General features: G+C 37.4%; 7 protein-coding genes across 10 annotated transcripts; 2 read left to right on the top strand and 5 right to left on the bottom strand.

The window, feature by feature from the left end:
* Positions 1-48,019: 48,019 nt before the first annotated feature.
* On the bottom strand, positions 48,020-51,816 carry hlx1 (H2.0-like homeo box 1 (Drosophila)). Of its 2 annotated transcripts, XM_038291870.1 has the most exons (4): positions 51,186-51,812; positions 50,648-50,830; positions 50,336-50,520; positions 48,020-48,870 (listed from the first exon to the last, which is right to left on the bottom strand). In XM_038291870.1, exons 1-4 carry the CDS (start codon positions 51,643-51,645, stop codon positions 48,541-48,543), a joined length of 1,158 nt encoding a protein of 385 aa, XP_038147798.1. In that variant the 5' UTR covers positions 51,646-51,812; the 3' UTR covers positions 48,020-48,540. The 2 variants fall into 2 exon arrangements, with proteins under 2 accessions (XP_038147798.1, XP_038147799.1); XM_038291871.1 differs by lacking the exon at positions 50,648-50,830 and having other exon boundaries at positions 51,186-51,816.
* Positions 51,817-63,607: 11,791 nt separating this feature from the next.
* On the bottom strand, positions 63,608-73,014 carry slc35f6 (solute carrier family 35 member F6). Its single transcript, XM_038291899.1, has 6 exons — positions 72,805-73,014; positions 69,579-69,651; positions 68,334-68,505; positions 67,914-68,129; positions 67,696-67,806; positions 63,608-64,524 (listed from the first exon to the last, which is right to left on the bottom strand). The coding sequence occupies exons 1-6, from the start codon at positions 72,879-72,881 to the stop codon at positions 64,037-64,039; spliced, it is 1,137 nt and encodes a 378-aa protein (XP_038147827.1). The 5' UTR covers positions 72,882-73,014; the 3' UTR covers positions 63,608-64,036.
* Positions 73,015-97,403: 24,389 nt separating this feature from the next.
* kcnk3a (potassium channel, subfamily K, member 3a) lies at positions 97,404-152,893 on the bottom strand. The gene is made up of 2 exons (XM_038291875.1): positions 152,511-152,893; positions 97,404-100,011 (listed from the first exon to the last, which is right to left on the bottom strand). The coding sequence occupies exons 1-2, from the start codon at positions 152,791-152,793 to the stop codon at positions 99,092-99,094; spliced, it is 1,203 nt and encodes a 400-aa protein (XP_038147803.1). The 5' UTR covers positions 152,794-152,893; the 3' UTR covers positions 97,404-99,091.
* Positions 152,894-171,027: 18,134 nt separating this feature from the next.
* On the top strand, positions 171,028-218,048 carry enpp1 (ectonucleotide pyrophosphatase/phosphodiesterase 1). Of its 2 annotated transcripts, none has more exons than XM_038291890.1 (23): positions 171,028-171,350; positions 175,936-176,008; positions 187,726-187,786; positions 189,485-189,582; positions 189,659-189,738; positions 193,103-193,222; positions 193,953-194,062; positions 194,151-194,216; positions 194,305-194,377; positions 195,856-195,964; positions 198,028-198,159; positions 198,272-198,303; positions 198,441-198,568; positions 201,144-201,213; positions 201,887-201,974; positions 207,302-207,486; positions 207,682-207,718; positions 207,792-207,952; positions 209,929-210,058; positions 211,494-211,568; positions 212,836-212,968; positions 216,255-216,399; positions 217,309-218,048. In XM_038291890.1, the coding sequence occupies exons 1-23, from the start codon at positions 171,216-171,218 to the stop codon at positions 217,471-217,473; spliced, it is 2,406 nt and encodes an 801-aa protein (XP_038147818.1). In that variant the 5' UTR covers positions 171,028-171,215; the 3' UTR covers positions 217,474-218,048. The 2 variants fall into 2 exon arrangements, with proteins under 2 accessions (XP_038147818.1, XP_038147817.1); XM_038291889.1 differs by having other exon boundaries at positions 171,030-171,350; positions 207,679-207,718.
* Positions 218,049-221,270: 3,222 nt separating this feature from the next.
* Positions 221,271-232,193, top strand: sytl3 (synaptotagmin-like 3). Its single transcript, XM_038291897.1, has 14 exons — positions 221,271-221,304; positions 224,956-225,214; positions 225,860-226,069; positions 226,589-226,656; positions 226,843-226,894; positions 227,000-227,066; positions 227,155-227,227; positions 228,759-228,880; positions 228,981-229,103; positions 229,252-229,421; positions 229,510-229,606; positions 229,885-230,055; positions 231,018-231,077; positions 231,639-232,193. Exons 2-13 carry the CDS (start codon positions 225,117-225,119, stop codon positions 231,060-231,062), a joined length of 1,296 nt encoding a protein of 431 aa, XP_038147825.1. The 5' UTR covers positions 221,271-221,304; positions 224,956-225,116; the 3' UTR covers positions 231,063-231,077; positions 231,639-232,193.
* A 1,529-nt stretch (positions 232,194-233,722) lies between these two features.
* Positions 233,723-270,074, bottom strand: ezrb (ezrin b). The gene is made up of 13 exons (XM_038291888.1): positions 269,864-270,074; positions 262,029-262,112; positions 254,332-254,427; positions 252,612-252,886; positions 251,872-251,955; positions 251,627-251,773; positions 244,113-244,209; positions 243,694-243,857; positions 241,582-241,712; positions 238,559-238,719; positions 235,782-235,874; positions 235,416-235,655; positions 233,723-234,944 (listed from the first exon to the last, which is right to left on the bottom strand). Exons 1-13 carry the CDS (start codon positions 269,873-269,875, stop codon positions 234,780-234,782), a joined length of 1,749 nt encoding a protein of 582 aa, XP_038147816.1. The 5' UTR covers positions 269,876-270,074; the 3' UTR covers positions 233,723-234,779.
* Positions 270,075-275,379: 5,305 nt separating this feature from the next.
* rsph3 (radial spoke head 3) lies at positions 275,380-280,402 on the bottom strand. 2 transcript variants are annotated; one of them, XM_038291895.1, is made up of 8 exons: positions 280,167-280,402; positions 278,376-278,457; positions 278,160-278,301; positions 277,933-278,078; positions 277,648-277,851; positions 277,139-277,301; positions 276,949-277,035; positions 275,380-275,529 (listed from the first exon to the last, which is right to left on the bottom strand). In XM_038291895.1, exons 1-8 carry the CDS (start codon positions 280,280-280,282, stop codon positions 275,450-275,452), a joined length of 1,020 nt encoding a protein of 339 aa, XP_038147823.1. In that variant the 5' UTR covers positions 280,283-280,402; the 3' UTR covers positions 275,380-275,449. The 2 variants fall into 2 exon arrangements, with proteins under 2 accessions (XP_038147823.1, XP_038147824.1); XM_038291896.1 differs by having other exon boundaries at positions 278,187-278,301.
* Between the last annotated feature and the right edge of the window lie 7,956 nt (positions 280,403-288,358).

Below are 288,358 nucleotides of genomic sequence, written 5' to 3'. Positions count from 1 at the left end.
TATATATATATATATATATATATATATATATATATATATATATATATATATATATATATATATATATATATATATATATATATATATATATATATATATATATATATATTTAAATATATATATATATATATGTATGTATACAGGCAATTCGGTTTGACTGGTTGTCAAAATGTATAAACTTTCTGTTAATTTAAAAATAAGTAAAGGTAGGTACATTGGAAACTTGTGACACTTAAAACAGTCAGCAATAACATGCACCGCTAGGAACCATTTGTTAAAGAAACTAGAGTTTTGCAAAAGTTTTTAGGTTCCAAGTAAATATGTAAAAACTGGCACTGAGGAATGCACATGCTATCTCTGCTGGGTACGTAATTCAAAGGGTCTGTTGCATATTTGCAACGATGGGCATCAAGGGTTTAAATCTCAGAGATGTGATTAAATTTCACACTTTGGTCCACTGAAACTTGTTTTGTGGTCAATGAATAGACAAAACATTATTATACAAACTTTGGATTTTTTTTCATCAAAAACAATAATTTTCATTTGCATTATACCTACAACTTTGTTACATTTACCGTTAATAGAATTTCCTCGTCTCATCATAAAAAAATCAGGTAATAATGAAACAGCACAGGTCCCAGGAGACCTATCATCTTACATTGGATTACTGTATGTGCAGGTTGTCAGCTGGGGTCTTTGATTGTGTCATCTCTCTTTATGTTGATAGACCTCCATAAAGATTGCAACAATATTTATTTTGACCACCTTAAAGGATTGCAAGAAATTCTGGCCTCTTGAAAGAAAAATACAAAGCCAAATGAATGGTGTATCAAGGATTTATGACATTCACTTTACATTTATGAGTGCATTAAATAAAGTGTAGGCATATTATATAACTACCAATGAGAAAAAGAAACACAGGATTTGTAAAATAAAACTCTTTCCTTGAGTAATGAATATATTATGTGCATCGAAATCATAAATATTGTTCTGGAGGCCTTACAGAAGCTCAAGAGGCTGTCTTCACCTTCTTCACTGCCCTTGCCTTACTAAGAAGAAATCAATGTTACTGGGCAGCTTTTCCATTATACACTCATTTGCCAACAATTAAATCTAGTGAGTACATTTGTATTCTCTTCTATTTTGGAAGATGTAAATGCCACTGTTCAGGTCACTGAAAAAAGAAGATGACTGAGACCCTCCATTCAGCCACATCTGTATGTCGTCCAAAATGATGTAACCAAGTTCCTACCCTGTCCCCTTATTAATGTCAGTTTCACATTGAGCTCTGAGCTACATAAACACCCACACACATGTTAATAATGCACACACAGCAAGACTATGTGGGCCCCAACTGACCCGTGTGTGTTAAACTGACGCTCATATAATACTGCATGCATCTCTTTGTTCCTCAAGCCGCTGGGTCCCGACTGGGCTTGCTGGGGGGAAATGGAAGATCCACATGGAGCTTGTGACACAGCGGCCCTTTTCCCCAGCCGGCAGGACCAGAGGAGGCCGCTAGGTCCACTGCACATTAACTGGAACAGGTGCAGCAGGCAGGGGCTTGTTTTTCTTCATTGGCTCCTCAGGAAATCATAAAGCAAATATATTGCTGGAGGATGGTTTTCGGGGTACCCTGTGAGCAAACTGAGAGGGGAAATGGATCAACGAGCAGCCACTAGGGACAGTAAATCAACAGGCTAAAAGGAGAGCTGAATGTACTGTGAGGGCCCCAGGAGCCCAGCCCAAGGCCAGGGCCTCTGTCAGTCAGAGTCTGGTGTTAATGTCAAAACCAGCTGCGCTTGGCAGAACATGCCTATAAGGAAATGATTGAGCTGTCTATGTCAATCGCCAATACTCCACTAGAGGCCATCATGTCACAGGCCAGCCTTTTGGGGAACTTTACATCTTCGTGTGGCTAAAATTTGAAAGGAACAAGGATCTCATAGCCTGCTTTAATACACATCTTCTACAAGACATACACAAGATTTGGTTGTAAAATAGAACCACTCGTATGTTTTTGACTTACAGTTCATTGCAAATTGATTTTTCCTGCCTGTTTATGCTTCAGAGAGATATCTGTCTCTTTTTCAAATGCTTCAGTGCACACAAATTTCTCAGTGACTGGAGGGCATTTCTCTCCCTGCTACTGCACTTAACTCAATCACCGTCAATCAGGACCATATGGTGTTTCTGGCTTAGCCGCCCCTCCCCTGCCTGCTGCCTTCACCGCTGCTGCCACCACTGCATGCTATGCCACACACACTCGCCTCTTCTCTCAGTTAGTTTACAAATTAGAGCAGCTGAGGGTTGCTGCTACTTCATTTAGGATCACTGGGCCGCAGATGATGGTTTCCTGTGAATGGGGCCTTATTATGAGCAGGAGGCACTAACCCATTTTTTTCTGATTAAGTGTTTCAACACATCATATAAGAAAACAGCTGTACTGCAAATTAGGATGTTTTCTGTGACAATGATAAATGTGCAGTTTGGACTAAGCAGGAGACACAAAATGTTCATATGATAATTTTTTTATTTATTGTACAAAAAAAAAAAAATCTAAGAATAAAAAAAAACACACTGTTCGCTTAATATCCAAAGCATAAATAGAGAGCAAAACAGCTTTACCTTTCAGGGGAACATGTGTAATTAATAAATAAGTCATAACTTTACAATGCTGTTAGCAAGAGAGCTTTATTTTGGCAAATGATTGTCTTCAGGTGATCTTTTCATATCTTCTGGACATGTTCTCCGCCATTTTGCTCCTAATGTTTACTATTTGCTCTGTCAGTGGCAAAAAATGGGTATGGGGGTCATAAACCTTGAGCGGCAACTAGTGACAGGGACGTACATGCCAACACAGCTGGCTTGACTTGCAAACAAAATACTGGAGAAAAACACTGAGAGATGGTTTGTGATGTCATAATATATTAAATTGAAAAGATAAATACTGACTTTTTCTGAAAAAGACATATAGGGGAGAGAGCAAGGTTATCAAGTCAAATGAGACAAGAATGTATCTTTCTGGCATGCAAAACACTGTGTGGAAGAAAGCTAAACGGCACATGAGCTTGAACCAATCATCCACAGACTTAAAGGGGACACATCATGCAAAATCTACTTTTTTCAGCTTTTGTGTAGATTTTGGTATGTAAAAAGAGTCCGTAAATGTTCAGTGAATATACTGTCTTTAGATATTTTTGGGTGATTTTTCTCTATTCTCTGTTTTTGTGAGGGTTTTTGTTTCGGTTTATTTTTAGTTTCTCTGTAATTCTGTGTCTTTGTTGTTGTTTTCTGGAATTTTTTTTACTGTTACCATGGACCAAATATTTACGTCTTTTTGTCGAAACACTTAACTGAGAATTTAGATATAAAACACAGACTACATTGTTTGAGTTTTTTGCTATTGTTTAAGAATAAAAATTTTTATGTAGCGTACAGTACAAGTTTGAAACAAAGTCGTCATAATTTCAGATTACACTTTGATTACTATCATTTTCCTCTTGCTTTTGGTGGAATCTGTCAGGAACATGTAAGGCTGAATGCAAAACTCTTCTGTTATTCTTTAACAGACTTTAGGAGAAAAGAATTTCTGCACCACTATACAATCGTACCTCTGTTATCAAGCTACAAATACAGCTAAACTGAGTGAAGTTATGCCCAAAATCGTTGAGGGAGGAGCGGAGTGAAGCGCCTCAGATGGATTCCAAGAGATCGCACCAAAGTGAGATGCTAAAGTTAAAATGAGTAAAATGGACTTAACAATAAATATAAATTCAAAACATGTTCTCGCAGTTCTACTTAATATAGACCACATCTTTTCTTTTCCTTACTTAAATAAAACAAAGAAGGATTTAAATGCATGGTGTGTGTCTTTTAAACAGTGTTTCTTCATTAGGGATGGGGAAGCTGCTTATAGTTGATGGGAAGATGGAGATAAACGTAGGGAAGTATTGGAAGAAAACCTGTAAATAAACTGTAACCCCCATGAGGACAATAATCCTGAACATACCAGAGCTAAAATTAAATATGCAGTTTAAAACTGGATAGAAGAGAAATGCCTTTTTTTATGTCAGTGTGGAAATTCAGTTGTGTCAGTGGCATAGCAAATACTGTAGGAAATTAAGGCATACTAAAGAGTACAAAAAATGAAAAAGAACAAAAATCAAAAAGGTGAATGAGAGGAAGTGCAGTCACGTGACTGCTGTCTGTTACGCCGCCATGCCGGACAGTAAAAAACCTCCTGCGTGTAGCGAAATTATAACATGAGATATTTACTACAGAGATACATACAAAAAGGGGAGAATCTGTCAATCTAACATTGTCTACATATTTGAACATATAGATTGGGTGTTAATACAGAGCTACATTGCAAAAACATAAAATTAGTAGCTATAATAACAGCTAGTATTAGTTATTCAGATCGGTAGTTTTTCTCCAGGACTGGAACCTTACTCACAGTTTTATGTCACTCACAAACATCGAGGTATTTAAAATTCAAAGTTAATGCTTACCATGGAAGGGGGGCTGGGTAAAGCCTGGCCACCCTCCAGGCTTATAATATGCTGGGGAAAACCCAGTATGCCTGTTAAAAGGTGAAACTCTCCATTTGACAGATGTGATTCCAAATCTATGTACGCAAGGTTTGTTTTGCCATCCATGGAGGCGGAGTGTGGGTGTCACGTGACTGGCTAATGTCATCTGTAGGTCCTTTATAGACTGCAGAGCAAAGCGAAAATATGGAGGTTCTTACTCACACTAGTGTGAGTATGGTGGCCCTACAACTTCAAAGGTACAACACCAGGTATTGTGGATTCTCTGCATTAATCATAAGGTGGTTCTCTTGGCACCAGTTCACAAAAATCTGTATCCACTGCTTGTACTCATCATCACCTGCACAACTTCTATAGATGGCAACCTACAAAGTTGATGAAAAAAGTTTGCAGTATTAAGGGGAAACAGGAACAGTGCCAGCAAAGTTTCCTGTGGGCCCCCCATGATGCAGGCCAGCCTGTCAGAGACAAAACTGTAATATTGTAGATGGCCAGTTAGGTAATCCAATAATACAAATGCTAGTCCATCCCTGACTGATTAACTTGTCCCTCAGTTGGGTGATAACGAAAGCACTGAAGAAATCAAATAAAATGAACATAGTTCTCTTAGACTTCTCCAGATAGGTCTGAGCACAATGAACAGTAAAGCTAATGGCATCATCCATATTTGGTCAACTAGGTTGCTATTTAGGTCATGTAGTTGTTAAGATCTTTTGGCTGTATGGTCTTAAATCCTGGCCATCTAGACTGACTAGTAAAATGAAAAGTAAATCAGTCAGGCAAGGCTCAGACTCTCTGGTCTAAAACAGACCAGAACAATCAAGCAAATGGAGGTGTAACAGAGTGTCATGATTTTTTCAAGAGCTCGGACCCACATGCAGATAAACCAGTCCAGAGAGACAAGGGAAAAAGTTTAACAGGTTTATTGAGAAGTTTTGTGGAGATTCCAGTGTTGCTCTGAAAACTGCTCAACCGGAACTGAAAGGTGAGGGGAAGACACTGCGGTTAGTTCAGGTTCAGTGGGAGAATTGATTCTCGAACTTGAAGAGGAGAAAAGGTTGGCAGACTCATGTTTCCAGAGATTAGGTTTACTCTTAGACTCCAGTAGGTGAGGAATGTGTTCCGGTTTTTGTCTCATACGGAGGAGGGCGGATAGGGTTACCCAGAATGCGGTTGCTTGTAGATGAACGGAGAAAGACTGACTGCCACTCAGATTTCCTGCGGAACTTGAACGGACTGTTGTGCAGATGAATCCCTTGCTCAGTGTGAAGCTCAAACGTTTCCTTGTAGAAAAGTGGATCCAAACCTCCGGTTTGTGTCCTCAGCTCAGTTTGAAGCTCAGTTGATCCTTCCAGGGAGAGAAGGTTCGAAAAATCCAGTTTGCACGATGACTTCCTGCTTAGAGGCAAAGACAAAAAAAACAATGTTAAGACTCAGGTTGACAAAAACTCAGTTTGACTCAGCAAAACTCAGCTTGGCTAGAGTACCCAAAACTGGCAAACACCCTGGCGTCGAGGTAGTGGCAGTCAGCAGCTTAAAAACACTCCATTAATGAGGTAACCACTTGCAGGTGTGTGAGGAGGAGAATCAGAACCAGGCGCCACCTGGTGGAGGAAGGAAGACGAACACACAAAAACACAGACCACGCAGACTGAAAAAAAAAAAAAAAAAAAACGGGGCTAAAATACAAAAAGGGCATCATGACATTGAAGGTCTTTAGAATTTAAAACAAGCCGTCTTATTAAGAAGCGTGGTTCTTTCCTTGATCTGCTGATCACCTCTCTGCAGCTTCATTTCCCAGCAATCGACCCAGCATTCAGTCCCGTCTGCATGTGGCATCTCCTTCGAGCATTGCTCTTGTTTCCCTTGTCACCAGGGCTTGATGGCTTTACACTGTCCAGCACATGTGCAGCACAATTGGGTGAATACTTGGCTTTGCGTCTCGGAGGCACCTCTCTGTCACTTCCCTCCCTGAGTGCAACCTTTGTCTTCACCAACTTGTGAATACCTCCTTTCTACTATTGTAGTTGCTTTGCCCTTTGTGTCTCTTCATACCTATTGCTTTCTTGCTCTCATTTCTACCTGGGGTCCTGCCTGTCCCAGGCTTCTATCCCCTTTCGGCTGGTGGTGGACAATCTCATCTCTGGACTGCACCCATGTCTGCTTGTCTATTGCCCTTCTGTTTTGTTTTTTTCCCCCTTTTTTTTTCCTTGTTTACTTTCCACACCACTGGAGATCACCTGTTTGGTTAGCAGGCCTCTCCGGCAGCAGGAAACTGCCCTAATTCAAACAATAAGGACATGTGCAAGTAGATGATATACTGCAAGTTGTCCTTGTCCTTGGCTGAGGCTGCAGCAAACCAAACAGTAGCAGATGATATAAGTATGGATTCAATTATGTCAGTGTAGATGTTAATTAACTTTACAGAAAGGGATACATTTTTTCAGCCTCTGCGGTAGGTAAATCCTCTGTTCAGCCTTCTTGGTTAGGGAACTGAAGTTCTGCTCCCACTTGAGCTCTTTGAGGATGTTTGTGCCCGGAAAGTTGAAGGAATAGAAAGCATTTACCAGAATCTCTTGGAGAATGACAGTGAAAAGGGAGCTGAGTCTTTACTGAAGTCTGCTACATCCCCCACTGTCTTGAAAGCATTATATTTAAGGTAGTTACTGATGCTCCAGGATATAAAGCTCTCATGGTGAGACAGAGTTGATAGAGGTACGACCCAAAGTATTATACATCAGTAATACATAAATCTTACTGTGATTCATACCCTACATAAGACAAACTAGTTAAAAACCTGATAATATAAACTAATCTTTATTAAGTACAGCTGCAAGACTATTTGTAGTCCAACAACACCTGAAACAATGAAAAACAGGAAGCTCAGTTTGAGTAATAGCACAATTTGAAACCTGTCAATGCACTGCAGAAGTGTTTTTCAAGTTTTAAGAAGTCACTTTATATCTTTGTTAAGAAGGAGCAAATAATGTTTACCTATTTACCATGGAGGTCTTTATAACATAATATCTAAAAGGTAAAAATATTATCAGCTACTGCAAATAGCCACATTTTCTAAAGATCTAAACTTCAGATCCTGAGAAGATCCTGATATCCTTATTTATAAAAAATCCTTCCTGACAGATGTTTTCTGGCTATAGCAAAATAAGTTCAGATTTATTAGTCTTGGCAGTTTCAGAGGGCATAATTGCCTGTTACACAGATTTTCAGTTTGACCTTCTTTGAATTGAAGAGAGTATGGGGCAAGAAAATGGATTTAAACTTTACTGGACAATCTAAAAACACTCTTTAAGACTATAAAAACATCTCTGAGGATGGGCCAAGTAAATAAAAATGCAAAAATTAACTAGTAGTTAGCATGGATGGCTATATCCATCGTTGGAGAAAAGAAAAACACCTAACAAAGACAATCTTAGGGTAGACATTAGAAACCTGCACTATAACTGTCACCATGGCAAATGGAAACCAGTACCGGTAAATGCTTTGCAAAACTATTTCCCCTTTATGCACTCGAGGTACAGTGACAGTAATTGAGGATTTCCACTTCAGCGTTTACAAGCAGTTATACTGTGAAAACTTTGCATAAAGTAAAAGTGCAGACACACTCGAGTCAGTTCTCTGAATGCAAGAAAGCCAAATACCCTATTGTCTGTGATTTGAAGTCCTGTTAGAATAACATGTGGTTTGGGAGAAAGTGATTGTTTCAACGACCTCAGAACGTATTTTGCAACTTAAACGACAAAACCTGAGCCAAGGAGAAGTGAAACTACTTTCAGGGTTGTTCTGTAGGAGCAGCTAGAAGGCGGCCTGTTCCAAGATTCATGTAACAGGAAAATAAAACGACACTTCCCCATTTTTACACTATATGCAATTTCAACAGAAAAAAAAAACTAAAAACATGTCTACTACAGAGGAAAACGGTTTTACGTAAAGTGCTGGGTTTCACAATTTAAAAAGTTTTTCCTAATGCTCAGTACCTTCCGGTGTTAGGGTTTAAACAGGATCACTTTTAAGGTCATATGGTTACTTGTAACTCATAATTTCTTCAGAAAACTATATTGATACCGCAGCATCTTTAGTTCCTCATTCTGATAGTGACACATTGAGACTGTTTCCTGTTTTAATATTATAACGATTGCAGGCTGCAAAAGTAAGACAAAGAAAGATCGACAAGAATTGAAAAAGTCATTTTGATAGCATTATTCTTGTTTTGCAGTCGTTAGTGGAAAGAACTGTGACAATCGATGATTTTTAGGATTACATTACTATGGAAACCAGGCTGAAAGCTCTTAAGAGCTGATGATAGGATTAAAAGTTGACATAAAAGTTGAGAGTGGTGGAGTGTTTGCAAATTTTTTTTGTAAGAAAACACTGAGCTCCCTCTGTGATGTGCAGCCAGGCTTCAAGAACTATCAGCAGTCCTGAAGACGTCCGCGTTTATTCTTTCTGCCAGCAGAGTGGAAGAGACAAGCTAAATGTTTAAGTATAAATTTAGGTTGGTGTGGGCCCTCTGCTGGTTGACCATCAGTGGGGTATACCAAGTGTGTGCCAAAGAGCCAGGCCCCTTCCTTTTACCGCAGGTCTGCTCAAATATCTGCCTCCTTACTTCATTCGATCTGTTCTTCAGACACTTGACACCTGAAATCAGCATTATCAAGGTTATTTTAGGTTTGGATTCTGAAACAAAATACCGAACTCTTTACACATGGCATTATACATTTGTTTTTAATATTTTAGGATTATTTTAGAACTAGGATTAAATCCTTTAACTGTAATGTCTCATTCTTAAACAATTATATAATTTTGTTTTTGCTAACTATAAAGGTTTCTAAGAGCTAATTTAACATGTATAGCGTCTCTCTTAGCTAAGAAAGCAATAGCAAATGTGTTTGCTACCATTTTACTAAAATTGCCTACTATTTTAAGAAAGGTATTGCTTAAAACCTAATGTATTAAGACAACCTCATTTCCCCTTTCGGTGTAGGTCTAACACATGTATACAGAGTCACTGTTGAGGACTTATCTGTCACTTACAGTTTTGGTATTTGGTAACCCTTTGTAGATTTGCCACAGTTGCCACCGAGCTTTTTATGAGTCATTTTCATCCACCTTAAGGTCATAGAAAAAGAAAAGTCTGCATAAAGCAACATAAAGGCAACTGACCTTTTAGAAAACATGCTTGTGTGGTGCAAGCTACTGTATCTTTAACAAAAACATTCATAGAAAAATCTATATACCTAAAAAGATCCTGTGCTTGATAATATTTTCAAGGAGAAAGAGTCTTTATCTAGATGTAAGAAACTAAGTTACTTTCAATTTTTTTTATGTTTTCTGTTAAAGAAATTATTGTGATTAAGAAATCTTGCTTTTTTTTTGTTTGCCTTTATGATTAAAAAAACTGTCACTTTTATTCAAAGACTTCACTTTCAAACTTATTTTGCTACAGTACCTCTTCTGATGTAAAATGTCACTCAGATCTTCAGGGATTCACATAGATAAGACCAGCATTGGTATAATCATGAGGGATTTGTACTGAATTTACTGATATCAAAATGAGCGAAAAAGCACACCACAGTTTGCAGAGTTTTCAAAAGAAGGTTTTATACCCTCACTTTTACTGATTGCATTACAGAATCGAATCCCACAGGAAAATCAATGTTTTTCAGATTAATTTTTTTTATTGGGCTGATTTAGAGCCACGTTTCATCAAATCCTGCCAGTATATATTTAACCAGGGCTTGTGAAATGATTTCAGAGCTATAAAGAAGTCTCATGTTCCACTGTCTTTACTAAAATCAGGAGCTGTGTCATTAAAAATTTTATGTGAGGGTTGGGAATTAAAGAAAAGTCTTGTTTTTGAAACGTTATCAAAATAATGACTCTGTTTTAATAGCTACTTAGTTTACACTTGGAGAAAATTATCCCGTATTAAGTTTAATTCAGACAGATAGAGAAATAAAATAACTAAATGCATTAGAAAGGTTGATTAAAGATATTAGTTCGCATTAGTTCGTTCTTTGAAGGAGCTTTTACTCCTGTTCATATAACTGAAGATGGGGTTGAAACAGGGACAGCTGTTAGTAAGCCATGAAACGTCTCCTCAAGCAGCATCTAATGATAACGATGGTAGTACTTGATGGTAAACTGTAACACCAATGCTGCCTTTGTGAAGCTTGTTTATATTTTCTAAATGAGAAAACTGACACCCCCAACCTTTAGTACACACAAAATATAAAAACTTTCTTGTCATACATTTCTGTGTTTTTATTTTTATACCAAAAACCAAGGCAATGTCTTATTTTAGTTTAAGTTTCTTGCAATACCGGTATCTAAAAGACTGCAAAGGTGTCGCAATTAGACCTAAATGGCTGCATTTCCATGTCTGAACATCTTTGAGTTCAGACATGGAAATGCAGCTGTGTCAAAAGTCCAGAAACATCAACTCCAGTTACACAACTATATCAATTAGCCAAAAAGATCTGGGGATTATGTTCTGTGGGGTAGAGTTTCAAAAGTGAAACTAATAATCGGAGGTATGTCTAGGGTAGGAATGTTAATGGCTTATCTGTGTTAGGACTGCTTAATTACTCTGGTAAGAGAAACCTTCAGTGTCTAAAGGCAACATGAATTCAGTGAAGGATCAGCTATTCCAGGGAGCTATTCAAGTCATCCTTGAGGCAGTCAGAGCCTCTGCTTTATTCAACTTTTCAATAGAACATTTATTTTGAAGGAAATGTTTTCATCTATACAAAGTCTTTTTAAACCTTAAAATACATAGGTTGTTAAATATAATATAATACTGTCTATGCTTCTCAATTAATTCATTTTTCCTACCTATGCTTTCATGTTATAAGATATACATTCTAATTTTATATTTAATTTCTCTAACCGGATCCCCCTTTGTCAAAATAAAATCAACTTCATTGCAAAGTTACAAAGTCACAAGTTAGGATCTTCATCTAAGTCATTATAAAAGGTAAATAGATAATATTTTCCTTCCATATTAGTTTACCCCTGAACCTAGCCTTTATTTTTAATTAAACTTGCTCTTCATGATGGACTTACCCTTACCCTAATAATAATGATCTCCTTGATATTAATGAATGATTTAGTGGGTATGATGCATATTATATTCGCAGACGACATCTCACAACACAAAAGCAAAAAAGATTTTTCACCTTAAACTTATAATTCTACAGTAAAAAAGCTATAAAAAGCAGACTTTGTGAAGAACATGTCCAACATAGAGAACTGCTCCTCTTTATGAAAGTCTTAACCCTTGTCAGCGGACAGACAGGAAGTAAAACTGACCGGACAGTCATAACAGGAATCATTCATTTTAATCACTATGCACGAGAGACAATGGAGCTTGTCTTGCTGCCAGCGGCACCTAAGCATTTCTAAAATAGTCAGACTTTCGCAGCCCACACTGATACACGCGAATGACGCAGTTTCTGATCCTACAGAACAGAAGCAGTTGGCTTTAAAAAATCACACTGTATAGATTCCTTAATAAATGGTGAAACACACCCTCTATTTAGCTCATATTCTGAAACTGGGAATATGAATCCAACTTTAATATCAATAGTCAGCCATTTTTTCTAACATTGCTTATAATATGCAAAACGCCTTTCTCCTAATTGCATTATATTGTGCAATATGTAATGTAAAATGTATCTGGGGTGCAACTCAAATATATCCAAATATGATCACATCACCCTGTCCTGGCCTCACTCCACTGGCTGCCTGTGCATTTTAGAGTTGATTTTAAAATTCCTATCTTTGTTTTTAAGTGCTTAAATAACTTTGCCCCATCTTACCTCTCTGGGCTTCTTCATCCGTACTTGTCTCCTTGGTCCCTCAGTTCAGCCGAACAGTAGCTTCTGTAGGTACAGGGGTTTAAGAGGAAGCTCAGAAGGGCCAGAAACCCTTTCTACCTCTGCTCCTCAAAGCCTCCCACTGCACATTAGGGAGGCTCCTTCCGTGCTGAATTTTAAAACCCGGCTCAAATAACACTTTTATTCACTGGCTCTTAACACTAATAGGGCTTAGTTGTTGTGATGTTGTTAATTTAGCTTTTTTATTATTGCCTTATTTTATATTTTTACGCTGTATTTTATTCTTTCATTGTGTTTGATTATTTTTAGCTATGTGCAGCACTTTTTGTCAGCTGAGGCTGTTTTAAAGTGCTATATAAATAAAGATGATGTGATGATGATGATTTCTAAAACTTTTGGTCTCCCAAGTGCTTTTAGTCACCGCGGCCATTCAGCCATTTTGTAAATACTGTAGACTGCTGACACATGCAGGAGGATCACCATGTTGAGACAGCTTCTGCTGTAGGTTACTGTCTGATTAAAAGTATTATTAGTTGCTTGGTGATTATGAAATAACTTTGAATTTGAACAAAATTGGCTCAATGCTTATCTTTAACTTTAAATACATTTCTGTATTCTCACAATTGTTTATTCACATTTTTAGTAGCCCTATTATACATTGATGTATACTGTTAGCTGTGTGCCTAGAAATAAATTCGCTTTGCCCCCTAGTTTAGTTGGTGATTGCACAGAATCCCAATTTAATGCCAGAGAAACCTTGTGTTGTAAGAAAGATGAAATGTTGCATCAACATGACAGGACGTTTGTACACCTACGGCACTGTGAGAAAATTCTTGTGGCTTTTTAACACCTTACCAGGCCAAGGAACTAAAATAATTCCACCTCTGTTATCCGCATTAGCGAAGTACACTGAGCAGGTCTGAAGGGATATCCTGCTGGCGATAAAAACGCATTCATCCTGCCTGCGGCAGATTTGGTGACACAAGATTTACTAAAAGTTCCACACATATCCACTCACCTCTTTTAAAATACACTATATATATAAGGAAATGGACCTTAGAGCTTATGTTATGTCAGAAAACAAAAGTCTGAAAAGGTGCCAATCTAAGAAACATAGTTATATTAGACACAGATCAGCATCATTAGCTTCACTTAAACTCTACTTGGAACAAGAGAGGACAAAGAAAGTTTACTTTAGTATTTAGCAGACTTTTTTTCACCCCCCTTTTTTGAAAAAACCTGAAGGACATAAAAAGATACTTTTTACCATATGGTTGACTCAAACCAAATACTAGATTTGAAATTTAATCAATTAATTATATGTGTATTAAAAAGAAGGGTTACAGAGCATATTACCCAACATCCAACTCAATGACTTAAGCAAAGTTTTAAAACCACTATGAAACAATTCTGTGGGCTGGGTAAGGAGGAACCATTGAGTAGCTGAAGTAATTCAAAACATCCACTAACCATAATACACTGTGTGGTTTCTGATTTCTGGAAAAGTGAAGTACTTAAAAACAATCGAATTTGAAAAGTTTCATCCTCCCCTTCATTCCTTCCCTCACTTCTGCAAGAGACGCCACTGTGGGAGAAAAATGCCAAAACTAATGCAGAGTAGAACTGTTCTTTAAATGAAAACAAGGAGCTGTCTCTGCCATCACAACTTGGTCCTTTTGTCTGACCCAAACCACACTTGTGGTAAAAGTCCTGTCATACCAGCTACCAGCAATGACATTGACATCAGCAACCAGAGGAAGCCAGGTTACGGCCACCCAAGTTTTCCAGAGAAAGTGTATTTCGGACAAGTCACTCGACTACTTTTGTATTTCCTATTATTAATTTTAAGCAGACAAGTAGCTTCTGCTCTGTAAATCATACTTGTGGTTAAAAGGGGCCTGATGGGACTCCTCTTTCTTCTTTTTACGTTATGATGAATTGATTATCCGTCTTATCCATCTGGCATTCCAAGGATTCTGCAAGTCACTTACAATACAATGCATATACCAGATATGTTCCTAAGATTTTGTAATTGTTTTACAGTTCAAATAGCTTTGAAAATCTAAAAATACAGTTTGACACTTTCTTTTTTTTTTCTGTCATGTTTTGATACGTTTGTGTTATTGCAGCATCAGAGCTGCTAAAGAGAGGAAACTGTGGTGGGAATCAGCAACTCAGTTCAGCCTTTACTTTTCATGTTATTTATACCATTTTGCTGTGTATTATGTGAACACAAGATGAAATTGTTAACCTTTACTGTCTGACAATTAGGCTAAAAAAACATTGCACTCAGTCAGTTATATGGCTTAATAAACTTTGGTATTTCAATGGTTATGCCAAGCAAAAAAATCTAAAGGGTAAATGGGTAAGAAAAAAAGTGATTTGGACTATAATTTTTATAATTTTTAATAGTGATTAAAAGGATCATTAAAGCACCCGACAAAAGGCCAGACTATACAGAAATTTGTTGCTAAAATGGGAAATCTGGTCTCACCTATCACTCTCTCCTAGAAGGGTGTGAGTAGTGAACTAAAAAAGAAGTGTTTTCCTGGAAGAATGACAGATTGTCTTAATTAAAAGAGTGAAACACGTTCTATTGTTGATGCTTAGTTCAAAATGCCATTAATTTATTCCCTTATTTTTCAGACTTTCTGAAGTATTCCTTCAAATCTGCTCACTGCTTTCCTGGCTAGCCTCCTGGAACCAACCACCTAGATTCCTCACCTGAAATTCACTGCTCTCTCACTTGCCTGTCCATCCTGCAAAGTTTCCTCTGCACCATTAAAATCAACATCATAAAATGATCAAAGAGACAATAGCTCCATCCTCCAAGATCCTGCCAACCTATTTGACTTCCCTTCACAAACCCCCTTGTCCTATAAATACACTTTTCAAATTTAGAGTTCCTCTTTCAAAAACTGTTATAAAATCCCACATTTTTTGGAACTCTTCAATCATGCTCTTTGCATTTTAGGTTATATGGTATATGCATGATTTCACTTTTAATTCCCTCACTGTGATTAATGGTGTCCCCCTGGGGTCAGTTTTATACTCCATATTATACATTGACAGTGTAGTAAGGGCTAAAAAAAATCCTTTAATAGAGATGACAGTTTCCTATAGTTTAACACATAACAACTCCCTCACTATAGGTAATATCCATTAAGGGATCTTCACAGGAATACTCCCATTCTGTCAGAGGGGTTCAGAATGTAGGACCCAGAATGCAGGCGAGACTGTAGGAAAGTTAAAAACATTTAATGAAAATAAATAGAACAGAAGCGAACTGTGGATCTGTGGATCTTGAGCCTCTGAAGGGGGAGGGGGAGCACCAACCATCCCTGGCACTCCAGTTTGGGAGAAACACAGGTAAGTGACCATGATAATCTGATGGAAGATGATTATCGATGTGAGTCACTTACCTGGTTTAACAGTTCCGTCCATCCTTTCAGAGTGAGAAAGGAACCAGCCGATGGACTGACAACGAGATGCGGCGGGAACCACCCAGAGTGTCCCTGATGCAGCTACTCCAGTGAACAGGCAGGAGTCTGAGCCAAACTCAAACAAACGAACAAACATCATCAATGATCTGGCCTCGATAGCTGGGCTGAGCCGTATATGAAGCAGCAGTAGCAGGTGGATAAGATGAATGATAATTAGTAACCGGGAGGGTTAGGCAGTTGAGTGAAATGAACAATTAGGTCAGCAATCAGGGCCGCAATTATGACACATTCATTCTCCAAGCAATGACATATTACCTGCAAACATCTCACAGAAAGTCTCACCTTTTACCCAATGAGTCCTAGCTTTTATATACATACTTTGCTTTGTTTAGATGCTCATACTACAACCATATTTTTTAAAGACTTGGATTTGGACTGATTTATTTACTCACATACAGAGATTTATGTATTTTGAACATGTTTGTGTACTTTATAGCTTCATACAGTGCTGTGAAAAAAAGATTTCACTCCTTCCTGATTTTTTCCCCCTCGTTTGTCAGATTCAGAATGTTAAACAAATTTGAATAAAAGTTAAAGACAACACACAGAACACAGCATTCAGTATTTGAATAAAGTTTATTATTGAGAAAAAATATCCAAAACCTACATGGCTCTTTAGTGAAAAGGTGGTTAAACATAGTTTGTGGTTTACTATACCTGAGTTCATTTTTTCTACCACACCCAGGCCTGATAACTGTCACACCTGATTTCAGTCAAAAAAAAAGAAAAAAATCACTTATTCTAAGTAGGACCATCCCTACGAAACCTTAGTTTTATTTGACTGTAGGAAAATGCGTCTCACTTCTCATCTTTTCACATCCGAAATGTCCAATTTAAGCCACTTCCATGCGTGGTACTAAATCAGACATATCCAGCTGCTTCTGTAGCAGTCTGAAAGTCTCAAGCTCAGAAAAATAGGATCCAGTATTCAAAGGCGAACAAACAGTTAGGTTTCTCAACATTTTTATTGAAAACTGCAATGAAGTGCACAACATCAGCGTCTAGGGCAGGAGTCAGGTAACAGTTCTAGGTTTGGTAGACAGGCAGACAGAGATCCAACAGGAGTCAGAAAACAGGTTAGGCAAACATATCCACAAGGGACAGGCAGGCTCAGAGGTCAAGAGGTAGAACAGGTCAGGATTGCTCAAATACTTCTCATCATTGGCTTGACAATAATCTGGCACTGATGACTGGTCTGAAGGCTGTTTAAATAGAGGCTAAAGCAGGTAGAACAGGTGAGCGGAAATGCAAACTGTGCAAAGCTAAGCAGATGAGTGAAAGAAATAATCAGACCATCTGTGCCCGGATCATGACAGAAAGGTCATGACACATTTCATCGGTCTTTTATGCCATTGCCAGTGCTCCCTCTAAATATCTACAGAGACTCTTTGCAGCAGCAGTCGCTGATAACTTTTTCAATTCTCCATTCTTAAGTGCTTTTTTTCTTACCTTTCTTCATTGTCAATAATATTGTCTTACTGTCGACTCCCATTGCTTAAAGATTTAATAACTCAGAGACAGCGGCAATTATTATCAGGTCTGGTTTCATTTTTTACATAGTCTTATTCAGCACTTCTACCGATAATCACATTCATCGTTGCCTCTTTGAACAGTGCGCCGCTGTGTGAAGTCAACATTCTTGTGTCCTGATCTGTACAGACAACAGCGGTCCCATTCAATTAATCCAATGTATAACCTTTCAATTTATTCTGGATTTCAGCATAAAATCTGAACTGAGCCTAAAAAATCTGTTGTGTGAAGGTAGCTCAACAAAAGATCCTCATCATGCTGATGTCCAAAGATATTCAGGAAAAAATAAGAGGGGGAAATTAGGATATATCAGACTAAAAAGGATTTCAAAACCAGTTTTAAAGCTTTGGGACTCCCTTGAACCACAATGAGAGCCATTATCCCCAACTGGCAGCAACATGGAAGAGTGATGATCCCTCCCAGGAGCAGCCAACCCAAAAATACCCCAGGAGCTCAGCGACGACTCATCCAGTGACGGTGGTGGTGTTATGGTCTAATAGCTGTTTTGCTGCTTTAGAATTTGGAATACTTGTTCTGATAAATTCAACTCATTCATTCTGGTTTCTACCCAAAAGACCTGAAGGAGAATGTCCGGCCAACTTGGATTATGCAGCAGGACAATAATCTAAAAACAAAACACCTAAAGAAAAGAAAAATGAAGATTCCTAGTCAAAGTCCTGAACTGAACCTCATTCAGAAGCTGTAGCATAACCTTAGATAGTCAGTTCATGCTGGAAAATCCTTCATTGTGACCATGTCTCAACAATTGCAATGGTAAGCTGGCCAAGAGAGGGGCCAACTTATGGCGGGAGGAGAGGGGCTGCAGCTGATCACTGTCTCCACTGAAGGTAGGACCATTAAACAGTCCTCGAAGGGCTAAACTAAAATAGCTTTTTTAAGCCACCCACAAACCTCTTAAGAATGTTCTCCACTTCATTCTTTGTCAATAATTTTCTCTGTCTTCCATTTTGATTAGAAAAAGGCTTGTCTACTTGTTTATAACAGCTGAGATGTGGGGCTGTGACAGAATCCCGAGCAGGTGTTTGTGCTGTAGTTATATATAAATATATACAATATGTAGAACATCTTTTCTATCACTGATAATGGCCAAATGGTACACTTTGATAAACAAATTTTAACTATTGGGCCTGCTGATGAGCCGTTTCTTTCTGTTCACAGGAATTGTTTTCCGTATCAATGCGGTGGAGTGATAGCAGCCAAAAATAGTCCTAATTGATATCAAGGTCTGACATAGCGCTGGACTGTTTTAAAATTGTTGAAATAGTCTAACAAAACACATATATTGTTTTTCTCGCTTACAAACATTTGATTGATCATGCCCCCGTACCATACTAGAACCACTTTTACTCTGACAAGTTAGCATCCATTTCTCTTAGAAGTAGGCCCGGTGGCGGTAGGGACACTGTTTTAGGCATAGTTCAGTTTAGAATAGGGTTGCTATCATTGTGATGGATTTCTCTACCTGGAATTCCAGATATTGGTTTTAGGACATTATGAGATGATCAATAAATTGTCTTTTTGGAACAAGCTCTTAGAGCTTTATGTATTATTAACCAGGATTCATGACATCATGAATCGGCGACCATATTCCGCGTAGTTAAGAGTCCTTATACCTCAATAATTTTTCTCCTTTCATGTTTGTTAATTTGTATATCATACATTTTTAGTTTTTGTGTATTGTTCCAAAGTTCTCTGGATACAAAACAGGAGCTATCTGCCATCAATCAATTTGTGTCTTAGGAATGTTCCATACTAGCCTGGGTGCCATTCCGAACTTAGTCCCGCCCACAAGGTTTGAGGTCGGGAAGTTCGGTCTGGCATTGCTCCATAGTAGCGCGAGTATGATCGCCCACTCTCTGGCGATCCAATCAAATTGTCAGGGCGGGCTTTATATGATGATGGACAGATGATCAACAGTAACGTAATCAACCATGTGACCAAAGCGCGCATGGGTGACAACAACAATGGCTGCCGCCGGAGAGTTGAGGTGAGTAGATTCTCCTATTAGGTCTGTTCTAGAAGATATCGACAGCAAATTAATTTTCAAAGAGGAACAGAGAAACGCGATCAAGGCTCATCTTCTTATTCTAGGTGTGCAACTGCACGCTTTGATTTTTGTTGACAACAACTATGCATCGCTTAACATGCGTCACGCACTCCGTTGCTCTTATTGGTTGTAGGTCTATCCAATTGAGTGCAGAGGCATTTTTTTTCCTGGTTCGTTCGAAACACGCCCCATAATCACAGCTCTATGCAGCAGTATCAGACTCATATTCTGACTAGAAGTTAGTAGGACTACGTCAGGCTAGTTCTATACCACCTCTGACAAAATTTATGGTTAAAAAGCATTCTTTTATATCTACTCATGATATACTCTGAAAAAGAAAGTAGGTAAAATCTGCATATAAATGAATCAGTGTGAAACAAAGGTCATCAGAGACAAAGCATTGTAACATGGAAGTAGGAAAAATGCGGAGTGGGAATCGGTCAGAACTATTTTGGTTAATATTTAACAGGATACATAAAATATAATTTCAATATGAAATTTCATAGCTGTTGGACAGAAACGAAGAATGAATATGTTGTGTTAAAATATGATCAGTAAAACAGTAAGACAGATGTGAAAACCACCAAGTTTGGTTTTTGTCTTGAAAGGACAATAAAGGTGAGGCCAATGTTTTTGTCCTCACCTTGACACACAGCAACCTTTTGAGATATGAATTATGTGATGTTTTTAGTTATTTTTATGCTCAAACTGTGGCTTAATCCATGGCTTAGGAGTTCATAATAATCAATAATCATTAACCATGTTTCAAATAGAAGACCGTGAAGTAAGGAACACTGTCTTAAATAGACTGATCATTGATTTGCAGCTCCTAATTATTGTAAAATAACTTGAATAATAATAATAATAACTTGAAGAATTATATTTGTTGGTAAAAGAAATAACAAGAGAAAATGTAATTCCTGAGGTAAACCATTGTTTGCTAGCTTTAACCCCTGTGTCCTATCTTAATATGTGGCTGTTTGAATGTCAGGGGCTTCTTCTGCTCTACTTTTACTTTTTCTTTGATTGTTCCTCAACCACCATGGTTAAACACACAAACAATAAAAATTCCTTCCACTAAAACTCAACATAATCCAGATCTGTGTTGACTCATTCAGTGAGTGCTTATGTATGCTAACCAGTGAGAAACTACTTCATACAGACAGCTGACCTCATAAAGATGGACCTATTTGTACCAGTAAAGCGAAGCAGCCGAGAGTCTCTGTGTGAATGTGTTTAGATTCAGTGTCATCTGAGTGCATTAGGCAGAATGTAAACACATAGCTGACATTTACTGAAACCAGTCTGTGTTCTTGCTGAGGAATCAAACAGGCAGCGGCTGTGGCCTTTTGCAGACTCTAAATCTTCATCCAAACCATCTTAAGGTATTGCTAACTAATACAAAGATCGTAGCGTTGAAGGGATCCTCCAGACTGCAGAAAGACAGCTAGAGGGATTTCTAAGCAGAGAAAGAGAAATCCATCATATCAAAACCGTTTTAGGTTTTATTTGGGCCTCTGGTGTCTCTCATCTCTTCTGGGACATGACAGTAATTACACCCATCAAGGTGGTTGTCTGGAGCCATCAGCCAAGACCATGGAGGCTGCCTTTCCTCAGCCCGTCCAGCTCGGACTTCTGACATCAGTGCTCCGTTTGTTTTAACAGACCCTCAAGTATGCAAAGGCCATAATCGCAGACAGGCCAGATTTATTCTAAGTTCTCACCCTGGTCTAATCCATATATTAGGTTAACAGTTACTGGGAGGAAAACTCTATAAACAAGGTGAAGTAATAGGCAATGAAAAGAATTTGTGGGTAATTTTTGCCTGTGAAATCTTCAATATGGGAGTTTTTTGTTTTTTTGTCTGAAACCGTATCAGTGCGATTTACTTGTGATAAATTTAAAGTGCCAGTAAATTTACACCTGATGTTTAATGTACTTGATAAAAGGAGGGCTCCTTCTCCTTTGAAAGTAGCTGTAAAACATACCCTTTGATATTCTGTGAGATTTTTCTAAAGCTTTTAAAATACAATCCAGATTATGTCATCACTGTTATCTCAAACAGTGATTTGTGAGTAAAAAAAAAAAAAGCCCAAAAAAAAAAGATGCAAAGTTTAACATTTGTGATCTTTGTTTTATCCTACATGGCTTGCTGAGGAAGATTTATTTAGGTCATGCAAAATTTCATATAAATCTTTCATAAAGGCCAGATTTATTGAATATATAAGACTAATTGTTGATATGTGACCATGGGCTTCTTGGCTGCTTTGCCTAATTGCTCTCCTTATTTAACAACTCAGTATCAAGTAGGTTTGCAGTTGTACCATCATTGCCATTCATAAAACAACCAAGTCAGTGCTTGGGATTCTTTATTTCATTTTTTATTTTATTTAACCCCTCTTTAGATTTCTCCAGAACTTTATCTAAGACCTTGTGTATCTTTGGTCTTGATTGCATTGTTTGTTTAATGATGTTCTTTAAAAAACATCTGAAAGATGCACTTAACAGTCATATATATACACTTAGAACCAAATAACACACAGGCCACACCTACTAATCAGGGAAATTCTTGTAACAATATGGGTTTTACTAAGGGGGACTGGATTGAAGAGGATTAAAAGAAAATTTGTGAAAAAGAAAAAACGATACTGAGGCATCTAGTCAGGGCTGCTTTCAGATCATCTTATGAGTAAACAACCTTTGTAATACAAAATAAAACACTTTGCATGAGTAGAAGAAAAATATTTAAATACTTTTTTACATAGACACGGAAATTAATTAGGTGATAAATGCTGCCTGTTGCTAACAGTAGGACAGAAAACATTGCCGAGCAAAACTTGGCAGCCTCTCCCCGCTATGTTCCATGAGTGCTGAACTGCGCTCCAGTTTCATGCATGTTTGAAAATGTTGTCACTCTTTTCCCTCTTAAAAGTGAAACACTAAACACATGTGTAAAAATTATGGCATTTTAACAGCTACTAAATGAAAAGACAAATTATTTTTCTGCATTAAAAGAGCTGACTGATTTGCAGTGCTCGTTACTGATGTGTTACTCTATTAGGTTTCATGGGATTATGTCAAATGAAGTCAGCTTTTCCCTCGTGTTAATGTCCACTGTATATTTATTCAAAGGGAAGTGGCTTAATTCAATATAAACCTTTTTTTTAATTGCATAAAGTGAAAGGTTAACAGTAAAAATAGAAAAATTATGACTTCTTCTACATGCTATGGAAATATGGAAAAGTCCAAAAAATCCATCCATGAAAAATATTTAGGAAAGCTGAGAAATTGTACTAACCTTCTTTTGTAAAGTGAAGAATATGGAGCTTTGGTCCAATTCATCAGCTCCTAATCTCCTCTAAAATGTGATTTTATAGCTTGTTGGCACTAATGTCCCCAAAATATGTTTTCAGATGGACACAAGTGACATAAACTGATATTTCTCAGGCCACATATCTTTCCGTTATCACAGGATGCAGAGCTGGGAAGAGTGAGGGAGCAGCACAGGGAGGACTGGAGCCCTAAAGCGTGATTTACTTGACCTCACAGTGCTGGAACCAACAACCAGAACCTCATTAATTTCCAGGGTCATTTTGCGAGGACATAAATTGGTTAAAAATCTGAATGAGTGGATGACTCCCAGACATACACCGAGAGTTATGAAATACCTGGCCTTAACCCAACCTCCCTGGACCTCATAGTACCCACTCCAAAACCAAAGCATTTTCAAAACCTTAAATCATGCAGTGTCCTCTTATAGGAGTCACCCGATCCTAATCGAAGGGAGGAGGCCAAATGGAACATTTTCTGCTTATTAGGCAGCAAATACTCTGTTGTTTTATGTGATTATCAACTATGAATGATTTTTCTCTCCCATCCATTCTGGAACCTTGGACTGTCTTTTGTTTATGAAAAAAAGGAGCTGGAGCAAGAGCAGGGCTGAAAGGGGAAGCCCAATAAATTACACTAATGCACACATTTAAAGGGGCTTATATTCCCTCTGGCCTGTTATCAAGACTACTCCAGTGAGAATGTAAACTACGTCTTTCTGCCCCCTCCTCTGACCCAATATTCAATGTTAGTATGCTTTAAGCAACTCCACAGTTTACATTTTCAAAAATAAAGGGCAGATTATTTCATTTTTTTCTCCCTCTTCCATTCTGGACCAAGATTAGTCAGGCAAATAGTTGTCTAATGGTGCTGCTTGGCTCATTAATTCAAAAAGATAGACCCAGAATTGTGTAAACACAGTGAAGTCAGGGGCAGTGAATCACACCTTCAGTTTGCAGAGGCCAACAGAGAGGGGAGTGGGGCATGCTGTGTATGAGCCCACACAAGGAAAGTTGTGGAAAGGAAAACAAGCATAATCCTGCTGATAAAAACAGGATTGTTCCAGCGTTTATTTGGACACACAGTGCATAGCTGAGGTTAGAGCCTAATGAGACAGCGGCCTGTCCAGGATGGATTCATCACCGGCGGATTGGGGTTATCACACTCCGCCCGTGCCCCACTACTTTTAATCAGGCTCCTCTCCAGTCACTCCCTATCAGCAGTCTATCTCTGGGGCCGTCAGCATCCATCAGGAGCTGCAGACAAGTCCAGGGAGCACCGACTAAAGAGTGCATTAGTAAGTTATTGCTCTGCAGTCTGGGTTTATTGTCTGTTATGCTGCACAGAGCTTGCAGAGAACACACATTTACACAGGCATGCTGTCTCTCTTTTAATATTGTTGTTGTCCATCAGAAATATCAATACCCCTTTCACATTTTGTTCTGTTACAATTAAAAAACGTAGTATATTTTACTGGGATTTTATGCTCAAATATACACCAGACTTTTAGATATTTAGATATACCATGTTTGATTTTCCTTCCTCTTCACGATTGCCTTTACTTTTTTGAGCTCTCATATGTGACCATACCGGTAATTATAGTGTTTTGAGATTATGGTGGTAAAATTACAAAATGTAAAACAAAAATGTAAAAAATTAGGGCCAAAAGCTATGCCAATTTTTGAAGGTCAGTGTGCAGATAATATGAAAGAGATTATGCAAGTAATAAAAAAAATGTAGATATACAGTATAAGGAATGTACATGATCAAACTCCTTGATAGATGTTCACATTAAATGCAGGCAATCGTCTAAAAACGAGATCCCTCAGGAACACATTTGTCCACTGAAACACAAACTTATCTTCCACCCACTCAGAGTCATAACATATGTCTGTTTGTGTGTGTGTTTAACTTATAAGGTGATTTAGTGTTGTTAGTGTTTCTCACTACCATGACATGACCCACTCCCACCTCATCAACGCACCCCCGCAACCCCAAACAAGGACATTAAAGTCACAACAGCTTTGCGTCTTGTGTCGTTACAATGAAAAAAACAGTGCCGTGCAGCCAGCAGCCTGCATCTTTGTCAAAAAGAATAAATAAATGCATTTTTCTCTTCTCTACCACTTGTCAAGTAAAATACACAAACCTCTGTATCCAATGGAGGGAGGCTCTAAATCACTCATTGTTGATGTTTAGACCAGTTAGGTCAATAATCTCCATCTTCTGGCAGCAGTGATAGGTGATACAACAGGGATAGACTTTACTATATCTCCTCATTGGACGTTTTATTATAGCAAAAACATCAGTTAGAACATGTGCGCCGAGTAACTGTTCCCAAGGGAAAAATACCTTCGGAAGTAAAAGAACAATGTGATAAATTGCATCTCACTTTTTTGAAATTTTGTGGTAAGAGAGGGCAATGTCACTCTTACTGAGTGGTTAGAAGATGTCTTCAAAAGATACACTGTGTTGCAAAATGCAGAGAAGAGGAGTGTGGGAAGTCCAGAGTGGCTTTGTTTTAAGAGAAGACACTCCGACATATTGGTTAAGTGCATCGTAAAAATACTACAAAGTATAGTTAAAAAAAAATCACATACAATAAGAATTATTTAGTACAGAGGAAAGTTTGAGACTAGTCTTAGAATAATATTTCCATTTTTATGAACTGGGTGTAAATACAAAATTTGATTTCTCAAATTTCATAGCAGGCAATCCTTTTAACTTTCACTCCAAATGTCCTTGGGCTTGCAACCAAATACTGTATGTTTTGTGCATTTTCAAAGTATGAAAATGCATAAAAGAAAGCAAGAAAATGAGCCCACGGCAGCCAACGTTGTGGCCAAAAGTTGCAAATAAGTGATTGTGTTAATTATGGAAAACCAAGCCTTGTTGCATAAGGCTCCAGCTCAAATGTGAGTTCACAAGATAAAGATTTGCATACAGGTTCAGTTGGTTTTTTTTTATTTATTTTTTTTTATATATACTCTAATAATCCCAGAGGGAAATTACTTCTCTGCATTTAACCCATACCCTGGGGGAGCAGTGGGCTGCCATTGTGAGGTGCCCGGGGAGCAGTGTGGGGTTAGGGGTCTTGCTTAGGGACCCAGAATGGCAGTCTGTGGGAGTGGGGGATCAAACTCACAATCTCAGGATTCAAAGCCCTGTGCCCTAACCACTGGGCCGCCACTCCCCAACTGATGCCCAGGAATAAGTCAGGAAAATTGTTGTTTAAGAAAAGCAGGTTTTAAACCCAGCAAACCAGCATACGCCCAGTGATTCAAAAGTACTGTAGGATGAGCACAGTGTGCCTGTAATTGACTTGATGCCAACTGAAAAATTGCTCCAGCTACACAGAAATGCAAGCTAGAGAAAAAAAACCTCCAACAAACGGACGATAGTTTTAATGGTTACAGCAAAGAATGTTAGTTGAGGCATTTAATGAGGCGTTTTGCCAGATCAGCATTCACTAAGGCAAAGACAAGGCATTTTTTCATACTTAAAAGAGTTACATTATTTCAAGGCAGTAACAAATTAATGTTAAAAAACTGCTTTCCATAGACAGAGGAGGAATTATAATGGACACAGTCATGTTGGCAAAGTGAGGTCGTGTCCCAGGCCATTTACAGTCACAAAGGCAGGTGAATGAATAAAGTACCTATTGCCTGTGATATAGTTTATTCTATAAATATGTTTGTAATTAATTAAGCAATCGAAACTTTTCCAAGAAAGCAACCTACGTTTGTACAAACAAACAGCTGGTAGCTCCCATTTATAACTGAGAAATAGAACGTATTGTTTTCCATCCTCTAAATATATCAAGTAATATGTCTCTGAAAGGCATGTTTCCCAGTGAAAAGCATTTTTTTTTTTCCATTGGGAAACAGGCCTTTTATTATATGTTTGATTTAAACAGAATTCCCATGTCTGCTATGCCTTCATATGCAAATCCTGGTAGTGGCGCCAACCTGCACTCCTGTAGAGGAGGACCATTTCACTTCAGAATAAAATCAGAAAATCATCTTTTGTCTTAGCTCAACTATGTTTTTTTTTTAGTTTATTACTAATGGGGGATCCAAATAACTGTTTCTGGGGTCCCATAAAATGGACTGCAGGAAGAGTAGTTGTTGCTATGACTGGTGTTCCTGGTGTTTTCAAATTGAATTGTTTTTTCCTATAATAATACTCTATCAAAATCTTTGGAAGCACCTGACACTGCATCATCTGTTATTGGATCTCTTATGAAAAAGGTTCAAAAAGAAAAGACGTCAGCGACATATACATTATAAGGTCATATATGAAAAGCTTGTCAAATGTTAAAGCAACAACTTAGCAATAACATTAATCCCATGCTAAGTGAAGCAGATATCTCCACTAATGCAGGTGCACAGACCTACCTATGCAGAGAGTAAGAGTCTGCAGAGGATTTGGTTGTGTTTTATGACTATTTAAGGCTTTATGTTTCAATAAAATCCTTTCTTAATATTTGAATCAATAAAGAACTTATTAGGATGTGCCAAGATCTGTGGCACATAAGAGGCGGCGATAATGAAAAAAAATCTCCCCCAAAAAACATTTTACAAGCTTGTTTAAAGTGATATATAATTATCAACTTTCAAAGCATTGCACTGAATAAGTCTCTATCATCTTTATTAATACAACCATACTTGATATCCTTTATTAAATTGTTTCTGAAGATTCTGTGATTGTTATTCAAAAGTCATGGTCATAAGGTAAAACATGTTAATATTGGCATTCAGTGTTTTATTTATTTTTTGCAAAGCATGTTAACTAATTAGCAGCTAAATCACAACTAGATAATGACTATTTTGAAAAATATGCTTTATTATTATTATTATTATTGTTTTTATCCAGGATGGTTTTCAGAATAAATTTTGTATTTGTAGCTTTCAAATTTCTTAACTATAGTGTTTTATTAAAAATATGAGTGTTTTCTGAGAGTATTTGAAACAACTGATCCAAAATAACTGGAAGAAATCACAGGTCTTTTTTTACTCAACAGTGAAAAGTTGTGCTTCATAAGTCATTTACCACTTGCAAAAGTTATAAAAACCTGACAGTGAAGCTCTTTAACAGCGGAAAATCCATAATAAACCTGTTTTGGCATTCAGTGACATAACATCCCTGGTTTTCCCTATAGGCAGTAATTACAGGCTGTGCAGCATGTGTCTGTAGGTCGTGCCGACTGTGCTGCTGCTGAGGAGCTCTGCATCGAATCACATCCTAGTCTTAATGGAAGCCAGATGTCTCTATGTCTGTTCAACACTCATAATCAATAGCCTCACTCAGAGCAGCATTGACTTTCTTTGAATCTCTTCCCTCTGATAGCTTGTGATGAGAGATGACCAGTGAAGGAATGGCATATATGAGCTGCAAACAAGCACAAGTGTGTCAAGAGTGAGATTAACTAATTGGATTCCCTCCGTGAGTCTTTGTTTAGTGGAGGAGGGTGATATGGTGGAGATCCATGTGAGGGGAAGTGATCCCTCTCTGAAGCCTACACAAGCTACATGACACTGCACACCTCCACCTTCAACTCCCAGACGAGGAATCAGGGAATAAAGAAGCAATAGAAGGAACAGGATTCCCATAAAAAAAGTGAAATCTGTCTAAATAAATAACTAGAAGTGGCACTCGAGGAGACGCAGTGCATCTACATTTCCTGTGGTTGTTTCCTGCCGTCACAGAGGATCCCTACATATCTCTATCCACAAGATTATGCCAGGGGAAACATTACGAAGGTGATGACTTTTTTCCAGTGTGTATGGGGAAGTTGAGGCCCTGTGAACAGCAACGGGTTAGTGCAGGAAGAGGCAGAGGTGTGGTGATTGGAGTGTGCAGGTCACGACCTTAGACTTGTAATGATCACCTGATGGATGTTGGGAGCCTGGGGTCATCTGTGAGTCAGAGGAAAATAGGGAGGAAGTAAAGTGGTGAGGGCTAATGCATGGTATGCTACACAACAGAGAAGGTCTAACATGACTGGATTTACAGGAAAATAAATCCAGTCATAGTCTTAGTTATGCTTTTGAGCAGGGCCGTGCAGAGACCACTAAAGGGGCAGGTGCTCAAAAAAAAAAAAAGGGCACATCTTATCGCATTTTAGGACAGAATATTAACAAAGTCACATAGCTTTCAGAGTTTAATGAACAATGATAAATTACAAAATTGTGAGACATAAAATCAAAGCTAAGGGAAATCTCTACATAGAACATAGAACTATGCATATGTAAAATATTTTATTAGTAATTTCTTTCTGCAGGTCTATTTTGTTATAGGAAAGTATTACAATATTCAAACCTGCAATTTAGCCAAAGATGTACATCAGAGCTGGACCACCAGACATATTTTGTCTTACAGAATTAAACTGTTAAAAATGCATACAAGGGCACAATGCAACCTTTTAGTGTACTGTAATCTATAAAAAAGAATGTCTGCCTGGTTTGCTGTACTGACAGTGGAGATGGAGACGGTCCATTCAGAAAAGCAGAGCTGCTGCATCAAACTTTAACGTGGAACTGCAGAAAAAAAAGAACAAAACAAACATTTTATTAATGCATGTCACCATGAGAAAAGCCTACTCTGTTTGTGTCTTAGTGTATTTTGTAAGTACCTATATACATTTTCTTCAATCTTTCCTCTTCGTTTTTTCCTGTCAGTTTCTCTTTTCTTTTTTTCCTCATTGTCTCATCTTTTCTGTGTTGAGTGAAGGTCAATGTCTTATTTATTTCAGTCTCTTGCCTTTCTTTTCCCCCCAAACTAAATCCAAGATTATGATGCAAAAACTTATTTTCCGTCACAGTGATTTAACTGTTTAAAAATAAATTTCCAACTTTTAAGCATTTTTGCTATTTGTGTTCTCTTTTGTTCACAGCAGCAGTTTTCTGTTAGCCATGTCTTTAAAAATGTTAATAACCTCACTGTGAATAATTGGCACATCCTTCTCGATTGCCAACAAAAGAAGGTCTGACAACTGATCCTCCTTGCATAAGCTGCGCAGTTTTGTTTTCACCAGCTTCATACATTATATCTATCATATATCTATCATGGTAGTTGAGTTCTCCTTCAAGATACATTTACCTAACGCTAGAATAAATGCAATGTACATCATGCAGCAAAGGAAATTAGAAAATCAGACATATATCCATTATGGAGATGATAGGTTTTTGACGGGCGATGTGCCCCTATTGCATAAGTAATACTGAAGAATGTCCTACTATCATTAACGACACAGGGAAGCTTTTTAGTTATCTTGCTTTGCTAGCAAAGTCATTAGCTAGCAGCTAGCTCATAGCACAAGAACAACAGCCTAATGTCTGTATGATAAAAATACTGAATCGATAGATAAGAACAGCTTTTCCTCACCTGGCTGTCTCCTCCCGCTCAGTAGTTCTTCAGAGAAAGGCGCGCCGCGTCCTATACTTTCCTCCGTTTAAACCGCTACTCTTTGCTAAAGTAGAGAAATTATACAACGTTCAAAGTTTTCCATTGTCTGACAAGTAGCAAGCCTACTCCAGTATTTTCACCAAAAATTATGTTTTTTAATTCACAAAACAACTGTTCTGTAATCATTACAGAACAGTTTTTTGTGAATTAAAAAACATAATTTTCAATGTAAAAGACTAAAAGCACAGAGTAAACAGTGTTTTAGATCAAACAATACTGCATCATCCATGGGGCTCATTTGGTTTCACTTACATCTCTATTCAGGTTGACATTGCAGAGGCGGTGCAGACTGAAGACATAGCCATCCGTCCGATCATGGTTGATCTTGCTTAGGGCCAAATGAGCAGCGGCCACAGTGTAAGGTGGAATGTTCGCTACCTTTAGCTCCGCAGTTAGCCGCCTTATCTGACTGTGCGAGAGGCAAGTGCGTCGTCACCGGCAAAAGGTCAAAGGTAACAATGTGACCTGAGGGCTTATTGTATTGTTTTTCTTGCCAAAAAAAAGATAATAATAATAATTTCAGTACATGTGTCAAAGGGCACATTGGGATCATGGAGCAAAAGGGGCAGGTGCTCAAGCCCCCTTAGCCCCCCCCTCTGCACGTGCCTGCTTTTGAGTGTAGACTCCTGAAGCAAGTTTATATGTTTTTCATTCTTTTTATGTATTTTTGTCAGGATTATATGTGACAAACCATCATAAAACACATTATGAAGTGGAAAAGAAAGTAAAAGGCTGACTATTACCCCTAAATAAGATTCAGTGCAAGATATAAATTTTTCTAAACTCAAAGCTACTAAGAAACTCCCAACAGCAGGCTAAAATGCTGCAAAGGTACTCAATTGTTGATTGTTTTCCACTTTAAAGGCATTGTGCATATGCATTTTTTTCAAAAATTTGCGGAAATCTTTAACATTAATATAACAAAACACTGTTTAACTCTACTTAACGTCAGCTGCCCGATATCGTTACGTTTTTACGTTACATTTTTTCTGCATCAAATATCACACTCATATCAAAGTGAAACCCAGCATATTATACCTCTTTAAAGTGTGCAATCCAAGCAAGTAGAGAAATAGTTAAGCAAACAGAGATGGTAACGCTGAAGGAGGAGAATCAGCTGGTGCTCAAAAAACGCCAGTATTGAATTGTTGCAAGGAAAAAACATTTGACCAAATTTGAGGGTTACAACAAACATGAGAAATATAGTACTCCCTCAGAACAGATCAAAACTACTTTTTGACCAATGTGAACAAGGACATATGTGAAATAAATCTACCACAGCAAATTTTACTCATGCACTGGGGATGTTTTTCTTTAATAGGGACAGAATTATACTTGATGGATATATAAATGATGCTGAATAAAATGTTAACCTAAAGTAAAAGCTGTTAAGAGGCTAGAAAATATTTAGACCTGGAATAGACTCTTACTGTCTGGCTAAAAGCTTAATATTCATGTGGAGCAGAGCTGAAACACAGCTTTAAAAAGGACCTGATTATAGCTTATCCCTGAAAAATCCAAACTCCCAAATATGCAAAAAAAAAAAAAAAAAAAAAAAAAGAAAGGTATAAAAAGAAGTAAAAATGCCTTTAGAAAAGCTTTACTTTACAGATTTTACTAATAGATTTGCCTGTCTTTGAGTAAACCTTAAATAAAACTGAGTTTATTCACATATTTTTACCCAAGAAGATCAATTTAATTTACTTAACTTCCCATCACATTGCAATAATTTAAAGTCCAGTTGTATACTTCCGTATTAATGAGATTTTGTCAACCTTCAGCCACATTCAGACTTAGGTCTTTGTGATATTATGCAGCATTTCTATAATCCCCTAGACTTAGACTGATAGACTTTGCAACTGCTTAGGTGAATGATGGAAAGTAAACTTGAAAACTTGCCCTGGGGAAGATATGGTCACTGGCAAATGGTCAGTTTTAATGGTTTGATAATTTTTTTTAAAGAATGTTTCCATATTTTAGAATATTTGAATATGTAAAACACACTGGAGTTGTTTTGATATGTTGACACATTAGCATACCAGCTGTACCTAAATACAGCATGCCCCTCATCTATAGGTATTCCCCAGAGTTGCATTGTACTTATAAATGGGATAAGTGGAAGCTTCAGTTAACCATGAGGACTTAAGCTGAATTTTCTTTAGTACTAGTAATGTTTACATTCAGCTTAAATTTGTTTCAGGTGAACCACTCAGTTAAGTACAGAGTGAGCTGTTCACCTCATTGATGCTGAATGATGCGAATGCTGACATAAGATTTATTTGGCCCACCTTTCTCCATGGTGGCTGCAAGAGAAATCTTAATCTTCCAAGATTGCAGCATTTATTTATAGCTTGGAGTCCTCTTTATCCTATTTTACTGCCCCTTTTTTAAAACAAAACTGCATAACCTAGCGTTATGCACATGATGCACATTATGCATGTGCTCAGCTGTAAAAAAAAAAAAAAAAAGAGAGGGAAAATATTTGACCAGGTATTTTTGTAAAGGTCAAACTTTTGAAAGCAGTACATTCCACAGCATGTCATTTAATTGGTTATTCATGTTTATTTTTCTGGTTTTAATGCATATAACTCTACATCTGCTAACATAGCAGGAAAACTGTTTTCTACATTTACAGTAAACTGTGCAAAGACGTTCCTGATGAGGACCACTGGGAGACAGGGAGAGGGAGCAGAAAAGCAGCAGATCTGGGGCTGTGGCCTCCATTCATCCATAGGGGGAATAACTCCATCTCTCCCTGATAAAGGCAGCTGGCTGTGCGGACGCTCGGTAAAGTTTTATAGTCAGATATGCACAGATGAGTGGGCCAGCTGTGCAGTGTCATATATTCCTAAACAAACCCTGCAGGAGCTGAACCTTCACCCTTTGCACATATGGGTTACAGGGCTTGCACTCACACTCTTGCTCATGCACTTAAACATGTGCAAACATTACAAAGAGCAGAAAGAGAGAGTCACAGTGTACTGCACAGGGTGCTTGGAGTTTTGACCATGTGACCCTTTTAAAAGCCACAGATATAATTTTCTCTGTGGAGTACTATGGTTGTCTAAAATGTGCCACAGTTTTAAATAAAGGACAGCAATTAAATCTCTCACCCGCATCTGAATCTGTCTGCTAAATCTGTGAAAAGGAAGTGGGACTGAAGGATGTGAAACTAAGCAGCGATTTCTAAAATTCACCTGTTGACTCTTACTTTTGTGTCCAATCTCTGGTTGGTGTGGTGACAAGCGGGTGTCACTTTCTTTAAGTCCAGATTGTTTTGACCAAGCAAAGTGAGCCACTGAAAGTTGCAGCAGTTCTCTCTGCCACGCAGCTCTGTTTATTTTAGAACAAGAGCAAGACAAGCCACAGTGACGTTTTATTTATTTTCTAACTGTTGCCCTCTCCTCCTCTAACGAGCAGAGTCATGAAGAAGAATTCCGTGATAATCAATCACCAGGGTGTTCTCAAGAGCATTAAGGCAAAAAAATTACACTTACAAGTAATATAATTCTTTGACTAGGATTGGTTAACATGGCTGTCTTTTTATCATGTGCTACAGCCATACATACTGCTCTTTAGTGTCATTCCTTGAAATGTTTGTACATCACTGTGTATTCTTTCTGACAAGCAGAAAGAGGTTTTCTCAGAAAACAGTTTAGCTAAAAACATGAACACAAGCAGGCAGTATGTATTAGTATGTATATATTAAATAGTAAGCCAAAAAATATGTTGCTCAATTATTCGGCATTAGTGTACACAGGTTATCTTGATGTTCTTTGAGAGGGTTTTCATTTGGACTGTTCTGTGCAGAACTGCATCTGCTAGCTACGATAAGCACCAAAAAAAGGGAAATGAGGAAACCTCAGACTATACTCAGCAAACTCAAAATTTATCTTCAGAGAGGCTATGCAGGTGACCAGAGTTGCATCATGCATCAGCCTTTACAAGTCTGTAGCAAGATTACTGTTTATTGTACAGTTAAAAGTAATAAAGAAAGACAATGAGCTTTCCACAAATGTATTTGGTTTTAGAATTCTAGCCAGAGAACTGAAAATCCAAACACATTCCCCGTCAACAGTGAAAGCAAATAAGTGCCAGCTACATAATAAACAGTTATAAAGTGTTTGAGCACAGATATTTTTGCAATATCAAACCTGCATATAACTTCTTCCCAAAGTAAAGACAAAGCTGCGAAAGTGTGCAAAGGTTTACAGACCTTGCAAATTAGTAAATTGCTTAAACAAAATTCTGATTCTGATCCTGACCGCTTACATAAAGTTGGCTTAAAGATCACAAAGAAATGACACATCATGTCCCAATTTAAAGAAAAGGTAACTAAATCCTTTACTGGTATCAGTGTGTGAAAAATAGGATCTATATTTGTAAAGTTTTTGGACTCTTTTATATTGCAGTGAGCATCATTATCTACTCATGGAGAAAAAATGGAACAGTGATGGACACAACCTATCCCAGAGGTTGTAAAAGAACCTGGAACAAAATGTTAACACTCTTGGCTTTATCTCAGTGGATCCACATAAAAAAATTTGTCTTGTCTAAGAAAGTCAGAGCAATTTTTTTTAACTCCATTTCTTTGTTTAAAACTAAAACTGTAGTATAGAAAATAAACATAATATCAATCAAAAACATGGTGGTTGTAGTGTAATGGCTGTGTTTGCTTTTTATGTTTAAACTGAATTCTGTACAGGCAAATCCTGATTGTTAGGATTATCTCTTTATGAAACAGTCACCTTAATGTATTTGGCGGGTTTCAATGCCCAGATGATCTCAAAGACTATGTTGTAGGAGGCTTAAATGTTCATGTTCAAGAAGCCCTCATGAAGCATACTAAATCAAGGTAGGTGCAGCGAAGCCAGGACCTCATCGTGGAGCCAGGCCTGGGGTTGGAAGGATCAGTTTTCTCCTCGCAGGACCCAGCCGAGTAAAAACAGAGGAAAAAGGGGGTTAAAATTCCTCCAATATAAAGGTTTACTAAATCTACTATATAGCAACTTCCAAGTGTCCCACAACTTAATTTTAGATTTCCTATGAAGGAATAATTTCCAAGTGGGGTCAGATTGATTGTGATAACTTGCTTTCTCTTGCATGAAATCTATCATGATCTTTGAACTGATGAGTGGTCTGATTACTCATTTCATTCGCCTGCCTATCTCCATCCAATTCTCATTATCATTCATCTGATCCACCTGCTTCAGCCTCTATTTGACCAGCTTTCTAACCAGTCAATGGTGCCAGATTATGCAAGCCTTTGGTGAGAGTTCTCTAGATTTCCTGAGTATTTCTGATTGCCTGATCCTGACCTGTTCTGCCTCTGGACCTCTGAGCCTCCCTCTTTGTGTTTAGATCTGTTTGCCTGATCTGTCCTCGGACTCTGCTGGATTCTGCCTGTGAACCAAACCTGGAACTGATTCTTGTCACTGTCCTGGATTTCCTCAGTACCTCTTCGGATCTCTGATCTCCTGGTCCTGACTCCCCAGCCCTTCTTCAGAACTGGCCTTGGCTTCGCCCTCTGGATTATCCTCACAGCTATTAGCTATTAACGTTGAGTTATCCTGACTGTCAAGTTGAAAACAGGTTATGGAAGAAAACTAATAAATAGAAGCTGACAACACTGTTTTATAAGCATTAAAGAACCAGTCCCCAATTAAAAATAAAGAAAAACATACTGGCTATGCAATTGCAGCAGATAATACTAGTTTTGCGCAATATCATTGTTATTGCAGTAAGGGCCTAAAACATAGTTTGTGATTTGTGAAATTAGGTCTGTAATAGATAAATATCATATTGTGTATCACCTCGTTATAATAAGACATTTCATTTTAGGGAATTAATTATGTTAAGAGAAGGTTTTAATATTCTGTTACTAAATTACATGCACACATCATTTATAAGTTAATAATTCCCCATTACCAAACCCTGAACAGCATATGTGACATTGTATCTCTACATTATAAGTCCTTTCATCACATTTATTGTGTAACTAAGTATTATTTTCTTGTTCCCTGGGGTAAACAGAATACAATGAGTCCTGTATTTTAGCTTGGTCTTAGTTTATAACTACTGCCTCATAATCAAATTAATAGCTATAATTTAGTTCCTGAAATAGTTCAGTTGTTTTAACGACTATTTTGAAAAGCAGTTAGTTACAATTCTCCTGTCAGATTATCTATAGTGGAAATATGTGACCATAAACATTTTGTTTTCGGCTATCAAGATGGCAGTTTCCAAATTGGGATTCACATTAACTGTGTTTGTTTGCTCAAAATTTCACGATCGGATTGTAAAGCGTTCCGATTGGAATACAAAAAATATTCAGATTGTACTGACATATATGGACATAGGTAATTGGAATCAAATTGTAAAAAAAATGTGTAATGTAAACATGCCCATGGAAATACTCTGACATAAAACCTAGTCAGTCAAAGCAGAAAGCATAAAATACATCATGTTTGATGCGGGGTGCACATGTCAGCTCGCCTCATTCAGAATAACTTGATCTTGTCAATTTTCAAATGGCATAAACCACCCCTAGTAATTCTGATCCGGACAAATCCAGTTGGAATATTCCGACTGCCATGTTTAGTAGAACTTATTACTACTTCTTTCTTGTTTAGCTGTTAATTCATATTACTTATGTCCATCCAAACCTACATACTAATACTCTTGCAGAATATCCTCATTGCTTTCAACTGTGTCCTTTATCCAGAAGGGAAGTTGCTAAATGTGACTTAAGTTGCTATAAAGCAATATCAAAGCAAGGCCTGGGAATAAATAGTAGCTGCTATGCTAAGTTTTTGGAACCAACTTACTTACCCTGTTATGTTATCAGATGGCATCGGCCTTGTTTCTGGTCCCTCTGAGCATCGCCTGTATTGGGGCCAGCCGGGGATCCACTTCCCCAAACTTGCGCTCTGAAATGTCCAACAGGCCCCATGTCTTTAGAGGTGAGTAAGGGTAGAAGACATTGGCCAAATGTTCTTTTTTTTTTTTTTGGAGCATCCCTGTCTGCGAGTCTGCACTGTCTCTAGGGGGCTGGTGGTGGTTATTAGTAATTTGCCAGTCCTTCTTTCTTCTTTGGATAACAGCATGACCAAATATTCAGGCAGGCTACTAAGTCACTTGAAATTTACAGTTAAACCAAAGTTTGATTTCAAGGCTAAAATGCAACAAATATCCCCACTTGGTCATTGCCAGAATAATAAAATGGTTATTCACTTCATTAAAAACAATCAAACCTTTAAAATAAACTTTTACACCCGCTTCAGCAGTAGTTGATTTTAACAGGAATCATTTAATTTTTACCTAAACTATAAATTGTTACTTTCAGCTGTAACATAATCATCAGCTAAGAATATAATAACTTTGTGCTCCTGAAAACCCTACATTAAGCTTTAAAATCTAAGCAAATCTCTCATTTGCACCCATTAGCTCTGATTGATGTTTGGCCCGACTGTATGGTTAGTTTTAAAGCCGCAGGCATTTTCAAGCGGCGGAGTGAAAATTTGCTGCTGATGACAGGTTGTGAGAAATGAAAGCTCTTTTTATGTCCTCTCCTTTGTGTTGACTTCTCGGCAGGAGCGCCAGAGCTCAACCATAATCTCCCCTCCCAGTGTGTACATCACTCAGTGAATTTGGCCTCCATGGAAACGGGCAGGCGGTCGAACTACTGCCATTTTACATCCCTAATTAATACCAAACCTCTGTGCCCCTTCACAAATTACAGCATGCACCACACAAGGTTGGCTTGAGAAGGCAGTTTGCAATAAAACTCCTTCAGGGGTACAATAAAAACATGGCGGTAGGTAAGAGGATTTGAAGTTTGTAACCGATTACTTCTGGCTGTTAGCTGAAGGGGGGGCAGGCCTGGTATTATTTGAGAACAGTGGTGAAAGAAGAGCTTTAGAAGAGCTGTCCAGGTGGGAGATTCTCTGAGGGATTCTCCACTATAAGAGCCATACAAGGACAACCAGGAGAACGTTTTAGTGGGAGGAGGAGGAAAAGTGATAGAACTGGCCACCCTACAGTGCCCTGCTGGCTGTGGTTTGCAGCCAGTGCAGCAGTAGGTAACTCTGGAGCCAAGGTGGAGTGAGAAAGGAAGGGAGGAAACTCAGAGAGAAACCATGAAAAATGTGGAGCATGAAAATGTCTCCCTTGGTTTATGGCATTGCAGCCTGACATCCAAGAGAAACACATCTTTAAATTTAACTTGAGATGTCTTTTTTTCCCCCTCTTCTTTCCTTCTTCCACTCCCAACTGCTGGCAAAGCCCTGGTTTTGGAAGCGGAGCCAAGATGCTTGGAAACTACAACCATGTTAAAAAAGCACTCAATAATGTGGCTTTTTGGAATTGTGGCAACAGCTCCTGTATGGGGGGGTAAGCTTTCAGCATTGGTCAACATGTTTTCTGCATTTGCAGCGGCAGAAAATATCTTAGCATTCCCAAGTATTCAAAAAACACAAGATTTATACACTAACACTTAATATAAGACATTTGAAAGGAAATATTTTAGATAATTCAGGTGAATACTCTCCAGTTTCACATGTGGTACAATGGACAGAAATGTCTCTTGAGGAGAGAAAAACATTGACCAAGGTTTGAGTAAAGAGTAATAAAGTCTTTAATACAGGGAATTGAATTAGAATTCTGATGTTGTCTGGAAACATTTTGGCGAGGCATCAAATTAAAGATTTGCCGCAGGCAATGCTTTTTTGCTGGTCTCATGGGCAGGTTGTCTCTCATGCTGATGATTGAGAGCTCATTTAGGAGAGTATTACCCTAAGGAGCTCATAAATCTGTGTTGATGGAACAAACATCTGACAGAAACAGAGGTATGCTTCCCTTATAACAACTCCAAAAAGCTCTTTTGATGATGAACAGTTTATTTATCTGGTTTTCCATCTTCTTATAACAAAATTCCATCTTTTCTGACGACTTCTGATTATTTATATGCGCCTGTAAGATAAAAGACTAGAAAGCTGGAGTGCGAACAGATATTTAAAAGGTGAAAAATTGGTTTTACTTAAGAAGAACATAACTGAGAATCCTAGTTTGGTATTCCTCCACTTTTATTTATTACCTCTGCTAATTCAAAGGTTTCAGGTTATTTTACATTTACAGCTTTTGTCATCATGTCAATACATGTTTGAATCCTGAAATTATAAAAAAATATATACCATGGTCAATAGACATGATTTTTTATCTCCAAATCAGAGAGATAACAATATACATTTATAAGTAAATGTAAAAATATTCTATATCTTAATGGTCCTTGTAAATATTCCCTAGTATCCTATAAAGCACATGTTATAGGATCCAATACTCTTGCAGCCAATAACATATTTTAAGCAATTTTAGGTCAAATAAAGCCAACATGCCAAATAAACTCAATAACATAAAAACGTGAAGCCAAAAATATAAATAGTAAGCACATTAATTTCCTTTCAATAGATAATACCCGACGGTGATACTGTAATAGAACAGGCTGCATTTATTGGAAATAAATATGGTTTGCTTTTTTTGCATCTGTGGTGTAAATATACACTATATTGCCAAAAGTATTTGCTCACCTGCCTTGACTCACATATGAGCTTAAGTGACATCCCGTTCCTAATCCATAGGGTTCAATATGACGTCGGTCCACCCTTTGCAGCTAGAACAGCTTCAACTCTTCTGGGAAGGCTGTCCACAAGGTTTAGGAGTGTGTTTATGGGAATTTTTGACCATTCTTCCAGAAGCGCATTTGTGAGGTCGCACACTGATGTTGGACGAGAAGGCCTGGCTCTCAGTCTCCGCTCTAATTCATCCCAAAGGTGTTCTATCGGGTTGAGGTCAGGACTCTGTGCAGGCCAGTCAAGTTCATCCACACCAGACTCTGTCATCCATGTCTTTATGGACCTTGCTTTGTGCACTGGTGCACAGTGATGTTGGAAGAGGAAGGGGCCAGCTCCAAACTGTTCCCACAAAGTTGGGAGCATGGAATTGTCCAAAATGTCTTGGTATGCTGAAGCATTCAGAGTTCCTTTCACTGGAACTAAGGGGCCAAGCCCAGCTCCTGAAAAACAACCCCACACCATAATCCCCCCTCCACCAAACTTTACACTTGGCACAATGCAGTCAGACAAGTACCGTTCTCCTGGCAACCGCCAAACCCAGACCCGTCCATCAGATTGCCAGATGGAGAAGCGCGATTCATCACTCCAGAGAACGCGTCTCCACTGCTCTAGAGTCCAGTGGCGGCGTGCTTTACACCACCGCATCCGACGCTTTGCATTGCACTTGGTGATGTATGGCTTGGATGCAGCTGCTCGACCATGGAAACCCATTCCATGAAGCTCTCTGCGCACTGTTCTTGAGCTAATCTGAAGGCCACATGAAGTTTGGAGGTCTGTAGTGATTGACTCTGCAGAAAGTTGGCGACCTCTTCGCACTATGCGCGTCAGCATCCGCTGACCCCGCTCCGTCAGTTTACGTGGCCTACCACTTCGTGGCTGAGTTGCTGTCGTTCCCAAACACTTCCATTTTCTTATAATACAGCTGACAGTTGACTGTGGAATATTTAGGACGAGGAAATTTCACGACTGGATTTGTTGCACAGGTGGCATCCTATCACAGTTCCACGCTGGAATTCACTGAGCTCCTGAGAGCGACCCATTCTTTCACAAATGTTTGTAAAAACAGTCTGCATGCCTAGGTGCTTGAATTTATACACCTGTGGCCATGGAAGTGATTGGAACACCTGATTCCAATAATTTGGATGGGTGAGCAAATACTTTTGGCAATATAGTGTATGATAAGAAATAAGATATGTTTGGCATGGTCGTTCTATTTCCTAACATGTTCAAAGTGACACTCTCTCTCCTTAGAAATCAGTACCAAAAAAAAGCAAAAAAATATTTATTTTTATTTTTTCTTTGGTTTTTAAATTGTAAACTGTGCTGCAAAAAAATTACAATTAAAATTAAAGCAGTCAGGTCAACCTTCAAACCCAAAATTATTCATAGGGAACAACTAAGTTTAAATAAAATAATCTTGACCATCAATTTTGACTGAAATGATATCAACATTTTTGCTATCCTGAATAGGATCTATTTGAAAATCTAAGGCGAAAGCCTTAAAAATTAGAGGCATGGCAGGAGCTCATCCAACCTCAAAGACAACATTAAAGGTCAGTCTTTAAAATATAAAATATATTTAAAATATAAAACTTTCCTGACATTCTGTTTTTGAAACAAATACTCACAAAGAGATTCTCCTAGTCATCTTCCTTTTTATTGTACATTGTTTTTGTGAGTTGCTTTTCTTATTACCTAACAATAACAAACTCCTAAGTTGCATAAAAAGGATTTTAAATCTAAATCAACCTGTGATAGGAATAACTTAGGGGTAACCTATGATCACTGAGGACCAGCCGACAGCATCACATTTATAGCATTACTGACTTTGGTAAAATTACGAAGACAAAATTGGAAGAAGCTGTAATTATATTACTGGTTGCCACGTACAGAGAAAAAGCCCAGATGAAACCGATCTTTGAAAAACACAATTTTTTTTCTTGCAAAAATTCCGAAATCAATTCACTTATTTTCATTAAAAAAGCTTAACTATCTATTGTTTGAATAAAACATAAGTGTATTTCAAGTGCTTTAATAACATTGATGCTGCTTTGCCTTTAACATCATGTAAAAAAAAAAAAAGTGTTTGAAAAGTTATTGGTAATGCATGAAAGAAGCTTCATATGGTTGGTCTTAAAGCTTCAGTAGTCCAAATTTTCCATCCTTTTTTGCAGCTTTTTCAACAGCAACATTTGTATAGTATATAGCATATATAGAGACTTATATTACTTATATATTATAAGTAATATAAGACTTATATAGACTTATATATTAGGGCTGTCCCACTCATGCACATTTTTATTTATTTTTCTACGTACTTAGATATTGAGTAGCTACTACTTGATCCTCCTCCCATAAATGTTCTTGATTGTATGTCCACCTTGATAAAGAACTAAATGGATTCACCTCTGTGCTGCTATATTAGAGACAGGTTGATGGGGTGATAGAATTTGATAACAATAAAAAAATACAATTCCAATGAATAAATTTTTTTTTTCCGAAACAGACCCATTAAATAGCAGATTAGCCACCTAAGAATGTGGTGAGAATTAATCCAAACCGAAAGGCTTTGTGGTGAACCTGGAATAAGTAGGTCTAGTCAGGCATGGGAGCTTTTTAGGGAAGATTTCTGGAGAAGCTAATGAAACAACAGCCTCATCAAGAAGATAAACTTTTATGAGGTAATAAACAAAACAATACCTAAAAAAACATACACAAATATGTATTAATATTAAGACCAAAGAAAGAGCCAAACAATGCAAAAATTTAAGTTTCACAGATCCTGTAATGTATTGAAGAGAAAACAATGTTTTGATCTTTAAAAAGTTCCTCTGAGAGGTAAAGCATACATTTAAAAAAAAAGCTTCAGTTGCATTTATTTGATATTTTTAGATGAGACAATAACTGTAGTTCCAGGGCTGCAAAATATATATTATGAATATATAACGATCACAATATCATAATGTGTTATAATGATATTCTTAGTGCAAAGGACTCTCTGGAGAGCAGTAAGTGTTTGCTAGCATATTTAAAGTTTTGTGAAGTTGTATTTTGCGTGCTAAGGTAAGATTTAGGCAGCTGCTTAGAGTCTAACAACAGCAGATGTTCACACAATACAGAAATATATCCCAATATGTTAAAGGTAGCAGAGTTCAAGAGAGCAAATCAGGAAGTGAAAAGAGGAGCAAATAGGCACTTATTGCACCGTATACCTTCATCCACATAACAAGCAATATTATCGCCTTCACATTATTTTCACACAGCCTTATGTGGCACTGTTCGCTTTCTGAAACACTGTTGTTTCTTAAGAAGGGATGTTCCCATTGGTCAACCAATGTTCTCAAATTAAGCATGAGAACTTTTTTCTCATTAATATATGAACTGACTGTAACTCCCTTTAGTGGAGGAAACCAGTACTTGTGGAGGCTGCTATTTCTATATAACGTATGCTAACTTGGTTAAAACTGTTATTTTATTTTAGTAGTTTGTATTTAAACTTTAACGCCGGACTTCTATACGTTTTTCTTCCTACAATTTAGTTTAAACACTTTCCTGATCCTCCTATTTAATAATACAGATTGGACGAGGAGTGAGGTATAACACTTTATGGATGATATTTACTTTTCTAGTAACCTTTGTTGTTAAAAAGTTAATAAAATAAATGAGTTATGCATAAAATTGTAAGAAAATCAAATATAAAAAGTTTGCTATGTTACACATTAAGCTACCCAAAGAGAAACTGTGCGGCATTGCAAGGTAATGAACAAATTTAAACATGAAATTGCAGAAATTATAAGTAATACTTCCTGTATCTACTTAATTGAATATGTTTTGCTAATTATATTTTTCTCAAGAATTTGACTGTTCATGTGCTTTTTGCAGCACTATTAAAATAAATTTCATGAATCTAATCTTGATTAAACTCATATCATCCTCCTCCTGTTACTCCTCGTGACAATTGAAGATATTATCAGCAGTTCTCCTCCCAAACGAGAAGAAGCAGAAATAACAAAATAAACCTTTATCTTTTGTTTCAGCTTCAGTTTCTCAGCCATTCTACCCATTAAAGCTCAGTTTTTATTTATTTATTTTTTTACCCTATTTTCTTCCAGCAGTCTGGCAAATCCTCCTCTGATGCATTACGCGGCTGCAGGAGAAATCTCCAACAGCCTATCTAACAACCTCACAGATAGGGCCTCAAAGCCCTTGAGACGTCACAGCTTTTAGCCATGTTAATCCCTCGAGCACTTATAGAAACTCCCTTCTTTTCTCAGAGAGACAATTTGTCCAACACAGCTCTTTTTTTCCCCACCAAAGTGTTAAATAATGATAAAATCTGCAAGGCTGGTATGGTTTATAGGTTGCCCCTGTCCTGTGTTGTCAAGATTGATGTTTTAATGGAGGTGGGAAGGCTGATGTTCAGTAAGAGCCAGATGGACCTTCTCCTATCCTGCTCATAAAAGTTTTTAAGACAGTTCACAAATCAAGACCTCTCAGTATTATACTAAGCGTTCGGATTGTTATTGTTATTCTACATTTGCAAATACTAATGTGATTTATTGCTTTTTGAGTATAATTTAAATCTCAACCCACTCAGACATTTAATACACGAATGTTTCACAGTTAATATTACGGGCTGATGAAGTGCAGGGATTTTACAGCTTTCCTTGGAAACTGGCAAGCAAAACTCTGACAACTTCTCATCCAGTGTGAATTAGGAGCAAGGATTAAGATTAGTGCCATCTACTCCAAAGAAATGAGAGGTGGTGGTTAGAATATCTTTTGTAAGGAGATAAAATGTAGAAACAAACAAAGAAAAATTACGGGTGTAGCATGTATACAATCTACAAGGCGACAAAAGGAGAAGATAAAACGTTATATCCAAGATGTGAAGCGAGAAAGGAAAAAAAGTGCCATCGTCGTGGGATCAGCCTTCTTTTTAGCGACGGGAAAGGTCCTGTCGTTGATGCCCGGGTATTTGTGTTGGTAGCTCTGAAGACGGACTAAGATAGATAAGGGCCAATATAAGTCACAGTGTGACATTGAAAATGACTAGTTTTATGGTTTTGCAATACTTACGCAACACTTTACAAAACATATCAGCTTTATTTGAAACAGCAATGCAAAACACTTAGATGTCTGTATTGCTACAAATATTATGCATTTATCACCAAAATTACAATAATGAAATCTACTACCTTTATTTTAAATGTTGGTTTGTTGACTTAAACAAAATTATAGACACATACTTAATATAGCAATAATGTTCCTATTAGTTTTTGGGAAACTATTGTGCCACCCTGCTAAATATGAAGTAATACTAAGAGCTGATATTAGTGGTTAATGAGTCAGGCTTTCTGATCAGGTAGCCAACCTGTGAAAGCAAACACGATGCCTACACAGTAACTTGCCAAATGTAGCATAATAAGAGTGACATGTTGCCTTGCTTTCATTTTAAAGACACTCTCAACCATCTAACTATCTTTCTTTTACTAAATGAAATCAACAAAATGTTTGTTCACAGACAGTGTGCAGCAACAGGGATGGGGCACTTCCACAGTTAGAGAAAACTCAGTCATGTGAGCACCTACTCCGACATCACCATAAAAAATATATAGATCTATATCCAGGATTTAAAATATTTAACAACACCTACCCATATCCAACCTTCTCCAAAAAACATGTCCAGTGATAAATACCAGCTTAGGTCCTGCTTTAAATGGTTCACTTTGGATCCTAGCCATGTTTACTACGGTACATTCTAGAAAATTGTTAGAATCGCACTTTTTAAAGCTAATTGTGACAAGAAACAATCTTCCTGTAATTGAAGAACAACATTCCCTTTGAAGAATCATGATATATCGAAGACTCTTAACATGGACTGAAGGCTACGGCTTGGATTGGTAGTTAAGCTGTTAAAACTGTTTTACTGCTGGACTTTCCACAACTGTTGTGTTTATTCTTCACAAAAACAAATAGTAAAAATCCAGATCAGTTGTGGGAAAACAATTTTGAGAATGACAATAGATACAGTAGAATTTTAAGCATAAACACTGGCCTAGATATGTCAAAATATCCACATCGAAACAAAAAAATAAATTGATAAAACTGAATTCATGAAGACTTGTCTTACCCAAATATCTTCTATTTTTTATATTTTGTTAATAGCCAAGTTGTGCTTTGAATGTGAATGCTAACAAGGCATCTCTATAAGCTAAACCAGCCTAGATAACCTTAAAAAAAGCTCTTAATAAAGGTCATGTTTGGAGGAATCAATCTCACTGAGACCATGTCTACATTTGTTGTTGTAGTATGTGGAGATAATGTTTTATTTCAGACTCTAAGCATATTTTTCATCCAAAATATTTGGGGGAATTAAAAGAGAGGACCTCAAGAGTTTAAGGAGGAAAATAAAGAAATCCCCTTAGAAACCAACAAGCCAAATAATAAACACTGATTTCTAGGGTCATTAAAAGTGAGTTTACATTATAAAGCACTTGACAAAACCTTCTCTGACAGGATGGAAGTTTTTTTCAACTTTCTTTTTTTATTAGTTATTATCTTTTTCTGTGCAGACTTTGATTTCAACATTTTAGACTTTTTTCATACTTTACAGTAACACCAAAATAAATACTTTCTTTTAAGGCCTATTTGGGAAGCAGATAAACATTTATTTTGCATAAAACCTCTCTCTGACCTTGTATACCGTAGTTATCACAGCTAACAAACTTTTCAGTGGCACTGATAGCCTTACACAAACCCATATTTTCCCTATATACTCTTTAAAATTGCTTTAAAATTAGAATCAGTTTGCCTCAAACTGACATCTTAAGCAATATTTCCCTCTTTGATCAGCTCCACCTGGTTTATTTAGGATACATTTCCTTTAAGAACTCTTACATTTTGACTTAAAAAAAAACCTAAGGCAATTATAATTTCAAATAGGAGCCTAATTTAATATAAAATCAAATGACCCTCACAGACACTTATTGGGTAAATAGTTTTGTAATTAGAGGTAGGGTTGCCGAGATCTAATGTCATTAAACCTCCTTAAACGTGCATAAACGCCCTGCGCATGTACGCGCGACCGCCTGTTAACGCTGCAATAATGAGATTCTTTGTAATTCTGTCGCCATTGATGACCATGATAAAACAGATTGAGAAAGTCCATTTCAACACCGAGCTCATCTCTTCGTGTTAAAGCCTCTTTTTTTCTCCTGTTAGTCAGCTTATTATAAAGCAGTCGTGTTGCAGAAAGATTACAGCCTTCTAACGAAAGCGGCCTGCGGAGGAAAAGGTTTAAGCAACACCATAAACAGAGAAGCTGTGGATTGCATTTTCAAACCCGCATAATACTCATCTGGGTGTTGGAGCAAGTAGACCTTAATGTAAACAAGCTATAAATTAGATCCTACCTTGGTGATGGCTCTTAGCGCACCATATTATTTTATTCTTTAAATCAAGACTAAATCAAGACTAAAACATTTGTTTAGGATTGCCTTCGACTGTTCAAGTTAAACAGTTCAACTGAAACATCCTTATTTCAAACTTTTTTATTTTTTTTTAAGTCCAACTGTTTTTCATGTTCTTTTTTGTTTCTGCATTTTTAATCAATTTTTTATTTCATTTTTTCCTACTTGCTTTGATTCTGTTTTATTTTCCTATATTTTAGTGCAAAGCACTTTGCATTGTCTTTGTACTAAATTATTGAGGTAGATTTTTTTTCCCATTGGACAAAAAAAAGCCATTTGTTTGATTTAAGTCCCTAACACACACACATCTATCTATCTATCTATCTATCTATCTATCTATCTATCTATCTATCTATCTATCTATCTATCTATCTATCTATCTATCTATCTATCTATCTATCTATCTATCTATCTATCTATCTATCTATCTATCTATCTATCTATCTATCTATCTATCTATCTATCTATCTATCTATCTATCTATCTATCTATATTTTTTACTTTAATCCAAAAAGTGTAAATAATATTCAAGGGTTCGCGCAGATTATTTCATAAACTATTGTAATGAGTGAACTAATAATAATAATAATAATAATAATAATAGTAAATAATAGAGTTTCCAGGTAAAAACATTTTATTTACATTCTTCAGTGCAAATTACTATTAACACATCTATGTATCAAAACAAAGAAATATGCACGAATACTGTTGCTCATAGATTTCCTTTACAACATAATTCGAGTGGTTCCTTCATTAATAATAAAATACACGTCCGTATCGTTATTTTTATCATCATCAGGTCTGAAGCACTTTTCAGGACAGTAATTAAGAGCCAGAAATATTTTTATTTAGATTTGAATTACCGGTTGTGTAAAGGGTAATTATTGTAACTGTAAAATTATACTAAGGAAAAAAACACCAAACTCTAATAAGATTCACACTTTTCTCTATGCTGCCTTTGCTGGGCTGAAATGCTGAGCGATAGTGACTCAGCCTCTGCGCTCCTCCGGCTGCTCCCTGGAAGTGAACTGACCTGTCTCCGGATGCAGACGCTTTTTTCTCCACGTGTCTTAAAGTCAGTGAAGCTCTTCAGACAAAAAGAGGCTGAAGGACGCTGTTAATGTCCTGGTTTTCATATCAACACCTGTGAGGTGGGCTTGTCCGTGGGGCTCGCGTCCGCGCTGCCCCCCTGCGCGCTCCCGCTAATGATGACGCTGGTCTTGTTACTGAGCTCAGAAATGTCCAAATGTCCGTCTGCGCTGTCCTCCTCATCGGCTTCCTCTGACTCGCTGTCGCTCCGAGCCTCGCTCTCACACTCAGACTCTGTTGGTAACTTTGGCTCCAGGCTCCCGGCCTCAAAGGAGCCTTTCTCCGGCTTCTCGTCTTTCTCTTTGTCCTTCTGAGCCTGGGCCTCCTTGGAGTGTCTCCACTTCATGCGTCTGTTCTGAAACCACACTTTTACCTGTAAACACATAAAAAAAATGCTTCGATATTTTCTAAAATGACTGCAAGATGCATTTATAAATGAAAAATCGAAAACAAAGAGCAGCTTCTGCTAAAGTAAGGCCCAGTCATATTTATTTAGTCATATATGTTCTTTTAATATTTGCTGCTATGTTCTTTTGAAAAAAAAATATGTAGGCCAATGTAATTAAACAAAACATAAAACATAATTTAGATAATAATTAAAATAGTGAAAAAAATTGCAAAAATACTAAATATAAAAAACCCTACTCTGCATCTAAAGCAAAATTTGCTAACAATTTATATTTCAGTAGCAGTTCAGGGACTGACATTTAATGAAAAGAGGTCTAGTAATAATGATCATAATCTCTAAAGTTGTTTATTTAATTGTCCGATATGTTTTTGTAAAATGATGAGCTGTAACAGCTGGTGAGATACTGCTAAAGATATGACGGCCTTTTCCAAGAAGTCAACTCACACCTTAATGGGGCAATGCATGGTGCTGTCAGTAAAAGGCCAAGGTTACAACCTTCTACTTACATTTTTATAAAGTATGAAACAAGATTGTGCTTGTAAAAATATTCCTGGGTTGTACTTTGAATACAGGAATAAAGTGTTTTGCTATGCAATCAAATACAGTAAGCAGACCACAGGCTATCTCAATCCCTATTTTTTATCATGACGTTGTTTTTAAAGTAAACTATTGGTAAAATATTGCAAAATGTTTGTAAAAATGCCGTTTTGCCCATCCACAACAATGGATCTGCTCATCATTTAGTACCAGTGGCAGATATAATTTACAAAAAGGGAAAGACAAATAGCCCAGGACATTTAAAGTAACTATATATATATATATATATATATATATATATATATATATATATATATATATATATATATATATATATATATATATATATATATATATATATATATATATAATATATTATCATTATTATTATAAGTGTGTGCATGTATGTGTAATTACCTACCTATTGTTACTTTCAGTGTGTGTGTGTGTTTTTATGAGTTTTATTATATTGGGATGGACCAACTATATCAAATTCTTAAAAATGGAGTTATAACTGAAAAAATCTACAAAATAAGGAATCCCAATTTGGACCATATTTATGTGCTAAAGTGTGGGACTAATTATTTATCAATTCAAAAACTGCTTCATAGTGAATACTTTTGATTGATATGACTGTAGCGCAAACATGGCGGTAGTTATAAATTTTGATGTACTTAATCTATAGGCAAAAAAAGACCTCCAGATTTTTAGCATTCCATATAATTTTCAACCACAGCTGATGAAGAGTAATTTTGGTTGACTAATTAGTGCAACTTTTCTCCTAATGAAGAATTATCCCTAAAAGAAAGATTCAATCTCAGTCATCTGTATTTGATGAATTTATGCCAAAACAAAGCTTAGTTCCTATTATGCATTTTAACTTGAGTCTTACCTGAGCATCTGTGAGCCCCAGCATAGCTGCCAGCTGTTTTCTGTCAGGCTTGGTGACATACTTTTGTATTTCAAATCTCTTTTCCAGGCCTTTCCTCTGCAGGTTTGAGAAAACTGCCCTTGACCATGACCTTTTCCTCTTGTACGTTTGAGGCATTGTGTCTTTGGTGAGGACTGCATAGGGACCTGAAGAAGAGATAAGCATGGAGGATATTGAGTTAAGCGCTATCAGAGGGTCTCAAACCTGAAAACACATGAGGAAGAAAAAAAAAGATTTCCTGAGGCGTTCTACTCTCCTACAGGTGGTCTCTACCTGGGAAGGTGTCCTGAAACTGATGCTGGCCTGAGTGTCTGCTGCTGCCGCTGCCTAGTGAGCCCATCATGGAGGACGCGTCGCTCATCCCGGGGTCTATGGAGGAGAAGTAGGGGCTGGCTGGAGGCTGAATAGGGAGGTGAAGGCCTGACTGACGGTTGGAGCTAACGATGGAGGTGAGATCTGTTACAAAATAAGAGATGATGGGCTTCAGTTAGTTTGAACACTGGGAAAAGACGGAGAGAACGTTTAGGGAGATTTTTTTTTAAAGTAACCAAATAGGTCTGGGCAGAATAATGGATTTTAGCTGGTTGTCGTGACCTGTGACCTCTTAAAGGGGGGCCCGCAATTTGTGCTGCTACCTTGCCCTCTAGAGTGCAGAACATTGAATTGTTTCCGATCTGCTGCTTTCAGTTTCTAAACTCTCTATTCTGCACTTGGTGAGTTTATAACTAAATATTTCTAGGACATAATCAAATTAAAATGTGACTGGATTGCTTCTCTGCAAATATTGTATTACAATAAAGCTGCTGCTCACCTCTTAGAGAAGACTTTTTCTTGCATTTTGGATCAAAGTCTGTTGATAAAATACGATCGATTCCAAATTTGAGGTCTTTACTTGAAGGCGGCGGTGCTTGCTGGGAGTTGAAAGAAGTCCTAGAGACGGCCGTGAGCTGGAGTCCGTGTCTGTGGTACGGAGAACCCGGGCTGAGTCTGGATCCGAACACCGCTGGGTCCGGTGCGACGGGAGCAGGGCGCAGCGGAGAGCCGCCGGAGTGCGCTTGCTGTGCGCGCTGCTGCTGCTGCTGATGGTGGTGCCCCATGTGCACCATCAGGGCAGACGATCCAGGGATGTTCTCTGCATCTCCTGCTTGCAAAATGTCTGCGATGCAGAACGAAGGCTTCTTCATGGAATCCACGGCGAAGCCTCCGGCGCAGTAAGCAGACCACAGGCTGAAATTGGATGCGTAAAACGGGTTGAGTCCGGTGGTATACATCCCGGAGGTTAGAAAGTCTTGTTCTATTTCTCTGGTTCTGTTATGAAAAGACAATCATTTAAAAAGATAAACACGACCGGATAAGGCTTCAGGAGCACAGTTGCGCGTCCTTGTTGTGCCAAAAAAACTCTCGCAAGTCTGAAACTCTAGCCCCAAAGTTCCACTCTGAAGTTCCTCCACTGACACCGATTGGTTGCTCTGTCAGCCAATGTGTGCATTGCTTTACTCTCATCATGTAGCGAATTAAGACTCTCGCTCTCCCTTTCTCTCTTACACACCCAAACACACACACATAAGCAATTTTGATACCGTTGATGGATTGATCACTTAAAGAGAGCCCCCCTCCTAACTCATATAACGCGCTCATTACAAGCGAAGGTTCGCGTTAATTGGGATTCTTTGTCTAAAAGAGGGGAGTCAGTTTTACAAACTCAAAATACTTGAAAACACGACATGACATTCCGCTTTTTAAAAGATATTTATATTTCATGCACATTTTTTCCACATTTATTTTTTCTTATCTACAACCAAGACCTCAACTTTTTTTATTTTTTTAATCAGTGCGGCGGAAAACTTAAAATAGAGCATGGATGTGAAGAAGACTCTTAAAGCCCCAAATGAAGTCCAGCTTTAGAGAGAAACATTTACTTGCCAACAAAAACATACACTAATAAAAATTGCAATACTTCCTCGTCAAAATTTCTGCCAGCAAAAAAAAAAAAAAAAAAAAAAAATGCTGAAAAGTTTGCACATTGATTTCTATTGTTGAGAAATGTTATTTGAACAGAAAACTGTAATCATCCACTTTCCCCCTCTCCCCCTTCACGCCAGAAAAATAGTGCAACTATATATAAAAGTTGCATTATATAAAAATAATGCAACTATGGAAACGACATATATATATATATATATATATATATATATATATATATATATATATATATATATATATATATATATATATATATATATATATATATATATATATATATATATATATATATATATATATATATATATATATATATATATATATATATATTGTTACTTTAAATGTCCTGGGCTATTTGTCTTTCCCTTTTTGTAAATTATATCTGCCACTGGTACTAAATGATGAGCAGATCCATTGTTGTGGATGGGCAAAACGGCATTTTTACAAACATTTTGCAATATTTTACCCATAGTTTACTTTAAAAACAATATAAAATAAAACAAATATATATATATATATATATATATATATATATATATATATATATATATATATATATATATATATATATATATAAATATAACTTCTGTTTGTAGGCCTTGGACAAAATGGCATTAGACCAAGGGACACAGAAAGGTTAGAAATATAGACATTTAAAAGCAGAGGTGATAAAACAAGGTCTTGCAAAGCTGTTCAGTCCATCATCCAAACTGGATCATCACATCTGGGTCACAAAGCAAGGCATCAGGACACACTAAGAGGCTGGGTTAACAAGAGGATCATATGAGGAAAGATCTAGGGCAACTTTTGCTCATGCACATCATAAATCTGACATTAGGTAACAGTTGCAAAAAGGAATCAATTGTTAAAAGGAGACCGACGAGGTGGAACGGGTGGAAAGCATTGTGCATGGAAAGTTGTTTAATTAAATTTTTTCTTACTGACTGGGAAGCTGATCAGATATAATCTGAAGATAATGTAAATACATGGCAAGGCTGAAAGAAAAGCATGTTAAAGACTGCACAAAGATCCTTTGGCATAAGTTTAGTTTCAAGCAGGACAATAAACAAATAAAGTCAGAGAATAGAATGGCATAAATGAAGGTAATTTAAAGTTATTTGTTGATAATGATTTACCAAAAAAATCACACTGAAACATCACAATATAATATAATGTAGCAAAATATAAAACAGTTAAAGGGCTATTAAAAATAAGTTTGGAAGTCTCTATAATTAGGCCAGGTAATAAAAGATTAACGGCGTATTCTGGCTCAGGAGAGTCTCTATTAGCTCCCTCTCATCTTGTTTTTGATGGGCTCTGATTGGCGCTAAATGAGCGGATGCGCCTGCTAGATATGCCCCTAAAATAGAAGCTGTTTTAGTATTTTAAGACACAGCAGAAATCCTTATTTCTTCCGGAGACGAAGAAGAGGGAAACTTTATAATGACTGTTAGAACTTCCCTTGTTCAATATTTGTGCAACTTTATCTCAACCTGCAAGTTGCACAGTGACGCAAATCCGTCCTTATGCTCGTAATAAACAGAGGAAATCTATTCCCCCACCTACGCGCAAAACACAATTAACTTCAGAGGCGATACTTCATCCGCAAAGGTCCGCCTCAGGATTTACGCCGGGGCTCAGGTCCTGCAAGGGAGATTTTATAATGGGGGTTTTATATAGTCTGTTAAACTAACTGATCCTCATTTTAAAAAGGTGGTTGTTTTACCTTTTTAAAACGAGGTCAGACGGATGCTTCCTCCATCTCCAAACTCCGATCGCATGTTTCTCTGGCATGTGTTGCAAACAATGGCTTCTGAAGGCGCTCCGCGCGCTCATTTAGTCCCGATTTAAGCTGGGGGCGGAAGCGCCAATGACCCTGACTGACCAGATATCATGCTGTTTTCGAGTGACACTTTTCCGGGCTAAAATTAGAAAAATGACATTTAACGTTTGCCCTCCTTCCAGCAGTCAAAACAATCCAGGGAAGAGGATGTGGCGGTGCGCAGTGCGCCTCCAGTTATTTCAGGTGCTGATGGGCTTTTTTTTCTTTTTCAGTGGGAAGCACTTGAGAAAAGCAGCCGTCGGGTCAGCGTTTATACATACACAGTGTGGAGAGAAGGGAAGGTTGCAGGCGTTAGCAGACTGCTTTTTGAACCCTTTTTGCATCACCTGGTGAAAAAATGATTGGAGTGGCGGCCCATTGCGCGTGGATTCCAGAGGTTCTGAGTTCAAGTCCTACACATTCCCACGGACTGCCACATTCCTGAGCAAGGCCTTGCTGCACAACGGCAGCCCACTGCTTCCCAAGGGGATGGCTTAAATGCAGATTTTATTTCGTTGACCTGTACTTTTGACTGACAGTGTTATGCAAAAAAAAAAAAAAAAAAAAAAAAAAAAAAAAGTTAATAAAAAATGCATTTTAAGCATTAGACCACAGTAAAGTGGGGCATTTGAGAGGTGGAAATATAGAAAAAGTAACTTTTCTTTCAGGATGAGCCTTTATTTACGCTTATCCAAAGTTATGGCCACTGACAAATATGTACCTGCTGAAGAACAGCTTTTCCATAGCATTATAATGCCACCACCAGGTCTTTCTGTACAGCACTGCTGACACCGAGTTCAGCCTATTTGCAAGTTTGCTTTGTGCCCTTGTGAGATGTCAAAAAGCCAATTAATTTTTTTATTCCAGTATTTTAAAAAACTGCTCCTCCAGAGCTACCATGGCTCTGATTAATCATCTCTTTGCCTGTCTTGTTACATGACTGATATGATCTTTTTTTTCTTAGATGATAGACTGAATATAGTGCTATGAAATGTTCAAAGCTTTATTGTAAAAACTAACCTTAAAACTTTTTTAAGGAAATTCTGAGGCCTTCACAGAACCACAGGAGATTAAAAATACAATTAAAAATACATTAACCCTGATTGTTGTAGGAGGCTGAACACAAATGTCCTTTACACTTTTCAACAATTTATCAGTAAACAATTTTGTGAAGAAAAAATAATGCTTTTCATTATGCTGTAGTTTTTTTTCCATACAAATTCCCAATAAGATACATGGATTTTCCTGTTTTTAGAGCAACAAAATGATATGATGTTTAATACTTTTATACTTTAATTAAAGTAAGGCATCACTCTTTCTTATTATCACAATATGACTTGTTTTTCTAGAGCCAGAAACTCATATCATAACGACGATATAAGTGATTTAGAGGCGATCGGTAAAAATGCTAAAATATTTCAGCTTGTCCTGTCCTGGATGGCGTTCAACATGCTCCTGTTACAAGTTTTAGCTCAGTTGACTTTAGTGTGTGATGGGAAATGGAACATTCTCAGGCTTAGCTGTACGTATTAGTTAACGCTTTGAATTATCACCCCTTGTGAAGCTGCAGAACACAATTATTTTTGATTATTTTCAAAGTATTTATAATTTTTTGATACTTTTCACATCAAATCTATGACATTTTTTTTTATTTTATAACTTTAGGGCTATTGTATCAAATAAATGTAAAACATTTTTCACTCATTTAGTGTATTGATTGCACCATCTAGTGATACAATCTTTCTATTTCTAAATTATTAAATTCAAATTCAATTAAGAACATTTTTTAAGACTAAAGGGATGTATTTCCATTAAAAATAAAATGAATGGAAATACCACATCATAATGTTTAGACCCTAATAGCGGCTGAGGCCTGCAACTCTTTCAAGTTGTACATGTTTACAAGGCTTAAAAAGTAGAAAATAAATCCATGCTAAGTCGCATATTAACAGTGAATTAAACACTGTAAATTTGAGCAGCATGCATTTTAACATATTAACTTAGAAAAGAAAATGCTTCTGTACATTTTTTATAATTGCTTAGGACACTTTGCTTTTAGGGGCTGTCCTGCTACCATCTAGCATCTATTTTAATCATTAGATATGAAGTTATATAAGCATCATGCAATGAACATAACATTATGTTTTACTGCCGTACATTTACAGGAAAGGCAATCCTTTTACCTCATGTTTCTGTCTTTGAGAGGTCTGTCCTTACTAAACCTGATATCCTACAATTAGTACTAAGGAGGAACTGCTTACGCCCTAGGCGGTTTAACTTTTGCTAATCATAAAAATCTTTTATTTATTTATTTATCTATTTTTTGTCAGCTGCCATGCCTCATAAATTCTCATGGTTCTTTAAGAAAAAGCAGAAGAGCTAATGATCATTTTCCATCTGTTACTAATAGGTCACTACCTTTGAAATGGAGCACCATTCTTGCCTAATTGACTTGCGAGTCTTGCCTTCATACTCTGCGGTGAACCTAATCAGAGGCTAAACAAACACTATGAAAACACAATGTTGAAGCTTTTATGAGTCACATGCTCATTGTAGATGAAAACAAAGGCGTGCAAATGTGCACTACCTGAAGTTTAAAGCCTCCATTGTTGTTGCCTGATTGCTCCCTGTGTGTTTTTCAGGAAGTCTTATCAGGAGGAGGAGCAAAAAAAAAAAAAAATGAATGAGAATCTCAAACTGTTTGCAGCCCATGCAGCTGGAGAGATTGAAACGATTCCCATTATTAGACTGAGAATTATTACTCCCCTCTTGTAAGACCCTCAGCCAGTTCAGACCAGGATTACTATTTCTGGCAATGTTTACCTCAGGAAGGAACTTTCGCAGATTTAATGGGACCTGGGCCATTGTACACAGACTTCTGTATGGCATGCTGCCATCATTTCCACAGAGAGAAGAGAGAAATGACGAGAGGGCTACGTCTAAAGTCAATTCAAAATAAGATTGTCCCGTTTATGTGACCCTGAGCAGATCACGTCTATGAGACCATGAACTCTCCCAGAGGTTAAATGAAGACAGTTTTCATTTAGACTAAAGTGAATAACAATGTTGAACAACAACAGATTTCCTTTATCTTATCTGGTTTAAGTCTGATGATGTTTTTATTCTTATTAATCAAGACTCTGGAAAACAGGAAGGCCTTCCATTAATCATACAACAGGAGTGTGTATATTGTAACACATATTCATTATTGTCTAACAATTGTATACATTCTTTGTTTTGATTAATTTAGTTGGATGTATTTATGTTGCCACAAGGCGCAACTAGAATATAAGTAAATGAAGAGGCCTGTTTGAGTAAGAGTATGCGCTCCAAACATCAATGAGGGTTTAAGGGCTATGTAACCTAACGAAACTGAGCATAAATCTTAAAATAAAAATAGAATTAACTGCTGAATATATATGATTACTTCATGCATACATTTATCATTATCTGCCTTTTATATATTATCTGGTGAAATATAACTAGTGATGTCTAAAGAAAAAAAAAAGAAAAACTTCTTTTAATGGATTCAGTTAATATGGGAAAGACTCCATCACTCTCTGTATGGTCAAAGTTAAAACCAAGAAGTGGTCATTAGCTGAACATTAGAGTGGTAGACTAACTACACTTACCTCAGCCCTCAGCTGCTGTAAACAGCTTGAAGCTGGGCTGCTTTAATGGGTGCTTTTGAAATATTATAGTGACTTGGATCCGTGGGGCGATCTATGTGTTTACATTACAACAGATTAGAGTCGCCTCCAGTGCTCAGATTCGGGGCACTGTTACAGCTCTCATACACACACAGGCATATACGGTATATATGTATACGTATATATATACATAGAATTAAAAAATTTCTTCCTCACCCACCTGTCCTCCCTTATTTCCTCCAAGCTCGGGTCCTCTAACAGAGGCCTGTGAGTATCTTTGCTGTTCCTAGACGTGCACTTTTCTGTATCGAGATGTCTGATGTATTTCCTGTAACCTCTCAAGTTTGAGGGTCACTTCCCCAAGTGCCCCAATGACCACAGGTACCACTGATGCTTTGACCTTCCGGGTTTTCTCCAGCCCTTCTCTGAGCCCCTGGTATTTCTCTACTTTCTCATGTTCCTTTTTCCTTATGTTGCAGTCACTTGGTATTGCCATGTCAACCACAACAGCTTTCCTCTGCATTTGTAGCTTTTCACCACCACAATATATGTATATATATATATATATATATATATATATATATATATATATATATATATATATATATATATACTATATTGCCAAAAGTATTTGCTCACCTGCCTTGACTCACATATGAGCTTAAGTGACATCCCGTTCCTAATCCATAGGGTTCAATATGACGTCGGTCCACCCTTTGCAGCTAGAACAGCTTCAACTCTTCTGGGAAGGCTGTCCACAAGGTTTAGGAGTGTGTTTATGGGAATTTTTGACCATTCTTCCAGAAGCGCATTTGTGAGGTCGCACACTGATGTTGGACGAGAAGGCCTGGCTCTCAGTCTCCGCTCTAATTCATCCCAAAGGTGTTCTATCGGGTTGAGGTCAGGACTCTGTGCAGGCCAGTCAAGTTCATCCACACCAGACTCTGTCATCCATGTCTTTATGGACCTTGCTTTGTGCACTGGTGCACAGTCATGTTGGAAGAGGAAGGGGCCAGCTCCAAACTGTTCCCACAAAGTTGGGAGCATGGAATTGTCCAAAATGTCTTGGTATGCTGAAGCATTCAGAGTTCCTTTCACTGGAACTAAGGGGCCAAGCCCAGCTCCTGAAAAACAACCTCACACCATAATCCCCCCTCCACCAAACTTTACACTTGGCACAATGCAGTCAGACAAGTACCGTTCTCCTGGCAACCGCCAAACCCAGACCCGTCCATCAGATTGCCAGATGGAGAAGCGCGATTCGTCACTCCAGAGAACGCGTCTCCACTGCTCTAGAGTCCAGTGGCGGCGTGCTTTACACCACCGCATCCGACGCTTTGCATTGCACTTGGTGATGTATGGCTTGGATGCAGCTGCTCGACCATGGAAACCCATTCCATGAAGCTCTCTGCGCACTGTTCTTGAGCTAATCTGAAGGCCACATGAAGTTTGGAGGTCTGTAGTGATTGACTCTGCAGAAAGTTGGCGACCTCTTCGCACTATGCGCGTCAGCATCCGCTGACCCCGCTCCGTCAGTTTACGTGGCCTACCACTTCGTGGCTGAGTTGCTGTCGTTCCCAAACACTTCCATTTTCTTATAATACAGCTGACAGTTGACTGTGGAATATTTAGGAGCGAGGAAATTTCACGACTGGATTTGTTGCACAGGTGGCATCCTATCACAGTTCCACGCTGGAATTCACTGAGCTCCTGAGAGCGACCCATTCTTTCACAAATGTTTGTAAAAACAGTCTGCATGCCTAGGTGCTTGAATTTATACACCTGTGGCCATGGAAGTGATTGGAACACCTGATTCCAATAATTTGGATGGGTGAGCAAATACTTTTGGCAATATAGTGTATATATATATATATATATGCACATAAATACATTTGCAACACTTGAGCCTACATTGTTTTAAGTTTTCAGTTCATTTCAGCAACCTTCTACAAAAACAAACAAGATGGGGTTAAAGGCAGAAGATCCACTGATAGCTCATCAGTCTCTCTGTCTGTCCATGTGTACAGTCCATCTCTCTGGGGAGGCCATCATCTCAGGGGACAAATTTGTCCCTCCCCAACAGCTACTGGAAATGGTTTTCCCCTTCTTTCCCTACAGGCTCGTTCATGTTGTTTAGTCCATCTTTTGCATCGATTAACTTATTTTTATGTGAGAGGCTATGTGTCCTGATCCAGCTGCTGTCTTTAGCACAGCTGACATTTAAGGCTTTAAACATAACAAAACATCTTGCTCTTGCTGCACACACTGAGATGCGTATTTAACAAAACTCTTCATGTACAAGACATTATCAATCATGTAATTGTTTAACTTTCATCTAGATGATTTTGTTGGTATCTAATGGAATTTTCCTTTGGTGTTATGACAGTGATGCCGGTTTATGCAGTTAATTAACCCAATTTAATATTTTGGGTTCTGAGGACATACATGAAGGTAATACAACACTGCCACCTAGTGGCAATAAACACAACGGCAGATAGTATGCCACTTCTACAAATGCTATTCATATTCCTTAGAAAGAAAACTTTGAATCAGTTTGACTGTATGATCCAGTTGAATTGTCTCTGTAAAGTGCTTTGAGATGATATTGGCTCTATATAAATTAGCTGAATTGAATGGAATCTAAATTTACTATCCACAGAGAAGTAAATTTGTTAGGTCTCAGAGGTTTGTTTTATTAAGACTGAGGAACATGATACAGATTATGGATAAAGCTTAGAAATGTTCAAAGGAAGTTTAGATATGAAACAATAACTCAAGCTTTAAACATCTTCCAAGATTGTGTTAGATCGAAAAACTTTTTTCTTGTCTGTGAATATTCTGAATTAAGATCTCCTGAGCGGCATTGTTTTAGCTTCAGCAGGTCTACATTCTATATAAAAATCTTCTCTACAGCACCATCTGGTGTCCGATTAATCATCCATTTATGGGAAAAATCTATTGATGGATTAATCCAACAGCAAAATAATCTTAAATTGCTCTGGTAAGCAGCTCTAGTTAAAATTACCTCAATTTGCAGTGGTAAAAGTACATAAAAAAAATAAATTAAAAAAATTTACTCACAATTTGAATAAAAGGGAATATTGTGTACTTTTGTATTTAAAGAAAACTTGTTCAAAACATACTTTTTATGAATAGATGTATTATAAAGGGTAGAGCTTTAGTATTTCCCCTCTTAGCTTGTTTTCCTTAGGTTTAAAACAATCTTTCTTCTTTCCGACTTTCCTGTGGTTCATTCAACTTTCCTGTTCTACAACTAGCAAGAGGTGCTCAGCTGGAGTGGAGGTTTTTGAGCTTCAGTGAACTCAAACAAAGCAGTTTGAACTGATTCATGTGGAAAACCTCAAGAGTCCCTAATAAACTGCTCAGTGGTGTGTGTACACAATCTTGTTTTTCTCTCTCAAGTGCTCCAAGATCCACCAAACAAGTAGGTGTGGGAAACATTTCCATCATATGTGAAACTCATTAAGCCTCTTTGTGCGCCAATATCTTCGGACAATACAGTCAAGTACAGAAACTGGCTTAACGGATGCAAACTGAGTGTAAAAGTTGAAGATTTCGGACTTGCACCAAATTAAAACATATCAGCGTGTAAGTGTTCAGTTAACAAAGGTTCCTTTGTGATGCTCAGTTAAATTTAATGGGGTTTCATGCAAGGTTCTCCAGGGAACTCTGGTTTTAACCTTTGAACTTCACTAAAGCATTAAGGAAGTGACTGGAAGTATCAGCTGCTGGTGAAAAAATATCTGTGTAACTCTTTTATTCAACCATTCTATACGTTTTGGCATAAACATGTTGGATCTCTATGGCTCTAGTTATAATGACCTTCTAAGTTGTTAGTTGCTGCAAAAGCACTGCAGGAAAAACCCAACCTTCAGTGGGAGATTTATCAAAATAGTATAAACCATTGTTTGACAGCATGAAAGAAATTAGTAAAGGAAATTCCCCTTTACCCTATTTTACATATTACTATACTTTGTTTTTGCTGTTTTTATTCATATGGATAAGAAACAATCATTGCAGTTAAACCTGTTTTTAAGATTTCTTTTATTAATATTTAACATATTAAAAAGTCTTCAATTAAAAATTATATAAACAAACATTTATAGAAATCTTAAATTATGAAATGCAAGAGTGAGATTTTCGCTTATTTATTCTGTAAAGTCTACAGTTTTATCTGTACCTGCCGAAATGATGAAAAAACATTTTAATATTTATTTAAATTGACAAAAGTTCCCTTTTTCATTCCATGTTGTAAAGTAAATGACAGAGAAGTCCCGAAGGTCTGAAACAGATGAAACATGTTGAGATTTTAATCAAGTCAATTTTGATAAATCCAGAAAAGGATTTTTTTTCCTAAATTAAAGTAAAACATTCAAAGTGCTCTTAATACTAGCAGAAAATGTTTGGCACAATGAACTGAACTTTCAGATTTGGGAAAACAATGTGATCACTTTGAGACATGATGAGATTATGGTCCATCTAAAAAAAAAAGCCAGCAGAAAAGTAGTGTACTGGAAGTAGGCTTAACAAATTTGCACCATAGTGCTTTTGTTTCCTAATAACACAGAAACATCTCAAAATCCTTTTTTTCTTTTTTACAAAAGACCACAGCGATAAAAAAAAAAACGGAACATAGAAAGTTTTTTTTTTTATCCCTAAAAAAACTAAAATCTCTTACACAGAAACACTCCCTTTAAAACAGCATTGTCATATGAGAATTGTTCATGCTCTCCTCTATTTCTATGAAATTTTGGAAGACAAACAATTTGCATTTTTAAAAACCACATTTGTATCAATTTCAAGGCTGGAGAACAGGTACTTGCACAAACCGATGAGCTTTCTTCCAATCCTAAAGGAAAACTAACACAAAAAAGAAACAGCATGCCTTGCCAAATAATACAGATCTGTTCTTTCACCTTCAAAATTCAAGATTTAAATGACTTTGGTCATTTTCTGGGGCCTAAATCTGACATGATGTAGAAATGGATGAAACTGATGATGGTGAAACTATCACCAGGCTGGATGGGTCGGATTATTGGGTCACCACGTTTTTTTTTTATCAACAAAACCATGTTGTTGTATGTGGAAAAGTACTTTGCGCCCTCTAGTGACTAACCCTTGGGTTACACTGGAAGTGGAAGCCACACAGACTTACCATGGTCCAGCTGCACCACAGCTTTTCACAAACACTCTATTCCAATGGGAGGGTTTTCAAAGTGGAGCATCTCTGCGTGTTTAAACTCCGATCATGTCAGGTTTGCATCACAAAGCTATAAGTGTACCAATAGGCTTTAGATAAAAGAATAAGCCAGTTAAGTGTTTATTTAAGGTGCTTTACCAGCTTCTTGGATGTCTGCTCTTTATCTAACCACCATAAGATTTTTTTTCTTCCATCATGGGGAAGTTAAAATATTTTTTTTGTTATTTTCTTTATTTAAATTTCATATTTATCAAACATTTTATCACATAAAAGTCCAGGAAAAGCGATCCTAAGTCTGCACATATGTCATTTATTTGTATCCGCTTTTTATCAGCTGACTTTCTGTCCGAATGGTCCGCTCTGCTCTAGATTGACGTGGAGGTGAAGCGGCTAATATAGAACAGTCACCTATTTTAGAGAAGCGGGCAGCGCTTCTGGGATACTCCAGAAAAACGCTTTCAGTGGAAATCCTCTGATTGATTAGAGCTACAGCAAAGCCTGTACATACAGCTATCACTTCCAGTGGGTCAGTAAAGGGATATGTGATGCTGTGGGGCTTTTTAATAAACAAGTTGAACACAAAAACAGAAAATTAACCCCTTTTTATTGCCATCCCAGATCTAAATCCTGTGATAAACCAGCCAAAACCACATAAAATGCTATAGAAGACTCAGTAAGTGCTGTTGGCAGAATTAACAGCTCTGACTTTGGTAATATTCCTCAAGAGGGATTTTTTTCCTTGATAAAAAAAAGTTCTGATACTGACTTTTCAGGGTTTCCAGACTTATTTTGACTCTACAAAAAAAGGACATTAGGGTTTTTCTTGAAATGTTGAACGATTACTTTAAAAATTTATTTCATACTAGAACGTTTTATGAGAAAAGGTAAAACCTGAGGCACGAAAAAAATGTTTAAAAATGTCTGACAGCAATTATAAAAGCTTCCATTTCTGTGGTATTGTTTATACAAAGTGTTTCAGCAATGTTTTATGTGTCTTCACCAGCATGCACCCTTCCATCATTTAGCAGTCTCTCTCTCTCCGCCTCACTACTATCCTCCTCTAGGTTCATTCTAGCGGCGCACCAAGGTATCTTCGCCAACAGGGGGCGATGCAGTCCATTGTAGAGCGCCGTTCCTGTCAGTAGGACCAAAAATCCAAGAACCTGCAAGCCGTGAAACTGCTCCCAACCCAAAGCCAGGCTGACCACCCAGATGACCAGAGTACGCAGGCTGTCCAGCACCATCCGGGTGGTTGCGCTGATCTCTTTGGTGACGCTGATGCCGGCGAAGTTGAAGAAGGCGATACTGACCGTATTGCCCAGAAGAGCCAAGAGGATCAGGGGCTTGTGTCCAATCTGACAGAAGGCATCCAGCGCGTCCTCCAGGACCTGCCGAGGATTGTTACTGAAGTTCCCAACATAGATGAAGTACATTGGGATGAGCAGCAGGGACAGCACAACAAAACCAAACAAACCTGAAAATGGAAAACCAAAATTAATATGGTTAAATGAAAAACTACATAAGCTACAATAATAAAAACTCTATATTTATTAAACAGTAATAAAAGTTTTTTTTTCAATCTGAACTTGGAAAAACAAAATGTTTGTGACATGAGTGTGCAAAATTACCCCAACTTCATGAAGTTTTTTTTACCAGCTTCATTCCATTTCAAAAGGATTTCTTGGGGAATTAAATTAATTAATTAAATAAATTAAATCTATTGTATCATCTTTTGCACAAAAAGGAAAACGTTTATTGTGCTTTTGTATTCAGTCTTTCCGAGTAAAAACTAAAACCTGCTGGATGGAAAACCTATCAAGTCCTTTTAAGGTTCAACTCTTCTTTCTGCTTTTACCTCCATCAATTAACTTACATCAGTTTTCTTGCCCTGCTTGAGAAAAAACTGTCTCCACATCATGATACTTCCACCACCATTATTTATCAATAGCATTCTGCCACAGAAAACACTTCGCTAGTTGGCCAAAAGCACCAAAGCATAACTTCACATAATGCTCGACATTCCTCATTTTAGGGAAGACAGTCCTTTTTGTAAGAGTTTTCATGAAATACAACTTGCTTCTTGTAATTTTAAGACTTTATTCTCTTAATATTGCACTACTAAAAAACCATAAGCCCACCCAGATGCATGCTGGTCCTACCATTGACAGCCTATTTATAAACTTAATTCACCCAAATTTGTCATAACTATCTAGAAACAGAGAAGCAGAACTAAATTAAAAAAAAACATAATATCAAAACAGATATCAAACAATAAGCCAGAATAAATAAAATTAACTAGATTATCCACAAAAATCAAAACTTAGTTAATTATGAACAAAAAATAATAGGCTCCTACAACTATAATATATAATTTAATATATATTATAATAATGTATTATAATACATTGCAGAACCTGTATATTTATAAAGAAGTACTTCTATTTTTGTCTTTAACACTAGTATTTGTACTTTTGATTGAGTAAAAATACAATTACCTGATGTACATAACTTTTACTATTTTTTTTAAGTTCTTTTCACTGTACAGTGTCTTATTCTTTTTGTTACCTATACCTACTAGATAAAGAAAGGATGTCTTTGTTCTTTTCTAATCCATTCTATTCTATTATATTCTATATTTTTGTTGCCACTCTTTTTACACTTCTTACACAATGTATGCTTTTCTTTCCACACTATGTACGTCTTCTAAAATTTCTGGTTCTGTGGTGTTAAAGTGAGATGAAAATTTTGTGAGATGGTTAAAACAAGCAACATGCAAGTATCCTATTTCCCTAACGACAGTCTGCACAGTTCATTTTCACAAACGTCTGAGGTAACAATTGATATTCTGGATAACCTCTGATACATTATCTCAGGCTCTTATCAGGGCTTCTTATGTAGCTACTCTGTTCAATAAGCAGCTACTTTAAACAAAGGTCATTGTGATTCTCCTGCCTCAGACAAAAACACATTAAAGCAGCACTAATGGATCTGTTTGTTCTCTTTGCAATGACAGTTTGTCTTCTGATAAAATAGCTTATTTCCATTTTCCAGCTGTTACCGAACCCCGCTGTCATGCGTCTCAATCTGCCGCAGGGTGAATGCTATCTTTCACTTTTGGTTAGTGCTGTCCTTGCTGTCTTTCTATTGAAGGTGGAGGAGATACTTGGATCAGTCTATGATGGTAGGGCTGAACAACTAGAACCACTAAGGGAGTGGAGTCAGACTGCCTAATTTAATGTCTATTCATGCATAAATAAAAATGAGGAACATCAAATGATTTATTGAACACAGTCCCTTTTTACGCCCCTCTCTACATTATAGTAATATAAATAAATGATCATAAGCCTAGTCTGTGATGAAAAATAATTTCAAAGAAAGCTACTCTCAATTTTCCACTGCACAGAACCAACCTATAAGAGTTTTTGGAATAACTATAAGAGTTGCACTTATATAGTTATGTACTCACTTTCTAATCTGCATTTTTCTCTTAACCTAACACTTTTCTATCTTTATGAATCCTTCGGTGAGAACACTTATTTGTAAGAGACCCTGGCTTCTCAGCTATGATTGGAGTTACGTCTGGTTACAGTCTAGATTAAATGTCATCAGATTCTTGGGTCAGAGGTGTAGTTTCTTAAGCCTCTATTGGAAACACGTCTTTTTTATTGGATTTTGTATTGATATTTAAACATCCTTCTTTCTGTTTTGTTTTAGAGCAACAATTTCTAGAGGCTGATCCTTTTGTCCACACATGAGACTGAAGCTTTAACATTCCTCTCCAGCATTAGAATCACAGCTGGGAATATGTGCCTACATGAGGCAGATTCTGTATGTTACGCTTTGGTTTCTTATTTTGATAAGTATTTAGGGTGCTACCACTAGGTGCATTTCCATCAGCTTTTTCTAATGTGCAGCTTGATGGAAAACACACCATTCAAATAAACGTCCTAAAATTTGCACAAAAAATCTTGCTTGACGTGTTTTTTGTCTTTTACAGAAAAAAGAGCCAATGCGCAAAATGGGAGATGTGATCACGTTTTTCAAATCCATTCTGACATAGCTTTTACCCACATTAAAGATCAGCTATTCCCAGATGTTCCTATTATGCGCATAAACATGGATGGAAGCAACTTTGCCAATACTGATATTTTAACGTAAGGACAACTTATCCGATAGCCACACATTCGTTACTACTCTCCTCCATTTCTGATCCGAGGCCAGTGCCATATTGCAGCCTTTACTTCCTGTTTATTACAGTCATGCGTTGCGACGTAATGTGGACGACAACCAAGGATGCCTTTGCAGCGCTTGGTTAATTCACTTCAAACCAAATGAAAACACAGCAAACTTGCATTTCCTTTTTTTCAAACTTTTAAAAGTTTGCTTAAAATTTGGATTTCACTTGAATGGAAACACAGCTACTTAATAAAATAAGTTAACTAAAGTCTGTTGTAGGTAAAGGATTTTAGATGGTTCTTTGTTCTCAGTTCTTTGTGCTTCACAGATGAGTGGTTCAGCCACTCACATCAATTAAAACATTAAAGCTGACTGTAACTTCACTTTAGTAGGTGGAGAACATAAAAAGTTAACCCTGTTTCATATATAAAGGAGCATTCATTTCCCATGCTGCAGCTTACTCATTTACCTTCAGTTCCAACAGCTCTAAGTGGATGCACGTCATGCTTATAGACAAACTTCTCCTCCAGCACCATCTGAACCGAAACGATGATCTGAGCCATAATGATCAGGAGATCACCTGCAGACAGGAAGGTAATCTACATCTTTATTTTGCAAATAATTAAAGACTTTAACTTAATGTACGTAGTGATTTATTCTTTCCCAGAAAATATAAAAACGTAATACCGGTGATGACATCGCTGAGCTTATGGGAGTCATCTTTGTGACCACTGACGAGATCGGCGAGTCCCACAACCACCAGGCCGAGGATGGTGATGAAGATTCCAAGCCACTGACTGGGTTGGAGCCGACGACCCAAAAAGGCCACGGACAGGAGACCGGTGAAGATGATGACGGCGCCACGAAGCATCTGGAAGCTGGAGGCGCTCGTCATGTTGAGAGCTGCAAACCAAATCCAGGAGTTTAACTAATGTAAACAGACTTCAAAACTTTATGATTGACAAAAAACAATGAAAGAAAATATTTTTAACAAATTTTATTTAGGATTCTTAATCCCTGATTCAATATGGAGAAGAGATGCACATTTTCTTGACTACAGAAGCATAACAAACCATACTAACCCCACAGGTCTTGAGCTGAACTTACCAACATACATGATAGAGGTAGCTGTCATGTCACACATTGCAGGAGGGAAGAAAAGCAGAGGGTTGAAACTTTGCCCTGGGTTCATTCTTGGTTCTGGGCTCCGCCTGTCATGGCAAAGCAAGATGTAGAAAACTGCAAGACAGCTGAACTCGCCGAGAAACATTCCCACTGCCTGGAAAGAGACAAAGACATGAGCAAATTAACTCTACACATTAAGCACAACTAAAGGAATCGATAGCTGTAGCCCCAGTTTAGCCCGAGAGTCGATACTGATCCTTAAGAAAAGCTTTAAGAGAAATAAATACCATATTGCCCAGAATATAAGACAAGGTTTTTTTTTTTGTAAAAAATGATGTGAAAATGTCGTGTCATCTTATATTTGGGGTCTAATCAATTATACGTACAGAGCGACAGTTGTCCGGAGTCGCCACACAAATAAAACAGCAGAGGGCGCTAGTTTTTTTTGTAAAGCCATTGACCTCACTGTGGCTGTGGTTATTTGTTAATCAACAGAGCAGTGAAAAGGAATCTGCCCAGAATTTAGTGGATCAAAAGTCTGACCAGTTTCCAAACATTTGAGGCAGAGTTAAAATAATTTTATAATAATGGTCAATACAGCGGGGGCATCAAACAACTCTCAGGCAGCAAAGAAATACGGCGTTACAGAGTGCAATGTCAGAAGACGGCACTTTAAAAAAGACCAGTACAATTTGAACAGCAAAAGAAAAGCTAATCAAAAAATAGCAGAGCTGCAGGTTGAGAGTAGGAGTGACAGCGAGGCGGAGTACGCCTGTGAGTAAAAGCCTCATGCAGGTTTTTGTGACGTTTATGAGCAAAGTTCAGATTACATTTGAGTTGAAATGTTGCAAGATTTCAATTAACTGAGTCATTACTGTGTTTTTATTGTTATTTTTTTATTGTTTAATTGTACAAATCCTTCAATGCAATATTGTTTAAATGAATTTGTTAGCACTTCAATATAAAAGGTTATTTAAATAGTCTTTTTGTTTTGCACCTAAAATATGGTCCTGGAAAGAAGGGGTCGTATTATATTCAGGTCAGTGTGGTAAGAAATACATGGTGTGATTTCTGCTGTATCTAAATTTCCATATCCTTAAAATTGATTTAAAGAGGCAAATGTTTGATTTCATGAAAAAATAGAACTATCTTATATAAATTACAAGTTTCATTGCTTTATATTTTTATATGCAATAAAATGCTTTCACTCAAAGTGCATTAAGGTACCTGTACAAATGGATGGGAGAAGGAGTGTTCAGCATCACCATGGCAACCCTTTGCTGAGAACATATCAGCCCATCTGTCAGAAAAAAAACATCATGCACACTTACTTATTGATATCATTTATAAACAAACAAAAAAAATTAGCAGTGGTGATAGTTGTGAATGTTTTGATCGCACTTATAAAAAAAACTGTCAGGAAATAATTTCCTTAATTTGCATGAATGTCAGTATGAAAGAAGCAGGTCAGACACAATGTAAAGTCAGGCAGACGGGGTGATGACGTTGCATTTTACTTGTGTGTTTAATGAGTGCTTATGTATGCAGAAATCCTTTGGCTGGTCAGAGGAAGCATGACTGACATGTGAGGCGCCTGTCCTCACACATCAGTCACGATCCAAATGCTTCCTTGAAATCTTTTAAACTCTTGAGCTCATTAGTTCATTGTGGAAACAGTAGAACTCCAACACTCAGTTTAAATCTACTGCAATCGTCCTTTTTATTGTGGCCCTTGAGTTTAAAATGTCTTTAGTCAGCACATAAAACAAAACGCAAGCAGCGGCGCTCTACTGCTGGGAGCAGGTTAGCTATCATGTGACTGTTGTGAAACTTTACCTGTAAGTAGCAGAAATCCTCTATGAGCAACATGACAGAGCAGGTTTTCTCTGAGACGTTAGAGCTAAACTGACTGTGATTCAGAGGAGAAACACGAGGATGGGGAAGCAGATGACAGGAGGGATAACGCTGACATCCAAATATATTGGAGAAGTTAAAAGGGTGAAAACTTGAGTTTCAATTATGTGGAAATTATCTAACATTTATAAACAGAAGTGTAGACTGTCTCTACTTTACTAATAGCAGCTGTTTTATTACACTTAAAGAATATGAGTGTCCAAGGCTGCTTTTTTAAGGATGTGTCTGTCACATCTGACATTTACAGACAGACAATCGCTTCGGTCAGGGTTCCTTCTTTGTTTTGTTTTTTTATACTTCTTGTAATGATCACGACACATTTCAGTTCTGCTTCTGAAGCAGTTAAAGCTACAAGTTTACCAAGATTTTCTTTTACTTTATCAGCTAAAATAGCTGAAATACTTTTCTCACAACAGATCAAATGACTGTAAACTCAAAGTTGCAATTTAACAAGGAATTGCATGTAGATGGATTTCAGATAATGGGCTTATTTTATAGCCTGTTGTTTGAATAAACAACAGGCTTTTCCTTAAGATTAAAATGCAAATGGAGTCGGTTCAACATGTTGTTCAAAAGGCATGCTGACTAAGAATTTTGGAGGATGCAAAATATTAGCTTTTTCGAATAGTTAATCTATTGTAATTTTAGTTTGTGAGTGTATTTCATATGTTAAACAGCAACAACTACATATTTTAAGAGAAAAAGTTTGATTTTTGTCCTTGGAAGAACAGTTAGTATGTTTATATAGTTTGAGTATGAATGGATTTATTAATCTAGTCAAAGTTACAAACTGGCAAACATTGGTGATTGATAAGTGTCTGTCTTGGAGCAAAGATTTTAAGTGTTGCAACAGCACTGATGCTGAGATCAAAACTGCTAACACGCCAAGATTTTTAACTATATGCAATAAATGTCAATGCACTTAGCTGAACAAAACGTAGCTGTGATAGGGAAAAGATAAAAATGTCACCTTGTTTAAACAGATTTCCAAATTGAAAACTATTTTAAATAACTACAGATTATTTTAAGAGGTGAAACTGTTAAATGTTATTTATGATTTTTTCTGTTTGTGTTACAGTCTTGGTTTTTACTCTGCTCCATGTTTTCTAGTTTTATTGGTTTAATTCTTATTTTGTTGTGTTTTCTTGTTATTTTTCAGTTTTCAGGTTTTTATTTGTTGCTCTCTGCTGCCCTCTTGTGTTCTCCTTTTTCCCTAGCTCCTTTCCAGTCTGCTCTGTTCACACCTGCTCCCAATCTACTCGTTAGACCTCTCTTTGTTCAGTCTCCCATAAATACACTCCTTGTACAGTTCCTCAGTGCTGGTTTCTTGTCTAACTTCATCCTACACCGTCTTGCAGTGTCTTACCTCGTCATGATTGTTTTCCCCTGATGTCTCCATGGTTCCTGGTTTGTTTAACTTTTTTCTTGTTGAATTTCTTGAATTACTGCTCATTAAATCTACAAGATACTCACCTCTGCCTCCCTGCCTCTGCATTTGGGTCCTCAAACCTTGACAGTTTATGCTTTTAGTATCTGATTATATCATCACAAGTTATCGATTTTTGGTTATTTCGGGGCTTTAACTATGGTGCTCTTGTTTCTTTAATGATTTTGTAAATAGATTCCTTCCTTATTAAATTAAATCAGCACTTTTTTTCTGGTACCTACTTGATTTCAAAGGTACTTTTTCACAGCATTAAACAGGATTAATTTTAATTGTGGAAGTTTAAATGCTAACAGCTTATAAATGTTGTGACCTCGAAGCTTATTAGATAAAAACGCAAAGGTTGGAATCTAATAATGTAAATAATTAGTTAACTAATTTGAGTAACAATGTGAATTCTTTACTGTAAGGCTTACATCATTTCTACTCTGACATTTCTTTTTTTATATTTTCAAGCCCATCTCCCACAGACTCCAACTCTGGTTCCCTGAGCAAAGACCTTTAACCCCACACTGCTCCCTGGGCGCCGCACAATGGCAGCCCCTTGTCATAGTGTAATGACAATAAAAAAAGTATATTTCATCCAAAGTTTAACAGTTTGTTCTTGGAATCAATCAGGAGTTCTGCTTGATTCTTTATGACCAAATGTTCCTATGTCATGTGAATAGAGGGTAAAACAAGCTATTATACATCAGTAGATCAGCTCAGTCCTGGTTTATTTGACCTCTGATTTAATTATAAACAGAAAAAAGGACATAAGCAGGAATATCTTAGTTGATATTCACTGACTAAAGATGCCGTTTTCACAAACGTTATAATAATAAATCATCTACACCATTGTTTGGCCACAAAGCATGCCAAATAAATAACCTATTGCGCTATATTGTGTAGTTACTTTTCAGCTAACGTTGCTAACAACATCTCTGCCGTTAAAAACGGCAAGCAATGCGTAATAACGACTATGGCGAACATCAACTGTAAGAAAATTAGCTCTAAACACTTTCTTTGTTTAAACCCATGCCACTTCCATGATGCATCTAAAAGCTAACTAAACATTATGGGCTTTAAAAGAAACGCATATGTACATCGACTCACTTTGCGGATAAAGTGTTGATGGAGCCAGTTGTGAGCATCAGCCCAGCCAGGAACAGCTGATATTTTGTCCACGCCATGATGGACGAGTGAAACAAGCCGCTAAAACTTCGCCAGCTGTGTACTCTCTAAGGAAGCCGTGGTTGTTTATTCATTCGCTTTCCGCATACTCTCCATTTCGCGTCTATGACCACCACATGACAGCTCATGGTCAGCTGACCTAGCGGCGTGCTGCTTTCAGGGACCATCAGTAAACGCCAGACAGTTGATCCGCTAATAATGTGAACCGTGTTTCGTTTACAGCAGGTGTCTTCAAAGTTTTCCAGGCTAAAAACCCCCAAACTGATGGCGAGATGGAGCAGGGACCTCTTAATAATATATATTGTATGAAATTGTGTTATGCTCCTATAATTACTCTATTACAGATTAAAATAATTTCGCCCTGGGATTATTAAAGTATTTCGGATTCCTTATTGATGCAATGGCGTAACTATCGTAAAGCAGAAATTGAAGTTTTTTTGAGGCCACCGATCTCTTACGGAGCATCTGATTGCCCCCCCCCCCCCCCCCCCCCCCCCCCTCCCATTGCAGGAGAGCTATCCAACTCCCCTGACAAGGATGCTTACAAGGACTGGTACTCTGTATTGCCATGCGACCCATAGTTTAAAACATAGAAGGGGAACTCACCCTACACAAAGGCGAAGGAATGCATCCTTCGGGGTAAACTCAAACACAACAGCCTAACCGGGGGAAGGCAAACAGACTCACCCCAATTTTAGAGTAGAATAGAGTCCAGCCACTATCAAGGAGCTGGGTTCCAGAGTCCAGGCTATGTGCCAAGGTGTGCCTGACCACTTCTAGCCAACATCGCCACACCTCTGTCACAAATTCACACTCCTTCCTCCCAACAAAGTGATTTTCCACGTCCCCAGAGCCAGTTTAAGCATAGCTGTCGATCAGGTCACCAAGGCCTCTGCCGCTGAATGCTGGCCAGGCCTTTTAGCACCAATTGTTCATGATGCCCCAGACTGATGGCGGGCCCACCAGTCTTAAAATCCTCTGAAGTGCATAAAGGTAACCTGATTATTATGCAATTCAAACAAATAAACGTTATGTATTTGAAACAAATACGCTCATTAGTATTATTTTTTTTATCAAGTATGCATTATTAATTAAAAATACATACAACTTTAAACAAATAATAATCTAGTCTTGTGCCAAATAACATTGGACATTGGTAACCAATTTCCATGCTTTCTGTTAACCATATCCATTGGGCTAGGAAGAGGAAGGTTTTTTTCCTGCAGTTGACTTTGCTCTGCAACACCTCCCCCTAAGATAGTATAACAATACACTCCTATAGACGTGTGTTTTTGCCCCACATGGAACATTGAGGATAACTATCTCAGGCTTTTCTCTTTCTTTTTGGGAACTGCTCTCTGGCCAGTTCACATCAGAGAGGAAACTATCGTGCCCCCCTTGCCCAGGGGCCAGAACTCGAGACCTACCAAAGGCAAAGGTGAACCTGATAGCTGACATCAGAACCTAATTGCTGCAAAACAGACCATTTGCAACATTCTTCTCTGTGATTCAGCCTTTCCAGATGCCTGGGAGAAGCTGAATGTGTGAAGGTCCGTAGAACAAAATAACTGCCCTGCTGTAAGCCTGCTATAAGCTGATAAATACTGGATACTGTAAAGCCTTCCAAATGGAGATCATTAGAGGTTTACAGGTCTGGCACACAAGTCAGGAAGAGTTTCTTGCGAAATAATTTGTTTCTTTGATGATTTTTGATAATCTTATATGTTTACTGTTGGCAAAAGTCATGCTTACTGGATGGACCTCATTTTACACCATCCGGACATGTTCTGAGCTCTTGTTTATAAAGCCAGAACAAGCTTTGATTCACTAAGAGTTTAATTACTAATATAAAGTCAAGGTTAAGGTGTTTTTTAATCATATGCTGATCACATTTTATTACCAAGTTATGACCAAAAGTCATTTCATGTGAGTCCATATGTTTGCTAGCTACTAACTCAATCAAATAAGGTTAGGAATCAATTTAATAAAAAAATAAATAAAGTTATTAATTTAAGCAAATCCTTTAATAAAACATTATTTTCCAAATGGACTGGCAACCTGTAAAGGGCCCTGCCTTTTGGCCATAGACTGTTGGAGATAGGCACCTGCACCTGACCCTGATGGATTAAATGGGAGAAGATGGATGGATGGATGGATGGATGGATGGATGGATGGATGGATGGATGGATGGATGGATGGATGGATGGATGGATGGATGGATGGATGGATGGATGGATGGATGGATGGATGGATGGATGGATGGATGGATGGATGGATGGATGGTTGGATGGAATATAATTGAGGTCAGCTGCTTGCAGAAAAAAAAAGATTTTCCAAACATATTTAATGAATTAAAATTCATTTTGTGACAAATATCTTAGAGACTTATTGTATTTGATTTTATGTTTATTTTAATTAACTGTAAATCTATCAATGATTAAAAAACAAATAATAATAATGAAAAATGCAACATTCTAACTGTTGCTGGGAAAACTGCTTTTTTTAAAGCCATTAAAATGCATTCCTATAACACCAAAATACAGCAGAGTTTTCATAGCAAAAACAAAGCAATGGTGAATGAACAGCAGGTGGAGTCAAAGACTACAAAATAATCAGGTCTGAAAGTGGGACCAAATCAAATTCATCCCCTGTGTGGCCTCATGGTTTAAAATTAGAACACAAATTTTACTCTGCATGCAAAACATCACATGTTCTACAAGGTCAGTCTATTGCTTTCTGAACACATAAAGAACAGATTATCTTTCAAAAAGATTTTTAAGTAATGGTGTAATTTTTGTTGTAAATTAATAAAATAATTGAAGTGAGCAGAGAAAAGCAAATCTTTGAAACTCATTGTTGCCTATTTTCTCCTATTAGTAAAGATAACCTCTGGTTTTTCCAGACTGACTGTAAAAATACTGATGTTGCTTTGGAGATATTTTCAGCTTTCACGCCTTTAGTGTTAGATGGTGCTAAAAAAGATGTAGGTGATTTCACAGACAGCATAAAAACAAGAAGTCATTCTACTTCGTGTGAAGTATCTCCACTCTGGCAACAGTACTAAAAGCTCAAGGGGCTTTCCACTATAACATTTAACTGTCATGACTGTAAAAAGATAATTAAAGCACAATACCTAAAATTAAGGAATAAAATTTTGGGGTATTTTTTAACCTACTGTGTGACATAGTTGCACAGGAAGCTAAGGAAATCTACATGTCTCAGTTTTTGTATGACATTGAAAACAGTATATAAAAGTGTCAACTTCACACTTTTTCGTTGTTGTTTTTTTTTGCTCGGACTTGCTCCGTGGTGAAGTTGTAACGAACATTTGAAGACTGGTATATACTTTAGATAATTGGAAACAGATACAAAAAATTGTCGTCAGTACTCTAAATGTATCAAAGCTCTTTTGTAGCAGAATAAGTTGGGACCCCTTTAGGATAACTAGCCTTACCATATTTAGCTGAAGTAAATTTGCTTCTTGTTGACATTGAAACTGGTCTAAAGAAAGCTGAACCCACAGCTTACTTCCGCTGTCTAGTGTCTGAGGCATTTCTTACATTTAAAAGTAGTTCTCAAAGGTATAGTGGAGGATTTTCGCAATTTTTGCAAAGACACACACTCTCCACTTTAAAAACAAAATACACATGCACAACCCTGTACCCTCCGCCCAAAAGGGAACGAGTATTAAGTGCGTGCGAGAGCGTGCACAAGCCCATTTATCATTGTGCACGCTCTGTTTAAAAGTTGATGTTTAGATCACTCATACAAGCTTACTTTCAAAAAGAAGATTTGCAATTCGTACTATGTAAGACTCACCACTGGTAAGTGTAAACGGGGACGAGCACATAGGACGGCCTTAGGTAAACATATAATCTGAATAATTGACAATTACCGGTAGGAGGATCACTTATTTTGATGATCCTACCGGAAAAAGAACATCCTCCACTATGCATTTAAGTTTCTCCCAAAAACAACAAAAAAAGTAATTTCCTAATACTCATCCAGACTTTGGTCATTAACAGGTTTTTTTGGTCAATGTCAGGCTGAAGGGTCCACTTCCGGTTCAGCTTTAATACTTTAAATATTGTTTTTCATGATCCTCTGATAGCAAAGTGGGGTTCTTGGTTTGCCAGGCCAGGCAGCAACAAAACAAACTGTGAACCCTATAGCTTTGTGTTTTTAACATTTGGTATTAGGATGAGTGGTGCAGTATGCCAAACACACTGTCTCAACAAATAATTACCTCTGAGGTTCATCTAGCTAAAGAAATTATTCCAGAAAACCAGGTGGTTGATAATTTTTTGATGGTAAACACGAGTCTTGCTTTTATGTTTTTCTTAGAAAGCAGGCATTCCCTTAAACGCACATCTCCCTTTAAAGTTTTACTTTATCATAAACTAAAACCATTGATTAAAACTTTAAATCACTTAAGTAATATAAAGGTATATAAAAAAATACAACAACAAAAAAACGTTTGGCCAATTTATTGTCACGTATAAAGCAAAACAAACCTGTAATAGGTAAGAAACTGGCCATACATCATCCAACATTAAATTTCTTTTAAAATATATTACATAAAAAAAAAAGAAACTGGTAAGTTGTTTTCCCATTGCCCTGACTGGGTTTTACAGAACAAAACCTTTCTATTTATGCAATGGCTATAAAATTAGGAACCTTTTTTTTTTTCATAATCCATTTAATGTAATATGGTTATCTGACTTAAATAAATAATGTCTTTTAGCAGATGGTCCCTGGAAGTGATTTTGGTTTGATCTAAGGTTGCATGTATCATATTTCATAATAGGCTTATCTGCTGTCCCAAATGGGCATCGGAACCACACTCAGTGAATACAGCATGTATTATGAAATCTTTTACAAAAATAACCTGCAGCTGAATTGCATTATAGAGGGGGATTTGAGGATTTCTGGGCTTATTTATCTCTGCCATTATTTAAAGACACATGTGACTATCAAGAAAAAAGTGAAATGTTTTGATAATTGTAGGTTGGGGACAAAATGGAGGAACAAATGCTAAAAGAACTATCCTTGACTAAAGATCGGGAAACCTTTATGATGCTGTCATGTTATCTGGAGATCTTGTTTTGACATAACTGATTAAAGAAAGAATCTGGATGCAAATATCTAGGGTTTACCATCAATGATGCATTTCAAGTTTTGTTTTTATAGATATACCTATATATATATGCAGAACATAACAAATTGCATCTACATCAACAGAAATATAATTTTTTTTTCATAATTGGTTTATACATTTAAATATATTCCTAAAAACAACATGATGGTTCGAAGGCATCACTCATGAATAGCTGATCTAGGAGGTAGTCATTTAGGTTCCTCAGCTTAATTTTAGTAAATGTAGTCTTACATAAATTGAGATAAGAAAACAGAATGGAGGTCTCTCTGCCTATTGTGCTGTGAATTTAAGCCCAGTACTAAAATTGGATAAAACTGGCTGGTCCCTGAGGAGTAACAACATCTGGAGCTCTCATACAAAATCCATGCGTCCCTGGCAGCATTGTGTGTGTTTTTTTTTTTTGTTCCACAGTCTTAACGTGTTTGAGTGACAACCTGCCTTTGGTGGTGTGAGGTCCAGAAAAGGGTAAAATACTGAGATAGTTTTTGATTTGAAGCCACTGAAATGTCACATATTAGGGTCAGAGTGGAAAAAGAAAACATAGATTGAGACTCTAGCTTCCAGTGTTATTAAACAGCCAGAAAGGCAACTATTGGCTAATTCATATTTAAGCTGTTATCCACCTGTTTTCTTTCAAGGAAATGGTTTATACAAATGTCACCTAAGAGACTTAGATTTAATTTACACATACAAAGAACTGCATTTTTATTTCAGCTCCACTTTTGCAATATGTTGCACAGACTGTACCCAGGAAATTCTTGGAAATGTTTTGTCCTTATATTATTTTCTTATTAAATGGTATAAACAGATTCCATGCATTGATCAAGAGAGCCAATTTTAATATTTCAGGAGCAAGAATAAGGGTGAAGTTTTGTTCTCCGACAATAACTGTGGGGTTATTTGTTTTGTCTCTATGAAGATATGTGCATAGGTCAAAGAACTCCAGGGATGGAGTTAATGGAGATAAAGAAATGGAGGAGAGTGGATATGGTCAGGATATCTGTCTAGGTTTATATCCTTGGGCAGATGACTTTTTATTTTTCCTTGGGCAGATGAAGTAGACTGTAGATGAACAAGTTTATACAGTATGTAAACAATCCAGTGGAGTAAAGATGAAGTGGACCCAGGGATGCCAAATACCTAGAGGGAAGTGCAGAGAAGAAATACAGGTAAGTTCAAGATGAACAGGGTAGTAGGGAATACCATGGTTTTTAAGGCTTTCTTTAATCTGCATCAGTCATAGCTGAAATGATGTTCCTCTATAATCAGCTAGGAATGTGCCCAAATGATCAACGACTGGGGCCCCACTGAAGAGAACTATCCTGTAAATATTGGAAAATTAAATAGACCCCCCTATATAGTATTTTTCATTAAATAACAGAGTAACCATTATTACCTGATAATGTACCGGTAGGTGTGAAGTGAGTATTAATACCGTGGGATAATAATTTTTGTTTCTTGTATTAACAAGGAAACTAACCTTACCTGGCTTTGATAAAGTGTTTAGTCCAATTTCTCTTCTATGCATAGCATCTGAATATTTATTTCCCAGACGGAGCCACCTACTGTATGGAACTACGGTACTTTACCGTTACCTTTTCTAACGTAGAAAGTATGGATCAGTTCTTCTAAGCCCTTTTTTTTCAGCTCCGGTCTTGAACCACAAGTCACTCGTATTGAGTCTGGTTTTGCAGGAGGTTTTGTCCTTAAAAAGGGTGTTTTTAGACTTGCATGTCACTCCATACATGCTTGTTGTGATGTATTACTGTAAAATTACTTACCCTAATCACTAACCCTGTGTGTGTGTGTGTGTGTGTGTGTGTGTGTGTGTGTGTGTGTGTGTGTGTGTGTGTGTGTGTGTGTGTGTGTGTGTGTGTGTGTGTGTGTTCCCGCCAGGGTCTGCCATATTAAGGGCCGTCCCAAATCATGTAGTGGGTAGAGCATAAATAGTTTAACTGCAGACTCGCAGGAATTATTCATTGGGTGTAATGGCTTACTCATTTTGGAGGAAACACTGGAATTCAAAGTTTTTGCTGCATCTTCTTCACAGAGACAGAAAATCACAAGGTAGCAAAACAAAACATAATAAATTCCATAATAAATAAATTCGCTGATTAAGATTCTCAGTCATCCAGGTCATAGTCATTCCGTAAAAGTAAATAAAAATCCACTGGACTTGGTTTCCAAGATTTGAAGACATTTCGCCACCTCTCCAGGAAGCTTCCTCAATTCAAATGTCAATTTTGTTTTTTACTTTTATGGAATAAATAAATTCCAAAAGTGACTGTCCTTATTGCAATAGTGAAATTTGACTGTAAACATTTATTTTTAAGTAAGGAGCACATTTTTGATGTCATTATCAACCTGCGCTGCGGAGCTACACTTATCACATTATTACTTGTCCTTGTGTTGTACTGATTGCACAAAACATTGCATAATGTATCTGATAAGGATACAAACTTATTCAAAATATTCAGCCAATTAACCTTTTACCAAGATAGCACTAAAACTTTCTCACATAAACTTTGTATCATTTAGTTAATTCTATATTCTATAGCTGGGATCTACAAATATCTAAATCGTGCAGGTTTAAAACCTCCATTGATATTTTACTGCAATCTTTTAGCTGTTTTGCAATGAGACACAAACTGCCTTGTTTGCCTTGTTTACCTGACCCAGAGTCAGCTGAAGACTTCTATATAAGGTATGTGGCGTCGTGATTTACGGTTTTGCAGCCCTCTCATCCCTTTAGGCCTGGCCTCCTAATAACACGGTGTGCTTGCACATTAATTTAATAAGGAACCTTTGCAGAAATGATGTTTTAGTATTGTTATTCATTTTCTTTTCACACAAAGGTCACTAGACAGCTGGAGCCAAGCTGATTACGGAAAAGCTGGTTAATAAACCATTTGCAATGCAGATTAAGAGATTGTGTAAAATAATCTAAATGAAAAAGGTATAAAGGAAAGTAACTAATTGAAGGAGAGGAGAAAGGTCCATCAAAACAAGTCAGGACTATATATGGATTGAATTTAGGGATGTGGCAAGAAATCAAATCCAAATTGCCTATAATACATGTATCAGTGCACTGATCTATATATATATATATATATATATATATATATATATATATATATATATATATATATATATATATATATATATATATATATATATATATATATATATATATATATATATATATATATATATATATATATATATATATATATATATATATATATATATATATATATTTTTTTTTTATATAAATAGGAGGGAACCAGGGTGTGGGAAATGATAGGAAAGTCTGTAATATCACTGTTCCCACTAGTGCAGCTGAGGTTTAAATCAATCTTCATGCACTGCAGAGTTGGAGAAGATCAACACTGCATGATCTGGAATAGATTCAAAGCCTTCTAACAAAGCTCCCCTATAAGAGTGAACTATAAACAGAAGCCTTTGGTGCATATCTGAAGATGTGCAGAATGTTGTAACAGCAATGCCAGATATTGAAGTAGAAAACAACAGTAAGTGCTATTTCCACAGACAGATATGTTCCATAAACGTTTACCCTACCACGAAATAAATAAGTTCAAGTGGAAATAACATTAACTGCAGAACATTGTGTCGAGATAGGTGCGTGTGCAGATGTTAGCTTGTGTTAGAACTCTTTCTCTTTTATATTATTAAACATTATACTTTGGAGTTTGGAATCCTCCTGCTACTAGAGGGTGCTACTGCTGTTGTCTGTGAGATGTATCGTTTTCACTTCCTGTTTTGATTGCTGAGCTATGTGCTGTTCAGGCTATCTCTGTCTGAATTAAGTTCTTTTTTTCTGTGACATCTCTGGATCTAAGTAACTCTAACGGTCCAGAACCACTTAGAACACAGTTTTATTTCTGGTAGTAAGGAGTAAGTGGTCGAGGCTAGTACTAGCTTAGCATCGCTATGGCTTCTCTTTGTCCCTCCCTTGACTCTTTCCAACTCTTATTTCTTCCTCTCCTCTGTCTTGATCTCTATGTCAGGGGAGTGGTGGCCTAGTGGTTAGGGCATAGGGCTTTGAATCCTGAGGTTGTGAGTTTGATCCCCCACTCCCACAGACTGCCCCTCTGGCTCCCTGAGCAAGACCCTTAAGCCCAAGGGTATGGGTTAAATGCAGATAAATCATTTCCCTCTGGGATTATTAAAGTATGTTTTAAAAAAAGTTCGGTTATTCCCTGTCCTCCTTTAGTAATAAGTGTGTGTTTTTTTTTTTAGTTTTGGAGACGAGGGTGTCAGAGTTAGAATCCAGGCTTCAGGCTGTTGAACATCCAGGAGTTAAAGTAGGCCCCCCATGTAGTTGTCCTCCAAAAGTGCTATAGCAGCCAGGAGATTGGGTAACTGTAAGCAGTTACACTGGTCACCACCAACCCGTCCACGTTTCTAACCGATCTTCCCCACCCAGTGACGCACCCGCTGAGAAGCCCCCTCTGGTAATTGGCAGCTCTATAGTCAGAAACGGGGCATTAGAGACACCAGGTACCATAGTCAAATGTTTGCAGGGGGGCAGAACGGGAAGGATAAGGTTAAATACAGTAAGATTGTTATTGGCGGTAATGACACCCAGTTATGCCGATCAGAAGTCACTAAAATTAGTGATGCTCTGGTGTGTAAGTTTGCCAAAACAATGTCGGACCCCCTCTATTTTTTCTGGTCCCCTCCCTGATCTGACCATTGATGACTTTAGCCGCATGTTGTCATTCAACCGCTGGTTGTCTAGGTGGAGTTCTGAAAACAACGTCGGCTATATTAATAATTGGCAATCCTTTTGGGGAAAGCCTGGTCTGATTCAGATAGACAGCATCCATCCCACTTTGGATCGTGCAGCTCTTCTTTCTAGTAATCTGGCTGAATTTATTAGTCCTCCAATAACCTGACAACCCAGGGTGCAGACCAGGAAGCAGAGTCATAGTTTAACACACCTCTCTTCAGCTTCTCTACTGTTACCCACTCATTACTCTACCCACAAAGTGTCTTGCCCATGACCAAAATCTAATAAATTAGAAAAGATTCCCAAAGGAGTAAATCATGAAAATTCTAATAAAATTAAAATAACTCTGATTGGGGAAAAAGTAAAAAATGATTAAATGTGGTTTATTTAACATAAGATCTCTTTATTCAAAAAGTCTGCTAGTCGATGACTTGATTTGTGATAATCACACTTGGCTGCAGCAAGAGGATTATGTGAGCATAAAGGAGGCAACTCCTTCTAGTTATTAAAATGTTCACATACCCAGAAATTCTGGGTGCGGAGGAGGAGTAGCAAGTATCTTTCAGTCTGACTTACTGATGAGATTTGATAACCATCACATGTCATGATCTGCTGTGATAGCTGGCCTTAATTACCCATGCCTTTCACCTGCTTAACTCTTTCCAGCTCCTAATGATCACTCATCTCATCCACCTGCCAGTTTCCCTTATATTGGGCTCAGTTCCAGCTATCATGGCCAGATCATTGTTTGCTTTCGGTTTGTTCCCCGTTTGATTCCTGTTGGCGTCCTGTCTGTTAGTTTTAGGTTTATTTCCAAGGTTGATGTTCAACTGAGGAATTTATTTTTGAGCCCATATCTTCAGGCTAGTTGAGCGTTTCAGCATTTCCCAAGTGATTCTATTTTCCTGATTCTGTTCACTCTCACCCACTGGCCCCGCCTTATCCTGTCTTTTGAGGGGATGGACTGAACTATTAAACCAGGTAAGTTACTCACTCTAATAATCATCTTTGGTTCAGATGATTGTGGTCACTTACCTGTGTTTTTCCCTAAATCAGAGGGTCAGTGATTATACGGTGCCCGGCCCCCTTCCTGCAGTTGATACAGGTACGCAGATCCTCAGCAGCCTGCTTCAGTTCTGTCAATGTGTTTGTTTTAATTAACATTTTCAACTTTCCTACTGGCTGTCTCACCTTGAATACTACTGTAGGTGAATCTGTCCCGTTTATGACTTCACAGTTCACAAATAACGGTTCAGGAACCTTCACAAATCTGCTAACAATCAATGAACCTGATTTTATTTTTACAACTTCAGGTTTAACATGAAAAAAGAGAATACAAAAAATGGAGGTAAAAGATCTTTACTTTAGTTTTTGTTTTGTCTACATTATTGATCACATGAGATAGAATAGTGATTAAACTAATCAAAAAACATAGCTATGCACCTTGAATTTGGTTAAAGGTATAGTGGAGGATTTTCACAAATTTTGAAAAGACCCGCCCTCTTCAATAAAAAAAAAAAAAATGCACTCCTTTACAGAACACGTGAAGCTTGGAATACAAAGTTCAGGGAGTTCAGGGAACTTACCGAAGACAAACCAGCCCACCTATTATACCCAAAAAAGCTACAAAAAATAATATGAGGTTTGCAAACTGCTTTAGCATCTAAAGTTAAAGACTGGATTCATTACATTTCATAACAGGGCTAGACAAACATTGTTCCTATTATTTTCTCTGCATTTTATTTTTTTTTTGGTGTTCTGAGTCTGGTTTAAAGGTGTATGGAAAACGAGCATGCAACAGAAGCCCTTATAAGGACTGTATTACAGACCGGTTTATTGGCTTTGCTTATATCTGGATTTATTGTTCTGAATTTTATTGTTCAGTCTAGTAGTACCAGAACAGAATAAATATTGGGCATGAACAAAGATAAACCTTCCGGGGTTGTTAAGTCTTCCTTCAACAGAGTTCTTGGTGGCTATGAAATAGAAAAATTAAGACAGAATTGCAATAATGCAGCATTACTGGTCTGAGAAAATTGTGTGTATGTTTAAGGATAATTCAAAATAGTCTTGACTGACAGATTTTCATTTTGTCCATGACTAAACTGGGATCGCAGCTTTACACGCAACGTTGGAAATTCGTCCATATTAGGACACAGCTTACATGTTCTCCCTGCATGAGGGGGAGAAGTGACCCTGCTTTAAATCTGCGTGAGCAGAAATGTCCCAAAACAAACACTACTGGGTAGAATTTCACTCATGTTTGCTGGATAAGCACACATTGCAGAGGCTATAGCTTTTTACAGTGAGAATACATCTAGAAAAGATAGTAAAATCCCTTTCTAATGCAAAAAATTATACCACTCTTAGCAGTAGTCAATAGCTTTCTTAGAAAGTTACTGATTGAGCAATTTTTTTTGAAGTTTTGCACAAATTTACACATGTAAATTGCTGTGCCTTTTAAATTATGTCACTATGCGATGCAAAAAATGCTGACCTGTGAGCCGCTGTCATCTATGTCCACCAAACTCTTCTCTAACTACTGTATCAGCAGCACAGCAGGACACTGGTCGTGACTATGCATCAGCCACTGAAGGTTGTCCCTAATTATGCAATTGCAGTCTAGTGGTGCTCAGCATCCCAGGCGACCCCAAAAGGCAAGATAACTTTTTAAACATTTATTATTTTGGGATAACATTTGAATGATTCTGTGAAGGATATGCAAATAACTAAATGAAAAGGAAAACATATATTTGTAAGAAAATACTACACAGTTTCCCCAGATGTTATATATTGAGTTTATTTAACCTATTTCCACCTTTTTGGATTTAAAAAAAGAAAACCTTTAAAGGTGCGTTTACGTTCATTCCCACAAGTGTCATTCATAGAGCACCAGGCAAACATTTCCAAAGCCCACATTTCTTTTGATGTGTGATTCTTACCACAATTCTGCCAAATATTATTTTATTATCAATGTATTATGCGATTATATGGTTTTTGATGTTGTACAGATGAAAGATAATTATATTTAGCTCATCGCTCACTGTCAAGAACAGCTTATCCTATTATCAGCAAGCTGTGTCTGTAAATTTACAGACATATCAGCTCATATTCAGGCTGATTATCTAATCATCAAGAAGCTTCTCTAGGGTGGCCGGGCTGTGCTCAGTACAAAGGGACTGGCAAATCGTCCTGCAGTTCTTCTGGAAGGACACCTAATCACAAGTGACAGAGGCTTAGCTGGAAAGTTGAAGGTAATTCACAATAAAGTCAGGAACATTTCTAATGCTTTCTGAAAAACAGAAACATGCAACCTAATGCATATGGAGAATACCCTCCCAAAATATTGATCAGTCTTCTGCATTTTCAGGGCCCAGGCAGTTTGTTTGGGGTTTGTTTTTACATCAGCATGTCTGTCTGAATACCATAGGATGTAATGTGTCAGTCTTTCAGTTTTAAGCAACACCGATAGATCAGTTACATCAGTTTCTAAAAGAGGCTACAGAGGGTATAGCCCCAGTTATGATGTTAACTTCGATACTTTGTGTCATTTTTTTGTCTTTTTTTCCCTCAGAACTATCGTTGTTGTGCTGTGATTGTATATTGGTCTTTTGATTCTCTCTTTGCTGTCTGGCTCTATCAAATTAACCTGGGCAGCATCACCATTAGTCAGATCAAGCCTCACACAGACCTGCTGATGACTCAGCACCAGAAACCTCAATCAATAGAGCTCAGATGAACCTGCATGTTTCAAAAATTGAAATGTCAAATTAGTCATCATGAATACTGCTACTACTGTATTTATATGGCCTTGAAACTTAAATCATGGAGTATTACTGGTAATAATTAGAGTTAGCTGGTGCACATTTCTTACAAGCAGAACCCTCAACACTTGCTGAAACCAAAATAAGTAAAGATGTGGACAAATCCTGAAGCTAACCGGCTGCAGTATAATCTTGCAGAAAATCTGTCAGGTGAGCCAAAGAGAAGGGAGCATGAGACCCAGTTCTACATCAGCCATTCTCAACTTTGGGGTCTGGACCCCAATTCGGGTCGCAAGATGATTTCTGAGGCTCAGAATCAAATCAAGTCAAATCATTTTAGTAAAAATATAAATGTGCAAAACGATTTTAGCATTAGGACTACAAGCAGTTTGGTCTCACACAGGCGTTTTATTACTCAAAATCAGCTACTGTTGGCTGAACCTGTGTACTAAGGTCACAGTATTTAAAAGAGAGCTGGGGAGGTGGGCTGCGTGAGCTGATTTGGGAACTGTTGAAATGTTCCCGGAGCTGGAGAACTTCATGGAGACATAACCATTCAAACTATGAAACAAATGATAGCTTCTCACCTCAGGAGCCTGCTTGAAAGTTTCAATAAGTACTTTCCGAATAATGATTCGCTAGAAAAGAAGGACTGGATAGGCCTTTAACCACCTTCAGTAAGCACCACCTGTCATCAGGGCTGCACTACGCCGTGCAGACGATCTCGCATCTTATCCCATATTACAGGCTGTTTTCTCTGCATGCGTTCTGGAAGAGTTCTGGTTGTCAGTAGAAACAGAGTACACAGCAGTGTCAAAAGCTGTAACTGATCTATTATTCCCATTTGGATCCACATATTAGTCCAAAAAGACCTTTTCTGTGCTGAGAAGCATATACAGATCACAACTCCTAAGAGTTTAAAAGGATATCTGATAAGGATAAACATTAAAATTAAACATGGGCTGTTTTATACTGTATGAAAGTTTAGCTGTTCATGTTTTATTTTGTTCAAAAGACAATACAGTTTGTGATATTTGTTTACATTTTAACAGCAAAATGATATGATGTAGCAGTCATTGTTGTTCTGTTTCAGAAGTTAGTCTTGTCGTGGTGCTTTATTCTTTTCAAAAATTCCCAGTGTGTTTCAACATAAAATGAAAAAGAGACTAAGAGCTGAAGTAAGTTGTCTGATTATTTCAATGCAACATAGCTATATTGATCTGGCATGGGGGGGCGTCGTGGACAGCAGTGTCATAATCCCACATGACACTGCATCTGCATCTCCTTCCCTCCCTGCTCTCTAATTATCATTGATGTTATTTACCTGCTCCCTCTGCTATATATGCGGTTCAGCCCTGCTATCATGGCCATATCATTATTCGTGTGTTCTTAGTTTATTTGTGTATTCTTGGTTTGTTCGTGTTATGTTTTGATGTCAGCTATTCATGTTTGTTTCATCAGTTTTAGTTCCTGGTGGATTGAGAGGGTTTGGTGTTTGTCTCCTGTCTCCTACACGTGTCCCGCCTCTTCTCCGCTGAGCCCTCAGGGTTTTTGGCTCCGTGTGCATTGGCAGGTTCTGGTCCTTCTCTGTTGAGCCCTCGAGGTTTTGGCTTGGAACGCGGTAGAGGTCAGTTTTAATTCCCGTAAGCCTGGCCCCAAGGTGGACACCAGTTTAAAGTTCTGCATTTATCCTGGTACCATGTCTTGTCTATGTTCCTCTCTACCACTGAGCCTGTCTGTCTCCATCTGAGCGTGTTGTGCTGAGCTCGCTGCTGGACTCATAGAACTCTGAACCTGCCTTCCTGGAACCCTGGATCTGTCTTTTCATGTTCAGATTGGAACCCCTGATCGGGCTACTGACTCCTGGATCTCGGAACTGTCCGGTTCTGAACTATTTCTTTGACCTGGATCGGTCTCCTGCGTGCTCAATGGGATTGCTGCATCAGGCACACTTTGGACGGCTCTGAGCAATATCTTGTTTGGCAGTCCATCGGCTGGATCTTGCCTTCCTCGGAGAGGATGGACAGAATTTTTAAACCAGAGGGCTAGAGATAGGGTGGTGCCTACCCCCCTCCTGCAGCTGCTGCAGTCCACTTGTCCTTAGCACCCAGTGTCCCGTTCTGTTCTGTATTGTTATTTTTGTCATTAAATGTTTTTAAAGTTCCCATTTTCTGACTCGCCTTCAATACCGGGTCCATCTGTCCCATTTACATATGACAAGCAGTACATGTTAAATTGGGGTCGTGACTCAAAAAGGTTGAGAACCACTGCTCTAGATGATCTAAAGAGATTGCGCAAAGATGATTAATCAAAGCTCTCTTTCCTTTTATGCCCTGGACAACTGTACAAGACAAAGTGACCCCCTATTAGTAAAAACCTTGGATGAAGTATCAGTTTAAATGCCTGTTAAGTTATTTTTTTTTTTCAAATGAGACAATGCATTAGAATAAATTATAGAATATTTTTTTTTAAATATTGATACATTACGCTTCATCAACAGAAGATTAATTTATCTTCAGGGTTTACACACATCTTTAACATTTGTACTAATAAGTGTGGGTGATGCTGGACTTGTTTCTTACATGTATTTGATATTAACTTGGCCAGTGACAAATGCATCTTTTCACTTGTGACATCATTGTTGTGGTGAAAGCTAATAATAAGCATGCTAATGTAAACCTTATGGGTACACTGATGTGTGACTCCCTCAAAAATAGTCTAATAATAGTCCCAGATTAGAGTTTATAACCCAGCCATGTCCTGGATGTTAAATGTCTCTGTGCCTCAATTTGCACATTGAGCTTCACCTGTAATCAGCTGACACCTTCAGTCATGATCAGAAGATATCCCTGTCATTGGCAGGCAACATCTTGTTTAGCCACATAGCTGGGGTCACATCTGAATCCATACAAGCAGAATGATTAGAATGAAAAGGGGGGTGGGGGTATGTAGAGATGACTCTACCACAGTCAGCAGCAGCATCAAAGCCTGAGGTTACAGTTATGTAACAACCTTAATGTCAGACCTTCAGAGAGGAGGAGACCTTGAATAGCATCATTGTTGTTTGATGCCATTTTGTTTTAATATCACTAAAAACACCCATGTTACAACTGACTTGAAATGTGCAGGCTGGTTACTTTAACTTAGTGTCACTAGTTATTTCAGTTTAATTTCCTTTGGCCTTCTCTTTGCTTTTTTATTTTGGGTTAGAGCATCTGTAAAATAACAAGCATGTAAGTGAACTGGATGTCGCAGAACATTAAGACAGGGGAAGGTAGGTGCAAAATAAGTATATTAGCTAGTCTATCACTCTTAGTATTTGCTACTTCTCAATGTCCATGGTGAGTAGGATTATAGTCACAGTTCATTTCTATCTCTACAGTTATCAACGTTCCTACATCTCATTAGATGACATAATAAACCTTTTAATAAGTTATCAAGTACAAAAGCAATTGTGGAATACATTTTTGTAAATAAAACAACGAAAAAATATTTTATTTTTTGTATTATTTGTAATTAAAATTGCATTGTGACCTTTTAACAAGCTTAAAGTAATAATCTAATAATGAAAATGTAAGCATTTAAGCCCAAGTATTACAGTAATAGAGGAGACCAAAATCCTTCCCCTTGTGAAGTCATATGGGGAAACACGTTGTACAAAGCGGTTTGTGGCAGCCCCCCAGTCAAGCTCAAGCCTTATCTAAAGTAGTATTTCATACCCCTACACCATCTTTACGGATTTTGACTGGTTGTCATGGTTGTAGGTTGTGAGGGCAATGCCTTTTGGAGGACCAGGATTTGGAAAGCCAAACCAGCTCATTTAGAAGAGGGCTTAATTAGGAGTTTGTTGATAAAAGCTTTCTGCCTAATCTGGGAGGAATTGGCTTGCACACATGGCGAAAACCTGGTCTGAAGGGTTGATTGTTTATATTCTTTAATTTTAAATATAGCTTAAAATGTAACTTTTAATGCACACTGATCCAAAGCTACTGAATGTGAACAGATCGGGGCATGGAGTCTTGTGTTGATGTTCCACTGCCTCAGCAAGTTATTTGTGGATTTGTAGAATTAGTGGTTCCAATTCTTACTAAACGGGTACCTCTAGCAGATATATGGAAGTATGTTTTTATCCAAATATAATTACACTTTAATTTAACCTTCAGAACTGAGTTTAACGCCTATAATGAAAAGGCACTGAAAGGCAATGACAGTTAGTAACAGGTATAACAAACTCACAGTCCACCTCCGTCTTAACCTCTTACACCCTAAGGGGGTATAAATAAATTTCTGCCCCACAAAAACACACAAAAGTAAATAACTTATAGCCTCAAAGCTATTAGATTTAAGAAAAAACTTTTGGTACGTCTGTAATGGTAAAATGTCATAGAATGGTTTTCTGGTGTCAGCACCATTGTAGCTTTGACCCTGCCTGAAATATTAGGGACAAAATACAAAATATTTTGTATTTTTTGAACCTCGCCAAAATTTTCTTTGAAATAAACATTGCAAAATATTATTTATAGCACAAAAAAGTAGTACAGACTTTTAAATCTAAATGTTGTGTAAAAATATACCAAATTTGGACTCAATCAGATGAATCATATTTATTTTAGAATGGTATTAGTGAGAAATTTATTAGGCGGAGAGGCCATTTTGGCACATTTATCCATAAATGTCACCAAACTGTGCCAAATATGTTTTTTACATCAATACTGGGGGTTTGGTAAAATTACGAGGTCATGTAGCAGCTGGACCCGCCGGTGGGTCCGTAGGGTTCAAGGGGTTAAAGTTTAATGGAGGATTTTCGCGAATTTTCTAAAAGGCCTGCCCTCACCACAAAAAATGCACATGCACAACTCTGTACCAGCTCCCGAGAGGGAAAACCTATTAAACCCTGCAAGAGCACGCACAAGCCCATTTCTTCTTTTGCTTTTAAAAGTTGCTGTTTTCATTGCTAATAGAAGCTTATTTTCAAGATTTGCAATTTTTCCCCTATGTTAGCCTCACCACCGGTAAGTGAGAATGGGAATGAGCACATGTACACTGCAAAAACAATCCAGAAATAAGTAAAAAATGGCTTAAATTAAGTATATTTAGCCTTAATTTGAGCAGGTAAATAAGATGATTTGCCAATGGAATGAGTATTTTCACTCTTAAAATAAGATAGTTAGATAATATTTACTTGAAATAAGACGATAAAATAGTTTTTTCTTATTTTAAAAGGAAATTGTCTTGTTCCATTGGCAAAGTGTCTTACTTACCTCCTCAAATCAAGAAAAAACACACTTATTTTAAGAAAAAATAACTTATTGAGATTTATATTTTTTGCAGTGTAAGTCTTACATTAACATATCACCAGAATGATTGACAATTAGGAGGACAACTTGTTTTGATGATCCACCTAGAATAAGAACATCCTACAGTACACTGTACTTTTAAAGCTGGGTGTAAATTCTAGAATATAATCAATAATCTAATGTTGCTTCTGAAATGTCACCTACTGTAAATTGGGTAAAATAAAAAAGTTAAACACTTAATCAAGCTAAATAAAAAAATAATAGGTAAAAAAAAGACAAAAAAAACCCTCCGCATTAGTGTTTCTTTCTTTTCTTTTTTTTCACACATTTCTTATAAAAACAATTTTTGGATTGTTTTACCATATTAGGGTAAATTGCTGCTTTTGGTAATTGCACTGACCTTGATTTTTGCCATGAAAACACTTTATATTAGTAAAGTATTAAGATCTTTTTCTGTCCTTGATAACACGCTTGACTTGAAATTTTGAATTTCAAAGTATTTTACTGAGTGCCCTATAAAGTATTAAGATGTTTTCTATAGAAGGACATGCAGGAGTAAATCCACACAGGAGTTCATCCCATGCTTGGAAATTATATTGCAGCTAAAGGAAAAGTTTGAGTAAAAGTGTTAAAATACAGAAGAAAAGGGAACCATTGTTCTTTTGATATGCTACACCAAAACCCTTTTCTCCCTTTGCATACCCTCTCTGACCTACCCACACAATTCAAAAACATGCATATCACTCTCTCTTTATTGCCCTCAGGTGAGACTGCATGCATGCATGGGTACATGTCTTGTTTGTCTCTGTGTTGCCCTCTAATAGAGTGGGAATGTGTCCAGGCTGCATCCCGCCTTTTGGAAAGCGACCACAGGAGACAGGCATTAGCCCCCTGTCATTCTGTGTTTATAAAAGGGCATTTAAATGCATAATTAGTTCACAGTAGGTATCATACAAACATCAAACAAAACATTTCCCACCCAGAAAATTGAATGTTAAACAGTAATTTTGACATGTCAGCTACTAATATGCAGCATCCTGCTGCCTTCTTCAGAACAGATGGTTTTCAATACTTAAAAAGACATTTCCTCTTCATGTGATTACTAGCAAAAAAAAAAGGAAATTAATGGGAATCTCCACTCTCAAGATGAAGGACCTGTTAGATAAAATCCGCTTTCGTGTTTCTTTTCAAAATTTAAGCTCGCTTAAGCAATAAAACTGAGATGTGAGAGGAAGGGAGTACTGGACAATCAAAGGCGAGGAAACTCTATTCTTAACCATCAGCCAGCATACCTTCATTAATACTGTGGGTATGCTCTACTAACCCTGAAAGGGACTCATCGAAAGATTATTAAGAGGAGAAAAAAGTGTTAGTTCAACAAGTTGCTAATCTAAGGAGAAAAATTAAGTGAATAGCACGCAAAGAAGAAAGGAAGGAAGTGTGGAATGAGAATGCTTGAATCATGTCTATTGGAGGGACTGAGGGGAAAATGTGAAAGGCTTTTATAAATGGTTACATTTCATAAAATGTTGAAGGTTTAAACAGTCTTATTTCTCACAAAATCAATAGTGTATTTGACAGAGTGCTGGTTAGTCAGAGTCACAGATATTTTCCGCTTTAACAAGAGATGTGAACATGATCTTGGTCGGACTAATAAAGGGCTCATAGAAATGACTATTTGAGTGTGATGTATTGCTCTGTTCAGAACAGAGGGTTTTATGTCCTCCATCTTTTGTCCAATTAAACTGAAAAACGTTTGGTCATCATCGATTTGGCCTAAGGTTACTTCTTCCCATCAGTCACCGCTGAGAAGGTTCATTGTGTCTCAGCTGGAGAACCGGCAGCAGGTCATTAACCCTCTGTGGTGTTCACACATCACAAGCAGAAGCATCACTGCAGACTGATTTCTATTTCCTCCGCTCATTTTGTAATGCTTGGCCATTGAAGCATACAGAACTGCAGCCTGTCAGTTGTCATTTGTGTCCTAAAACCCGCTGAGCTATGGATTCTTCAAGTTGTTTTCTACTGTTTGTTCTGCTAGTGTTGTAGAGGAGTGGTCATTGCAGGTTCTGTGCTCATTGTTCCATTTGATATTCTACATTAATCAGCTTGACAGCTCAATGCATCTGGGATGAAAACAAGCAAACAAAAATAAAACTGCTCATGTTCTCTGAGGCTACCGCTAAGCCCCCAGAAGTACTTGGATAAAAGACGCACCTGATATAAGAAATAAGAACAATATTGAAGTTAATGATGGAATAAAGATCAATGCCTTTTCTTACTATAAATTATCATTGAAAGCTCTAATATAGGAAGAAAATATATCAAATTTAATATAAAAAGTTAACTGAAAAGTAGATTAACATCTTTGATTCAAAATATTGTTTGAAGATACAGTCATTTGCAAACATATATTTTAGTCATTTTCCAAAGGAACAGTGACATTTTCAATGGTAAATTGTGGGCACATGTATTAAAGGTATAGTGGAGGATCTTCTTTTCCCAGGTGGATCATCAAAATAAGTGGTACTCCTTATTGTCAATCATTTTGGTATATATATATGTATATGTATATATACATATATATATATTTATGTGGACGTGATGTTAATACTGTATATAACCCATGCACCTTTCTTCCTTTGGCACCTTATTTTTCTATTTGAGCAGATGTGACGAGTACATTTCTCCACTGTGAGATCAATAAAGTCAATCAATCAGTCAAAACATTACAAAACGTTAAATTAACATTTGTTAAATACTGCAAATTTACAGTTGAGCATATGGGCTTTCCGCTTCAGCCCTTTTTGTCATCTTTACTGATTGTGGTTATGTGTACATATGATGCGTTGCCATTTGACTGGAAAAAAAAAAGTAAACCGAACTCAGCGAATCAAGATGTCAAAAGACACTATAAAATGAAAATAATGTACATAAAGAATTACATGATCCCATGTAGCGTCGTGAACGCGCATGTGCGCGCTTTCAGGAAATCCTATACACTACTGTTTATGCTCTAAAAACATTCTAAATGACTTCGTTTCGAGTAAATTCTGGATGCTACCCACTCAGGACACTTGGAATACATTGGACGAGCAGTATGGAGGAATATTGACACGTTTTTTGTGGACTTTTATGGACCTTTCTGTCTCGGGCACCATGGACCTCCATTATTTGAATGTCAGCAGACAGCAAGAAGCCTCCCAGATCTCCAGATGCATTTGAGATAACAAAAAAGTACTCCAGAGTGTTGTTCAGCATGGGGGTGAGTAGAAAATGAAGGCTAATCATGTTTTGGGTGTACTATTCCTTTAAGTCCAGTACTGTAGAGAAAAAAAAATGCTTTATTGTTTAACTCGTCATTGGTTGCAAAATCATGGCACACTGCTAATGTTTAAAAAGCTACATCCACATGAATGTGTGTATAAAAGGGAAATTCCCATAGGAAGTCAGTCTTAATGAACCCTATTTACTTTTTTTTCTTCTAAAACTGGTTAAACATTAATTCAAATACAATTTCAGAAGCATTGCATTTGTAAAATACTAGCTTATGACTCCTACTTTTTAACTTATACTAACTTTTAGAATCATTTTCTTCATGAATATAGCATGCCAACATTTTTCTGCTAAGCATTACAAAACATTACATTACAAAGACATTACAAAAATATCTTTCTTCTTAATTTGCCTCGTCAGTGGTTTCGAATGTTGCAGCCTGAGAGTGTAAAGTGATAAACTTAGCTTAGGAACAGAACATAAAACCTGTTTTCATACCTTGATTAAAAAAAAATCTTTATTGTTACATTCTCACTAATTACAAATTTATTTTATGAAAATCCTCTTGCACTCGGGATTTCCATAATAATTAAAACAGCAGAGATATCTGCACGAGAAGAGCGTCTAAAACCAGAAAATGGTTTCTACATTTTACAAGAAAAAAATCATTTGTTTTTTAAAATATCATCATAATTAAATACCCACTAAAGTTTTGTTTACAGAGCTGGTTACTTAAAGAAACATCTGTTTAAAAAAAAAACAACTATGCAGCAGATTTATGAGCGACCATTACTTCACTGAGTGAAGACTTCAAACCAAAAGATTTAGATAACACCTTAGTATTCAAAAGTCAAACAATTTTTTCTGTTTTAAATTAAATAATAGTTTATTATGGTCAAAAGAAAACAAAAACATGTACATGTACACACACGGTTCTCATCAAGTAGTGAGCTGCTGACAGATGCTAACAGGTTTTTTCCAGTAGAAAAAGAAACAAACAAAAATGACTTACTACAAAGATAATCTACAGAAACATAATAAAGATGAAGGTCATTTCTTCCATGAAACAAAATGAACAATGCATAAAAGACCTCAGTTGGTTGAGTCAAGTGTGTTTGACAGGGCAGAAGAACTGCCCCCACTTTAAGTGCAAGACGTGCAAAACTCTGAGGCTGTTTGTTTGTGAGGTGCCAAAAAAAGACAGAGACACACATCTCTGAACAGTAATAATAACCTAGGTCTTATCATTTACATAATATAAACACAGTTGGAGACATTTGAAAATATGTGCACTGAGTCCCAGTGTCTAAAAGCATAAACAACAGTTCTCTAAGGTGCAGCAGTGAGTAAGATATATTTTTCTACAATGCAGAGGTGAGGTTACACACTCTGATTTAAACTCTCAGATTATAGTCCAGCTACACAAATGATAATGATGAGCAATATGTACATGATTTTGGTTAATGCACAAGAACACCCCCTTGAAAAATCATAGTAATTTTAGAAACCTGTGGAAAAGGTAAAAAGCTAAGGACTAATGGCAACTCCATTGCTTATCTGATCCCCATAGAGCTTTGCAAATGTTTTTCTTTACTGTTTAAAATTTTGTGGAAACATTTCAAAATGGAACGATTTTACTGAGATTTTAAGTAAAGTGGCAAAGTGGCAGGAAAGTTATACCTGGTTTCAAGATTTTTTCAATGCCTAAAAAGTGTGTTTGCATTTGTATTCAGCCCCTTGTAATATGATACCACTACCTAGATAACATTTGGGCCAATTAACCTCTTTCAGATATCACCTACTGTAATACTCCTCACCTGTGTGCAGTGCATGCAAGTGCATGGTTTTCTGAGTGGTCCAGATGTTAGTTAGACAACATGAAGACTGAGAGATTAACTAAAGAGCTAATGGATAAAGATGGGGAGAAATTTAAGCTGAACAGTGTAAAAAAGCTTTATCCTGTTCACTTTATTACAGTAGTAGCCATTCAAAATTTCCCCACTTTCATTGATGGGCCCTTGGCTGGTCCTTGGCTGGTCATCTGCGATTCCTTTTTAAACATCGAATGCAAAACTGAGTTTACATTGTCATAGATGAATGACGATAGTTCAGGGGTGAAATGGACGTACAGAGAAGTTCAAACCCCATCGACATCTCCTTTCTCTGCAAATCTCAAAATTCTTCTACCACAAAACTGACAAATCCAAACGAAGCCCCCAGTTGACGTAAACTCTGGGATGTTGCCTTGTTTGGTTCTGAAGGTGAAGCTGAAGGTGAAGCTGAAGGTGAAGCTGAATAAGATACAAAAAATGTAGTAAAAAACTGAAAAGTGGCAGTAAAAGACCGACCTTGACTTAGCGATCATGTTTTAGCATGACTACAATCCTAAACATACACCATGAACTACCATGGAATAGTTTTGACCAAAATATGGTCATTGGTATAAATGGCCCATTCAAAGTCTAAACCCAGATCCAGTTGTAATTCTGTGGCAAGACTTTAGAATTTCTGTTCAGAAATATTTAACCACCAACCAGATTGTGCCTGAAATATTTTGCAAAGAATAATGTGCAAAGGTTTCAGACTCTTAATGTGCAAAACTAGAAGAGACATATATTGAAAGACTTACATCTCCATTCACACTTAGGAGGAAGTATTAACTAAGGGTGACTGAACACAAATGCATAGCGCAATTTTTTAAATTTTAGAAATTAGTAATTTTCCTGAATCTACACAACTACAAGCAATTATTTTGTTTTTACATGTAACTTAATTCCAATAACATGTAATGACAACCATGGTTATAATCTCACAAGTGGACAAAGCAGTGTGTCGCAGTGAGCTTGTTGTAGATATTTCTGTTTTATGCCCAATATTGAAGCGTGGTCTGCGCTATGTTATTCTATACCACAATGCAAGAGGGACAATCGTGAACTAGCTGTGGGTCTAGATACGACCGAGGCGGTGAGGAAGTGGGGGCAAGTTTGTGCGACAACAGAGCGACATGAGGGCGAAAAAGAGTGAGGATCCAGTGGAAAAAGGTTCCCAGCGTTCTCGCGCACCTCGCTCTTCTAGCTGGTCTAACTTCAAGACTCATTTTTTACAATGTTGGTCATACAAACAATACAGGTAAGGTACAAAACAGGAAATACACATAGTGTAGAGCAGATGTAGATTTAACCAATCAGAGGCCTCCTGTCTGCGGTTACCTACAATTTTGGAGAGGTGCATCAGAATGTCTGCAGAAGGGGCGGGGGCACATTCCCGTTTACTGCGAAACACATGCAGAGGACCTAGTTTCTGAGTATAAATCAGCCTTACAGGACAGTAATGCTAAACTTGTGAGCTAAATGATTCCATGTAACCTTTTCTCATGAAGGAGAACTGAGATTTGGCTTTAACTTAACCTTTGGAAATGTACACACAGAAAAAAAAGAAAAAAACTTTTTTGTGTAAGTGTCATAATAGTATACATACATCTTATTTTTACTCATCAAATGAGGTTCTTACCCAAAAAAACTAAAGAAAAAAGAAAATAGGCTTAGACAAACTTCAGATTCTCCTTTGAAGAAATGTCTCACAGTGCTTTCCTTCTTGTTTAGATTAGGCCTTACATATCAACATTTTTGACAATTAGACATTGTTCATTTCAGAGTGAAGATATTGCAGTGGCCCAACAGTTTTAGAGGGTGTCTAGTAAATACTATTGAAATGACAACTTGCATTTTTCTGAGGCTCCAAAGTGAATCTTGATACTAAACTGTATGTGCTCTGCAAATGGAAGTACCATATCTGGAGTCCAAATCACCAGATTTTTCAATTCTAAAACAAAGCCCAGCTTATTAAAATTCAATCTCTTCAACACTAGGGTTGTGTTCCCTTCATGTCCTTACAATTGTTGTTGTACTACCTCACATAGTGCCACAAAGAAATAGATTGTAAAACATAGTTGTCCTAATGTTCAGATAGAGCTTCTGCGTTTATTCAGTCTTCTGTAGGTATTAATGCTGTGTAAACCTGTAGATACAGAGCTGATGCCTGAGTGATGCTGCAAGCCGCACATGCAGCCATTAGAGTGAAGAGGGTTGGAAAAAGCCTCTCCCTGCTCCATGTAGGTGTCTGATGTGGACAGGTCACGTGGGATGATCATTGGAATGGAGTACTGGAGCTTCTCTCTGCTCTTATACCAAAGACAGGAGCACATTGATTGGAAGTGGAGTACTTCGGCATAAACGTTGCGTAAACCACGGCTGGCAGTCCCTCCGCTGCTCCCTCCGACGGCACTTCCACCACCACACATAGGTGGCGTTGAAGACGGGGAGGCCGGATCTACAAAGCAGTTGATGTGACCACCCATCTGACCATTATGGGCAAGAAGAGCCCGCTGCTCAGCGTCCCTTTTCTCATCCTCAGCATTCATTGTCATGAATCTCAGCACGGCTAAGTTGAGGAAGGCTCCGATCACCGCCAGGCCTGTCAGGATGTAGATAAAGCTGAAGGCCACATACTCTGGCTTATTTTGCAGGGCTTGCTTATTCTGTAATGCCACATAGTCCCCAAACCCAATGGTGGTTAGGGTGATGAAGCAGTAATAGAACGCATGCAAAAAGCTCCACTCCTCAAAGTGGGTGAAGGCCATCGCCCCGACACATAGTGTACTCATGCAGGATATGAAACCAATGGTCACCATGTTGACCATGGAGACTTCAGTGTGCCTCATTCCAAGGCACTTCTTTAGGCGGTGGAGCAGGTATCTGACAAAGGTGTTGATCCGCTCACCAACACTCTGGAACATGACCAAAGTGAGGGGGATGCCTAGGAGGGCGTAGAGCATGCAAAATACCTTCCCCGTATCTGTGCTGGGGGCTGCATGGCCATATCCTGTAGAAAAAATGGGAGAAAGGAGCAGGGTTACTGAGCTGAAGCTAATGAAAACTAATCTACAGATGACAGGAATGTAACAAAAGCAGGCAGAATGCTGCAAACCTGGACTTGAAAGACACAAATGATTTGTATTCTATGAGTGGCTCTTCTGATAAATTCAAACACTCTTCATTTCACAGTGGTAGAATGCAATTGGAGATGAGAAGGCACAGGAGTGTGGCAGCAGGCAGAGCCAAGTATTGATGTCGTGTATGGGAGAGGGGTCTTGAATAATTCATTGACAATTGGTCTCTGCAGAGTGGCTTTGGCTAATGAGTGCATTTGCACCTAATTAGTACTCAACATTGTTCCAGATCAAATGAACAGGACATCGAAGGCTAGCTTGTAAATAGTCACCTTTATTTGTACATCTAAAAGAAAAGAAAAGACAATATCTGTCTAGCGTTACTTTGAATGTTTTTAATTATAAAGCAAACAAGAGTCTACAGTACACCTTGAACAGTCAAACAATCTGAAGCTAGTTGTTCTCAGAGCAGGCAGTTTCTAATAGGGCTGCAGATTAATGTTTAGGGCAACATCTTCCATAGATTCAGCATACAGTAACCATATTTACATATACTGCATAAAGAGAAAGATACATTTTCTTTTTCCTTACTATCTGACATGTTAAAGGGATGTGTGAGGAGAGCATATGTCTCAAATTAAGCTAGTATTTGGATCAAATGTTATGTAGCGTTGTCTTAAATAAACAAATCACATGTTTATTGTTTTTTTAATATATATATATATATATATATATATATATATATATAAATTGTTCAGTGTCAAATTCAGCAAATAAATGTGACAATTTTAATTACCGTATAATAAAAACACTGAAATGTGCTAAGAGGAGGCTCTGTCACTAGAATGATAGAAGGTTATTGGCGTCACTTTACAAAATCTCAATTCCCTACTCTCTGCCTTTTATTGGTTAATATGCTGATTAGCAGGAAAGTCTGTCAACTTTCCTTCCAAAGCAAATCGAGACTCTACAATAAGCAGCCAGAGTTCACTTGTTTGGTTCCGATCGGAGCTAAGGCAAGGAAATAGAGAAACCTGTTGTGTATTATCAGACAACACTGGAAATGATCCTCCTGATTCCCAGACATAAGATCTTCAACCTTAACATGCGTGGCTTTGACTCCCTGAGACTTCCTCCTGTCATCTGGAGCCGGTGCAGACAAAGAAACAGATAACACCCCTGATAACCACAGGTTACACAAGTCGAAGGGGTTGATCAAGAGCCCAAATGTTATTACCTGAGGGTTGATTTAATTCCCAAAGCTCTGGCTTTATTGGAACACAAATCTATTTTGTTCAGCCATCTTTCTTTCTATTTCAGAATCTGGTTAGACTTTCCCCCCTTCATTTAGCCAGAACGAGATCACTGGTAATAGATTATGTAACTTGCTTTACCATTTTGAAAAACATGTTTATTCCCATTTTGAAGCCGCATTTACAGAGACCAGCTCTTTTAGTGTGAAAATAAAATAAAAAGTTTATAAACTACACCTTTGCTGACTTCTGACTTCCACCTGCTCACTTCTTTTAAACATTTATTTATACAGGTAGATTTACGAAAACAAGAGTTATAATTAAAAAATAAAGAAATGGTTATGAAAACAGGAACTTTTTGCATAATCTCCCTATGAATATAAGGCTTTACATTTTTACCTTTGCTACTCTTCAGATGCACTTGCTGTTATTTTATATATTACAGCTCCTTGTCATGATATGATCAAGAATCCAAAGTGGTCTCAGTTCAGTTGTCCTCAATCCACCTCACACATCTCAGCAGGTTCAGATTCAACTTTATAAAGTCAAGTTCTAATCTGTATGTGAGTCACACAATCCTTTGGCCTGGACTTCTTTAACAGATGCAGCTAATCTAAAATGCATTAATCTTTAATATCTGGTCAGTCTGTTCCCTAAGGTAGAATGAATATTAAGGATTTTTCTTTGAATGACTTTTTATTCAACTCTCTGCAAAGTTATTTTCTTTATAATCTATTGTTAGGCATTCTACCACTGCACCCCTCAACACAAGCTGCAACCAGTGGGGACAGCCAAGATAAAATGAGAACAGAGAAGTCATTTAGAGAGAACGAAGTCATTTAGAATGTTTTAGAGCCTAAACAGTAGTGTATAGGATTTCCTAATAGCGCCCCCATGCGCGCTCACGATTCTACGGAAGCCGGCAGACCAAACCAGCGCATTCAGCTCGGCAAAGAACTCATGCTCTTCCTCAACACTGAAGTCCTCAGACATTTTTCTTTCGTTGTTTCTTTCTTTGCACAGGTAAACAGCACATTTCTTCTTCTACGCTTGCATTATCGGCAGAGCAGACGTTGAATGCGCACTTTCTTCCGGTTTGGTCTGCCGGCTTCCGTAGAATCGTGAGCGCGCATGGGGGCGCTATTAGGAAATCCTATACACTACTGTTTAGGCTCTAAAACGTTCTAAATGACTTCGTTTCGAGTAAATTCTGGATGCTACCCACTCAGGACACTTGGATTACATTGGACGAGCAGTATGGAGTAATATTGACACGTTTTTGTGGACTTTTATGGACCTTTCTGTCTCGGGCGCCATAGACCTCCATTATTTGAATGTCAGCAGACAGCAAGAAGCCTCCCAGATCTCCAGATGCATTTGAGATATCAAAAAAGTACTCCAGAGTTTTGTTCAGCATGGGGGTGAGTAGAAAATGAAGGCTAATCATGTTTTGGGTGTACTATTCCTTTAAGGGCCGTCACAAGCTCTTTGCAACGAGGAGCAGCTTTTTGAGATGTGAAGATCACTGGAGTGACAGGGGAGCAGATCAGCAGGAAATGCTGAAGCTCGAGGTGACAAGGCGCGCATTCATAGTATGGTGTGAGGGAGTAAAGAAGTCCTGCATGACAAAGTCATCCTGCTTCCTTAGGTTATGAGAATGTTATAATAAGACAGCTTGTGCTCTAAAGAGGACCATTTGCTCTAAAGAAAGGCTCTCTAATTACATCTGACTAGAGAATTCCCAGAGGTTCTGTTTAAATATGAAATATCACTCCAAATATCTTTAATTCCTATATAACGTTGTCCCAACAAGGGTTTGATGACTTTACATGTATTTGGGAGTACTGGGTAAGACCTTCAGGCCTGCTTTATTTCTTCAACAAGTGTCTAAGTCCATATTGACTGTAATTATTTAGGCCAGTTGAGCACAGTATTAACATGTTGAAGAACCTTGATGATTTGAGCTTTGTGATGTAGTATCCTGCTAAATGCCACCATTAGCAGTCAGGCATACTTTGATCATAAATAGTCATCAATAAGTCTGCGTTAAACTCTGGCATTTAAAGGTGATTTTAAGGAACTAGTTGCCTTTATGTTTGATAGTCACCAGGTCAGAACTCAAACCCTTAGACCAAACCCTCCATAGATGAGCCACGTGCTTATCAGCGGTCAACAGTGGTGTCAAAAGTACACATATTTATTACTTAAGTAGAAGTATAGCTACTGCAGTTTAAAAACACTCTGGTAAAAGTTGAAGTGTCAACTTGACCTCTTTACTCAAATAAAAGCGAAAAAGTATGTGCTCCAAAAATTACTTAAAGTATAAAAGCATAAAGTAACCTTTAAAAAAAAACAGCCAGATGCCACTATAAGAATTGAAAGCTAAATGTTTTGACTATTTCGAAAAATTCTTTGAGATAGGGCCAAGGATGAAGGAGGTCTTGTTGGTCTCCGTCTCCATCTCCTGATATGCTCTCGCCTGTATCCGACCATTCAGAAAAATCAACAACAAATCTGAATCCGACATTGTAGCATGGCAGAGACTATTTGCATTTACAGTTTGAAGAACACCTGCTTTTGATGATTTCCTTTGGCATCAGCACAAATTTGACAAATAGCTAACCAATGAGTATATATGACTCCACTATATAGACATTAGCAATTACACAAGTTTTCACTAGATATAGATGGTGCCAGTGATCTGCATTGTATGGCGTGAAATAAATATTTATCAACATTAAACCGAAACCAAGAGTTACGAGTAACGTTTTTTTTATTTTTTATGTAAGGAATAGAAAGTACAGATACTTGTGTGAAAATTTAATGAGTAGAAGTCATAAGTAAGAAGAAAAATAAGTAATTAGGTAAAGTATAGATACCTAAAAAGTGTACTTAAGCAGAGTAACAAAGTATTTGTACTTCGTTACTTGACACCACTGGTGGTCAAGCATTTAAAAAATGTTTCATTGTCACTGCACTATCTGACGGTTGCATCAAAATTCAAAACTCATGGGACCTACAGACATTTCTCCTATCTGTTTTCATTACCAGAATTCAAAGGGTATTTTCTCTTTATCGAGCGAGTCTCTGTAAACTCAAGATTTATTTTCTCTTAAAAATCCTGTATATAAACAATTTCTGGAAATAAACTGTCCAGTCATCTGGCAAAAGTAACACAGCCACTTTTTAAGAGACATTTAAATCCACTTTCTTGAAGCTGAACTCCAAAGGTAAATGGAAAATTCACCTTTTTTTTTTAAAGGAAAAAGTTAAATTCTGCAGAATCAGCTAAATTCTTATTTTTGTGTAATTGGAATTTAGGTAGAAATAACAGAATTGAAGACTTTTGTTAACCAAGATGAATATCTAAACTCTACTGTTAAACATGAACGATTACACTTAATACAGATGAACGGCACTTAATATTTCAGTTTCTACTTGCTGCTGTCTAAACCAGTCATATGAACTAATGGGTTTCTCTCATAGTAATTTAAATCTCATCAGTTCAATAAATATGAGCTATTACAATAACAAAGGAAATACCAGCAACCAAAGAGGATTCTTATTTATTTTTAAGGCCTCAAACCAAGCGTGTAAGTCATTTTTCCCCTCTGCTTTCATTTCACAGTTTTAATCAAAAATGGGTGTGCAATATTCAGTGTGGATTAACCCTCAGTCAGATTTTGCAAATGAAACAGCTGATATTATCTCAAGTCATCCCTTCTTTTTTGCTGTGAAGTGACAATAACTAATCCAGTTTTGTTTTTATTATATATTTCATCTTATAGTTGCTATTGCTTGTTTGTCTACTTAGATGACAACTCACTGTATAAACGTCCCTCCCCAAGGCATCTGTCTTTAAAAAACACAGCATCCGATGTCTCCATTCCACTGATTAATTAGGCTTAGGGGGGGAGAAAAAAAGTGGTCTTTGAAAATGGATCAAAGAGCAGCATAATGTAGCTCTGAGGGCTTTGGCTCACTGGCACTCAATTACATTTCCATTGATTACCAGGAACAATTTGTTCTCACAGAAAAAGACGAAGAATGTTGCTCATTGGAGAGAGTTTTTCAAGAAGGAGAAAATTTGGTCTTGGATATTCATTATTTTCTGTTTAACTAATTATTTAAATGGATATGGTAGAAAATATGATTTGAGATAAACCATATTGTTTGCATGTAGATTAAGGAACAAGAGGGCGTAGACTCCTGAACAGCAGTGCTGCTGACAGCACTGATGACACTGGCCTTGATGGATAATGTCCTCGGACGTCTCTGCAGCCTGGAGAGCTGCCACAGTCATGCTACATGATTAACACTTACAAAAGTGTTCTTCTGTGTGGTCTACAAGGTTTCTCACAAATGTGGATGTTTATTTTTCCTTTGCACTCTGCAAAGGCTTTTACACCAGATTAACCTTCTCCCAACCAGTAACCTTAAAGAAAAGATTTATTCATTTAAAGGGTTAGACAAAAGACAAATCTAAAATGTTCTGGTTTTATCTGTACTCAATCCTAATAGAACTACTTCTTGTAGAATAACCTTTAACTAATATCACTGCAGGTCTTTTTTTGTTATGTCAGAATCATTATGATCTTTGTATATGTTAGGAATCCAGTTTGTGTGGGTTGTGTTTTTGTGTGTTTCTCTCCCTCCACCACCAGGTGGTGCCCTGTTCTCGTTGGTCCTCTCACACACCTGTTGACTCATCACTGAGGACTATTTAAACGATGGACTGTCACTACCTCAGCGCCAGTTGGCGCCAGTTGTTAGTGTTTGACAGTTTTTGGTACTCTAGCCAAGCTGAGTTTTGCTGGGTCTAACTGAGCCTTTGTTTTCACTGAGCCTATCCCTTTTTTGTCTTTGCCTTTTCGGCAGGAAGTCATCCTGCAAACTGGATGTTTAAACTTCTTCCCCTGTAACGATTGTTTGAGTCTCACACTGAGCAGGGGATAAACCTCCACAAGTTCCGTTCAAGTCCTCCAGGATTTCCAAGTGACAGTCCGTTCAATAGCTCCTCAGGGTCCAACCAAGTCCAAACCTGTCCGCCCTCCAATGAGTCTCTTCCTCTGGATAAACTAACACCGACTGGATTCTTGGAAGAAAGTTTTCTTCACTATCGTGAATTCTGTTTTCTCTGTCTCTCCAAGTCATCGTTCTAGTTCCCACGGATTCTGAACTAACCACTGATACTTCCCTTCCCTCTTCCAGTTCCGGTTCACCAGTACACTAAGTTTCCTGAATCCTACCCCCGCTGATCTCATCAATAAACCTGTTAAAACTTTTACACTGGTTCTCTGAGTGGTTTACTGAATGTGGGTCAGATCCCTCATGAAAATCATGACAGCATACTGCTATGAAAAAATAAAGGGGACACTCAAATACATCCTAGATCTGAATATATTAAATATTCTCATTGACTACTTTTTTCTGTACAATATTGAATGAGCTGACAAGAAAATCACATAAGAAAATCACATAAAACCATCAATAGAAATCGAATTTTCAACCAAAGGATGCCTGGAAACAAAATCAAAGTGAAAAAAAGTGAAATAAAAAAACCGATCCAACTTTGATGTAATGTCCTTCAAACAGGTCAAAATGAGGCTCAATATTGTGTGTGGTCTACACATGCCTCTATGACCTCCCTACATGCCTGGGCATGCTTCTGATGAGGCAGCAGAAGGTGACCTCTGGGATCTCGTCCCAGACCCGAACTAAAGACGTTGGTGGATGGATTAAGAAATTATGTCCTAGATTTGCTCAATCAAATTCAGGTCAGGGAACAGGTGGGCCAGAACATATCTTCAATGCCTTCATCTTGGAGGAGCGGCTGACACACTTCAGACACATGAGGTCTAGCATTGTCCTGCATTAGGAGAAACCCGGGGCCAACTGTACCAGCATATGCCCTCACAAGGGGTCTGAGGAACTCAGATCGGTATCTAATGACAATCATTCTACCTCTGACGAGCACACAGAGGGCTGTGTCGCCCTTCAAAAAAATGCCACCCCACACCATTACTGACCCACTGCCAAACCGGTCATGCTGAAGGATGTAGTGGTCCTGCTGCTGAGTTTTTGCCCTCCTACGGCCTCCTACATATCTCCTGGTGTACTGGCCTGTCTCCTGGTAGAGCCTCCAGCCTCTGGACACTATGCTGACAGATGTAGCAAAGCTTCTTGCCACAGCTTGCATACGTAGATGTGCCATCCAGGATGAGCTGCATTATATGAGCCACTTGTTTTGGTTGTCTCATGCAACCACTAGAGTGAAAGCACCACCAACATTCAAAACTGACCAAATGATCATCCAGAAAGCATAGGTAATAAGAAATGGTCTGTGGTGGTCCCCACCTGCAGAACCAATCCTTTGACACTTTGATTTCAGAAAGGTTTGATTTGATTTAAGTTATATTGTGTTGTTAATGTTCCCTTTGTTTTTGTTTTTTGAGCAGCCTATATCTAAACACCGAGGTTTTAATGTGTTTCCTCAGTTAACTGTGGCCTCTTTCATTTTACAAATGCCACTAGCATGCATGTAACACAGGCTATTCCTTTAACATATATTTTTCTTTTTTTCTTTTTATTTACTTCTAATTAAAAAAATTACGTATTCTAAAATAAATATAAAAATCTAAGGCAAGTGTACAGATAAAGTACATGAACACCTGCTAAGGCACAAACAAACTGAAGATGATACATATTGTATAGTAGGCTAGCTAAGAGGAAATGACTGCTGATATAAAAGGTCTGTAAACACATTTTTTTCTGCTAGTTTGAAGTGGGTTCAGATGTGTTACGTACAGTTATAACATTCAGCCTTATATGGTCAGGCTAGATCTTTCACATACAGGTGGCCTCAGAAGGGTAACCAGTGTGACGTCTCCATTATCAGAGTTTACGGCCTCCCTGAAATGCTGAACAGATTGGGGAATGTTCTGGTTAACCATGCGAGTAAACACCGATCATGTCCCCTGATTGGTACAGGCTGTCTTTGCATAGCAGTCCACTGTTCCTTCAGCAGGCCTCCCTCTCAGATAATTTTCATATCCAGCCATGCCTTGCCCAAAAATATCTTAAATAAAATCCTATGAATTGTAAAACTCCTTCCCTCTTGTATGTGGTAGCAGCTGTATCTGCTGATGACACCCAAAGATGTTTAGTTCAACAATTGCTGTGATGCAGTGTTTTCCCACGAAGTGTCCCATTCCAGTTTCTCCCTTGCAGCAGCTGATTCCCATTAATTTTCTTGCACAGACACCTCAAACTCTAGACAACCCCGTGGTTGTTTATACAGGCACTCAAACAGTGTTCTGGTACTCCCATCTCCCAACACTACTCAGTTTGGCTTTTGACCCCTTTAGGCCTCATTGGCAGCTGCAGTGTCCATGGATGTGAAGGCAGTTGATTATTTGCTTTAATGGAAGTGCAGTATGTACAGTATCCATAATCCATAATAAACAATAAGAGGTTGTTAATTTAATATAAATAAGAAAAAAGCCTATAAATAACTCTTTTCACAATAAAATTATCAAAGATCAAATTCTAAACTCAGTGGGAAAAATCCAACCTTCAAAGCAGTAGATCCACCATACTTAAATTCTTAATGTAGGTAATTATATAGAATTTTTTATGATTACGATTTTATTAAAAGTTGTTTACATGGCTTTACAAGAACTGAAAGGTTTCCTTTCCTGGGGTATAGTAGCAGTTTGCAAGGAGACATTTTTTCCCAGCCACTCATCATCATAGGACACACATGACAACATGCAAATAAGCAAAAGATACACAAATTGCAATAAAACTACCGTCTACTTAAATGTATATAACCAGAACACTAAAACAAATCAGCAGTTACAACTGTTAGAAACACAAATAGGATTAACATTTATATTTTTTAGCAAATAGATACAGTATATATCAAATTAATTACCTTTAGTTTGTAAAGAAAAGTCTCTTCTCCATTTTTTTTGTCAAAATAGCCCAATTTTATTTTATCTCTAAAATGAACATCAGGGAAAAAACCTCTAAGAAGAGCAAATATCTTATGTTAAGTCACTATACATACCGATGATTCGATTGGAAGTGATTGGAAGTTCAATTCAATTCAGAAATGCTTCATTGGGCTATTAAAAGATCTATTCAGGTGATGATTTTTCCCCCCAGTTTTGTTCTGTAGCGCGTTACTTTGTAACGTTATTGTAGTGTATTATGTTCAGGAGTAACTCAGTTACACGTTACAAAGTAAACTTGGTATTTTGTTACAGTTTGTATGGTGGGTAAAGTGTTACAATCTGAAAATATCTGGGAAGACAACGTCATTTAATGTCATCGTGCTCTGCAATAAAATTAAAGATACATAAATCATTCATCTTTCTGAGGGTCTGTAACAGGATTTTAGGCCATTATATTTGTTCCACACTGCAAAATGATACTAACCTATTGCCCTCATAGAGCAGTAAACACCACCAACAGTGTAGTTGGTAGTTTATTGGTGGTTTATTGGTAACCCGGTTGATAATCTGACTGGATAATCCAGCTGGTTTACTGGTATGTGCTCCTGTCCTCTACATAAATGCTTTGCTGCATTTCAAAATGGCAGCTCCAAGATCTCCACAATGACAAACAGTCATTTACGGACTGTAAATGTGTAAACACACATTTACAATCTGAAATACACAATTGTCTGCACTTCTAAAAGTTTTCCACTACTTATATCTTAGAGAAGTTATACTAGTTTTCTGATTTTTTTTTCTAGCCTATAGTTTCAGGTCTGATATAATTTTTCTATACTTTTTTAACCAATCATTGCCTAATGTGCCCATACGAATTATCAACCCAGTGTCTCTTTATATAAGAAAAAAACAGATAAACAAAAGCTTGAGTCAAAACAGTATTATCCAACTTCTCCAAAATCACTTCTCTGTAAGCTGTTTACTTACATAGTATCTGCAGTGCAAAAAGCCCTTCTACTCACACTCCCCAGTGGTGATAAATCAATCATTATTCACAAAGCCACAAATGGCTCCCAACACGAAACACTCTATTATAGGTTTGAATCAATGCTTTTCCAGTCAGGACTACATCAGAGCTCATATACATGGAACCAACCCAAAACCAAAATGAGCAAAAAATAGGGCCTAAGGGAAAGTGATGGATGATCTCTATCAGCTTTTTTTTTTTGTGAAGATCACGGTCTTTACCAAATATGGAGGAAATAATGAGTTCAATTAAAGCTTTTATGTTCCCTAAATGCCAATTAGTTGGAGTTCTAAATATAGTAACTTCACTATCAGCTCTAAGGAGCACAGTGACAGATGAGAAAACTTATAAGACATGCCACATTTCTTTTGTAATTATGTTTTTTTATCATTACCCACATATTTTTCTTAATTCTTGGCACCAAACGTTTGTGTGTTGTTGCAACAGGTACTTGCCTTGAAAGACACAAAACGTTTTTTTTTTTTTATATATATATTTTTTAAATCTTAAATTTTATCTCCTTGTCCGTAGGTTATTTTCCTTATAGTCATTACTGTACATTTGGGTTGGAATGTTTGTTCGCCCATAAATAAAGAGCTGTGTTTTTGTTTTGTTTTTTGGCAAATTGTTTTTCACCACGAACACCTCTACTTTATCTCTCCATCATCCTGCTCCATTTAATCATTACTGGGTACTTAAACTGCCTCAGGTAAAAATTGGACCCAGACTCTTGAATAACAAAAAAAAATAATTATCTTTTTTTAAAGGTTTAGGCAGAAGAAGCTTGTAGTCTTTATTCAGACCCAAATTAAAGGTATAGTTGATGATTTTCGTTAACTTTAGAAAAGACCTGCCATCTCCACTTTTTAAGAAAATGCACATGCATAACCCTGTACCCAGTCCAGAGAGCAAATGCCTATTAAAAAAAAGTGTGAGAACATGCACAAGCCCATTTCTCCTCATGCACGCCTTGTTTAAAAGTTGCTGTTAGCATCGCTCATGCAAGCTTACTTTCCAAAAGAAGATTTGCAATTTTTCCACTATGTCAGATTCACCACCCATAAGTGAAAATAAGGATGAGCACGAAGGACGGCCTTACGTAAACATATCGCCGGAATGATTGACAATTAGGACCACTTATTTTAATGCTTCACCCGGAAAAAGAATATCTTCCACTCAACCTTTAAGTGTTGTTTAAAACTGCCATGTTTTCTAAAATGTATGGTTATTCATTAAATCAGCACAGCTTTTCAGACTTCTATGGTAAACATAATTGGTGTGGCTTCTTGTCTTCTTAGGATATCCAGGTAGGGTAAAAACAACAACCTGTAGGATGAAAAGAAGGCTGCTTGTCTATCTTAAAAAGGAGATGTTTGGTGTCAGATAGTCTCTGCTTCGGAAACTGTTCGGCCTATAAAGGTACATACCAATAAAGTGCAACATTACTGTTAAACTGATCACTATTATTTCAATTATTAGGAAACCCAGGAAACGTTGTTTAACTTTATTACACAAAGACTTGTGATTTCAAGCTTTATTTCTGTTAAGTTTTAGTAATTTCCTGCTTATATATTATAGTAGTTCAATAAGAACAAATCATTTTAATACAGAAAAGTGGGCTATAAAGTATATTAAACATCTGCTTAAAGGTCAATTCCAAAAGAAGAGTTAAATCTGTCAAGCGAGTCTAATCAGATGCCATATCTAAACCTAAAAAAAACATAAGATAAATGAAATCAAATATGAACAGATTTTAGATTTGACTCAAATTTACCTGGATTTATAGGCTATGCTGTCTGTTTACTACCACAATCTAGGTAATCTAAGTGTTTTAGTAACACATTTTGGCACAAAATAGTAATTGCTAAGTTATTTTATCTGCATCATACTAAAGACCTTGGTTATAAAATATTTCAAAGATTTGTTAACATTTTAAATAATGACTTGTCTCCATCTACAAGATCAAGCTGACCCTATTGATGTGTTGAAAGGGTTAGAGTAGTCGCTCCAATCAGCCTTTCATTACATGCTTCAGCAGCTAACAACAATCTGTCAGGAGAAAGATAGAGAGAGAGAGAGCTAGAGAGAGAGAGAGAGAGAGAGGGAAAGAGGATGTATTTATCACAAGCAATCTGATGTAATGCTAGAGGAGACCTCACATTGGTAGAACATCTGTCTGGCTTTGCTTTAACTCAGTTACCCCTGTGTGGGCTCCAAATGGGCCTGGGAGCATGTCTTCTCATGCTGCACACAGCTGAGACCCAAACTCTGCAGCGTCACGAGCCTTCAGATTGAAACGAAACAGCATTGGATCTGTCAATGTATTACTCTTGGATGAAAAAAAAATTGTCAGGGACCACTTCCAGACACACAAGTTTAGGTTCCTTTTTAGGGGATATGAGAGGAAACCTTGGCAGGCCACAGTTTTCCATGAGGTCAGTAAGCAAGGCATTCCAAGCCGAGTGTGAGATATCTGGGAGAGTAAGCTAATTAACTAAATCACGTGAGTTTAGTACCTGATACATTGTTGATAAGAACATGGTGAAGTGGGAGGAAAGTAAAAGAGAGCAGGAAATGAATTTCAATAATATGAGGAAAAAATATGTAAACAGTAAAACTGAAAACACATGTGCAGATATAAAATAAGATATATTGGGGAAAAAAGAGATCTCTTACAATTTAAAGCGCCATTTTTGCCTTGAAGTCTTTCATTTACCATACTGCTAATGTGGGAAATCCAATCTAGGATGACTTTTAAGGCTTTTAGGAAAACAGCTCATATGACAAGCTCTATATTTGAGTTTGCTGCTGTGGGTGGGGTGTGGGGGCTGCTGTGTAATGTGATACAGGAATTTGAAATGGTCTCATTCAGAGCTGCAGCGAAATACTGCATAACAAAACCAATCTATGAACAAATATGGGTATGCCTGAATGATGACATTCAATTCAGCTGGAAAAATAGAAATAATGCAGAAACTCAATTAGATTAATAGAAAAATATAGTGCAGTGAGGTAGCGTGCAAGAAGTGGGGACTTTACCAGGTTGCCACCTGGGTTTGGAATATATTTATATACATTTTAAAAATAATCTAAAATATAAAATAATTCTTAGCTTTTATTTCAAATATTCTAATTAGGCTTTATTTGAATGCAACCAGTGTTTTTTAAAACGTTTAGACACCTATCCAGGAGTCTGTGTCAATTCTGGTGGCTTAGGAAAAACTAAGCGACAGTCCAGTTGCCTCTGATTTAAGCCTGTTTTGTGATGTCCATCACTCTGTTAACTGAGAATTTGCACAAGCATGTCCTGTTACTTACTCGTCTGTAAATATTTGGGCACTATAATTTTTTTTGGTTAACAAATGCTGCAAGAATATAGATTATTTTCTGTTAAAGTGCCTGATTAAAACCCTAACTTTTTCACAATTCTTGCATGAAGAAACTAAGAAGTGAAAATAGAAAAAGAGCTAAAACTTGAAAAAAATCAAAAGGTTCAACATTGTGTAGAAAAACAAATAAATATGATAGACAATTCAAATGCTACTGAGGACTTACTATTGCCACATAAAGATAGCAGAACAAAATTAACAACTAAACAATGCCCATAGTAGTTCTATAAAGACTCTCCCCCTTACATTTTAAGACTTTTGGACCAGATAAATAACATTTGTAAGAGCATTGGCACAAACTGCAACCTTTGCAACACTTGAATATCAAATGTACAAATACATCACTTTTAAGTTTGTTCTTACAGTATGTTACTTCCTTCTTCAGACTGCCTCCAGTCCTTTTGTTTCCAGGGATTTTCAACTGACTTCAACCTCATTAAAATTGGAAGCTGTGCTTTTAATCTTCTTGGGTTGCTACAGAAGCTTTTTGTTTTACTTAAAGCTGCAGCTACAAGAAAAGAATAAACAAATCCATATCCTGAAACCAAAGGAGATGTACCATATGGCTAAATGTAATCAATTACAGATTAAAATAATCTAAACAGGCATTCCAATGACTTGCATGGCCCAAAGGGTATAAAATCAAGAACATTTAGCATGTTTTAAGTTTCTATTTTCAACATTTGTGAAAGAATTTGCTGTTCATAGTGTGTTAAAGACTGGTACTGTGATCGGATGGTACTCATGAAAGCGTTTAGGTGGGGAAATTCCAGCGTATCCAACTCACCACCAAGTGGTGGTCGGTGGACAGCTCCGCCCCTCTCTTCACCCGAGTGTCCAAGACATGCGGCCAAAGATCAGAAGATACGACTACAAAGTCGATCATCGACCTTTGGCCTAGGGTGTCCTGGTGTCAAGTCCAGGGGGATTGGCGGCAATCCCCCTTGGCGTTTAAACTGGCTCTGGGGACGTGGAATGTCACCTCACTGGCGGGGAAGGAGCCCAAGCTTGTGCGGGAGGTGGAGCGATACCGTCTAGAAATAGTTGGGCTCGCCTCTACGCAGAGACAGGGCTCTGGAACCCAGCTCCTTGAGAGTGGCGGGACTCTCTTCTACTCTGGAGTGACCTGCAGGGAGAGGCGGAGGGCGGGGGTGGGGCTGCTTGTCTCCCCCCAGCTCAGCAGTCTGGTGTTGGAGTTCACCCCGGTAGACGAGAGGGTCGCATCCCTTCGCCTTCGGGTTGAAGGGAGGACTCTGACAATTGTTTCAGCCTATTGGCCGAACGGCAGTACGGAGTAACAGGCCTTCTTAGCAACCCTGGGGAGGGTGTTAGAAAGTGCCCCTCCCGGGAATTCCATCATTCTACTGGGAGACTTCAACGCCCACGTGGGAAGCGACAGTGACACCTGGAGGGGCGTGATCAGGAGGAACAGGCCCCCAGCTCAGAACCCGAGTGGTGTCTCATTATTGGACTTCTGTGCAAGTCATGGATTGTCCATAATGAACACCATGTACAGGCATAAGGATTCCCATCGGTGAAAATTCCTTTCTTCTAAATATTCTACCATTGACTGTCAGTGGTATTATAGGAGAGTGAAAGTAGTTTGTGAAATACTACTAACTTTGTGGGAGATATAAAACTCCTTAACAGGAGGATTTCTCCCTCTCCCAATATGATTGCTCAGAAGCATACAAAATAAAATCTTTAAGGACATGCATTAAGAGACAGTCCTTCTCACAGAAAAGTATCTGACCTCACCAATGCACTTCTGAAAAGTAGGACCATTGTCATATTCAACACTGGGAATTAAGAATGGGAAGAATGGAGTTCACATATGAGTCCATTAAGGTGAGCAAATTTTTCTGACAATATATTGCATGTGCTTGTCAGTAGCAAATATATGATGATGTTATGCTAAGCTTGTAGATGTCATCGTTTATTCTTTAAACACTATATAAACCTGCTAGCAACATAAAAATAGTAATAAATAATATTTTCTGCAGAGATTAGCATTACTCTGGACTTGCCACTAACCGTGGGTATCATTGCTTTAAGTGAACTAGCAATGCTGTAAGACATTGTAAGGTTGCTCAACAGCATCAACTGCTCCTTGTGTACACAGTTTTAATGTTTTCATACTGAAAGAAGCTCTGACCGTGCAATCAAACCATTCATGAACATTCTGGGAAAACAAATTATACAAACCTAGATGTCTGAGATTAGAGTATTAGTGATTGTGTTTCAATATTTAGTTATGCTTATAAAGGTTACGTTACTTCCAGTGACATTATTTAGTATATTTCATGATTAATTATTCCTGTGTCAGGTCATTGTCCTTTGCTTTGGTTGGTTTCTTTCCCCTGGCTTCCTGTTAGTCCTGTTTTATGTCTGTCCCAGTTTAATTTTGTTTAGATGATCATGCTTACGCAGAACCTATTTTGTTTTTGTTATAATAAAAGTTAATCTAATCTGTACCTTCACAGGCCCGGCTACTGTCCGTCAAGCCTGCTTTCCACTCCTTTTCCACCAGGGATTTAAATAGAATAAACCACAAGCATATCAGATAGTTTGCAAATTATAAAAATGGTTCAAACAAGTTCAAGTAAGTAATGCTTAAAACAATAAGAATGAAATATTTAAGAGGGAATATTCTGAAGGGAAGGAAAATTGACACTTCCCCAAGTCTAAAATTGACCTATTTGAATATCAGATCCTCCAACTGATGTTGTTGGATCAGAGAGATGAAATATTATGAATGATAACAAAAAAGCCCAGAACAACTTATAAAGAGATTCAATTCTAGCCCATGAACTTCACTGTCAGATCACACCATCCGTGTTGTTTGAGCCAGAGTGGACGTAATGGGAGACAACCAAGCTACATGTTGACAAGCCGCAAAGCCTCTGGGAGAATGTCCTAAGAACAGATAAGACAAAAATTGAACTTTTTGGCAAGTCACATCAGCTTTATGTTCACAGGTGGAAAAATGAAGCTTCAAGAAAATAACTCTGTCCCTACTGTGAAACATGGCGGAGTCTCTCCGATGTTCTGGGGCTGCTTTGCTTCATCTGGCACAGGCTGTCTTGAATCTCTACAAAGGCTATCAAGGGATACTAGAGAGAAATGTGCTGTTCAGTGTCAGAAAGCTTGGTTTTAGTTGCAGGTCATGAATTTTGCAATAGCAAAATGACCCAAAAAACAGCCAAGAATGGCTAGGAGGAAAGGGACCTTCTATTGTACGAACCTTGGCCTGAATACTATTGCCCATCATGGGAAGGAGCTTAAACATTCTGTCTGGAAAATAGGCATCCTTTAAACCTGAGACACCTGGAGAAGTTTTCTCTTGAGGAGTGGGTCAAAATACCTGCTGAGAGAAGCAGACATTTCAATGACAGTTGCTGGAATCATTTGGTTGTGGTGACTGCCTTAAAAGGTTATGCAGCAAAATATGAAGGGTACCATTAATTTAGTTCAGGCAAGTTTTATAAGTTTATTTTTTAAATCATTAGGTTGAAAGGTGATGTTGAAAATCAATGCCTGACTTTCATTTGATAATTTTCATAGTTTTTTGTTTTATTAGTATTAATACTTTTGTCAGATTCAAGATTTTCTGGTGACCATTGTGTTTTTTTTTTATTATAATTCAATGGGGGACCAGCAATAGTGACCACATATATTGACGTATGTTTGGTTGCACTTTCAAAAAAACAAAGAGAAATGTAGAATAAATTACATACATGTAGTAGATCATACATAAAATACACAAAGCATAACCAGGTGAGCATCCCCTTCCAGTTTGTGTTTTTTTAGGCTAATTATTAACTTTGATTATTGAGACTGAATCACAAGCATTTAAAATGAATCCTTTTTGGCATTTTGCAGAAATTGAAATACAAAATGCAGTTATATATTAATAGATGTAAAAAAAATTGTCATAATCATTTCAGTCCCATTAGTGATGCCTGGTAGCAATAATTAAACGAATGTGAGTGGCTGGGATTCTTTTCAATTTCTATATATATATATATATATATATATATATATATATATATATATATATATATATATATATATATATATGTATATATATATATACATACATATGTATATATATATATATATATATACATACATATATATATATATATATATATATATATATATATATATATATATATATATATATATATATATATATATATATATATATATATATATATATATATATATATATATATATACATATTTGAATAATCCCGAGGGGGGGGAAAAATTGTATATAAAGAAGCAAATTTCTCTACCTTTTGTTGTTTTCTTGACTGAGATTGTTGGGATTGTTATACATCAACCTTAGAGCAAAGGACATAGTTCTAAGAGCAGAAACTCTGCAGGCACATAGAAGAATCTTAGATTTCACTCTTAAGACATCACAGCTTACTTTGAAATATTTACCTCTTGAAAATGTGTATTTCACTCCATTTTAAACTTCAGATCAACACATTATCATGGCACAGTGTGAGAGTCTGCAAGTTAGGCATCCTCTTCTTAAGATTTAGATATTATGATCTTGATTATATAAGCTATAAAACATCTACACAGCAGTGGACCTCACATAAGTAGCAAAGCCTCAGTATGTAATAGTAGAGTCACAGCCAACTCATGTAACATTAATTATACTGCAAATCTAAAGTGAATCTGAGCAGCAAAGCTCTATGCAGTAAAAAATCCCAGATGTCACAGCTAATGGTGGCGTAAGGATGACAAGGATAATTTTCTATGAAGAGTATAAGGGACAGAAGCACGTTTATATTTAGGGTAGGAAGTGGGCCAAGTGTGAATGGGGAGATGAATAATGAAACTGACAGAAGTTTTGGATCCATTCGGTTTGCAGACAGTGTTATAACACATCATAATAAAGAGGCAGCTGGAATACAAAACATGTGTTGATCATTCTTGATAACCTTGAGTGGGGCTAACACTTTCTCTATTTTTCACAGATTTCTATGTAAAAATAAATCTAATTTCAAAACAAATGTGTTACAAACTGATAAAGACTTTATTTTTTTTTCCTTCAAATTAAAAAGTTTACATGCAGATTACTGTGCCTCTGGGCTTTACTTCAGAGCAAAAGCATTTATGCACAATTAAATTGGGACACATCTGGTAATGTATCATTTGGCAACATCTTATACAAAAGATTAATCTTTTAGGTCTGAGAACCATGCCAACAGAAAAGTACAACTTAAGTCATCATGTTGTGTAGGTCTCACGCTGCAAGAAAAACTGTTTCTCATTGATCTGGCATTTAGCAGCAATTAATACATTTTAATTCATAACTGACCTAAAACAAGAAAAATAACCCCATAAGCTAGAGGTTATATGTCATTTTATGTAGCGTACATGGTTGGCTTCAGCTGCTATTGTTCTAATAAGTTGCATACAGTTTTTGTCAAAGCGTCTCCTCTAAAGTGCAGGTTAGTTGGATATTCTGTTCTTTCAGTCTGTATTATTTTCATGTTTTGATGCAATTCTCCTTTGTGTTTCTGACCATTTAGGCAGCCATTCAAATCATATATTTGCTCTACCTTCATGCACTGGCCTCTATCACCTGATTCCACTGATAGGTGTGTTTATGTTCTGGAGCAAATTCAGGTCATGTGTCTGCTCTCGGGAACCAGCTGTTGTCCTAATCTGGCTGTTAGAGTACGAAGGTAGAGACGGCATTTTCGTCTGGCACATAAAACACAGGGCTGAGTTTGCAAGACAAAATGGAAAACCACTGGGGGGGGGTGTAAAATGTGTTGAATGAAAGGTAACAGAGACACATCGGTGAACAATAACAATCACATGTGCCTTACTTAACAATGATTCATTCTTTATCTATTAATTTGTTCTGTATTTATTTAAGAGTATGCTGCCCCCAATCGTTCATGATGTTCTTGTTGTTCTTTTCTAATCTAATTATGTTTAAATTAGACAATTATATAAAATGTATATTTAAGAGAGTATTATGAACAGAGACAATTCTCCAAATATTAATAATAGGTTTTGGTAACAGTGTTATATGAATGTTAAAAAAGATCTTGTGTTTATATAATCATTAAACTTAATGCAACCCACTATCATGCCAAAGTAAAAACCCTCCTTAGTGACACAGCCACCTACGAATCACTGAAGAAAGATTCCACCTGCAGCTACAAGAAGAAGGGCATCAGTTGCCTTTAGCAGTTAGAAAAGGACAGAGCCATAGACAGGCAGCAATACTACTGCCTGCACCCAGGAGAAGCCGTTCCCTGGATCTATGGCTTCCCAAAAATACACAAGTAAGGAGCTACACTCAGGCCCATCATTCATATCATTAACTCTGTCACTTGCAACATTGCCAGAAATCTTGCATCCTCACTCCTTTGATTTGCAACACACCACATCACAATGCTAACTCACTTCTCAAACAGGATAAAGGACCTTACACTCAATACAGAGGAAACCATAGTTTCCCATGATCTCTTTTAACTAGCATTCCCACCTCAGAAGCAGTCTCCACAGTAGGGATGTGCTTACCTTAAGACTACACTGCCAGATAGGACCAACGTGACCACTGACCACATCTGTTCTCTCTTTGACTTGGGCTTCACCATCACATACTTCCAATTCAACCAAGATTTCTACAAGCAGAAGCAGGGATGCACGGTGGGCTCTCCTGTGTCTCCCATAGCAGCAAACTTATACATATAAGAAGTGGAAAGCAAAGCTCTACACTCATACATGGGAACAAAACCCAGTCACTGGTTCAGATCCTGGATGACACCCAGATTAAAATAAAGACCAAGGATATCAACATGTTCACACACCACATTAACGCAGTGGACAGAAGCATCAAGTTCACACAGGAAAATGTGAAACATGACAGCCTTGCCTTCCTGGACTACGTGGTTCCCGTCGTGGAAGACAGGCAACTCAACATAGAAGTCTACAGGAAACCCACACAAACTAACCAGTACCTCAATTTTGACTCATACCACCCACTAGAACACAAACTAGGAATCATCAGAACCTTCCAGACACAAGCAGAAACCATTCCCACCACCAACAGAAGAATGATGAGAGTACAGGTACATATAAGGACAGCCCTGAAGAACAGTAGTTATCCCAGATGGGCTTTTTTTAAACCCAAAAAGAAAAGGCCTGTTGAGGCAGAAGAAAACATAAAAAGGAACATTGTTATTCCATATGTTGCTGGAGTCTGACAAAAAAAACAGGAGGATTTTCAACCAGGACCCGATCACGGTGCACTTCAAACCCAGCAACACCTTGAGACAAAAACTGGTTCACATAAAAAAAAAATAATACCCAGAAAGAAGGCTTCGGGAAATTTTATTTTGTGCATGACGATATATATTTAGATTTTCAGTGAGTAAAAGTATTTGCTTAAAGTACACTGACCCTCATATAACCTGACCCCCTATCAGCAACTCCCTTCATCTAAGCTGTCCATAGAGCGATGAGGTTTTATTGTTCCGTTCTCCTGAAAGTCTGGGATGACCCCTTGCATCTATTGATTGTATCTACACCTATTTCCTGCCCATGTCCGTACCTATGTTTCTGTATGTGTTTCAAATGTTATAAAATCTGATCAGTTCTCAAGTCGGGGCACATGCTCACTGAGTCTCAGAGCATGATTCTTTTGTTGAAACAATTTCTCACTCCTAGATCATTAAAATTTCCACAACAGCTGACATAGGGGTTTATACTGTTCAGTGTAGTGAAAAGAGCAAAGACTTTTTCATTAGAGAGACCAAGCAACCGCTGTACAGGCACATGGCTCAACAAAGAAGAACCAATTCCTCAGGACAAGACTCAGCGGTTCACCTACAGCAGAAGGCTAAAGGACAGTCATTTGAGGACAACAACATCCAGACTCCAGCCAAGGCAGACAGATGATTTGAGAGCAGGGTTAAGGATGCCATCTTTATTCTCCTGAATAACCAGCTCTCAACAGAGGAGTCTCTCTTAGACATAACCCGTAACCAAATTAAAAAGCACTTTTAGGAGCAATACCCAGAAGATTCACATCTCACCTGCCCTCACCTAACTCATACTTTCAGTGAGTCATGTGACCAAAAGCGCTCGACAAGGGGGCTAAGACCCATCAGAACACCCCCCAGGTGACCCCCTTGGCCAATCCAGTAGACACCTTTTGTTTTACCCCAATTCTTTCTTACACCTACAGAAGGGGGGGTACATTTTTACTTCCTAAAATGAGGACACTTTAACCAGTTGTCTTCTTAATTCTACTTTTCTTCTACTTTTCTTCTACCTCATGCTTTTTTCTTCATCCAAATTTTTTTCCCCATCCTCCTTGTCTGCCCATGCATATTTTGCTGTAGATCTGGGCATTCCCAGTTGTTTTCATTTGCTTAACAAATATGCACATAAGGGTCTGAATGAAGTGTCTTCAAAATTGTATTGCACTAATAGAATCCAATCATGCAAAGACACACAGTGCAATGTTCATTAGTTCTGAATGAGAATGAAATACCATTGTAACTTCAGTGTCCTCTGCTTTCCCAGGTCTAAAAAAGTACTCAGTCAAGTTTGCAGAAGTTTTATGTTTTTCTGTGTCAATGTGAGCTTTAAGATCTCCTGCATCTTAAACATATGTGCCAGCTTTGCAGATGGTGTACCACTTGTTGCAACCAGGACGGAAGCTGCAAAATAGTTTATGCAGTTTAGTTTCGGCATTTCGTGTCCAGTGCTGGCTGCACTGCCCTAACCTACAGTATACTAATCTCAGTGCTCCCCAAAACCAGTTAGAAATGAGGAAGCCTCTTGAAAGAGAGGTGAAACATCTTCTAGAAAGTTTCACATCCAATTACCTAAACTGAAGTTTTTCAAGCATAATCATGAAACTGCTTTAAGATTTTTGATCTAATAAATTATTCATTTTCAAAACATACCCTCACTCAGCTCATAGCTATTTAAATTTGGAGAGCGGTATGCAAAACCTCAACTAATTCCAAAATTTAGTGTTCAGTTTTTCTCCACAAGAAGAGAGGAGACATCATCTCTTCTTTTCTGTAATATTTTCAGATAAGGCCTACAATGTAAATAACGTGAGGTCCTAGCAAACAAATCAGGGGAAGCTATATACAGCATCAAGTCTCCTTGCATCTCTCCCTTTGATGCTATTAATTTATTAATGCAGTGTTTCTTATTTTTTATCTGACAATAAGAAAGGCAGTTAAGGATTATTTTGTTACCTTCTGGATGCACCACAGTTGTGCTTTTAGAGCAATTTTGGGGTTCCACAGATTCAGGCTTGCTTAATTTGGGAAAATGGCTCACATCGAGATTTTCTTGAGACCCAGAGCCAAAGGAATGGCTTATTTGTTTTCACTGACTCTGTTTCCCATCTCTTTTCTCTAGATCTTTACATGATTAGGCCTAATCAGAGATGACGATGACAGGGGCTACAGAGAGGAGGTGGAGCAGCTGGTGTGCTGGTGTAGAGACAGAAAAGGAGGAAGGAGAGCATCGTTGACTTCAGGAAGAACCGACCTAACCACACTCCACTGCTCATCAGCAGCTCAACTTTAGAGGTGGTCAGCAGCACCAAATTCCTGGGGGATTCATATCACAGACAACCTTGTCTGGACTATGAACACCACCACACTGGTCAAAAGGGGACTGAAGCATTTGGACTTCCTGCAGAGGATGGGGAGAGCCCACCTGCCTTCACCCATTCTCATGACCTTCTACAGAAGCACCATAGAGAGTGTTCTGACCAGCTGTCTAACTGGATGATGTGGGGGCTGCAGAATCTCAAACTGGCAAAACATGAGAAGAGTGGTGGGGACAGCGGAGAGGATCATCAGGGCTCCTCTTCCCTCTATTAAAGACAGTTCATCCCAGTGCTGCATGTCCTGAGCCCTTAACATTATCAATGACTCCTTACATGGACTGTTCTCCCTGCTGCCCTCTAGGGAGAGGCTTCACAGCATCCGCTGCAGGACCAGCAGGTTCTGCAACAGCTTTTTCCCCTGCTGCCATTAGACTCTTGAACTGTTGAGACTCTAATCAAGACTCTGCATCACACTTTTTGCAAAACATCTTTTTGTACTACCAACATGGCTGACTTTTTTATAATCCATTGAAATAGAATACAACCCTATGTTCTACTGCATTTTGCACCATATTTATTTATTTTGCAATGCACTGAACCTTTCCATATCAATGCATCTTTGCACGATGGCTTTAAACTGGTTTTCCTTTTCTCCTACAATGTTTACATTCTGATCACTGCTGTACTTTATAAATGTTAAGGTTATTTTCACTGCTGTAAGCTGCACATTCACTGTTGAAAAGCTGTATGTATTGTATACACTCTGTGTATACAACATCATAATAAAATCTGTCTCAGTCTAAGTCTAATGGTTAGTTCCTCGTTAGATCATGAAGATCACTTCATTCTGGTTCTGTTTAGGGGATTTCTTTGCCTGCTAGTAAAGTTTCTCTAGCAATGTGATTCCCAAGTTAAAGTAATCTTTATTGTTTTAAAAGTGTATTTAACATCAGTCTTACCAAAGAACACACAACTAAATAAAGTATTGTTAAGCTTAGAAAGGGCTTGTGATTCCTTGCAGTGCTAGATTAGTAATTCTGGAAAATAATATTCATAAATGTTGCGACTTTCTGATCATCTTTACATAATAAGAGACTTTTATCATATTATTTAAGCACAAGTCCTTTTATTATAGTTTTAGGAGTAAGCCAGCATGGAGAATATTTAATTTGGCATCCTCAACAACAGCTCAAAAACAAGCATATGTGTGGCCCTCTAACAGTACTTTCTAATGCCGCACATTAGATTCCCAGGTGACACTTGACTCACTGTTGAATTGTAAAGCGATCAAGTGTCACTGTACGAGTTGCATGAGACTAATGCTGGCAACTGACTTAATGACCAGAGGCAATTAAATCAAGCAATGGATCTTATTAAGGTGTTACATGAACCTTAAATTGAATTAGCTTCTCATCTTCTCCGTTTGCCTGTGTGACTCTTACTGTTTTTGTTGTGTCTATGGTATTTTGGTGAGCTAAAAACCAAAAGAAGATAAATTAGTTGTAAAAAGCAACAGTTTTTTGATTAAAGAATCTATTCAATGCTTTAGAAGTTGTGAACTTTAAAAACAAAAAGGTACAAAAAGGTTGTTCAAACTACAGATGAACCCATCTCTGCTTTTATCTAATTGATGATCTATAGTCGGAAAGTCATGCAATGTTTTTAGTCTTATTTGTTTATGAATTTTCTCTATTCCTTTTCCACATATGTCGGTCTCTTTTTCTGACATCAATTGAAAAAATACCTTCTGCACAAATCTGCATAAAAACCTTTAAGAAAGTCTCCAAATTTTCTTTGCTAAATATGTAAAAGGTATTAAAGAGTTTATGCAGTCCATACAGGTCTTCCAGTCACCTTGGTAAGATAACCAGCGCCTCGAGCTTCCCATATGGTGTGAGTAGACAGACTGGGAGCTCCTCCTCCTCTCAATCTGCAGGTTTGCCTTTTACTGAACTCACTTCAACAGGAAATACATTAAGGGGCTTTTGTTATAACCTAATTTAAACAATATGAGAATCTTGGTCTAATTCATACAGCAAACATATGGCTGTATGATAAGCTTATGTTTTTCAGTGTATGATTTTCTTATGCAGCTAACCAAAGTTAAAATTACATCCTGACATGTTTTTCATCAGTTAGCTGTGATAAGGAAATTCCTTTTTTTAACTTTATTGAATGGTGTTTTTCCTGTTTCTCATTAATTTTCTTCGATCTTTATTGAACGTTTATGTAACCCACCTTTACATCTCCATGTCATGATGGGTTATGGAGGCAAGCCCAAGATGCAGAACACACACGTAGGAGGCAGGGAAAAAGTTCAAATGTTTATTTAAAGTTCTGAATCACAAGGTTAAAGCACTGGGACTGGAATTGGTCAGGGGCTGGTTCACTGGAGTCTTGACTGGGACTGGAGACTGTTGGTTAGCTGAGTTCATGAGAGGCTACGCATCTAGCTTCAGGCTTAGCATGGCAGTCCTAGATTTGAGCTTCCAGCTCACTGCAGAGAACAACAGGGGAATTTCCACATTGAGTTCTTCAGGCTGATTCCACATAGGAACCTCCAGGGAAACTCCACATAGAAGTCTTCAGGTTACATCCACGTAGAAATCTTCGGTTTGGCTCACCAGGGCCGATTAGCAGGTTAAGCTCTCCTAGAGCTTCAGGCTTGAGACTTGTTTCCTGTGATGCAGCTCTCCCAGAGCTGCAGGCCAGAGACAGGTTGCCAGAGAGACAGCTCTTCCAGAGCTTCACGAGGAGGCAGGAGGTTAAGCTCATCCAGAGCTGCAAGAGGAGACAGGAGGTTAAGCTCATGCAGAGTTTTCACGAAGAGACAGGATTCCTGTGAGGCAGAAACAAGGAAGAGTTAGAATCTGATCTCACACTAGAGATAACTAAGATTCTTCTGTAACAGAGGCTCAGGAAGCTAACCAACTAAGATCAACACTGCGGCATGGAAGCAAGGCCTGGCAGGAGCTTATAAAAGGGAGGTCTTCTGATGAGTGGATGGAAATCAGGTGTGCTGGAAGGTTCCAGCTCCAGAAGACCCACGGCGCACTCTGCTGGAGACAGAGGGTAATCTCCAGATCCCCACAGTAACTCCAGTCCTAAGGGAAAATAGCAAAGAGCAGAAGGCGATCCTCGGCGCCCTCTGGTGGGCAAGCCTGAGGATCCCAAAAGAGCCCCCCCCTCAAGGGCGGATTCCAGACGCCCCCTGAAAAAAAAAAGACCAAAAAACAAACAAAAAACAACCCACCCAGGGCGGGCGGAGGGGGCACTAGGGCGAGAAGGGCCAGAAACAACAGAAAAAAAGGTCCAAAAAACAAAAAACAACCCACCCAGGGTGGGCGAAGGGGGAAACAGGCCAGGAGGGCAGAAAACAAAACCAGAGTCCAGAACAAAAAACGATCCACTTATGGTGGACGAAAACAAAAGAAAACCCAAAAAATTTCTTGGGCAACGTCTCTGGTGGCCGGCCGAGGGACTGGCAGCGGGACAGAGTCTCAGGTGGCCGGCCGAGGGACAGGCAGCGGAGGCGTAGCAGATGCTCAGGAGGCCGACCGTTGGGACGGAGGCGAGGCCGATTCTCAGGGGGCCTACCGCTGGGCCGGAGGCGAGGCCGATTCTCAGGGGGCCTACCGCTGGGCCGGAGGCGAGACAGATGCTCAGGAGGCCGACCACGGGGCTGGGGACGAAGCAGCGTCTTAGGGGGACCTCCGCCGGGCCGGAGGCATGGCAGAGGTTCTGGGGGCCGGCCGAGGATCCGGTAACGGAGCAGAGTCTTAGGTGGCCGGCTGCGGGGTCGGAGGCGAAGCTGACACTCTGGGGGTCTGCCACGGGGTCGGCGGTGAAGATCATGCTCCGGGGGTCTGCCGCGGGGCCGAAGGCGAAGCTGACGCTCCGGGGGTCTGCCGCGGGGTCGGCGGCGAAGATGACGCTCCGGGGGTCTGCCGCGGGGCCGAAGGCGAAGCAGACGCTCTGGGGGTCTGCTGCGGGGCCGAAGGCGAAGCTGATGCTCCGGGGGTCTGCCGCGGGACCGGAGGCGAAGCTGATGCTCTGGGGTCCGGCCGCGGGGCCGAAGGCGAAGCAGCTTCTCAGGAGGAAGACGCCCAAACTTCAGCAGGTACCCCCACGGGGTACCCCGTCCCCTCCTCGGCAGCTCAGGAACAGGCTCAGTAGTGACCGCCGACTGCGGCTCTGGAGGAGGCTCTGAGGAGACCGCCAACTGCGGCTCTGGAACAGGGTGTGGAACAGGGGAGCCCGCCGATAGCGGCTCCAGGTCTGGAAATGGGGAGCCCGCCGATTGCGGCTCTGGAGCAGGGGAGCCCGCCGATTGCGGCTCCGGGTCAGGAACAGGGGAGCCCGCCGATTGCGGCTCTGGATCTGGAACAGGGGAGCCCGCCGATTGCGGCTCCCAGTCAGGAACAGGGGAGCTCGCCGATTGCGGCTCCCGATCAGGAACAGGGGAGCCCGCCGATTGCGGCTCCGGATCAGGAACAGGGAGGACCATCGACCGCGTCCCAGGGACAGGCCCACAGGAGACCGCCAATTGCGGCTCCTGGACAGGAACTGAGGAGCCCGCCGATTGCGGCTCCAAATCTGGAACAGATAAGACCACCAACTGTGGCTCTTCATCAGGAACAGGGAAGACCACCGGCTGTGGCTCCACCTCAGGAACAGGAGAAACCACCAACTGTGGCGCCACCTCAGGAACTGGGGAGGCCACCGACTGTGGCTCCACCTCAGGAACAGGAGACACCACCAGCTGTGGTTCCACCTCAGGAACAGGAGACACCACCGACTGTGGTTCTACCTCAGGAACTGGAGAGACCACCGACTGTGGTTCCACCTCTGGAACTGGAGAGACCACTGACCGTGGCTCCGTCTCAGGAACAGGGGAAACCACCCATGGAGGCTCATGTTCAGTCTCTGAAGTGGCTTGAAGCGTCTGTAGAGGACTCTTGGCGGTTTGTGGCCCCTGCAGAGAGGCTCTTGGAGGCATATTTCTGCCAACTCCAAACTCTGAAGCCCTCTTAAGTGTATGCTAAGGGGTCTCTGGACGGCACAGGGCAGGCTCAGGGGTCTCTGGACGGCACAGAGCAGGCTCAGGGGTCTCTGGACGGCACAGAGCTGACTCAGGGGTCTCTAGACGGCACAGAGCTGACCCAGGGGTCTCTAGACGGCACAGAGCTGACTTAAGGCGACGCCGTTTCTTACGCCGAGGGGTCTTGGGAGCTAAGCTAGCAGGTTTATTGACTGATTCTGGCAACAAGTTAGCGGGTTGGAAAATTAAAGTTCCAGAACGGATTACTAGTTCAGTGGCAAGAGAATCAGGCATGGGAACAGGTTTAAAACTAATTGAGTTATTTTCAGGTTCTGGAGCAGGATCTGGCTGGCGTGGAGCTGAATGTGGTGGCATGAAGGGGAAGATATCCTCTCTATCCCCATAAAGATAATTCCAGAGATCAGACCTATGGACGTGGGGAGCTCTAACTGTTTGATGTTTAACTGGTGGGCCTATTTTGAGTCCTTTAACGCAGGGAGCTAAGTGAAGATCGCGTAAATGAGAGCTGAGACTAACCTGGCGCAGAAGGGGACTGGATCTGGTTTGCAATTCTATATCTAGCCCTATAGCTAGCTCTATGAGGTCCTCCAAGTTAGCTGGCTCATCATAAAATGTAAGCTCGTTACGGACAGGTTCATTTAGGGCAAGGAGATAAGTGGTTTTAAGCGCAGACTCGTTCCACCCGGAAACAGCTGCTTTTACCTGGAACTCGGAGGAAAACTCGGCAACGGATCAATCTCCCTGTTTAAATTCAAAAAGTCCACTAGAAACAATGGACTTAGTGACCTGATTAAAGGTTCTTTCAAATCCCTGGATGAATGTTTCATAAAAACAGTTAGAACTAGATTTTGACGGAAACCTGGTCTCCGCCCATTCAAGTGCTTCACCGGACAGAAATGACACAACAAAAGCTATCCTATCCTTATCATACAGGAAATCAGACTCATAAAATTGAAAAAATAACCGACACTGAAATAGAAATGTCTTGAGCTTACTTGGATTGCCGGAAAATCTCTCAGGCAGAGAAGGACCGGGTGACGAAAACGACGGGCTGTGTTCTGACCAGAAAGGAGGGTTATTATCTTGACTTGGAAGTGACGTCACTGCCGGTGACCTAGGAAACGGAAGTGGATTCGGGGCAGGACGAGCCGCTGACGGGGCGTTAGCATTATAGAAGTGGTTAGCGAATGTTTGATTAGGCAGTAACTCACGGAGGGTTTGTGTGTGTTCATGAATCTGAGCGTCCCGTTTCTCAGTCCAACGACGGAGGTGATCTGCTGGGCTTTGTGTCAGGCCGCAGTGTTCTGTCATGATGGGTTATGGAGGCAAGCCCAAGATGCAGAACACACACGGAGGAGGCAGGGAAAAAGTTCAAATGTTTATTTAAAGTTCTGAATCACAAGGTTAAAGTACTGGGACTGGAATTGGTCAGGGGCTGGTTCACTGGAGTCTTGACTGGGACTGGAGACTGTTGGTTAGCTGAGTTCATGAGAGGCTACGCATCTAGCTTCAGGCTTAGCATGGCAGTCCTAGATTTGAGCTTCCAGCTCACTGCAGAGAACAACAGGGGAATTTCCACATTGAGTTCTTCAGGCTGATTCCACATAGGAACCTCCAGGGAAACTCCACATAGAAGTCTTCAGGTTACATCCACGTAGAAATCTTCGGTTTGGCTCACCAGGGCCGATTAGCAGGTTAAGCTCTCCTAGAGCTTCAGGCTTGAGACTGGTTTCCTGTGATGCAGCTCTCCCAGAGCTGCAGGCCAGAGACAGGTTGCCAGAGAGACAGCTCTTCCAGAGCTTCACGAGGAGGCAGGAGGTTAAGCTCATCCAGAGCTTCACGAGGAGACAGGAGGTTAAGCTCATGCAGAGTTTTCACGAAGAGACAGGATTCCTGTGAGGCAGAAACAAGGAAGAGTTAGAATCTGATCTCACACTAGAGATAACTAAGATTCTTCTGTAACAGAGGCTCAGGAAGCTAACCAACTAAGATCAACACTGCGGCGTGGAAGCAAGGCCTGGCAGGAGCTTATAAAAGGGAGGTCTTCTGATGAGTGGATGGAAATCAGGTGTGCTGGAAGGTTCCAGCTCCAGAAGACCCACGGCGCACTCTGCTGGAGACAGAGGGTAATCTCCAGATCCCCACAGTAACTCCAGTCCTAAGGGAAAATAGCAAAGAGCAGAAGGGGATCCTCGGCGCCCTCTGGTGGGCAAGCCTGAGAATCCCAACACTCCAGCTGTAATGTGTTTTAATTGTATTTATTGCCTGTAAGAGAAGCTACTATGCAGTCCATTACACATGTACCGCCCAATAAAAATAATCTAATCAGTCAGGAAGCCCAAAACAACTTGAAGACGTATATTGTAAAACATTTATAATTTACTCCCCTTGTATTTTTATAAAAAAAAATTTTTGTTTGTTTGTATTTTTTTTTACAGGAATTTTGTTCAGTGTGAATATGTAGAGCACAGATAAGCTGCATTTTTTGCTTATTTTGATACACTTAATGTACAATTAATGTGTGTACTATTAATAACCATAAATGGTTAACTTAGACAGCATAGGTGTATGAATATGCATCAGTGTGATTTCCTAGAAGAAAATATAGTTTGTGTTAAGTATATTTTGGAAAATACAAATGTGATGTTTTTTTTGTTTGTTTTTTTATGGATGTTATGCTTTGGAATACAGCTCATATTTCAGTGTTATTATTGCTACTACTCTATTTTTCCTTGTTAGGATAATTATCATTTATGTTAATTTCATTGAAGTTGGTTGGTTGAAAGATTTAACAAATCCTGCACATTAGGTGAAAATAACAATCCAGTGTCAAAATAAATCTAGAGAAGAAGTAAGTCTGGGCTGAATTATTCCTGTGCTTGAAGTTTGTCAAAGTAGCACAAAGCTAACAAAATGAGCAAGTAACCGAAGCATTAATGGATCTAACCATTGCAGGTTAAAAAGAGGAGGGAGTTGTCAGGATCAAAAGAGATGTGAGAAAAATCTCTTTAGGTTGTTACAATATATATTTTTTTTTTTTCTACGAAAACACAATATTTACTTCACACTTTTTCACCTCGGGCTTCAGATGTTTTATGTACAGCTGAGAAGCTGGTATTGCGTCATGTGGATGTTTTTTTTTCCATCTTTTCTTTGGCAGAAAAAAACCAAAGGGTTTTGAGGCTCGAACATCATTGGAGGCCGAGGGAGACAGCTCAGTGCTTTGGGCATTGAACCAGCTGGCTGGCATTTTTATCACATTGTCAAACTCCCATATTCTTGTTTCGAGATCTTTTTTTTATAATAAAATTTTTATTATTAGATTGCAACAGTCATTCCTTTGTATGATAATTTGACTGTTCTTGTTATACACTGTAATTCAATGTTCACTGAAAGGGGTAAAGAGTTTAAACACAATCAGTGTTGGGCACGTTACTTTGAAAAAGTAATTAGTTATAGTTACTAGTTACTTCTCCCAAAAAGTAACTGAGTTACTAACTGAGTTACTCCACAATAAAAGTAACTAGTTACTAGTAAAAGTAACTATTGCGTTACTTTTGCGTTTCTCGCCCCCGTAAACCTCACCACCCGGCCCCCACCTTCTCGCCTGTGTTTCCAAAGCCAGCTGAATAGAGCGGACGACAAAGACAAGAACCTGCAGACAGTTTAGCATTTATTGCAACTCAACGTAAATGACATCAGGGGGAACGCGATGTGAAGTTTTATAACAGGACATTCAGGTCCGGTGAGTATATGAAATTAATAACTGGGGATGTCTAATTCTGAAATCCTGTGTGTTTGGGTTGTTATAGATACTGCAACATCTATCATCTATCTATCTATCTATCTATCTATCTAGATGTATACTCTGTGTGTGACATAAAATATGGATCTCCATCCCTGCCACAAAGGCCATCAAATAATGTTTAAAATAAAAAATACAGTAGGTTGAGAAGGCAGAGTATCCATCCATCCATCCATCCATCCATCCATCCATCCATCCATCCATCCATCCATCCATCCATCCATCCATCCATCCATCCAGATTTCTCCCTTTCTCCATACAGGCTATCATTTCTGGCTGTTGTCAGGTTCATTTGATCGTTCACGCTCTCTATAGTTCTCCTGTGGCGCGAGCACAGAGCGACTGTTGCGCGCCTTTAGCGAGCATGCGCGTTTCCTGTCGCTTGCGCGGTGACTCTTGCCGCCTGCGCTGTGTGGAGATGCAGAGGTAACCGTTATGTGATGGGGAAACGCAGCTCGACGTAACACCGGTATTTCCATGTGGAAAACGCTGTTTTGCTGCTGGAGTCATCCTCACTCTCCATCTCTCTGTGTGTGCTGTACGTTAACACCCACCAGCAGAAACACCCACCTATTCAACTGACAGACGGAATCTCATCCTCCCCTCTCTCATGACAAGGCGCGCACCTCTGGATGACCTAAAAAAATAATCTTTAATATCTCTTAAACAAAAGTAGAACAAACAATATTTTTTTCTGCACAAATCTGCACTAACGTTGCACTAACCATTCAGTCTATTTGCAGAGTTTTTTGATGTGGGTGGGGTGTCAGCTTCACGCAGCTGCGCACGAGTCCTATAATGAAAAAAGGTTCATTGTGCGACCTGAGTAACGCGCAGTAACGGGGTGCCTGCAATGGTAACTGCGTTATAGTTACAGTCAAAGTAATTAGTTAGATTACTCGTTACTAAAACAAGGTAACGGCGTTAGTAACGCCGTTAGTTTCAACGCCGTTAGTCCCATCACTGAACACAATGCACGTACACACAGCAGTAGCTTCATCATGAGACTCTCCATTTCCCATCAGTATTCAGATATGTCTTTGAGACATAAACCCAATTTGCAGCCAAGTACCGGCTATAATATTGTGTCTCTAAAGTATCATTGAGGGAACATTGTTTGTGCCCTTTCCCAGATTTCTAGATAATTTGCAGAACACAAAGCAAGTACATTTAGGCAGTTTAGGTAAAATTGCTTGCACTTCTCTTTAAATCTACTAAATGAGCTTCAACAACCTATATATAGTTTACATGTGTAGAATATATATATATATATATATATATATATATATATATATATATATATTTTTTTTTTTTTTTTTTTTTTTTTTTTTTTCATAACTCTAGAAACATCAAGAAAAAATGGTGAGTTGAGGGTACAGGCACCCATTTTCACTCTCAAACATTTGATTAAAGAGACATTTTGTTAGTGTTACGTCCACCAAGGGCACAACATATTTGAGGACACGAGACAAAAAGATGAGGGTTCAAAGAAATATTTTATTTATAAATTCTCTCCTCTTTAGTTTTCTTGGCTCAGCTTCTTCTGATTTTCTGCGAAGAATATAAAGTTAGAGGCCCTCAGATCCCGTGCCCCAAAGGAATCAAAAAATAAGAACCCAAAAGTAACAACAGAAAGTTGGACCTGGCAGGCCGATCAAACAGAACAAAACGGTACAGCAGGGGGCCAACCCTATACAGGGCCGTCGAAGCCCCTACTGGTACCGGACTAAAGCACAAAAATAACCTAAGCAAAAGAAAAATCCAAAATAGGACAACCGGTCCCACCAGGCCAAAAACCACAAGAAAAAAAGTAAGCAACGGCTAACCAAAATACCGCATGGCAGGCTGGAACGTCCGCTGCGGGCCGCAGCGACAAGACAAGCGCGCACCACGCACGGTGGAACGAGTCGAAGCAGGTGGAAAAGCGGCGTCCAGGCGAAGATGGAAAGGAACGCCCCGACATGCTGAAAGCCAGCCTATTTATAGGCTGACAACAGCACCACAAATTAACATAATTAACTGGCCAAAAGAATTATTCAACTCCCAAAAATATATTAACAAAAGATCCTTCAACTAAAGTCTGTAAGAAAACAAAGAAAAGAAATAGACAAAAATCATTATGTGCCCGAAGCACATAACACCCCCACCCAAAGACTCTGAATGGGGTTTGAAAAAAAAACTCAACCCATTCAGAGAAAAAAGGAAAGCGGGACTAGAGTCGTGAGAGTGCGTCGGCCACTACGTTGTCCTCTCTTCTCACAATAAAAACACGTTAAAAGGAAAGCGGGACTAGAGTCGTGAGAGTGCGTCGGCCACTACGTTGTCCTCTCTTCTCACAATAAAAACACGTTAAAAGGAAAGCGGGACTAGAGTCGTGAGAGTGCGTCGGCCACTACGTTGTCCTCTCTTCCTACAATAAAAACGCGTTACATTAGTTTTCACATCCAAGACACGATCCAATGTGCTCTAAACGCCACCAAGCGCAGCAAATACATCCGATTCACCAACTCCAGTCTGCGTTTTTCCAAAAACAGCTCCTTCTCCATCAAAGCCAGCTGTCCTAATTCGACCTGAAGTTCCTTTAAACGAAACGGGTCAGCTGCAAGTGAGGTTTTCTTCGGCGATTCATCAGGACTCTTTGTTAAAACTGCAGCAGGAAAAATATCCTTCGTGCACTTACTAAAGACATCTAATGTGGGCTTCTCACCAAACTCATCCAAGTCAAACACCATGTTCGAACCCTGGAATCACGCCACACAAACTCTCAAGCACACACACAAAGCCACAAAAACACCAGAGCCAAATCGTCTAATCTACGGTAACCTCGAAATGCTCGGCTATTAACAGCAACAGATCCTTTGTGCATTTACGCAAAGTATCCAATGTAGGCTCTCGAACAAACTCATCCAGGTCAAACTCCATGTCTACCCCTGGAATCAAGCCAAACTAAATCAGGAACACTAATGCACAAACAAAGCTACAACACCACCAGAACCGAATGCTCTAATTAACCAGCGCAACGCGCGTCAGCTGCGCAAAAATGCACACAAAACCAGCATAACCGCCAACAAACATGAATCAACCGTAGGACACGACCTGTTTCTAAAGGCAAACTTAGTTTAAACAAGCCCCCATAAATATGTTAACACAAGCCCCCATAAATATGTTAACACAAGCCCCCATAAATATGTTATGTCCACCAAGGGCACAACATATTTGAGGACACGAGACAAAAAGATGAGGGTTCAAAGAAATATTTTATTTATAAATTTTCTCCTCTTTAGTTTTCTTGGCTCAGCTTCTTCTGATTTTCTGCGAAGAAAATAAAGTTAGAGGCCCTCAGATCCCGTGCCCCAAAGGAATCAAAAAATAAGAACCCAAAAGTAACAACAGAATATTGGACCTGGCAGGCCGATCAAACAGAACAAAACGGTACAGCAGGGGGCCAACCCTATACAGGGCCATCGAAGCCCCTACTGGTACCGGACTAAAGCACAAAAATAACCTAAGCAAAAGAAAAATCGAAAATAGGACAACCGGTCCCACCAGGCCAAAAACCACAAGAAAAAAAGTAAGCAACGGCTAACCAAAATACCGCATGGCAGGCTGGAACGTCCGCTGCGGGCCGCAGCGACAAGACAAGCGCGCACCACGCACGGTGGAACGAGTGGAAGCAGGTGGAAAAGCGGCGTCCAGGCGAAGATGGAAAGGAACGCCCCAACATGCTGAAAGCCAGCCTATTTATAGGCTGACAACAGCACCACAAATTAACATAATTAACTGGCCAAAAGAATTATTCAACTCCCAAAAATATATTAACAAAAGATCCTTCAACTAAAGTCTGTAAGAAAACAAAGAAAAGAAATAGACAAAAATCATTATGTGCCCGAAGCACATAACAGTTAGTTTTAACTGAAAAATATATTTACAGTAGCCTTTTTATGACTAGAACATCCTTTGATGAGCAGACTGACACCTCAGTAGTTCAGCACCGATGCATCTATTAGCCTGCAGCCTATTTTTCCTGAATTTACTCTGGGTCAGAAGTTCCCATGCTGTTTCTCTCGTTATGACGTCAGGCACATCGAAGTTAAATAGGTCAAAACAAGCATAAAATAAAGGCATTATATTCTAGATGAATTGCTTGGATACTCAGAAGCAACCGGTATCCAGCTCAACTCAAGCACCAATGGCAGGTCTGTAACTTTTAGCTACTAGTGGTGATTGGCCTGAACTTTCAGGTTCAGCCCAACTGAAGGGCATTGGCAGCATTGCAGACGCAAGATTTAATAGTCTTCCTTGTCTTTGGGAATCTGATAGAAGATCACATTGAACTGGCAGATTAGTAAGTCATGGCGTTACTTATAAAGACAAGGCCACATTTACCCCTCTAGATCAAATCCTACATCAGCGGCCTAGTGGCCTAGTGGTTAGGGCAGTGCGCTTGGATCCCAGAAGTTCTAAACTGAAGCCCCACTTCCACGGACTGCAACTCACGGTCCCTGAGCAAGACCCTTAACCACACACTGCTCCCCGGGGGCAGCACAATGGCAACCCACTCCTCCCCAAGGAGATGTGTTAAATTCAGAGAGTGAATTTCATTGCTTTGTACTTGTGACAATGTAATGACAAGAAAGTTGAATTCTATTCTATTCTATCAGAGAAATATATCTGATCAAATAAGTGTCATATCTGTTTTGTTGCCTAACAGCAACTTTTAGCTTAGTTAGCTGTTGTGTTTAAGGGCAAATCAGACCACGGTAGGGTGCCTCTCTATGTAACAGGACATATTTAGCAACTGATTTGACCCTCTCAAATTTCATCGATGAGTTTTTGATAAGAGTGGCCCACACAGTTTATAGATACTAGCCAAGGACTCTATACTAACCTGAAAAATCTGTTAAAGTCCATAAAAAACTAGGTCTCAAAAGTAATGATAAAGCACCAGATTTATCTGAAAAACCTGCGGCGTGTCCTCTGGAATGAACTGCAATCGTGGCAATGTCTTACCCAAGTACATGGATAAGTGAAAATAAAAATCTGAATGAGTTCAATACATAGAAATCAGCTGTGTGAAATCAAACAAAATTCCTGAAAAACAGAAATCAAGAAACCTAAATTGAGTTATAATTTCATAAAAAAAATGTTATTGGTTGGGAGACTTTTCAATGTTTAAAGCCTGATTAGTATTTTGGGTGAGCAGTAAAATGCAAAATATACCCGTATTGGTATTATGCTATTAACAAAATACCCACTTATATATAAAGCAATATGCAGCAAGAATGAAAAGCCCAAAAAGTTTAGATGTATCAGGGAAAACAGGAACATCTCGGATTTTGTTAATATGATTGCTTCTTACTGCCCTCAGTAAGATGCATGCATAGAGCTGTGGCAGAAAGGTCTATCACATCTTGAACATGAACAACAAGCCCCTCGTCTTAAGCCTCTTACACACCTGGAGAGCTGATACAGAGACAGCTCTTCTTTTCTTGAAGTACACAAATTAACACTAAACAAATTAGTATTTCTTGATTGAAGGTAAATATCTTAACTGCCTTGCTCAAGTTAAGTTCTTTGTGAGTTGTAAGAAGCAAACCCAGCAGCAGCTGCTATTTTTAGGATGGATGAAATAAATATTGCAAAAGATTGCTTGAGAAACAAGCCTGAAAATGATAATCGTTTTTTTTTTTTTATATAAACAAAATCAAAACAAGAAACTTAAAGGTTTCCCTCTAGGTGCAATAAGCTGCATATGAAAACAGGAACGGCAGCACAGCTACTGTATATTTCTCATAGTGCCTCTTGATAGAGTTGCCTGTCAGAAAAACAAGAAGCCAGACATGTCACTGCAGTATTACCAGGAAGTCACATCCAAATTGTCTGAACAAGTTTCCAATTCCTTTCCTTTTCAGGTCACGAGGAAGAAAAAGTCAAATCAGCTTGCTCAAAGACAGCCCCTTCAGAGTTTAAACAAACAAGAGAAGAAGTCCAGTTGCCTTCTACTTGAGAAGTAAGTACTTTCTTGTCCACTGTATGGATATTTAAATCCTGGAAGAAAACCTGTCAGAGGCTATAAATTACTTGATGTGAGGGCGGAGTTTACTTTGCAGCAGAAATATATGTTCATTAAGTTTTTTGCAGGTAGACACGTGTTTGTTCTTTTTTTTTAGTTAGGTTGGACAGCTAAAATGTTGATTGAGGCCTTGATATGCTTGACTTAGCGCAGGTCACATCTGTGTAATCTCAAATTCACTGTGAAAGCATTGGGATATTAATCAAACAGCTGTGACCAGTCACTAAAAGCTCTGTTTTGTGAAAGAAGCACATAATTCAATATAGCAGGACAAGTGATTACAGGCATTGTTCAAATCAAACAAGAGAGAGAAAAAAAGAACAATAGAAAAGAGCTTGTGTTTCTGATTAAATAAACCTCACAGGAGTCAGTTTGTGGTTAACCAGATGAGACTTTATATGTACCTTGCTTTAATGTTTATCGAGGACATTCACTAGGAAACTTCATCTGAAGGAAATTCACATCTACTGTGTATGGTTCCATTTAGATAGAATCCAGTCTGGCCCAGATGAATTATGAAGCTTAAAAATGCATTATGCTTTATTCAGTGAGTCAGACAAGCTGTCAACTGTCCATTCAAGCATTTTAGCATAAAGCAGACATGCAATAGGTAAATATTTGCTGGTCCTACAAGCAAAGCAGCAGTAAGAGTCATTATTGGTAATTCTCACAAACATCACTCATTTGAAGGATGACCAGAAAAAGCCTCTTTAATAGACATCAATAACTGATTTTTTCTTTATACAATTTTATACAGCTAAATTATAGGACAGCAGCATTTTGCAACCTAATCAGATATATGTTTTGTATTATCATTTCCATATATTTATTTCATAAAGGCTTTTCCTTCCTACTTTCTAATATTTAAAGACTGAACTCGCTCTGCTTCTAATCTTTATGGATGGGCTTTCTAGGAACAGCCATAGGCCAAAGGAGCTCTGGTTTGGGGACCAGTGGATTTTGTGTCATCTTTTTGCAGATGATGAGGTGTATCTGTTCCCTCCTGCCAAGACCTACAGTGTGTGCTGAGGTGGTTTGCAGCCAAATGCAAAGCATTTGGGAGGAGGACTAGATCCTGCAAGTATCCTCAGCTAGATCCTCACAAATAAAAGGTTGAGAACCTCCTTCAGGTCAAAGGAGAGTTGCTGCCTCTAGTATAATTGAGGAGGTGATGGAAAGCTCGTACTGGTCGTCTGAGGATGCTTAGCCATCTGTTCCTGATAGAGGCCTGGACACCTCCATGGGAAGATGTCCAGGCACGTCCCACCAGGAGGAGGCCTATTGGACGAACCAGAACACCCTGGAGAGACTTTGTCTCTCGGCTGGCCTGGGAGTGTCGTTGGCTTCCCCCTAACGAGCTGTAGGAGGTGTCCGGAGAGAGAGGGAAGTCTGGGGTCCCTGCTAAGACTGCTGCTCCCACAACCTACAGTATTCCCAGATAAGTGGAAGACGATGCATATGATTACTTAAACACCAGCAATTATAACAACAAAGTATTTCATTAAGTATTCACATTGGATTGAAATGGTCTAAAAACATAGAAACAAAAAAATACAAAATGCCTCTTCTACATGAATAAATTGTTGTTTTTTCTCTATAAGATATTGTTTCTTTGTTTCTTATATATATATAATATATAGTTTGATTATTACTATTGCAAAAACTTTTATAATTTAAGCAAGACCACTAGTCAGTTATTTGTGAGAGAAAAAAGGGTGAAACAAATCTTCTTTTTTTTTCCACCTCAGTGGTTTTCATCTCCATGTCACAAAATATCTCAGAGCATCTCTGTGATGGGTTTGGAGGACACAGCCTGACTGCAGAGAGCAGCTCTATGTTATGTAAAGTAATTTGCTCTGTTTGGGTGGATTTCTTTCATGCAAGTATCTAGAAGCATACAGGTACCTTTCCCACCATAATTATTTGAAAAGTATCTGCCTAATCACAGAGGGACAGAAAAAACTGAAAGTGCATTAAGTTGCTGTCTGATTACAGTTATTGAAAATGCTTACAAAGATATTCAGCAATATCTCCATTTCTCATTCAAATTCTGCGGAGGAACCACAGCAAAAAAATATTGGTATCAAAAAATTTAACTAAAAGGAAACTCTTTAACCAGAGAGATATTCTAATAGTAATGGTCAGAGTGGTTTCACAGAACAAAATATGCATCACACCTTAAAACGATGATTAAATCAAAGCTCACTACAGATACATTTGTGATAAACTATGTGCAACTAATGCAATATTGTGCAACATGATAGCGTTAGCCAAAGAATGGCGCTATGTTACACTTTTCCTTTGCTATTAACAAATAAGTAAACTTGCCACCAGTGCAGTTCTGTCTATTTTCTATAAAATATTTCCTATAGAAACAATATACTTTTGACTATTTAAGATGCACTGGGTTTGGGCAGTCTCCTTTTGCTGGGTTACCATGATTATAAACATTGCTTTGTGATGCTAAAAATCCTTAGCTGAACCTAAACTTATCTAAATACACTATTCATGTTTGTTTTTAGAGCATAATAAGATTATATAAAAGAGTTAAAAGAAATTAACTAAAGAAAAGGAACTCAATCAGACGAAAGAAACAAAGCTTATGACAAGAAATGGGCAAAAACTGTTCATCTAAAATAAAAGTTATCCGAGTTCCTTCTTTCTTTCTATTTAAACAAATATATCATTTATAGGTTATACCTGCATTTAAACGTTAATAATTTTTTGCCAAAAAAAAAAACTTCCAAGTTATCTAAATTTTTTGTACTTAAATGTCTAAACTAAGATATTTTTTTATTGGTAAGATTTCAAGTAGAAGTCTTTTTTTTGTGCTTTGTCAGGCACTTGTTGAAAATGTTGGCATCACTGACATTATGAAATTTCTCATTTGTATTTTTCAGTTAATTTTAACTCCACTCTTGTAGATTAATTTGTGAAAATTTGCAAATTAAATGCGGTAATAATTCAGAAAGATAAACATTTTTTTTGTTTTACACTTCAAAGCTATTTAAAGTAAATAACAGGTTTATGGAACAGCCTCTATCTGAGTCTACAATGCAGAAACAATGTGCTTGTCAAAAACATAAAGAGGGGGTGGATGCTCTATTGTCATAGTTTCTACCACAGCTTGAAGATTTAGTCATATTAATTTTTTCCTCTCTTCAGCACCGACATGTTTTACTGTCCTCTAAGACTGTCTCCATCGGTCGGATGAAGACAGTCAGGATTGCTGGTAAGTATTACGTATATACTTTGTGCACTCAGACACTCATTGCTCTAACCTCTTAAGCTGACTGAATAATAATGATGATACTAATGTAAGTAATTACCATCAGCGATTCAGAATGTGCCCTCATTATGCAACAGCTGAAAGTGGATTCTTGTCTTCTGCCAAAGCTGCTGCTGCCAGAAATGAAAATACATTTTTTTTCATTGTCAATCCACATGTAGAAAAAAAATGGTTTAAAGAGCTGTCTGCTGTTTTTCAGCTGCAACATGTCACATTCATGAGCTAATGGACTATAAGGCAAAAGTCAACAAAGAATAGGTATGAAGGTGTTTAGCATTATCAGGAGACAAGCACAAGCCACATAAATGGTAAACACAAAAGTTCTTTGAGAGACACTATACATATACACACGTTATAGCTGTGTTTCTGGTGAAAGTCTGCTCCTTCTATGGGCCTAATTCCACTGCATGAAAAGTGGGATTTTCGTCAATATGCGGCACTGTAGATTGTCGTGGAACTTCAGGTTAGCGGCAGTTTACGACAATTTGCAGGCTTCGCCGAAAACTCCCGTAAATTGTCAGAAATTGACGTGGACTCTCTTAGGCAGTGTTCCCCCCATGCCTCCCCCCCATGGAATTCTAGGGGAGGCTTTAACATGTAAATGAACATGCTGTGAGCTATACAAATGCAAACCAGGATTGCAGGGGGGGTTTTACCCCAAGTGACATCTTTCTGGGTAAGAAATTCTCTGATACAAAGAGATCAGGCTTAGTATAGCCTCTTCCATTTTAGCTTGAATTGATTTATTTAATTAAAGTATAGAGACCATAACAGATCTTTAGCTGACAGAGCAATACATTTAGAGCAGTAATTATAAAAAAAAAAATTGCATTTAAGATAAAAAATAAAATGTTGTCTGTCAATATGCTCAATTCACAATTACTTAAGTGGAAAAGTTTCAAGAAATTAGTTGATTTACTTTATAACATTACGCATTATCCTGTTGGAAGTAGCCATGAGAAGATTGGTACACTGTGGTCATAAGGTCCGGCCAGGTCAAGATCCGCAATTGCAATCGCACCAAACAGGAAAAAGAACATCGACAAATTCCGGTTCGTCAAATTAAAATATAGCAGCAACAGATCGGTGACTAGAAATTATAGCACAATTCTTTTATATATATATATATATATATATATATATATATATATATATATATATATATATATATATATATATATATATATATAAAAAACTAACACCGTTTATTTAAATGATTGGATCCAAACTATTGGTTATTCACCAACGAGGAAGCAGATTTCTCATCTCCATCAAAATATTTATTTTATACCGAGGGACTTAAACTTTAATCAAATCCATTCAAAAGAAACTTCTTATTACAGGAATGAAAAGAGATGCTGAGTTTGGAAGTAGTGAACAAGTTCATTCAAAAAAAAGCAGTTTTGAATTATCCTTATCCCCGTTACAAAAATCAACATATATATTTGGGCAGAAACTGAACATATGCTGGATGATGGTGGGATTTTTTTAATATGTCATATTAAATTAAGCACTCACAGGGTTCATACAGGAATGAGTGACTCTAATTTAATGCTATTTTAATGCTATTTGAAATTATTTTAATGCCATCATCAAGAACCATGTACACAAGTTATTAGTGTACATGAAATATGAAGGAGCTGCAAGCAGAGTTCCATGACTCCTGTATGTATGTAAACACACACACACACATATATACGTATATATATATCCTCTAGCTTTTTCTCCGCCTGGAGCGATATAATATATCTGACGAAATTGTTTTTATAAGCATTTTTTATTAAAGAATTATAAATACTTCGATAAAAATATTTAAATAATTTTAGTGCCAATTAAGGCCTTGATTAAAAAAAAAAAAGAATGATTTTTTAATTATTTTTATTGATCCGCGGACACCCTGGTTCATCTCGCGCATGCTCCCTACGATCTCCAAGAAACTCAGAACGGCGGTGTGCAGCCACAGTGGAGGATGTATGCTTTGCTTTGTGCAGCGGTCTGGAGCTTCTGGATTTCGGGGTAAAACTCCTCTTGGACGCGATGGCGACTCTGCATCGAACAAGACGAACTCAAAGAAGAGATGCTAGCGGTAAATATATGTTCGATTACTGCCTGCTAAGCTAAAAGCAGCCTAGCCTAAGCTACCGGCTAATAGCGGCTAATAGTAGCCTTGCTAGAACAAGCTTTATTAAAGTGTATTTTTTGTGATTTACAGGAAGCAGTACGCCGTCTTCACAACTCGGAGACTAATTGCAGGCGCTATGAACCGGAGCAAGGGTAAGATTTAAAGAATATGCTTTCATTCTGCGGTAAAAGGCAATGGATACGGATGGATACCGATCATAGCTTTTACATTTTGTTTTCACAGACCTCCCATCTCGGCAAGTCCAGATTTGCGCGATGTTGATAAAGACGACATTGTGTGTAAGTGACTTGTTTTAATGTTTTCTCCTTCCTTGTTACTGTGACTTGCGTTTGATTTTTTATTTATACCACTCTCATTTAATTGTTTTCCAGCTGCCTGTAAGACGTATTTTCAGACGGTACGCAGGAGCTTCAGATATACGCAGCCAGCCACACGCTGCGTGCGGAGGCTATCTGCTCGGAGTCGGGCCAGAAGAAAGAGGGTAAGACTTTATTTGGTGACTATTTTTCAGGTGCATTAATAGATGTGTTGTGTCCATACGCAGTGCGCTGATTCATTGTTTTTTTTTTCAGCTGCTGAAAGCGAGGCAGAGTGTGCTAGCAGATGAGGAAGTGGAACTCTGGAAGTCCGCCTTCCTCGGCGGTGTCTCTGGATGGATTGTACGGTCGCCGCCATTTCGTAGGCCGGATCTCACTGAACTCTGTGTTAAGCTGCAGTCCCGGTTAGAAGCGATGCCGAAGTACAGGGCCACGCACACTAGGCGTCTGCACATCGGACCTGCCTCGGAGGGAATGCTGCCAGTTACCTCCAACCCCGAGGAAGCAAACGGACCGTTCAGGGAGTTTTAATTTTTAGAAACGCATGTGTTTGGATACGCGTTGTATATAGTTGTGTTTCAATAAAGCTCTTTCTTTGCATAAACAGCTTCCTGGCAAATCTTCATTTCCTGTATAAATTCATTCATGTCCTTGATGGTAGCATAATAATTGTGTAGTAGTGTAGGATAACATAAATACACACATATGAATGAATAAATATATGAATGAATAAATATATATATATATATATATATATGAATAAATATATATATATGTAAATTTATATGTAAATATATATATATGCCAACCAATCACGAGCGACTTTACTTGTTTAAAAAGAAGTGGTTCCGTCCAATACTCAGTAAGAAAATTAAAGCCTGGCGTGGCCACGTGTGGTTTTGCTGCCAATCACGAGCGATTTTACTTGTTTAAAAAGAAGCGGTTCCGTCCAATACTCAGTAAGAAAATTAAAGCCTGGCGTGGCCACGTGTGGTTTTGCTGCCAATCACGAGCGACTTTACTTGTTTAAAAAGAAGCGGTTCCGTCCAATACTCAGTAAGAAAATTAAAGCCTGGCGTGGCCACGTGTGGTTTTGCTGCCAATCACGAGCGATTTTACTTGTTTGAGAATAGTGGTTTCAGCCAATACTGAGAAGGTTATTCAAGCCAGACTTGGCCAGCCGCGCGGGTTTGCTGTATTCATATGCTAATTAGGGCCATTAGTACAGCTGATCGCTCTCCACATACGTCACGGTACGTTTCCGACAATTTGTGGCACGACAAACGCGGACAAGCACGGGTTGCAAATTGTCGGAAACTGACGAAAATCAGGCAGATCTGCGGGAGTTTACGGCGGTTTACGGGGACGAAAATCTCACTTTTCATGCAGTTAATTGCACTTTAAATCCTATTGTTAAGAAAGGACCAACTACAGCAGCACAAAATTCCAAAATACCACTTAAAAACCGTGATACCAAAAATAATACAGCATCTACTCAGCTTGCTTCAAAGCAGATACAGTTAAGAAGTTGACCAATTTCAGTAAAAGCTTTGTCAGAACAAGTAACAGTAGTAGATTTAGTAGATATATTAACCTCAACAATACATTGAGATTCAGTATGCAGGAGAAATTGCTCCTGCTGAGAGTATAAAAAGCTTTGAGCAATGAAAGTTTTATCGAGATTATTCTTTAGAGATGATGCAAAGCCACTCCAAGAGCAAAGGAAAATGGCAAAGTTGCTAAAAACTTAAAACAGATGTAACCAAGCCCCATTTCAATCTTTAGATAACTTACTTTTAATGAAGATGAACAGAGGAAGGAAGTCAGCACATTGTTTTACAGCTATGACCCGTGTCTGCTTCACAGCAATTACACTCTGAAACAAAATTCAAATCTCTTCAATGTAAGGTAGACTTTAAATTTATTTCAACAAAAAATTAACAATAATCGGTGATTTAATGTTTTTTATGGAAAATAAAAACAAATAATTTAAGCATGATATCCATAAAAATGGCCCTATTGAGTTACTTTATATTTAACTCATATTTTAGCTAAATAAATAAATACATTTTATTAACCCATTTATTAGAAGGAATTTAAAACACTGTGTACTTATTGATGACTGACCACATTTAGTTGTGTTTTTTATTAACTAAAACATTATTTACTCCAGTAGACATCAATTTTTGGACTAAATTTAAAACATTTCCTGTGGTAAAAAAACACATCAGACTAAACAACCTTTCCTCACACTGACTTAAGGTACAGTAGTGGCCGCATTATGCTGTGGAGATGTTTTCTTCAGCAAAGGCAGGACAGTAAGTCAGAGGTTACATCAGAAGTTGGACAACTGAGAAAAGTAGGGGGTGACCAGGGCCACGTATTGCATGATTTTGGGGAACAGCCTCCTTCGCTCGGTTAGAGCATTGAAGATGGGTCTAGGCTGGTTCTTTCAACATTACAATGACCCGAGGCACACAGCCAGGATAACCAAGGAGGGGCTCAGAAAGAAGCATGTAAAGGTTCTGGTGTGCCTTAGCCAGTTTTCCAGACCTAAACCAAACAGAGAATCTTTGTAAGGATCTCAAACTCCATGTTTCTCAGTGACAGCCCAGAGACCTGACTGATCTAGAGAAGATCTGTGTGGAGGAGTAGGCCTAAATTCATCCTGCAGTGTGTACAAACCTGGTGAAAAACTACAGGAAATATTTGACCTCTTTAATTGCATACAAAGGCTACTGCACCAAATATTAACAATGATTTTCTCAAGTTTTCAAACATTTATTTGCAGCTGTATCATAAAAATAAATAGTAAAAAAATGATACATTGTGATTTCTTGATTTTTTTTTTTAGATTATGTCTCTCAAAGTGGACATGCACCTGTATGATGAAAATTTCAGACCCCTCTGTGATTTCTAAGTGGGAGAGCTTGCAAAATAACAGGGTGTTCAAATACTTATTTTTCTCTCTGTTTATCTTAATATCCTAATGCATATAAGTTGCTAAAGGCAAAGGAGGTAAAGCAGCTGATAAAGGGTTGTTCTACAAAATACTGCCATAAAACCAGTGAATATGTAAGCATAACTCCCTGTTTTAGATTTATGCTTGAAATAAAAAAAGGTTTCTCTTTCAGTTCACAACACAGCAAGGCTTTTTGTTTGTCTTATAACATCTCCATTATCATCTGCAGACAATCTCTATACTTCGGCTTGACACTGCATCTAGACTTCACAAATATAAAACTATCTTGAAAGTGTCAACTGTCTAGACACATTGTAACAGCATACACAAGTATACACATCTTTTTCTAAAAGCGAAAAACTCTAAAACTGTCCTGCTAGCATTTTAGCACCACAGCATATGACAAAAATATTTTTATAATCGATCTGGGTGGTCCAATACTTCAATATGGATTGTGTAAACGTATTGAGATATAATTTTTCTATTTTACCTTAAGGTCAACACATCTTAAAAAAACAATGCTTTGAAAATAAAACCATTCCTTACATTCTTTAAACCAAAAGTTTACATCTTTATCAGACGTCAAACAGCACATCAGACATGTGACATGTCTTATTATAAAACACTCTGTGCTGAGAATTTGTCCTCAGCATGCAACAGACGATCGTGGCAGTGACAAGACGTTTACCCCTGGAGGAGGGTGACAACGACAGTGATGCAGACAACCCGCCCCCCTTGAGCCTCCGAATCTTATTACACCCGGTTCCCGAACTCAGCTTGCTCAAAGCTCTCTTATTTTCCCCGGTTGTGTGTCTCGCATCACTTCAGTCCATCCCCTGAAAGTGTGTAAGAGGACACTCTGCCCTCCGCCTCATCTTTTTAATCTTTGTAAAGTGTTGTCTAATCACTGATTGCAGTTTTCTTCTGCACATATGTTTAATCAAAAGCTGAGCATTGAACAGCTGGGCTTCATCTTAGTTTTCTTCAACTGGAATAAGCTAGAGAATAATTAAATTCATTTCTTTTACATAATGCACAGTAGAAGAACATTACTGTAGCCGGACTGTGATATTGTGTTACCAGTATAGTATTTGCAATGTTGCAGTCGTGTGCCAGGACTATAGTGGAACAAGGAGGCTCTGGTGTTGTCATTAATTCTTAATGGTGGACTGAAATGCCAGTCACTGGGTTTCTACCATCTGCAGGGCTAACAATGACAGAAAGTGGACACAAACACCCGTGGTTTGGTTAGTGTGCAATTAGCTTCTTGCATCTGATACGGTTACAAGTCACAGGTCAGAAACGACAACCGCAATCGTTACTGAATACAGGATGGAGAGTGTGATAGGAAGTCAAGATAAAAGCAGCTTCTAAACAAGTAGGAACTATGTGACGGAGAGGGCCTGTAAACTTCAATGTGACAGTTAGTGTACAGTATGTTCTCTGTTTACTATGATGCAGATTTACAATTATAGAAAGAAGTATTTTTCAAGATCTTATGCAGCAAATATTCTTGAAAGAGTGGCAAGGCAATGCAACTTTATTTATACAGCACATTTCATGCACAAGGGAACTCAACTTGCCTCACAGCAACACCAACAGTGCAAACACAATAAAAACACATAAAACAAATTCAGTCAATACAAATAAACACAAAATAGGCATGTTTTTTAACTGGAATTAAAGAGTTCAGAATTGTTTTACCTTCTCACTGAGGTTGTTCCATACCATGGCTGCATGAAACTGAAACACAGCCTCAGCATGTTTAGTGGTGACTCAAGGGACCACCAGGAGACCCGTCCCCAAGGAGCTCAAGGCCCAAGGTAATTCATACGAGTCTAACATGTCAGAGATGTACTTTGGTGCTAAACCATGAGAAGACTTGCTTGTACACAAGTAGAGCTGTTTTAAAGTCTATTCTCTGAGCCACAGGAAGCCAGTGCAGAGACCAGAGCAATGGACTAATATGGTCATATTTCCTGGTTCTGGTGAGGACTCAATCAGCAGCATTTTGGATAAACTGCAGTTGTCTAACAGCATGTTTGGAAAGACCAATGAACAGGCCATTACAATAGACTAACCTGCTGGAGACAAATGCATGGATTAATCTCTCCAAGTCTGGTTTAGATACTATGTTTTTTTTATTTTAGTAATGTTTTTAGATGGTAATAGGCCGGTGATGTAATGGACTGACAGCCTCCTATTCTTTGGTACATTCCCAGTGTGCCCAGCAGCCATCAGAACTCTTCTAATTACTAAATAGTGTCCATCTGTGTGTAATTTAATGAGCATACACCCAGGTGTTATCTGAAGGCCTCAGAGGTTAGTTAGAGAATATCAGAGAACAAACAGCATCATGAGGACAAAGAGAATACGGATCATAGAGATCTTTAAAAGGGAGTAAGGTTATAAAACTATATGATGAGCTATAAACATGCCTATTACAGTGATCATCACATCCGTTTATCTTCTCCAGTTTATTTGGTCAGGCAGGTAAGAGGCGGGGTACACTCTGGGCAGGTTGCCAGTCTGTTGCAGGGCGACACAGATACACACAGAGACGTACAACCACGCACATACACACATACACCTAAGGACAATTAAGAGAGGAATTTATCTCAAATTCATGTTTGTTGACTGCAGGAGGAAGCTGGAGTACCCAGAGAGAACCCACACATGCATGGGGAGAACATCTGAAAATAGCCCAATGGAAGATTTTTAGGACCTGGTTGACCATGTAAACTGGCGGGTTGGAAGTGGAGCTAAGTGATCCGTGAAGGAGCATCAAGGTCTCTGATAGAGATCCTCATCTCATTTTAATCATTTCTTTTTTATGGGGCAAGTACTGGTCGTATATAACAATGTGAAAGTTAAAAAGCCTTTGTTTGAAAGAAAGCATTAAGTACTCTTGTTTCCAGGATGCATGTAGGACACCAAAATCTGGATGAAGGGCATCTGGTGGGATGTGCATAAACTAAACTTTGGCATTTATTTTTATTTATTTATTCCTGAAAGTTATTGGGAATCATCCTGTGGTTCGCTAAACAGTATGCATGTCAAATATTGATATATTTGACATTTAGTACATATTCGAAAAGAGCTATTTAACCATACATTTATGATAGAAAACATCTATGACATGTAATATTCAATTCCAATATTGTTTCCTTGTAAACAGGATTGCAGTGTGAGACAGATGCTTAAGGGAACCCTTCCTGCTTACTGACATCAGCATCTACAATACAGCTCGTTGCAGAAACCCCTATATGAGTTACAACATTTAATTTCTCGACAGGACTAATTAACATTTTTTCTATTTTTGATATTTTGATTTAAAAAAAGATTGGAACTGAAATAAGAACAGAATGAAATTGATATTTTTGAAACAGAATCAATGCTTTTAAACATCTGTTTTCATTAATATGTTCTTGGTTTTATCTCCTTTAAACCTTGTAGGAATAACTGAAGTGAGGTCATTGTATTTGATTATAGCTTTCAAATATCATTGACTTTTGTTATGGGATGGCTGCTGTTGATGTTTAAAGCCTAAATGATATAAGCAAAAATGAAAGGGAGGAGGAAGCTTATTAGCTACTGATGCGTCAATGGCAGGCAGACTTGGTTTACCAGGGCTGAGAGGGATTATTCCCTTCAATTGTTTTTAGCCCAATTCCACATGATCAGCATGTTTTATAACTAGGGTTCGAGTGCCCATTTATTCTGACGGCTTTGCTCTCTGACATTTCAGCAGTTTCCGTAGTCCTGCCAGATCACTATTGTGTTTAATGAACTCCATTTACTTCTTTTCATTCTTCTTTAAGTTAAATTATTAAACTCAGAATTTTTAAAGGTGAAGTAAAAAATTTTAAAATGTCCCTTATTTGTTTGTTTTTAGCTTCAAATGATTTCATCTTTCTTTTAATCTTTTAATGTGTTTTTTAAACAAGATTTTTCAGGATTTAATTTTGTTGCTTTTAACTTTTCTGCTTACTTTATTTGATCAAAATGAATCATACATGGTTTTAAAATGAAGGGAAACTGGGTTATTTCTCCACATTGTAATCTCCTCAACCAGGAAACAATATCGGACTTATATTTATGGCATTGATAGAGACAATTGGTTTTAAAAGCTCTTTTTGAATCTGAGATAAAAACCAAATATGCCTCTGTTTGACATAAATACTGTTTTCCAAACAACAGGGTGAAGAAGAAGTTAAGTATACATCTCTCAAGTCATGACTGAGGTTATTTTCCCTTTTTTTATTCTTTTTTCTTGTAAGCGTATTTACAATGTATTCATATCGAATTTCGACAAATTTTCACATTGTGTCATCTTAGAACCAGAAATACAGTGTATTTTGTTTGTATTTTCAAAATATAGGCAAACAGCAAAGTGCATGTGGAAGAAAAATTGCACACGATTTTCAGACATTTTTACAAAAGGGAGGTGCGTTATGCATACATATTCAGCTCTACCGTCTCAAGACTTTGTAGTTGAACTTTTGTTGCTATTTAAAAGCTATATATATAAATAAATAAATATATATATATATATAACAACTATATCAGACTGTTAGTGAATGTTTGGGCAATAACAAAAATCACCTGCTGTCGGGTCTTAATTGAGGTATGCAGTTTGATTTCAGTTCATTTCATTTTCATTCTGTGTCTGGTAGGTAAATGTATATTTTTAGGGATGCTTAAACCATCGTCTTTTGTATGACTTTACTCCAACAAAACCCTGCACTTGTAGATCTGACATATTCTGAAATAAAAATGTATTGCAAGTAGCATGGAGTTTCACATTTTGCATCTTAATACCTTATGCTGTTGCACATGGGTCTTTTGGGGGAAGAGATAACAAGAACATACAGAACACAACAAAACAAGTCAGTGGGCCTTAATTTTCCTCAAGCATCAGTTCTAACAACCTTGGCAAATCGTTCTCCTCTTGGCTTCACTAAGAGACATGCATAATGCTGCAAGCAAATGAAATGCTATAGAATCCGCCTCTGTACGTTTGTTAAACCATCAGTCTGTGCCACTTGCAATCATAGGAACGCATTTAGGATAAATACATAAATAAATAAATAAATAAATAACTAAATAAATAAATATTGACTGCTATGATTTTTGATCAAATTCCCACATCTTTCGGGAATATTTGATCTGGAGAATATGATGATTGATGATAAGGATGATTATTACCATTGATCATAATATAATATCCTTTATCTTTACTATTCATCTATCTGAACTATTATTTTGCAGAATAATTACAAGGATGTGACATTTTTACAGCATAGAATGTTCCTATGTGGCCTTTTCTGCCACCATAAGAAGTGGACATAAATATATACACTCTGATATTGATGGCAAACAAGTAGAAAAAGTTAAGTACAACAGGTTTGGGCATTCAGCAGTATCTATCTTCTCTATGGTATTTTATCCTGGAGAGAGAAAAAACGCTCAGACGTGAAGAATAAGTTGGGATAAAACTCCTAAGTTCGATCTGAGAAGTTGCGCTCTTACCTATGGTCGTTATCACCGTGATGGCGAAATAAAAGGAACCTGCGAATTTCCATTGCACGCCGGCTTTGTGCGGTTTCAGTTCCAGAACAACCTCCTCCAGCTCGTCAAAGCCCTCTTTGGAGAGGTTCAATCTGTCGAGCAGGTTAATCTTCTTCATGTCCAGCATTTCCTTCTGGATTGTCTCCTCACCGGACTCCAGAGCTTTAAAGATAACGGCGCCCACGATCAGGTAGAAAAAAGTGCAGCCGATGAGGGCGAGTGTCCGCACGTTCTGCCTCTTCATGGCTGTGATCTGTGCAGGGTCAGGGGCGCAGGAGGAGAGGCAGCGTAGGGCTGCAGGACGGGGAGCGCGGCTGGAGCATGGCTGTGGCGGCTCTGGCGGAGCAGCGGAGCCCTCTGCTTGTTTTATGATGATGAGGAGCTGTTCATTCAGCACCACTCCCCCCGAAACACCCCTCCTCTACCCAAACCCTCCCTTTTTTATTGACCCCCCACCCCGCTACATTTTCCAATTTAGGTTCATTGTCATTTATAATATCAGCGCATTGTTGATTTAATATTTTCCATGTTGCCGTGTAACACTCCTCCAAGACTTTACGAAGGTTTATCAGAACTTTTATTCCAAAAAAGTTTAATTCATTTTCATTAATTACCAAGATAGATATGTATTCTAAGGGATTAAAACAAAGGAAAAAACTAATTAATACATTATTTTTCTCAAGTGGAAAGAAATTTCCAAAATGAATTACCTCTAAAATCTTAAAAGTGTGGTTTGCAAATTAATGAAATCTATGCGTAGACCATTTTCATTTTCATACAAGATATCAGCATCAAATAGATTTAGTTCTGGGCTTTAGATTACCAATATTTTTGAACATGCAATACAGTATGTTAATGTGCCTTATAGGAGAAGTTTTTCTTATGTCACCCCCAATCAGTTCAACAGTGCAAATGTTGTTCCACAGTAGCTTTTCTAGGGTAAGATTTTCCTTAGCTAATAAAAAGTCTCTTGGAATTCAGAATCTGAAGCAAATACTGTAAATTCAAATAGTTCATAATATTCAAAACATTTGTGGAAAACAATTACCTCAAAGTCCATCCATCCATCCATCTTCACGCTTATCCCTGCTGGGGTCGAGAGGGGTGGTGGTGCCTAGGTAGGGTACACCCTGGACAGGTCATCGTACTATTTCAGGGCAACACAGAGACAAACAGTACCTCAAAGTATTTTACTAATTGAGTTATAATATTAAAGTGTGAAGTAGTTCCATGTTTTAAACTATGATTTAAATGTTGTAAAAATATAAGTACTCCAAACTAATAATCAGTTTGTCATGATCGGTTTAAGGAATCTGACCCACATGCAGAGAAACCACTCAGAGAACATGGAGAAAAGTTTAATAGGTTTATTTGTAGCAATGTGAACGGAGGTTGGATCTGGAACTCAGCGAACTGGTGAACCGGAACTGGAAAGTGTTTGAGGGGGCTTTTGTCTATCCTTGAATCCAGTCTGTGTGGGATTATCCAGAGAAGAGGGAACTCATTGGACAGTGGACAGGTAGACATACGTTGGACCCGGAGGAGGAATGGAGTCGACTGTTACTTGGATTTCCGATGGGAACTTGAACGGATCACGTAGAGGTTATCCCCTGCTCAGTGTGTACTCGGTAAATCCTTCCAGGGGGAGAAGGTCCAGGTGTCCACTTACACAGGAAGGCTTCCTGCCTAAGAGCAAAGACAGAATACTAGATAGGACTCAGAGAAACAAAGCTCAGGTTATACTCAGCTAATCTCAGCTTGGCTAGAGTACCCAAAACTGGCAAACACTCTGGCGTCCAGGTAGTGACAGCTCACAGCTCAAATACTCCGCCAGTAATGAATCCACGAGCCGCAGGTGTGCAGGAAGGCCCAAAGAGGACAGGGCACCACCTGCTGGTGGAGAGAGAAGAAACACACAAAAAACTCACACAAACTGGATTCCTAACACAGTTTCCACAAACATCTTGAGTACTCTGAACTTATTGGGGTTGGTATTGTACAGTTTTCCTCAAGTAGGAGGATAACTGATATTTATTGTTAAATCTGGCCTGCCTTTCAACAACCAAACATGATGGCAGCCCACTGCTCCCCAAGGAGGTGGGTTAAATGCAGAGTGTTGGTGAAGATTGTCAGTCATAGTCATTCCAAAAAAAATTTAGAAACAATCCACTGGACTTTGTTTACAAGTTTGAAGACGTTTCACTTCTTATCCAGGAAGCTTTTTCAATTGAATGTTTAGGTCAGAAATAGAATATTTTGTCAGTGGTGCAGTTTGTAGCACTTTTGCCTTGCAGCAAGAAAGTTCTGCGGTTCTGCATGTGGATCCTCCCAGGGTACGCAAGCTTCCTCCCACAGGTCAATTGGCTTTGCTAGATTCTCCTTAGGTGTGAATGTATATGTGCATGGCTGTACATCTCTGTGTTGCCCTGCAATAGAATGGCGAACTGTCCAGGTTTGCACCGCCTATGGCAATAGACTGCTTGAGATAGGCAATGTGACCTTAAATTAATAAGTGGGAGAAAAAGGATGGGTGTTTCCTTGTTTCTCTTAATCAATAACTGTCTGAATCAGACAAGATTACTTTTCAGTGAGAAATGATTGTTTTAATATAGCCTGATTTGCAGTTGCAAGATTACTGTATACAGAGAGTCTTCTTATAGCTTAAAAGTGTTATTTGTTGGGTTTTTTGTTTTTGTTTTTGTTTTGTTTTCCATTTTGTGCTATATTCAAGCAGTCTTGAGTTACTCTCTGTTGCCCTCTTGTTCCTGTCTCCTTTCACCTAGCTCCCTTCTAGTCACTTGCATCCACACCTGCTCCATATCATCTAATTACCCCAGTCTTTGTTCTGTCTCCCATATATCCTCCCCCTGTGCAGTTCTTCAGTGCTGGTTCCTTGTTGTTTTTTGGCTCCCCATGTGTGTTTTCTCCTGACATCTCCTGGCCTTTTGGTTTGCTGCTTGGATTTTGTTTCTGTTATTTTTTTTATTTTATTAAACCTACAAGAATTAATCTCTGCCTCCCTCATCTCTGCATTTGGGTCCTCAACCAACCTCCACCCACATGCTGACAAAGGGTTTGTAATGTCTTACAGCTGTATTGAATTTTATTAGATGAGTTGTATGTATTGAAAATGGAAAAACAATGAAAATAGTATGCAATTGATTACTTGGAAAAAGAAAATTATTACTTTTTACTTAACATTTGTAACTGAATAAAATATGAGTTCAGCATTATTTATTAGCAAAACAAAAGTACACCTTTATTAACAATAATATGGTAGTAAAAGTTCTAGAGTTTGTTTAAAAAAATCAACCGTTCTTAAGTAAGTAAAATTAAACTTGGATTTATAGAATGACATCTATAAAAAAATTATGTATAAAAAGTTAGCTAGCGTTCTCTAAAAAATGTTACTCCTCATTTTTTCAGTGCAATTGGTAAAGTGGGGCTACTTTGCAACCTTTTCCCCATGGTGAAAAAGACTAAATCCAGTTAAATTTTCACACATACATCAAGTTCTCATACCCTCTGGAGAAGAAAAGGGGTCCGAATGAGCTCTATTTAATTTTTGTTGTCCTAAAAAACATTATTTGGGAATTTAAAGACATTTTAAAGAATTTTTATATGTAAAATATCTAGTTATGACTCCTTTAACCATAACATTTTTACAATAATTTGCTTGTTTGTATTTATTAAATGTAGAGTTGCACAAAGGTATATAAAAAATATTACCAAAAAGAGTCATATTTCTTCTTGTAACCTGTTTTAAAATATAGGCTCTTAGAATAGTTTCTGCTTTTTTTCAACTTCTGAATAACTGCATTACAGCATTACATTATGACTTTGGACCATACCTATTCACATTTTTATGCTCCATATCCACCTAATTCACAGAGAATATAGTTTAGTCATTCATTTAGGTTAAATATCACAAAAAGCACAACCCTCTACACTCCTTCTTTTATCAAATTCATTCCAAAAGTCACAAAAATACACATGGACCCTGCTCAGTGAAATAAAAAATGTTTTCTTTTTTAGGACCTCACTTAATCCCTGAGGGACGATATGCACCATGGCAGCTCTGTTTTGCTGACCAGTGACCTATTTCATCAAAGCCACTGGGGGTAAAAACTCCTTAATTTCAGTTGTTGGTATGTATCACCAGAGAACTTTATTTCATCTGAAATGATATGTCGGCGGCTAAGACCTATGCTGCCAGCATAAATAACCTTAAAATGTCCAAAGAAGACAGAAATTAACAATAGCTTTGATGAAAATATAAATTTTTACCATTTGACCCTAGCTTTCTAATCACAGTCCCTCTCAAGGCTCTAACAGTGTACAGTAGTTTGCTATTATGTGCTTTCATGGCGATAATGTATGTGCATTAGTCTTGAAGAGTTGAGTTTATATGTTATAAGTTCAAAAGGTAAAAGGAAATAGATCACTATGACGCAAATTTAAAAATGTCAAGTGAAATATTGACTGTGCCAAGTTTGATAACCTTTGGAGTGACTGGTTTCCAGTAAGCGGTTTTCCTAATTTGTTGTGCGTCAGCATGAGATGCAATTACAAGTTGTTAAGGATGATCTTCTGGAGGAGGTCAGCTTCAAATATTATTGTATTTATTGTCTTTTTTTTTCCATTATTTTCATCACATATACTAAAATAAGTGTTTCTTTTTCTAACTCATAAACAAAACAAATAGTTAATTATTATTTTTTTATCTAGAAAAGGAAGTATCCACCTTAAAAAGAAAAAAATTACTCCTTTCATGCCATCTAAGCTTAAATAGTTAAACCTTTAGCTACATGTGCCAACCTGTGACAGACTAATAAATCTTGTCTAATCTTAAGTTGCTCCCTTTGAGCTGGGACAAAAATAGCTTTACTTTCAATAAACAGGTCAGTCAAGTCAGCTGTGACTGAGCCTGCATAAATCCTCCCCTCATAAATTGGAGTGCTGAAAGCCTTAGTCGATCAATGCATCAATTAATCCATAATGCTTTCATTCAAAACGCAGCCTATCAGAAAAATAGCAATTGGAAAGAAAAGAAAAGCTTAATGATGAAATAAATTGCCCTGTAGGTCACTAATAGGTTAAACATTTAGGCTAATGTGCAAAAAAAGCATTTGAGAAATAACTTTTTTTCACTTTTCTAGTGGAGCATAAATCTTTTTGCATTTGACTATTGATTTGACCAATTTGGTCAAATCAATCAAACACAGTCAGATGCTAAAACACAGTTGGATGCTAAAATCAGATTATAGGAGTTGCCATAAGGCTTTCCGGTCATCTGAGTACTGATGTCATTATTCATGTAATGTAAGCTATTGTCTTATTCTGGGTTCTTTTGCCAGGAGTGATGGCTCTTTAAATAACAAAATATCATTAAATTAAATTAAATAAATTTAAATATTAAATATCAGTTCTTACTATTAAAAATGATTCTCAAACAGGACTTCAGTTTTAATATTTTAATCAAATTTTTACAAGAAAAGGGCTATTGTTGTCACTGGCCTCATTGGTTCTAATGCTTCATTCAGGCAGCAGAAGCAGCTGGTTTACATGGTCTTGCAACACGTCTTTTTTTTTTCCTCACACACTGTTTACATTCAACCCCTGCTGCACTTTAAGAAATGTAGATGTCATGAGAGCTGTACAAAATTAAATTTTGTTTTGTATACTCCGTGCATACAAAAGGACAATAAAAGTTGTCTAAGTAGAGCATCTTGATGCATCTCAGCAGCTGCAACAGCGCCTCATGAGGTTCTGAGCATCTGAGGCACAGGACGAGCTGCAAAGGTAAAATTGAACTTTTGCTGCTCGACGCGAAACATCAACCAATCAGAGAAGCTGATGTGGAAGTTGGCAGGGAGAGACACTGCACTGGTGATGCAGATCACTATTATTACTCCCATGAAACAGTTTAAACTAGTTTTTAACACCTAAATTAACTTACAATTTTGAAATTATTCTGGTCCCTGCAGTTTGGATTATGTATATTGAACACCTTTCAACCGCAGTGAACAGAAGCGAAAATCCCTGAAGAGTCGATTGTGCCATCGCAACTGAAGCAACAGAAGCAACTGGTTTATATGCAGAGTTGACAAGCATCAAGGCGCATCAAAAGGTCCTGCAGCGTGTTTCCAGCAGCAGAGGGAGCATAGAAGAATCTGAAACTGCGTCTTATGAGCCTCTGAGCATCTGAGGCACAGGACATGCTCACATGTGGAGGAAAAAAACTTAACTACTCGATGCACCACATCTCCCAATCAGAGATGCTGATCTGGGAGCTGGCAGGGAGACAGACAGAGCACTGCTGATGCAGATCGCTATGAACACTACTCTGAAACAGTTTATTAGCGCCTAAAATAACTTAAAAAGTCGAAATCTTCCAGCAAAATATGTTTGCTGTTAATATTCTGGTGCCTGCAGTTTGGATTACGTACATGACAGCAAAATAAAATGCTCCGAAAGCAAAATAATATTTGAAGGCAGGATCGTAATCTTGATAAACTGACCTCGCAGATGACATTTCAGTTGGACTTTCTCACTTAAACACATTAAAACTACTTTTTACCCACTTATAATGGCAAATATAGAAAAGCCGCTTTCTGCCATTGAACACAGGAGCAGCAGAAGCGTCAGACGCATCTGGACACACTTTACTGGACATGTCTCAAGAGAATCAAAGATGCACTTGAGGCGCGTCGGACCTTTATGTGTACAAGCACAAAAAATGAAGCAACAGGAGCTTTTTTGCTCATTCCAGCGCTTGTAGTCTGAACGTTCCATTCTACCTCAGTGATATCTGTAAACTATGTTACACCAAATAGACATTCATCTGATAGGGTGTGTTATTACTGTATTTGGTGAACTATTCCTACATTGTACGTGTGCTGCTTGATCTTACTGCCACAGCAACAGGGATGTGTCCCTTTATCAAGCCTGACCCTTGAGAAGACTAACTGCATTTCAACCTAGACAGGCTCACACAGAGAAAAGCTGAAATTAGAAAAGCTTTATTTAATTCAGTTTATTTATACAGGTAACTCTATTCCACATTCATCCTCACACATAAGTCATGTTTTCTTAATTGTTGTATTAAAATTCAAAAGTAAAATATTACCAGTTTGATGCAGTTTTATGAGGTCCGATATCGACTAGATTTTTATGGCTGGATCCAGTGCAGAGTCAAAAGTTCTTCAGCTTTACTGAGGTAGGATATACCTGCGAGGCTTTGTTTGCCTACCGCAGGTAGAAATTTACATATTGAGACTTTTGTGTCTCAGCTATTAGTGTGCAAGAAAAAATATACCAAGTAAAACGAAACTCATATACAGTTAGAGATAATATTTAAACTGCTCAGCAACTTTTGAAGTCCAGTTGTTAGTCCAATTACTGAAATACATTTGATTGGATTTTTTTTTTCTTTTGGTGAATTTACATGTCATGGATAATTGAGAATCTTCACCAGCATGTTGGATTTCGTTACTAGTTATATTGACTGTCTTAATGCTTGCTTTTAGTTTAAAAAAAGAAGATATAAAGTCTTGCATAGCTTTAAAACTGAACAATAATCACTATCACTAAGCCAACCAGGCCAACAAATTAAGTTGTGAAATCACTTTCAAAGCTTACTGACAGAAACAAGGAACATTTCTAACATGGTGCTCTGTTTTCTTATTGATAATAATTACCTCTTGGTCATTTTTGCAATATGTGTCTCAGCTGTTGGTTTCTTTTAGCCTGCAGGGATACATCTGCAGGCTAACCAGTGTTTTTTTTTTTTTTTTTTTGAGTCTTCCTGTGGCTACAGACCCATTAAAGAAAATTGTCCAGTGGCAGCTTCAGACCTCCGGCATTTGCTGTGAGCATGACATCAAGGCTGGACCCTCATTACTGCGATTTTAAAAACGTGAAATCTTTTCTGCAGACAGATTTTATTTTTGTAACTCAGGTGTGTTCACACAGAAGATTCGTTTAGAACAATTCGTTCACTTCTCTATAACTTGTTACATTTAAACTATTCATACATCTTAAGCTGTATCACATTTTTAAGCAGTATAGAGCAAAGTATTTAGTATTTTATTGTGATCGCATGTTAAAGCTTACCATTGTATAACATGTAGAAGTAAAACAATTAGAGTTAGATTTATTCAAAGTGAATAAAAACCTATATGTTAAAAGAAATGCAAAACTTTTATCACAGATTCTCAATTAGATTCATATCTTAACCTTATTCTAGCCTCACTTTCTTCAATCTGTATCGTTGTGAGATATTTTTCAAGTACTTAGATGCAAAATGAACCTCGTGCTCCATTCACAGATCCTTCAGGACTGCCTTGTAATTAGCTGCTACCATCACCGTTACATCATCAACTTCCTTCCATGTTTTTACTGACAGTAAGAAAGCTTACAGCATGATGCCGCCCCCACCGTGTTTTACCACTAAAACTGGGTGTTCACACTGATTTGCAAGGTCAGTTTGTCCTGCAGTGCTAAAGCAAAGGGTTATAAAATAAAAGATAACTCATTAAAAATATGAATACCCCTTTTCATATTTATATGCACACAAAAATATTTTAACAGACTTTTCTTCAGCCTTATTTATCTCTGCTATGGGCAAATTGGTGTATATCATGTGCTTTTTAATATTTTACTAGATTTCATGACAAAAAAGTTTATTAGAATTAGCATTTCTTTAAAGCATTGCACTTGCAAATCTTGTATCAAACCCATAAACTCAATTGTAAGGCTGCAGGCTGCTGTCAGTAAAAAACAAGAATTAAACTGACAGATTTACAATGCACTTGCTCTGGATGTGTAATCAGTATTTTACTAAGTTCAACATGATCTGAACAGGCCTCCATGTTCTTGACATACTCATTGAAATATGTGCTTTATGATGTGCAAGGACACCGATGTTTGAGCAAGCAAGATGATCCGAAGCAAGAAGAGCGCTTAGCTGTCCGTTAATGAGGTGAAGACTTGATACATGCAACTCACCTGGCAGCCAGGCTAGACTGCGAGTCAGTCTTTTGTTAGGTATTAACTGTTTTGCATGGAGGGTAAACTTTGGCAGTACTCCCTATGATAGCAGGAAGAGCAACAAGTAGTAAGGACTTGCACATGTTGTTAATTTATTAAACAATTTTCAAGACACAAACTCATACAGAAGGTCCAAAAAGTAGAAAGAAAATCTTGATACTGGTTGTGATCCAACTTCTTTATTTTCTCCTCTATCTCCTTTTATCAGGTTCCTTTTGTTTTGTTTTTTCTTGCTTTTATGCTGCTTTTTTAAGTTCTATTGGTTTCATCTGTTTTACAAATGTTTTTTATATAATTCTGCTTTTATTTTTCTTCTATTTTATCAACTAATATATGTAAAGTACTTTGAAATGTGCATGCACTAAAATGTGCAATACAAATACAATTGCCCTGTCTTGCCTTGCCATATCACATCCAAAGGGCTTTTCCAAATATACAAAAAAATATTTTTTTGGAGAGATGTTTGACCTTTAAGTGTCAAAAAAAAATTCAAAGACTAATGGAGAAGATGCCCAAACGTCTACCAGTTAAATATATGCTAAAGACTTGAACATCTAAAGGAGTGTATTTTTCTGAGATTATAGTTCGGAACCAGCCAATAAATGATTTCAAACCTACTTTAAAACAGATTTGGCAAATTATAATAGTGTCAAAGTTCTGACTTGTTTCTGCTGTATTAGGCTACTGTATGTTGCTATTGCCTCTTAAAAATATGGTTTAAATGGTTCATATCAAGCTGGCTAAATAAAATCTGAAGCAGGTGAATCAGATGAGTGGTAATGAGTAATGGGTGGAGATAAGCAGGTATTTGAAATGAGTAAGCAGACCAGACATCAGTACCAAGATCATGACAGTTCATTATAAATCCCAAATCAATTAGATAATTATGAACAAATAGAATCATGTAAATGTAATCACCACTATTAATTAAACCTTCATGCATCTATATAAACTAAATACGAACACACACCCATTCTTATATCGTATTGAGAGAGATTCATGTGTTGACTCCCATTGGCTTCCATTGTCATAATCTTAGCACTAATGTCTGGTCTGATCACACATTTTTTCACAACTGCTTAGCTCTGCCCAGTTCTCATTACCCACTTATCTGATCCACCTGCATTAGCCTCTATTAAACCTGCCTCCAGAATAGCCATCAGTGCCAGAAAAGTTAAATTTTTTTAAGAAGATATTTTCTTTTTAATAGTAAAACAGGATTCTAGAACTTTATACATTGAGTTTGTGTTTGACTCACTGAATCTAGGGAAAGTTTAAACCAGAACAAAATGTCCAAAGGCCTACAGGTCAAGAGTGAAGGTATTCAACCCACAACCTTTGACCAGCCTTGCTATTCATTTTCTGAATATTGCAAAGACATCCATTGTATTATGCATCACCGATCTTCATCTAACAAAGCAGTACAGGTGTACTTCACTCACTGGGTGTTGTGGCTGTACAGTAAGAAACAGATTCACAGCTAATTGGAGGGATGTTTTAGAATAATTAGCACATGACAGCAGGTGCCGTGGCAGGAGGCGGCAGTGGCAGAGCAAACAATGGGAAAATGAAAGAGTCTAATTGAATGTCAGCGGGAAGCTACAGGCCATGTTGATCTGCATGTAATGAGATGTGGGCAGCTGAAGGGCACCCCTCCCAAGATGCTTTCAGGATATATGGAGGTGGTAGGGGGTGGAAATCGGGAGTAGTACAGCTCCTGTCTGCATGGCGTTGCCCTTAATGATGTCCTCATATGGCAGTGTTATGTAATGTGTTCTCCAGTAAAGTTAAGTTGGCCTTATGCACTTAAAGCACCTCCAGCAAGTTACACAGTAATATAGAGCTAGATTTCTGGGATTTATTATGCCTGTTATTGTGTGCGTGGGCATGCATTCTTTAAGAAGTTGAGTTTAGGTGATATTTATTATGTTTAGGTTTTTAAATAGTGTATCTTGGTAATGGTTAGGGTAAGTGTCTGGTTAGGGTAGATAATGAAGGTGAAAGGGATGTTATTCAATCCAGTCCCTCTAACTTGTATATGTTTAAAATAATAAACACTAATAGTAACCAATGGGATTTTAGGTTTTAAATTGTGGTTGTGTTACTTATTGACTGATCAACAGGGAGTAGAATTGAATAAGGACAATAAAGTCTGTGTCTGCTTCACAGCTTCCAGGATAAAATGAGGCAATTTATTTATTTATATAAGTCAAGCTCCATCTTTAAATTTTTCAGACTAAATTTCCAATGTCCTACACTGAGCAGATATTCTTTATGAAAAAATTGTAGACTCATAAAACATTTATTCTAGCTGTGAAAACATAAAAAGCATTTACAGTGTTAAGATTATGTACACATTACATGACAGTCAGTATTAACAAGGTAAAAACGAGTTAGTAAGCTAAATGTAGTTATGTAATCTGCTGTGACTGCTTAAAACTGTTTTCACAAGCAGGAGTTGACATCAAGCAAAAATAATTTCTAAAGCTCCACCATTCCTCACCCACCGCGGGTGGTCTGTCTTTTTCCTCCAAGTTCAGGTCCTCTACCAGAGGCCTGAGAGCTTGGGGGTTCTGCACAGTATCTTTGCATTTCATAGAACTGCTTTGTTCTGGACTGAGATGTCAGATGTATTTCCAATGTCTGCTGTAGCCACTCCTCCATTATGGGGGAGTACCGCCCAGAGTGCCCCAGTGACCAGAGGCACCACTGATGCCTGGACCTTTCCAGGCCTTCTGCAGCTCTTCTCCGAGACACTAATACTTCTTTAGTTTCTGATGTTCCTTTTTCCTGATGTTGCAGACATTTTATATTGCTATGTCTACTGTATACATCCAAAATGATTGTATGTATACCGGTATATATATATACATATATATATACAGTATATATATATATATATATATATATATATATATATATATATATATATATATATATATATATATATATATATATATATATATATATGTGTGTGTGTGTATAGGGGATGTGTTAAACTATTTCCTGCTACTTATTTATTCTGATATGGACTGGGTGATATGTTAGGAACAAAAGGATGCCACCTCATTTGATGGAAATGAAAATTATCAAATTATCAGAGGGCTGAATTCAAAGACACCCCAAAAATTACAGTAAAAAAAATGATGTGGCAGGCTATTCCATTTTGCTGAAGTTTCATTGGAGCAACTCAAAATAGTATTCAGTTATGTGTATGACCCCCACGGGCGTGTTTGCATGCCTGAAAATGTCGGGGCATGCTCCTACATGACGGATGGCGTCCTGGGGTACCTCCTCCTAGATCTTGACCAGGGCATCACTGAGCTCCTGGACAGTCTGAGGTGCAACCTGGCGGCATCGGATGGATCGAAACATAATGTGCCAGAGGTGTTCTATTGGATTTAGGTCTGGCGAGCGTGGGGACCAATCAATGGTATCAATTATTGATACTATTAATACGTTCATTTATGTTGGGAATTACCTGCCTTTTTCCAGAGAAAGTACCTCATTAACATAGTTTCACATGTTCTCTCTTAACTTTGTTACTTACACTATCACTATGCAAAATATGCTTCAAATGTATAAAACTAACTTTTTGCACCTTGATATTGATAAATTTTTAAGGAACGATATTTTCCACCCTTAGCTCTACAATAAACAGTATGTCTCTTAGAACTAAAGAGAAAAAGGTCATACATAGGGTTTTAGTTACTGATATAGCTCATAGTGGATCGATGACATGTGAAACACCAGGGATTTATTTATAAATCATGCATAAATCAGGAAGCCAGGAGGTCTTTAGGAATGAAAACGAACAATTAAAATGCTAAGTTTACCTCAGGTGGCTGCAGTCATCTTCATTTTGTGGCAATAAGTTCTTGTTTGCTGTTACTTACTTTCAATGTAATGCAACACAACTAAATAATTCACTAATTATTATGTACAACTTGATGAAAGTAAAGCTAAAGACTAATAGCTCCTAACAGCTCAGACACCAATTGCAACTCCAAATAAGGTAAAAAGGTTTTCTTTTTCAAACCTTGTCAAGTACATAACTTTTTGTTTTTCCAGCTTTTTTTCTTCATTACACTGTCATGTATTCAAACCAACAAAATTAACTCTCTGCATTTAACCTATCCCCTTGGGGAGCAATGGGCTGCCGTTGTACAGTGCACAGAAGCAGCGTGGGGTTAAGGGTCTTTGCTCAGGGCTCTGAGTGGGAGTTTTTGGGAGTGGGGCTTGAACTCTGAACCTCTGGATTCCAAGCGCAATATCCTAATCACTAGACCCCCACTCCCCTCAGTACAAGTACTGTACAAGCTATAAGAATAAGCAAGAAAGGGCTGCAGTCCTGTGTATTAGCCACAGGGAGCATACATTAGAAAACCCCATCATGCCTTAAGGGGAGAAATACCTTTTTACAACCCAGTACTCTCAGAGTGGGCACCAATATTAAGCTGATGGGACCCAATTTGTTTTGTAGTCATTTAACAGTTTCAGCAGGAAGTTGCAGATTCTCCTTTTGATAAAGTATTTTAGAATCCCCCCATTCCTCTGAAATTTGAAGTTATATCTTTTGTTAGTGGTCTGTGCACTATTCTAAATCAAACCTCACTGCTGTAGGCAGGATAGGTAGAACAGTCTAACCTCCGTTTGACCCATGTGTGCAAGGTTTTATTGACATTATACATGCACTCAGAATGAGAGTGTACACCACACACGAATCAATGTTTTAAGTGTAAACTAAAGGATAAGAAACTTGCGCTTTCCCACCACTCTTGCTGTCATAGTTATTAATTACTTTTTACAGCAGCAGAAAATGTGTCTTATTTAAACAGGCGGAAATGAGTGGTTAGCATCAGCATGACCACCAGCTGTCACTGTGACCAAACAGAACTCCTTTGGTGCTTGTTCTTTCCATGAGAATCTATCTTTCCGCATACTTTTCCAAGCACTTGAACTGCAAATAAACGTCTGTGAATGAGTTACAGTTATTACCTATTTAACAGTTGTCTTCAATTGTTGTGGATAAAATCAAACATATTTAGTGAAAACTATCTCTTATTTATCAACAGCTTTATTATTAAACTACTTTGATACCGATAGAACACAAACTGCACATAATCTATCTTCAAGTATTACATAATTTCAAAATATTTGCAAACGCTTGTAAATTAGAGGTGACAGTTCAAAATGATTCAATAAAAAGTTTGAAGAGAAACAAAGACTGAACTGTTGAACAGAGTTGATATTTGTGACATATTTATCCTGAGATAAGATGGTTTCAAGCTGGTTGAGCTCTTCCACAAGTTCATTTTTTGAGGAGAACTGTGGGTGCACTGTCGCCCAACATTATGACTTTGTGCTCCCTAAAATATGATTCCTGCTGTGTCCTCCATGCAGCAGTTGATGCAAAAACTCATTCAAAATTATAAGGATAATCCAAAATTCAACCAAGGTGATTTTAATTTATTATTAATATTATTATCATTATTTTTTTTATTATTCTTGCACTTGCAGTGGGTAGTGAATAATTACATTTACTAGGCTACATTTACTTCAGTGATTTTCTGAAAACAAACAATAATTAATTTTAGTGTAAGAGTAATTTTAGTGAAACATACTTTTTTGGTTCAGTAATATAATAATTAACCAACAATACTCTAAGTTGAGAACATCTTTTGCCTCTCCGCTATTATTTTATTCATTTGATCTTGTATATTAGTCTTTAAAAACCCAAAATTGTGCATAAATAAATATTTATATATAATATTTATTTATTTCAAATAATGAATGTTCAAACATTAGAATACAATTAAATTCTAAGTACCTTTGGAGTGTTTTATCAAATACTATGTTTTACTTTAAATTGAGTCACTTATTGGATGGATGTTTTTTGCTTTTAATGCTTTTATTTGATGTAATCTTTGGGGACTCTACCACCTCTGGACAGCAAACACACACACATGCATGTTGTTTCACACTGCTCTTGTGGGGACTTTCCACTGAATTCCATTCATATTAGAGTCATTTCTATGGTCTAACTCTAACCTGCAGTAATCCTAACTCTAACTTTAGCTAACTTTAACTTAGTCTTTTTTTCTCTCCCTAGAAATAGTACTTTTCCTCCTGGAGACTAAAAGTTGGTCCCCACAAGTACCTATAAGTCCTGGGAAATTGTCCACACAGGGTAATGAAAACATGGCATAGCCAACAGTATTAGCTTGAATTATTTCCCACACAAATGAGTTTAAATAACATCTGGTTAAGTTCTTTCACACATAAACTTGCCCAATCATACTTGTTAGAACTTGCCTTGTGCAATGGTGTCATGTTCGGATGAGCAACATAACCAAAAATTCCAACTTTTACCACAAACATGGAAGCATAATGAGACTTTTTGCTAAAACCTTAGGTGTTTCTCTCTTTATTTTAAGCAATGCAATCTCATCAGTAGTATTCTACTGGAAACTAACAAACATAGAATAATGAACTGGTTTGCCTTTGCCTCCAGTCTCTTGCACTGCACTTGAGGATGCAAGTCTTACATTGTAAGACTTGCATGCAGCTGTTCAGCCATGAAAGGTCACTTAACTCCAGGCTGCTAATGAGTAAAAACAAAACAACGTAGTTACAGGTCAAAGTTGTGAGAATCATGTTGCTTCTATTATTATTCCAAAGAAAGGGGGCATTTTCTACATAGAATAAGTATTTTAAAGTTGAAATAGTATTAACTTCTTGCACACATTCTTTTAAGGATGTGCCAAATATTACAATAGCACCATCTTGTGGTAAACGCTGGTGGTGGATTGTTGATCATTTTGGATTGTTTTTAATTTTCTTTTTTGGAACATGTTGTGGTAAGTTTTATTTGGGTTATTTAAAGAGATCATATTCTGCAAACTTAATATGTATCTCTTTTCTAAGGTACCTGAATAAAATGACTAAAGGAAAGAATGCTTCTAAAAGTTACAGAATGGTAGAAATAATTGCTATACGACTATAATCATAATACAAACTACGATATCTCATATGATTGCCTATGCTCACAAGTTTGGAATGTGCATATGCAATATCAGTTTTTTTCAGTCCTGTAAAATTCATAAACATTTGAAAAAACTACTTTCTAAAATATCCAATTTAGCTGAGAAATAAGATTAGTTTACTATTATTTAATACAGTTCAAAAGGCTATAATTACACAATGAAATTACATTAGCTGTTCAACGTAACAACATAATTGCTATGTATTTTGAGGAAGTTTTTACTGGTTATGCAGGCCTCAGTTCCAATTTTAATTCCTGGCCTGTTTACCTTTGCTGCATGTCTGTTTGGGTCTGGGAGTTTTCTCTTTCATTTAACCTTTTTCTTCCAGAGGTCCTTCTCAAGCACTTTCCCCCTGAGTAGCAGGTTGATTGGATTCACCTGTTCCCCATTAAGCAGTGGATTATTTAAGAAGTCTGCTGTCATATATTAATAGAAATTCAACAAATACTTTATCGCATTCAGATGATGGGATTAATTCTAGTTTTTCTTTGGGTTCCTGTACATACAGTGTATAGGGCTAAAGGGAAATTAAATTGATATTAGACTTGCAATTAGTAAACCAGAAATTAAGAGCAAAATCAGGAATAAAATTAATTACAAAGGGCAAAAATGTGGGAAGAAGATATTAGCGGCAGATGGTTTTATAGAATACAAAGGAAGGCTGGAGAAATCAGAGGAAGTATTGGAAGAAACAGAATTCAGGAAAGGATAACAACTAGATTAAGGTTGGGGCACACAGGAATTAACTCAACATTACTTATAATGGGAAAACATGAAACAGGAAGATGTGATTTCTGTGGGGAAAGTGAGACAATGGAACGTGTAATATATAATTGTAGGAAATATTACAAAGACTGGAATTGTTGAGGTGTCTTAAACAGGAAAAGGAACAATTCAACATTGTAAACATTTTTTAAAAAGATTATTTTGACATGAGTTATAAATTTTTGTTTCGTTAGTTGTGGGTCACTGGTTTGGGAGGAAGAGTATAGGAAAGGAAATTACTTTCTTTTTTTTTTGAGCTTGTTAGTCTTGGTCCACACTCCTTACTTGTTGGTGACGGTAATGCACCATAATGTTGTTTGCCAACCGCCATTAAAATTAAATAGGAAGAATTAGCTGTCAGCTCTCCATTGCCAGAGTGTTAACATTTACAGATTAATGTTCCTAAGGGTTCAATCTCCTGAGAAACCCTCTGAGTTCTTTGGCTGTCTCCAAAGCTCAAGGTAAAGCCTTTGGTGCTTTTGAGCACCTTTAAAGTCATTGCTCCCTTCAACCTGATCTACTCACCAGGATTCCTTCGCTTCCACAACAAAAACACTGTCAGTATCAAAACTGACAGAATTTCCTGGATCCAACTCATCCTCCCCCCTGGCTGATAAACCCCAACCTCCAAAGAACCCAGCCCTTACCGTTCCTGGTTCCCAGAAATTATTTTGCATTGATTCTGTGGAAATAAACAGTTTTTCTCCTGTATGTGGGACAATATCAGAAAACCATGATAATGTCTTCCCAAATAAAGTGATGGAAAAACAAAAAACATTGTAGAAACTAATAAAATGTCTCAACAAATGCAAAATACAGATATTTCAACATTATTGGAAATGTGGAATTCACTATTTAAAAATAAAGGACGATCACAGATGAAAGTATCTGTTTTTCTGAGAAGGTGGACCTCAGTTACTGAATATCTTACTTAGGACTCTTGTACACTTTTACTATATCCATGTATTACTATTATTGCTGTTGTTATTATTAAGGCTTCTTTAAATCTAAAATATCCTTATTCTCCTAGAGTACAGAAATTGATAAGACATGCACTATACCCGCTACAGTGTGACAGACTAGACCCAATTTCTGTTTTATTTTTATTATTTATTGTTTTTTTTTGTGTGTGTTTATTTATCTTTTATGTTTGCCAACCACTTTCTGTTCCCCTGTATGATGCTAAATGCTTGATGACCATTTAAGGCAATAAAGTAAAAAAAATAATAATAATAAAATAAAGAACATAAATTCAACCTAAAGGGAGACTTTAAAACCATGAAACTGCATCACTTTATTGTTGTTGTTTTTTTTGTTTGCTTGTTTTGTTTTTTGTTTTGTTTTTGTGATTTTTAATAAATCAACAAAGTAATTTGATGGCTACTAGGTTGACCACAAGATGGCGACATACCAACATTTAGTTTGCCATCTTTAGGGAATCTAAAGATACAAATTTACCAATAAGTTGTTTTAATTTTTAACAGTTTCTTTTTTATCTCTATTGACGCGTCTCAAAGTAATATCAGAGGTCTCTGTAAAGTTGGTTTTAGACTTTGCTTTAACTTTTGTTTATATCACATCAGGGACTGAGAAGTGTGATTCCCTCGGTTCAAACGCATGTCTGTGCCACAGCCATGGCATGTGTTTGACTGCTGATTTTAACACTTGAAGACGTCAGTAAAGGCGGTCCTTTGTGCATACCGGAGCAGAGGGTTCATATCCTGCTCCATTAGTGGGGGAAACTCTTGTTTGCGCCTCATTCTCTTCTGGAAAACCCTGTGAGGACATCTGTGGGCTCAGCAGCATGGAGGGGTCCAAAGGAGAGGGGAGCCAAGCGGAGCAAGCGGCGTCTTTATTTGGGACGTCCGAGCTGGAGAGCCAGAGGATCAGCGCTCAGCAGAGGAGGAAGGGGGGTCACCTCTGTAAAATCATAACTGGGGTATGTGTTGCAGCTCCAAATAACTCTAAGCGTTTAACGGGCAAACAAAAGGAACTCAGTTATTTCAAAAGGTTTCAGTGACTAGAATAAATGTTAGTTTTGTTTTAATAAAATAGCACAAGCTGTGGAAGCTGTTTCAACTTGTAAAAATCACTTCTTTTTCTTATTATCAGCTGTAATTCAATTTGGACCTTTTTTTTGCAACATTTCTTTAATTAATCAGCAAATAATAAGTCATTTGAATTGACTTTACACTAAAGAAAACCTCTATCTAGTACAGGGGTCACAGGCTCATTTTAGCATTTTCACCTTGTTTGCTTTGACTGTCATAAATCCTCCGCTGCCAAGGCTGAGAATGTCAGTGGTGCCAGAGTTAATGTGGAAACTAACTGTTTTCACCTCAGTGCAAAGGCACAGAGTCCAGGAGAGGCCCTGCAGGTGTCCTGCAGTTGTCTGTAAACCTGACCTGGATTTTCCAGTGTTTTTTGTTTATCCTAAGGGTTTGAGTCAATTGGAAAGGTATAAACACACAAAAACTGGTTTTCTGCTCAGGTTTTTCTATTTGGTGTTGCAAACTTCCCTTAAAGCTTCCCTTAAAATTGTAGTACGGGGTGCTGGCTATTCATTAAATTCATAAGAGCTGAAATCTCCCCTTTGCAGGCTTTAAATGCATGTTATTTGTTGCACTTTTTAAAATCAGTTTCAGTGTATGCCATGAGTGCAACAATATATTTATATCCTTTAGATTTTCCCACTTCCTATAACTTAAAGAGGGATGATACATAATTGACCAATAAGCGAATGCACAATTTTGAAGTAGAAAGGATCAATAACATTTAAATGTTTTGTTTTTACAAAGTAAAATCAAAAGATTGAGATGTGTTTAATTAAGTACTAGGCCCACTGTTCTCAGATATATGTAGATACATACCAAAGCAGTCCAATGTGTAATTTTAGGTCATAACAATCAGTTCTTCAAGAACATTTTTCATTATTCTTGAGTAACAAAGAACACAGCAAGATAACAGGGTAAGAATAAGAAGCAATATTTCATGTTTTGAACATGAAGCACTGTTCATCACACGTTAAACTGATTGTTTAAAAAGGAAAACAAAAGCAACAATTAACCAAGACATCGCTGTCCCCCATGATTTGCAAGCAGAAGCAGCCTAGAGAGCTTCAGAGATGCGCAGCAATAGCAGGAGAATCATTCATCTGGATAATTATGATTCAGACACTCCAGTTCTGATCTAAATTGAAGGGTCACAGCAATACATTGTTTAAAGGAAATCATTAGAAATTGTGGCTATAAATTGTTATTTAGCATACAGGAGACCTAGCAGATCTATAGAAGAACATCTGATGATATGACATCAAAATTAAACTTATCTGCATACATGCAAAGCTTTACTGAGCTAACTATGCTTATTACTCTATGGTGGTAGTCATGTCATGATGTGGGGACGCCTCTCTTAATCAGAGTCAGGGAAATAGGATGACTTTAAATATAGGGCAACCCTGCAAAAAAAGAATCTCAGAATGTGATGTTTTAGATCGTGGGTGTTTTTCAGTTTCGGCACAGCTGATTAAGGTGATTGCACTTCAGCAAAAGCCTGTAATCAGCTGTGCTGAAGATGGGAAATCTCTACCAGCTGGAGCTTTGTTTAAATTGGCATGGTTCTCATAGCAATCATAAATATCTTATTTTACTCATTAAATGTGGAATAGCATAGAAAAGAACTTTTTTTTATTTTTTCAGAGCTGTTGTTGTTATTGTAAAAAAAAACAGACACCCAACTAGTATTCAATGTGTAACTCCAAGATTTTCATATGTTAAAACAAATTTAAACACATAGAAAAATAAAGTACTACAAAAAACAACGTTTTGGATGTTGTAGGTCATAGCGTGAATATGTGTGTTACTGTAGTTTGCCTAAATACCATGTATTTAATTTTAGTTGACAGTTTAAATATTGCTTATTGACCACATAACAAGCTTAGCTATGCATGAAACTTTCAGGATCACCGCTTAACCTGGATCAGACATTTAAGTTCAGCCTGAAAGGGTCTTCTATTCCCAGAGTTGAAGGTTTCTTAAAATAGCCAACTTTATTAATAACAGAGACCAAGCACGCCCACTCCGAGTGGAGGCAAAATCAGCATTAGGTGAGGAGGAGTAAAGAGGAAAAAATATATCTGCTCTGAGATGTTTTTATGTAGCTATGGTAAGTTAAAAAGAACAGATACATAAATAAATCTGTTTTTCATCCTAAAATACTAACCTTGTGATTAAAAATGGATGCTATCCTTCTAAATTATAAACTGAACCCATTTGTTATTTCCTTCAAGCTGCGACTCAAAACCACAGGAATACCAGATGTCTGTTTGGCACTGCAGCAGAGTCTAGACAGTGCCATGCTCCATGACAATGCATATGTTTGTAGCAGAAATACTTTAAGGCTTTGAAAATAAGTAGCTGGAATGTTTTTTCAGAGCTAAAACATCACGTCCAACCTTTATCTCAATCAGAGGGATGATTATCCTCATATGTCTGACGAGTTTTTAAGCTTTTGCTCTTCAACATCAGTTTAACCTTGCATCTTTACTTCACAATAGTAGCCTAGACTAGCGATTTTGATGAACCAAAACAGTAAAGTATCATTTAGAGTCAGACTTGTAGGTTCGCTCGAGACAAACTGTGTACTTTTACTTCCCACATAGACCACATGCAATGCTTTCAGTAAAGCCTTTCCAGGTTTCCTCTCTGAACACCTTTCTCTAAAGAAAATGAAAGGCAGCAGACACCTCAGAAAGCAGGCATGCATAACAGATCCTCATAACTGTCTGAGAATGCCACAATCATGTGTGAATCACAATAAGAGGATACTCTATCTTGTGCTTCACGGTTACTCTCATCCTGTTTTTTAAAATGTTATCTTTTAAGTACGGTGCTCAGGTAATGAAGAGATCTGTAATATACCTCTTGTTCTGAAGCAATTTTGAAATAAAATAAACAATTGGTAGCTTTTCTTATGTAGGCCCACATTTGATGAAATTTGTAAATATAAAGGCTTAGGATACATGTGGTCATATTTGAGAGAGATTTCCTAACATTTCTGCCAACAAATAAACTATACAAATATTTATCTTGCATTTATTTCCATATTTTACTATTTCTTTCCAAAAAAAGTAATATTTATTTAAATCCACTCATTTGGAATGTGCCTTTGAATTTAATGAGAAGGAATTTAAGATTACTCTTCCAGCAAAGTGGGAACAGGATGATCAAAGAAAAAAAAATATTTAATTTGAGCAACACAGGAGATGCCAAGCAGACTGTCTCAGACTGCAGGGTAAGTAAACAACCACAATAACCACTGAGGGTCTGTTTTAGGCGTTGCTGTCAGTGACGTATGTGCAGAACGCCCCTATCATGCCATAAACAGAATGTTTTTTCTTTGAAACGCCCGTCTAATTGCAAACACCCCCCCACCCTCCTGATCAGATGGAATCTTAGCAGCACTTTGCTGACTTTTCAGGAAAACATTTTAGTAGACTGACAAATTTCAGTTTTAAAACAATGAAAATATGCTTAATAACTTTGCTTATAGGATTTATGGTGAAAGAGAATAGAATAGAATAGAATAGAATAGAATAGAATAGAATAGAATAGAATAGAATTGAATAGATATCCCTTTATTTTCAAGAATGGGGAAATTCTGGTTTTTATTGCAGCAAAAAGATTATTGAAAAAACTGTCACACAAATGTGGACCTTAGAAGAATTTATAAGAATAACACACTATTGAAGAGTTAAAAGATAAACAATAAAATTATGTACTGTATAGTGTTTTAACAATATACAAACAATTGTGCACAGAGAGAATAAATTAACCAATATCCAGCTATGGACATTTTTAGAGTAATGGATAATAGCAGCAACATCAGAGATGTGCAAAATGAAAGCAGCATGTTATTTAACTGACTAAGATAGAAACTGCAAAATCAGCATGAATTTTACAACTTATTAAGGTTGTTGGGAACAGTGGTGGTTATAAAGTCTTACAGCTGCTGGGAGGAAGGATCTGTGATAACGCTCCCTGGTGCATTTAGGGTGCAGCAGTCTGTCACTGAAGGAGCTCTCCAGTCCTGCAACAGCTTCATGCATTGGGTGGGAGACATTATCCAACAGATAATGTGAGTCCAGAGGGCCTTCCTGATCAGCTTATCTAGCCGCTTTCTCTCAGCTACAGATAAGCCACTGCTCCAACAGACAGCTCCATGGAAGATGGATGCTGCCACAACAGAGTCATAGAAGGTCTTTAGAAGCACCCCCTGCATTACAAAAGACCTCAGTCTCCTCAGCAGGAAGAGTCTGCTCTGACTTTCCTTATACAGAGCCTCAGTGTTATGAGTCCAGTCCAGTTTGTTATTCAGATGAACACCTAGGCACTTATAAGAGTCCACTATCTAAATGCAGAGCCAGTTCTATTTTGACAGCTTTAACTTGTAACCTATAGACTAATTTTGAGTTTGCTAAAATGTTTATTCTGGTGATGTAAACTGCAACCTGTTGTCTTTTCCAGCTACTCCTGCTGTGCCTACTGATCGTCATTCTGGCTGTGGTGATTTTTGTAAAAAACGACGAAAGGAGCATAGGTAAGACTGACAATAAAAAACTGAAAATATTTTACAAAATCAACACTTTTAACTATAAATTATTCCTTTTAAGAAATTAAATTAAAGGCTGTTTTTACAGTATTGTATTGTTGGAGTGTTAAATTCTCTTTGCAAAAGATACTTTGAAAGAAAATTTGTCTAAATCATCCTGAGAGGGGTAAATACAGAGCAATTACTGTTAATTGTTGGTTAGATAAAAACACTATTTTTTCAAGCAGCTCAATCAAAGATTAGATTTGACACATCTCAGAAACAGCTCTCTTTTAATTCCCCAAAGTTAAGATTTAAGGATTTTCTACAAATTCTGATGAGCTCATTGTTCCCAGTTTTAGATCTCAATGCTTCTTTCAATACTATTGACAAGCAGCTATTTATGAGAACATATGTGTCACTTGTGAAAATGATTTCCTTTTCTGCAGGATTTACTAGAGGTCTGTACTGCTGTTTACCTTCTAGTTATGCTCAAAAATCAGAACCCCTAATCAAAGCCTGTGTGTTTGGTAACATACTTAATATGATGGATAGTTAGTCTGAATTTCAACAGTATGCCCTGGATAGTGAAGCTGTTTTTTCTTTAAAAAAAAAAAAAAGATAAAAACTATCCGAAAAAGTAATGCTGCTGAATGTAAATGTAAGAGTAAAAAGCATGGCATGATCAAAACAATACTTTGAACCCTTCAGAAAGAAATAGGTTGTGAGTCTGGTTAAAAATTAAAGTAGATTGCAACGGAAATTTAAATGAACCATTTCACTGCATGGAAGGAACAGTATTGTACAAGTGGAAGACTTTCCCAAGATCCCTACCCTGCAGGAATACTGCAAGATACAAAGGCAAGGCTTCATGAATTATGATTTCATTACAGCTGAAAAAGGTGCATGCCTTTACAGTTAGAAAGTGGCTATACAAGTTTCATATTCATGAGGATGTCCTAAGACAAAACATGTATCTACACAAGAAGTCATCTTAGAAATGGCTACCTCTACAGTACCTCTAGTTTTTTGTGCATAGTTCAGGAAGATCCACTTTATGTTGATTCTAATATCTTATAATTGAACTAAGTTGTTGTGATTTTATGTTCTTTACTATTCCCAGCCCGCTGGGAATTTATGTTTCTGATACTTTAAGGTGTTTATTGCCCTCCCTGTAGGGGTGGTAAAATATCTTATTTAATCAGACATTATTTCAGCTGTTATATAGTGTTTATGACACACAGTCCTACTAACTGTGTTAGAACAATAGATGAAAGAGTGATTCGAGCACTAATCATGGTCAGTTAATTCTGCACATACATGGAATACATTCACCACAACTTCTGTTCAAAATATAAGAGTTTATTAACAAAAATCATTCAGCTCCAAGTCAAATGTGTTTCAGTTTAACACTCTCAGCTAAGACTAGTAAAACTCAACTAAACTTAATTAACTACTATGTACAAAGAGGAAGGGGAAAAGGTTGAAAAACATATTACAGTTTAAGATGGATTCTGTGTTTGAAATCAAAGTTTATCTGGAAGAATTTGGGATATGATCAAATTAGCTTTTCACTCATTTTAAAGAAATTGGAATGTTTTCAGACCAATTCACAATGCAAATCCATGAGGTAAATAAAACATTATTTGGCCAAATAATGTTTTATTAAATATTTGCTTAATCAAGAAGCAATAACCTTTAGCTAAATGATTATTTACCCTCTTTGAAATAGCTAGCAGCAAATAGACATCAGGATTCCACTAAATGACTCTTGGTCATACTCGGTAATGGAAATGTAATGAGCATTTGAGGAACACATGAACACTAATGTTATATCAGTGTTTAAATCCTTAGTGAATAAAGCTTGTCTAAGCTTTAGCAACAGCTCAACACATATTCCTGTAGCATAGCGTAGCATGCAGTCCATTCTTTAGCATCAATTAGCGTTGTCTTTACTCAGCAGTAAACACACAATATAATTAGCATCATCAAAAGACATATTGTTTGTTCTGTCCCTAATCATGCCAGACCTGCAAACCTTTTTCCATGTCCATTTGGAAAGCTTGAGTTTCATCCAGTTTTGCAGTTTTGCAGTCAGGGGCTCTTTGTCTCAGTCTCACAGCAGAGGTCTCCTCAGTCTTACACCCAGGGCATGGTCCTCATCCAGTTTGGCTCTAAAAGTTCTGAAACTCAAGAGAAATGTGTTGCAAAAGGTCTGTTTGCAGCAGTTCGGTTCTGAAAGGTTCTGACTTAGCCTTGATGGTTCTGGGGATCTGGTTCCCCTGGGGCCCGCATCTCCACTGTGGTGGAGATCCAGCCACAGGGGGCCCCAGCTTTGAGCGCAGGAGCAGAAGAGACCAGGAGCAAAAGGAGGCAAAAGAGAGAGAGTCTTGTGTTCTCTGTGGTTTTGTTCTGTCCTCACAGAGGGGGTGGTGGTTGGTCACATCTCTGTGACTTGCCATGTGACTTGCCTGTGGAGGCTTTGCCTGAAACGGGGGTTGTTGCAGAGATTCCACAGCTGATTCCACATCATCATGTCAAGATGAAATATGGACACTGGTTCCCAATGTCCAAAAAGTATGATCATGGCATATGGCACAACAAAGTTTAACCTAATTGGGGAATTTTGTATTGTTTTTCTAATTCCGAAATAGTCAGCTTTACCAACAGACTGAGCAAAGAATGACTGCCGTTATGTCTTAGCAGCTATGTTCATACGATTAAACTTTTTAAAACAAGTTCCTTTGTTTGTTTTCAGATTATTTCACTTTTTAAATTGCAGGACGCTAGTTTGTAGCGCTGCGCGATGGTCTGTTGGTTTGCACCTGAAGCCAAAACACGCAGTGCCACAGCCAGTATTTCAGGAGGTCTCACTGGTGAAATGTGTGTTTTCCGTCATTGGATGAGGGGTTGTAGACGGTTCACGATTGTCCCTCTTGCGTGTGGTGTGGAATAAAATAGCACAGACCACACTTCAAAATTGGGCATAAATCAAAATATATCTGCTTCATACCTGCGACAATCTAACTGCGACACACTGCTGCGGGAGTATACACAGCCCTTGAGTAATTATAAGTGAGGTGACTGGAGGAGTATATCTACACGGACACAAGTGAGGTTTGAGGCAGCAGATGAAAGAGTTCTCCTAGGTCAGCATGTCCACCTCAACAGCATGGATCTCCAGAATGAATGAAGCTTGGAAAAAAAATGTAATATATAAGTGAAGTCTTTCTCAAGGAGCTGAGAAATAAGGTCTGAAATCTAATAGGTAGGTAAGCAATCGACCTGAACTTTAACCACAGGTAGGTTATGCTTCAGTACTGAACTGAGAAGTAGCCATATATCCTCAGGAAGATGACAATCAGGGGTGCTTTGTTAAGTAGAGAGAGTAAATTCGGCTTCAAACATACTTCTTGTGTCCACTCCGTCATTTACCTCAAAAAAGTGACACAACACGTCCGTGCCCATCCATCCATCCATTTTCCTTCATGCTTCTCTCTGCTGGCGTTAAGAGGTGTGCTGGTGCCATCTTCAGCTTTCAATGGGCGAGAGGCAGGATACAACCTGGATAGGTCGCCAGTCTATCGCAGGGAAACACAGAGACAAACAGGACAGACAACCATTCACACTCACACTTAAGGAGAATATATGTTTTAGAGAAGCCAATTAACCCAACATTCATATTTTTTGCTGGAAGGCAGCAGTGCTACCCACTTTGCAGCCACATGTCCATGCATTGCTTCTTATGTTGAAGTGTAAGAAATCAGGTTTACTCTCCCCGTGTCTGACTTCCTATTTTTCAAATAGACTCAATCCACATATCTGATGGACCAGGGAGAGGATCTATGTGGTATGTTGCAGTGGAACAGAGTTTGTAGGAATTTCCACATTGACTATAGAAAGGCATCTGTGATGGAAAGGAGGACACTCAGATAAAGAGGTCTGTGTGAATGAGGGGTCAGATGGCAGTACTGGGAGGACAGAGAGAACTGGCAATAAGAATAGTCAGGTACTTTCTTTATAATAGCTCCAACTAAAAACTAATAAAACAAAAGTTAATATTACTATTCTAATAGAGGGGTGCCTGTGGTTTATTACTAGATAAAAAAAGTAAAACAAAAGACTAGGGTATACTCAATCGTAGGGGCTCTATTTTTTTCAGCAATAATTCATTTTATGTTTTATCAATCCTTTGCCAGTATTTGACAGCTTTGTAGTGGATTTCTAAAGTTCAATTAAGAATTACTGAACTAAGATCTTCAGATATTTACTGATTTCACCTAAAAGTTGATATAAAGCAGGACAGAAGGACCCAGTATTCAAAGCGAGACAGACAGTCAGATAATTCACAGCATTTATTAAGTATTCCGTAAAAATTCAAAAAATATCCACTGGACTTGGTTTCCAAGATTTGAAGATGTTTCGCCACCTCTCCAGGAAGCTTTCTCAATTCAAATGTCTGGATCCGCAGTGAGTTTGAGTCTTATACAGACAAAGCCTTGTATCGCTTGGAAACATGCAAATGGTAACCGATGAATGGGTCGTTTGGTTCCATCGTTAGTCTGTAATATCTGAAACCTGTCTATGATTCTGAGGGTCGGTTGTTAAAGGGGGAGGATTGCCGTTAAGGGGGGGATTGTCTCCTGTAATACCTGAAACCTGTCTATGATTGTTAAGAGTCGGTCGTTAAGGAGGTATTGTTCGCCGGCTGGAGCAGGTAGGTCCCTCGTTCATCTGTGATGGGGTGGGGGGTTTGATGATATCTGGAAGGGATCCTGTCTTGAATTGTATGTTTTTGGAAGCTGGAATCTGAGTCCACCATCTCTGTTTAAAGTTGTTTTTTCTCTCTTAACATAGATGGCTTCCTTCACGCCCCTCTCAAACCACCTATTTTCTTTATCTAGAATGTGAACATGCTGGTCATCAAAATAATGTCCATTTATTAAATAGAAGTGGGCTGTGGATCTGCTGTATCAGCTGCTACAGCGGGGCACTGCCCTTCACTGGAAACTCTGTTTGGAGAACAACACAGGTTAGTTACCTTGATAATCTGATGGAGGATGATTATCCATGTTAGACACCAACATGGTTTAACAGTTCAGTCCATCTCCTTAGAGTGAGGTAGGATCCAGCCGATGGACTGCTGAGATGCGTCAGGCAGACATGGGCAATGTGGAGTCAACTAGTCATCTCCATGTCAGGTATTTGTTCTATCCAGCCAATTAACCAGGTGAGTCCAATCTGCAAAGGTTAATTCACGGTGAAGATTGGACTCACCTGCTTCAGTGGCTGGGTAGAATAAATACATGACATAGAGATGACTTGTTGACTCCACATTGCCCATGTCTGGCGTCAGGTAACGCCCAGAGTGTCCCACATGCTGCAGCTACGGAGAACAGGCAGGAGTCAAAGCCAGGTCAGGGAAGCAGATTAGAACAGCAAGGCTCAGAGATCGTGGAGTCCGGAGCCCATTCAGGGAAACCGATCAGAATAGAACCTGGCTGGTCCAGGGTTCCAGGAGTCCACAGAAGAGTTCAGGCAAAACGTTCAAACGGAAACTGGCATGCTCAGTGAATAAGAGGCAGTTCAGGATCAGGAAATCAGAAACATTACAGAAAGCTAAAAACCATCTCTCCACTGGCCTAGAGAATGAGCACAAAAGCAAGAGCAATACTGTGGCCCCGATGGCTGGGACTGAGCCGTATAGAAGCAGGAGTAGGCGGATTAGATGAGCAATAATTGGAAACCGGGAAGAGTTAGACAGTTGAATGACATTAACAATTAAGCCAGCCATTAGCACTAAGATCATCACAAAACTGAGGTTCAATGAAAAATGTTTTGACTAATTATCCTTTAAATGTTTCCACAACTTTATTAAAGTCCACCTGGTGGTAGTGTCAGTTGATTAAACAAAATCTGGAATGGAACAGCACATAATATATCAAAAACAAAGCAATGGATGCCAAAAAAGTGTCTAAACTAAGTGGTGAGTAACATTCCTACTAAATGCATGGTGATGGCGGTATCATGATGTGAGAATTTTTTCAAGGTTTTTTGCTGCAGCAACTAGGTTATCTGCATAGGAGGCAAAACGACACCTGGCTAATAAGTACAGATTCTACAAGAAAACTTCACCCACATTTATCTGAAACTTTGACCAAGACAAAAAGTCATTTTCCAGCAATGAGCAAAAGCAGAGAGAAGATATCATATGGCTTCAAGAGCAATATGTAAAATTATTGCAGTGGCCCAGCCAGAAATAGAACAATAATGTTATTGAACATATCTGTAAAGTTTGAAAAATGGCTTCCTACAGGTTCTAGCACTTTGGGATTCAGGAAGATATTAAGGAAGGGCTAAGAATAGCTATGTATTTCTTTTATTGTTTTGTCATGAGGTTGTGTGCGACGACTGTTGGTGGAAACACATTTTAGCCAGCTAAGCTCTGGCTAAGAAAAACATGGGAAAAGTCAAGCATTGTTAATAATTTCCAGTTGTACTTAAAATGACTCTGTATTAAACCCCTTTTACAGGGAAATAAACACTTTACTTATTGTTGGCTTGTGGATTTATATGAATGCATGAAGAACAAAGATTATTAGATAGAGATCAGATGCTCATTATGCTACTTTTTATTATAAATATAGGGTCTATATAGACTCAGGTTTCTGTTGTAAATGCTATTATTTTTTCCTTGGTTAACATTCCATATACAGGCATCAACATGTATTTGATTTTCCCTCTCCTAAGCCAGGGATTTGGCTCAACTTTGATTCACTTTCCTTTCTACAGATTGCATGACACCAACTATGATGTTATTGTAGAAAGCTGTTATTTATGCTTTTTTTAAATGCAGTAAATGGTAGAATAGGACAATTTTAACAGCATCAAAGTTGATGTGGGATTTTTAAGAGTGAAATGTCTGAGTGAATCCATCCAAAACGTAAACAGGGTATATTTAGAGAAGATGGGTCCAGTTACTTAGGGGCTAGAAGTGAATGTGAACCCTCTAAGACATGCATTCTCAAGTTATCAACTGAGTAGTCATGCCTTTTTGGTATTAAGTTATTCAAAAGCTGTTGTAACCACCTTTTCTTCCATGAAAGGGAAATGTTTTGACCAGCTATGGGTTGGTTCAGCGTGGGCCATAAAGCCAGTGTGCCCTTTGGTATGTTCTTCATCGTACACTGCTTTTCTTAAACGCCCCTTCTGATTTTCTGGGGGAGAATGTGGGCAGTGATCCTCTGGGGAGGGGTGCTCCTTCCTCTGTGGTAGCTTTTCCTCATGTTTTCCCTGCCTGCCTGTATGAAAGCATTAAGGGAAGAAAAGGGTCAGATTTTCCACACAGCCAGACTCTTGTTGACCTGCTTTCTTCTATGTTTTTTTTTTATAAATAGATTTTAGAATCAAATGAATTGGAGTATCTTTACTGTTATTAAGAAAAACATATAATTTTTCGGAGCCCCAGATTAGAAGGCACAATCTAATCAGAGAGAAATAATTAAAAAAAAAAACTTGTAGAAGAGGAATTTAACTAATCAGCGCCTTCTCTATAAATGGAGTCTGTGTGTTGCCTAAAATGCTGAGTGTAGGTTTCCCTGTAGATTTAAAAATCAAATGAATCATTTTCATGAGACACTGCCACTGTGTGTTTGCTCCAAACCACATAGCTGACCTCAAGCCAGAGAAGGGGGAGTGGGGGTTCTCACCAGAATGATAAGACTATTCTGTTACATGTCCTGTCACCAGTGCACTTGACAAATGTAGTAGTTCTTCGAAAAAGGTGAAAGATCAGGCCCGGTGTCAGGCTGGTGTCATTCTGTCTATGGGAAAAACATTGAAGCTGTAGGTATTTTATTTTAATATGCAAATAATACAGAATTCTAAATTTAACAATAAAAAGATGATTCCACCAAAGCAAGCATCTGCTTAATCTGCTGTTTCATTTACAAAAGGACTGTAAAGCTTCATTTAAAAGATATTTTACCCACTCGATGGAAACTTTGCTATTGCATGATGATGAATTGCTGCTTAACATGACTAACCTGCAGATGCTATGGACAGTGTTGTACCTTACAGTATTTCAGCAACATGGTTTAGTGTTTCTATCTGGTGACTACTTGTGTTGGCTCTTACCAAAACAATCAATCAAATCAAGGCGATCAAATTAAATTTTGTTGTACAGACCATTTTAAAAAATGCTCTTGGCCAAAGTGCTGGATACAAAAAAAGAAAAGATAATTCAAGCATATAACAACATAATGCAAATAGAGGATAAAAAAAGATCTTTAAGACTGTACTGTAATATGTATTATGTTAGTCTAAGCCTGGCTTGGTTTACACCAACATATAAAAGGTGTTAGTGTAAACCACAGAATCAAGTTGGCAGCTAATAAAAGCAGGAATCACCCATTTCAAACTGTTGAAAGATATTTTTTTAAACTTAAAATACTATAGCTTTTACTAGTCTGTTTCTTATGGTTAAGACCAGGATCAAGAATTAATCCAAGATTTTTCAACAGGATTCAGGAAAAGTCAGAGAGCTAAGTTAACGGAGGTTACTTCAGGGTCCGTGGGAACTTTGAACGATGTCTTGCAAAAACAGAGATAAACGGGACTCACGTTTTACGAAGAAAATCCCAGATTCCCAGAATTCAGTCGGTGCGGCTTTATCCAGAGATTGAGGGGCTCGTTGGAGGGTGGACAGGTTTTTACTTGATTGGTTCCTGAGGAGCAATGGAGCGGACTGCCACTTAGATTTCCGGGAGAACTTGAACGGGACATGTGGAGATTGATCCCCTGCTCAGTATGAAGCTCAAATCCTTCCAGTATGCAGGAGGACTTCCTGCCAAAAGGCAAAGACAAAAAACAACGTTAAGCTCAGAGAAACAAAGACTGAGTTAGACTCAGCTAATCTCAGCTTGGCTAGAGTACCCAAAACCACCACCACTCAAATACTCCTCAGTGATGAGCCAACCAGCCGCAGGTGTGCAGGAGGACCAACGAGGACAGGGCACCACCTGGTGGTGGAGGGAGAGAAAAAACACCAAGCACAACCCACAGAAACTGGATTCCTAACAACAAGATCAGAGGGTAAAGCGCTATGATTTTCTCTGGGACCAAAAATCAGGACTTCAGTTTTATTTACATTGAACTTAAGAAAATCTGAAGCTGTCCAACATTGGTCCATCGGTGGTTAAAGGAGAATTCCGGTTTTTAACACTTTTAGCCCATTTTCTGTAGTGTCCAGGATGAAATCGAATGATCGACACCAAAATTTTGACAATTGGTCCTGTCTCTGCTTTTTGGCTCATTTAGAATCCCCCCCTGGCTGCTTCAGAACGGCTTCCATAGTGCATGTCCGATAATGTCCTTAAAACAACCTTAAACGTTCTTTTTTTAAAATATGCTACTCACCGGGTCGTCAGCGCTGTTCAATGACGTTCCAAAAAAAGTTTCGTAAAGAAAAAACGTTCCTGTAGTGTTTTATTTAGCATTTTGTAAATCCCATTGAGTTCTGTAGGAATAGTCAATATTCCCCTGCCACCGGAAACGGAAATGGGGCCTGTTTACACAGTTGTAGTCTTTTCGCTTCACTCTGTGTACTCCGACGTCGAGGTGCTAACGTCTCTGTTAAACACTTTAAAAAACTCTGAAAATGGAATACGAAAGGTGGATTCTTGATTCTCGGAGTACACAGAGTGAAGCGAAAAGACTACAACTGTGTAAACAGGCCCCATTTCCGTTTCCGGTGGCAGGGGAATATTGACTATTCCAACAGAACTCAATGGGATTTACAAAATGCTAAATAAAACACTACAGGAAAGTTTTTTCTTTACGAAACTTTTTTTGGAACGTCATTGAACAGCGCTGACGACCCGGTGAGTAGCATATTTAAAAAAAGAACGTTTAAGGTTGTTTTAAGGACATTATCGGACATGCACTATGGAAGCCGTTCTGAAGCAGCCAGGGGGGGATTCTAAATGAGCCAAAAAGCAGAGACAGGACCAATTGTCAAAATTTTGGTGTCGATCATTCGATTTCATCCTGGACACTACAGAAAATGGGCTAAAAGTGTTAAAAACCGGAATTCTCCTTTAAAGCGGAAAAAGCGATTTCACTATAACTGTAAATAAATCAGAGTATCATCTTCATAAGAGGGAAACAAAATAGATTAACTGAAAGAAATAATTAGCTAAAACTGGCTTTTAAATACATTACAACTACATTATCACATTAAAAGTAATATTAATCCAACATGTGAATAATGTAAACATAAATAAATTTGCAAGGTAAACCTAGCTAAAAAGTTTTATGACCAACATTTATACATCCTTTTCAACCTATTGTGAAGTAGGTGAGTCATCTTTGACTTTATGGTTCAGCTTGTCAGATTTTACAAAAATTGGCAAAGCCTAAAGTTAATTAGGGATTGGTCCCTGAGCAGATTATCAGTATTTATGTGAAGTTGAATGTAAAGTGTCCAACTGGTTCAGTGACCTCTCCTTACTGGCAGTGAAGGGGGGGTTATAATCATATTTGTTCAGCCTTTATAACCTGGAAGAGTAAAGGGTCTTTTATAGAGACAGTAAGCATGAATTATATAGAATAATTATGTAAGTACTACAGGCCATTTACCAACTCTCTAAATATATTTTTACATTAGTTTAGTTGTCCAAAAATGTATATATTACATTTATCTGGCAGATTTAAGCACTTCTATCCAGTTGAGAATCAGGCATGAAATTGTTCTCCCATTTTCCTTTTTCCTGTGAAGTCTGGTTCTGCTCAACAGTTGCGTAAAATGTTTGGCCTTTTCTTTTTTTTTTTTGTTAAACAGAAAATAGGAAACAGATATCCTGGAAAAACTTTTCTGACTTTCTAACTCCAGATAAGTTTTTCTCTAACAGCAAATGTCCAGATCATTTTGAATGGTAAAAAGGTTGTTTTAAGACTCAATAACCTTAAAATAGTGCTGAATTACTCAGAATATTGAAGCTTCACTTTCACTGGTTACAGTGCTTTTTAAGCTTCATTTTCTTCAGAACCGATGTTTGTGACTTACTATTAACTTACTTTACTTGAATACCAACATCAGAAGAGTTTCCACCTTTTGTTTCCAAAGACGTTTTAGAACCTGTTTAATTCTGGAGGCTATAATATCCAGGAAACCAGCTTCCAACAGTGAAATGAACATTACCATTTATAAAGTGCAGTAGTGATCAATAATGTAAACAGTGTAGGAAAAAATGAAATCAGTTTAAAAGTGATGGTGCAAAAGGTAATTGATATGGAATGATATGATATGCAAAATGCATTAGAACATCGAGCTGTTCTGTCTGTCTTGTGGTGATCTGGAAAAGCCTTTGACTAAAGATACTCTGTTGTTGTTTAACAGTGCTCTGAAGGGGATGCTTACCTTTGTTCTTAATTTCATGATGAATTCCTCTTTGTAAAATCACCTGCAGATGTTCTAAATGAGTTCCTAGAGCAGCGCTGGCCTTCTCTAGCTTCTTTGATTCCTTTGCTCTGATGCTCTTATCCCGGCAGTTGATGGCAGAAGATATTATACTTACAACATTAGACTTATAGAAATCATGAGGAAATGTTGCTGCAAACACTCGCTGTTTTTGTGGTGCTCAATTGATGATAGTTTTGAAAAATATTTTATAAAATCATAACTAGCATTAAAACTTTTTACTTACATGTTTGTTTATTCTTTTCAGAATCTGGGAGACTCTGGGAGACAGAGGCAAAGGAGGTTCAAGAGCCTCAGTGCCCACCTGGGTGAGGACATTTCAACCGTTAGCTTTAGAATACATCACTTTATTCTAAAGGGGTATAAGGCTTCATAGTTTTTTGCAATGTTATTCAGGTCTGGCCCATTCTGTTGTAAGGTTATTTGCAGAGAGGAGTTTTGAAATGTGACTAAAGAGATTATTCTAGACATTTTCCCATCACTTCAGCAGTTATTGTTTTTTGTTGGGTTTTTTTTAAATGAGTGTAACTAACCCAAAGGTTAGGCTTGTGTTTTTCCCAATAGTGTTATTCATCAGTAGTTGGTCAATATCTGTATGGAAACTAGGTTAATGACTTTGACTAATCAGGCATGCGTTTTTGAGTTGTGTCTGTGTCATGACATGAAGCCAGAACTAGGCAGACATATTTCTCAATGGAACATTTAAACTGTTGCTCACAACAAGCATAATTTTTGTTTAAAATAGAAATTAAAGAACTGTGGTCTATGCTTTTTTGGTTCCTCATTCTGCTAAACAGGAGTCTTTAATGCTTCTAGAAGCAAATCAAATTTTTATTTAGGCTTTATTCTCTCTGGAAAATGCTTATTGCATGTTTTTAGTTTTACATTTAACCCTTAGTTTAAAAAAAACAGAACATTACATATTTTCTATTTTGATTCATGTTGTCATAAAATGGTAAGCAGTGCCATACTTATAAAAGAGTTATGCGGTCATTATAAGATTTTTAGAGATTGCAGCTATGTTCCCTCCCTGCTGGCTGCTTCACACATTTCCATTGGTTGGATAAAGTCAATATTCAACTGGGGACCAAAAGTAACTTATTCAGGACAAATTTGTTTTGTTTTGTTTTGGAAATAGAAATTTGCTTGTTAAATTATGGCAACTTCTTTAACCGTCTTGTGTGCAAATTAATGTCTAGATGTTGCGACTATTCAATAGTTTATAATACTTTTATTATTTTAATTAACATGGCAGAAACAGTTTTTATTGCAGGAAACAATGCAGAAAATGTCACATGATCATTTGCAATGATTTAACAAAGTAATTGCAAATTGTAAAAAAAAAAAAAGAGAGAGAAACTGATTTTCTGTTTAGAGAACAAGGAATATTATGTGGGGATTTAAAGTAATAATTCAGATCTGACAAATGGCCTTGGTCTAATTTTCTGAAACTTTTAGGGATGACATTTAAACAGATAGATAGATCGATAGATCGATTGATAGATAGTGGTGACTTTGGTGACTTTGTGTTAACTTGAGTCATGGTTCTTTTGTAGGAACACACAGTGTTTTGAAGTTACAACAGAGCCATATTGTTCATACTGAATGTGAGGCTTGTCCAAACCTGTTTCCATCTGGGCCAGTTTCCACTGTTTCATTAATTAAATGCTACACACAAATATAAAGGCCATGCTTTTATAACGCTGGATTATTTTGAATGTTTTTTGATGATTAACGCCTAATGCAACCGCTTTTGGCATTTACTTAATCATATTTAGTTACTTTAAAACAATTGTTTCATGTCAGCAGGATAGGACATAAAACAATTGTGTTAAAGTAACTGAATATGATTAAGTAAATGCCAAATGCAGTTGCATTATTTTTTTCAGTATACATGCTACTAACACTTTGTTGCCTTTTGAGGTTCTCACATCTGTTTCCTCTGCACCAGAAACAGAGAGTTTTATGTTAAGCTTACATGGAAAAATGTTTCTGCTCTTGCCCAGTTTTTCCAGACCTCCTCTCCTCCTTGTGTCCTTGGATGGTTTCCGAGCAGAGTATTTTAAAGACCCCAAAAGCCAGACACCGATCATTAACAAGCTGCGTAAGTCAGAGAAGTAGCCTCGTCTTCTCTCTCTCTAAATATTCTCTTGATATTACTAACATAATTTGTGCTGCAGGAAAAGATGGAACAACAACACCTTACCTCAGGCCTGTTTATCCTACAAAGACTTTTCCAAACCACTATACCATAGTGACTGTAAGTGTTTAAGTTAGTCATGTGTTTATTTAGTGCAACTTTTTGGGTTGAAGTATAGGTTAAACTGTAAAGGTACTTAACATCCCACAAGTATACATTTAGGAGTATCTGGCTAATTTATATAAAATGATGTGTGAGACTTGGAGTTTTTTTAAGTCTTTATTCATTTTCTCTACATATATTGCAATGAAAAATTTAATTTAAACTATCAAAATATAAATATTAAGTTTATTTTAATATTTGTTCAGTGGAGTACAAATAATGTACACATCCACAACTAGACAGCAGGTTTTACATTACTTTTAAATAGTTTCACACATTGGATGTCACATCTTTAGCAGTTTCACTGGCAACAGGGTGCATACATGTGCATACCAACATTGCCTCTTAGCTGCATAATGGCACAGTTGCGCACTCTCTACTCATTTTCTGATAATCTATGTATGTAGCACAAAAATAAAATCCAACGTAAACTTTTGCTCAATTAGACCAATAATATTCTTTTCTGCAGCATTTGAATAATCTTTTTTTGTTTTTTAAATTATAACCAACAATGAAAATACGAGAAATTATCCAGAATTTCATGAGATAATATAGAAAAATGGAGAACAGCTATTTTTCCTTACCAAACTAAATTAGGTATATAAAACATTAAATGAATAGGGATTATGTTAATCTTATTTTTATTTAATTTTGGGCTCTTATAGCATCTAATCTTTATGAACGCTATCGCAATCAGCCTGGATGTCCCAGTCTGCTTTACTAAAAAAAACTGTTCTGGTATATGATCCACTCCTCAGTGCAAGTTTCAAATATCACTATCAAATCAGTTTTATCATAGAAATTAACACATTTAAGTGTTGTATTTGGATGAATATGTTTGATAAGAGGTAATTGTCCTTTAAAAAAAAAGTTTAACAAATGTTCTTTTTCAGTGCATCAAAGAGCATTAGAAATGCATAAATGAATAATCTAGCAGAAAGAAGAATATGTGACAGCCTAACTGATTTAGCAGTCTGGGCTTCCAGAACAATAAAACTCACTGATTTGTAACAGTCATGCTATCAAACATGCATCTGTTCAGTGTGATGCTTCATGCAAGTTTTCTTCTTTTGTTTTGCTAAATTCAAGTACAAGATGAAACAAGAGCATAAACAGGGGTCAGTCAGCACATTCTAAAACAGATCTCACAGCAGGTGGATATTTCTGCTAAATTTCATGCATTCAGTGCCGATGAGAAAGAATATTTGGTTTAATGAATCATATCTATACAGCATCCAGAAAGCTCCTAAAGTGGCACATCGGGACAACCACTGGAAAAGTAGGAAGGACGGAGTGAAAAATAGATTGAAATGAAATCGTATTTAGTAATATTCTAGCAACAGTTTTAAATTTTTTTTTTATTTATGGATACTGGAAATGCTGATATTGTTATATGATTTGTGGTGGAAATGCTAAAACACTATGTAGTTAAATGATGTACAGACAAAGAGTCATAAGAACATATCACAAGTTTAAGCACACATTTCATTGTGCAAAACATGAAAGTTTTAATGCAAACAAAAAGTTATATTTAAAAGGTGTAATGTCTCATTTACTTGGGCCCTCACTCTGGCCAGAGCAGGACTCTTACACATAGCATACTCCACATCCCAAGAACAACAATTTTTTTTTCTTTTTTTTTTTGTTCTTTAAGCTGGGCAAATAATTTAAATTAAAGGTACACTTTTGGAAATTGCTGCTGTAAGCTCTTATATTTTAATAAACAATGAAACTTGCTATGATACTGGTTTATAACAAGATTAATATAAGTCTAGCCTCAGCATGAACATCTGATGTTGCTCACATTGGTCTTCAGTGTAATCATTACTTTTAATATACTTTAAACAGTATATGCAGTTTTTGATTCAGTTCTTTGATTGAAATTCTTTACGTTCAAACACAATTAGATTTTATGTGATTTACCTAAAGCGCCATTTAGACATTTGGCAGGGTTTTCTACTAACTGTCTTCCAAAATCAGTCTTGTGATTGTAAAGAAATGTTTCGGTCCTTCAGAGGTACAATTGGTAGGAAAATCATACTGTCGATGCTTTAAAAACTAACAATACCCACATTTAAACATGGTTGTTAAAGAATCATGCAAAAAGGTAACTGTTCCTGAGATGAAACGCTTTACGTTAGGGAAGAACATTTAATAAATATATAAATAAATAAAATCTAACATAAACTTTTACTCAATTAGACCAATAATATTTTTTTCTGTATCATTTTAAATCAGTTTTTTGTTTTTGGAATTTATTCTATAGAGTTTAAAGAGCCATATACTGAATCAGTTTTACTCTTTAGAGGGGAACCAAATATTATGTGTGTCTATGTTAAAAAGTCTTCATTATCATTACATTTTACTTGGGTAAATTTCCTGTGCAGGACATTTGGACCAAAAATGCTTCTTGTTTTCGCTAAAGGGTTGAAATGAAGAGAAATTCCAGTTTTCAGTATTTCTGCGAGTCCAGTAATGGCTTTTCTAGAAGAACAATCAGGCCAGAGTGCTAAACTTAATCTGACATAATAACTTTAGGCCCCCTTAAAAGGGTCGTAGATAAGATAAAGGATATAAATCAGTTTTTGGAGATGGAGCTATTGCCAATCTTTATTGTGACATCATTTCTTTTCAACCTGCTTTGTTAATGAGTGTGTAATAGTAAGATTTGCTCTATCTACATCATGACCTTATCTGATGCAAGACAAGGATTGCCAATTATGAATCATTAGAACAGAAAAGCCATGTTTCATCTTTAGAGAGATTAAACATGGTCTTACGTCACTTTATATGTCTAAAGTATAAAAGAGAAGGCTTTAGTCACCTTTTTTATTTGTCTACCAGAGTATCACAAATATCACAAATAAATGTGGCATAAAATGAAAAAGGTTGAAACAGGATGCAATAGCATTAAAGCGTCTGTTGTGCTGCTCTGATTGTAATTATAATGTGAACAGCTAAATGGGTGCTTGGCACCAAATGCAATTTTTTTTTTTCTTTTGCTGTGAGTCTCAAAGCTCAATCTCTGCCAACAAAGTATCAAGTCTTTGCTCTTATAAAGTCGAGGTGCTCACACATGCATGGAAAAAAGAGCTTTAAAACTGGTTTTAGTCTCTTCTTTCTCAGAAAAAGATGCAGACTTCAAGATAAAAATGTTTTAGTTTGGGTTCATATGAGATTGTTAGAAACGATAGCGCAAAACGACAGCAGATTTATCATGAAATGCATACCAGGTAACTTAAAGAGAAAAAAACTCATTACATGGGGCTTTACAGAGCCAAAAGGTGCGACTGTGTGTTTAACTTTTCTCCTGCTTCTGCAGGGTCTTTATCCAGAGTCTCATGGCATTGTAGACAACAAGATGTACGATGTGACCCGGAATGCTTCATTTAGCTTAAAGTCTCCTGAGAAATTTAATGCAGAGTGGTACCAGGGGGAACCGGTGAGTAGATCTGTGTACAAATAGAGAATTTGAATCCTTTAGTTCTCAGAATAAAGCTATTGTCTAACTGAGACTGAATACCAGAATTACAATGCAGAATTGAGCAATTCAGCCTTTGTAAGCTATTGTAACATCTCAAAGTATTTGCTAATTGTTTATTTACTGTGAATTTCCTGGAAACCAGCTGGAATTAACAAAAAAGGAATCTCTCAGCTTATATCAGAAGGTTGTAGGATTCGGTGCTTATGCTGTAATTTGCTCTCCCAACTTTCCTGTTGAAATGATGGATCCAGCTTGTGTAAAGTGTCAGCTTGTGAGAGCAGCATGTTGATCTCACTTAATCACTGTGTGGTTCTTAAGTTTGGGACCTCATACATCTCATTTCTCTCTTGTGTGACAAGCTGCTCCTCTTCACTGTCTTATTGCTGCAGCTGTAGGACTTTCCAAAGAGGGGGTGAAATTATCTCTCTCTGCTGAGCAGTTTCCTGCACAGAAATAACTCTTTATCAATACCACTAGCATAAAAGCACTCTTTCTGGCAGAATATATTTAGCCCATGGCTGTATAAATAAAACAGTTATATCTGTAGATAAACACAGATTTGTCCAGATTTTCCTTTTTCCCTAATGCATTTCCTGTGTAGCAGAGCCTCCTGTTGTTTTTTCATCTTCTTTCTCCAAATAATGGTGGCATCTATGGCCCCTTTTTCTTATTCACTTATCTCCTTCAGGTGTGGATCACCGCCATGCAGCAAAAACTAAAAACAGCCACTTTTTTCTGGCCAGGTTCAGATGTAGAAATTAATGGCTCCTTCCCAAATTTCTACAAGAAATATGATAAGTAAGGATAAAAATAATCATTTTAAACCAATATTTACGTTCAGAACTGCATGATTTTTTAAGCTTCCTCAATAACACTTTGTCTGCAGGAGCATCACATTTGAGACGAGATTGGAAACGCTGTTTGATTGGCTCAGTTTGCCCGAGAAGGAAAGGTGCTGCTTTATTTCTCATTCAAATATTTACTGAATAAGAATCAAGAAACATTACAACCATGTTTGCTTATTTTGTCTCTGGTTTCAGACCTGACTTTTATACTTTGTACTTGGAAGAACCAGACAGTACAGGACATAGATATGGCCCACAAAGTCAGGAGGTAAGTTACTCCTTAAACCTGCCAAAGTCAGCAGGTTGATGATTATCCAAACATAACTAGGTGTAATTATACTGGAGCTAATATTCTGCTGGGAATGTTCGCATAATCTTGCCACATCCTCTCTATTATCCACTAATAACATTTTTTATACATAACTTCCTCTTTGCTTTGATTTTGTCTGCACCATGATTAAAAGGTCATATTTTTAGCTATACAGCCTAAAGAGTCAGGAGTCAGTTAGAGCTTAAATTCACTCACTTTTATTTATGTGAGTAACCTTTTTTCACTTTTTTTCCCCTAAATTAAAATTTTTTTTTAGATAAATCAGAGAAAAGTACACAAGTAAACACTTAACGTACTGAGCATAGCACATCTGCATTTGCTCTAATAATCCATTCTTCTAACTGATTTATTAATTCGTTTTAAATGAATAAACAATCTTTAAACATAGACAAAATGAATAAATAGGTTCAAATTTTAATAACCTTGTATATTGTGAGGTTTAGATGGTTTCTAAAGGCTATGAATCCTTGCCTTTAAGATTTTTCCTGATGCATGTTGGTCGCGGCCAGGGCTGTCTTTTGTCACCAGTTCTGTTCATTACATTTATGGACAGAATTTCTAGTTACAGCCTGGGACCGGAGGATGTCCGGTTTGGAAACATCAGGATATCATCTCTGCTGTTTGCAAACGACGTTGTCCGGTTGGCCTCATCAAACCAGTACATCCGACGTGCACTGGGGCTGTTTGCAGTTGAGTGTAAAGCTGCCGTTATGAGGATCAGGACCTCCAAATCTGAGGCCATTGTTCTCCACCGTAGAAAGGTGGACTCCCCTCTTCAGCTCGGTGGAGAGTCCTTGTCTCAAGTGGAGGAGTTCGAGTATCTCGGGGTCTGATTCACAAGTGAGGGATGGATGGAGCGTGAGATTGAAAGACGGATAGGCAGTGATGCCAGTGATGTCACTGTATAGGACTATCGTGATGAAGAAGGAGCTGAGCAGGGCGACAAAGCTCTCGATTTACTGATCATCTACGTTTCCACAGATGGTCATGAGATCTGGGTAATGACCGAAAGGACAACATCACGAATACAAGTGGCCGAAATGAGTTTCCTTCGCAGGGTGGCTGAGCGCACCCTTTCTAGATCGTGTGAGGAGCTCAGTTACGTGTGAGGAGCTCGGGGTAGAGTCGTTGGTCCTCCAAAAGAAGCCAGATGAGGTGGCTCTGGCATCTATTTCAGATGCTTCCTGGTCGCCTCCTTTCGAGAGGTGTTCCAGGCATGTCCCATTGGGACATGCAATCAGATAAAATCAGATAAAGGAGATATAGTTTCTGTTCTTTATGTCATTGTTCATGTTTTGTTCTTATTTTTTGTAGAAAGCTAAAGCTGTTACTGTCAGAACAGTATTTTAGGCAATATTGTCGTTGCATTAAATTAAAGTAACTACTAATTGTTTAATTTTTTCTTGTTCCTTCAGATTTTGAAAGCCTTGGAGAGGGTTGACAAGATAATGGGCGACCTCATGAATGGACTTTTTACAAGAAATCTTCACCAGTGTATAAACATAATAATTGTATCCGACCACGGTGAGGTCACTGCTGTAGATAGGCTTTAGTAAATTAATAATAAGTTGATTTTAGGAATATTAAATGTCTTTTAAGATTGTATATAGTTCATATAATTTAGAACAGCTTGCATCTAAGTGAAACAAAGTGACCAAAGATGATGTGGACATGTTAACTTTAAAAAGGGATGTATTAGTAATCCCTCTCACACAGGAAGGTTTTTTTTAAGTTTTAAATAGATATCTGGAGGCCATATGTTTGGCCTTGTAATTAAACCATCAAGATCGATGTTTTTGTGCGCTTGTCACCAGAGCGAAGCCTGGCGATCCCCATCTATCCAAGAAGATAGATACATTTTCATGCACTGTAGTAGTTATTGGTCTGCAGTTTGTCACAAAACACACAAAACAAGACACACTCAGCGGGGTTCACATGTCCCACCCAGAATACTCATGACAGATGTTCAACAGAAAATACAAATCACGTTTTTGATATCTTTTTGGGGAGGTTCTGTTGAAGTGCGTTTGAATAAGTATTTCATCAGCTGTAATTAGATATGTTTTGTAGCTTTTTAAAAGAACAGTTATTGGATGTTTATTCTGCATTCCAAGCACTATAAATACCACCAGACAAATTCCAGATGTTAAACAGATAACATAAAACTGTGTAAGAGTTATACATTTTAATAGACAAAACAATGATTTGGACTTGGGGTTTTAAAGTTTGTAGCAGCTCATAAAGCATTGTGAGCTCTATGTGACCTCTTATTAAACAGTGTTTTTGTTTATTCCTTTGAGAATGTAGATCAAACAACCAGCAGAGGTTAAAGCTTTAACACAATGAAACACATATTTGCTATTTTACCCTATCTGTCTTTTTAACTAGTTCCAGGTCCTTTGTTTCTGTGCCAGTTTACAAAATGACTCCAAAACACCTCCTGTCAGGGGGGCTACTCTTTGCGCACAATTTGTCAACAAAGTTGCCAACATTGCAAAAGCACTAAATGGTGTAGGAACAAAATAACCAGCACACTCTCTGTGCTGCAGCAACCACACCTTACAGTTAACTTATTCTAGCAGAAATCATTTTCTTTTTTAATAGCTTCTTTTTAATTTTTCTCTGTCTTTATTATATAAAAATAGCTCACTTTAAGTGTCCAATTTATATCAGTGACCACAAAAAAGGATGTAAAGCCCAGGGAAGCTAGAATTGTCCTGTCTCTGCATGTTATTTTCCAGGTCTATCTTTTGCAATAACCAAACAAATCTGTGTAAATCACAATCTATTGCCAAAATTCTATGAATCACTAAAACAATGTTTGTCTTTAGTTGTTCTAAGATGACATATATCTGTTCTTGAACCCATTTTCTTTAACTATATATTTAGTTTAACTGTCCATCCAGTCTAAACTTCTGTCTGTGTTTCCAAATTGATATCAGTTATCTGGGCATCTGGGAGTTAAGTACTGCTAATTAAGAACTAAACTTAAAGCTGTATGTTTTTAAGTGTAAAACTAGACGCCGAATGAGTTTTAATGAAATACTTGTTCTAGAGCAATCTACACCCATAGGAGGATATTTAAAGATCCTTCTGACTCTGTAAATAAAGTCTTCTTTTTTTGTTCAAACCCATGGTTCCTTTCATATGAAACTAGAGAAACTCACCTTTTCAACAAAGTGAATCAATTCTCTTATAGATCCTTTTTCAAGGGAGCAATATTTGAGTATTGGAGGTTAAATAAATTAATGTCCACTGCAATAACAATTTCCAAGCTCATTTTGTTCAACCATATACACAACACACATCTGCATTGTGGGTTTATTTTTTTAGAAATGTGTTATTTATTATGGGACAACTTAATTAAATTTACATTACATGTCTGCTGTTTCATCAATGTATAAATTTTTTATGGTTACAAATGCAGTTTATTGAACAAATGCAAACAACAATTGCACTATAACACCATATCACCAGTGATCAATCATTAATATGTGTTTTAGGAGCAATATTGGAGTTATTATCTACTTTTATTATTTCAGTATTTATCTAAAACTATTTGCTGAAATAATGTTTTACTTCAACAGGAATGGAAGAGGCTTCATGTGAAAGAGCATCTTTTGTGTCAGATTATCAGAAAGGCACATCTGACTTCATAGTCATTCAAGGCGCAGCAGCTCGCATCAGACCAAAGCGCCTTCCAGAGGATTACTTCTCCTGTGAGTTTCTATCTGCATAATCCTCCTCCCCTCCCCCCCGCATCTTAAACGATATTTGGGTGTTTATGTGAAACCAGCATCACTGATTTTGCCTTTTTGTTTCTATCCTCAGTTGACTATGAAGGCCTGATAAAGAACCTGTCGGTATGCCAAGTATTTCAAATGCGGCTTTTGTGTTGATAAGCGCATTTAAAAATTATCTGCTTGTGTGACTTCATGACAAACAGTCTCATCCTGTCTCTGCTGTGTGCTGATTCTTCTCATCTGTGTGCATTCTGAAGTGCAGGGTTAATGACCAGCCAATGAGGCCGTACCTCAAAGAAAACCTCCCCAAAAGGATGCACTTTGCCAACAACAAGCGCATTGAGAGGGGCCATCTGTATATGAAGCAGGGCTGGCAGGCAGCACTGTAAGTATCAAGTCACCAGCCGATAATCTCACTTCAGATATGTAGAACAACGTCTACAAATTAATTATGTTTTTGACCTAAATAAGATGCAATCTGATAACATGTAGAATTTTCAAGGATTTACTTAACACCAAAAAGTCTGTCTGGTTTGGATATTTATTTTATATTATGGACCAATCAGATTAATATGAGTTCTGGGGCTGTTTATAAATTAAATAGGCTCATGAATAAACCATGAAACTTGCAGTAAAAATACAATTATTTCTCAGTGTCACAGCATTTATGTTGAAACTTCGCCTCCCAAGAAACAACTATTCTCGCCCCTTTAATTACAATTAAAACAATAATTATGAAGATTAAAATTATGTTTTCTATGCAGTATATTTATAAAAATTTTCTCGCAATAGACAGACTTTGACGTTGTCTTTAGATTAGTTTTATAAATATATGTTTTTTTATGCTAGTCTTCATTGATTAGAAATGTTTGTGTAAAAAGCTTTCAGGATATCTGCTTTTGCAGCCCATATGCACATGCTAATAAAGTAGTATCCATTCAAAATGGCCCTTCCCAGTCAAAAGCCAGTTAAAAGGCTGCCCTCTTCCCTGCAACTCCCAGCTTAATACTCTCCAACCTCCAGCCACATGAGTGACCACCTCCTTCTCCTGGGCGTGCATATTCTTTTACTCTGACTGACTCCACCTGTTTCACTGAATTACAGGGTCTGACCAGGATTTGGCGCTTCTCTTTAGCTATTAATGTCCACAAATCATGACAGAAAGAATATTTTAGTACAAAGATTGATGTTTAAAAAAGAATTGTAGGGGACCAGCCAAGGGCCCATCAAGGAAAGTGGGTACATTTTGAATGTACCCACTTTTCGCTTCACTCTGTGTACTCCGACGTCGAGAATCAAGAATCCACCTTTCATATTCCATTTTCAGAGTTTTTTAAAGTGTTTAACAGAGACGTTAGCACCTCGACGTCGGAGTACACAGAGTGAAGCGAAAAGACTACAACTGTGTAAACAGGCCCCATTTCCGTTTCCGGTGGCAGGGGAATATTGACTATTCCAACAGAACTCAATGGGATTTACAAAATGCTAAATAAAACACTACAGGAACGTTTCTTCTTCACGAAACTTTTTTTGCAACGTCATTGAACAGCGCTGACGACACGGTGAGTAGCATATTTTAAAAAAAAGAACGTTTAAGGTTGTTTTAAGGACATTATCGGACATGCTCTATGGAAGCCATTCTGAAGCAGCCAGATGTGGATTCTAAATGAGCCAAAAAGCAGAGACAGGACCAATTGTCAAAATTTTGGTGTCGATCATTCGATTTCATCCTGGACACTACAGAAAATGGGCTAAAAGTGTTAAAAACCAAACTTCTCCTTTAAAGAGACATTATGTAAGTTTTTACAGAAAAATATAAAAATTGCCTTTTTATTTTAAACCTTTATGACCAAAAATATAGTTTGAATGAACAGACTGATACCTCAGAATTTCAGCACCAATGCATCCATAAGCCTGTTGCATATTTTTCTTAATTTACTTCACATCAGACGTTCCAATGCTGTTTGGCAGATGTCATGTGTGTCTGTTAAATGGGCCCGACCTAGCAAACAACTGAAGCAATATTTTCAAGTTTGTATTGTGGATATTCGGGATCGCCTGGCATTCAGATAACTTCATGCAAGGTTAAAAATGTAAAAGAAAAAAAAAGAAGGGAAAGAAATACGAGCAGGAGCTATGAGAACGAGCAGAGGAGTGCTGCAGTTTTGTATTTTTTTGGCCACAGGTGACATCATCATTAGAAAACTGCCTCTTTAAATGCAATGTTGATAAGAGCAATGTCCTCTCAGTTTAAAAATGATGAGTGCTTTTGCTTTTTACCACAGAACTGCTTCCATACAATTTTGCCATATTTGTAAGCTAGAGAAGAGTATATTTGTCTTCTTTCAGGGAGCTGGATATTAGCATGCGGCCACAGGGAGGACAGGCCTGTGCTGCACACTCTCTGGTACCTCTTAAAAAATTTTCAACGGCTTCCGAACTAGATGCCACTAAGAAATCCCAACGTTTTACTCTCACATTTTATAACTGATTTTAACCTGTGTTTACTTTTGTATGTGTAACCAAACTAAACCATGCCTCTGATATGATAAACATCTTTCCATTAGACGATTCCAAGATGGCTGCGTTGAAATACATTTTCTCTAATGAAAAAGCGTTTGTTGCCAACTGGCATGTACAGTAAAGATATACAACTTGATGGATAAACTATATGTATACATCTTTTACTGTAACTAATGACAGGAACCGAGTGCAATGAATGAAGCATGTTGGAGAGGAAAAGCTCAGACCCTTTGATTTGTAGCAACCCTGTAATTGTGGTAATTGCTTCGAGCTGGATAAATAGAGCCACTGAGTTGATAGACACAAGAGCCTTCCCTATAATACACATAGCTACAGTAAATGACGATGTGCAAAATGTACCTTTTTTCTGTATATCCTTAACCTCCATTGGTTTGATTAATTTTTGTTATCTTCCTATCTAAATGTTTTCTCCACAGTACTAAAACAGAAGTCAAATATTGCAGTGGTGGTTTCCATGGCTCAGACAATCTCTTCACAAACATGCAGGTCAGAATAAGAAAGGGTGCATGTGCTTGTTAGAAACCTTTCTATAATTTTTAGATTTCAAGAAAGAAGGTTATTAAAGAATTAAAAGGACAATTACATTTATTGATCTTAAAAAAGGTGTTTTAATGCTGTTTTTTAGAAATTAGATTATAGAGAGTGCAGCTGTACAAGTAAAGATTTAGAGGGAATAAAATTGAAGAAACCTCTAAAGAGGCCTTGTGAAACACTGAGAATTAAGTAAATTACAAGAATTTAACTTGTTATGAAGTTTCTAACAACCTACTATGAGGGATTTAAATGTAATACCCCTGTATTCATCACCAGGTCTCTGACAGGATGTGTTTCTGGACTTAATGTTCACTGGAATTCAATTTCTTAAAAACAAAAAACTGTGTCTTGCTCTGCATACATGCTAATGTTCTCTTAGAAACCTGTTTAGGTTTAGGTAAATTTAGAGCTTTAATTTCACTTTAAATATTTACTCATGAACTAAATATGTGGATCAAGTGTTTTGCATCTTGATGTTTATAAAAAGCCTGGAAGATGCTTTCCAGTTCACAAACTGGTAGATGTTGTTGCTTCAAAGCTTAGCTCAGCCTGCTTCATCATGTTTACAGATTGTAAACTGTGTGGGGGGGGAAATCTTATATATTTCTTTTTTTTTCTTTTCTAGGGGATCTTCATTGGTTATGGTCCAGGATTTAAAACGAATACAATTGTTCCCCCGTTTGAAAACATTGAAGTATATAACCTCATGTGCGGTAAGTGTCTTTTTGTGGCATTTTGTTTTTCTTCTTGCTCTAAGTCTATCTTGTTTATGAGTTATGGTAAGATGGAGTGAGAGATGCAGAGACTTAATTGCTCCATTGATGCTGATTAGGCTGCTGTGGTTAAGAAAAAATAAATAAAAAAAACATGTTGATCCATAAAGTTACGCTCTTGTTTTACTGATCTAGGTTATGAGATACAGAGCCTACCTGAAAGTTTCAAATCAAATCAATTAAATCAACTTTATTTGTATAGCCCTTTACAATAGCCAAATGGTACCCAAAGTGCTTTACAACAAAGCTATAAAAACAATACATAACACATATAAAAACATACAAGATACAATTAAAAGTGCTGTAGTGGTGCAGTGCTGCAGGACATTAAAAGCCTTCCAGAGGTGCATAGAAAGGAGAACACAGAAAGATGGCATCTAAGAGACAGTATTAATGGCGCTAAAAACAAACAGCAGAAGTTTAAAGTCGATTCTAAAACGGACTGGAAGCCAGTGGAGTGACGACAGCACAGGAGTAATGTGTTCACATCTGGATGTGTTTGTTAAAAAAAGTTTGAGACTTAACACACGTGCATCATCCATCAACATCAGAAGTTTATTTATTCTCACTTTAATGTGTATCCTACATGCACCCACACAGGTATAATACCTTTTATGTAAATGTGTTGTCACACAACCTTTCACTGTTTTTCTGTATTTAGAAACCTGAGGAATGTTAATTATTTAATTAGGTGTTTTTTATTGAAATAAAAATTTTTTGCCAGAAGGTTCCTAGGACATCTACCTCATATATGCAGGTGTGAAACCCTTATGGAAGGAAACTTTCAAAAAGTGTGTTTATCAGCTCTTAAAGTCATGTAAAGTATTTACGCCCTTACATTAAAAAAAGAATTTTCCAAATGCAGAGCATTGTGCTGAAAAATAACTTTATTTAGGACTAATCTTTAATTGAAATAATAGGACATTGTTCAGTTGGTGGCTGAACATGTCTACACATTGGTAAAAACGAATTTGAATCTTTAGTCATGTCTTTGGTGCAAAGGCAGATAGATGTATAATCTAGGAGCAGAAAGTTATTACTCAGATTGAATCTGCGTTCATGTGATTGGAAATTAAATGCATTGGTCTGAAAAAGAATTCCACCTTTGAAAATTAATTTTATATTTTGAAACTGAAGTTATTTCCTTTGAAAATATATTTCATGTATTGAAAATTCACTTAGGCTATTTGTACTTTTTGTTCTGTAATTCAGTTTAAGTTAAATTCATTTTCATTGGGTCAGACATCCTGGTCCATTAGCAACAGAGTAATAAATCATAGATTTATGTTTCACATTTTGTACTGCTTATTCTTTCTCTTTTTGAGATCAAGCCCTAAAGCTCAGCATACACAAGCTTGATAGATGTCACTGACAAAGTCAAACAACCATGTAAAAGAAAGTTATGCTACCTGTAGTGTTGCTTAAGATGCTAAAATAGCAAAGTATTTCCCCATTAATGAGATTAATATGGTGAATGTAAGGTCGAACACATCCACCTTAACAATGCTCATTTATGCTCTACTGCTTCAGCTCAAAAAGCTGGAAAAAAAACTTTTATAACTGAATCGCTGTTTGATTAATCTGTTGCTAAGGTTCAATTCAATTAAGTTTATTTAAAATACACAAAACCTATCATCTCAAAGCAATTTACAGAGACAGTTAAATTGAATCCTACAGATAGGCTGAGTAAAGATTTTCTATCTAAGGAAACTCAGCTGATCGCATCCTGGCATTGACTTTGCAGGATTCGCTCCTGGAACGGCATGTTGGGACATTCACTTGCATTGTGTCGTTGACTCTTTAGCAATCTCTCACACGAACCATCCATGCAGTGACAGTTAACAGTGAAAAAACTACCTTTGAACAGGAAGAAACTGTCAGCAGAACTGATTGCATTCAACAAAATACTTTTGTAAAACTTAAAGTTTAAAATATTAAATTCAGTTTTAATGTAGCAGGGTTGATTTTAAAACCAATCTATGTAATCTCAACTCATCTCAAACTCTTCATAAAGTTCATTATGGTCTAAGTGATTGCACACTTGTTTGGCAACTACTTTCTTAAGAATTTTAGATAAGAAAGGAAGATTAGATATACAGTAGGTCTATAATTTACCAAGTCATCTGGATCAAGAGACAGTTTCTTAAGTAAAGGTTTAATTACAGCAACCTTAAAAGCCTTTGGTACATATCCCTGTAACAGGGATGACTTCCTTAAATAACCTGGTTGGAACTGGATCTAATATACAAGTTAAAGGCTTAGATGAAGACAATATTTTTGCTAAATCTGAAAGTTCAACTGGATCAAAGCAGTCTAAACCCAGTTCAGATTCTAGGGCTACCTCAGATGCTGTCTCACCTTCCAGAGATAAAACAATCATAGTTAGAGGAGTGCTAATTATCTTATTTTTAATAAGATCAATCTTATTTATAAAGAATCCTATAAACTCATTACTACTAAGAGCAGGTGGAATGGACGGTTCAACAGAGCTATGGCTCTGGGTGAGTTTGGCAACTGTATCGAAAAGATATCTTGGATTATTCATATTCTCATTTATTAATGGGGATAAATATGCTGCTCTTACTTTATGAAGGGTCCTCTTATACAGCAAGAAACACATTTTCCAGACTATGTATGATTTCCATATGCTTTGGAGTGCGATTTTCTCTCCAGTTTCTAAGCATTTTGCTTCAGAGTGTGCAGCTCTGCATTAAACCAAGGAGCCAGTTTAAAGTTTTTCTTTTTCAAAGTAGATGCGTTGTCTAAGGCAGTACGCAGAGAACTAGCAACCCCATCAACAAAATCATCAACCTCTGAAGGTGAATAAACTAAACTTTTGCCCTCTGCAGCACTGCTCAGGGAAATAGAGAAGAGAGAAAGTGAAACAGGTTTCTTTAAAATTGACATATATAGTTATTTACTAACGTCTTTAGCAAAATGCTTTTTTTTCTAACTTTAAACAAAACTGGTAAAGTTTTAAAAATTTTGTTCAAATGCTTAAACTACATTTTTATATATATATTTTATTTTTAAAAATATGGAAGAGATTATCTCTGTAATATAAGGGTTTATTATCAGCTTACACTGTCATTAAGTTGATTTTGATTTCCCTTCCTCATTCGGTTTGTTACACTGCTGTTAGCTGTGACAACATCCACCTAACTGAAACATTTCAGAACAGGAACCATTTCTTCAAACTTCAGCTGTGCATATTTTTCCTGCCAAGTTCAACAGAAAATTACAAAAAAGCAGTTCACAGAAAGGTCCACAGAGTGGAAATAACTGAATGCTTTGGAAAATCTGGTGTATATATATATGAATAAACAGAGGTATGACAATACTGTTAGAAGCAATCTGTCGACCAGCCTTTTTCAAATATCTGAAACTATGTATACGGTTAGATAATAGAGTGTACATTGAAATGAGTGCAAATAAAATGTGCCAAACTTTTTCTCCTTGGTTTTATCAACCTGAAGGATTTCAATTCGTGAAGCAAACCCTAGTAGACTGCTGTAATTGTAAGGTTGTTGCTACGGTTTAGCTTTGGTGTAGCACTGATGCTGCCTGGTTTTCACATTTTATTGTGTTGCATTCATGATGTATTTTACTGGGTCTTTTGGTAATACAGTACATGATTAAAATGACCAATATAATATATAACTACATTTTTAGAGTGTTACAATGGATAAAAAGGATATAGTGCCTAAAGAAAATGTTTGCCTCCTTATAGATTACACAAGATTTGGCTGTTTTTCCTATCAGTACATATTTTTTTATAATCAAAAAAATGTTGAAATCCTTAAAGGATAATTTGATAAATAATTAAATACGTTTTTTAAGTAACTGTTAGGGAACAAATGATAAAAACCAGCTTGCCGTGAACACCTAATCCCCCCCATGTTAAATCATAAATAAACTGTGATTAACCAAACAAGCTGTGTTCCATTTAAGCCACACCCAGGTGTAAATACAGCCAGGCCCATACAAAAAAAAAAAGAAAGGCAGTTAATCAGAACCTGTTTGACAACATGAAGTGGAATAAAAGATCTTTAAATTTTGCACAATCTTTTTTAGTTGTGATCCAAGAAAAGTTCAATGAGGGTTGATCAACAAAGGCACCAACATTTATCAGCATCAAAGGCATCCCAAAGGCATTTCTAAGGATTCAGTACTCCTATTGAACCACATTGAGAACCTTTATGCAGAAACGCACAAAAAAGAAACACTGATAAATATTCCCAGGATTTGCCAGCCTTAGAAATTAACCCAAAGATGCATGAGCTATATAAGAGGACCAAAAAAAAAAATTCCAGCACTGCAGGCTTATCTTGCCTTTGTTGCCTTATTTATGATTCATAAAGAAAGGCAAGACTGGTTAAACTTTTAGAAAGGTTTGCATTATAAAATCAAACCAACATTTCAGAAAATAAATCAATTTGTTGCTGGTAATGTGATCAGATCTGATTCAGGACATGAACTCATCCATCCATTTTCTAAACATGATCATCACTGCATGATGGATGGAACCATTACAGCTCTTTAGCTGATGAACCTACAACAGAACTTCTGACCATCAGTTCATTACATCAAACTTGACAACACCTAGGTGACACAGATGGACAATAAAAGCAACAACAAGCACCTTGGTGTTAAAGCTCACCTGAAAGTTCAACTCTGAAGGGCATTAAAATAAGTTTAAGTTTGATTAAAAACTTTTGGTGTCATCTTTTCCAGCGTTTTTTATTGTCATTACACCGTCACAAGTACACCGTATCGAAATTCACTCTCTGCATTTAACCCACCCCTCTTGGGGAGCAGTGGGCTGCCATTTGCGGTACCCGGGTAGCAGTGTGGGTTTAAGGGTCTTGTGCAGAGACCCAGAGTGGCAGTCTGTGGGAATGGGTTTCAAATTCACAACCTCAGGATTCCAAGCCCTGTGCCCTAACCACTAGGCTGCCACTTTGACTCCCCTTCACTTTTCAAAGTTAAGTACAATTGAGACATTATGGTATGGTACTAAACAGGTTGCTCATGTTCAAATCTGGCTGCCTGTGTTTGCTAATTGAATGGCTTCTGAATGCCGTTGGTTGATCTCCATTTTATATGTGGCATCAGAAGCTTTAGCCGGACACAAAAAAATCATTTTCAGGAACAGAACCTGCAGATTTGCAGCGTTTTTCTTTTAGACAAACACATTTTACTTTTTTACTAGTTAATTATCTGATGTTTAACTTCGATATAAAACATTGTTTCATCTTCTCTACCAGACCTTCTAGGTATCCGTCCATCTCCTAACAATGGGACCCATGGCAGCCTGAATCATCTCCTGAAGCATCCGTTCTATAAGCCCGTTTACCCCGCGCAGCTCTCCCATGAAACCCCCTGTGACAGCTCCAACCCGGTTTCCACAGACGACCTGCAGTGCCTCTGTTCATCTCAGACCACTAAAACAGTAGGGGACTTTTCTTTTTCCCACTTGGATTATTATAAGTGTCCCCTTTGATTAGCAAATCAAGTAAATGGTCTTTATTAACGCAAAATAGAAATACAAATGCTGACTTAAGCTGTAGATCCTGCTATTATTGCCTAATCTTGAATAACATGAATTAATAAATTTCAATTAAACTAAATTGTTATTTTGCAGCAGACAGTTTTAAATGGACGACTTTTAACAATAAACTCAGGTAATTATCTTTCTTTTTCTTTAGAATGGCACTGAGAGATTTTTTGCATAACCTTTTAAAATGTCCTCCTTAGACACCAAGAGTAACTTGCGCCGCCTTCACCAGCCTTTCGGAACCCCTGTGGTCACTCAGGCAGACACAAGTTTTTGTCTACTGTACCAGGATGATTACATCAGTGGATACAGCAGAGACCGCCTCATGCCGCTCTGGGTGTCGTTCACCATCCAGCCTCTGGTGAGTGCACAGCTCGGAGCTCTCTTCCATCTCCAAACTTAGCCCCATCAGTCAGGGCTGCTTCAGCTGAATTTCTTCTATGACTGTGGTTTGGCTGCAGATTGGAGGAGGTTTGTAAAGCATCTGAATCCCTTCTGTAAACAGCTGCTGCTCATCTTTGCTACTCGTGTGGTTCAAACAGCTCTTTTCTTTTTTCCTCTCAGTGGTAGATCTTTCGTGTAAATCAAAACCTTCGACACAGTGGTGTATTTCCAATGGAGTTTTGACTCCTTTGAATTTTTTGAGCAAGTGGGCATTTTATCCAAATACAGACAAGCAAAAAATTGCCTGCCTTGTAAATCCCTTTGTTTTTTGTGGGTAAAAAAAATTGTTATGACTCTTTAATTGTGTCTTATTATATACATACATAGATTTAAATACTAAATCTAAAAAATATAAAAGATTTTATGTTTCCACCATTAAAATAGTCTACACAAATTTAATGAGTAACTTGGCAGAAAATAAGCCATTTATGTTTTTGATACATTTCCAAGAATCCATCAAGCTTAAGTTAAAACTGTCAGTCAGAGCCAGCTGGATTGTCTATTTTTTACTGAGCACTGCGGTTAAAATCACAACTGAGAGGGATGGGGAGGAGTCCAAAGTAATTTTTATCACCCAAGGTTTTCAGGTTTCACTTCAGTACATATTTAGGCTATTTGAAGTGATTCCTCTTGTGTTTAGGCTATTCTGTTTATTAGTACTTATCTTTAAAAATTAAAAAAATCACCTCTTTAACTAATATTTTATTTTTTGTATTATAGATTTACATTTAATCCAGCATTAAATGTATGAGCACCCCTACTACAAATAAGGCATATTTTAACTTCTACTCTTGCAATATAAGTAAAATTTGGTAAAAATGCTTTTGAAATACCAAAGCATCACAATTAATACGTGCTTTACTGTTTAAGATGTTTTTTTTCAATTCAATTCAATTTCAATTCAGTTTATTCATATAGCGCCAAATTCACAACACAAGTCATCTTAAGGTACAGTCAAATTTATTCAAAGTTTTCTAGCTCAGGAAAACCAGTTGATTGCATTGACTCATTGACTCAAATACAATCCCTCACACTGAGCATGCTTGTAGCAACAGTGGAGAGGAAAAACTCCCTTGTAACAGGAAGAAACCTCTAGCAGAACCAGACTCAGTGTCAGTTCCCATGTCAGAGGACGAAAAGAGCACATCCAGCCAGTCATGGTCAGAGAAACAGGACTACACTGGAAATTTTTATGATTAAATATTTCATATATAAAAAATATTATGCCTTTATATATGATTTAATGTATCATTAACTCTCACTGCCCTTATCAGAACTACAATTTAAAGATTAAACTTTTTGGCATTTTGATTTATGTAACATTCCGATAAAAGCATATTAAGGTGCAAGAGAACTGCCTCTGAGAATGCCCACATATATATCTTTGAATTTAGTATGAAACCCCAACTTGCTACCTGCGGTACAAGGATCCCCACTCCATTAGGCATAAGACAAGCAAAGGAGATCATACAGGAGATTTTGTAGGAAAGAGATAACTTTAACAAAATAGGTTCTAAATATGTATTGTTATTAAGTTCTTGTTTACTTATTTTTAGAAAAAAATTTGTACATTTTTGTTTACAGATACTCTTTGTCTAATATAATTGAGCTGAAGCAACTTTCCAAAAAAGAATGGGTACAATGTTAGCCTAAAGGCGCTCAAGGATGAGATAAAATTAATTTAAACCCAATGATGTTCTTTGATATTTCAGAGTTATTTTTTGCTTGTTCTATAAGATTGGTTTCATTTGATAACATGCAAGAATTTAACCTCAGATAAATAGTTTTTGTTTTCCTTGCTTTTCTAAACTAAATTATTACTCAGTCAAGTGACCTTTCCCCTTTTCTGTTTTCCTGTCCACTCTGTCCACCATGACTGATCCCCTCTCTTAGCCCAGTGTGTGGTACCCAAGCCAAGAGGGGTGTGTTGGAGCAGACCCACGCATCCCGTCTTCATCTGGTCAGCTGTGTCTCCTCTACAGCGATGAGGCCAAATTATCGTATGGCCTGCTGCACCCCCCATGTAAGTGTGTGTAACTGTACATAAAAAAAAGGTTCTCATCATCTCCTCTGTGACCTTTCAGTCCAATAAGCAGCTTTATTAGCATAGAAATACTAAAGCCCCTGTCACACCTAGACGATTTAGACCAGCCTGATGTACAAAAAATCTGGCAAAAACGCTGGCATATGTTGGATGAGTTATGGATACGTTTTGAGTAAGCACACTGGCACACATCGACATACGGCGAGTGTGGCAAGATATTTTGAGCATGCTCAAAATTTGCCAAAGTATGCCAGCGTCTGCTCATACTTTGGGCATAAGTTACATGTAAGCTATCTGATCATTGACATACCTTAAGAGTAAGTTACACATAAGTCGCCGTGTCTAGCTTATCGAAAAGATATGAGTACCTTGTGCATAACTTATCAAGAAGTCATCTTCAACGCATATAAACGTATTTGACTTGCTCCAGACGATCACTGAACATGTTTCTAACTTACAGCTACTGTATAATGGCTTATTGGCAGTGTTTTGGTATAAAAGGGGGTTCACAGGAGGAAACTCTTCCAGACCCATCATACGGTGAGCGAGAAGGTGAGTTTGATGGATCCTCCTTGCGTTCATGCCTACGACCAACAAACATCCTAGCAGACATGATGCTAAATCTGCTGCGACTGCAAACCTTTCTTTCTTTCTTTCTTTCTTTCTTTCTTTTTCCTTTTACTTTATTCTTTTTTTTGGGCGGGTGGTAAACAGCAGGTTAACACTGCTATCAAATAAAAAATTTTATGCAGTTCGGGCGCCTTCGGGCGCATTGCTGCCCCCCTCAGGACACTGGCTTGGGACATAAGTTAGGCTGTCATTGGACATAAGGTCAGGACTCATTATGAATACTCGAAGTATACACCTAAAATTGAAAAAATACATGGAAGGTTCAGTGCATGCCATTTTTTAGGAGATTCTGGGATGTCAGGTATAAGCTGTCTAAATAGGCAAGGTGTGACTGGGCCCTATCACTGTTCAGATTTCATTGTGTTTGGCAGTCTTTCCATTTCACAGCTATGCAATAGTCTTGTATATAAAAAAAATATTTATATTTAATTGTTGCAGTAAAACAAAAATATGAGTTGGTATAAAAGCTTTTAGAAGGGTGTAAAATGTTTTGCTTCCTGGTGGCCTTAGTAGGTAAGTGAAAGAGGGAAGTTAAGACTCATCAGCAGCTGTGAAAGACCAAGATGTATCAAAAATATTAACTTCCTCTTTCTCTGTAACAATAAAAACGGATTAAGTTCAGCTTTCTATATTATCAGCATTTTTAGATTTCACCATCTCATACCTTCATAAATTGGCATCCTGATCTACAACTTAAAGAGCCTTATAAGCCTTATGTTGGAAAAAAACCTCTTACCTACCTGTTTTTCCCAGTCAGATGTATCAGCTTCCATCCTCTTTTCAGATCTGAATGCCACTGGTCCAGAGACGGACTCTCTTATCAGCAGCAACATGGCGCCAATGTTCCCTGCATTCAAAGGTGAATATTTCTGCAAATAATTGTCAGTTATGTGTTGTTTTATTCAGAAGTTTTCTGTTTCACAACTGCTTTTATGTAAACCGATTAAAGTTATTTTGATAATAACAATGAAAGTTGTTATTTAATGGTTTAGATCAGGGGTCTTCAACATTTTTCAGGCCAAGGACCCCCCAACTGATGGTGAGATGGAGCAGGGACCCCTAGTTATATATATTGTATGAAATTGTGTTATATCAAACTGGTCCCATAGTCACTCTAATACAGATGGAGTAATGTAACGAAAGTAATTTCTCCCTGGGATTATTAAAGCATTTCTGATTCTGATTCCTGGTTGATGGGACAGGTGTTGTGAATGAAACGGTGCCCAGCTTGAAAGAGCTCGTGTGTGTCGCTGAATGTGTGCATTGATGCATTGATCCCTCCATTTATCTGTTTACTACAGTGTGTTGAAATCATGTTAATTTGTATTTAAAGACATTTTAATTAGTGGAAAAAATTGCAAGGGGTAATATTAAAAAAAAAGTCTGATCAACCAAAACTTTCACGACCCCCATGCAGTACCTCCGTGGATCCCCTAGGGGTCGCGGACCCCCTGTTGAAGACCTCCGGTTTAGATTATTTTTTCTATTTTGAACGGGACCATATGAATCAACCCAAAAAAGTACAAAAAAAGAAATCCACTTGACTTTGTTTCCAAGTTTGAAGATGTTTTTCTTCCCATCCAGGAAGCTTTTTCAATTCAAAATTGCAGAAATAGCATTGAGTTCTGGGCTTTATAGAGTGGACAAAAACAAAGCCTTGTTTTGGCTTAGAAAACATGCAAATTGAAGAGGATGAACGGGTCCGCCCCTTAGGAATGGGGGACGTTTGGGTACACGATACCTGTCTATGTTACTGAAAGGGGGGTTTTTTAGGGGGAATGAGCATTAATTATGAATCAGCATTAATAATCCATTTTTTTTTTAACTGAATCAGCTAATTATATGATCTGAAAAATGCTGAATTGGTTGAGTTTCGATAAATAAAATCCTTTTTAGGTCATCAATGGTCTGTAAACCTTTAAATAAAATCTTTTTCCAATAAAATTATTTCAAATTGTTTTTCATGTTTTGAATGCCTGGATTATTTCAAGCAGGTGCTGCCCTCTAATGGTTCATTGCTCATAACACACCCTTTCTACCCTGATTGTACAACCTTAAAATGAAATGTCACTTGTACAACGACAGGTTTATCTCTGATGCTAAACCCTATGTTTCTGTTTTCACAGAGGTTTGGAACCGTTTCCACACTTCTGTGCTTTTTAGTTATTTGCAACAGCTGAATGGGGTCAACATTATCAGTGGGCCGATATTTGATGTAGACTTTGATGGAAATGCTGATCCAGTCAAGAAAAGCACAGGGTAAGTTGTATACAGCTATGGGGATTGCTGTCATTTTGGTGCAAATGTTTTCAAATGTTTAGCAATTTCTAAAAAGAAATTTCCTATTCAGAGATTTGTAGTTTTAAAAATGTACCTAACCAGGCAGTGTTTCCTTTGATATGACACCAAAGCAAAGCAGTTATCGATTTTAATGAATTATCTTTTCAAATAAGCATAATGGGTCTTTTAAATTTATGCTGTAATTTGAACTACTTTTTGAATATCATAAACAGTAAATACATTTGTTGGACATGAGACGTTGTAAGGAACTGCTTTAAGTTTAAAAATCCTTTAATTTGTTTGATGCCAAAACATAATCCTAAATAGCACTAGTTGCTCAATTTGGAATATGGAATAAAAAACATTTTGACTTATTTCCTGTGCCTCATTCTTAGTAATCTGCATTTTATTGTATCTCCCTCTCCACATACATATGCACGTTACTTATATAAAATGTTTTCAAGGTACACTATTTCTACCTTGTGCATTTAATGTGACCTCAAAGAGTCGGAATAAGAGAAATTATCCTGTGACACTTTCAATAACTACTGAATTTTTTATTTTTTTGTCCTTTATTTTATAAAAATGTGTTTAAAAGTGCTGGGATTTGAAATTGGGACTGAAACATTGTCCTATTTCTGTAAAACGGGTAACTGCAATGCAGAATTACCAAACTGCTGTAATAACATGTTACATCAGTTGCCTCACTTATTTAGATATTCACCTGCTTTGCTGTTTTCTTACTTTACCTCTTGTTTCTTCATTTTGGGTATTCATAAGCCCAGTGCCTTTGTTATGAAATATCACAGTTTACTAAAACAGAATGTATTGGAACGCTTAAGGAAAGACAGCCAGGAAAAAAAGTAGGAAACAGATCAACTACAGTTACATGTAGTATATATTTGACAAATTCAAATTGGTTTGACCCTTTACAGCCTGGAAAATGAAAAAAAATCACTAATTTAAAATTATTTTAAATTAGAGTTATCATTGAATTTACTGACAATGATATCAATAAAAAATAACATTTTGTATGAATTAAATTGGATAATTTATTTGCATCCATTTTGATGCATTGGGCACTTCTGTCCTCTACATGTGTTTGATTGTGTAAGTCAGGATTTTAAAATAAAATAAAATATCACACTGATGATGCAGATGTCTGAAAAAATCATGAATCAAATATAATACACTTTGCTTTAAAGGGTCATGTTTGAACAGGTTATACATCATGCTTTTTTCTAAGCCTGCCAAAGTGAAAGTGAGCTATACTGCTATATATATATATATATATATATATATATATATATATATATATATATATATATATATATATATATATATATATATAACCGATACTGATGTTAAAGCTGGACAAAAATAAGTAGTCATTGAAAATAGCAGTTTTGTTATCCATTTCTGACAATTTGAAAAATAATATACTCAAATATATTTTCATATGCTGATATCACATTGATTTTTAAAAACGCGGTATCGATCTATTTTACTTTCTAAAATCTCGTGAAATTTCATCGTTCTGTTACAAACTCTTGTGATATTTTGCAAATTCTTGTGAGATTTTGTTAGTAAAATAGATCGATACCAATATATATATATCAATATATCAACATATAAAAATATGGCAAAATTTCGTGAATTTTCGGGGGATTTCGTAGCATAACGTTGACATATAGCAATATTTCATTAGTAAAAGTGATTGATATGGTGTTTTTAAATGGCAATATATCAGCATAGGAAGATATTGTGATAATTTAATGTATCAATATTTTTTCCCCCGTCTTTAGAAGTTTTTAAGTCTGTAAAAAAATAAGTTTTTGAGGAAGAAGAAGAAGAAGTATGTTTTATTTTTTTTTAGACTTTAGAAACTCAGAAGCTGATCAAATATCGGGTTAAATATCGGTGGGGTGGCCGATGTCCGATATTCAGTTTTAGGGCCGATACAGGCCGATACCGATAGTGGGCCGATTATTTCGTGCATCCCTATTTTAAAGTCTTTAAATTGGCCCCTCTTTAACTCTCTGAGCTTCTTCATCCCTACATTCCTACTCGCTGCCTTGGGTCAGCTGACCTGCTGCTCCTTGAGGGACCGAGGTGCAGATGGAAGCTCAGAGGAGACACAGTTTTCAGTTACTGCTCCAAAATTGTGGAATGAACTCCCCCTCCTCTTATGGCAATCCTCCTTACCATCTATTTTAAAACTCATCCTAAAACCTTTTTTTATTCTTTGGCTTTCAACGCAGTATGATGCTCTCTCTGCTTTTGTTTTTTCAGGTTTGTTTTAGTTGTTGTTTTTTATTTTATTTTATTTGTTATAAATTAATGAATCTATTTTACTCACTTTATTCTTTCAAATGTTTATTTTTTTTATCTTTATTCCATTTTATTTTCTTGGTATGTAAGGGCACTTTGTGGTTGCTGTGTTGGGTTTAAAGGGCTCTATAAATAAAGTTAAGTTGAGTCAGCTTTTAGTGAAAAAAATCATGCTCTGCCTCACATCTCTGCTTGGTGGTTTGATTAAGTGGCATGTTGTTTACGGGCAAGGCGAAGCTAGGTGCTTCCTTAAGAGGGCAGGTTATCACTGTTCTACGTAAACTGGTAATGCCACAGCAGAATTCATGAGGATTACTCAGACATGCATGAATCAAGCTAAATAAAACTTTGTGCTTGATTTTAATAAAGGAAAATAATACAGCATCGTGAATAGCTAAGAATAGTTGATTTTGTATAATATACAGTAAGGATTTGTAAACATCATTAAAAGATGTAATGATGTGGTTACGAGGGATCTTCACACATTTTATAAAACTGTTCAGGGCGGTTACAGTGTTGCTAAATCCAAATTGTAAAAGACGTAAATCAAGCCACATGACAGTTTGGTGGTTCTCTGGTTACATCTTATCACACAAGATTTACTGAGCTGCGGCGAAGGAAACTGTGAATCATAACTGACCATGTCTTTTTTACCCTCACTTCTTTTTTTAGTTAGTAATGAAATACTGTAACTAATAAGCTTACTAAAGGCAGTTCTTTGCTCATGCCCCCTGGCTGTTTGCTTGTGTTAGTGTCTGGTGTGGAAATATGAGAGGTTTTTGTGACAAATAGTACAAAAAAAAAACAGATTTGTGTCATCACAGCACGGACGAAGTAAATAGGAATCATAAGAGCTAAAGAAAATGTTTTCTGCTTAGGAAACATGTTGAAATCCAGCTGTTTCTTTGAATCTTAAAAACCCTTTTCTCTCCAGGAACCAAACTGATGTCCCGACGCATTTCTTCTTGATCATGACCAGCTGCCGCAACTCCAGCTTGACTCCTATTAACTGCGAGGGTCCACTTCAGGCCATTTCCTTCATTATGCCCCACATATCTGACTACACAGAGTTCTGTGCTGTGAGTAACACCTGTGACTCAAACCACACCTCTGTACACTTTCCATTAAATAAAATCTGCATGCATCTATAGTAACAGTAAAATCTGTTTCCATCTTACCTGAATATGCCTAAATAAAATCTAGGTCATCTTTTTGCATTAAAACATCGAAGTCAATGTTTTTAAAGACTATACCTGCTTTACTTTAAACCTACCATAGATGCAGGAGTCACAGCAAACATGTGATTACGTTACTATCAGCGAATGAGATCGTATAAGAAGTTTGTTTTACCCTAAATGAAAAAATCCCGACTGATGGAAATCTACACTAAATATTTTCTTCTCCAGTTAAAATATCAACTGGTTTTAGAACCATACTGTAGTGAGGCTTTAGATTTCAGGGATCGGAAGCTGATCAGATTTGATGGAAATATGGGTGGGGCTGAAAAGATACGGAAATAAAAATAAAAATAAAAAGTTGTTGGCTGCAAAAGATCTTTTTTCTGGGGTGGGAGGGAGGAAGCCTACACTACAATGGAAGATTTGAAGAATAATCTGTTAGAACAGCCTAGACAACATGCAGGCATACAGTCCACCCAATACCATTTAAAGTTGTCTAATAAATCTAACTGAGCTTTGAAAAAGGATGAGAACAAATGTCAGTCTGTAGATGTGTTTCAGCAAAGGGTAGAGGGTGGTTATAAATGCAGCCCACAAAAAAAAATATCATGTTTTGTTTTTCTTCCACTAGTTAAAGCCCTTATTCGTTTTTTTGTTTTTGTTTTTTTTTATCAAAATATAAAATGTTTCCCTTTAATACATAGACATTTGTAGTTTTAATATGAGAGAATTGAAAAAACTGTGATTGTGTGAATACTTTTGTTAGTCTATCTCCTAGATCCAGTCTTAAATCTTTCTGTGTCTTTTCAGGAGCGGTCTGAATTTGCGTGGATAGAGGAGTGGCTGAGATTTCACACCGCAAGAGTTCGAGACATTGAGCTCCTAACAGGGATCAGCTTCTACCATGACAGGATATCAGTGGAAGAGACGATGCAGCTTAAAACGTTTCTACACACTGCAACACCCAGAGACTAATTTTAAAAAAGCTTGGCTTTCCAACGAAGGCAAGATATGTCTAAAGCCAGTCCAATTTTTAGATGCACCGAAGCAGCAGGTTCTTTAGCTGCTTTATTGAGAAAGTTTCCTATTTCAGACCAAAGGCTTCTAACTTAAATTACCTTCCATTTTTAGCCGTATTTTTTAAGACCAATGTTTCTGGACTCTTTTGGCATTAATCTTTGCTGTAGTTTTCAACTTTGAGAAAAATCTTCCTGGTGCTTTCTCTGACTTTTAAGCCAAAATGCTATAAAATGAAAAATGTTACCTCTTGAAGATGAGCTTTTTGGGAAATAGTAGGAATGCCATCTCCTTATGTATAAAATGAATAAGTAGCATATGTTTGTCAAAGGAATCATGCCATATTAAGAGGACTTTCCATCCAAATTTTGTTGCTGAGTTATCTTGTCTGTTTTTTATAATGTTTTGGATCAGTACAGTTTTTAGTATTTTGTGAATTTTTGGAAAATAGAAATTTCGTGTATGTTGGTAAAAATGTGCAGTATTAATGTTTGGAATATTAACCTTGTCTTAAACAGATGCTTTACTTCCTCCCCTCTTTAACTTCATTTCCTTCCCTCTGTCCTGAGTGAAAGAAAAGAAAATAAGGGTCAATGTGCCTCAAAACGCTAAAAGAAATCTATTAGTTCGACTGTTCAATTTTTTTTTTCTACATTTTTATTATTTATTATTATATAAATCTGCTACCCAGTAACAATCAATCTGATTATACATTGAAGTTCAGAATCCACATTATTACTCAAACATCAACATTCAGAACCATTGATAACTAGGGGTCATTATGACTTAGGAAATTGCTTTTTGGCTAAATGTCCAAACTTAAGTCTCATGATCATAAACGTTTTCATCACCTTGTTTTTTAGGTGATAATACATTCATGAGATAAAACACACCTATTAAAACCTATCTATTTTTTAAGGCAAAATGTATTTTCCTTAACTCTTTCTACATTTTAGGCTAAATTGATGTACCACCATTAGGGGAAACCAAAAAACATCTAAAGCTGCCATGAATTTTAATAGGGAATTATTTTGAAACTATATAAGTTCTAACATGTCCTTGATAGAAACTAAATTCCACACGATTATGAAGATGTGTAATGCGTTTCTCAATTGTCCATCGCTACACTTTGCTGTGATAATGTATATTAAAAACTTATTGGATCTTCACCTAACTTTCAAGATACATTTAAGGTATACTGTAGCCCTTATATCATATATTATAGTAATGCTCCATTTAAGTGTGTGTTAGTAACAAAACTTCAAATAATTCATTCATATTACCCTTTGCATTTAAAATCAACACCAAATATCACCCCTATGCCCTTATTAGTGCGGATTTTTAATAGAGGTTATTTCTATTTCAAACGTTTAATACAATCCTGCTTCTTCTGTACTTTATTGTCCGTCCCTCTTTTGTTCTTTTTCTGCTGATATCCAGAAATCTGTTTTCTTCAGTCGTATGAGAATCCGTTCCAGATTTAGAACATGGCCTTAAAAGATGAAACACAGAAATTCTTCTTAATTTGGTATGAATCTGAGCCTTTTTGTTCACATGATTCAATATTAAACTTTCCAACAAAGTGACAATAAGGTTTAAAGAATTTGGGTTTTTTTATTCTTTGATAAAGCAACACTAAAAGGATCAATATCCAAAATAAATATCAAAAAAATGTAGTTAAAGGGTAAACTTCAGGTGAGTATCAACATTCCTTATTAATTCCAGTAAAATAGTGTTGCACAAAGTAAAAACGACATTGATAGAATCAGCCACAAGCATAAATTCTTGCATTAGCAACAGCTGCCTGTATACAGAAAACGTGTGGTTTATGCATGTTCAAGATGCTAAAAGTCAAGAACTGGAGAAGAAAGCTGTAAACAGTAGATTTGAGGGTTATCCAAACAGTGCAATAGACTATAGTCTGTTCGATGAAGAGGAGAGCTCTGAGTCTAACACGTCATCTTTAATGAGTCAAACTGACTAGAAACAGGAGGTGGATGTTTCCTGTTACAAGACAGAGGAGATCACCTTCACACAGAGGAAAAACGAAACAACCTATTGGAAAATGTTGTTAGTCAAATGTTGATTGATTGCAGGCTGACTTTTGTATTAGTTTTATGCAATATATGTCTCTCACTGTTTCTCCTGAGAATTACTAGGAGGAATAAGAGAGACAGACAGGAGCCATGCTTGAGACGTCATGAAAAAAATCATGGAGCTCTTGGTTTAATGTTCCTTGGAGCTCATTTGTCTCTTGGCATAAATGCAAATCTGATTTTTTTGCTTGTAAATTAGAATCTGTTATCAATATGTTTACCAATAAAATCTTTGTGAATTTTTTCCCTTCCTTGCAGCTATTAAAAGTTTATGAAGTTTAATGATAACTTGTTTTTTACTAGTGCCTTTTCAAGTTAAAAGACTCCAAAGCGCTTTACACTATGTTGCTGACATTTGTCACACATTCACACGCTTATGGTGGTAAGCTATACTGTAACCACAGCTGCCCTGTGGCAGCCTGACAGAAGCAAAATGCTACAGGAAGTTAAAACAAAATACAAGGTCTGATACAGATAGAGACAGAAAAATATTCAGCCTGAATCTTCCTCTGCATTCAGATCACCGCTCCAACACTTTATTACAGTAAAGGAACCTGAGGAACACGCCTCAAGTTGCAAGTATATCCTACCTTTGATTTCATCTACTGTAATTAGACAGCCCACTCCCTGTGCCACTGCTTTGATGGCACTTGCGATCACCACTGTTTCAAAAGGCTGTCTATCTATGATAGGGGAAGTTATAATCAGGAATTGTCTAATTAAAAGGTATTTCGTGGATTGATTCCTTAAGTTGGAAATGTAAACCCACTTTGGGTTGCTGGTAAACCAGTATGGAGTCTTGAGATCCACTGCAGAAATTAAACTAAACAAGTGCCTCAAATATAAAACCATCACTTAGAAATTGAGAAAACCAATTGCTTTGTTTTTTGATGCTATATCAAAGAACTGCTGTAAATTGATTTTGTAGAAATAATTATATACTAAACTAATATTTTGGGTCATGAGTCAAAATAACCTCCAGTTTAGATGACATGCTGAATCATATTTGCTCTAGACATGACTACAAGGCGCTTCAACCGCTGCACCTGATGAATCAGACTTGAGGTGAGCAGCCATTAAAAAAAAAAAAAGATCCTAGAACCTTGACTGAGAAAGAAAGGTTTTAACAACAGCATTTTAAGCTCAAACTGAACATAATCATATTTGAGGGATTTGCAGGGAGCTGTATGTTGTGGAGTTTGGGGCAAAGGAAGGATGTCTTTGCCCAGAAGGCTTACTTAAGAATAAACAAGTGAATGTTTGTGTGTATTAATGTTAATTTAGGATCACCCCACTCTCTGATACAAATTTTTTTTTTGATTCCTAAAAGTGTTTATTATCTTTTATTTTAGTATTTGTATAAAAGAAAGCATAGACAAATCCATTATTTAATATAAAAAATATATTACCCTGAACTTCTGATTTTGGTTCTTTTTTACTATATTAGAATCAGCACTGATAATGAAAAAGCACCTTAAAGTCATCTTACGTAAACAGAAAAGGGTATTTTCAAACGAGAGATAAAGATAAGATAAAACTCAGCAGTGGCTGATTTTTAAAACTCTTCTCGGTTTCAACAGCTTCTGTGATCACATAAAGGAAGGAAGCAGAGCTCTGCATGCTTCCCCTGCAGTGTATATAAATCTGCCACTTCCTCCGGCTGACCACTCTGTCGGTGCCGTTCAGACTAAAGGTAAGACTTTGCAGCTAAACTAGTCAGCATCACTCACATCTGCAGTGACCTATTTCTCAGCCCGCAAACCTAGCCTTTCCACTTTAAAGAGTTCTGTTCTCATGACTTTTGGCTGATATTTTGGTTTATATTTTTTTAAATGTAATGCCACTTCATCCTGCTCAGTGGCCGTCTGTTCATTGAAGTTTTATGTGATATTTGCAGCTTAAAGATTGATATTAGGAAATGGTTATGAAAGAGAAAGAAATAGACAAGTTTCCAAATGCAGTTGCTTTTGCAAAAATGGCATCACTTACTTAAGAATCTTATTTAAAGATGGTTAAGAAATCATTTCTCTCAACATTTTGTTTTGGTTTTGACCAGCTTTTTAGAATTTAGAGAAATAGATTGTTAAATCCTACTTTGATCTCAGTGTATGAGATCTTGGGCGCTTTTGGTTCTTAAATTATCTTCTAGTCTTGAATTTGTCTTACTCAAACTATGCAGTTTCTCACCTAAGTCTTCCAGGAAACACTTCTGCTTGTGCTTAACACGTCACCCATATTTGCTTTGGTCATTCTCACGGTTCTCAGTAACCATATATAGGGTTCCGTGGTAATCACTCAGTTGTCTTTTACTGTCACTGATGTGGCGGGCTCATACGATCACACCTCCTCCGTCTCTCTTCCAAAATGTGAACACTGTCACCACTAAACCATGTAGACCATGAGTGATCTGGCTTCTCTGCACAGGCTGGCTGTGTGTGAAATGACTGTTGTATCTGCTCACTCCTGAAATGATTTTCACCAAACTGAATTAACTGCTTTATTTCTCGCTGATCCTTCAGGTCCAATTAGAAATAAGGCTGATTATCTAACTGCATGCTTCCTGACTGCTCTGGTTAGTAGTAAGCATAGGCTCTGCTAACAGGGGCTGACAAAGGGCTTTTCAACAGTAGGTTTTCTAAGACTGAAAAGCTATGACTCTGCTTCCTTGGGAATGAGCTCAGTGAGAACATAGATTAAAAATGTTCGATTTTAAAATGCATTGTTTCAGTAATAGTAGATCAAAGAAAATGGTTAATTTATAAAATCTACCAGATTGATATTTTTAAATGCATTTTCTAAAAATGAAAATAATTTCTCTCACTTTCTGACCATTAATTCAGTGTTTTCTTTTTAGATCAGTCAGGGTTACCATAAATCTTTCAAATGACTACACATAACAAATTATAATGGCAATTTTTTTAATGCTTTTCTATTCATTTCGACGTTTACTATCCCAGATGATGATTTCATAGATTTTAAGCTGAACAATTCCTATTTCTGATAAATGTAGGCCTACCTATGGATGTATTTATTACAACACTTAATGGCCAATGTTATATTTGGAAAGGTAAAGCCAAATTTATTGAATTTACCTTTGAGATTAATAATGTATTATTTAATTTAATCGAACTGAATCCTAAGGGAAAGCCCCATGCAGTATGTTTTTGTCTGCAGGAGAGACTGATGCACTTCAAGAAATATTGATTATGAGGAAATAAAATGATGTGGAAATATTAAGCAAATGCCAAACATGAAGTTAAATGTGTCCTCCAAAGTAAAATTTTATTTTGATTTGATGTCAGCAAATGAAACATGAAACTCTTACATAGCATTAATATCCAGTTTCAGCCATAACCTCTCAAGTGTATTGTTAAATCAAATATATGCTGTATGCATTCAGATTGTCATATCCAAAGGGTTTAATTAATGGTTCCTTTGCCTTTACCCTTTTCTTTAGTTTTCTACACAGTTCCTTAGTTCATGGCGTTTGGGTTTGACCGCAATGACTCCCGTGGTGATTACTGCAATAGATTGCAAAGTTGATGTGAACAGTAACAACGAATGTGTTGAAAGTTTACCTTGGAAACATCTGTTGATATTTCTATACATATTTACATAAACGAGTGTAATGGAGGCAGTTTGAACCTGAACACCTATTCTTGTTCTGACTGTGGAGTAAGGGGATTGTTTGGAGGGCTGTCATCTAGTGATGACTAGAATAGTGTTAACCGTTTACAGGGTGCATGTGCAACACACTTGTGGCAATAAATTTCAGTCTGTCTGGTTGGCAAACCATGTTGGAGGAAGTTGGTGCAGCTTCTTTGCAGAAAACACGAGCATTGAGGTGAGCATTGCAGTATGACTTCAGCAGAACCTAAGATAGAATCATGCATGAAAATTATTAGGAAGATCAAACAAAATAAATCACTTCAAAACACTAATAGTTTAACAGCTGCTTTTCTTATCTGCAAAAATGACATAACTATATGACAGACATGGTCATTTGCAGAATGCTAAGAGCTAAAGATTTTATTTTTTAAATTGACAGTCAGTAAATGATCCAGGTAGCTTATAAATCTTCCCAATCAGGGTAGGTTGACTCCCTTTAACTGTTAAGGTTACTTGCAGGCTGGTAAAAACAACCAGATGCAATGTCACTAATATCCACTGCTTTTATATTAAAGCATTTGCAATGAATTTATCTCTCCGTATGAAAACTGAAAAGATTTTTTTTTTTAAGACAGCAAAGCTGATATTTATAATTTCCTTGTTTTTTTCTTAAATTTAAAGTCACTGCACAATCACTCTACCATCTAATGCGTCAGATAGACATGATGTTTAACTTCCATCCGTATTCACATAGGTGTTACTGTTATAAAACTAATTTAAATCAGTTCAATCATGATTTGTAAAAATAAAAATAAAAAAACATCTCAGATTCAGGATGCCTCAAAGTGTCTTTATATAAAAGACACTTTAAGAGCTTGGCCTCAAGCAGCAGTGGACCTTCTAAAGAGACAATAATCTAACACTACAGGCGACGTTGTCTGGGCTGATGTCAAGTCCCTAAATGCAACTTGATTACTTGAGAAACTGTTTAGAAATCTGTCAGGAGTTCCTTGTCCTCCAGCTTTGTGGGATTTCATCAGCCAAATGTCAACAGTTTTAACGTACATGTTGTACAATCCTGCTCTGGAAATCCATTACCTGATATTTCATCTTGTCTGTGCTCACTTATAACAGAAGTTTTAAACTGGGCAGGGTTTTTAGCATACTCACTCCTAATGTGTCTGAACAGAGTTACTCAGAGTTCTTTTTTTAGGTATTGTACAATGAAGTTGCAGAAAGTAGTAATGAAAACCCTAAATCCATTTTCTGTCCTCCTAAAAGGATAAACTAGCCCACGGGATCACATCAGTCATAAATAATGCAGGTCTTGGCATTTGGTTTTAGGTTTGCAGCCATCAGTGAAGCACGACTGAACTTCCCACAGCAGAGAGAGAAAATGTTTATTTTCCAAAAGCGTAATTCTAACATAGTACAAACTTTTTACCAAAATAAAAATAGAAAAGAGGGAGTCAGTTTATCTCTTTACATCTTAAACTTTTATTAGATTCTAGGATGATGGAGGTCTGAAATTACTGTAACAATAAGAATATCAGCAGGATATTTCCTCTGAATCTGGGTCGACTTACTTGATGCAGTCAAGTGTAAATAAAAAAAAAAACATCATGTCTGACTGAAAAAAGAATGATGGATCCATTAAATCCCAGTCATAAGAAAGAAAAGCTGGACAGCAGTCACACTGACCTTTTTCTATCTCTCTTTCTATTTAATCTTTCAGCTCCAGAAGGCAAAAGGGGAGGTCTGAGGGAGGGCCCAACAAGGGGGAGGTTTAAAGACCCAAGAGAGTGAGAGGAGGAGTCATTGCAGAGGAAAGCAGAGAGGAGAGCTTTCAGAAAGCACAAAAGCAAATACTTCTGTTCCATAACGGCTTCTTTAAAGATGGATTTAGGTGTTCTTCAATTTCTGGAAAGAGAAAGAGTCCTTGAGGTCCTTCAAAGGGACAAACAACTGCGGAGGATTGAAGAGGAAAGAATCAGGTAATTTACAATAATATTGATAAAAGTTCTGATATGAAACTGCTGCTTAGAGATAAAGAAAATAGTCAGAGCTAATAGTTCTGCTTAAAGTAATAAAAGATCAGTACTTACAAGGAAAATGTAGGTTTTGGTCTCTCAATGACAATAATTTTAGACATGATGCAATGATTCCCTTTATGAGTTGCACAGGCACAGGCAACAATACTGAGTGCATGCAAAAATCCAAGCAACTAATTCATTTAGAAAGTATGTTTCTTACCATTTTAGTCACAAATCTTAAGCATTTTAAGGTTCTTATGAAATATGCTGTACTTTGGGGTAAGACTCGTGCAGCTTTTAACATCTAAAGACTGAACATTTGCACAATATTCTTTGCATGTAACATATTCTTGGCTGGCTTTTGATCTGGACTTTAACTAGGCCACTCCACAACCTGAATGAGAATATGTTTTGCATTTTTGTTCTCTTGGAAGGTGAACAAGTCAGTCTCCATTAGGTATTCTACCAATATTTGAGTCCTTATTCTTAACAATAGCATCCCTGCAGTATTAAGCTAAAACTACCATAAATGTTGTATTACAAAAAAGAGGAAGGCATGAATTCAAACCCTAAAGAGCCACATTATTTTCCCTTTTTCCTACCAAGAAAGATGAAGTGTGATCTGCAAGAGCTACGGAGGAAGGGTGCCAAGAGCTACACCCGGCAGTATGGCGAGAGAACCTGCGCCCGGTGCCAGAGGTCTTTGGGAAAGTTCTTGAACACAGGCGCTGTGTGCCGGGGATGCAGCCATCGCATCTGCAGCAGGTGCCGTGTTGGGGCCACAGACTGGAAGTGCACAGTGTGCCATGCTTATAGGTGAGAGGTGCTGCCCCCCTGATGAAACGCCTGAGCAGTGAGAATCAAAGCAGGGCAAGAAAGACAATGTGTGAATAGTAGATTGCTGCTTAATGCTATAACTGATACTTTCACTTTGAATTGGTTAACACGTCACTTTCTTACTCTTTGGCTTTGTGGAAAGTGGCTTTTAGTCTCTAATGTAGATACGCAGTGATAAAAGTGAAGCCACTACCTACTGTTACTTCATGTTCATCCAAGTCGTGTGAATTCTGCAAAGTCAATGAGTTGATTCAATCATTCGCTGACTTTAATGCAATTAGATGTGCCACCATTATAAATCACTGTGCCACTTTTTCCTTAGGACATCAGTGATGAGGGTTCTGTTAACATTAACTGAAATTGTGAAAAGGGTAATAAGTGACATAGAAGGATACACAACTTAGGATTATAAATTTAGGTGAAAGTTTGGTTCATATCAGTTCATTCAGATTCTCTGTTAGATTGATACCATTTTCTCACCCTTCCTTTTTTTGGCAGAGAGGTGAAGATCCGATCAGGAGAATGGTTTTTGGAAGAAAGGGCAAAGAAATTTAAAATCACCACAGGTTTGTTTAACCTCAGACAGCTTTATTATAGCTTCTGGATTATCATTTATTGAATTTACTGATTTCAATAATAATCTGGGCCTCTTTAGGCATCTTTTGCTATAAAACAGTTTAAGTTGCCAACTGCATGTCAGTATTCAGTCAATGGTCTAAATGTAATGTTGTAATATTCACACCTTTTTGCAGGAAAGTATGAAACAGCTGGGGAGAAACTATTAAAGCTCTACAGTGTGCAGAGGTATGACGAACCTCCAAGTTTTTACTTAGTTTTCATTAATTTACTTAATATCCACTGCATTTCTCTAATTGTTGTTGGTTATGTCTAATTTCTTGAATGACACAGAAACATATATGTTGTGCCTCCAACGCCTCCACCTCACATGGAATATGAATTTAGAGGGAGATTCAGGGTAAAAAAAACTAAAACATATTTAAACTTCATTTCACAGTGTAGCAGAGCCACAGACTGACCTCAGCTCATTTTTTCTTTTACTGCAGGAACTAAAGAATTCAAAGGCTTTCACACAATCTATGGAAGATCTCATGCTTAGCTTCAGGAGTCACATTAAAAGTAAGTCCCTTTTTTCAGTTAAATAGTGAACATGACTTTAATTCTTGACAAAATAACTTATTCTGTACCGTGTCTTCAAAATGGATTCTTGAAAAAAAAAATCTTGGATGTTATAGCTATGTTTTGAGTTGGTTTATTGAGAGACAATTTTTAAAGTTTCCTATTAGGCCACCTGAATTTATACTGTATAGTTATAGTGTCACCATTTTAAACCTATAAGGCCTTTTGATGATGTCAGCTAGGATCTGAAATTGTTGCATGGTCTGTTTTGCAGCCAAAAGCAAGTTGCTGAATGGGATTAATTGTTAGAGATATTAATATATTTATTCATATATACAGACTAGAATACACTGCTGAAAAAATGTTTGATCCAAGGGAGCCGGCATTGTCTCATGAACTGCAATAATTCTTCTGCCTTAGCAAATATATCAAGAGAGTCAATAGCTGAAAGCAATCCCATTGCATGATGCCACCACCACCATGTTCCACTGTAAGGATTCTTTTCAGGGTTATGTGCGGGGTTGGTGTTTTGGAACAAGCTAAGCTGTGGTTCAGTGCAGTTTTTTGGCGTTTTCTTTCAAAAATAGCTTTTGAAATAAGATTTATGAGCCCGCCCTCATTGGTGTATCTCATAACTCCAAAAACATAAACTCCAGAGGTTACATTTACTTAAATGTATTATTCTGTAATTACTGAATGCTATATATTTATTTATATCTTATCCTTTAAACAGCAGAATTTACATATCACTGAATTTCTTGTTCAATTTCACATAGTTCTATAAAATATCTTATCAGTGGTAATGATCAGGGGCAGTAAGCAGATCAGTTACTCCGTACTTAAGTAGCCTTTTAGCCAAAAAAGGTTTTACTCTTACTGGAGTAATTTCTTTAAAGGCTACTGTTTTACTTTTACTTGAGCAAAAAAAAAATGATAAAGTAGAGCTACTCTTTGTAAATTTTTTGGGTACTCTACTCACGTTTGCGCTACTCACCAAGTATAGGACTTCTGAAATAAAAATACAGAAGATAGTAAAAAAAATGCATGCCACATATTTCAAGTTAAGATTTCTGCAGCTGTGAATTACGTGCCATCTGCTGCTTGGTTACAGAATTATTTATTCTGGATTATTAAAAAAAAAAAAAAAAAATACATCTGCTTATGATGCAACAACATGTTGAGAACTCAATCAGTTTGAATATTTCTACAAGATGCAGAAACGTGACTTCCTTAGCATGTCGTATCAATATAGCCTGATCTGTGCCCCAGGAAGCTGAATATGCGCAGAGTAATAACCACAGAGGAAATAGGCTTGACCTTATACAACACAGGAAAGAAAAAGCCTTTGATGTTTTATAACTGCTGCATCAGCAGGGCTGCAGAAATTGAAACATAACAGATATAGAGATATCTTTACCGGAGAGCCTTTTAAGGAAATCCGTGCCTTTTTTCACACCAAATCTAAAAGTTTAGTATCTTCTTAGTTGTTCTTCATATTTGGAGTGTGTAATTTTTTTTTCTTTTATTTCAGGATTCTCCAATTCTCAGAATGATGTGAGAGGAGACCTGCTGACAGTAGACCCCAACCGGACGTGTTTTCGCTATAGCACCCAAAAAAGCCTTTCAGAAACAGACATCCACAAATCTTGCTCTGTAAGTCAATCACAGCTCCTGAAATTCCCTTTAGGGGCATCAGTTGATCCTTTGAGCGAAATGACCTGAATCCAACGAGCTGTTGCTTTTTCTTTGCCAGCTATCTAAACAGGAAAGTCTTCCAAACCTGTTCAAGAAAAGCAAAGACAGCGACCATGAGAGTTCATCTACAGGTGCAGAGGAAGAAACCTCGTTCAGCTCGGAGCAATCTATTAATCACAGAGTAAGTGAAAGCCACCGATCAGAGATAAAAACAAAACACCTTCCTGTAAATAAAGTATCAGAAGACAGATCGGGGTTAGTTGAACTCTTTTCTTAACTTTCAGACATAAAATGACCAACTGGAGAAATTGTTCTAATTGATTTTGCAGGGCAGCATTAGCAGCATCAGCACAGAGTGTGGGATCTTTGAGGGCATCCTTGTGTCTGGGGAGATGGAGCTTGCTGTGGCTTACAACCACAGCTGCTCTTGTCTGGAGATCACTGTCGGTTCCTGCAGAAATCTGGCTTATGGAAACAGCAAGAAAAAGAAGAGTCACCCGTAAGGATAGCCTTATTAGAGAGTGGTTTGAAAGTGTAACTATTTTTCCAACTCAGTGTCCTTATTATGTCTTTATTCTCCTCGGTAGATATGTGAAACTCTACGTGCTTCCAGACAAAAACAGTAAAATGAAGACGTCGGTGAAGAAAAACACAACTGACCCCGTTTATAATGAGGTTTTTAAGGTAATAAGACACAATATAGTATTCTTTAACTTCTAAGACTAAGGAGCAGTCATTTATGAATACACATTCTTTAGTCATAAAAAGATAATTTCAGGATATTTTATATCATGGTGTTTTAAATTGACATTCAACATATAAAAAAATGCCTATTAATGTATTTTCATTATTAAAAAGTGATTGAAGGTCTTTAGTAATCACATAATCAGGGTTATAAATATTTGTTGACAGTAGGGGGAGCAATTCTTTTGTTATAAAATAATTTGTGTCCTTTTTTACAGTATAATATAGAGCGCCATCTGCTGTTTGGAAAGAGACTGCAGGCCTCTGTGTGGCATTCAGGGACCCTCACAAAGAAAGTGTTTTTGGGTGAGGTGCTCATTCCTCTGGATGGCTGGAGACAGGAGAACAGCACCTTCCAAGGCTTATACTGGTACCCGCTGTGTCCAAAGGTATGGGAAATTAAATGAGAGCCCAAAACAGGGACATTTGTATATTGGTTATTTATGGCTGAGGTTCTATGCATAAACAAGTTAAAACTTCAAAAAATATATTTTTTTTATATTATCTTATTAAAAATAAAAAGTAAGAGGTTTTTAAAGCAAGGGCTGAGTATCAAGTTTGAGTTGTTTTACAAGTTTTCCCTCACAGATACATGATTTTTAAAAATACTCATAGACTATTTGCTAATATTTTAATATTTTTAGCCATGAACAAAATGCTGGTATATCACTGTGTGGATATTTAACCATATGTCTAGACTACATTTTTCTAGACTAACTTTCTATGGGTTTTAGGTTGTGGCCATTCAAAAATCCTACTGGTTTGTTTCCATTATACATTGTTAAACTATTTGTAATCTGTGTCTGGGATGGTTGTCCTGTTAGAACATCCACTCTGTGTTCAGCAGCCATCTAGCTGTTAATTGTTGGTGGGTTAGAAGTTAAAATGTTTGTCTGCACAATGACCCAAAGATTGACAGCAAAACTTTTGCCGAAGTCTTCTTGAACATCTTGGTTTTCTTTCATCTAAGAGGGACATATTGGATAAAGTAGCTGAAGCTTAAATTGAATTGGGTTCTCCAACATGACAGGGATTCCAAACAGAAAAAAGCTCATTGATCACTACTGCTGTATCCCTTTATCGTTACACCATCATTATCTTTTTCCAATCAAATAGAAGCCTTTATCTTCTTTTACATATACAGCACCGTATGTTCTTTTTTATATTCATTTATTTATTTGGATAAACATAAAAAGAGCTGCAGCTTTGTTTCTGCATTTATTCCAACTTGCATATTGCACAAGGTTTTTAATCAGCATGTGATTCTGTTGCATATTTCTGTTGTTTGAACAATGAGTTGGAGAAGATGTCCCGCTAAAAGTGTTTCCTGTTGTGTTTCTGCATCTATCAGGCTGAGACTCCAAGCGGTAGCACAGCAGACTTCAATGGACACTGAATCTCCAACAGTCAGGTGAGTTGCTCTGCCATATTGGTATTAAGGTTTTCAGTAAAATCCTTCATTTGCATATGAACTTGCCTTTTGTGCTTTTTATTTTAATATATATATATATATATATATATATATATATATATATATATATATATATATATATATATATATATATATATTTTTTTTTTTTTTTTTTTAAAGAAATTTGTATTCCTGATTCTTGCAGTTTTTTTTTTTACCAGTAGGTGTCAGTAAGCCATCTCTTTTATGCTCTCCTAAGAAAACCATGAGGTTTCATCAGCACAGAGGTTACACCAGACCACATAACAATAATCAACTGTGCTTATCAGATTCTTCAAAGAAAAAAAAAACCTCCCTATAATGCAAACATTTCTCACAACGCCTACCTCAGGGTGTGTAATTAATTTCATGTGGATCAGTGAGTCTCCTTGTGTGTGCACCTTAATGTCTGCAGGCTGCTGAGGTGTGTTCTGTGTGTTCTGGTGTGTAATAGTGAATGCATTAAAGGGACTTAGCACAAGTGTTTGTGTTGGTATTCATAAGCCTTTATGATGTGTTTAGGTCTCTGACAATGTGGAAGAAACAAGGAACTCATGGAAAGAAGTCCATCTACCTGATCTGGGATCTGCTGGACCACAGCTGCATCTGGAAGATGCTTGAATGGACTCTAATAACAGCAGAAGTGCTTTTAATCATATCAAGTGCCACTTTACGTTAAAACTTTCCTATGAAGCATTCCTAATAACATTAGACACAAAAATCACTTTTCTTTTGAAAAATAAGATTTTAAAGTCAATCATTTTTTTTATATTACGGTATGAACAGATTGCATTAAGTCTACGTAGGAAATAAATTCATTCATCAAAGGTTATATGTTTTTAAAGCAAAGGCTTTAACAAAGGCTGGATAGAGCATATTGACAGAAGAAAAAGTTTTTTTTATCTTAAATGCTGAATTTTATTTTACAATTTTGATATAATTACTGCTCTAAGTGGGTCACTCTGTCAGCTAACATGTTTTAGATTCTCTATACTCCAATTAATGATTAATCGATTACTAAATTAGTTGACGATTGTTTCAATAATCGATTAATCCGATTAATGGTTTCAGTCCTAGTAGAAACCTGTGGAGTCCAAGAATATAATTGATAATCTTAAAGAGTTAATTCAGTTTTTTTTTTTTTTTTTTTTTTTTGTTTCATGTTTCACAGATGGGGCTATAAAAGAAACTAGATTAGCTTTATTTCACCTAAGTTGTTAAGGCGAAGTCATTCTGTTGTAATCAAGCTGCTTTTAAGATTAAGATACATTAATCTTTTTTTGACAAAAAAACTTAAAACCATGTATCTCAAAGGTCATGATTTTTAAAAGAACTGACATTTTGGGCTAATGTACGGTAACCTGGAGCTACACCCTCTCCCAGGAAATAGTTGTTTCAGCCAGACAAGTGGCTCTGGTTGGCCCTTCAGTCTTTCCTCCTGCACAATGATGCCTTTCTTGTTTTGGAGGAGGCAGCATGTGAGAGACTTTCTCTGGTTTCTAGGCTATTATTCTGGAAGGACAGCTGAGGCCAGTGACATAGTGTTTTTAGAGTCACCATGGCAACTGGAAACCTGCTGATGTTTTTGTTGCCAAAAGACTGAAAACCAGGAATTATTCAGCATCCGTCCACAACAGTCCCAGCTTTAATTATAATTCTGCACTTTATTCTTTATATAAACTGTTTATTTCATTACAACTGTCTTATTCATGATGCATATAATTTATGTAATGTTGTTTTACCATGTCTAATATAATTATTTATTTCTGATTATAAGAAAACCCATTTACTGTCTTCGTGCAGTAGCTGCCTGAAGCTGCTGCAGAGAAAAGAACCAAGTTAATATCCATCTCTACCTGTAAAGATATTTTGATCTCCATGTCATTAAAATACATAAAGTTCAACATTAATAACAACTTGACTATTCTATCTTTGTTGCCTACACAAAGTGATCTTTACCCTTAATTTTATTTTGTAATTATATGTGAAAGATTGATGCAATGCAAGGCCTAATCTGGAAGTAAGATGAAGAGGAAATGTGGTTTTTTATAGGTTTTTACAAAAAATATGAAGTGTGCAATGCTTTGTCGTATCGAGAGGAAGCTTTGCAGAATTATCTTCGGTGCAAGTCTCTAGCGGCTTTATGCATCAAACATTTGTTTTAGGAAACTGCGATCCATGTTTAGTTGGGAATAAAAGCCCACTAGCTTTCTATGGTTGCAATAAGAACAGATTAAGGAATGATCTTTTTAATACTTCTGCAAAGCTCTCTACTCAAAACTGACTCATGCTGTTAAAATAAAACTGTTTTATCATGCAGGCTCCAGCCACTACTTTTCAGACACAATGCATATAGAGAATCAGAGTCCCTATAATATTTTCCTTTTCCTGCAGAAATCATTCTTGTGCTTACATTTCCAGCAAGTATTTCAGGTTTATTTCAATAACGGGGCTCTTTTTTGTTTTGTTTTTTACACAGAAACAAACAAACTCTCCTGTTCATTTATTTCTCTCATCCACAGGTTGATTCCTTAAAAAAAAAATAAAAATCAAAAAGCTATTATTTGAAGATAAAGTCTAGAATAGACTATAAAAACACAAACAGGTGACAAATCAAGTTACTTTATTGGCAATATCTTGAACACCTCATTATAAAATCCTGGTTATGTACAAATTTCATCATAGTGGATTGTTTTCATGAGCTTCAGTAAATGTTGCTTTGGTCAAAGGTGATAAAAGTTTGGCAAAACATCCAACTTAAACATCCACACTTCATTGTAACGGTCCCAACAGAAAGGCCACTTTAGAGGCTAAAAACCTCCAATATTTGATTCTATTTTATGTTGTAACATGACATGATAGAACTGCTAACTAAACTTTGTGTACCATTGAACACAGTGCTCTGAATGATCTGCAGAGCTGATTAAATGAAAGTAATTGGCGAGTTCATTTGAACCATTTTTTTTCATGCAACTGTTATTCTCCTAAAATAAAATTAATAATTTACAATATATCTCTTTTAATTATATGATTTAAAGGACAACATATGGAACATAAAACTACTGTTATTTGGATCGATGTATAAAACCTCTGAAACAATAAAAGCTTTTATTATTAGTAGATAGCAAAAATATACAAACTGAGATAAAATACCCTTTATGTCCCATATACAGTATAAATATCAAACTATGCATGATTATGTTTTCCTTTAGGGCAAAAATAAACATAATTGGAAGTGTTCAAATATAATGGAAAATAAATATTAATTTTCCTGCGTATACTGTCTTCCCCTCTCTGAGTGGTCGCTATGAACAAGCACTTTTCTTTCATTGCAATATTTGGATTACAGGGTGCTTTACAATCATTTTCAAAGTACTTCATCTAACCTCCAGTGAAGAAAAAAAAAATCCATCAAAAAAAGAAAAAAAAATACAGAAACGAAAACACTATGAGAAGAAAAAGAAGATTTTGGCACTAAGGTTTTGAAGGCCCCTGCATCCTGCTAGTCTTCTGCAGTGCTTCTACTGCTTTAGTTTAGTCTGCTACCAGCGCGTGTTTAACATGTCTTTGGGTGCATTTGAAGGGGGTTTCTGTGTGTCTCAACAGTAGAGTGAGATAGATAGCGACCATTCAGAAAGTGTGCGCTCGAGCGGCGACGTCAGCTTATAAGGCCTCAAACTCGTCGATCCTCTGCTTGGTGTTGCCCTGACGGATCTGTCGCAGGGTCTTGTATTTGTCTCGGCCGGCCCGCACGTTCTCGCTGTGAAGGAGATCATTTTGGGTGTTTTTGGTGTCGTCACGGGCCTGAGCCAGCTCGGAGGTCAGAGCCTGTGGAGCGGAGGGAGAAGGAGCAAAGTGAGAGGATTATAGAGGAAAACCGATTATCTAGCTATTAAACATCTCTTCCTAGGAGCCCAATGGTTTGACCTGGGCTTTTTTTTTTAGAATTTCTATTTTTCGTGGTTCACCGACCTCTGAAATCTTTTGTAAACTTAACATTATGTGATTTTGTTTAACATTAGATGTTTTTTTTTGTGTTAATTTCTCAAGAAAACTTATAAAAAATGAAACATTTATTCTTGTATTGTATGGAAAGCTATATTTAATGTGGCTATTACAAACCCTTTCTAAGAAAGGTTTGCAAATTTAGCTGTGAACAGCTATTTATTTTTTTCATGGCATTTTTAAATGTATCTGGAATTAAAATCCTTTTGTCAGACTAACTGGATTTGTTTTCCACATGTGATTTTTAATCCAGCGAATTGATGTTTCTGTCCACCATGTTCCTCTTTCCCTCACCTTGAGCTGCTTCTGGACGCGCTCGTTCTTCTCCACCTCGGTCAGGCGCTCCTCCTCTTTGCGGTGGTCATGGAAACCGTCCACCTGCAGGTCGGTGCTGTGCGTGCTGTTGTTGTCCTCGCTGTCACTATTGTAATCCACATGGTTGTATGCAGGAGGAGGAGGGGGAGGCGGGGGCACCGTCATCACCATGTGAAGCTCTTCCTTGGTCTTGATTAGGTCGTCTTGAGCTTCTCGAGCCTGATCAAATCAGAGGGGGTCAAAATGGGTGCTTCCCTGGGAAAGCTGTTTTTCTTAGATGTGATCCGACTTACACCATGAGGATGCTTTACGTTTATTTAATTGACAGACACTTAGAGCTCTTACCCTGTTCTGCCATGTGCTCGCCTCCTCCTCCTTGCGTCTCCTGGCCTCCTCCAGCAACGCAATCTTGGCTGAGTGCTCCGCCAGCTCAGCAGCCTGTAAACAAGACAGAATTTAATGAAGATATGCGCAAAGTAAATGATTCCCTTTACAACCCAGAGCATCTTAATCTTCTGAGAAGTTATTTATTTATTTTTTTTATCCATAATTAAGAGTGAAAAATTGTTTAACCTACTCAATGATTTAGCCAACTGTGAAACATAACGATTCCCTTCCATTATATATAACGATTGAAAATCTTAAACGGAAAATATTTAAACACTCTAGGTTATCCCCTAAAATCCAACTTTTTTAAGTTTTGCTTTTTATTTTGCAAACCTAGTCCCATTTATTTAATATTTTGGATATAATACAGATCAGGATATTTAGTGGGTCTCCACTACTCGCTGCTCCCTGCAGGGCTCTAGCCCAACCTTGTTTTTTGCTTTCAGTCTCTCTGCATCTTGAAGTCTTAAACTAATTACAAGTTTTAAAACATTAAAAATCAAAACTGCATTTATCAGACAGAAGAAATTATTCTAGAGAGAAGAATACTTGTACCACAGCTGGTATAAGGTGTATATTTCAGGTCAATGCAGTTCAAATCCCACATGTGACTTATAACTGTTCAGTCTGAACGGCACAATTCTGTCCTTATTACTTCACAGAAAATATGATCCACTTCCATATGTGGCTCTAGTTCTGATATGTATATAATCCATTTTAAAGTGTTTGCAGGCTAAATGGTCAACCCGGGTTTTATCTGAATTTTACAGAATTCCTTGGCCTTTCACTACACATCCACACAACAGAATCACTGATTGCCTTGGAAATAGCTGTTAAAAATTGTACCGTTCTGACTTTTCTCCTTTGTTAATTATGTTGTTGTGATGCTGTTGCCTCCCATCACTCAAAACTCTAATAACGCAGAGACACCGGCATCTTTGAAGTTTTTTTTTTAAGAAAGCTTATGAACACCTTTAGTCTCAGTAACATTCATCATGGCTTCCATAAGACGTGAGCTGCTGTGTAACTTTTACATCCTAATTCTGAGCATGCAGGTTGCTTTGGAGTCGTTTAAGGTTCAGAATGCTCTGGTGGTAGCTCAATATGATGAGTGGTGTATTAGATAGCCATGTGAAAAAAATCATATTTAAGCAAAAACATATATTTGAGCATCAAGACCAGCTGTTTGACTGCAGCCTAAGTTACTGGCCATATAATCAAAAAGTCATATCAAAACATTTTAACGTAAGCCTTGCATCAACCGTAGCATACTTTGTTTGAAAATCCCAGCTGAAGCACAACTTAGCTTTTCACTTTGTGCATATGATGCGAAATACTTTGGAAGGTTTAAACCACCTCTGGTTTTCCTATGAAGGGATAACACATTTAAGTCAGTACAAGTTTTGGGACTTAGTTATAAGTAGACTGGAACAAAGCCAGTTTGATTTAAAACAACTCAACAAGTTGATCACTTGGACCCCAAGACGGGTCATGACTCAGGATTTGTTTTTGAAACTTTCTTCAAAGATAATGATTGACTATGAAATGCTGATTGAATCTGGTGGGTCATCAGACTAGGACTTAATATCAGTTGAAATATATGACAGAAAGGGCAAAGATCATCTTTCATTTACAATGAATTTTCTAACACTTTTCTGTTTGCAAGGCAAATAAACTAAGAGAGAGAAGACAAACCTACAATCCTGAATGTTGGTGTCATGGTAAAAAGGTGAGAGAAGTGGAAAAGCACACTGCAGTGAAGAAATGACTGACAGCCCCTGAAGGTGTCATTACACATTCCTTCCAACAAGCAGAGCTTGTTTCTTTTTTCCCCACCCTGCTAATAGAGCTCGGCATTTAATACTTTCTGTCCTCTCTTTGCGCTAATTTATCCCACAGAATCTTAGGTCTGTTGGAGGCAAATTGCATAAATGTTGATGGACTTGGGATCATGAATGTACCTGCTTTCGGACATTTGAAAAAAGTGAGGAAATTTCCCAAATGCTTTACAGCGAGTCAGATGTTGCTCTGCTACATTTCTACTTGACTTTGACTTCAAACGTTTGTATGATCTGGATGATTAATCATTTTCAGGGGGTTCTCAGCACTTTACAGTTTCTTAAATGTTTGCTCTAGCTCTATAGATCTTTCTTTGGTGATTGGTTTTCTTTATTCCTACCAAAGGTGCATCTTTAAACCCACTCATGTGCTGTCCAAGAAATTAAAACATTTTAATGTATTGTTGAACGTAGATTTTTTTTGTTTAAGTAGCTGTGTATTAAATGTGTGTGGGGTTTTGTTTTTGTTTGAGCTTGAAAACAAGACAAAAATCTGCATTAGCAGACCTTTAATCATGTACAGAAGTGATTTTAGTACACTGTTCAACATTCTTCATTGGGTTTGGCAATGCAGCAGGTGCCTGTCCCAGAAAAGCAGCTTTTGAGTTCAAACAGCTGATAAACAAACAGAAACACTGGTGGCTGGTTAATGGCAGACCAGAGTATTTGCTTTAAAAGGGAACAAGGGTGTGGGATCTGCTAAATATTTTAAACTGGCTTTACTAGCCTTCACCCTGGAGCAAATGTTCTGTAGAATAAAGGATAAAAACCTGAAGAATAGTGCCCTTTGTAATGGTTCTATCATTTTTACCCATATGTATTGCTGGCGTAAGTGTGGAGCAAGATGGGCTTGATATTTAGCCTTAAATCAGAAGATCATATGATTAAAACACCAACCAGCTGCTCCTGGGTCTTCAGCTGATTCTCAGCCTGGCGGGCCAGCTCCTCTTTAGCCAACAGAGCAGCCTGACGTTCCTCCTCCAGCCGAGCAGCCTCCTCCTCTGCCCTCCGCCGCTCCTGCTCCAGCATCATGGCTCTCTGAAGCTGCTCCTGTAAATCTAGAAAGCAGAGGAAAGACAACTTTATACACTATGTAACATGCATTGAGAGAAATTAATGATGCTTTTCCACCCAATTTGACAAAAAAATTATTAAATCTAACGTTTTAACCCTTGAGTGAAATATAGGAACAAACAAAACTGACGACTTTTATCTAAACTTAAGGCAAACATTAACTGCCATCTAAATTAACTAACAAATAAAATATACTCGCTTTACTTTAAGGCAAATAACTTTGTCAGCTGAAATTGGTTTTATTCAACCTTGCTCTGAGACTTGACGACATAATGACCAATCTAATGACAATGAATTTTTGTACTGTAAACCACTGAAGCCCATCTTTTTAAGCAACTTCTGATTATACTTTTATTATAAATACTTATAATCATGTAAACTAACCTTATCAGTTAGTTTATAGGGGAAAAAAATGCTTTCATCAGTAGTGAAAGCATGTAAAAAGCATATGCAAATTGACATGTTGGGGATAAAATTTCAAAAGTGAAAAAAGGATTGTAATACACCCAGTGGTGCAACCTGGACACATCTTCAGTGACTCTCCCGAGATCACTGGGTGTTTCGAGTCTTAGTCATACACCCTCACTCGGGCGACCCAGCCGGGGGTGATCAGTTCCCCGACTTGTGTCCAGGTAGCGCACTACGCCACGCCTCCCCCCTCCTCAACCAGAGCCACCGTGAAGCCTTTTCAGCTGCTTCCAAGATGTTCTTGGTTGCTCTTCGTCTCTGCAGACCGCAAATCCCTAGGAGTCCAAGGACACGGTGTAGAGACCTGCCTGCGAAGCCCCTGCAGCCCACTTCAATAGGCTCACAGCGGGCCTTCCAGCCATTCCTCCGGCACTCAGCCACAAGTTCTGTGTATTTAGCCCTCTTCCTATCCTGGGCTTCCTCTATTCTGTCCTCCCAAGGAACAGTTAGTTCAAGCAGCACAACCTGCCTGGTGGAAGTTGATGACAGCACCATGTCCGGGCGGAGTGTCGTGGCTGCGATGTAATCCGGGAATCTCAACTGCCTCCCCAGATCGACCAAGAGCTGCCAGTCCCTTGCTGTCGTGAGCAGGCCCCCTTGGGTCTTCTTGGAGGGTTGCAGTTTCTCCCCTGCTCGAACAAAGGCAATCATGCTCCTGCTTAGAGGTTGACTCTTGCTGGTGTTTATGCCAGTTCAGATGGTATCTGCTATTGCCCGCAGGACCTGGTCATGGCGGCAGCGGTATCTGCCATCTCCCAGGGCCTTTGGGCAGCAGCTTAGGATGTGCTCAAGAGACCCTTTCCTCTGGCAGAGCTGACACGCAGGTGATTCTATCAGGCCCCAGGTGAACAGGTTAGTGGGGCTTGGGAGGACATCATACACCGCTTGGACGAGGAACCTGAAATGATGTGGCTCCGCCCTCCATACATCAGTCCAGGGAATAAAAAATAAAAAATCCAAGGAATAAATAAATTAAAAAAAACATATTAATTATATACTTCATACTTTATGCTTTTACTTCCAATTTTAATTAGTTAATGAGATTTAGCAATCTTTATATGAATTATTACTTAATTAAATTGTGGAAAGCAAAGGCCTCGTTTTCTACCAGAAACTCTCTGGTACGAATTGATGAGAAGTGCAAAAGTACGAAATGGCAAAGGGTCAAAACATTCCACACTACAGACAGGAACCAATTACAACCAGTTTATTACTGGCAGTAAGACGGGAGCCAAATTATTGCTTGGAAAATAGATTAAAATTAAAAGCAAATATGAATCATTATAAGCCGTTTACAATCAGGAAACAAAAAGCTGGAGTCACATAGTGATTTAATAAGCCTGCTCCAGTTTATCGCACCTAAAAGGAAACAGGAAATCTGCTTCCTTCAGTTGAGCTCAATTAAAAACCAACTGATATTGCTTCATTCATTGAATTATAAAAAGTAGTAAATGGTTGAAATGGCTATGACATGAAATCAACTTTTGTGACCTTTAAACTATGTTGTAATTCTATTGGTTAATTAAAACTATGACCAGTAAGGCATTTTGCTTGAAGTCAGAGTAATTCTTATAAATTCTTATCTCTGAGCAACAGACCCCCCGTCCTGGAAAGAGTGGTCATCACTGTTTGACGTAACACAGTGATCACCCACCTTGTCAATGCCTCGCTTGCCTGGTAAGTAACTTACCAACTTTCTCCAGTGAGTCCCTCCAGTGAGGTAGAACATGATAATTTCTGCTCAAAGTTTAGACAAAGTGGATCTTTAGCACCTAATCTGCACAGTGACAGCAACTGTTCTTTTCTAAGCTAGTCTCTGAGTCACACAAAGATCAGATTTTTTTGGTTGAGAGGGGCCTCAGACTTTGTTTGTACGTCCTAAGAAAAGAGCCATATTGTCAGAAGTGGCTTGATATCATGCTACCATACACCAGGTCTGGGCTAATTTCATAAAAATGATGGCATCCACACTGTGAGAAAAAATAGCCAGAGGAAATAAAAAATATTTCCAAACAAATAAATGCTCTATCATGTGTAACATAATATTTTATCATATATAAGCATGTTGCTGACTTTGGAAGGCTTATTAAAAGCATATTATAGAGTTTTTACATCAACACAATCATTTCAAGAGCTAATAGAATCAATATGGCCCAAGGTTTACATTTTTACAGCATTTTCTTGATGATGTTGTTTATACAACAAGTAACCAGCAGAAACAGAAAAACCTGCTAGCCCGGTGTTTATAGTACACACACAGAGCTACAATTGTGTAGATATGCCAACGGCTTCCCTGTAGAAACGTGTTCTCTACCCTCAGAGGTTAAAGTAAAGGATTAATGAACAGCAGAGTTAAAGTGCTTGTCGCTTCCTCTCACCTTTCTCTGCTTTCTTAGTCTTCTCCTCGAACTGATAGAGCCTCATCATGAGTTCCTGCTTCTCTTGCTCCATCTGCTCCTTCTCCCGCTCAATGGCTTCCCTTTTCTTCTTCTCATTCTCCAAATGTGCCCTGCAGATTGGACAAAGATGTCAAAGGCAGCTTGGTTGATGCCATGAGCACTAAACTGTAGAGCAGCAGGTTTTCAAATAAGTTGATAAACATGATATTGCAAAAATATTTATTCTCCTTCAATCTGTACACATTTTATAAAGTTCAACAAGCTTCAAAGCATTTTATCAGGGTTTTATGTAATATTGCATCCTTTAAGTTAAAAGGAAAATAGATATTTTAAAAAACGATACCTAGCTTAGGCTATTGACTCATGCAAACATATATGTAATATATATACTTCAGAACTTGCATATTAACATTTCATTTAATGATTATTTTTGCTTTATCCATCCTTCCATTAACATGTAAAAGAAACCCCACAGGATGCTGCTCTTGTTTCACAATGATAATTGTAGAAAGATATACGCTGCATTTGTTTCTTGTCACTGATTTTTGCACAACTGGAAACATACCTGTAATAATACAGTTTGACCGGATAAAGTTCTGTTCCTGCCACCTATGTCCACATTTTGTAGTTTGAGTATAGAACTAATAGTTGTCCTGCACATGCAAAGACCCAACACTGAGCTTTTATCTCAGCAGCTCCTCCAAAGTTAGCATCTGATTCAACAGGCTGCCTCATTAGTAATGCTCCCTTTCCTAACTAATGCTAACCAACAAACCACTGAGGTATTTACAGCTGTTGACATACCGAGAATAAACTAAACTCTTTGGCTCTATTTTTCAAAGGACCTTAGAGTGACTTATCCTTTTTTCCCCACTTTTCAATCTACATTTATCCAGTATACAATAAAATCCTACAACATGCATCGTTACCATAAAAATAAATATTAAAACAATATCGTGTGACACTTTAAGACAACAGCTAAAAATATCTACCCATCCCTATGGTAGCATGGTCTAAAATACTAATTTAAATGATATTTGCTTTGCATGGGAGCTACTGTATTCTCAGTTTACAATCACCTAGGAACAGAATGGTACAAGTTTGGTTCTGAATGACTTTAATCCCCCAATTTTATGTCTTTAGTTCCTTTTATTTAGGGCCTTATCAGATGAAATTAGATAAAGAAATTATCCTCTTATGAAGCCCGTTTTGAGTAAGAGCTATTTTGATCATTCCAGAAATAAATGCAAATGTAAAAATGTTGAATATTTTAACTGCAAAACTACTGCAGTTGACATTGACCAGTTCTAGAGTCAGACTAGAAATTTAGTAGGACAAATATTCAGGTTTCAAGATGCTAAGCAAAATAGAAGTTTGTCATGTCTGACTCGTTTCACAATTTGAATACAAATGCAAAATTAATACTGCTGCTTTGCACATTCTTGCATAATTTGCCTCTTTTAGCTGCAGTAACAGCTTGATATCTCTCTTTCTTCCAACACTGCTGATCAGCGTCCTACAGCCTGCTAAGAAGCTACTGTGTGTAAGAAGGCCTCTCGTCTTTCATGGTTTTCCTTTTGAATGTCGTATCATCGGCATTGTGACATCACTATTTGAACAGCTGTTAGGGACAGACCACAGGCTGACAGCTGTGGCTGAGATCAGGGTCATATTCCCTCTCAGTTCAGCCAATCCACAAAAACAGACCAAATATATTTGGAGAGGAATATAGTTTCCAGTTTACAAGTGATAAATGGCGTCACCGGGTTATCCTTACGTACATAATGTATCTGCTCTAAGCTGTTTATTAGAAGGTAAATTCAATTTACAGTAATATAGTGTGTAAAACCTCTCTTCCATCATGTAGTTTCCAGATTTGTTAATAGTTTGATGGTCAGACAAATAATAGAAACCTAACATTTTTTTCTGATTTAATAGAAAAAATATGCTATAAAAAACAAAACAAAAACTCTATTTTTTAGCAAGGTCCCTTGATTTTCTGAAAAGCAGAACCAGTATTAAAAGTACTAATTTATATATAATAATTTATAAAGATCAGACCTAAGTTAATAAATAAATAAATCTTCCTACTTCTCCATCTGCTTCTGTTGCTTCTCCTCCCTGGCCTGAGCCTTCATCTGCTGCACCTCGATTGTGTCCGGCTTGCGACGACGCATGTAGAGGTCATGGTTCCCCATGCACAGCTGCAGGATGCTTTTGTTGATTCTCAGTCTCGGCGCATAAAAAACAAAGTCCTAATGATGAGGGGAGGAAAGAAGTTGAAGAAAATAAAAATATCTGAATATTAATATCTGAGTCTAATATCTAAATAAAAAGACAATCTGTAAAGAAATCTGCCTGCAACCATGAAATATTAGTTATTGATCACTGTTTAATACAAATCTACAGACATCTTTCCAGATGAAATCAGAACGGATATCGTGAAGTTGAAGCAATTAAAAATGAATACAGTTTAAGGGATAAAAGTATATTTATGAGGTTTCACTTACTGGAGATTTTTTGTCGATAGGCTTGATGATGAACTTCTTGTCGTTGAAGGAAATATTTCTAATCTCACTCCATGGGAAGCCAATCTTTGGCGTCAGTCTGAAGGGGAGAGCACACGTATATTACCAACCAATGAATAAACATGGGATTCACACTTTATCATCTGGTAAAATCATATTAATATACTCCTAAATGATTATAACTATGTTTAACTGCTTGTCAAAATAAATTCTGATGATTCTGTTGTCCTGTTTAAAATGTTGTCCACTTTATTCAAGAGTAAGAAAACCATAAAGAAAAAAAACCCTATATATAGCCTATGGAGGTCATAAATATGAATGGTATTATACTATAAAGTAGGAAAGTTCGGTGGAAAAACTTCAGTGGAGAACAGAACTGAATTAATTCAATCAGAGGATTTTTTCTTTCACATAGTTTTACATTTTTTGATTGTTTAAAAGGTATAAAAAAATGCCTTTTTGAAGAAATCAATACTTTTTGCAAAATTAACTGACCCCAAACCGCAGGTTTTTAGTCAAATTTAACATCAGTTTTAGAGAAAAGGCTGCAGTCTTTCTACACTGTATGGGCAAATCTAAATCTGGTTACAGTATTCAGGTGTATTTTAAAATTTGTTGAAAGCATGATTTCATACTCCCTTTAATGATTCAGGTTAATAGTGGTGATCATATATTGTTGTAGGGGAAACCTGCTCGGTAAACTCTGGGCGCCTTAACTCTATTTGAGCCTGGCTTAAACACCACAAAGGCAGTCTTTTAAATTTTATGAATGGGAGACGCCACTATCAGAAGTACTCATCAGCTCATTACTAAGATAAACCAAGAAGTGTTGCATTATCACCCAAGAATCAAATTCTGTCCACATCTATAAACAGCATTGTGAGTTTAATTGTTCAACCAGACGAACCATAAACCTGATGAAAGGATAAATCCAGGGTGATGTCTCACCCCTCTGTGGTGCCAGACAAACTGAACCGCTGCCAGTCTCACTCTACACAATGCAGAGCAGGACCGTCAACAGCCCCGAAGCAGCAGTACTGTAATCTGTAAAGCAACTGCTGAACAAGCAGCGAAACTGCTGCCATGAAACTCCCTTAACTGGAATTTCACTCCATTGCTGACACTGACACATGCTCGTGGAATGAGAAAACAATGTGCTTCTATCTGCTGAATATTTCCATCACACCCGTATGATTTATTAAATCCGTTTCATCAATTAGCAGGTGTTAAAACAAACCTGTCATTTGTAAAAGGAGGGGAAAAAAAGGTTCCATTAATCTACACTTCTGAATGAGTGAAATACCAGCATTCTTTAGATAAACAGTTATTCTGGAGGAAGGAGTATTGAGTGACAAAATACCAGCATGACAAAGAAACTTGAGTGTTCGGATGGATTATCTTAATGCTACAGAAATAAAACTACACCTAAACTGTTCTCAGAAATTATAAGAAAAAATAAATGCAATTTTTTTTGCTTTTTCCATCTATGAAAATGCTATGTGGTTACAGTTACGAAGTTAAGAGAGGTTTTAAAGCTACAGTTTCAAAATGACAAGTATTCCAATAGTTAACTTAATACAATTTAAATTCATTTAAATCAGATCAAATTTCCTGCAGTAGTTTAAAACCTAAGGTGCAGGGTTTTTTTTTTTTATTTACTTTTTTTGCAGGCTGCACAGTGGTACAGCGGGTAGCCCTGTTGCCTAGAAGCAAGAAGGTTCTATGTTTGATTCCAGGTTTTTCTGCATGGAGTTTGCATGTTCTCCCTTATGCGTGGAACCCACTCCAGCTTCCTCCCACAGTCCAAAAACATGACTGATAGGTTAATAGGCTTCTCTTAATTGTCTTTAGGTTTGGGCTAATGTCTGTATGGTTGTTTGTCAGAGTAAAAAATCTAAAAACTAATAAAACCTCCAGTACTGTTGAACAATCAGGAATTTAAGTTTGAATGGGGCCAGCACACAGCCCAAGGCACTTCTGAGTCGAATCACTCAGAGTACACCCATCGTAGAGATTTGGTTAAATGAAAAACGTCCTGACTGGGAAGTTAATTTAATGTGTTTTAAGTGTTTTGTTTTTAAATGCTGTAAAACTTTTATATATTCTATTTGTGGATTTTTAAAAACTGCATAAAAGTCAGGATCTACAAAGTTAATTTATAATCAATTTTAACTACACCATCCCGCACAGTTTTGATTGACAGTACATTAGCTTTAGAACCATAAACTTTGTAAAACAATCTGTTAATTATTTAGTTTTAAGGCAATTCCCTTTCTGCCCTACTTTACTTGCTGCAGAGAAGATATATCCAAAGTAGTTTAACAGATTGCAATCAGGGAACAAAAACACGTTTAAAAAACAATGGACTACAAAGTCCCTCCCCCACTTGTTACTGTTCATTGTTATCACACTTTTGCCTTTTTTAATTTTTTTTTTTATTAAAAAAACTTCCTGGATAGGAAGCAAAACGTCTTCAAACTTGGTAACAAAGTGCAGTGGATTGTTCTTTTACTTTTGTTAGCCCCTTGAACCCTACGGACCCACCGGCGGGTCCAGCTGCTACATGACCTCGTAATTTTACCAAACCCCCAGTATTGATGTAAAAAACATATTTGGCACAGTTTGGTGACATTTATGGATAAATGTGCCAAAATGGCCTCTCCGCCTAAGAAATTTCTCACTAATACCATTCTAAAATAAATATGATTCATCTGATTGAGTCCAAATTTGGTATATTTTTACACAACATTTAGATTTGAAAGTCTGTACTACTTTTTTGTGCTATAAATAATATTTTGGTAGTGTTTTGCAATGTTTATTTCAAAGAAAATTTTGGCAAGGTTCAAAAAATGCAAAATATTTTGTATTTTGTCCCTAATATTTCAGGCAGGGTCAAAGCTACAATGGTGCTGACACCAGAAAACCATTCTATGACATCTTACCTTTACAGACGTACCAAAAGTTTCTTCTTAAATCTAATAGCTTTGAGGCTATAAGTTATTTACTCCTGTGTGTTTTTGTCAGGCAGAAATTGATTTATACCCCCTTAGGGTGTAAGAGGTTAAACATTTCTAAAAAGGAAAAAGAATCATCGTTTTGACCAATGAGGAAGATAATCTAGTTACAATGTTTCTGTATTTTTTGCTTATCAAATAAACTATTTTTACTTAAACATTTGTGCTGACTTTTAAATCTAACCCATTATTTTAAAACTGGGAAATTTACTCAAATGATATAAAATTGTGTGTTCTAAATAAGTGATTTCCTGCAGGTTGTACTTTCTTAAGCAGTGAGGTTTTATGTAAACCTCGTACCATAGGGAGGTTAACCTGCCCAATGCTGCTCCTCCGTGAAGCCTCAGCTGCACTGTTGCATTGGGAGAGACTGTGCCTTAGTTTAGGCTCACATTCTTAAGTGCCACAAAGCTTGAAAAACCAGTCGGTGTAGGCATGGTTACAGCTGAGGGCAGCAGAGAGGAGAGGCCTTTCTGTACTAATCAGAAATAAACCCACACAAGGTCTCGTTAGGTTCTGAATGTTTTACCAAATTTGCACTAAATTAAAGACTGGATCCACCTAAATACAGTAGTAGTACAGCCCTAAATTAAAATTAGCTTCATGCCTGAGCTGAGCAGCTTCACCTTCTCATTACCAAAAAATGGGCTACTTTCTTCTCTTTCACAGCAGGCAGGTCAGAGAACTCACACAGAGGCAAAGTAGAGCTGGCAGCAAAAAGGTCAGTGACTTAAAGGCAAGTGACCTGGGATGAAGAGCCCCTTGAACACGCTGCACTTTACTCCACTAATCCCACAGATGACAGGCTACAGGAGTTCTCTGAATTTAGTTCACCAAGTAGAGTGGTTGATTATCTCCCACACTGTACCACTCTGTAAATAAGCTGCACATCAAAAGCAAACCCATCTGGGATGGAAGTGGTGATCTGTTATAGATCTAAGCATGGAGGTTCTGCTTTGAGGACAAACCACAACCCTTTCAGAGATGAAACAGAACAGGAACATTTGCATTTCTCACTCTCTTAAACAGGAAAAGTAAGTAGTGACTGATAAAAGATGTGAACCTGGTTTAGCAAGTCTATCTTAGCATTTTAAGTGGGAAGAGCGAGGACTGAGTCATGTCAAAATAATGACAAACACCTAGGAGGAGCATGATGGGGGAAAAAATTGCTGCTTGATCTAATTAAAGCTACGGCTGCATAATTAAGGCTCAGATTAACCAGCCTTACACTGATTTAATAACTGTAATAACTAATAACTCCTTGGAAATCATTTACAAGAAGAAGTTCATCCCTATAAAAATACAAAAAATAGTGATGATATAATGTGAAACTGAAAGAGCAAACAGGTGTAAGACTCCTCTTGATTGATCATCACCACAGATAAAAACATCAGCGACAATATAGATGGTTAATCCATGCATGGTTATCAAGCATCTTCTGGCATTTCTTGGTTTCAAAGTATGGGTCGCTTTAAGGATGAGCTTTATAAACAATATTTACAAATATCTTAGAATTCTTTTCTAATGATGTCAGTTATAATATATGCATCTGTGGTTTGAGGATCCATAGTTATGAGAAATGAGTGGACGTAAACTATAAGTTTTGATCTAAAAAGTTACTGACAGGAAGTTGATTATTCCACTAAATACAAAATATCGAAAGTTATGCTAAATTGTTTCATTTTAACAAAGTTCTGATTCACATATTAAAAGATTTTGCCAATCTATTTTTCTTCCATTCATCCCTTTAGGCTACGTTCACACAGCAGCCTGAAGTGACCCAAAACTTTTTTATTTTTTGCCAATATGCGAACTGTATCTGATTTTTAATCACAGTCTGAGCAACACAGATCTGATTTTTTTCCAATGAAACCAAAACCGCTTGGCTACACAGTCCTAAATCCGATATAAAGCTGATCTTATCATATGTGACCTGTGTCTGAACAGCTATGCATCCGACCTGTACGTCATTAATACTCGACAAATCTCCCTATTCTGAATCTTGCTATGCCGAAGCGGCTGGAAACAAAAAAACTATGGATGAAGATAATGCGAAGAGCGGTCTTTCTTTTTGACCATCTTAAAAAGATTGCATCATTTAATTTGCTTGCTCCAGTTGGAAAAGAACTGAAAGATGGATAAATGCACTCCAGCACTACCATCCATGTTTATTTCCATAGACACAGAGCTTGCTCGCTGCTTGTGATGTCATTGCACCCTCAACTACGCATGCGGGACACTTCAAATGTATGAATGCAATTCAAACAGGAGATCACATACAAGTCGTATATACACTATATTGCCAAAAGTATTTGCTCACCTGCCTTGACTCACATATGAGCTTAAGTGACATCCCGTTCCTAATCCATAGGGTTCAATATGACGTCGGTCCACCCTTTGCAGCTAGAACAGCTTCAACTCTTCTGGGAAGGCTGTCCACAAGGTTTAGGAGTGTGTTTATGGGAATTTTTGACCATTCTTCCAGAAGCGCATTTGTGAGGTCGCACACTGATGTTGGACGAGAAGGCCTGGCTCTCAGTCTCCGCTCTAATTCATCCCAAAGGTGTTCTATCGGGATGAGGTCAGGACTCTGTGCAGGCCAGTCAAGTTCATCCACACCAGACTCTGTCATCCATGTCTTTATGGACCTTGCTTTGTGCACTGGTGCACAGTCATGTTGGAAGAGGAAGGGGCCAGCTCCAAACTGTTCCCACAAAGTTGGGAGCATGGAATTGTCCAAAATGTCTTGGTATGCTGAAGCATTCAGAGTTCCTTTCACTGGAACTAAGGGGCCAAGCCCAGCTCCTGAAAAACAACCTCACACCATAATCCCCCCTCCACCAAACTTTACACTTGGCACAATGCAGTCAGACAAGTACCGTTCTCCTGGCAACCGCCAAACCCAGACCCGTCCATCAGATTGCCAGATGGAGAAGCGCGATTCGTCACTCCAGAGAACGCGTCTCCACTGCTCTAGAGTCCAGTGGCGGCGTGCTTTACACCACCGCATCCGACGCTTTGCATTGCACTTGGTGATGTATGGCTTGGATGCAGCTGCTCGACCATGGAAACCCATTCCATGAAGCTCTCTGCGCACTGTTCTTGAGCTAATCTGAAGGCCACATGAAGTTTGGAGGTCTGTAGTGATTGACTCTGCAGAAAGTTGGCGACCTCTTCGCACTATGCGCGTCAGCATCCGCTGACCCCGCTCCGTCAGTTTACGTGGCCTACCACTTCGTGGCTGAGTTGCTGTCGTTCCCAAACACTTCCATTTTCTTATAATACAGCTGACAGTTGACTGTGGAATATTTAGGAGCGAGGAAATTTCACGACTGGATTTGTTGCACAGGTGGCATCCTATCACAGTTCCACGCTGGAATTCACTGAGCTCCTGAGAGCGACCCATTCTTTCACAAATGTTTGTAAAAACAGTCTGCATGCCTAGGTGCTTGAATTTATACACCTGTGGCCATGGAAGTGATTGGAACACCTGATTCCAATAATTTGGATGGGTGAGCAAATACTTTTGGCAATATAGTGTATTTGGAAATGTGAACGACCAAACACAACAATCAGCTTTAACAAAAAAAAAAATAATGAGAATTGAGCATTAAGGCCTGCAGTTTGAACGTAGCCTCATTCTAAATACTTCTGTCCATATAAACACACCTAGAGGTGTTTTTCACTTAAAGCTACAGTGTGTAACTTTTAGCGACATCTAGCGCTCAGACTGCAGACTGCAGCAACACGATCATCTCCCCCCCACCGCTTCTCCCCCCCAACAGTACGGCGAGCGTTACGGGACAAAATGTCTTCCACGACGTCCGCATCACCTACCTTCACAAGTAATGAGGTTTGTTTACATAGATAATTTTACAGATAGTATTTCATTAGTCTGTGTAGGGTATAGATTTCATGTAGACTTAAGATAATAAATATACCCATTATTTTTTCTACATGGTTGTGACATTTTGGCGATCTCGCAATCACTAGTTTGTTGGCTCTGCGCTGCCGTAGCGCAAAGATGTCTGCCTCCATGGCTGCATGACCCGCTCCTATGTAATTATAAATAACGAATTCTAAGGTAACGCAAATATTAAGGTTAAGAGGCTGAGCTCGTAGATGATGATAAAATAACATAGTTATGTATAATATATTACATTTCTGACTGTATATCCCTGTAATTATTACACACTGTAGCTTTAATCCAGAGGAAGCACAGTGATGTAAGAAAAGTATTTTCGATGATATGACACTAGTCATTTATTTATGATCTTCTATGTCTTTTTTTTCCTCAGAGATTAATTGTAATCTAAAATTATTTTCAATGAAAAACCAGAGATTAGATTTAATTTATTGGTGCCATAATAGACTGAGCCTGTAAGTTTGGCTTTGTTAAAAAGAGCTCTGGGTCAGAATACAGAGGATCCTCCAAAAGTACAGCTTTGTCTGAATTACTCCAATATTTTATAAAGAGCTTACCTGTCATCCTTCTCATAAATGTTTAGACCCAGTGCATCAACTCCCAGCCTCAGCTCTGTCCCCTTCTTATTCTTGATGTCAAAGTAATTCATTCCATACATTTCCAGATCCTGAGATATCTTTAGGTACTCCATCATGCCGTCTTCTCTGAAAGACCATCAGGAAACGAAAGAGATAATCAACCATCGCGGTTCTGACAGCAGAGCTTCAAGTTCTCTGCAAAAGCTACGAGTTTATTAACCCACCTCAGCATCCCAGAGTGCTCCTCGTGCCACACCTGAATACGTTCCTCCCACTGTTCTTTGGATAACTTGTGTTGCTCCATGACTCTAAAGACATAGAATAAAAGAATGAATATGAAACAAACAACAGCAATGCTTTTCTACACAGCATAACCAGAAATACTGTTGACCAATTTGTGTTTTAAGTTCTTGTATTTAATTAATAGTGTCTTTTTTTTCCCTTTATAAACATTAAATTTACTAGTTAAGGTGCAGACAAAAACAAGAACAAAATGTTTGCCAATGACCAATTCAAATGCACAAAAGATGTAGCAGCTCAAAACCATTCTGTCTTTAAAAACCAGTAGTAATAGTTGTTTGCAGAAACCATCCTCTTATACAGAATAAAACACTTTATCATAAAATATATGAGCACCATCATAAGTAATTGGAGCCATAAAAAAACATATCAAACCATGACAACAATTCATGTACAACCCAACTATTTTTGTAAAAACGCTTGAAAGCTAGATGGAATTTAAAATAGGCTGATCTAAGAAATAAAAGTTTTTTAATATATCAAATCTGTTATCATCAGCTTTCCTACCCAATACAACAGATCATTCATGGGAGAAAGAATTTAAAAAAGAAAAATTACGTAAATGCCGTTACTTAGTTCTTAAAAGAAAGCTTTAGTTTTGGCCGCACATCCCTGACCTAAAAACCTATTAAACAATCCCTACTTCAACGGATGTACATCTTACCTCTGGGGCAGCATGCGTTCATTGACAAGGTATCCAGGCCGGTGGATTTCTTTGTCATAATCGCCAAACTTGGCCTGAACTGCATAGGAGGCCAGCAGCACTGCCGTCTCAGGAGGACAGTAGATCTCGTCACCGAGGATCCCTTCTTTCACCTGCAGGAAGAAGAGCTTCTGGGTGATTTCCTGAATCAGCTCCTCGGAAACGTCCTCCGGGAAGAACTTGGCACGAAACTTGAACTGTAGCGGGTTGTCTTTCTTCACATCTTGAGATGACACCTGGAGGAGATTAAAACGACAGTGTTAGCCATAAAAGGCCACAAGAAAATCCCATTTATAGTCTGTAATTGGACACCGGGGACACAGCAATCAGACGCCAAAATTAAACCTCCTGGCATACTTATAAAACTCTGAACAGTAATTCAAAAACACTTCAGATGACCCTAAGAAACCAGGCAGTATTGGTACCAACACCCAATGGGAATGCTTAAAATAAAAATAATAATAATTTTTAAAAAAAGATTTCTGCATAATACCAGATTAAAGTCCATTGGGTAATTGTTGTAAAGACTAAGAAAAATAAAATGTTTACAGGCACTTGTTTCTTTTTTGCAAGCAACTTTACCAGTTAAAGTTGAAAACCAACGTATTCAGTGCAGAAACTAATGAAGCACTGCATGTAGAATTTTACTTTAATATCTGCTGGCAGCAGTATGCTTTTTTACAACATCTAATTTTCTCTGAATACAAAATAGGAACCACGCATTCTTGATTGATAGAATGAAACCAGGAATGTTCCAGTTTGAACTTTGCATTGTGCTGATGAGCTGCGGCGCCCAGTTAGCGCCCAGGGAACAGCTTCCTGCTGCTGACTGATGCAAACACAACCCTTTCTTTTTTTCTATGCGTCTCTCAGTGACCCTTGTTTTTGATAGTAAAATGCAGAGAGGCCACTTCTAAACTTGGCAACAGCCTTTAGCATGGTTTCTAACGCGTGTCAGTGGGAACAGTTAAAGTTATTAATCAAAATCTTTTGAGCAGTAAAGCAATTCAGTAAAATTTAAACAGAAATTTGCAAACTCAAACTTAATATGGATTCTTTACACAAATATTTACCATCTGATTATAAATACAACAGAATTATTCTTTAGCAGATTATCTCTAAAACAGTATTTGGTCTATTCAGCTTCAAAAAAGAGACTAATGATATGTAAGCCGTGCCGTCGACTGTCTCTGCTGGTTTGCAGACATGACTTAATCTGTGGCCGAATTCCCTTTTGTTAGGTCAGATTATCCATATCTCAGGAAAAACACCTGTTGTAGTCTAGGTAACGCCTGTTTACTATAGGGACGCATAAAGGAAATGGAGGCTGCTACGATGGTTCACAATGAGTTCAAATAATTTACCTCCAGCTGATAACAGAGTCAGGAAACGACTGAAAAGGTGCTGCCGTGGACCATATATGTGGACATAGACATATAGCAGCACGGTGGCTACTGATTGACTAAAAGGCATGCAGCAGAGATCCGATTGCACACCTAAAACAGTGTTTCATAAGATCACAGGCTTGCAAAAGCTGCCGGGCAAAATTTACCCAGGAAGTAGTTATCTGCAAATACCACAATAAAATCATGAAATATCAATAATGAGTCATGGTTCACTACATACCTGAAACCAGAAAAAATGGTCACTTTTTTTTTTTTTAGCTTTAGCAGATGCTTACCTTTTTTTCTAGCCTTAGCCAGTTAGGGAAACCCTTGGTGTCCACATACTGCAGTCCGAAGTACCAGATTTCCCGAACGCCAATGGTCTTTACCACCTAAGTAATAAAAAATAGATATTAAAATTAATATTTACAGATGGTGGATTCAAAATAAGAGTGCTTATTTGTTTCATTTTTTAATTTATTTTTAATTATACACTTTCTTAAAAAGTAAACCTGGTTAGAATTAAACTTTTTCATTTAGTAATTGTTTTAAAATGATCAAGAATAAATGATTGCTTGGTTGTAAAACTGGATTATGTAAAAATATAAATGAAACAAAAAGGCCTTCCTTTGTCAGAAGTAAAATATTGCAGCTGAGCATAAACAACTATAAAAACATGCAAGCTTCCAAAAAATATAGATTATTTAATTTTAAATAAATACATTTCCTTTAAAAACTGAGATGGATTGTTTGGTGACATGGCTTAAAAGTGATGTTTTGAGAGAGCTTAAGTGTTTTTCATTATGAAGTGACTTTATGAAGACACGTTATGATTCAGGGAAACATTACGTGATGACATGACAAACACTCACAACAGGAAGAGATTGTAACTAAAGATGCAGCAGTTTTTCCCCTTGACAATTTTAGCATGAAATAAAGACAACACCCTCTAAGATTACAATTAAAGCAAAAAGTCAACAGACTGTGTTTAAGCTTCAAGCATAAGATCTAAATAGTATCTAATCAGACACCAAGAAAATCGTTTTGGTAGAAATAAGAATAAAATTCCAGGCATCTAATACTTAGCGTATCTAATCCAGACGTCTATCTAAACCCATCCACAGTCTTTCAATTAAAAAAAGAAATAAAAAAACAAACCAAAAAAACTAAATTGCTTTGTCCAAACATCCAGCCTAACCCATAGATCCCTCAATCAACATATAGAGGGGGGACTATATAGTGGACTTTATAGGGACCTCAGTTAACTGACGGTTCGGGCAGATGATCACTACTTTTCGCTCCCCGTTGGTCACGTATTTTCAACTTCACTGCGTAGTGACTGCATCATCTTTGTTATTGGTCGCCGCTGTCGGCAGCTGACAGCAAATCCCTTGATTCTGGGATATATCTGCTAGTCTAGTGACCATGGATGATCACTACTTTTCAAGGTGCATTGTGGGAAATTTCGAGTCCACTACTTTTTCATCCACTCGACGTTCTGACACCAATTTAAAATGGTGTAAAAAACAAAACAAAAATAAAAATGGCCTAATCACTGTATAGTGCCCTATATAGTGATTAGGGCGGACATTCGGACACAGCCAATGTTTTGTTTAACTGCTACTACCATCCCTGATGTCCATTTTTTTCCATTGTCAGCCATGTATGGCGGTTTTTTCTCATTAGAAGGTTTAACGAGCCTGATCATTTAATCCAAAAAGAAACCTAGAATGCTTTGAAAAGTTGCTTCAAGCTACATAGTTATAGTGGTAAAACTAAGGTTGTTGAAAACAGAAAAGCCCCTTATAGTCATAATAGCTGTTTAAAATTTGAAAAATTAAGGATACTAATCCATTATGTTTATCACCTCCTTAAATCAAATTTAATTTCTTGCATTCATTTACTTTTCTGTTTTGAAGCCTCCAAAATATTTGCTGTTTTTTACGCTTCGACCAAAACCATGATGCTGTATGGCCAAGATGTGCTGCATGACTGACATTTAGTGCTCCAACTACAGACGCACATAGACCATGGCAGAGAGAGCAGGGGTGTGTCTGCGTCCGCATTAAAAAATATAATGGCAGCTTCCTCTAATCATTAGGTGGATTTTTAAGCTTATGACAAAATTTAAAAGAAAAACCACATGGAATACTTGGAGATCAGCAGTTTAAACATTTTTTCCTTAACAACAGGACTTTGGTTCTGCTGCTGAGTGGAAAGATAGTCGCAGGTCTGGAATAATCACTCCAGGAGAAGTTAGAATTTTCCACAGGCTTCTGAGAAAAACCAGAGTCTGTCTTTACAGCCAGCACAGAAGTTATCCTACACCAGACAGCAGAATCTTTTTCTTTTTCCTTCTATACATCTATTATGATTAATACATCCGTTATTAGTCAGCGGACTGGCTGCTGCGCCCTCTGAGTTAATCTCTGCCAGAAATCCCGAGCAAGTCACCAGGAAAGGTGGCTAAGTTGTCTGGGTGAAGTTCAAGTAAACTTGTTAGTATTCCTGCTTATCCTGTTTCCAAGGATAAGCTCATGGAAAGGTAAAATAAAATAAAAATCTAAAGCTCCCACACAGCTTGTGTAGGACTAAAGAGACAAAAGTCTCAGGTTCAGGCAGCACCTAATGGATTTTACTTAATGCAACATCAGGAAGATGCCTGAAACAAGAGACGCTCAGAAACAAGAAGTCCTTTGTTGTTCTTTACTTCACGCTCACTGAATGAGACGGAGGAACAGTTTGTTACCACACAGATATGGGCCATCTGGTTTCTAATTTACATTAAAAACCTTGATTAAACCCTCTGGTAGGTTTAGGGTTAAAAACTAAACCCACTGATTGTCAATTATTATATAAATTTAGAGTTGATTTATCAAGTTGCCTTGACTGTTTAAGATTCAGAAGCCAAATTGAATGTCTCCTTTCTGGAAGTAACTAGTATTTCAGGGCTCTAGTAACCTGTCCAGCTTAAGCTGTTTCCATACAGGTTAAACCTCATAGCAGATCATTTTAAACATTTCAGAAAATTACAATCAATCTTAATTATAAAACCTGAATTTGGTGCTATGGTACAAAAATAGCATTTAATGTAATCCTGAAACCTATTTGATGGGCTTGATAGCATTATTTGGGTGAATTGCACAAATTATAACCCATTTAAGACCTATCAATCAAAGAAACTGACAAATATGATTAAGTTGATCTAAATCATAATATTGCATATTAAAAAATGTATTCCAAATTAGGGGTCAAACAGTGAAAAGATCCATAAAAAAAGGCTATTTGAGAATGTCAAATAGGAAACGGAAACAAAGCATAAAACACAATTTTTTAATCATCTTTCCATTTACATTTTTCCAAATGGTCTCATTATACAACCAACCAACCCTAATTCCATTGGTTCAAACAGCAAAGTACCTTCTGAAAATTTTTAATAATCAGATAAGGCTTAGAGACATGACAATTGATACTCAACCTTTATGGGAGATCAAAAACTTAAAGTAACTGTGGATCTGATAACAGTCTGAGCCAGGTCTCTTCAGAGTTGTAAATGTTTAGGTTTCAAAATCTCAGAAATTCTGAAGTCTCCCTGAAGGCCTGTATCAGTGAGACTGTTCATTCTGGATTTTTTTCATCATGGAGACCACTGAGAAAACAGCTCCCACTCATCTGTGAAAAATAACATCACTGGTTTGTTATATGAGCATCAGTAGCTAAAGCACTGGAGTGCTTAAAAGACCATAATCTAGCTTTATAAATCTACACCATGTCAGTTTAAGTCATTTTAAAACCAGAAGTAAAACGGTTTTAGTTTGTTTTTGAGATGGGGGGTATCATAGGTTAACTGAAGAATCTAGTTTATGTCCAATAGCTTGTGTTTGGCTGGAAAAGTTGTTAATGGCATTAGGGAAGATTGCACCAAAATGGCAACCACAGAGATACCAAAAAAATGTTTTATACCGTATATTTCTACAGAGGTTAGATTCAATCATAACCCAGATTAGTTGGGGCCCCTTCTTTTAAAAGCAGGCATTTATATTGCTAATCTGAGGATTAAATTTGCAACTAATGATTATTTAGCAAATCGATTAATCAGTCGATTATTTTTTCAAATAATCTATAAATTATTGGATAGCCAAAGGTTTCTTAAAGAAGACTTTTTGCAAAATTAGACCAGGTAGAACTTAAACTTTTCCACTTGATTAGTACTGGTTACAGTATGCTGACAGACGAAAAAGATTTTTATTTTAAATGCAAAATGTTTACATTTTCTTTTCACAATTTTGGTATAATTCGCCAATGCTCTGTCAGCCAAAGGCCTTTTTTTAGATTCTGTATTCTCCAGTAAACAATGAATCGATTCCTAAATTAGTTGTCGATTATTTGAGTATTCGGTCAATCACGATTAATCCGATTATTTGTTTTAGGATAATCTGCCCTTTAGAAATTCTATCTAAATATAAAAGGTGATATTCCAGAGTTGAAATGGTTGCTGTAGTTGTAGTTTAAGAAAAAGTAAAACTTTAGGGGTTAGATTAAAGAAGCAAAGCCTTCTTCAAGCAACTGTACCTCAGACATGGAAAGTTGTACCCTGCAATAGCAAAAAGTTGGCATAGACCAGTCATTCACTTATCACTCATGGACTTAGACACACTCCTCTCTTACTTATGAGATTTAGGGACAAAGACAAAAAAAGGACTGTTTCTGGACTCCAATAGCATTACTAGCTGCGTCCTTTGAAGCAAATAACCTAAAGTCAAGCTACTGAAGGGGAAGGGTGGGGTTCACCAAGTCAGGCTGCTGAACAGCGACAAAAAGCACAATGATGAAAGAAAGCACTTTGAGGTAAGGAACAGAGGTGGAGCAGTTTGTTTTTATTAAGGTTACAAGAGGCGAGTTAATAAAGATGAAGTAATGAGAACTGAACGTGTTAACAGCAGAACTGTACTGGGCAACATAGCAGCAAACTTTTCCCTATGTTATTTAAAACAACTTCACTGGAAACTTTGAATGTTAACCAGACATAGGACTCTGTTGTCTGTTTGAATTTGTTTTACATTTTGCATCGGACACCTTGAAACCAAACTACATTTGTTTCATCGTTTGAACCTTCTAAAGCTGCTTGGAAGACTTATTTTTGTAAAATTCAATTTACATTTCATCACCTACTGCACAACATGTCATCAACAGTTTCTTACTGTTTTGTTACTTTATTGTAAGGTTGTATCAAATCTAAAGTTCGCAAAACCAGACTTTCACACACGTACGCCTCTGGTGACATCAGCAGGCTCACCTCAATCAACCTGATTAAAGAGAATCATTTTATGCAGTTATTCTCCTAAATATGCTTCTTGCATTCGGCATTGCAGCAGCACAACAAAAATATATATATTTCAGGAAGATCTGTGACCAGGGATACAGTTTTTGAAGGGAACCAGAAAGGAAATTCAACCTAAATATATGTATAAATATGTAAAGATAGTTTTTTTCTTTCCTGCTTAATTAGCTCTAGTGATGTCATCGACGTGAAGAGCAAAATTAACCACACTTTTTAAAACATTGTATTTTAACCAATGTATCTGTACAAATCTATTTATTTGTAGAAAAAAAACTAAACAAACACTGTAAAAATCTTTAAATGATGCCATGCTTTTAGCTGACAAGTACATAAATTAAACTGAAACCATTTCTTTTCAGCTTTATCTTTTGAGGTGGTTGCTCAACAAACATTGAAAGATGCATCAGCACAGAGTCACATGGAAGTGAAACTGCAGCAGGGTGTGTAGGGGAGTGGCAGATGTTTCTCTTTAAGACCTGAATGACAGGGACTAAAGCTGTGATCAGCACTGACCACAGGGGCCACACCAGACTTTCTAAGTTGCCCTGAGAATGAGCTCACTGCTGTTATTCAACGTTCCCACAGAACCTGTCTGATGAACAGAACATGTCTGGCTGGAGACCTTAGGCTAGAAGTCGTAGAAAACCTTCTCAGGCTGTTTCTCCTCTTGAAGTGGATTGATTTTTGAGCTCTTAACTATCCCTGACATTGTAATGAGGGAGCAGTGGAATAACGCCTTAATGGCAATTCCCACATGTAGGTGAGGAAAGATCAGCAGGAGCTGAAATTAGTTTCTCATGTGTTAAAAAAGAAAAAAAGAAACTTTGACCTGTGTTTTTATGCACAGCTGAGATGATGGGAGAATCCCCTAACTGGCAGTCACAGTTGCTACACTTGCTACGGAAAAACGGGTTTAACAGGAAGTGGCTGAAACAATGCTTTTCCTGCTCTAGTGCTGTCATGAAGGCATAGAGGAGAGCATACTGATAGCTCTCCATCTACTTTATGGACACGGCTGAGTTTTGCAATAGAAACCCTCCATGAAAGGAAAATGATTGTTATTGTCACCATTAATAGCAATGAAGTAATTCTAAATACTTTTCACAGCATTGTTAATTGAAAAAAATGTTTCCTTCACCAAACCACACCTTACATTTTATAATAAAACTCCTGAAGCTTCTATAGAGGCCTTATTTGCAACTTTAAACAGGACTAAAGTGAGAAAAAGAGGCAGTGAATAAGGACTTTCTAAATCTAGCTGTCTGAATCTAACAAAAATTCGTAAAATCATAAAGAATTTTTTTCAGTTATTCAGGTGCCATTCTAAACCCGTTTTAATTTGGTCTTCTCTAAGCAGAGGTGTAAAGAACAAGTCTGCTGTAAGGAAATGTGGTTATGCAACATATACCACAGAGAAACCATTTGGAGTTATTTTAGTTTAATCAAATTTCATTAATGGTCATTCTGACTACTAGTTGTAAATACACACATTTAATAAATTCTAATTAAATCTTAAAACAATTGTAAAATTAGTATTGAATTCATAAACTTCTTTCCCTCTTTCAACTCTAAAATGTATTTAAAAACGATTGAAATTAATTCAACTGACATGCAACAGCAGAGGTGGACCGATACATCAGCCGGTCAATATTTTTTGGCCACTATAGAAGTTTTTTCTTATCAGCAGGTATCTGTTCACCAATCATTAGTGCATTCAGCAGCCATGCCGTGCATCCATTGCTCCTCCTTCCACTTGCTATCCACCGTTAATGCTTTGTTTGCAAGTTAATAAATTATTTATTAACTTTAGTTATTAAAAGATTTAACCCAAGAAAAATATTAAATAAATAAAAACAAACGTCGACATATTGAGGATCAGGGAGACTCTTGTCAAAATGATCTTTGTCTGCATCAGCCATAAAAATCTGTAACTATCGATCTCCAAGTTGCAGGTATAAAATAGTGAAATGGGGGTAAAATTAACTCTGAAATTCCTATTTCTCAATAGTTAACATTTTTCGTAATGAATGACCAAAGGGCTCCCATAGAAAATGGTGATAAAACTCCTTTTATTTTCAATAAGGATGAATTGGTTGTACAGCTGTTAAGAAGAAGCGGATGAGTTTTAAACAAAAAGACTTTTAAGATGTCCGAGAATGCATCATGGCGTAACGCATAAATTTAGTTAATATTGGGATCAATTAGAAGTTTTTAATTGGTGTAGTTAGTGAGAAAGGCTTAAGCAATCCCTTCATCTATCAATGTAATGTGTTCTAAAATAAATGCAAGAGGAAATTTAAGCAAAGAATGTCCATGGAGGTACGTCTGCTGTTTTGTAACTTATTGGCTAGATATGCTAGCCGCAAAAAAGCTCAAAAATTCAATTCAACCTTTTTAAAACTAAATTATTAACTATTTAAAAGTGGCATTTGTCACAAAGCGGATAGTGCATGCATATTTACAATTATACCGTTTAAAAATACAAAACTTTTTCTTTTTTTTGGTTGTTATTTTTCTACATTTGGAGAAAACAGGCTTTGGTCTGAAACTGACACACTTTTTTCAAAGTCTGCTCTTTTTTTCCTGCTCAAAAAAAACCCAGAAAGGTTACTGCTTTAAAGTGGAGGAAACCTGACATGCACTTTACTGTACCTGGTCAAACAGCTGTTTGCCCGTAGTGTTGGGCTGGATGGCAAACTCCAGCTCAGCGTCCATGGTGGTGACGCGTACATTGACCTTTGTAGGGGGAAAAAAAGGCAGAATTAAAGAGTTGACAGAAAAACAGACCAATAAAGTCTAATATATTGCATATTAAAAAGTGTTTATTCTCTTACAGATTCCTTCCATTTTGCTTTCTCACACTTAAATGTCTCAGGTCAAACATATCTTAAAGTAATTTAAAAATGTAGTTCTCAAATGTTGATTTATTTAAATAAAAGTAAAGAAGCAGTCACAATAAATCTGTCCCTTTGTAAAAATAACTTGCCTTTTACTAAACCTTAAAACTAGTTGTGCCACCCTTGGTGGCATGGCCTGCTTAAGGTTATGCCAGTCTTTCAATTACGTTTAAGTCCAGTCTTTGTTTAGGCCCCACCAATGTCTTGTTTTGTTCCTTTTTTTAAAACTATTATCAGGTGGACTGACTGGTGGGATTCAGGTCATTGTCCTGCTGCATAACCAAAGTGTACTTTAGCTTGAGGTCATAACCTGATGGCTGAGAGGTCACAGAAATGATAGGTTAAATCGATTAGGATAAGTCACCCAGCTCAATAAAAAGGAAATCAGACCCATACTGTCACAGTTAATATTTAATATTTTCTGGAGGCCATTCTTGTCCAGTTGATTACTTTGAGTGGAATCATAAATGTACCATTAATTAAAGGCTTGTAGTATTTTGCATGCTTCTGGGATAGTTAATTTATTGGTCTTTATTTTAGCCTACTTCATGTTTGCAGAATTATTTTTTTTTCCATGATTCCATGAAATGTAGAATAATCAGGCAAGGGTGTAGTTGATTAGAATGAACTCAGCTTTCAAGGAAATCTTAAATCCATTCAATTCATGTTTAAAAAGTAGAGAAGTTATATCTGCACATAAGGTTGTGCCGGTTAATAAAGGTAAGCAAAATTAGAAACTGCATTACACCTGCCATCATCTGAATTATGGATAGCATAGTTTGTTTAATGGTAAAATTACATTTATAAAGCACTATAAGGTCATATATAACTACTAGAGAACAGAGCTAAGGTGTACACATGTGTGTGTATTTGTGTCTGTTTGGTAAGGGGGTGTATTTGCAGAGTAAACAGCAGGGGCTCTGCTCTCTCTGAAACAAACCACCTGATTGAACCGAACTGTGCAGCAAAATCTGAGGTATTCCAATATCCAAGAAAAACATCATGTAGTCCAGGTAAATAAAAAAAATTGTGATAAAAAGGAAAAAAAAAAGCTAGGTGCTGCAATAAAGCAAACCATGGGTTTAGAGAGTTGGTTAAACTATAGTCACATTCACAGAAATAAAGCACGTCTCTCAGATTTCTGGTTAATGACTGATCACAGTGACCTGCACATTCAAAAACAGGACGGCCATCTAACTGAACCACAGGAAATCAGTTGTCCTGTCACAAAGATCCACCCCGGTGATTAACGCACCATTTCATAATATTTACTAACAGAATAATTGCCATGACACTCAGAATAATAAAAACTGACGTCAACTGTGTATCATAATAAAGAAAAATAACAATATGTTCAGGACTGTAGGTTTAGTCAGTAATCATCAAAGGTCAGGAGAATTTAAACAAAGGCCATAAAACAACCCACAAATATTTACAATGGCTGTTTTAAAGCAAAGCACACACTGAATGAATTTTCCTGTGGGTATAATGTCAAAAGTCTCTGGTATTATGAAAGAGGACCTCTTTCGGTCCTCCTGAGCTGGAAATGATACAAAGAGTTTAGAAGACAGAGCTGAGAGGGAGGCATCGAACAGAGGCCTTCAGTGACATCTTTCATCTCCAATCTATTGTGACCGAACCTCAATGACGCCCATGTCGGCCGACTCAGTGTGATTCAGATTCCCATGAATCTACAAAACTTTCGGCAGCTATTCCTCCAGAAGCAGCAAATCCAATCCTAACATTGGATAGAAAGCACAGATTTCTGTGCTTATCAAGCATATGATGACACAGTAGTCTAGACAGTGGATATTAAAGATTCCCCTCATCCCCCAAACAAAACAATCTTCTCCCACAGCTTATATTAAAATGAAGGCCTTTAAGCTGCAGAGTTTTTTTAAGGGGCCAAACAGCAAAAGAACATGTGTGCGCAATTTTAAATCTAACAGTCGGAGGCTAATGAGAAGACCGGTTTCAAGTCAGAGCTTAAAAACATGCAAGGAGAGAAGTGAGGAGGGAGGACGTTGAACAGCAAAACAAAGCTCTCCTTTTTGCTGTGGTCCCCTGGCAGCCCCCCCACTGTCACAGTGGAGCCAGATTACCAAATCCAGTCAGTGTAACTTCACTGGAAGGGCTCAGAATAAGACTAAAAGGGGGTTTCTGTTTTATTAAAATGTTGGTCGGGAGCTTAAACCATTTTTTTAGGGTAGGTTTCTCACATCTTTGGGTTCTACATTTGAAAGAAGTTACATATGGTGCTCCTGGAAAAAAAAAAAAGCCATACAAACAGAGAGTTGAATAAAGTGCATGTGTGGCACAGACGAGCCGACAGAAACCACTGAGTGAGTGATATCTGATCTGAAACAGAGTTCTCCACTGGCAACGCACAATAAACTGTTACTATTCACCACGGTAAAGAAAATATGACAAGTTTTCTAAAAATATACCTGGCAGGGACCCACAGTTCCACTATGGGCAGAAGTACTTAGTCATTTTAGTTATAACTGACTTTATCTTTTTAGCTACAGAAACACTCAAATATTAGATGCCATGACAACGTGATGTATTCAAGTTTGGTAACCAGGAAACAAACTTGCCTAATATCAATGTTCAAAATAAAAGTAACTAAAGGTTTTTGAAGATGGGGGACGTGACGGTGATATTTAGATTAGTTTTGATGGGAAAGTTCACTGCAGGTTGTTGGAAAAGAGGCTCAAACTCTAACCAAACCTTAGATTATATCCTTATTCATATGTAGTTGCATGATAAAAGTTTTCTCCATGCATGTTTTGAGAAAATCAAGGCAATTTATAATTTTGTACTTTAGAGCATTTTGTGGAGGGTCCCGCAGAAGTATTGAGAACTTCTCATGCCTTTAAGGGCTGCATTACAATTATCTTAGATGAGCTTTGGACTCCACCATAATTGTTCCTTGTCTCATCCTCTGTCATGTACATTCTAAGGCATGGTCATGGCAGGATGATGCATGGTTTGTGAACCTCAGTCTCATCTTTGCCTATTTAGATCATATACTGTTAAGATATTTAAGCCCTAACCTTCAGTATGCGCTGGATTGGTTCTCAGATTAGTTTGAAGCAATAGCAGAACAAAAGTCAGCTTCTAAAGTTGTGATTTTAAACAGGAAAAATGTGGACTGCTCTTTTTAGGTTGGAGAATCTAAAGAATCTTGTTTTTGTGTTCACAGGTGATGGCAGGATGGATGATGAGAGGCATGGACAAACCAAGCACTTAGCTGCAGTGATGCATGTTCAGATTGTTTTGTATTCACCGTCTCAAATGAACAAAGGTTTAGGATATGTGGATTTAATTTCTTCACTTAAATCTTTGTGTGAGGAATAATTTGGAGTTACAAAGAGTAGCTCTAAAATGATTCTACCATTGAGAAGCTGTGACTCTGATGGTACAAGAAGAATTTCCACTACTCAGTGGAATGTTGGATGGATTTGTTTTCCATCTGCAAAATTTAAAACGATCAAAAACACTTGGTAACAAACCCAAACTGCATATCGAAATGCATCAAATTATTTTTATTTTTTGAGTGGAAATGACAATGTACCCCAGGTTACTAAGACCTGTGTTGCTGCAGCCGGCCCTGCAAAGCATGCAAACACATACTTCCTGTGTTTTATTCCTCAAACTGAAAAAAAAAACATTCAACAAAAATACACCCAGAGTAGCGTATACTCTTATCTAGGTAATTAAGGTTTACAAGCTACTTTGGAGCTCCATAATAGCTTTCACTTTTAGTTTTGGTTTTGCTTGTTTGGAAAGCTAAAAAGAAATATGGCAAATGTTAAATGTAAGAAGTGTATTTTTTAAACAAATAACAAATGTCTTAGAAAATGCTTTTTTGCACTTTTAAATTTCTATTTTAAGATTTTCCATTACAGGTCTCCAATACCTTCTACAGTGTAGCGATGCTTTTGATAAAACAAGCAGGCTAGGAAAGATGCTAAAGACAAAAATGTTGCGTTGAAGCAAATGATGGTCAGCATAAATATGACCTTTACACCAATAAAATCCCCAAATTAATGCTGTATCTTAAGTCTTTGAACCATTTTACTACTTTAAGAAAGACTTTACTTAAAATGTGTCCAAAGTCTTTGTCAGAAGAGTTTATAGCCACAAAAAAAATTTCGGAGCAACTTGTAATATGAGGTTAAAGAACCTCACATTATTTATCAGTTATTTAAAAAGGATATCAGCAAACTGTTACAATCTTACACTACTGCAAATAAATCAGGACACGTTATTAATTATTTATATCTTTTAATCAGATAAATTCACATATCACTGCCTATTTATGTTTATCTTTACAAAAGTAAGTGATTAAATTACAGGGGACACCTAAAATAAATCACATTTCACTACTTAAAAGACAGCGAAATGCAGATTAAAAGCGAGCGAAAAGTTGGGACACCCTACCCCCTAACTGGTGGGCTTATCCCCTTCAGCTGAAATCACTAGATCTAGTCTTTCAATCACCAAGTTTGTTCTGCTCCTCCCTTTCAGCTGTCAAATACAAGACTGGATTCTTTCCTTATTGCACATTTCAAAGCCTGTGAATGGCATTGATTTTTTTTTCAAAAGGTAGTTGAAATTTAAACCTAATTATATGAAACTTAATCCTTTCATCCACCTGTTCTTAAAGAATTCCTCACACCGTGCAGCTCTGAAATTTAGAGGATCAGTATAATTATGAACCGAATCCTTCAGGTTAAGTAAATGGCACGGGTCAGGTTTAAGAACCAAGGTGGTCATCACTTCTAAGGTTACAAAGAATAAGCTGAGCTGCATTCCTGAGTCAAGTCTGTTCAATATTTAACCCTCTGCATAGCTTACTCGCTTTACAAGAATCCAGAACAATGGGAACTGCCATGGTGACTCAACTGAGATTTATGGACCAGCCTCAGGAGCATGAAGAGCAGTGCAATATTGGTTTTCTGGTACTGAAGGGTCCAAAGATGAATGACAGACACACAGAGTTCCACATGAGGCCAATTTACAACATGTTAAAAAGAGACAAATCCCAATAATAGGGCTAATCCTACAAACACATATCCTGAATGATCTTCTGTCATGACGATGTCCTCAAGGAGACAGGATTCTAGGAGAGCCAAGGTGCGTTATCATTTACTTCCCATAATGTGTCATTGAAATAAGTGACACATAAGACAGAGAGCCATTGATATAGGAGCATTAGAAACACTGGTCTTCAAATATCATCCAAGCCCCTGTAATAAAAAGGAGTCTCCCCTTTCCAACACAAATTAGAAGGAGTTTTATGTTATAATTGCTGAGAAACTACCTCAGGTTAGAAATGTTTTACTTTTATTACTCAATTTTCCTCCAGGCAGCATCTTAAATGTCTTAAAATGGAGGGGTTGCATTTGACTTTTGATTTGCATAATTTCTGGAAGGCATTTGTGCTCTTCTGTAGATGAAGCTCCCCATTCAAGAGAATGACAAATGATCATGAGACAAAAGTGGGAGAGATTAAACCCACAGGGGCATTTCATATTATGAAATCCTCTTTTTAGGCGTCTCCAGACAGAATTTATTTTAGGGTTAAAATAACATTTTAAAAATTGGGTCTTGCTATTACTTTTTTTTAACTGTAGATTTTAACGATCACATATATCTGTTTACTTCTTAGTTGATGACAAGTTAAAAATGTCCTTAAAAAGGTTTGATTTTTCTGAACAGAAAGATAAATGCAGGTGGCTTTGGATAAGTTGGATATCCATTCCTTAGAAATCATGTCTCCTATTTAAATCTAAGTGGATTTATAACAATTTGAGCCACTTCCTATACAAAAATGTACTCAACCAGGGTAGCGTGTTGGTGTAGTGGTAGACCAAACGTCCCACTTACAGAGTTATCCAGTACAAGTCTTTCTCGTCTCTTTGTCTCCAGAAAGACGTCTATCTCTCTCTTTGAGAGCAACTTCAGCTTTCCAAATGTAAAAATCTTAAAATTGAAGCTGATTTTCAGCTAAATCTGCCCACATCAATGGGGCTGAAAACTCAAAGCTTCAATAAATCCTCAACAGTCTATATTATCAAAAAGATGCAAACTGCTTTGATGCATTTTAAAGTTGGCAAAAATTAAACAAACTACAAACTACAACAGGCTATTATTAAACATAAAGACTGAGGAAAAATCTGAATGTGGCAATTTCTACAAAAAAAAGTGAATTCAGACCAAAATTAAGAACTAAAAATAAAAATCACCAAAGTCATTGACTCCAGGATGTAAAAGACAAGCCTGAATACAAGAAAATAACAGACCAATCGATAAAGAACTGAGACTGGCTGCAATGTGTACCATATGGTGATAATCTAGGTGAAATTTCCTCCTTTTTCCATTTTTTTCTTATTAAAAGCTGGCTTGTGTCACACCTTTTCAGCTTGATCATATAAATTCACACTTTTCATAGATGTGAAATAACAGTCTCCTAGATACCTCCGAAACCAGAAGTGAGACACAGCAGCTATAGGATAGGTTTTAATTATGAAGACTTCTGGAAGCATTTCTTCCATTGCAAAGATTAAGTGAAGCATTTGAGGGGGAAACATTTTCAGCATTAACTTCCGAGTTCCCCATGGTCCTGTGGAAAACTTGACTGCATACAGTCTAATATTATGGTTCTTGAAAAAGCCTGCTTTGTGGCAACGGCATGTTGCTGCTTTCACATGGCAATGATGTAATTTCCACAGAAACCCTCATGACAACCCAGAGGACTTTCTAAACAAACCAACAACACATTTTACGACTTGGATGGCTGCTGCTTTGGTCATTGTCATAGACAACATGGATCTGTTCAACCGCCTGAGCAAAAACAAAATGCAGATAATAGCTGCTGCTTTTTAAGTCATCCTTTCAATTTAACCTTGTTTTGCATGTGTTACTAATTAAACCATCCACCACATGTTAGGTCCATTCTGAACTTTCTATTTGTAGAGACGACATGCACTTTGCTCCTGCTCATAACTAGAACATCTCCATCACTTTTTCCTGTCTAAAATAAGATCCACATGTGTGCGTCAGCAGAAGTTTCCAAACAGTGAGTTAGACAAGTGTGTGACTGTTAAATTGTACAAGGTGCAAATGCTGGGTGGGGTGGGGCAAAGTGAGTCAGGAGAATAACCTGTTCAAATACAGAGAACAGCTTCTTCTACAACCGGAGAACAAATCCTAAACTCAAAGCTTAGGTGGAGCAGGACAGTTTTTAACAGATTTGTTTGAGCTGAGTGTGATTTATCCCTGTGAAGTGATATTTATTTAGGAAAGTCAAAAAAAAAAAAAGCAATCCACTTTGTCATGTTAAACCAAGAATTAATCATATTTAAAAACACAATTGGTCTGAGTCTGTAATGACAGGAGGACATAAATATCATTCAATCTATCAAATCTGGTCTTACAGTAAAAAAAAAAACTTAAACAATAAAATCTTTATTCCAAGTTAAATTTAAATAACTAGGTTATTATTATTCTATTACTTTCCAACTATAGCAGTGATTTGATAATGACCGAATTAAAATATCAATAAAGCAAAGGTTCACCTACCGCTTTGGGCATTTTGCCGTCCGTTTATTCCCAGCTGAGATAGAAGAGATGCTGAATAGAAGAGCGAGAAATAAAGATATAAAATAAAGATGTGCGCTCCGCGTAGCTCTGGTTCTCAGTGCGTCTTTCTGACAGAGAGAAAAGAGGAGAAACTAGTTTCAGCCACTTGTGCCTCCCTTAAAACTCAGCTTAGAGCACCTCGACACTCCTGCAGGCGGCCGTCATCATCAGGATGAATCACCTTTGAAAACTGTCCGCAGAAGGTAACCAACAAGAAGAGCCCTTCAAAATAAGAGCACCTAACTTTTTTTGTTGTTGCAAAATCTAAATCTTTTTCCATAAATGGGCAGATGCTAAGTTTAATGTATACAATTAAACAGAGGGGGATGATCCAAGGTTAGAAACTAAAAAGTATTGTATTCCCAGCTCCACAAAAGACACTAGGGGCTTTTTACCTGCGTAAGTGAGTAGGATGAAGGACAACTAGTTTATACTTTCTGGACCTAGATTATCCACCTCTGCATTTAAGGTATCTGTTTAGTAAATAAAAAAAAATCTTAAGATGGTCAGATATTAAACACTAACTTAATTATTTGTTACATCCACGACTTCTATATTAAAGCTAGTTGAATGACGCTGCCAACAAAAACAACAGAGGTGTCAAGTAACAGAGTACAAATACTTTGCTACTGTACTTAAGAACACTTTTTAGGTGTCTATACCTCACTCAATTACTTATTTTTCATCTGTACTCATTACATTTTCACACAAGTATCTGTACTTTCTATTCCTTACATTTTTAAAACAAACGTTACTCGTTACTCTTGGCTTTGGTTTAATGTTTATAAATATTTATTTCATGTCATGTGCGCCATCTAATGCAGATCATTGGTGCCATCCACATCTAGTGAAAACTTGTGTAATTGGATGATTGATTTAAAGCAAACACTCATTGGTTAGCTAAAGGAAATCATCAGAAGCAAGAAGGTGTTCTTCAAACTGCCAACGTGAATTGTCTATGCCCTGCTACAATGTGGGATTCAGAAAAAGATGTTAAAATGTCTGAAAGGTCGGACACAGGCGAGAGCGTATTGGCAGATGGAGACCAACAAGACCCCCCTCATCCTTGGCCCGATCTCAAAGAATTTTTGGAAATAGTCGAAAAATTGAGCTTTCAATTCATATACGGTAATGAACACGATTTCCTTTCTTCTTGAGATGTTTAAAGCTATATCTGTGGGGATTTGTTAAACCCAGACATGTAGAAGAGGCGATGCTGGGAACAATAAAGAAGAGTAAAGTAGAGCGTAAAAAATAATCAAATCAACTCAGCTCTGAAATTAAGATTTCTAAATTGGTATTAAAAAATGCAATCCCACCACTAAAAAAAAAAAAAAAAAAAATTAACTTACGGATTTTATTTTGAAATTTTTAACAGGAAGACCTACATATTTTGCCATACCTTGACTAGCAAATACTCACAAAGGCACATGGACGTTAACATGTCTGTTATTTGCCTCACCCACAGCCTACAATAAATTTGAAGTCTCCACCCAAACTGTTTTAACATTCAGGGATGACGCTTTCATTCACCAACAGGCCCACACCTCAGTTTATTTCCAGGAGACCTTCATATCCACCTATTTGTTTGTCACCTGGCGTCGTTAGGCGCAACCAGGTGATGCGCCTAACAAAAAAGCTCTCAAATAGAGCAACCTGTTTAATGTCTTTAAATGTTACAAAGTAAATAATTACTAAACTGGGGTTATTTCTGGAGTATTTGGCTTTAAAAGAAAAAAAAAAATAAAACCTCCTACAGGATTGTGTTACTTCGCACCTGTTGGGAGAGTTTCCTCCTTAGTGTAGAGCAGCAGGGAGGTACCAGGTAGAAACAAATAAAAGTGCGGAAAAACAAATTGGGTATTTGCGTATTTTAGAAGTGACCGACTGTCTTAAGTCAACAGCTGCTGAGGCGGAAGTCTTACCGGAGCTTGGTGTTGGTTAAGAGGAGATGTGTTGGTATTTTCCGCAGATTTCCCTCTAAACTGCGTCAGTTCGGAAAGACTCAATATGGCGCATCCAAGATAGTGGAGAGTCAGGATGATGGAGGACTCCATAGGTTCCCATTTTTAGGGAGACTTCCCCTCTAAACTGGAAAATCAACCACATGTTGATTTATTTCCAGAATAAATATAGATGTATTATACACATCCTAATTATATATCTTAATATTATGGAGTACAGCAACTGGGAGCTGAACGTTAAATTTCACAAGAGTCCAATAAAAAATTTTTTTCTAAATGTTATGCTTTACACAACCATGGGATTGACTGATAGTTTGACGGATGTCCACCAGGAGAAAAGCTACACAAATAGGCCTACATAGTTTTAGGATCTATGGACTTGCTGAAATGACACACATCTCAAAAGCAACGCTTAGAAATGTCTAATTTTTTTTGTTAAACCAGTCCTGGAGCAAAGACAGAAGAATGTTTCTGCTATAAGGAGAAAAAAATGTTTGGAATTGGTTCTCAGTGGAGCTAAATAAATGAACAGTATACAGAAAAAAAATCCTGTAGGCTGAAATCCCTGAAAATTAACTTTTCTTTCATTGCAATTGTGTTTCTGGGCACTTTTTATTAGACTTTTTCCTTCCACTTAACTTTCCAGTGATATACACGCATACACCATGTTAGCAGCCAGCTTCTTTTGTAAGAACCCTCCTTGTAGAATATGTCTCTGTCCTTTTTCAAGCAAATAAAAGCAAATAACTGAAAAAAAAATTTATGAAAGGAAGCCCTCTGTAATGACTTTATATATGAATCTCATATTCAATGTTTTTTTTTTTTCAAGTTTATTCAGATATAGACTACCTTATAAATATAGTAATTGATCTTTATTGATCTCACACTGGGAAAATGTACCTCTGTTTAGTTTTTACCCCATCCCCTTGGGATGCAGTGGGCTGCCATAGTGGGGTGCCTGGGGAGCAGTGTGGGGTTAAGGGTCTTTGCTCAGGGACCCAGAGTGGCAGTCTGTGGGAGTGGGGCTTAAACTCAGAACCTCTGGATTCCAAGTGCCCTAACCACACTAGGCTACCTCTGCCCCAATAAAATGATCATAAACAAAATAATCTCTGTTTAAGCCATCAAACATAGCCTAGGATCTGTTTAGACTTAGGTTAACATGTATATCTTTTTATCTATTATGCTATATTTTTTTGGAAAACTTTTTATCTTAAATTATTTTTGCTAAATTTACAAAAAAAAATGAATTTAATTATTAACATATTTATGATTTTTTTTTTTAAACACAGAAACGGTGTGATCCCATAGGATTTAGTATCACCCTGACTAAATAAGAACATAAATGCAACATTTGCTTTTGAATGAACCCAGTGAGGGTGCGCATCAGGAGCTGTTGATGTAATCTGACTGTGAGTGAGCGCATCAATCAGAAGATGAATCAGCTGATCAAACAAAGTGTGAGGGAGGGAGGTGTCACCTCATCAAACTAGGAACTTTCACAGACAGGAAGGGATCCGCCTGCAGCCAACAAGATGCAGAGAGGTGGGAGGCGTCAAAGGTGAGCCGACCAATGGCGCAGTGGGGATTAAAATAGAGCCCTATATATCCCAGGTTTCACCTACTTCTTAGCATAAGACGAAACCACTGAGAAATGCGACGGTCCTGCTCACAGCCACGCCTTTCATTGAAGCTCCAGCTCATCAAACTCAGCCTGTGGATTTTGAAAAACTAAATATAGATCTCGCCTCACTCTTAATGTTCTAATATAAAAGGAATTCTCAAGTTTAAAGAAGTCCCCAGATTGTTCATTAATAAAATGAATTCAGATTCTTTCCTACGTTTCATTACCATGACGAGTTAAGCAGAACAGTTTGTCTGAAAAATGCAAAATATTTTTAAATTTGCCTGTTGGTGGCACTGAATTAACTGAACTGGGAGATGCAGATGCAAATCAAAGATTAATTCAAAGGAAGGTGATTTGAATAATCCTCTTAATATGTGGAGATATTTGCCACCAGCAGTATGAATGACTACTCATAACTTTTATTTTTGTTTGCTTTGCTTTTTTTGCGAGGCGGTGGGATGAGGACAGCAGGGAGCCATTCTGGGTTAGAGAGGCTCTGAAAGAATTGGACCTCTGCTAAGATGCACCTCTCAAAACCTCACATTTACAGGTTATGAGGTATTAGCCTTCTTATCTAAATCTATTAATAGCAAATGATGAAAGTCGCCTCAGTTTGTCAACATTTCCAGGGCTGACTACTCATTAGAACAGTCTGTGAGTACAGATAAATCTTTAGAGTTGATTGATTTTCTTGGGTTTCCATTTCTACTGGAGTTTTAAACATTTCAGTAACCCTGTTTAGTGACCCTGAACACCTAGATATGACCTTTCAAACCCCTTTTTAACTTCATACTCTAAAATTATCCTTAGATTTGTAAAATAGCCTTTTCTCCTGAGCAGATTTTATTCTCTTTAAACCAATAACTAAAAAAAACATAAATGGGAGGCAGCTTCAGTCAGAGAAGATTTCACCGCCAATGATTGTGGACGTTCAAAATATGACAGGACAAAAATAATAGGTTAGATTGTATTATGAACGTTATAGCAAAAAAAATATATTGAACACCTGAGAATCATTCACTGCTAGTAAACAAATCGAGGAAAGTAATGAGACAGTGAAATATATCTTCTTCCATAGAACGGCTTTATCATGCACCACTTTGAGCTTTGTTCTAAGTTGTTTCTGGTTACTTTAAGAAGTAAAAATATTTTTCTCAAAATTTTTTGGGGGGTTTTATTCTTTATTTAACATATAAATCATGTTTCAAATATCCCGTAACAGCAGAACTGGCAAAGTGAGGAAAAATATGGCTCAAAATGTCTTGAAATATTTAAATCTTACATATTATTTCATGAGAAAAGCTTTTTATCTATCATCATCTTTATTTGTATAGTGCTTCAAAACAGCAACTGAAAACAAAGTGTTGAACGTACCTAAAAATAATAAAACAAAATAAAAGAATAAAATACAGCATAAAAATATAAAATAGAACAATAATAAGAATTTGTTTAAGATAAATAAACAAGTCACAACTAAATCCTGCCATTCTTATAGCCAGCGAAAATAAGTAAGACTTAAGCACTGTTTTTAAATTTTATCCGGGAAGGAGTCCCCCTAATGAGCAGTGGGAGGCTATTCCATAGCGATAGAAAGGGCTCTGGCTCCTCTGAGCTTCCGCCTAAACCCCAATAGAGCTGCTGTTCTGCTGACCTGAGGGACCAAAGAGGCAAGTAGGGGTGAAGAAGCCCAGAGGTAAAATGGGGCAAGGTTATTTAGGCACTTAAAATTTTAAAATAATTTCTGTTCCTTTATTTTATTTATGTTCCAAGAACGATAAAAGTCCCCTGAGCTGATCATACACTGTTTGCATGTGTATTCATTTTAATTCACAGGGAATTGTGTAATAAGGAAAGAAAGAAACTGGTTATTTTGAACTGCATTTATATTAAGACTTTTATCTCTGATTCGGGACATTTGTTGATCAGCAGGTATTTTCATGGGTCAGAGCTGTCTTGTTGGGGTTCCAGTTGCTTGAACTCATCCATTCTCTCCAGAGTTAGTTTATAGATCATGTCTGAAACAGAAACAGAAGATAAACATCTATAAGAAACATTTTGCTCAATAATGCTCTTTCTGCACTTTCGTGATGTGTGTAATATTTAGCACCTACCAGTAGATGGCACTAGTTTAAAAGGGTTAACATTTAGCCATTATTCCAGTTTTGAAATATTTTGGTGGCCTATAGTTGTGAAATTTAACATTTTTCTTCACAGGTTTTTACAATCCCCACAAATGAGGTTGTTCGTGAATAACTACAGTTTCTTGTAAAAGTATCCAAACTGCTTGAGATCCAAATGTATTTAATTAACTGGTTTTTGTTTTTGCTAGAACAAAGTATTTAAGGTATTGTAAAGTAAAGGAACAAAAACTATAGCATGTAGTTTTATTTAGCCCACTCACCTGGCAAACTATCGCCTCATTTAACTTTACTATTTTATTTTATTTTGTGGAAAGTTGGACTAGATGGAGAACTGGGGAATTTCCAGGTATTGCCTAACATTCTCAATGGGATATAGCTCCGATATCTGACTGGCCAACAGTCTCTATCATTCAGTCTCATTGTCCTGCTGAAGAAAAACATGTTGACTGTAAGATGCTGCCACCTCTGTTTAGCTGCATAGAATAGATGGTATCTTCAGGGTGATGAGCAGTGTTAATCTTTCACTTATACTGTTCAGTCTCAAAAGTTCAATTTTGTGCTAATCTGGCTAGAGCCAAACATTTCTTTGCTTGCTCTTGTTTGCGAATGATTTATTAAAAAATGCTAGCAGGACATACATGACTCATTTAAAATAATAATCTCCTTTGTGCTACTCTTTAATATAAAAGGAACATTTGTGGATTTTATTAGTAGTTGTCCTGCAAATTAACCTAATTCTGCAGCCCCTCCAGAGCCTTCTAGAAGTGTTCTCAAATGAATGCTCTTACTGACCAGCCTCCTATGGTGGGTGACCACCTATTGGTATGTTTTTGGTTGTGTTACTCTTCCTGTTTTGTGCAAAGCTTTAATCTTGGGATATTGCTTTAGAACCTTTAACCTAATGCAGCTAACCCCTGAGCTGTTTACTGTGTTCCATGGGTTTGATGCAAGGATTTTCCCTAGCGTAACCTAATTAACCTCTGATAATAAATAGATGTACTGAACATTGCGATCTTAGATCCTTTTAGATGATTCATTTTCAGAATAACAAATCTGGATCAATGGATAAAGCAGTAAACTAAAGCTTAACCACAAACAGGCTTCAATTAGAAGGCAACCAGACTCTGGTGCCAGTCAACAGAATTGACAAAGGCACCTGGATAGGTGTCAAAGGGTCTTCAAAAAGCTGATCGAAATTCCGGTTGCCCTCCAATTTAAGCTTGTTTGTGGTCGCCATGACATGGATGACTGAGAATTTACACAGGCATAAACTAGAGGTTTAATAAAACTTACTGTCCAGTATCTGTCTTGCAGTGTCTCTCTTCTTCAATTGGTTGTTGACCTCAGACATGAGCCATGGGAGGAAATTAACCTCAACATCTGCAAAATTACAGTCACAAAAAAAGCAATAAATAAATGCTCTAATACAGAGTAGAGCAACTATGCCCTCTTGTGGTTGAATGGTGAAAGCTAAGAGGTGAACCTTTTTCCACAGAGTCATAAAAGTATCCCTGGTTTCTCAGAGAGGTGAAAACTGAAGGGAGGAGCCCAGCCAAGTACTGCTGACTAAACGCCCGGGCAGCGATCTTCTCTACAGTCTCCTGCTCCTTCTTCAGCACCTCCTTCTGTTGGGCAATTCTACGCTCCTGGAATCAAAAGAAAATTAGTTTAATATGCATGTAATTTGCCTAATGTTTCACCCAAAGGTTTTCAAGTGTAAAAACTAAATAAAAAAAAGAGAAAAGTAAAAACAAAAATAGCTTTCTAAGAAAAGCGTCAATCAGATTAGAAAGTGTCCTTGACAACCTCAACAATCTCATCAAATTAAACCCACAGATCACATGCTAAATATATCGTTATTGCAAAACTCCAACCTCTGATTGCATAAGATATCTATTTTTTTCATTCTGCTTTAATGATATAAAAAAGATGAAATATAAATTAAGACGAGACTGTTGAATGTTTAAAAATCTAAGCTGCTCGTTCTCCTACTTTCTCCTCTTGGCGGCGTCTCTCCTGCTCCTGCAGACGTTGCATCTCTGCCAGCTCATTGTTTCGGAGCTCTTGGAAGATCCTCTGCTGGTTCCTCAGGCAGGCCAGCTCGTCCTCCTCCATCGCTTCCAGAAGAGACTGTTCAATCGTCTTCCCCACCAGGACCTCCAAGACAGGCTGCACCTCCAGGTCAAAGTCAAACAACTACAGAGGATATTTAGATTAAAATGAGGATTAGTTGGTTTTACCCTCTTATTACCTCTTATTTCTGCTGGAAGTACTCACTTCTCCTTCCTCTATCTGTGTTTCAGCATCTACCCCGGTTTTTGCAGGAATAAAAAGTGGAGTTGCCGGTTTATCCATGAACTTATCAGTCTGACATTCAATGTCTGTGACTGAATTAACATTGCTCAGTTCTTCAAGGTAAAGATCTAGTAGTAAGAGAGGAAGTAGTTCTTAAATTCCATGGTTCCAAAACTCTCAGACAAGAATTTATTTAAGAAGAGTCCTACCTGTCTGCACATCAACATGTTGTCTACTCAGCAAAGCTTCAGGAGTCTTGGTTCTTAAGTAATCCCTTTCCTGTCTTCGAGCAATAGCTCTCCTCCTGAAAGCTTGCTGTCTTTCATTTGTAGCAGGATCTGATTGATCAGTCTGCAGGCAATTGGTGATACAAAGTAATGAGAAAAATCTAGTAAAATAAGGTACCATTGAAGTTTTATACATACTCTTGGAATGAGGGACTGGTTGACGGTATTTCCTCTGACAACCCGTCGATCATACTTAATATTCCCATACTCCCTTTGGGTCCTATGTTGTAAGCAGGAGGTGAAATTACATTACTACCAGTTTATTATTTATTAAAAGAGAAAACACATTCAGGTTAATAAAATGTATTTATCAAAAGACCACATTTTATTAATTGTATAAAAAAAAAAACTACAGACTGAAGTGTAGTTAAAAGAAAAGCATTTTCTCCATTTGCTAGTTACATCTAACTGTGTTTTTTAAGTTGGACAAATAAGTGCCAGGTCTTAAAATACAAATGAAATTATAAAAAATTAAATGAGGAGCACTATAAACGATGTAAACAAAAATATATCTGCTAAAACTCGATAGGCTAAAAAATACTTTATTTGAGCTGAGTAGATAACGAGTAGATATTGTTTAAATATATATATATATTTCTAGTATTTATATCCCAAAGATCATTTCACGATCCTTAAATTCATTTTTTTTTATGGCCCAGAGTGAGGACCCAAACCCTCCGTTTGGAACCACTGCACTCATTAACAAAGGCGAAGCCAGAAATTTTTTTTATAAGGGTATCCAGGCAATAACCAATGTACACTGAGAGGGGGTCAAAAGTGGATAGGCACCAGAAACCCACGGTCAATCTACACTGTTCCAACAGGATAATTAACTAGCAAAACATCCATATTTTCTAAATAAAGACTAACTATACTTTCCTACAGCCCATCCATCCATTATCTGACACGCTTGGGGTCACGAGGGGTGCTGGTGCCTATCTCCAGCAGTCAATGGGCAAGAGGCGTGGTACACTCTGGACGGGTCGCCAGTACATCGCAGGGCAACACAGAGACAAACAACCACTCAAGCACACACCTAAGGAAAATCTAGAGAAGCCAATTAACCTAACATTCATACTCCGGACTGTGGGAGGAAACCAGAGTACCCGGAGAGAACCCACACATGCTCAGGGAGAACATGCAAACTCCATGCAGAAAGATCCCGGGCTGGGAATCAAAAACCAGAACCTTCTTGCTGCAAGGCAGCAGTGCTACCCACTGTGCCACTGAGCAGCCAACTTTCCTTCAGCCTTTGCTAACAAATAGGCCCATTTATTTAAACATCGGTAGAATGGGTATAAGGTACAGTGGATAAAACTCAGTTTTGACTTCTACTCTGTCTAATCTGGCTAACAGAATAACAATGCACATGATGTATAAATAATAAACCTAACATGGGGCATAAATCCATTGTCATTACTTACCTACTGTATCAATAAACATTCTGCATAAAATTTATATTTACAAGCACTAATATCTACATAAATTGATTATTTGATAAGTTTTTATTAAAATTGTTATCTTTGATTTCAATTAAGACTCCTAGATAACTTGCAGAGACACATATTTTTCTCTTTACCCCATATAACAGAAAATCTACCTCTGAAAAGAGCATGAATTCTCTACTTATCAACTTTGATGTTAGTATATTGATGTGTATAATTAACAAAAAAAAAATGTTTTTAATATTCCACTTGAGAGTATTACTGCTGCCACTATCTGTATTAGATGGGGAAAAAATGGTAAGGGTGAACAATTATTGGGTAAGGGTGGCTATGGCCACCTCTGGCCCCCCATCTAGCTCCGCCCCTGCTCAATAAAAACGTAAAACTGAGTGTTAGGCCTAAATGTAATTGAAAGCTTACACAGTTCTAATAGCAATAAGCTTAGTTATATTATTCAAGTTGACCATTTAGAAAAGAAACGTACTGTTCTTGCGATGGTTCTCTAGGTCTATATTTGGAGCGGACCTCAACGGGTCTGGGTCGACTTGAGAAAGTGTACATTCCGTTTGGGTCTCTGTGGTTGTAGGATGGGAGAGCCATGCTTCAGAAACCCACGCGCACCTTTATCCACAGAAAGTCGTTTTAAATTAGCGCTACAATTGAGCTAGTTAGCAACTTGTTTAAAAGCTGGCAAGTCCGCGACGGTTGTAGCAACCGTCTCCAGGAAGCAAAACTATTATAGTACGTCACTTCCGTTTAGGGCTACAGCCAATACCACTACTTTCATTTTTACTAAGTGTGCAGGGGACAGGTGTTCATAGTTTAATCAAATAGTTTAATCATAGTTGAATCAAATCGATGTGTGTCGCCCTTTTTTTTTTAAGCCTTTGAAAATCTCCTCAAATGTAAACGGAAACATATATTTGACGTGGTAAAAATGACGTAAAATGAAAGAAAAAAAATAAAGATTGCATGAAGTTAAGAAAAGTTTAAAACCAAGGGCGTAGGTTTGATTTCAACTTTGGTAGGGACACTATTGGACTGACGTTATGGTCCTATGCAAAAATATGCATGCTCGTTTGTTTATGCTTGACGTGAAAATCGGGGTGTATTTTGTTTAAAGAGTTATTTCTACATTTGTACAAATTTTATAATGCTGTTTATCAATGTTTGAAGCATCTGATGAATGAGGAATTATGACTTTTCTCAGAAAGTAAATCTGTGCCTATTTAACAAAATATAGTCTAAATATGTCTGTTATATGTGGCTTTATCTTGTTTTTTCTTTTGAAGATATACAATTGTGCAGAGGTAAACCCACTCTTATCTTTTAAATATTCTCTATGTATCATGAAACAAAGCAAAATAAAAGATTCAAGGGATGCAAAATAAATTTATTGCATTTACATGAGCACTGGAACTGACACTGAGCATTTAGAATATTAATTTCACTCGAAGTCATCTAGGCTGTAGTTACTCAATATAACCCATATTATGTATTTTATCTTGCTCTGAAACAATTCATCGGAATAATTGATTATTGAAATGTCAAAAAAATTAGCAATGAATTTACTGTTAACTGGAGTATAGAGACTCTAAAACATGTCTTTAACTCACAAGCGACCGATTTAGAGCAGGAATTATACCAAAATTGTAAAAAAATATATATATATATAGAAACATTTTGCATTTTAGATAAAAGATGTTTTTTGCTGTTAATATTTTGCATCCAGAACTCATCTACTGCTGCAACAGAGCTGTATTGTAAATTATAAACATGTTATTTACATCTAATTGTTGGTAGGGACAAGTAGGTCGGTCCAAACTTTTGGTAGGGAAATGTCCGTATGGTCCCTATACAAACCTACTCCCATGTTTAAAACGCAAACGAGATTAAATCTAGGAAGCAGAACTTTACAAATGTAGCATATTGCTACAATACCACCAGCCCAAAATAAATGCTGTAAAAAGTAGAATTTCACTTCATTATCTATGTTTTTAATTTATTAGCTATTATTACCTGCTTTATAATCCCATATTGCTGGCATGCATTTGACACAGAGGGAAATATTCAGATATGAAATGTATATGAGCACTGCTGACTTCATGTGTCTCCTTATTACTATGCAATCAAGAATGTGCCTAGCCTTCTAAATAAAAAAGGTCATCTTTGCAAATCCTTCTTTTAAGTTATAATTCAGATTTTGCATAAAATCTATAATCTAATTTAGAAGAGTTTTATTTTTTGTTGCAATTTCAATGATGTAGGCTTGTGTTTGATTTGAACACGGACATCAGAAATTAAAAATACTTACTCTAGAACTCTATTTTACTGTTAATTTCTTCTTAGTCATCTAGAAATTAGGTCCGCCTATGTTGAGTGTGTTCCTGTTGCCTAACAGTGTGAGTGCCACACCTACATCGCCATCACAGTGCCTCTAGGTCAGCAGTTGATCCAGAAACTGGGGATAGATTAAATGCATCACGACCAGGGGTCTTTGTATTCAAGTTTTGTATTTGAATGATTTTGAGTTGTTGGATTTTCCGTATATCGTTTTCCATGTAGATATTATTCTAAATCCTTAATTTGGTTTAGTCTTTTGTGTATAAGTTTAGTCTTATGTTGGTATTATCTTAATTTTTTTTATTATTTGGTAAGATCCTTTTGGGTTCTTTTCAGTTCTCTGTTTCCATTTTGTTTTAAATAGTCCCTCTCCCTTTTATCCTCATCTTAGTTCATTCAGCTGCCCCTCGACCCCCTGTTTAATCTGGTCCACATATAAAGCCAGATTTTTTTTTATTCCCTTCTCACAAACTCCTTTATTGTCTGTCGTCAAGCCCCTTGGCACAGTAGCTGTGGGCTGTTCTCTGGTTTCTTTTGAGCCGTTCCTTGGTTTTCAAACGTTTTATTTCAATAAATATATCAGTGCTCAATAGATTTCTGATGCTCTGCTTGATTTGAAAAACATAGGTGGAGTCTGGTGACTAATTAGGTGTCTTTTATAAGACTGTTGGGAGAACTGGATATGAAAGTAAAGGTAAATTCATGCAACAGTACTCATATTTTCCTTTGTTTATGAAAAAACAAATAGAAAACTAACTGAAAACTAAGATACTTTTTTTTTCTTAGATATTTCCTGTTTGCCCTCCTGTGTCAGTCTCCTTTTCCTGAGCTCCCTTCTTGCCACTGTTCACACCTGCTCCCAATCTGCTAATTAGCCTGGTCTTTGCTTCTCTCTCCCATATATTCTCCTCCTGTTCAGTCACTCTTTGCTGGTTTGTCGTCATTTCTTTGCCCCCTTCTGAGTATTCCTGGTTTTCAGTATTTTGGAATTTTGTTGATTTATGTTTTTGGATTTTTGCTTCTGTTACCCTTTTTGTTATTAAATCTTCAAGAAACCACGTCAGCTTCAGTGTCTGCATTTGGGTCCTGTCAAACCTACACCCCACTGTGATAGTATCTGGTGTTTGTTACAACGTGCTATTATCCATGATGGCGATGACCATCACCATTCTCCTGCCCGAAGTTCTAAGGCAAATCCTCCCTCTTTAAGTCACCAATCCAACAACGAACCAGTGGTGGATCATGAATTTGAAAGGTGAAGTAATTTTTTTTCCCACTTTTACCTGATTTATTACAACATCCAACTGCCATGCATGTGGGCATTGTCAGTTTAAGTATAGCACTTGCAAATTTCAATGGGGAAGTCCTCTCAAAATCTTGAATTATTGTTGTTGATTGCAAGGGTGTCTATTAGTTCCCATTGATTTTGCTAGTAAAGCAGGGAGAATGGCGATAGGCTTACCGCACCACGACGTCACTGCAGGAAGATGCAGGAGTGAGGTGTTACTATATTTGGGCAAAAATGGTCATTCCTTTACTTAGTGATCGCAACGAAAAATATTTTTTATATATCTTTTTTGATTAACGCTAAATTCATTAAATAACCATGAACAAATTAGTTTAAGGTATAAATAATGACCCATTGGTTTTCCTTCAATAACAATTTTGTTCAACCCCTTAGCATTGAATTAAAGGGAAAATACATATGTGGTGCAACATTGTTCTTTCAGTCAGCAGTTCACAGAAATCTTTCATCTTTGGATATGTTTATTGCTGACATATATGTCTTGGTCTAATCAATATCTGTCTCCATAAATCATCTCTGCCACATATTGTTTCTTTAACAATAGATCCAGCCAGAACAGCTACTAAAATAAATATTCTAACATAAAATGGGCTGAAAGCTTTCTTCTCCTTACTTAATTCTAAAAAGGGCAGATGTAATAATAAAAAAACAAATGCACCACACTAGTTTTGATGCAAGCACCACATCCTGAGTAAAAAGCCAAAAGGTGAAAAGTCATCCTCCTATTGCACACCTACACTACATCTAAAGTATAGAGGTAAAAGGTGCTCCTTTAAAAGCTCATATTTGTAGGTCCATACCTACATTGTCATGATGAATACATCATTATAAAACCATATGCTAACAAACAGAACATGTAAATGCAACATCAATTGTTCAGTGTGCACGAAGGTTGCACAAGCAAAGTGCTAGTGCACAACTGAAAACAGATTTGTTTTGCTCACTCCCAACAACAAGCTGTGAGCCACATGAGGTCTTTAGTAGAAACCCGAAACTCAGCCTGATACGGTACAAAACCACAGGCTGTTTTCTGGGCTGTATGCAGAGAAAACACTGAAAGTGTCAGAGAAAAGTAGGACACCAGATATCAGCTCTAAACTGTATGAGGGGGGGTCAGCACTTGGTTAGAGTGACGTCAGGACTGGGTCTATCAAATATTCAATCTGGAGCTTATGTGGAGCTGTTGTGTGGTAAAGAGCTTTGCTCCCCTTTGTGCCCAATGGATTGTTAATGCCTCAGCAGTCCCGAATCATTACACATTATTAAGCAACCAAACAGCCACTCTGTTAGTTGTCCTCATCGGCCACAGCCATAATATTATGTAACCAGCTGGGAAAGTTTCCATGTGTCCCCCCATTGTTTTGGGGGAACTTGTAGCCTGAAATTCCCCTCACACAACCTACTGGTCTCTGCTCACTTTTTAAAAAGAAAGGAACTTTCCAGGCTGACGTCAAAAAAGGAGTTATCACTGTGGCTTGAGCTTCTTCAAACGGCGGGTCTTATCTTGGACACGGAGGAAAGATCTGTTATGCATTGATTTAACCAAAGCACCTGCAATGAAAGGAAAGAAGTGGTCACTAAAATGGCATGAATGTGCTTCAAAAGCTGTATTAGAAGAATAATGAACAGTTGAAATAGAAATGTTTTATGTATACACAGGTATTGCTCAAGTTAAGTTTAAGGTCGGGGCTAAGTTGAAACAATCTAAACAGGGTTTATTCACAGAGCATTTTTCCAAATTTGTTAAAGCAATAATGAATGCTATTCATTCAGGTATCACTATGTTACAAAAATCCAAATCCAGTTTGTCTCTGTGTGTCTCAGTTCATCGCCCTTCATAACAACAAATCTCACTGCACCGTTTTGCCTGCTGCTTCTCTTTATTTTAAAATGAGCTAACCTGCATTCTATATCACTCTCCACTTACACCTCAGTATTTATAATCATTGGTTCTTATTGTTATTTGCTGGTTTCTTCTGTTACTGCCTTATTCTTTTTCCTTTGCTTGTTCACCCATGCTGTATTTTAGTTCTTCTTGTGCCTTAGCAAGTTTTGTCTCCTAATTTTTAAAGAAGTCTGGTGTCAGCTAAATCTGAACTTGGTTCAGTTTCTTAAACAAGAAACTTGATCATTTTGAAAAAAATATATGAAAAAAAACAGAACCTGATTAAATACAAACTATGACATTATTTGATTTGTTATGGAAAAAGACTATTAAGCTATCAACAAACCTGCTTCTTTGCTCAAAGGAAAGTAGATATTCCTTCCTAAGCCTGTTACCTTGTGTGCACTCCTTTCGAGGAAGCAACTGTCATTAGTTATTCTTGATGACTGATAGTGAGCAATTCTCATCCACTCATCTGTGCATTGTTGTTTTATTTTAGCCACACCTAATCATACTTGAATGGCTTCTTTAAGGGCATTTCACTGCATCAATATCAAATTTAAATCAATGTAACTTTTATTTTATTTTTTATTTATCTGTATAGACCCCAAAAAACAAAAATTGCAATCTCAAAGCAAAATAACATCCCAAAACATGTGCAGTTTATGATTCCAATTAGTTTAAAAAGTTTGTAATGAGTTCCCAACTTCTGGCCTCTATTCCTACAGAACAAGCATGTGAGGACAGTTAACAGTTGCTTGCATTGTGTGGTTTTGCAGAATTCACTCATACTGAGCATACGTGTTGTGATAGGGAAAATAAAAGCTCCCCTTGACTGAGAGTTTGAGAAGACAGAGCATGCACAAAAACCAACACAGGACAGTTGATCCAGGAGTACCGTTTATATGAAAGCAAACTCTTAAAACCTAATTAGCAGAAGTATAGCTTCATCTAGGAGGGAAACAAAGCTGGCCAGATAAGCTCTGAACAAGTTTTCAAGTCTAGAGGATGACAGAGAGGATATAAAGTTAGTGTCGTTGAACTGAAAGCTCAGTCAAAGCTACACCTATGAGAGAGACAGGATGATTGACGAGATAAGGTGTGTCTTTTATAGAAGGAGAACATGAAGTTGTTTGCAGTGGTTGTTCAACTGATGCCTCCATGATGTTGTCACAGCTTAACAAAGCCCCAGGACCCATATAGCTACTACAAAAAGAAAAGCAGATAAAGAACATAAAGTAAAACATTGAAATAGTAGCAAATAATCCAGAATTGGAGAGTAGTAGCAGAACGTAATGAGGTAAAGTGGTCATTATAAGGCTGCTCTTAGAATTGCTAAGACTCCGTTTACTTTTAACTGAGTATCTAAAAACAGCGGCATCTCTAATTCTCTTAACTCTAATTTTAATCCATATGCTTCTCATGCTAGACTCGCTTGTACATTGTGAACGGTTTTTACATGTTTTATTAAAAAGATGATGCTACACTTCCTGTATCCTCAGCTTTGTTAGACCATTTTAAAAATAGGTCCATCTTTCAGAGACCTTCCTATTGTCCTGTTGACTATTCCTCACAGATTTTTTTGAAGGAGTGTCACTCCTTCTTAAGGTTGTGTCCAGTTGATTTTAAAAATTATGTCTCACAACTTCTTCCTATGAAGAGCAGTCTTGGTCCTATTGTTCACTCAATGTTAAAGATTATTTACACTCTGATTTTAAGATTGTAGAGTTTTTATTTTTTTATGCAGCAACAAGAGCACTCACAGTTGTATCGTTGTGAGAAATGTCAGTTCGGCTATAAGTCTTGTCAAAGCAGCACAAATGCATCACTTAGGGTGTTCCATAATTTTTTTAAATTGCTGATTCTGGCAATTTAGCTGTTCTTCTTATTTTCAATGCTGCCTCTGATACAGTAGATCATGACATTTTGAAATCAAGGCTTGAGCACTTTGTTGATATTACTGTAAAGGCCTGGCAAAAACAGTTAGTCATACCTAACTGAAAACTTTATTTCCACTTGGAACGGTTTTCCTCTCCGGTTTCTCCTTGTTAATATGTTTTACCATGAGGCTCCATATTGAGTCCTGATTTTATTCTCTTGGGTTCATTGAAATTAATCAAACTGTTAAGGACTCTTAAATGATAGTGAGCAACTCTCTCGTTAAGCTGCTGCTTTCACCAATGGGGCTTTCTTCCCTTTACCCTTTACTGATGATTACCAGAGGAGGTCTAAATTAAATCAAACTAAATGAAAGAAGACAGTGGACTCTCGTGCTGAGAGTCCATCAACAAGTAGTCTCTGAAAGAGAGTGCTTCTTTCTGTGAGGTCAGCTGTAACTAAAAATAATGTTAAATCTCTGTAAAACTCATCTTTTTAAAATGCTTCTTAATCCCAGACAGGATGACCTTTAAGCCAGTCCTTGTTTCATTTATGTCTTTCATTGGTAATGCTATTGTTTATATCTTAAGCATTTTATTTTATTACATAACACATGTGTTATTTTAATTTGAATTTTTTTACATTTCGATTTGTTGTTCTCCTGTATAGGTCTTTGGTTGCCTTTTGTTATTTAAAGCGTGTAATGAATTCATAAGTAAATTACTGTGGCGATGATGATCTCGTCCTCCGGCAGCTAAAGCCTATAGCAGCAAAATGACAGATATTATTCAAGATGATGTGCCAACTTTACGCCTGATCAATAAGGAAATTTGTAAACCATTTCTCCCTCATTAACTAAAGCTGGAAGTGGGTGCTACAGGAGAAGATACTTATTTTGGCACAGTCAAAGATCAGACTTAACCTAATAACTTACACTTATTATATTGCTGCTGAGAACCCTTTTTCTCCATTTTAGGGAGGCAAAGAATTATATGTATTGATTGTTTCTTTTACCTTTTAATGTATGGTTTACATTGTCATGAGTAAAATGCTATGACCAAAAGAAGTACTGTAGCATCTTCCCTCCCATACATAGTGTTAAGCCACTTCTCAGAGTTTGTTTCAATATAATCCCAATGGTGCTGCATGAAAGCAAATATAATCAGTACAAAGAGCAACAAAAAAGGCCAATGTTCTGCTGGTCTCTCAACCGTGAGTGCATATTAGAAAATATAGCCTATTTGATTCACAACATTTCTATTGA

Source organism: Cyprinodon tularosa, unplaced genomic scaffold, assembly GCF_016077235.1.
Source record: "Cyprinodon tularosa strain WSP-4 unplaced genomic scaffold, ASM1607723v1 ctg303, whole genome shotgun sequence".
NCBI classification, from domain to species: Eukaryota; Metazoa; Chordata; class Actinopteri; order Cyprinodontiformes; family Cyprinodontidae; genus Cyprinodon; species Cyprinodon tularosa.
The sequence above is the reverse complement of the archived record's forward strand: the minus strand, read 5'-3'. Positions and strand labels throughout refer to the sequence as shown.

What these genes read in the sequence shown, in the direction of transcription:
- hlx1 (XM_038291870.1), bottom strand. Translation starts at nt 51,645, where the DNA reads ATGTATACCACCGGACTCAACCCGTTTTACGCATCCAATTTCAGCCTG. An exon ending in GAAAAAGTCTTCTCTAAGAG is followed by an intron (nt 50,831 to 51,185) that starts GTGAGCAGCAGC and finishes ATTTTGTAACAG; the next exon opens with ATCTCACCTCCATCGTTAGC. An exon ending in TGGGGCTCACAGATGCTCAG is followed by an intron (nt 48,871 to 50,335) that starts GTAAGACTCAAG and finishes ATGTGTTTACAG; the next exon opens with GTAAAAGTGTGGTTTCAGAA.
- slc35f6 (XM_038291899.1), bottom strand. Translation starts at nt 72,881, where the DNA reads ATGGCGTGGACAAAATATCAGCTGTTCCTGGCTGGGCTGATGCTCACA. An exon ending in TCTCCCATCCATTTGTACAG is followed by an intron (nt 68,506 to 69,578) that starts GTACCTTAATGC and finishes GTCTCTTTCCAG; the next exon opens with GCAGTGGGAATGTTTCTCGG. An exon ending in GCTCAGCGATGTCATCACCG is followed by an intron (nt 67,807 to 67,913) that starts GTATTACGTTTT and finishes TCCTGTCTGCAG; the next exon opens with GTGATCTCCTGATCATTATG.
- enpp1 (XM_038291889.1), top strand. Translation starts at nt 171,216, where the DNA reads ATGGAGGGGTCCAAAGGAGAGGGGAGCCAAGCGGAGCAAGCGGCGTCT. An exon ending in TCTGTAAAATCATAACTGGG is followed by an intron (nt 171,351 to 175,935) that starts GTATGTGTTGCA and finishes TGTCTTTTCCAG; the next exon opens with CTACTCCTGCTGTGCCTACT. An exon ending in ATCTCTTCACAAACATGCAG is followed by an intron (nt 201,214 to 201,886) that starts GTCAGAATAAGA and finishes TTTCTTTTCTAG; the next exon opens with GGGATCTTCATTGGTTATGG.
- ezrb (XM_038291888.1), bottom strand. An exon ending in GCAAACAGCTGTTTGACCAG is followed by an intron (nt 254,428 to 262,028) that starts GTACAGTAAAGT and finishes TTTATTACTTAG; the next exon opens with GTGGTAAAGACCATTGGCGT. An exon ending in GGCTAAGGCTAGAAAAAAAG is followed by an intron (nt 252,887 to 254,331) that starts GTAAGCATCTGC and finishes AATCTCCTCCAG; the next exon opens with GTGTCATCTCAAGATGTGAA.
- kcnk3a (XM_038291875.1), bottom strand. Translation starts at nt 152,793, where the DNA reads ATGAAGAGGCAGAACGTGCGGACACTCGCCCTCATCGGCTGCACTTTT. An exon ending in CACGGTGATAACGACCATAG is followed by an intron (nt 100,012 to 152,510) that starts GTAAGAGCGCAA and finishes TTTTTTCTACAG; the next exon opens with GATATGGCCATGCAGCCCCC.
- sytl3 (XM_038291897.1), top strand. Translation starts at nt 225,117, where the DNA reads ATGGATTTAGGTGTTCTTCAATTTCTGGAAAGAGAAAGAGTCCTTGAG. An exon ending in ACATCCACAAATCTTGCTCT is followed by an intron (nt 228,881 to 228,980) that starts GTAAGTCAATCA and finishes TTTCTTTGCCAG; the next exon opens with CTATCTAAACAGGAAAGTCT. An exon ending in GGTACCCGCTGTGTCCAAAG is followed by an intron (nt 230,056 to 231,017) that starts GTATGGGAAATT and finishes TGCATCTATCAG; the next exon opens with GCTGAGACTCCAAGCGGTAG.
- rsph3 (XM_038291895.1), bottom strand. Translation starts at nt 280,282, where the DNA reads ATGGCTCTCCCATCCTACAACCACAGAGACCCAAACGGAATGTACACT. An exon ending in AGAGAACCATCGCAAGAACA is followed by an intron (nt 278,458 to 280,166) that starts GTACGTTTCTTT and finishes CTTACAACATAG; the next exon opens with GACCCAAAGGGAGTATGGGA. An exon ending in TTATGACTCTGTGGAAAAAG is followed by an intron (nt 277,036 to 277,138) that starts GTTCACCTCTTA and finishes GTAATTTTGCAG; the next exon opens with ATGTTGAGGTTAATTTCCTC.